Source organism: Phodopus roborovskii, unplaced genomic scaffold (genome assembly GCF_943737965.1).
Source record: "Phodopus roborovskii unplaced genomic scaffold, PHOROB, whole genome shotgun sequence".
NCBI lineage: Eukaryota > Metazoa > Chordata > Mammalia > Rodentia > Cricetidae > Phodopus > Phodopus roborovskii.
The window spans coordinates 6305063-6593420 of record NW_026126578.1 but is presented as its reverse complement, the minus strand read 5'-3'; the positions used below and the strand labels follow the sequence as shown (position 1 = coordinate 6593420).

The window sequence follows — 288358 nt, the reverse complement described above, 5'->3', positions numbered from 1 at the left end:
TTTCCTGCAGCTTCCAAGGAGAAATCAACCCTGAGTCCCAGCTGGGACAGTCAGTTGCGTACTGCTGTGATAGGAGAAACAGACTCCTACCTTTTTCTTACCTTAGTTAGAAGCTGTGTCCTCCCTCCTCAGTGGTACTGGCAGCAAGGGCTGGGTGGTAGGAACTGGGCTCACTCCTCAACTCATGCAAACAGCCTTAATTCCTGCTAAGGAATAGGTGAAGTCACTCACAGTTTCCAGCAAGACAATCCTCGCCAAAGCCAAGCACCTCTCAGACCTGGAGACACATTCATTCATTTGATTATATTAACTACATGCTAAGCACTCCTTAGTGTACCACGAGCACATTGGTAAATGAAATAGGCTGGGTATATAGCTTCTCATCTAAACAGAGTCTGGAGAGTAAGCCATAATAGCACCAGGGCCAGGCAAATACCAAGAAGGCCAGATATGCTGGGATATGGGCTGTTCAGCCTGCGGTGTTCACATTTAGTGTCTGGAGAGAGCTGCTAATATTCTTGCAGCACTTGCCTTTTGCTGGGTTCTGTGCTGAGGACTTTGGGTCATCATCTGATTAATCCCTCACAAAGCACAAGGTCTGTAATCCCATATAGACACATCTAGTTAAAAGTAGAATTGGGACCCTTCTACTCTTTAACCACCCTGCTGTGCTATCCTTCAGAGATGAGGGATACCAGAGCCTAGGGTGCTCATGTCCCTCTCAAAGACACTGTCAGTTGGCTGTCAGCCAACATCACGAAGGCTGTGGTGGATATACAGTAAAGCAAGCTGGCCTGGGCTTGGGGGAGATGAGGTGTGGTGTATTGCTTCTGCCTAGAGAAATCAAAGGCAGCTTTCTGGAGGAGAGGATCTTTGACTGGGGACCTTGATAGGTGAGTTAGGAAGCTTGACAGACTGTATAAGTTGGTATGGAGTTGTGGAGGAGGCGTTTCAGACCCAGATTGCTAAGCTGAAGCTGTGGGGTATGTAGACTATTTGGGGACATCACTCCCAAAGTAGGCCCAGGACAAGTCTCAGATCTGGAACAGCAGAAGCTACTGGAGGTCCTGGCTCAGCATGGTATGCAATGGCTTGTGATACACTCTGAAATTCAGAGGGACTTGCAAAGGCCCTCTGTACTTTGGAAACAGAGATGGGGGTGGAGAAGATGCTGTGTTGGGGGAGCAGAGAGAGAGAAAATGAGTTCAACAGGGTTTCCGCCCAACAGGGCTTTTCTTTCACCAGATCCATACCGTAGCCTGCCTGCAAGGTCACACAGTCGGTGGGTGATACAGAATCACTGCAGATGAAAAGGGCCTGTATCAGTAGCAATGCAGAGGCTTCCCCCAAGCAGACTGAATGCCAAGAAGAGAAATACTAACCTAGCAGAGGCCCAGGGCTTTTAGCAATGCACTTCGCAAATAAGAAATCTGAGCACTATAAATTGTCTTGCCCATTTCTTAAATACCATACAAACCACTTTAACTCCCCTGCTTTGTGTTAACCTCAGTTACCATATGACTCTGAGACTAATAAAATGCATTTAATAATAACTTAATCCCTGGACTTTTGGAGAATTCTGCTCTGCCTCTGTCCCCTGCTCTCCAGCTAAGTGAATACGGTCATCAAAAACCAAGCAGAGGGTTGGGGTTCACTGGGACCTTAAGGTTAGAAAACCAGAATGAAAAGATGTTGGCGGCAGGAGAGGATCTGATATAAAAGAAGGCGGGGGCGTGTGTGTGTGTGTGTGTGTGTGTGTGTGTGTGTGTGTTGTTACCTGATGAGCAGCCATTTCAGCCAGTCTACAATTCTTATCAACTGCAGAGAGACACCATTTTGTTTTGAATTGGATCAAAAATTATGTAGTTGATCCTGGGCAGAAGTTGGGGAGAAATGGGAGGTAGAAAGAGGGGGAAAGACAGATAGGAGGAAGGAATAAAAGAAATGTTTTTAAAGCAGTGTTGGAATTGAGGGGAAGCTGAGTGGTAGAACATATATGAGACCAGGAGTTCCCACACTAACACAACACACACACACACACACACACACCACATACACACACACACCCCACAAACATACAGATTCCACACACACCCCAGATACACACATACCCACATACACACACCACATACACACACACCACACACACACACACACACACACACACCACATACACACACACACCCCACAAACATACAGATTCCACACACACCCCAGATACACACATACCCACATACACACACCACATACACACACACACCACACACACACCACACACACACACCACATACACACACACCACAATATACACACACACCACATACACACCCCAGATACACACACACAACCACATATACACATCTCACAAACACACCACACATACATACACACACACACCCCACACCCCACATACACACACCACACACACACCTCACACACACTTCACACACCCCACATACACACACATACCACACACACAACAACACCACACACACACCCCAGATACACCCCCCACATACACACACACCCCACATACACAACACATACATACATACCACACACACACCTCACATATACACACACACCACACATACACACACACCACACATACACACACACACCATACACACCACACACACACCACATACACCACACACACACACATCAAATTTAAAAATAAATGAAAGCACCTGCCAGGTGCCCACAGCTGTGTGAGACAGTGCCCTGTGATTATCTGTTATATCTTCTCAGTGACACTATGGAGCAGGTGACACTGTCCCTAGCTGAACCCTATCTGAGTGTGGTAAGCCAACAGGTAAGGAGAAGGCTGTTAGTAAAAGTAGACTTTGTAGCTTCAGATCCCAAGCAGTGGGAACCATGTGCCAGGTAGGACCACTCGGAGAAGGATCACTATCCAGGGAGTGGAGAATGGGTCAGTGGAGAATGGGCCAGAGCTTTGCTGTGGCCTGCCTGAGAAGGCAAGGTGGGCGTAGGATTGTCTAGGAGGGGCCATTTCAGTAGGCAGAAGGGCTGTTCCTAAGTTTTCTGGCACCTGGCCTCAAGCTGACTAGGGCAAAGGAGTCCTGGGCTCTGCAGAGAGCAGAGTTCCATGAAGGAGGTGGCTGGGTATCCAGGTTCTAAACTGGCTCATTTGCTGTCTCTAGGAATTGACCACCCCTGGCAAGGACTGTCTCCCCAAGCTCAACAAGATACAAAGAGGTCAGAAGCATAAAATACAGAAATCAAAAACCAGCTATTAGAAACCTCAGGGACAGATATGGAAACTGAGACTCAGATTTCCTGGGTAGAAGGCTGGCTGGGCCCTCATAAGTATCATCTTTCTTCCCACTCTTAAAACAGTTTGGGGAATAGCAGACGACAGAAACAGAGCTTCCAACCCATCCCCAACTACATACTCCAGGACTCCAGGTTAATATTCCTTGCTTCAGCCAGCCTCAGATGATAAATATTCAGAAAAAAAAAGACCTCTGTACTGAACTTGTACAGGTTTTGTCCTTGTTATTATTCCCTAGACAATACAGAGTGACAACTATTTACATATTATTTGCATACCGGGCGTTTGTTTGTTTGTTTGTTTTTTAACAGGTGGAGAAGAAGTCTGAAGGGAATAGGAGAAATATGTGTGGGGTGGTCTGTGTAAATACTATGCAATATTTCATAAGGGCAGATTTCCATGTGGTGAACTGTCCTGGATACCACCAGACAACTGGGCAATTTTTCTTCCTGGTGGCATAGAAGTAGAGTTAGAAGGCAGAGCTGGGACAGGCAGAGGGGAGTCCAGGATGAGCCAAGACAGACTCTTTCCCTACTGAGACTAGGAAGGACACCAGCCTCCTTCTCCAGGACCAATAAGGGAAGACTCTGCCTCCATAGAGCAGGACTAGAAAAGAGGCAGGAAAGGTCAGAGGGATCTACTGCAGAGGTCCCTGGAGGGGAGGGGACAGCCAAGGAGCAGTTATGTTCTTGATCACCGGTGAACCCCTTCTTTAACTCAAATACACTATCGTGCCAGGCCAGGCATCTTGAGATGCCTGGGCGCCCATAGCTTTGCTCAGGTGTCTCGGAGAGCTCTTGACTCAAAAAACAGGAAGCAGAAGAAAGGCATGGTGGTAGGGAGGCACTAAGAAAGGAACGCCCCTCCTTGCCCCAACCCAGGTGCTGTAACTATGTAACCTATCAAAAGGAACTCCTCTCCTTGCCCCAACCCAGGTGCTGTAACTATGTAACCTATCAAAAGGAACGCCTCTCCTTGCCCCAACCCAGGTGCTGTAACTATGTAACCTATCAAAGGGAACGCCTCTCCTTGCCCCAACCCAGGTGCTGTAACTATGTAGCCTATCATCTCGGAAGGGTTGGAGAGACTGACCCACTTCCTTATTCAGAAATCAAAGAGGAACCAAAGGTGGCTTAGTGGATAAAGGGCTTGTAAAACAAGCCCAAGGCCCAAGTTTAGATCTCAGCACCCACATAAAAGTCAATATGGTGGTATACTTCATTAACTCCAGTGCTGGGGAGCAAAGACAGGTAGATTCCCCCCAGGTTCACTAGCAGCCAATCTAGACAAGACACTGAGCTCAGGTTCCGTAAAGAGACCCTATCTCAAGGTCTAAGGTACAGACCAGTAGAAGAAAACTTGATGGATTCCACATGTGCATACATAGAAACACACACACACACACACACACACACACACACACACACACACACACACACACACGGAAAAAATAGAACTTAAAAAATGACCATCCTTATAGCAGGTTCAGCTTGATAAAATGACTGGAGGTGGCTGGACATGGCCCGGGCAGAGCAGGTGGGGTTAGTGTGTTCCTGCACTGATAGAAGTGGACATCCATGCACAGTTATTTCTATGTCCTTATGTCATGCTGCTGGGAAGTGAGTCAGATCAGTGAGTCGTGTGCACAGAAGGTGTCCATGGATAAGTTCCTCTGCACGCAACGCCACAGTAGATGTTGCTTCTCTGTGATTTGCCTGTATCTCCATCTTGGGTCCATCTGCATAGTTTTATAGGCATCTGAGACTGAGATACTGCAGCCAGCCCTGTGTTTTCCCTCCAGATGTTTGTCCTCTAGTTGCCTCACTGTTTCTGAGTTTACCAAACTAAAGAATTCTAGCCAGAGACAGGCATAGGCATGGGGGTTGGAGATCCGGACTGGAAAGAGTACAGTAAACCCCAAATCTGTGTCACATGACCAGGGAGCCATGCCCAAAGAAGGTGGATCCTGGCTGTGATTCTATATGTATTTTTTCCTCTTTTCAAAATAAAAGTAGTTCTGTCTCCCCCTGGCTATAGAGATGTTATGTAAGGATTATGTAAAATTCAAATGGTATCAAAAAGTATAAAGAGGAAAGTAAAACTCAGATGAAATGTAGTGAAAAAAAGCTCGTTCGTGCTAACATTCTATCAAATGTCCTTCCAGAAGGTTCTCTGTGACTGATATATATATATATATATATATATATATATATATATATATGAATACCATATTTTTTGAGCCTTTCTCTCACTAATAGAGCTTGAATGTCTTAGACATTGATACATCTCTGCCTCATCTTTTATGAGTGGCTCAGCCACTGTTTGTTTACTCTCTTTCTTCCTGGTGGGCACTTTGGTCATGTACAGGATTAGCTGTCACAAGAAACATTTGTGATTGTGATGGGAATCTCATGGACCCCTGGGCACAGGTCCAGGCATCCTAAGGACGTTTTCACAGAAGTGCAACCAGTGAATCTTCCAGACATGTTTGGGGCAAAAGAAGAAGAAAAACAAAAAAGCCACAGGATGACTGGGTAGAGAAACCATCTCTGGCTTAGGGGCCATTCATGAAGGTCTGTAGGAAGGGAATTGAGGGAGATCATGACTGGTAATAAAGTAGAGAGTGGGAAAAGCCAAGAATTGGGTGCAGAGTTCTGACATTATTTCAGATGAAACATCCTGCAGGCAAAGGTGGGTATGGTGACGCCCAGGCAATCACACACACTTTCTCATATGTGGCCTCATTTGAGCCTTTCTACCCGTCTGCAAAGAAGGCCTCCTCTATCCTTGTTCTACAGAGGAGTCAGAGACAAAGGACAGAAGGCATCTTCTTCTTTTGTCAAGCTCCCCCACACCATTAAGCTAATTCCTTCTTTTGTCTCACTGGGAGACAGTGTGTCACATGGCCATGCCTAAACCAGTCACCACCAAGAGAATAGGTCAGCAAAGCCTAAATAGACCAGGCCCAATGTCTGAATCAATGGCCACAGGACCACACTCTGAATTTTTAGGGCTCTGCCAAACAGAAGGGTACAGGGAGCAGCTGCTGAGAGGGCAGTGTCCAGAAACAGTCCACATGTACTCACTTGGCCCAAAGTGATGTGGAAAGAGGAATTCTTGTGGTCTTCAAAGACTAGCACAGGACCAGGGCACGTTAATAAACTATGGATGGTGATTGGTTAGTTAGTTGGTTGATTAATTGGTTAAAGTAAATCCATAACTGTTATTTCTTCTACCTCGGATATTCTGGGCACCAGAAAGGCTGATGCTCTGCCAACTGGAGAGGGTGGCTCAGGGCTTACAAAAACTATAGACAGGGTTGACTACTGAGATGCTGCAATGCAAGAGTGTCCGACAGGCACAGCACCAGAACTGACTCTAAAGCAGACAGGGTCTCCTGGGAAGTGGGCACATCTGTAGAAGCCAGAGACATTGAAGGTGGCCCCCAGGTACAGCAGCAGAGCTGTAAAGAGGACAAGGTCAACTCAGTCCTCAAAGAGAGGCTATAAGGGTCACAGAGTCGGAAGAGAGCTCTCCTTGAGGGCTTGCAGTGTCCAGGACACCACTGTGGTCCCTTTGCTCCATTAGCTTTCCCATGTTTGTGCAGTGGCATCTTCCACTCTCAGGGCACAGATAAAGAAGCCAATACTCAGACAGTAAGTGAGACGATTTATCCATCATCAAGAGCAGAAAGAGGCAAGTTCTAGTTTGGAATATGGCTCTGTTCTGGAACGATGTGGGAAGTGATGAACATAGAGGGCCCACTCAAGGCCAGTGGGTTGTGAACTATGAGTAGGCAAAGGTGGGCCTGAACACTGTCAGGAGGGCCTAGAAAATGTCTGATTTGATGAGAATCCTGATGGGAGAGGCACTTACAGCAGGATCCAAAGTAGGCTTGAGGAGTTGTGGTCATTGTGATTGTATGACCCCAGACTGGAATTGCCCTTCTCTGTGCCCCACTCTCATCATCTGTAAGAGGATTATGCTTAAACATGGTGCTCAGGGCCCAGCACATTCTTCAGATTTTGGAAAAAAAATAGTTGTTATCACCATCCAAGACTGTTGTTTTAGAACTTGGTAATGGGAGTTCCTTGTGTCAGAGTCCTGACCTCCCTTTCAGACTTGGTTATCACCACCTTCACCATCTTGGTTCCATTCCTCCCAGGTTGACTTTGTAGCCTCTGCCTATGACAGGAGAGTTGATCTGCAGGCTTGCTGGCAGTGGCCTCTGCTCTGGAGTCCATGCTGTATCAGCTAGAAAGGAAAGGCTGCCATGAGTGAGGGGCTCAGAATGGGATGTGCAGGAGTGGACCTGGGACTCCTTTGAAGAAACTAAATGTAAGGGCATGGATGAGGGTGAATGGAAGAGCAGCCAGAGGACAGAACAAGCTGAGGTCTACCAGGACCAGGAAGTGATGGCCTAGAAAGCCAGAAGGGTCCAGAGGTGATCAACAGAAACCAAAGGGGGCTAGCAAGACTTAAGAACATCAGCACCTTGCTCCTACACACACACACACACACACAGAGAGAGAGAGAGAGAGAGAGAGAGAGAGAGAGAGAGAGAGAGAGAGAGAGAGAGAGAATGAAGAATGAAGAATGAAAATCATGGCCTCTCATAGATGTTTGATGTCCAGGGTGGGTAGAACTTTGAAGACCATGTTCAAAGCCTGAAAGTGAATTTCTGCAAAGTTTTTCAGGAATAGTGGAGGCTATGCTGGAGCACATGCCTATGAAATCCCCTTGTGTTCTATTTCTGGGGCCAAGGTTTTATAACCAGAGTCAGAAATCGCATGGAAGTGTGTGGGCGGCTGACCCTGGACAGCTTCCACAGTAGAGAGGAGGGGAGGGTATTTTTATCTGCAAACATGGAGCCACAGAGGATGAGCCCCGGAGGAGGCTGATTCCCGCCTTGAGTGTCTCACCCACTGTCGAGTTAAGATGCAAACTGTCTTTGACGGAAGTTGCGGGAGCTCCTGGCTCAGAGTGGGTAGCAGGATCAGGGGTGGAACCAGGGAACATGTCTTTGGGTCTAGTATGCTGGAACCTGATCTGCAGATCCATCCTGAGAGCCTCCCTGGGTGTTCCCTGGGTGTTGCAGGGTGTTCCCTCCCTGCAAGACAGGTCAGCCATTAACATGCATCAGAACACTGCATGCATGTCCATTATCACCTGTGAATGGATCTTGGATGGTTCTTTCGCTGGTTTTTGTTTGTTTCTTGTCTGCTGAGTCTGTGAAGCCCATTCTGCAGAACCTGGTGATTTCCAATGTGATGAGACTGTGCTGGCTCCAGACCATGTTATGGTGACCTTAGCCAAGACTGTTTGTCTTTGCTCCATGCAGAGTCTCAACCCTCAAGAGCAAGTCCCAGTTCATTTGTGTAGTCACAGCATAGTTAGGAATGAACACTCCAGCACAGTCAAGTCCCAGGCTCAAGTCCCACATCAAATCTTAGCACACCATCAGTAAACCACAGCGTCTGAACATTCAAGGAATGGGCGAGAGGAAGGAGTCCCAAAGCCTGAACAGGGTGAGAATACTGAAAGCCACAGATAGCTTCAGTCCCACAACTGTCAACCTTGTTCCTGGCCTCAGAGGATGTTGGTATGGAAGCCACACCCTTAAAGTCTTGGCTGTCCAGAGTTCTTCAGAAGAATCTAAAGGGAAGACAGCTTTTTTTTCATTGGACTGGCAGGTGTTTGGGGTTTTGTGTGTGTCTGTGTGTCTGTGTGTGTGTGTGTGTGTGTGTGTGTGTGTGTGTGAGAGAGAGAGAGAGAGAGAGAGAGAGAGAGAGAGAGAGAGAAAGAGAGAGAGAGAGTTGGGCACTGACTTGCTGAGCAGTCTCCCAGTCTCCACACTAAGGGTCATTATATGGGGACAAATAGGCATATCTACTTAGATTAACTCCAAATGTGAATTAAACAACAGTGGCATGCCTATTTAATAGAAAACTAGCCAGTAATAAAAAGAACAGACTATTGATACATACTTCAAGCTAGGTGAATCACCAAGTGTAAAAACACCCCAAAACAGTTTCCTATTCCTAGATTTCATTTCTTTTAGTGCTAGCCAGATGTGAGAATAGATTTGATGATTGCCAAAGCTAGGGACTGGGAAGAGGGACATTTGGCTCTAAGGACTGGCAGAAGGGAATCTCATGAGGATAGTGGCACTTTGATGGTAGTTATGCACAGGTGACATGGTAACACTGCACTGGGCTACATGTACATGTGTTCCATCAGACACGGGAGCAGAAGGCTGGGCAACAATGATATTACCTTGTGGCCACATCAGTTTTGGGTTTTTGATGCTTTACCCTCATCAAAATGATAACTTTGGGAGAGGCCGGGGAGAATACATACTCTTCTCTGTTCATTTCCTTGCAGTCCATATAAGTCTATAATTATTGCCAAATAAAAGGTTAAAAATAAACTCACATGCGCTCTGGCCTAGCAGGTGTACTGGGTAGTGGCCGTGACAGAGGGCTGGAAGTCTCATGCAAGTGGCCTTTAAGCAGTACTGAGAACAACCTAACCACCTCCATTTACCTAATGAGCACTTAGCGAGGACCTACTGTGTGCTAGCTGTTGTGCCAGGCTCTGGAGGCACAGCCGTGGGCATCACATTGCACAACCCTGGCCTTGCAGAGTCTGTGTCCTATTGATCGTCCCATGAGAAGGAGCTGGTTCTACCCAGTAGCCCAGAGAAATTCCACGGGGCACAAAAAGACAGGGACCAGTCTATGACTCACCACTAAGAGGGTTTCACCTGAAGGTTGCATTCTCATGGGGAAAGGACAAGAAGCCAAACCTGGCATCTAGTACATGATTTGCTTAAAAATGAACAAAAGGTCAGAGTGAACTAAAGGAAAGGCTAAGCCTTGGCATGCACTCTGCCAGCCATTAAGTTGGTTTTCATTAGGAAAGAAGTTCCCCAAGGTAAGGAGCTCTATCGATTCTGTTCCTGTGGTTCTCCCACATTGGAGCAAGCCAGGCACGTGGGAGATGGTCAGATACCTGCTAGAGGAGAGTGCAGCAACCCAGTTTACACACTGGCATGTGGTCCTTTGCAGGGACATCGTGGTTTGCTACTGTACAGGACTGTGAAATGTGGGTTGGATGCTCATGTCCTTGAGGATACCAGATACTGTGTCTGTCAACTTTGCTGCCAAGAGTATATTTCCCATCCCAGATCTGAAAACTTTGTGTTTGAGGTTAGAGAGATGGCTCAGCATTAAGAGTGCTGACTAAGTTATTAAAGCAGACTGGAGTTCAGGTCCATGCACAGTTCTTCTTGCAAGTCTGCAATCACACACTGATCGATACATGGAAGCCTGAGTCTGTTTGGAGTCACAGGGTCACAAGAAAGGAGCAGTTAGAAGTAGTAACTCTGCAACCCATGGAGAAATTCCCAATGCACAAGAAAGTCTTCAGAGGAGGCTGGTAGGTATCTTCACTTCTCTCCTTGTCCTCAGATGAGGGTGGCTTCTGCCATGTCCTATGGTGTCTAACATGCACACAAATATCACAGCTCAGCACAGATCCTCAGAACTACGCAGAGTTAACATGAGCAGACTGGTTTTGGTTTGGTTGGGGTTTTTGTTGTTGTTGTTGTTTTGTTTTAATGATGGTATGGTAAGTGTTGCCTTCCCAGTCCTAAGAATGCTTGTTTAGCACTTGTCATTTGAGCTATGGGGAGCAAGCGTGACCATCGCTGTTAAACCACCATGAGTTTATTTCCTTTAGGAGGTTGGTAACACGACTTAACAAGGATGTCAAGGATTCTCTCAGCCTAGTGACTCTGCTTAGAAAGATCGACATCTTTGCTCTCCCTTCTTTCTCCTGCTCCTCATGATTAGGGGTGGGAAAGGCAAAAGAAAAGAAAAAGGATCTTAGACTTAATATCTTTCCATTATTTTACACTTATATAATTATTTCTTTTGTGTGTGCTGCACATGCAAAGGTCAGAGGATAACTTGTGGGAGTTGGTTCTCTTTCCAGGAAGGAACTCAAGTCCTCGGCTCTTTACCCACTGAGCCTCCTTGCTGGCCCGTTTCTGATAAACTATGGGGATGGAGAGATGCCTCAGCAGATTATAAACTGCTCATGGATTCAATTCCCAGCACCCACATGGTGGTTTATAACCATCTGTAACTCCAGTTTCAAGGGATCCAGTGCCCTCTTCTGGTGTGCCTGCACTTGTCATGCATGTGGTGCACAGACACACATGCAACAAAACAACCATACATGTAAAAATAATTTTTTAAAAGATTCAACATAGCTGATTCACTCACTCATTCCTCCATGCATTCATTCATTGATCATGCCTGTGATTGGTCCTGAGCTCTTGATTCTCGTGAGCCTGTGGGTGGGTGGGTCGGTAAGTAGAGTAATTTTTCCAGTGTTGCCTGGGAAATGGGGGAGCCCAGGAACCTGTGTCCCAGGACTCATACAAGCCAGTCAAGACAATGTTCTGGGGTTTATAAAGAGAAATATTGCAGACCCGGGGATCCCCCAGCAAGAGCATGGCCAGTAGCTGTGATCACGATCTTGGCAGGCTCCATCATCTACTCCTCACTGGGTCCTTGTTTAATCCTGCTACATAAAAAAGGAGGGAGTGCAGGGCCAAAGAAATGACTTCTCTGCAGCAGGTTATCTCAATGCCCACAGAGCAGAAATTAATGAATGATGCTTGGGAAAGAGGCAGGGAATGAGACAGCAGCTATTGTCAACGTTCTACCAAGGCAGGTAGAATTCCCTCACCCCATATTGCAAATGAGACTGCTGGGTTCCAGAACACTGAAAAACCTCCAGAAGCCACACAACAAGCAAATGACTGGGTCAGAGTTTTTCCAGTGCCTGTGTTAAAGTTCGTGTTCTAAAAATATGGATTCCAAGCTGGGTGGTGGTTGGTGGTGCAAGCCTTTAATCCCGGCACTCAGGAGGCAGAAGTAGGCAGATCTCTGTGAGTTCAAGACAAGCCTGGTCTACAAAACTACAGAGAAATCCTGTCTTGAAAAATCAAAAAAAAAAAAAAAAAAAAAAAAGATGGATTCCAACTGGTATGGGGGTGTATGCCTGCAGAGGCAGGTTTGCTGCAGGTCCAGGGTCAGCCTGGGCTATATGCCTAGATCCTATCTGAAAGAGAGGAAGAGAGGAGGAAGAGAGGGGGAAAGGGGAGAGAGGGAGGAGGGGAGGGAGGGAGAGAAGGAGGTGGGGGCACAGGGCCTGGGGAGATGGCTCAGGGGATAAAGTATTTGCTGCATTGTGATAGCTTGAGTTCACATCCCTAGCACCCACATAAAAGCCAAATGAATGGTAGCCACCTGTAATCCAGGATGAGCAGTAGAAGTTGGGGATCTCTGAGGCAAGCTGGCCAGCTAGGGTAGCTGAATTGGCTAGTTCTAGGCTTGTTGAGAGACCCTGCCTCAGTAACAAAATGAAGAACTTTGAAGGAAAACACCAGATATCAGCCTTAGGCTCCCACATGGCAACTGATGTGTTGGCTTTTTCCTTCCTTCGTTCCTTCCTCCCTCCCTCTTTCCCTTCCTTCCTTCCTTTTCTACCTTCCTTTCTTTTAATTTAGAAATTGTTGCATAGTCCTTATTGGTTAAGCATTCCTAATCTAAAAACTCAAAGTCCAAAATGCTCTGAAATGCAAACCTTTTGAACATCATGTTGGCACCCAAGAACATTTTAGAGTTTGAGTTTTTGTTGGGTTTTTTTGTTTGTTTTTTATTTTTGTTTTTGGTTTTTTATTATTACATAATCAGGCAACATGTCTGCCCATAAGTTAATACTTTTCGTCTAGGGGGTCAAACTTTCCTTCCTTCCTTGTTCCTCTGTCCAGCATTTGGTCATGCAGGCAGGCCCTGCATCTGCCAGAGCCACTGTCTACCTCCAGGGACCAACCTCACACGCTTTAATCATCAGAGAACACAGAGCCGCTGTAGCTCTTCTGTGAGTGACTAGGGCTAGGACAAGCAGCCTCAGTTTGCTCTTCTATGAAATGGTTAGTCATTGCTTTTGTAGGATGCCGTGGAGATGCAGGGAGGCATGCCTGCATCTATTTTTCCCCATCCGCCTCTCACTCAGTCACTCAAGCCATCCCAGCATGCACATGTTGAGGAAACATCAGCTGGAAGGATAGTGTGGGTTGAATACTGTATTCTTGACCTTAGAGACCTCCTTTGAGGATCCAGTCTGCCTATCTCAGATTATGAACAAAGTCACTGGGATTTGGAACCCCTTGGTGCCTCTTTATGGTTGACAGGAGCATGGTATTCTTTGACTGTAAATGTTTTTTGTTGGAGTGTGACTGCCCAACCCCAATCTTCAGGTCTACTCTGCCATTTAGCGACAGAATTTTCTGAATGTGGGGGTAGGCAGTATAGGGAATGGCTAGTAGCATACCTTCCTTTCCATTTTGATCTCTGTAGGACCTTCTTGAATGGCATTGCTCCATCTGGAATGTTCTTTCTCCTCTGGCTTGTTCCATTGTTGAACACCTGCTATGGGTTCTGCCCACAAAGCCCATGGCTGGGAAAGTGTGTGCAGAGGCAAACAGGGTAGCAGACCAATATCCACAAGGCTTTCCATGTGTCAAAGGATAGCATCTTAGCCATTGCTCAGCAACCAAGCCAGGCCAGTGAGGTGCTGCTGGACTGTAGCTGAGAAACTGGTCCAAGGCTAGAAGCCCAGGAAGAAAAGATGGCAATGCTGGGTACTGTTCCACAAGGCTGAGATCGAGAGACCCTTTCTTCCTGTGTCCCCATCTTCCTTCTCTGTGTTCAAGCATCCTTCTGTGATACTGAAGCTAGAAGCCTCCTGTTTGTTTTCATTTTACTGACCCTGAGCATCATTAAGTGCTGGGAAAAATCACATTACTGCATTTTGGGGGAATGGTTATTTTATTTAATTTGACCAATGGTTTCAGGAAGTAAACATTACCATTACTACCACAAAGCTGAGATAACTAAAGTGTTAAGAGGATGTGTCCCCACCCCGAAAATTCCACAGAGGCAAATGTTAGTCTTAAACTTCTTTTCTAACTCGGGTCAAAGTTTTCATCTGCCCTCAGCCTCAGGCTGCTGATGAAGGTTCTGGGTGGCCTGTGGGGTGAACCATACAAAATACACTGAGCCATGTCCCATCAGCCCAAGGGTTTGTTTCACAGAAAGACACAAGATCATTAAGTTGTGTTGAACAAGCCCTCTCATGGGACTCGCTGGGTCCTTGTGAGTCACAACCTGCTCTCTCCAGACTCACAGCTAGCAGTCTAATCACCACACTGTTGGTTCCCACATCCATGTGCTGATGTGAAGGCCAGAGCTGCTCTCTTTGCCCTTTCCAACTGCAGGCCAAGCTGATGCTTTTGGACAGTGCTCCATTGAGTCTTCTCGGGTCCATCCAACCAGGAGTCTGTCTGCCTGTCTGGTGTCAGGGGACATTAACAGTCTTAGTAAATTGCCAGTTGGGGACTTTGTGATGTGACTACTGGGATCATGTGGCCAAAGGTGACTTGTGAAGGACAGGACACCCCTTGTGAAGAGTTCTTTGTATTGACATCTCTAATCTGAGAGCAAGTTCTGTCTCTGACAACTGGCTCTTTTGGCACAAACACACAAACAGAAACCTATAACTAACATGGATGAAATTCTTTCTTAAGTTATTGTTTAGATAGAGTTTCCTGTATCTCAGGTTTGCTTTTGATTCCTGATATAGCCAAGGAATGATCTTGAACTCTGGTCATCCTGTCTCTATCTCCCAAGTGTTTGGGTTATAGGCATATGCCACCAAGCCTAGTTTACAGGGTACTGGAGAAATCAAACTCAGAGCTTCATGCATTCTGGACAAGCACTCCACCAACAGAGATATGCCCCCAGCTCCACTTACCCTGGGACAAATAGTTTGAATAGTGGGACTCTGAGATGAAGGGTGATGAGGGAGATGTGACTCTTAATGTTGTGTGGAGCTTGAGAGAAGCTTCAGGCACCATGGAGACCAGACCTCTCCCAGGAATGGCAATACCTACCCACTTGGGAGCTCTGTTCATGTTTGAGGGGCAAGTCCACACACACTGTATTCATGCATTATTTTCTGGGTATTTTGTGAGCCCACTAGGTCAGTAGGTATGGGTTGGCCTCATTCACAATCAGAAAAAAAACTGATGCTAGAGACAGAAAGATGATAAACTGAATCAAAACCCCAATTCCCTTAGCCACAAAATGGAAATGGCATTTAATACCTTCCTCTCAGGGGTCATGGTGAGAATTCAATGAATATATATATATATATATATATATATATATGTGTGTGTGTGTGTGTGTGTGTGTGTGTGTGTGTGTGTGAATAAAATTACTCCAAATAATATTAATTATTCAATGAACTATTTTAATTATGTAGTGAACATATTAAACATATCAATTAAAGTTTAATATATAATGCAATAAATATGTAAGATATTCATTACTATTTAATGTAATAGATATACATCTATACAATGGAAACAAGTACTTGGTTTGTGGGAAGCATTCACAAAATTCCTGTGATTATTAACATCATCCAAGTCATAACTGGAGGCCTCTGTAAGCCCTAATAGCCCTTTTTCTTCATGTTTTATTACCAAATTCCTCTATCTGCCCTCAGCTTCTATGAAGAATACCTCACTTAACCTTCACAACACTTTGACAGGGTGTTCCCCTTTCCTGTGGGGGAAATCTGGGGTTCAGAAAATGAGGCGGCTCCTTACAGCAACAAGAGCTGGGACTTACGCCTTTTCACCTCTGTACCACCTCAGCTTTTCATAAGCATCTTTAGGCCATGGAGCATATGTGTCAGGCCCAGACTGTTTTCTTGGCACTCTGTGCATTCAGAAGCCAGCATTCCAGCTCCCTACCCCTGCCTCTCTAACAGAGGTTCCAAGAACCTCTGGCTTCAGTACCCTCATTTGTAAAATGGGTGTGTTAGTTGGTATGCTAAAGTAGTTCCTTGTTGCTCTCTCTCTCTCTCTCTTTCTCTCTCTCTCTCTCTCTCTCTCTCTCTCACACACACACACACACACACACACACACACACACACACACACAAACTGATAGAATCAACTCTCCTAGTTAGCTTCAGCTATCAACACATCCTGGAGGTATTTGTGAGTCTCAGTTGGGGGGGTTCCTGAGTCAGATTGGCCTATGGGCATGTCTGTAAGGCATTTTCTTGATTGCTAATTGATGCAGGAGGATCAAGCCTACTGTGGGTGGTGCTATCCCTAGGCAAGTGTGCATGGGCTGTGCAAGAAAGGTAGATGAGGAAGCCAGGGGAAACAAGCCAGTAATAAGCTTCCTCCATGGTTCCTGCCTCTATTCCTACTTGAGTTCCTGCCCTGACTTCCCTCAGTGATAAACTGTAACATGTAAGATGAAATAAACCGTTTCCAAACCCTTTGGTTACGGTGCTTATCACAGCCACTTAGAACAAAGTAAAACATCAACCTAATGGAAAAATGACTCATTTTGACTCACGGTTTTTGAAGGTGTCTGCCATGGTAGGCTGGCTTCACTGCAGTGGGTCTGTAGTGAGTCTGAGTGTGATGGCAGATGGAGAATGTGAGGGATGAGGCTGTTCACCTCATAGCAGCCAGGAAGCCAAGGAACAGACAGAGAAAGAGGCCAGGGACAAGAAACACCTTTCAGGGGCCTGTCCTCCCCCAACCCACTGCTCCACCCAGGCCCTACCTCACCTAAAGGTCCATTTAACCCTGAGTCCCTTAGTAGATGAGGGCAGAGCCTTAGGAGATGGTCACTTCCCAAGCCCCACATGACAGCATTGTCCTGGGGACCTAGCCTCAGCACCTAGGAATTCTGGGAGTGTTCTTCATATCTAACCAAGCCATACCAGGTGGCTCTGTAGCACACCCTCACCCCAATACCTCAGAGCATTCTTAGCTGCATTGATCCAGAGAGCAGAAATACTGGCTATCTCAGTTTAAATATCTGTGAAATAGGATTGTGGGGGGATTCCATGGAAGCAGACTCGCCTAGTGCAGTGGCCTGAGCAGGGTGACTAGGAACCACTCACTTTACAAAACTGAAATGATATCATCCTGTGAGACACTTGTCCTAGATCCTCAGGGGGTTGCCAAGACACTGTCCCTCCTCTATGAGCCTGCTGTCCCTCTAAGGAATCTCTACAGAGCTCTCCTGTGAGCACAGGAGAAGCAGGGGTCTGCCTTTGACCCAAGAGGCCTTAGCCATCGCAAAGTTTTCTCTGCCTCTGGAGCAGCTTGGCCCCAACTGTGGGATCAGAATGGAGGGGAGGAAGACAAGGGCCATGTGGAGAAGTGATAGCTCACTGTAAGTCATTCTGCTGCAGGTGAGTTCCTGTGACTGGAGGCAGCTCCTCCAGGTGGTGCCTTAAAGGCAATTGAGGTTTAGAAATGAGTTTCTCCTTGAGGCTTACAGGAGGGATCAGTGAGGGGCTTGAAAAGTCTGCTCATAAGAGCTCAGTCTTAACAGATTGCCACCTCAACCCTCACTGTGCCCCCACACATGGGGCCATATGATATTGGGGGAGGGGATGTGCCTGCATGCCAAAGCTAGTCTATAGAACACTCTGGGAGTACACTAGGACACAACATCCCTTTGGGCAGAAGTGGCCCAATGCACTCTGGGAAGTAGAGAGTGAACTGGCCCTGCAGGGCTGTGTGCATGCACCCCCCCAACACACACACACACACACACACACAGAGAGAGAGAGAGAGAGAGAGAGAGAGAGAGAGAGAGAGAGAGATATCTGGCTCCTCTTGGTGAGGTGAAGCAACAGCCTGAGTCCCCACAGGGTGTCAGGAGCATTTACTTTTCCAAGAGTCCTTTCTGTAAAACCCACAGCTTCACTCTGCTTGCTCAGTGCTATCTTGAAGATAATCTGTTTTGTTCCGGGCCTCTTCACGACCCATCTGCTCCCTGGGAGCTCACTTGGAGAATGGTTTCCTTCCAGTCAGATCCTCACTTGTACTAGAAAACAAACCTGTTCTCCTCCAAGCATCCTGTCAGGGAGGATGTCCACTGGGCAAGTGGGTGTCACCTGACGCGGCGTGACTCTGCAGCAGCTCAGGTCAGCTCCTAATGGACTCCCTGGCCAGCATGGGCCATGTGCATCTCACGGTTCCAGCGGCAGGGAAGGTAGAGTGAAGAGGTTCCATCCATGGCAGCAGGAGTGTGGAGTTGTTCATGTGGTGTTGTCTAGAACTCAGGCGGTGTAGAATGGAACCACTGGAGATTCTAACCCCGGAGGCTGCCCCCTCCTCAGCACTCCACAGCTATCAAAGTTACTCCACACACTGGAGGCCAAGATTCAAAACATGAGCCTCTGGGTGGTGGTCCAAATGGAAACCATAAAACCCTGTCACCATGAGTGAGCACAACCAAGGCACAAATGTTGTCTTGATTGTATCTTGATCCCAACATTCCTTTTGAACATGTTCCTGAAAGCTGGGCCCTCCCTTGTTTAGAAAAGATCTTCGGAGTCTGGGTCTGTCTTGCCCCAAAGACACTACAAAATGTCTAATGCTGCCTGATACCTTCGATGCGGCAGTAGCTTATCAGGGTCAGCGGGTTGAATGGATCAGTTATCCAGTTGCTGGTATGTCCTTTAAGAGTCATATTTAATGGAGCACTTTCTGTCCCTGGGACTGGGTCATACACAAGGGATATTAAGCAAATATGTCTGTGTTGGCTCACACTAAGCAAAGCCATGTGTGGGGGTGTCACCCTGTCCTCCAGAATTGGTGTTGTCCTCAGACATCCCTTTCTCTTGCTTCTTATAACTGTTTCAGCTAGAGCAAAGGAAGGTCAGTCTTCTCTTCCCTTGTCTATGAATTTCATGGAGGGCCTGAGGTCTGTAGGACTCTCCTCCTACAGATAGGTCCATGTGCTCTCTCTTCTCTTACACAGTCACTTAGGAAAGAAAGGTGGACTTTCATGGCTTTCCAGGTGGGCATCACTTCCCATCTCCAGGCCCGAACACAGGGAGGTGTGACTGACAGCTTTCCCTAAGTGCAGGGATAGGATATGCTAGTTATCTCCAATGATGGTGCTTACTGCCAGGGTCAATGAGGCTTCTGCAAAGATCAGGGAGTCTGCAGGACAGGTTAGTGACTGAAGATTGCAATTCAGTAGGGCTGGAGGAGCAATTCAGTAAAAGCAGGTGGAGCTCTTGTGGAGGACCTGGGTTCAGTTCCCAGCATCTATGTTGGACAGCCCACAATCCGACCCAGGAAAGTTGATGCCCTCTTCTAGCCTCTTCTGGTACTTGCACACACACACACACACACACACACACACACACACACACACACACACACACAAATTTTTTTTAAAGGATTATAATTCAAGCAATAATATTTTGGTTCAAATGAAATAAATAAAACGCAAAGACGTATCTCTTGAATTCTTTGTCACTAATCCTATAAATGGGCTTTGCAGCTATATTGTCAGAGACACAACCAAAGGGAGCAGGTAGTGCAGTGGAGAGTGAGAGCCTTGACAGACAGTCACCCACTGTAGATGCTAGAGAGTGCCATGCATGTGCCAGCCCTCTCTGCACAGCTTCTGAGATGATGGCAACGATTGTGTGGTCCCTAGCAACAGCTCCATGGGCCACATTGTGCATTTACTGCATATTGTACCCAGCCCCTTCTCTGATCTCCACAGCTCTTTTGCCCAAGATGTACTAGTTAGCATTAGTTCCATTTTGCAAATGAAAAGTTGGACTTAAAGATTAAAGGATAGAACTGGAGATGGAACCTGGGATCTGAAAGACTCAGGACTGTGCTTGTGTTCCCAGGCTGGGTGAGGGTAAAGAACACAGGAGGAAATGGAAAGAAAATGGGCAAATGGGTTAGAGTGGAAAATCTTTCTTCCAATCAGAAAGGCCTGGGCAGTAATGACTGCAGAAGACCTCTGCTGGCTCTGTGTGACCCGTGTCCTCATGGGTATATGCCAGGGAACAGAGGCAGATGGGACAATCTGAATAGCGTGGTGCCATACCTCTTCTGGAAGCGCCCATTAAAGATGGAGCACCTCAAGCTGGCCCAAAATTGCCATGAGGTGCAGATCAAAGCATTTCAGAACTGATGGAGGAGAAGATGGAAAGGCTGACCCTGGAAGGCAGATGGGAGCTGTGCCTTTGAGGTTCTGTCCCTCAGCCTGTGACCATTGTGAGGTCTGTGTGGCTTGTTGAGGGGATGAGACATCAGGATGCAAAGTCATGGCTTAGGCACCTGATGATTTGTCTCACAAACTCCTGTTCATCTGTCATAGCCTAGTTCCAATGTTTAATTCTCAAGGGAGCCATCCCTGACTGCCTCAGTCATCCCCCATTGCACATACTGCCTGGCATCTATTCATCTACTAGCCCCTTTGGGGTACCACTGTGTGCCTGGATACCATCAATTATATCTGTCAAACTACACATTCTCAAAGCCACAGCCAAGGTGAGCAGAATAGCTCAGTTCTCAGGCTTTGGGGACAGATGGAGGGGTTGATAAATAGGCCTCAAAGTGTACAGTACAGTTGTTATTGGTGGCGATGTGTCAGGCATCCAGCAAGCTTGCTGGGTAGCTTGTGCTCAGTATTCACCCCTGGTGGTCCCAAGCCCTGCTTTTCATGATTGCATCTTGCCTGCAGTGTGTGCATCCAGTAGGTGACCCGTGAGTGTTTGTGTGAACAGGTGGCTCCCTGTGTAAACCTCATACATGCAGCGGGGACATATTCATCTGCCTCCCAGCTTGCTGTGAGGATTAATGGGGATACATGGGACATGCTGTACTTTGGGAACCCAGAAGTGGCCAGCACACTGAGGAAAGATCTCAATCAGTTTTTGCCTGTGGTGACAACGGCCTGGGGCCAGTATGGGCTGTGGGGGATGTGGCCATTCAAGAAGGGTGTGGAGGGTTGGGAGGGCGTGGGAATCTGCCAGAGGGATATGCAGCCCACAGGAGGCCAACTCAGAAGGGAGGGCTATGAGAGCAGCTGTGTCCCTAGACACCTGTGAGCCTGCCGCCCTAGACTGTGTCTGTCAGTGAGGGAAGACTGAGTACCCTTCTCTTGTCCTTGTACACGGGAGACATGCATGGACACCCAATGCCACAAGCCCCTGCCTGGTGTGTTGAAGATGAGTGACAGCCCTCACTCTTGCCTGAAAGCACCAAGGATCCCAGAGGTAGGTAGCCTACCTGCCCCAGAGTCCCACCCTGAGAGCAGACCTGTCACAGCCACCATGCTCCCTGCAAAGTCAGCCCTGTGAGGAAACCCCGTAAGGGTCCTGGCACTCTGTGACAATCCTGGGACCTTACCTGTCCCTAGGGCTCCTAGGATCCTCCAAATCTCCAGACTTCCAGCAGGAGGAAACACTTTTCAGATGAGAAGGAAGTGGACCGCAGAGAAGGGGGAGGAGCTTCCTCCAGGGCCTGGAGCAAGTGGCCCGGGCGGGGAAGCCACGGTGACAAGATCTTTAAGATTTTCTTTTTTAAGTGCTGTCAGTATATTTTGATTTTCTTTAAGTTTTTGTCTTTGAAGAATTTTAAATTTCTGTGTGTCTAAAATACACTTTAATCATATTCCACCCCCCCCAAAGCAGTATTTTCTCTCATCTTCCTCCCAGCCTCAACAAAACCCTTTTCCCCCATGAAGTTCCCTCCTACTTTTGTTTTTGTTTTGTGGTCCTGTGCATTTAATTGAACTTTTTTTTGTGCAAACCTGGGCGGGGGGGGGGGGGCTATACATTGGAGCAAGGAGAACCTGTCAGTGTCTACGCCACTGAGTGATATGATCCCTCCACATACACACCCCCCACACCCACATCCATTAACTGCCTGTCACTCCTCAGAGAGGGCGGGGCTTCATGATCCCCTCTCCCACCCACAATGGAAAGTTGTTGTCCTCACTTTTGTGCAGCTCATGACCAGAAGGCAGGTTCCCTGCAGGTCCTCCCCACATCAGGGTTTTGCAGAGGATGACAGAACCAACACCATTCATTTGAATGTTTACTGAGCACCAACTGTTTACCAGGCCATTTTTTTTTTTTTAATATGCTAGGGTTCCAGGAATAAACTAAGCGAAGCTCCCATGGGGGCTAATGTGCTGTTAACATTCTCAATGCAGGAAGCCCTGTACATGTTCCATGTACAGAACCATCGAAACTGGGGTGTGGCAATGTTTGCCTCTCATCCCAGCACTTAGGAAGTGGAGCCAGGAGGATCAGAAGTTCAGGGTCCTCCTCAACTAGATAGAGTTTGAGGCTAGCCTGAGCAAATTGTTGAATCTTCTCTTCTTCCTAGTCCATTGTTTCTTACCCCACCTGAGCATGCTCTTCCCATACATCAGGTACATGCCATGTGCCACTGCTATTTGAGGGCACTGTCACACAGCCCTGGGAGGTTCTGGTTGGTTGTACATGATTGTGTGTAGTGAAGACATAAGAGGGTATGCTCATCCCTTCTGCTCTTCAACCATGACAGAGTTCAGCAAGCACTCCCATCTCCGTCTGCCATCCACAGCCTAACCAATGTCCCCTTTATACCATCCACAACCTCATTACTACCCTTATGCTTGTCCCCTGAGCCAGAGGTTCTTTATGCCACTGCCTCTCTCATCTGTCCCTTCTATTGACATCAAGAAGGACTGGTTTTCATGCTTTCATAGGGACCAAAACCCACAGATGTGCAAGTCTCTATATGAAATAGTGCGGGCTTGACCTGGAACCTGCACACATCCTTCTCTTTGTTCTTCTGAGGAGCTGGTCTGTTTTCTAACCTCCATGGGCCTCAGTTTCCTCATCTGTAAAATGTGTGCATCATTAGCATCTGCCATGGAGGACTGTGGGAGAATCAAAGAGGCTAGGGATCCTTGGAATGGTGCCTGACAGTCATTGGCTTTGTTGGAATTCTTGATCGGCACCATTTTTGATAAAGTGGTCCTGTTCAATGCAGTCTCCTTCACATCACATTTATCCTTGCCAATAAGTTACTGTCTATATCATTTAACATTTTATCTTCTTAAGTAAATTTTACATGTATTCATATAGCATATATGTGCATGTGTTTATGTGTATTACCACAGCATGTGTTCAGAAACTAGCTGATATTTGTGCATGCCTGGTCCCTCTTTCCACTATGTGAGATCCCAGGGTTCAGGTCATTGGGCTTGGTGGCAGCAAGCACCTTACCCACTGAGCCATCTTACTGGCTCCTGTCTTATCTTTTGAGAACAGTTTTAAATTCTCAAAAAAAAAAAAAAAAAACCTTAAAGGATGCCACAGACAGTGGCCATAGACTCCACCTACCACCCATGTTTTCCACCTTCAACATCACCTGGTAGAGTGGCACATTTGTCACTATGGCTGAAGCCACACAGAGAGGTCACTGCCATCCACAGTCCACAGGTGCTAAGTCAGGGCTCACTCTTGGTGCTGAACAGTCTTTGGGTTTGGATGGCTGTGTCATGATCTCTGTCACTATAGCAGTGCACAGAACACCACAAATGACTTCCATAATCTGGCCATTAAGACCAGAGCTACTGTACATACCCGCAGGCTAAAGTCTGGGTGGGCCAAAGTCCTCAGCAACCTTGTGAAAATGCCCAAGAGCTTGATTGCCAGACTGATGCATGGAGGTTTAATTCTGTAGGAAACTGCCCCACCATTGTCCTAGGACAATGTCTTTCCAACAGCAATGCATAAGAGTCTGTCACCCCACCAGAATTCAATGGGTTCAGAGCTCTGTACTATCATCCTATGACATATGTAGATCATGTTATAGGGTCAAAGGTCAGAGTCACTTTGAATGTAGATTATTTAAGCAGCCTTCTTTTGGAGCTTGTGAATTTTCATCCTGTTGCTTTTATGAGTGACACTGGGTGACCCTGTGACACAGTCTTCTGTGCACAACCTTCATCCTTGGTTTTATTTCCCTTTGAATAGCTTTCTCGGTTCACTGGGGATGTCTTTGCTGTATCATCACTTATCTTACTGTTCCAACTAGGGCCAGAAAGCGCCCTCAGGTTTCCAGTTCTATCCCCACCTGGAGGGTGTGGGGTTCTGTCCCTCACCACAGGGTCATTTTCTAAACATGGCATGTAATGGATGAATGAGAGGCACAGTATATTTTTCCATGCCCTAGTGTTTCACACCAGCCACCTGTCATGGTGTCGCTCATGGAAGGGTTGAGGCCACCACTGGGACAGCCACAGAGTCTCTCAGGGCCTGTGGTACCCCAGTCCCACCATGGGGATGGTTATGACCCACAGCCAGGAAAGAACAGAGGCTGGGTCCTGCCTCCCTAGGCTTTCTCTCCTTTCTCTCTGCTCTCCCTCACTACTGATCATCACTGAGCTTAGAACATGGAAGACCCTGTGCTAAGGGTACCACTTAAGCCTCTACACTCCTAAAGCAGGCAGGAGAGATGGACAGACAGGAAATACCTAAATTTCAAATATCATTGCATAATGGTCAGATCACAAAGGGCCAGTCTGTGATGCTGGGTGGGGGATGACTTCAAGCTTTGGGGACCATCTCTTGAAAGAAGTGACACTTATGTTAAAGCTTGAAACATGAACAAGAGTCCACTAGGAAGCAGTGAGGGAAGGCCCTATGGCAGCTAGTCCAGCATGTGTAAAGGCCCTGAGGTAGGAGTAAAAAGAGGCCTGGGCATTGGGTGCACATCAGGAGAGAAGTGAGCGATTGAAGAAGGAAGTGGCAGTCACTAAGGCCTCTTAGTTTCAGTCAGAAAATCCAGAGGTGGATGGATGGCCTGGATCCTGCAAGTCAAGTCCAGAGCTGAGCTGATCAGAGAGACAGCGGACTGGGAGCAAGTCTGGTCACCTGAATGTGTATTTACCACAGTTCCATTGATGTTCCCAGCAACCAGCCACATCTCTCACAATGCCAAGTGTTTCAGGGGATTGTGCATGTGAGAAAGCAATTAGGCAAAAACTAGGAAAGGGGTTTTCCTCAAATACCCACACTGGGAGAAGCTGAAGAACTGCTCTAGCAAGTACATCGTGAAGAGTTGGGCAGCCAAGCACAGCATGTGATCCCAGGGAGAAAGATGCTGTGAGGGCTGAGCTGAGGCTGGTATCAGGGTAGACTTAGAGAGGGTGGCTTGCGGCTGAATAGGAGGTTGTTAAGTTCAAGAAGACCACTGTAAGTGGACTAATGCCTCAGGTGATCCAAGAGCCTCAAATAAGAAGAGGAGGGGGAAAGGGGAGGGGAGAATGGAGGAGAGAGAGGGGAGGGGACAGGAGGGAAGGGGAAAGGAGAAGAGAAAAGAGGGGACAGGAGAAGAGAGGGGAGGGGAAGAGGAAAAGAGAAGACAAGTGGAGAGGAAAGGTAGGGAGAGGTGGGGTGGGGAGGGGAGGGGATGGGAGAGGAGAGAACCCAATAGGTAAATGTTAGCAGTCAGTGACTGTAGCTGAAGGGTGTGTATATAGTTTATGAGCATCTACTGAACACTTCTTGGAAACCTATAGGATTGAAATTTTTCATGATAAAAATTTGAGAAAAAAACATAATATTTTCTATTTTCAATTTAAGAAAAACTCACACATTATTTTATGACTATATATTTTGTTATATTAGACACTTAAATATATCATGATTGTTGTTCTTCTGATGTAGCTATAGTTAGCGCCTAAGAAACACAAACATGAGACTCAGCACCCACGTGGAGTTTATTGGTAGAGGGGAGAGAAAGGGAGGGAGAGAGGGAGAGAGAGGGGAGGAGAGTAAGAGAGCACGAGCAAGAGAAGAGAGAGAGAGAGAGAGAGAGAGAGAGAGAGCAAGGGAGGAGGGGCGCGCTTGGCACTTGCTTTAAAAGGGAAACCTGCGCATGGCAAGTGTAATTGGGTCCCCTGCTCAGCCAGGTAAGTCGTGACATGATGTAGGAATGACATGGCCATGAGGGTCCCACCCATCATCAGGGGGCAGGGTCAGCAGACTGCTGGGTTCCAACAATGATAATCTTATGAGCTATTTAAGGCTTTAAAAAGAATAAAAATCCAATCAAACAATGGAAGTAGCCATTTTATGGGCCAACATATTCAAAACAAGCCAGAAGCAATACGCTTCAGATCAGGCTTGATCTAGGACCAAAATAGGCGACCCATTTTCTCTCCTCTGTTACTCAGCCCACTCTTTCTGGTTCACGCTCTTCTCCTGGGGTTCAGATGCTTCTTTGGGCCAACCAGTCAGAGGGAAGAGTCCCCAAAGGAGGGCAAGCAGATGCTGGAAGGTTGCCCTGCACCAGGATGTAACCAAGAGGCCCACAACCTTATTATTTCCTGGGTGCTGCAGGAACTCTGGGATATGCAGCTTGTCTGAGGCGTTATGAGGAGGGAAGGTGGCTCTGAGGAGATTTGAAACTGGCTTGATGAGACTGACTATTTTTACAGATCCCCTTCTCTTATGATAGATCTTCTAGAAGGGAAAGAATACTGACCTCCCCCAGACACCCTCTTTTTTATGTTCTCTCTAACCTGCAAAGGTCTCTCTCTTCCTCCATTCCTATTCCACCCCCTCCATTCCCTCCTGGATCATTGAAATTAAATGTTCTTGTGAGGCCCCCTCAAGAACCCCTTAGTCACCTGGCTACACATCCAAAAATCCCAGAGATACTTGAGCTTAGGCTAACCCCTTCCTATGTAGCAAACCAAGGTCATCCTATAGATGACATATGCTTGGAGGGAGAAAAGCCCAGTGACAGAATTGGCAGAGAAGTCCCTTTGTTCCATATACTCCTATCCACATTCACACTGGACCCTCACACAGTCCCCAGGGAGGCCATTCCCAATGTCAGCTTTTAGAGATGAAATGGAGGTGCTGGGAGGAGAAAGGGCTCTGTGGTCACCCAACAGCAGGTGTCCAATCCCTCCTGTGCATACTGCAGACAGCTGGGTCTCAAGGTTCCTGAGAAGCCTGAGGATCCAGGTGCGCATCCCCAGGTTATAAGAACTGTAGTCAAAGGCTGCTCTGTTTGCTGGAGGAAGCCTAGGAACTCTGTTCCAGCCCAAGGACTTCTGTCAAGTGGGAGGATTTGGTGCTAATAAAAACAAGTGTCGTTTTACAGCACTCTCTGTAAATCTGTTAGTGGCCTTTAATAAAAATGTTTGACCCTAATAATCTTGTTCCCGCACACCCTGCTCAGATTACCACTCACCAGCCAGTCATCTGCTGGCCTTTGCAGCACGGGGACAGCAGCCTGGGTCCTTGCCAAGGGTGGCTCCCAGGGATGTCAATGACCTGGTAGTGATTAATACAAACTACTGCTGCTGCCCAAAGAGCAGCTGGGCCTGTGATGCAGGCTGTGGCCAGGGATACTAGCCATGAGCCCAGGGAACCATCATTACTTTTATACCCATACAGGCAGTGAGGGGAGCCTGACCACAGCTGGGCCTTGGGCCAGAGTCAGAGACTCCTGGACTCACAGTTCTGCCTACCGTTGCCTCTGGGATGGACACAGAAGGCAAAGAAGCCAGGTGGCCAGATCCTCCAGATCATGTCTGGTCCAGGTCTCTTGTGGGAAAAGGAGGCTTTGGTTTTTATTTTACTTCTTGTGTGGGATGGGTGGGGGTTTGTGTGCGAATGTGAGAAGGCCAGGAGCCAACCTTAAGTGTCATTCTTTAGGCGTCTTCACCATTCGCCTTGGAGTTTTTGTTTTGTTTTATTTTGATTTTAAGACACTGTCTCTCACTGACCTAGGGCTCACCAAGCAGTCTGGGACTGGATGGCCAGAAAGCTCCAGAGATAATCCTGTTTCTCCACCCAACCCCAGCACTGGGATCACACTGTGGGCCATCATACCTGGCTTTTTCCTGAGTTCTGGGGGCTCAAATTCCAGACTTCATGTTAGTATGGCAAGCATTTTATAGACTGAATCATCTCCCTAGCCAGAGCCTGTGGTTTTGACCTTCCAAGGAGGTGTGGCATCTCAGATGATGGCTGCCTAACTTCTTCTTTTCAGGTGCACACTTGGCTGTTAGGCCCCAGAAATTGCTGGGATGCTTCTGTAATGCTGTAATGCAGGACCCTCAGCCCATGATACGGGCTGCCAGGTCCAGCCCTCTCACCCTTCTGTTACTTGCTAATTATGGAAATGTCTAGTCACAGACCTCTAAGGCCACCAAAGTACTTAGGTCCCATTTACTAAGCAGTCAAGTGGGGGGGGGGGCTTGGCTGCCAGACTCTTATTTGAGAAAGACTTTGCAAGTCACCAAGACATCTATTCCTTGTGATGGAGGAAGCAGGGACCCTTCATGGTTCACATGAAGACCTTCTGACACCCCAGTCAGTAAGCACAGGGCCAACATTCTCAGAGTTGCACAGGGATTTCCCAGCAGGGTAGCACTCAGCTTCTCCCTCGGGTGACCAGCTAACCTGACAGCGGCCAGTCTAGGGAGGTGGTGTGGTGCTGTAGGACTGGGGCTTTGGTGCTCAAACTGAAATGAAGAGCAGACTTGAACCTGCGCCTGAGTTCCATAGGACCCTGGGAGAATGATGGCTTCCTGGGAGTTTAAGAAGCTTCTGCCTTGCCTATACTTCCTCACTGTGGAGTTTGGAAACTGAGGTACAGAGAAGGTCTCAATCACAGAGCAGGCCAGCGGCTGAATGGAGCCTGTTCTCAGGATGCTGGCCCCTGCCTTTTTCCTTCACATTCTCATGTAGCTTTCTTAGATACTCCATGGCTCCCAGAGCAGCTTCAACTGTGAATTCTTGGGTATCCCCATGGCAGCCTGTTGACCTTGCCTGCTGCCCAGAGAGGCCACTGTGCTCACACCAGAAATAACCCATTCCAGGCTCACCTAGTGGCACCTTACAGAGAGGGAACTGTGGGGTCCTTTGATTGGTACCCCCACATCTAATGCAAAAACCCTTTCAGCACCTCCACATCCTGTCCCCTCATCTCTGCTTGCATACCTGTTGTGACAGGGAAGTCACCACCACATATGACAAGGTGCATTTCTAGAAAACATGGATTGCTTTGACATCCTTTCCAATATTAGATTCAATTGTCTCGATGCAGCCTCCACACATCAGTCCTAATCATCCCTCTGGAATAATTTCAGTAGTCCAGGCCCTCTTCCATAAGGGCCACTATTTTTTTTTAAATGATACAGGGCAAACTTCCTCACTTTATTTTCGCTTTGTACTGTAGTTGAAATTATATTTATATGTCCCCTCCCCTACCCCCATCACTCCTCAGCCACTTATCGTCATCTTGGTCATTATTTTCAGAGTGACTGCTGCCTGTCAATGTCCCTCTTGAAAAAAGCCAAATCTCATACTTGAGTTGAGGTTTGAAGAGGGATGTGGTCACCGCCCCCCCCCCCTTACTGACTGCTCTGCCTCTTACAATACTACCTAGATCTAATTTGGCTTCCTCCGCCCTCAGCATTACTGTTTGCTCATCTTAACCCATAGAGTATGCCTCTCAGATTGTCTTTCTCACAGAAACTACTCTAGGCAAATCCCCCCACAGCCCAGTTTATACTAAACCTCTCAAGTCCAGATACCGGACTCTCATCGATCCTTGAATATTAATTTTCTCTCTCTGATGGCCAGTAGGGGGGTCCATTGGTCACATTTTCAACTCTGGAGCCTTCTCACCTAGCTGGGCTTACTTCAGGGGTCCCACTGGGATTTGTTGAGCACCTACTGTGAGTCAGGTTCAGAGTGAGGACAAACCTACCCTGGTGTGTCCTGTCTCTCAGAGGGTTGACAGCGGGCTGTGGAGTGGAAGCTCACCTCCAGACACAGAGGTGAACAGAGACAAAGGTCAAGGCCTGAGATCAAGGGAGGCTAGGGCGCGGGCATCAGAGCCTCCAGCCCTCTGACCCAAGGTCTGTAGAGTTTGCTTCTGAATATGAAGTCAGAGACTATAGTGAGGGCTGACGGGGTTAGAGCAGGACAGAGCAGGGAGCTGAGTCCCAACCTGGGGACTAGGGCTGGGAGAGGAGACAGGAGGTAGGCAGGCCCTACACCCTCAAAAGAGGGACTTCAGGGTGGCCAGGAGCCAAAAGACTTCACCAGGCTGTGTCCCTGTCCTGATTTGCTCAGGGAAGCCCGTAGCCTATCCTTGCTATACCCATGAGAATGTGGCCTGAGTCCCAAGTGTCATTAGTGTCCTTCCTGGGATCTCAAAGTCAGCGTTCTTGTAGACAAGAAAAGCACTTAGTTCAATGGGCTCTCCATTGAAGAACAGCCAGGCAAAGTCTGGAAGGAGGCACAGGGAGAGAGGGGACATTATGGGGAGGAGCCTGTGGGCACAGGGAGAGAGGGGACATTGTGGGGAGGAGCCTGTGGGGACTGGGGAAGCAAATTCAAAGACCGGAGGCAAGGCCAGTCTGGAGGTCAGAGGTCAACTGCTTACCATTGGCATCGTTATCCTTATTAATTAGTATATTTATTCCACATAGCATCCCAGAATTCCAGTTTGGAAACATGGGGCAGCCAGGGTTCAATTCAGGAGCTAATTCAACCAAGATTCAAACCCAACACTGTAATTCTTAAGCTGAGCCGTCACTCAGCCTCTCTAAACCTCTTCCAACTACAATAACAGTGAGGCCTACAGCTCAGGTTTGTTGTGAGGCTCCAACGCACTGATGCATGCATGTGACCAGAAGTATAGGAACCGCTGACCTGCTCCGAGCCCCCAGCATTGCTCTCCCACTTAACAGGCTAGGACCCTTCAGCCCAATAATGCAACCCCATGACCAAGGCCACATGGCAACAAGAGGCTTGAAAATGGGGAGGCCTCCTACCAGCCTGCCTTACCCCAAACATCCCAGGCCAGCCATGTCTTTATGAAGAAACCAGAAAGCTCCTCACCCTCTGGATATCCCCGCCTTGCCTTGGTGACTCATTTTCCCCCACTGCAAATGGTGTTGAGCTCTGCAATGTGTGGGAGTGTCAGAGACGATGTGTGGATGCAGCCCTGGTCACTGCAACCATGGCTCCCACCTGGAGAAAAGTGTGTGTGTGTGTGTGTGTGTGTGTGTGTGGTGTGTGTGTGTGTGTGTGGTGTGTGTGTGGTGTGTGTGCATCTGTGTGCGTGTGTGTGTGTGTGTGTGCGTGTGTGTGTGTGTGTGTGTGTGTGCGTGTGTGTGTGGTGTGTATGGGGGTGTTCATCAACTCACTTTCGGTTCTTTCAGGAAATGGCAGTGAACCTGCATAAGGGCTGGGCGGCTTGTGAGGAAGTGAAACAGAAGTCTATGGATGACACTGGGGTACAGGGCAGGGAGCCTGTAGCAGGCACTGGGGTGCAGGGCGGAGTCCAGTGCAGATCTCAGGCTTTCCTCACACTGATACTGTGACCCTCTGGCTGCCCCCCCCAGAGTCTCTGCTTTTAGAACCGGCTGGGGAGGGTGCAGAGAGAGAGAGAGAGGGAGAGAGAGAGAGGGAGCGCATCTGAACCCCTCCTCCAGCCCCTCAGCGCCTGCTATAGATCTCCCCCACATATGCAGCTTCTACACCCACAGATCTAACCAAGATCAGACAGAATACAATTGAAACAAAAGAGGTCTGTACTGAACATTGATGGGCTTTTCCCTTGTTATTCTTGTAGTCTAACAACCTACAGACCCTTTACATAGTAGTAGGTAGAAAAGTACACCGGGGGGGGGGGTAGGTGCTTATCTTCTACATAAGTATCATGCCGTCAGTATGTGGGGCAACAGTAAATGTCTTTGGAAACTTGGCACCCAAAGACTGAAGGGGGTGGGCAGCCAGGACTGCTGTGTCCAACAGGAAACCTTTAAGCAACTCTCAACTAGACTTTTAAAAAACACAAGACAAATCTTTAACTCTCTCTGCTTTCTTTCTCCTTGAAATGGGATGGAGGGGGCCTTTAAAACAGCTCTGGATAGTTACTTCCCAGACAGAAGCCCAGCCCAGCAGTCAGGGTGTTGAGTAGAGTGAGCAGAACACAGATTTAGGGTCTCTTTTCATTCTCCACTGCAAAGGGAGGCTTGGGGAACAGGTGTAGGAGGTGATGGATTTGTTGTTGAAAGATTAGATGGCAAATGCAGGAGATAGGCACCAGTGGCTGGGACAGGGGTGGGCAGCAGGAATGGGGGACAAAGAGTGGGCTGAGGGTGAGGGCAGCTTGGGTGCTGGTGATGCAGAGTGGGCAGAGGGACTGCCCAGACATCTCCAGGGTCCTGGTCATCTTCTGAGTGCATGTTCATGCTATCTCCCAAAATGCAGAAGAGTAGAAAGGGATCCGGAGGTTTGTAGAAGGGAGGAGACCAGCTTCTTTCCCACACCCCTTGAGGGTCCCTGCTGCCTCCTCCTTCCTTGAGGAGCCAGTGCCTTCAATCATATATTTCCTACAGTCTGATTGCCTCTCTGAGAACAAGCTTATTAAAACCCAGCCCTGGGCTCAAGGCTCCTTGGTGACCAGGATTAGCCCTTACTTTCTAGAAAAGCTGCTGGGGCTGGCAGAGTTTAACCTGCCTGCAAGCCGAGTCCCATGATCAAGGAGTCTGGAGGTGGAGGTGCCGGGGGACACCTGGTGCCACTGGACCAGCAGAGCCTGGCCTTTGTGACTAGCTCAGTGGCACAGACTTGGCCAGGGATTGGGGGCTTTGTTCTGATGGAAGGCATGTGGGGAGTGTGTCTCTATAGGGACTTCAGAGCTCCTATGTTGGAGACAAGCTGTGCTCCCCCTATAGGAACGATGATGTGATCTCCACATGGGGAAGAGAGGCAAAGTCATGCTGGGTTTTAATCTAGTTGCCCCAGCCCCTAGCCCTATGCTCAACGTTCTGTCTGTGAGGTGCACAGGGTTACCTGAGCCCCAGTGGCTCCATGTGAAGGTTCACAGGCCTGGTGTGAGATACTGTTTGCCTCCCCAAATTCATGGGCTTTGGGGTGAGTTGGCAGCACCCCCAAACAAGTAGAGGCTTTCCCTCATTTGGCCATGGCCTTCTATGGTCAGCATAAGAAATACACCAAGGCAGAGACTGCAGAACGGATTGTATAAGGGTGGCATGGACTCTGTCTTGGGCCATTCTGGAAGTTCTCTCCCTGTGAACTACACTCCTGTTTGACCATGTAACTGCACCTAGAATGGGAACCACACCACAGTCTCTGTGGCCACGTTTCTGTCTTCATAGCTTTGTCAGGCCCTTTCCAAGGTGTGAAAATGCTGATTCCCTGGCCCAGCCTCTGGTCTCCAGGGAATGACAGGGCTTGCCTTTTTTTTTTTTTTTTTAATTAAAAAAGAAAATGTTTTTTAAGCAGCTTCCTGGGGGGATCCTAACATGCCATGGGGACTATGGAACCCTGCTGCAAGATTTCTGGCACTCACTCACCACTTTCCTTCTAGAAACTTCTGCCCCAGATGGCATAAGGTAAATACACACAGCAGGTAGCAGAGTCCATGGAGTCTCCCCTGAGTTTCTGTCCCCTTGGGAATATCTTCCCTGTTCTCACCCTCCTAGCATCCTGCTGGGACCCTCTTTTGGGACCTGCCTCCTACAAGCAGCCTCCTGACCATCTCTTCCCTGTGGAGTTTGTCCCATCTCTTCTGAAGCCTTGTGTTTTTCTGCAAGATCCTCAAAAGGCATTGTCACCTCTGATGAAGTCACTCAGTCACTGAGCAAATATTTACCAAGAACTTTCTACTAGTTGCTTCTATGTGGCTGTAATAAAATACTCTAACAAAAGCAACTTAAGAAAGAATCAGTTTATGTGGCCCACAGCTCAAGGTTCATAGTTGTAGAAAAACCACAGCAGCTGGGATGGGGGGCAGATGGTTGGTCATTTTATGTCCACAGTCTGGAAGCAGAGAGATACAGACACCTGTGTTCAGCTCGCTTTCTCTTTTTCACACAGTCCAGGACCCTAGCCGAGGGGATGATACCATCCATAGCTGGCAGGTCTTCCCATCTCATCCTAATCAAGATCATCCCCTGTGGCTACCCAGAGACCTATCTTACAGGCAGTTCTTCCAGATCTCAATTGACAATTAAGATTAACAATCACATCTCCTATAGGTTTGGTTCTAATTAGATACTGAGTTCTCAGACATATAGCACACTGCCCCCAGAGATGCTCAACACAGGAGAGAGAGACTGGCAGACACCATCATCAAAAACTCCTGGTGGAACTTCAGCATCTGGCTGCCAGGTTCTAAATCCTAGCTCTACCCTCAATGTCTGTGTGACCTTAGGTGCTTCTCACCTCTCTGTGCCCATTAGTGGTACTAATGCTATCCCCAACAGTTGATGTGAGAGATGAATAAGGCACCAGGCAATGTATATAGTTCATTCCAGGCTCCAATGTAGAGGTATTCATATGGCAGGGTTGATGCTGTGCAGTGAAACTTTAGGGGAGGAGAGGCTCCTGTCCCACCCAAAGTGGCCAGGAATGCCACCTGAGGGCAAAGTGGATCCCACAAATGGATGCTCCAGCCAGGAAAATATCTCCTGTGCAGAGAAGGGGTAGAAAGGGTGTGCTTGGCAGCACAAACAGCCTGGGCATGAGCCAGAAGCAAGGGAGGATGTGATGCCATCAGGATGTGCTGAGAAGCCAGAGGGCAGAGACTACAGGAAGTCTGGGTGTTTGCAGCCTCTGTTCCCTCCATAGTTGCCTTTGTAGGAACAGAGGACCAAATAGAAAGCACACATCTAAGCTGAGCTGGGGGCAGCTAGGGTTGTTACTGATGCTGGGAAGCCATTGCTAGGTACCTAACTTAGTTCCAGGGGTCCTGCCCTTTACAAAGCATTCTAGAGACTCTGGGAACAGCCTGGAAGGCAGCCGAATAAGCCACATGGGTGTAAGGAGATTGCGACTAAATTCATACTAGCTCTGTCTTGTTCCCAAACCCCAATGTCAAGGCTGGAACACCCCTTCCTCTTCCAGCACTGTCTCTATCATATGTGATAAAGGTACTTATACTGTTAGGAACTAGCAGCCAGCTGACCCCCACCCCCTATGATGAGCGGGACGCTCATGGCCGTGTCATCAGCCCTACCTGGTGGCTCAAGCTTTACCTGGCTGCCAGAGGACTCAGTTACACATGTGCAAGCCCCCCTTTTATTTTTTTTTATTATTTTATTTAATTTTATATAACAAAGTCCAATTAAATGAAAACAAACATTTATACACAATATTTGGGAGTTTGGGCATCGTTCTTTCCAAACTACTTCCTGCTGGTAAGGGGCGCTGTCATGGGGAATTCGAAGAAGATTCAGATAGCCTGGCTGTAGTCTGTAGGGCTGTTTTGTCCAGCTGTTTTGAATGTAGGATCAGCTTGTACTCTGTTTCAGGCAGTCTGGCGTGATCAAACCACATTAGTCTGGAAGTAATCCACATCTTTTCATTTTCTGTGGAAACAAAAATAGAAATCCTTTTCCCCAGTAACTTGTCCTTCAACTTAAATTTTGGAGTCAAAGCATTTTTTTTAAATTTAATTTATTATTTTACATGTCGATCCCAGTTCCCTCTCCCTCCCTCCCTCCCCCCAGCCCTCCCTCCCTCCTTCCCTCCCTTTTACCCTCTCTGCCCTCTCACATGCACCTTAGCCACCCTCCCCTCCCATCCCCCCAATTCCATATGTAGGGGAATGCCATCCAGTTGGGGTCATGTAGATCTGACAGGTCATGTGAAGTAGGGACTAGGGACAAGCCCCCCTTTTAAAGCAAGCGCGCCAAGCACGCCTCTCTCTTGCTCTCTTGCTCTCTCTCTGCTCCCCCTGCTCTCTCTCTCTCTCTCTCTCTCTCTCTCTCTCTCTCTCTCCTGCTTTCGGTGGGCCACCAGCTACCCCCTCTTTCTCTCCGTTCTCTCAATAAACTCCACGTGGGCGCTGAGTCTCGTGTTTGTGTTTCTTAGGCATTAGCTGCAGCAAAAGAACAACATATACTCTTTCACCTTAGCTGGTAAAGACCAGGCCTTGTACACTTCAGACAGAATATCTTCAGCAGGAGTGACAGGGGTTCCCAGCCCTGTGACAGAAACTGCCTCCTGGCCTTAGGACATGCCCACACAGAGGTCAACAGTGACCTATCTGGGCAGCTGCTTACACGGAAGACTCATATCTGGCTTGTTGTGATGGGTGCTGGACTGAGAAATGCTTAATGAAAAAATTATCTTGAAAAACTACAAAAGAATGTCCCTGTACAGTTTTTTTTGGGGGGGGCTTTGATTTTCTTTAATTGTGGTAATACACAGAACATCACATGTATCATCTTAACCATTTTAGGAGTTTGCTTCAGTGGCGTGAAGCACATGCACACTATGTAGCCATCATAGCTAAGACACCAAAGCTCAGTCACCATCAAGTGCCCCTGGCATCTGCCTTTTACCTCCTCTCACTGTGGAGCTCACTCCCCTTAGACCCCATAGAGCTGGGATCCTGCCGTGTGTCACCTTGTGACTTTGCCTTATATACTCAAGGTTCATCTATGTAGCAGTGTGTGTCAAAAACTGCCTTTTTATGGTTGAATAATATTCCTTTATATAGATGTGCCACTTTGTGGGGGGTTATATTTGTAAAAACAAAGTTGTTCCTAACTCTGGGCTATTATGAATAATGCTTCTGTGAGAAGGTGTGATGTATTCCTGAAACCCCAGCATTGGAAAGGATGAGGCAGGAGGACCCCAAGTTTGCGGACAAGTTTGGACTAAAATCAAATTTATAAGGCTCCCAGCTGCTACCTAGTGGAGTGCCAGCTTCCTGTCCTTTGGGTGTATGTACACTCTAGTGGGCCAGGTGATAATTCCATGGATTTTCCAGGACTGTCTGCTGTCTGTCACAGCAGCTGTGTTAGAGAAACTGCCTCTTCTTGCTTTCAACAGAGCCAAGACTTCCTTCTGTTGGACCACCTGCAACCCTATGCATGGTGGTACAATGGCCACTTAAAGTTATAAAGTTACACTTGTAGCCTGGTTTGTAGAAGGGAGGTCTACTCTGGGAGTGGAAAGCACTTTCCCTATAGCCGCGCCATTTTTGGCTTCTGAGGGGTTCTGGGCCCTGTGCTGTTTTCCTGCTGAGGGAATGGGTAAATGATGGGTGTCACTGGAGCATCTTTCCTGGGGAGGAGCACAACTCAGCCCCCTCTGCTAAGGCTCAGAGTCTCCCTGTGTGCAGAATGAGGTCTTTGGCCCCCTGAGTCTGGTTCTCCCCAGCTAAACTCTCATTATGTGAGCCAGCATACTCATTTTTCAAGCCTCAGCCTGCCCAGAAGACTAAACAAGAAAGGAGACCAATGTGTTGACTTATGGAGAAGCCACCATCACCCCATTCATAAATGTGAACCTGCCAGCTCCTTTTTTGCCTGCCTCAGAGACTGTATGGACACCAGAAGGTGATCTGAATCAAGATGGAGGAATGTGGAATGGCATCAGGCTAAAGGAGGTCCTCACCATAGGCCACAGCCCTGTGACTGAATACCCAAGGAGAAGAAACATCTCATTCTGGCTCATTCCAACTCACAGTTCAGAGAGACACAGTCAATCATGGAGGGAAGGCATGGCGGCAGACAGCTCCACGGCGGCCAGAGTGTGCAAGTGAGGCTTCTTCTATTTGGACAAAGCCAGGCTGTAAAACCTCAAGGCCCTTGCCCAGTGGCCCACTTCCTCCAGTGAAGCTCCACTTCCCAAAAGTTCCACAACCTTCCAGAACAGTGTCACCAGCTGGAGACCAAGTGTTCAAGAATGCGGGCCTGAAGGAGACACTTCACATTCAAATCACAGCAGACATCATGGAAAATCAGCGAGGAGGGCACTGTGGTCACTTGTCCCAGGTCTGGCTGGCACACTGGGACAGAGCGGTCCATTGAGTCCTGAGGGACCCCGTTTGGGGGTGAATCCAGTCACACTGAGTAGAATAGCATGGAGTTATCTGAGGGGACGTGTCAGTGACAAAGCTGGAGCTCAGAGAGAAGTGAAGGTCCTTACCCACGACAATGGACAAAGACATTGTAACTCCTGCCTGGATGGAAGTCTAGGGAGAGGTCAGGCCCCAGCACCCACCACTAGGATGTTGGTGGAGAAAGGAGAGGCTGTTACGGTGACTGTGTTAGTCTGTGTTTTCATCTCTGTGACTGAGAGAACCGACTTAACAGAAGAAGGAGCCATTCTGGCTGAAGTGACCCAGATCCCTTGTTTCCAGACCTGAGGTGGGAGTGCCCGATGAAGAGGAGTGGCTCGCCTCACCTCAAGGCAGCCAGAGTGCAGAGACATTCGAGGCAGATAATTAATTAGTTTAGCAAAGTATGTTTTAGGTTGCAGGGTGACAAGTGCTACAGAGACGAGCAAGGTATGTCAGGGAGGTGGATTGGAAATGACAGAGGACAGAGCTAAGAGAGGGGAGAGTGTGCAAAGGCCCTATGATGGGAGTGTGTTGGCCACCAGATCTAGTAATGAAGCTGGCATTTAGAGCAGTGAGGGAAGGCCTCCGCAAGGGGGTGACTTTTGAACAAAATCTGGAAAGCTATCAGCCAGCATGGCGAGCAGTTTCAAAGACAGCAAGGATGGAGGGCTATGAGCCCAGGAGTCCCGTGGCAGGGCTTGAGCCTAAGTGGTGAGACCAGTGATGGTGATCCAAGATGGGTGGCAGGCTAGGTAAGGCAGACTGCATTCTGGACCCCTTTCTAAATGTGTACTGGATGCGGGGCAGAGTCTGCATGACCCAAGGTTCAGAGATTGAGAACTAAAGAAAGTAGCAGGGTGTAAGCTAGACAATAATCATCCCAGTATGTATTAGGAGCAGGGAGGAGATGCTGAGCAGGCAGATGCAGACAGTTGTCTAGCCCAGACATGCAGATTAGGGAGTCACCTCCTAAAGAAAGTATCTGTGTCTAGAGATAGGATGAACATGCCCAGGTAATGAGGAAAGACTGAAGCGAAAACCCAGGACCCTAGAACATTCTCTCTATCCCTTCTCTCTCCTTCTGCTCCTCCCTTTCATTTTTATTCACTTACACTTTTATTAACATGTTACCTATACAAATTAATAGACTTCATATGACATTTTATTTCACTTTATGTAAAAAAGTGTTTTGCCTGTATGTTTGTGCACCACGTGTGTGCAGTGCCCATGGAGGCCAGGAGAGGGTCAGATCCCATGGAACTGAAGTTACACTCTTCCTTGTCCTCTGACCTTTACGTTCTTTCTGTCCCTCTTCTGTGATGTTCCCTGAACCTTGGAGGGGCTGATGGTGGAGACCTCAACAGTCACTTACTCTTCCATTTTGACAGCTTTGAGACTCTGTTTTTTGCCACTCCTGGTGCAAAGTAAAGCTTCTCTGACTCAGGCTGACAGCAGCACTAACCTATAGATATGAATGTAACTCTCTATATGGCAGTTTGAGGCACATTGTATTCATTAAGAAAAACAAAGACAAAAACATCAGTATCTTCCCAACTAAGGGCTATGATCTTAGCTACTGGCTTTTTTGTTTGTTTGGTTGGTTTTGGTTTTGGTTTTTCGAGACAGGGTTTCTATGTAGCTTTGAAGCCTATCCTGGAACTACCTCTTGTGACCAGGCTGGTCTCAAACTCAGAGATCCGCCTGCCTCTGCCTCCCGAGTGCTGGAATTAAAGGCATGAGTCACCACCACCCTGCTGACACTGGCTTTTAACCAAATTCACAGTACAGGAAACCACTTCCCTCCTATGGAAGGGATCTAAAGTCCTATCAGAAAATAGATGGCTACAGTCATGTCAGTCATGCCAGTGTTGTACTGCATAGCACTTCCTGGTACTATGAAGTCTAGCCAGCAGGGCCATTCTGTCTCTCTCGCCACCAAGTACACTTCTCATCCTGGCCACCCGTAACTCCTGAGTTTACTACTTGCCCGTTTAAGCTACAAGACAAAAGTTATCGTTTATTTCTCAATTCATGTTCTAGATTCTCTGGGAAGGAATCTAATTAGCCTACCTTAGTTAAAACACCATGGTCAAGGCAACTTATGAAAGGAGGCTTTTAATTTGAAGCTTTCAGTTTCAGAGAGTTAGGGTCCATGACCACCATGGCAGGGAACATGGCAGCAGGAAGACACATACATTGCTGGGGCAGCCTCGAGCTCACATCTTGAGACAGGACCATGAGACAGATGAGAGTTAACTGGGAATGGTGCAAGTCTTTGGAAACTCCCAAATCCACCCTGCAGTGACACACCTCCTCCAAAAAGGCCACACCTCCTAATCCTTCCCAGACACTTCCACCAACTGGGAACCAAGTATCCAGACATATGAGCCTATGGAAGCCATTCTCATTCAAACCACCGCAGTCTAGTTTGTATCAGATGTCTACCCCAAAGCAGCCAGCTTTCCCCAAGCTGGGGTCATGCTGTTTGCATGGTGGTTCCTCAGTGGTTGTGTGAACCGTGATGCATCCCAGTTCCCTGGAATGGCTAGGCATCATCGTCAGACAGAGCCTCCCATAGGGCTTTCAAACACAGATTTAAGAACACATGGGTGTTTGTTTTTTCTGCCTGAAGATAGTGAGAGGGGTACTCTAATTGTTAATTGATGAGCTTTAGAATTAGTAAAGAGACATGCCTGTGGGGTTATCTTGATTCTATTAAGTTGAGATGGAAAGACCTTCCCATTGTGGGTGCAACCATTCCCTGGGCTGGGATCCTGGATTGTGTAAGAACAAGAAAGACTGTAGATGCTGTGTCACCAGCTGCGTCAAGTCCCCAAGCTGTGGTTTCCCCACCATGGTGGATTGTATCTTCAAACTGGGCCAAAATAAATCCTTTCTTTCTTAAATTACTTTTGCCTGAGTGTTTTATCACAGCAACAGAGAAAGGTAAGACAGATGAACTGGCCAGCAAGACACAGCCCATGAAATGCCCTGTGAGAGTCACATATACCAATGGGTCCAAATTTTCAGGAAGAAGTATCAGGACACCCCTCTTCACCCAGATACCAGACTGGCCTCTGAAACTCTGCTGAGCTGGCAGTCCACAATGATGTCTTTGCTAGCCAGGCTGCTTTCAGCTCTATGCTTGCAATTTGTTCCTAAATGCATCTTTTCCTCTTCCCACCCCCATGTTTCCATGCACACATCTTTCAGGATGCATCGCATTGGATCATCCTAAAACAGGACATGCTGACTGATGTCTGTGAAGTTGTCATCTGTCCTTCATCCTAGCACCTGGACAGAGGTAGCCCTCCCTCCCTGAAACAGTCAGCTTTCCTTCCCTTCTGCCCATATTTGTCCCCTAGAATCCTATTTTGTCACCTGTCCCCTTCTATTCAACCCCAACTTCCTGTCATCGCTCAAATTACGTGAAAAGATGTAACCTTCACTGCCCCTGGCCTGTTCTTGCCTTCCCATCTGGCCACCCCACAGTGGGTTTCTACAACCATGCCTTCCCCTTGCTCATCCTCTGAAACTTAAGTTGGGCCTACATCTCTTCTAGGGATGACACCTGATGTGTGACATGGCAGAGGAAGGGGGTAGTGCCATCCAACCATTCCTTCGCTTTCTGGCCTCTGAGCCTCGGCCTGTGAAAATGGCAAGTTTTGAACATAGATGGTGAAAGAATAAAGAGAAACACTGTGAGAAATTAGAGCTCCTGTTTGCCACTCTACCTGCCAGCCTCACACCTGTGTCCTCTTCCACACTCACCTGCTAAGGGCCCTGAGACCACCTGAGTCCATTTCCCCTACTGCCAAGGTCTCTCCCTTGTCTGTGTGGGGAAGCTTTTCTTTACCCTGCATCCTTGCTCTCAGAAAGTTAGGTACCACCCTTCCCTTGGGCCAGATATAATTCCACATCCTTTCCCTTTCTGCATCCTTGCTCTCAGAAGGCTCCTTCCACACCCAGACCCCCATGCTTTCCTACATCACGCATGGACTCATTCTCCTTTGTAGTTAGTGTTTCCCTCACCTGGCAATTAACCACATCTTGCTGTGCCTCTGATGTTGTGCAGGAGGGTGCTTCGTGCCTGGTACTATTGTGCAAGGTGCATGTTGTCTCGCTGTCAATTAGTTCAGGAGGAGGAGTAGGCAGGGTGCCTCACGGGCCCTGAGCAGAGCTCAGAACACATGGGAAGCTTGGTTCTGGGGTGATGATGGATGGGATGGCTGTTTGTTTTCCTCCAGCCCATCCTTTATTATGCTGTCAGGAAACCTTTCTTCAGGTTGTTCTCATTATCTTACTCATCTGGTCCCTTCGATTTAGTCAAGATATGAACTGAGACCACTGAGTTGGTTGTACCTTGGGAATGCAGAGGGGGAAACACACACACACACACACACACACACACAGAGAGAGAGAGAGAGAGAGAGAGAGAGAGAGAGAGAGAGAGAGAGAGAGAGAGAGAGAGAGAGTCCTGAATGCTCAGGAAATGATCAGGCACATGGCATGCCTGGGATGAGTGATGAAGTCTAAGAGCTGGCAAACATGACAGGTCACTGTGGAAGTGGGGTGGGCGCCCTGTAGCTCCAGGTGTGGGGGACGACCTTGACTGATGAAAAGACTTGGAGTGAGTCTCCAGAGTGATGGATTGGGGCTGAAATAAGAAGACACAAAGAGGTTTCAGGTGGGAGCACTTAAGAAGGAAAGCTATTCGGATGTCAAGACCATTGTGATATCCATGTCTTCTCGGGTAGCCCCAGGACTGAGGGAAAGGTCCAAAGCCACCCTGATCTGCAGAAGCCTATTGATTTTAATTGGGTTGTCATCACCCTAAGTAGGCAATTTGCCCAGACCCTAAGTGTAAACTCTCAGATACCAGCTGCTCTGCTCCCTTCTCTTCACTGAAGCCAGAGAGGCAAAGGGATGGAACTCTGTGTTGTCTGCGGAAAGGCCATCTGCTGGAGCATCTAGTGAAGATAGTATCATTGGCAACATTCTGAATTTGCTGGTCCAACCTACTCTACTAGGAAGTGAAATATTTGTATATTTCTTGTATTTTACTAGTGTGTGTATGTGAGAGAGAGAGAGAGAAAGAGAAAGAGAAAGAAAGAGAGAGAGAGAGAGAGAGTCACAGCATATATGGAAATGTCAGGGACAACTGGCGGGAATCAATCTTCTCTTTCCTCCATGTGGGTCCTGGGAATTGAACTCAGTTCTTCAGGCTTGGTGGTAAGTTCTTTTACCCACTGAGCCATCTTGACAACCCAAGAGGGAACATTTGAATAGAAACCATGAGTGTTCTCAGCATAAGCATACTCCCCTCTCATCATGATTCCCTAAGCATTACCACTATTTATAAGGCATTTATGTAGTATATGCAAATTATAAATGATTCTTCCATTTGTAAAAATTGTAATAAAATCAGAGATTATTTAAAGTACCTGGTAGGGGACTAAAGAGATGGCTCAGTGGGCAAAGTGCTTGCAGCACAAGGGGCACGTGAGTTTGAATCTTCAGTGAGGTGTGACAGTGTGTGTCCATCATCCCAACACTTGGGAGGAGGAGACAGGACAGTCCTTAGGACTTGCTGTCCAGACAGCCTAGCCAAGACAGTGAGCTCTGGGTTCATGGAAAGATGCCAATCTCAAAAAATAGTGTGAAAAGCAATTTTAAAAAGGCACCCAGTATTGATCTCTGACCTCCATATGCCCGTCTATACACTTCTATGTGTGCCTATACATATGTATGAATGCACATAGGATCATGTACACTCTAATAATAGTAACAACAATAACGTGTCCAACAAGTTTGTGTAGGCTCTGTTGAAGGACTACACAGTTTTGTATAAAGGACATCAGCATCCTCAGGTTTGAGAGCATCAGGAGGTCATGGCAACAGTCTCCCATGAGTACAGAGTGACACCTATGTCTTCTGCCAATCCAGCAGAGTTCTGTGTTTCACATGGCTGCAGCAGGGTTCTGACCATGAGTCAGGTCATCTTAGGAAACACATGAACTGTGTTGTGAGCACCGTGATGCCACCAACAGCAGCAAGGAAAAGTTTCAGCCCGCCACACCCATCCCATACTACATTCCCATCATACAAGGAGCTTGGGAATGTTCAAGAACAAGGGGGCTCTTGCCCATGGCTGGAGCTCACAAAAGAGGAAGAAATGGAGAGCATGGCAGCAGGACTCCTTTTTTGTGTGTTCCTTGATCAATCCATGTGGTTAAAGCTACCAAGTTCTGCTTGCTGGGATTGCATCAACTTTCTGGTGTTGATAGTTCCCTTCACTGCTTAAGCTTTCCTTTAATTTTTTTTCACAAGTTAGAAGCGTAGTTGTGTAGGGTCTTGCCCCTGAACCTGACTCCTGCTATAAATTTGGGTAAAATCAGCCAACAACAACCATTCCAAATCCTTGAAATTTCAGGTTACACTGTTAATTTTAAATTCAGCTTCCTACAAAATCTCAGGACATGGGCAAAGCATGCACAAGTCCTTTAGAGAATGTAACAGGAGTGGCTTCTAGTCAAGCTGACACCTGTTTTCACCTCTTAACACTTAACTGAATCCCTGTCAGCATTCTGGTCTCCCTGAGATCCCCCCCAAACTACCCCTTAAGCCTAAACGACTTTCTAGCCATCTCCTCCATAATTTGTAAATTCCTTCTGCAAACCAACATAACGGCTTCTGTATCACATTGCTGGATAGTCAGTCACATCCCCACTCTTGGTACCAATTTCTGTATTTGGCTTTTCTTGACTGACAAACCGCCTTAAGGTAGAAAGGACTTATCTTGACTTATAATTTGTGAGGTTCCAATCCATGCTCAGTTGAAGCTACTGTTTTGGGCTCAAGGTGACAGGGTAAATATGGTAGAGCCAAGAATCTCACTTGACGGCATAGTGAAAGGAGGTGACAGGAGACAAAGGATGTCCTTCAAATGACATTCTTCCTCCAACTAGGCTCTATAGCCCATTTTCTCCAATTTCTCAGCAATTCACCAGATTATGAGTCCATCAATGAACTAATAAATTGGCGAGGTCAGAGATGCCATGATCCAATCACTTCCCCCAAATATATATATGTTCTGCACTGGAGACAGACAATTCCTAGCTTCATTGACTGGTTTCAGCTGTCGATTCAACACCACCTTGGGAAGAATTTTAATGAGAACTCATCTACTGCAGCTTAACCTGGGAACATGTCTGTGGGGGACTGTCTTGAGTGCTGAGTGATGTAGAAAGACCCTGCCCATTATGGGTGACATCATTCCCTAGATGGGGTGTCCTGATCATCACAGAGGAGAAATCTAGCTGAGTCAAGCAAATAGAACTGCATGTATTTATGTCTTTCTGCCCTTGGCTGACAATGTGATGGAGATGTGACTAGCTGCATGAGTCCTGCCTTGACGTCCCCTGCCTACTGTAGACCATGATCTGGAATTGTGAGCCAAATCAACCCTTCCTCCCCTAATTTTCTTTTTGTCAGGATATACATGGGGTGGGGCTTCTGTACCAATCTTTCCCATCATTCTCACTTCCCTAGCCCCAGAAAGTCATTCATGGGCCACTGTCAGGGAGACCAGAGAGAATGGCATGCTAGCAGTGAACAAAGACATAGGCTGAAGACATGCCATCCATCAATGAGGTTCTGGACCAGGGGGGCTCAAGGGATCCTTCTGGGGAAGCATGCTGTTGGAGCACAGCCTCTGTATTCTCCTCTTTTTTGGAGAAACAAGTTACCAGATGGATGCAGTAGTGACCCAGATGGCCAGTACTGGGCTCCCAGCCTTCTAAGCCTGGGGTAAAGCTTCCTGTCCACTAGCCCAAGAGCCATATTCCCATAAGGCTAGGGAATATCCTGGGCCTTGTCTTCATATTGGGAAGATGACTCTCCTGATTGAGTTGCTGGGAACCAAACACAAATCCTTTCCAGGAACAGCAAGCACTCCACTCTTGCCCTGAGGAAGATCCCTTAGGAAAAGGAAAGCTTGTGCTTGGCCTCCCATTTCTGAGGTCTCTAGCTGTGGTCAGCTGGCTCCATTGCTGTGGGCCTGTGAGGTAGTGCCACATAGCAGAGAGGGTGCCTGGAACGCAGCTGCTCACCTTATGGTGGCCAGAAGCAGAAAGAACACAGAGAGGGCCTCAGAGCAGATAAAGCCCCCACAATACACCTCAGTGACCCAGTTCCTCCAACCAGGCACCTCCAAACACTTCTCATTTCCAAGGAATGCTTTGGGTTATGTCTCCAGCAGTGGCTTAATCTTAATCCACCGATTAGGGCAGAGTCCTGTTGACCACATCCCCCTGTAACTGGACCCACCAGCTGGGGTCCAAGTCTTTAACACATAAGCCAGTGAGAACATTTCTGATCCAGACCAGGACTGTTGCCTTGTGTGACACTCATGAATACTTGACCTGCTGTTTATAAGGGTTACGTCTGAGCATAGTAGGGAAGACAAACTTGCCCACCATCCTGTGGCAGAATCCCTGCAGGCTAATGCAAGCCAATCAAGCACCTGGGCTGGCTGGGATTTAGAAAGTGAGTACCGTGGAACAGGGAGGAGAGAAGCAACTATCAGTTGCCACAGCTCCGCCTTACTGTGGAACACTGTGATGCTGGTCCATGGAGCCCAGAGATGCATGTCAGATGCTGGGGCACACACTGTCTCACTCAGGTTTGCTATTTCAAAGGCAACAATGGTAAAGGTTTAGCTAGTCTCCTCTTCTGGGAAACCTAGTTTTTCTTGACCATACCAGTAATCCCCAAAGCATGTCCTTTCACCAAAGCCTTATTTCCAGGCCATAATTGGTGTCACAGACTATAACCTCAGTGACTCAATGGGCTGATACAGAAGGATTGTAAGGTCAAAGGTTTCCTGGGCTACAGAGAAAGTTAGAAGCCTGGAAAACTTTAGGGAGACCTTTCAAAATAAAATGTAAAGACAGGGGTGGGGATGTTGGTCAGTGATAGCCTGTCTTTAATGGCATGTGTAAGGCCCCAAATTCATACCACAGCATTGAAGAAAAAAACACAACAAAACCCCTCTAATCTTATCATCAAAGAAGAACAAATTCAGACCCCTGTGTTAGTGACTGATAGGTTCTCTTCCTGGCTCATGTTTATTTACAAATGATGGCTCATTCACTTCAAAGAAGGGACTGCTTCTAGCATAATTCCAGCAGGATGATACCTGGTAAGAGAATCTGATCATGTCAGGGAGGCTGATGCACAGAAATCTGCAGATATATAGGTATTTGAACATATATATATATATATATATATATATATATATATATATATATTCAAAATCCTTCAAGCTAGCAATAACAAAAAAGGTGTGCCAAGTAGATTGTCTTGCAAGACTCACCTACTGCCCAGAGAAATTTTCCAGAAACCACTGAGAATATAAAGGCCATGCCAGGCCTGGGCCTATTGACTGGCTCAGCCCAGTCATCCTGGCTCATTCAGCACTGGGTCCCCTCTCTTCTTACAGTTTGACAGTATGTCAAAGCATCTCTCCTGGTGTGCTAGCCCCCCCCACACACACACACCCTTCATCTGTCAGAAGGAAAACTAGAAGAGAGTAGAAAGCTAGCTCAATGATTAAGAGCACTAACTGCCCTCCCATAGCACCTGGGTTCAGTTTCCAGCACCCACATGGCCTGTAACTCCAGCTCCAAGGGATCTAACATGCTCTTCTGACCTCTATGGATAGGCACCAGGCACACACATGGTGTAAAAATATACATGCAGGCAAAACACTAGTTACATATAAAATACAATAAATCTAAAAAGAATTTTTTAAGATAAAGAACCAGGATCTTAACACTGAAGGCCAAAGTCACTCCTGCCTATGCTCCACATGAAGTTTTGCTCTTGCTCTAGAGGGTCCCATGAAGAAGGTTCCATGCCTCCTGCAGGTGGCAGAGCATGCCATGCATGGTGTCCCCAGCTCTGATGCACCTAGCTGAAGGGCCAGTGCAGGGTTCCCTGGTCAGGGCTTTAGACCCTCTCTGTGCCCATAGCAGCCCTTTTTAATTCCCATCTTCCCCAAAGCCTGGATCTCCAGGGGCCTTTCCTGAGTGGCAGGTACTGAGGTGTCCTTGATTAGTCAGGTGGTGGAGGAGTGAAGAGCTCTTGGCATTGGGTAGAACTGGATTGAGTCTTGGTTCTTCCCCTTGCCAGCTGTGTAAGCCAGCAGATCCCTTCTCCTCTCTGAGCCTCGCGAGTCCTGGTCTGTGAAATGGGCTGATGATAAAAACATACAGAGTTTGTATCTACCTGCCACTAGGTTGTTCAAATAATGCTAATAACACATCAGAGTGATTGGAGTGTAGCTCAGCCAGTTAAGAAACAAGAAGAATGGAATAGCACCAGATTCTACAAATACCCTTTTCTGCATGATTCCAACTTTACTTCCTTAAAGATTTGAAGGAATACTAAGAAGTGCTCACCAGGAGCCAGCCCCACCCCACCCCTGCATGTCCACTAAGCACCCGGAAGATACAGAGTCATTTGATTCCTGCCAACCACCTGAGCTGGAAAGCCATTTGAAGAAGCCGAGGCACCAAGGTGGTAGGGATAGTGTTCCTTGCTGCCACACCAGACATGCAGCTGGCTGCAAATCAGGCTGGGACCTACCTGTCTGGGTTCAGAACCACCTTTGCCTTTCTTTTCTGCTCCATTTACTCCAAAGCATGGGTTCGGTTTGGAACCACATACTCAGAGGAAGGGGAGAGACCAGGGAGGCATAGATTGCCGTCACAGCATAGATTCCTGTTGCAGCCCGCCCTCCTTCACCTCCGCATTGGGCTGACCTCTATCCACTAATCAACGACAGGAAATGGAGTGCACAAGAATCGTGGCAGTGCTTTTAAGTTCTAAACAAACTACAATATTCACAGCAATTATGTCCGCTGAGCTGAGGAAATCAGGCCTTGGAAGTCCAGTAGTCTGGTCTAAGAAGCTGTTGCTGTTAAAATGTTGCCAATAAGCATTAGAGGGACCGGTTCAAACCAACACAGAGCAGACCCCCCCCCCCCGCACTACATGTAGCTGTGAGAATGCCTGGTCCATCCTGGAGTGGGGGCTCATTGGGCACCTGATGGCGTCTGGGTCACATTCCCTCTGGCCTGGCCTGCGGACTTGGCAGGCAGAAGTGGGCGTATTTACAGTGAGGCGTTGAGCTGAGCACCCTCTGTGCATCCCACCCCCACCCATATGGGTTGTAAAAGGATTGCTGCTTGGCAACATTTTGTTTCAATGAATCGAAGCCAGGGATTAATAGAGTTTGGGAGCTGAGCTGCCTGCTTGGTGGGAGGTAGAAAATAAACAGAGCTTGAAGAAAGTTGATGTGTGCAGTAACAGCTTTTAGAACTAGCATGCGCAGGTAAGGCTTAGGGTGTGATGCCAGAATGCCCTGAAGTATCCTGGGTCCCATCCCTGTTTGACAACTTCTCAGTTGTAGGGTCCTAGACTTGCAGCCAACTCTCTGGCAATAGCTTGCCAGAGAGAATGGGAAGATGGCATGATGCACATGGTAGGGGCAGGTGTCCTATGTGTTCAAATGACATTCACAGCTGTAGCAGTCCCAGCCCTGGACTGTATGTGCCCCTGTGGAAAATCCACTAGGAAAAAGGGTCATGTCTACAGATGTCTGCTAGGACAATCACCCAGGCTTCACAGAATCTGAATTTGCAAGCTCAACCACTTGGTGTATGTAGTTTGCAATCCCAGGCCAATGGCATGGTGCTCTCCTGGCCATTTGTGGTCACAGGCAGAGTGAAAAGTGAGTTACCTGGCAAGCACACTCCCAGTGAAAAGTGAGTTACCTGGCAAGCACACTCCCACCTGAAGCCACACAGAGTCACACTGCCTTCCAGGGTCAGCTTTCATAGGCTTCTGGTGGTCTCTTCAAGGCCACAATTTCCTCATTCTGTGCTTCGTGGTGATGTTGTAGCTGTTTACGGTGGCTCTCACACAGTGTGTTGGTCGTGTTGTAGCTGTTTAGAGTGGCTCCCACACAATGTGTTGGTGTGTTCTATGGCTCAAAAAAAAAAAAAAAAAAAAAGCCCAGAAAGGTGTGTGGGAGGTAGGCTGTGTTCATGCAGCTATTCGTTCAATAACAATGAATGCATCCCCTGTGCCTGTGATAAAATGTCTGAGATGGTCCAAAAAGGTGAAGTGGTTTGAATGAAAAAGAACCCTGGTAAATTCGAACACTTGGTCCCTGGCTGGTGGCACAATCTGGAGAGATAACAAGTTTTAGGAGGGGAGCCTTGCTGGGAGACATATACCACTGGGGGGCGATGCTTTGAGTTTATATCCTTGTTCCACTTCCAGTTTGAGCTCTGGGATTCCTGTGTGTGCTTGAGATGTGAGTTCTCTGCTTCCTGCTCCTGCCACCATGCATTAGCCACCACCATCATGAACATCTAGACCACTCAGCCAAAATAAACCCTCCCTTGAGTTGTTTTAGTCATTGCATTTTATCACAGGAACAGAAATGTAACTACTACAAAAGCTTTGCTTTAAATCAGAGAGATGGCACAGCAGTTTACTGTTCTTGCACTGTAACTCTGGACTCAGGGGATCTGGCACCCTCTTCTGCCCTCCAAGGGCACTGCACCCGTGTGCACAATGACTAAATAATTGTTGGGGGGGGGAGAAACTCATAAAGTTTTGGCTGAGTGTGGTGTTACACTCCTATTATCCCAACACTGGGGAGGCAGAGGCAAGCAGAGATCAGTGAGTTCAAGGCCAACCTGATCTACATAGTGAGTTCCGGGCCAGCCAGGGCTATATAAGGAACCCTGTCTTAAAAAACAAACAGGTTTGCTTTAACTCTCATCTTCATGACCTGACTGCTTTATGCCAGGGGTAGCTCAACCCAACATGGTGGGAGGGGGAGGGGACAAGGCACACAAGAGGGCTGGTCACCTCATAGGATGTAAACCATAAAAGAGGTGGTAAGGATGAGCCAGGAACCAAATTCCTGCCTTTCCTTCACCTGCCCCCAGGTCCTAATGGTTTCACCAGCCCTTAACAGTGCAGGACTTGGGGAACAGCTTCAACACCAGTAAATAATGTGCATTTAAACAGCAAAGGGTGCAGTGTTCTCTTCAGTGACATTAAAGGGGCCTAACCCTGTGTTTCCCTGAGAACAATGGTCTCAACTCTCAGCTTCTGTTCCCAGTGACTTCAGGGGGCAGAGCTCCCTGGTTTTCTGTGTCTACTTTCCTCCATGGTGGTGTAGCCAGCCTGTCTTTTCTACTTTCCTTCCTCTCACAGCCTCTCACAGCCTCTCTCAGGTCTACCCTGTGGCATCCTGAATGCAGGACCCTACCCATATCTCTATTCTTGGCAGATACCACATGACCCCTCATTCTTGACTCAACTACACGATGATCACTCAAGCCCACCAAGATACTGTACCCATGTGCCACAGGGCCTTTGCACATGACAAGCCTGTTCCCATACCCACTCCTCTTGCCCCGACACCTGTGTCTGCTCCATCTGTCTATCCCTGAGTTCCACTTTGTCACTTCCCTGATGTTACTGCCCCCAAGAAAAAGTGTGCACCCAATATAGCTCCTATTTCACTTTCTCCTTTCATACCCTGTGTCTGGAAACCTCTCTCATTTATTTGAGTGACTAGGTATCAGACCGTAAGCTCTGTAAGACCAGACTCTTCTAGGGCTGCCTAACACCACTGTGCCTGCCCCAGGAGCACACGGTGGGCCTGGCACATTGAAGGCACTCAACAGACATTTCACAGGTGAGAAGACACCTGTCCCTGCTGTACCTTGGGAGAAGTTTAATGAGTGTCACCCCAGCCCACCTGTGAAGTTACCAGACAGGTCACAACCTTGTAGATTGCCACGAAATTGAAGCTTCGCCTGTTGGAAGCAATGAGGCTTGCAGGAAGTTAGAACACGTAGCCAGCAAGATTTGGGGCTGAACTAGAGCCCTGACTTGATCGACCCAGAGCCTGGGCCCCAGGCCCCTCCTTGCTCCTCTGCCTTGTGCTTTCATTCTTTTGTCAACTCTCTGTTGCTGTTTGCAGTAAGGGGACACCACAGCTAGTGCCTCACATCTGGCTTCACCACCCTCCCTGCCTCTTTTCCTTTTACAGGAACTGACTCAAAAAGCAGAGCAAGCCAGGCTGTCTCCAGGGCCTTTGTACAACCCTACGAAAGGGACCTTCCACACAGAGCAGCAGGTGCACTGGCAGGCCCAGTGTCACTGGGTAGCCTTGGCTTCTCTCAGCCATGCAACACCAAGACAGTGAAATTTATTTGACCCAGTCTCCTGTGTTAGATAAGGGGAAACTGAGGCCCATCACTGGGTCAGAGAATTTGTAATCAAAAGCAAAGGAAAAGCCAAGGCTCTGGGCTCTCAGGCCACAGTGTCCATCCTGGCCTCGTGGATCCCCATTAAAAGGGGCAGGAGAAGCTTCTGTATCTGTCCATCTGTCATGGGATCAAAATGTCATCACTAATTCTCTGGTCTCAAAGAAAGGAAACATCTGTGGATAGGTGAAGTGGGGCAGGTGATCCTAAGTGACCAGAGATGTTGTAGTTATCACTTGTGTATCTACTCATCATGTATCATCTGTCCTTGCCCTACTCTCTCCATCTGTGTCTCCATGTACCATCCTTCTCTAATCTAATCATCCACTTATCACTCACCAGTCATCCCATCCACCCATCCATCCATTGTCAGTCCACCCATCATATGTCCATCTGTACATCCACTCATCCACCCATCCAACCATCCACTCATCCATCCATTCACTCATCCATCTATCTACTCATCCACCCATCTACTCGTCCACTCATCACTCATCTATCATCCATATACTCACCCATCCATCCACTCACCTTCTTTCTCCATCCATCCATTCATCTACCCATCTATCTCTTTCCCTATCTGAATCTCCCCCACCCCACTCACCCATCCATCCACCCACCTGCCCCCTTTTCTCTCCATTGTATATCTGTCTTCTATTCAGGCATTTGGCCACACCCTTTTGTGGTTGCCACTGAGTGCTGATTCTGTGACTGGCTTCCTGGGAGATGAGCAGGCTCATTTGTAGTCTCCTCAGAGCATGCAGGACCCAGGAGGCACAGGGCCAGAAGCTTGACATTCCCCTGAGCTAAGATGGTTGCCCTAATGGAGGAGACAACAAAACAGAGTGTGCAGTCACTAGCCCTGAGGGCTATGTCCCAGCTCCTGTGAACTCTGGCTGTTGTGCCTATCAAGGATCCCAACTCCTGTCTATGTGGGCACTTAGTGTACCTGTGTGAGCTGTGGCAGATTCCCGGAGCTCAGTCTTTCACAGCCCTCTCTCCTTAGCTGCCAATCAGACTGCCTACACTGAAACTTCTGCCTGGTTTTATTTTTATTTAGATAAGCTTAGTTTGTTGTTGTAGCTGTTGTTGTCATCATTGTTACCAAAATAAACTTATTTTTAAAATGAAACTTCATTGCTACCATAAAAGCAGCAAACATAAGTAGAAAAATAGCAATTATGACATTTGAAGAAGAGCCTATGATTCCAGAATTTGGGAGGTGGAGGGTCAAAAGTTCAAGGTTACTCTGCTGCAAAGTGAGTTTGAGGCTAGCCTCAGCTACATGAGGCTCTGACCAACATACCTTGAAGAAGGGGGTCTGCTACGGTCCTTAAATTCTGGGTGGACAGCACTTCCTGTCTGTAGGAGGCCCCCACACTGAGCTGGCCCCTTCTCCTTAAGTTCCTACAGTACACCACCTGTCACTAGGGGACAATGTAAATGGGTTACCACTAAAGGTCCCTGAGTGACGTGGGGCTACTCCTCCCATAGGGGGAGCCCTGGGTACTGTGCCGACCATGGTCTTCTGAGTCCTGTGGATACCCTTGAGCTGGCCACACTGAGACCTCCAGGAGGCTGAGGTCAGGAAGTGGAATGGATTCTGTAACCCAACCTCATGGGTGTGGGTGTGTGCGTCAGGCCCTGACCTCTGAGGAAAACCAATACAGAAAGCGGAACCCAAGCCTAGCTGGTGTCAGGTGTAGCCCTCTCTCCCAAAGACCTTGACCCTGGCCGTGACACCCCTAGTCCCTAAAGCTGTAAGTGTCAGGCACAGATGTGACCTTTCTGAATGCCTCACATGTGGTCACGTCAAAGCATAGAGAGACGTTTCGATCAGCCTTGCCACTGCCCAGTGACCCATACAAGCCTTTCCTTCCTCTGGGACCATGTGTCTGAGGAACCATAAACTGCAGGCCTGGGCTGGGCTCCAGCACCCTGTCCCATCACCCTCCCCTGGAGTAGCAAAACTAGTATCACTTGTGTTCCTTATCTGAAAAAAAAATGCCCTGTGATAGACTCTGGTTTCAAAGGGTATTTGGGATCTGAGAGCCACCACTGGCTCTATTCAGACACAAAGACGCCCACTTTCTCCTGTGGTCTCAGCTCCTGCCAGGTGCCAGCCAAGAGAGGGCTGTCCCTGCCCAGTCCCTGTCCCAATTGGAACAACCCAGCTGAGGAAGGAGGGGCATATGGGCAAGGGTTAATAACTGTGGTGCAGTACACATCTCATTCTTCATTGTTCCATCCAGTCACAGCCGGCATTTGGCACGCAAGGTTGGGAGCTGCTTAGAGCTCAACACTCACCAAGTCCACCACAGCCCTAGTCACATGTTCTAATCATTTCATAGTAGTGTTCTCCCAGTTGTTTCTTTGCAGAAGCACACGGCCTGCTGCTGCACAGAAAACATACCTGCTAGTGAAATACAGAGATTTGGGGGACAGAGCAAGTAGGAGCCGGGAGGGGGCACCCTCCTGTCTTGGCCATAAATGAAACATAAATGAAGAGGTTACCCAGAGAGGGTGAAATTCCATACCCCAGTTCCTATTGGCAGAGTGAGCAAGGTGCCTGAGACATCAGTGGGGCCGCCTGTCCTCAGAGCTCGTCCTGAGGAGTACTAGGTGACTCCAGAAGAGATTGTCAGATCAAGCAGAGATGGGAAGGGCTGGGCTGGGGAAACCAAAGCCGGTATCCTCCAGGCAGGACTTGTCCGAGCGCCGATGCATTTGTTTCCTTGTGAAAGACACAAAAGGGGCCCGGTATGAAACAGTCCTGTGGGGACTTCCACTTCTGGTATTAGATTTAGAGGATGCTGAGGACTGGTGCTTCCAGAAGTTCAGTCCGGTGACTTGAATGTAGCCCAAGTCCCAGCCCACAACCAGGGATACTCAAGCCAGAGCTGGGCTGCCATTTCCCCAGCATCCTAGCAGAAGCAGAGGCCAGCCCTGAGGTGAGGACCCGGGGCTCCTAGGAACAACCTGTTTGGGGAAGATGGGTTTTTGGTGCTATTAGCATGTGAAGAAATGGGACTCACGGGCTGAAGCAGTCCTGGAGGAGACAGGAATCTTGTGAAGGAAGACCCAGTAAACTTCAGTCAATGCCCCATGACTTTATGAACCAGTCAGCAAAAGGTCAGGAACATGCTGGAACCTGGTTGGCTCCCTGTCTACCCAGAGGGGGCTCTAGGGTTCCCCAAAGTTGGTCCCTGTGGACTTGCAAAGGGCGACTGTGCTTTAAAGTTTGTCTCCAGGCCCCCTTCTCCAAGAAACCTGATTGGCACCACACTGCCTTCTTCCTTCACCTGCCTAGGAATCCAGGTGGCTACCCTTCAGTGACTTTTGCCTTTACCCCACTCTCCCCTCCAGGCTTTCCATTTCGCCTCTGTGAGCACCCCCCCTCCCCAGTGGCTGCTGCAGAGTAGGGCCAGTTAAAGCTCACTCAGGTGTCTGCCAGTCCCCAAGATTCAGCAGTGCCACCTCTACCCCAGTGCATGGGGGAGAAACCTGCAGCTGGTGGAGGGAGGCTCGCTTAGGAATGAGGGAAGTAAATGATGATGCCAGGCCCCCGGCCCCGCCTTGTTTCCTCGTCCTTGTCACTTGTGACATTGGTCCCCTGCATTCTGGCTGATATCACAGGGGCTCTCCTTCTCTGCAGCACAAACTCAGACGCCCTGAGGCCTAGACAGCACAGGCTGGGGTCAAGGCTTGGGATTCAACTGTGCTCTAAGTCTGCTGCCCCTTCAGTCGGCTGACTGACGTAAGAGGACTCGGGTGGTAAGGGTTCACCTGAAGTTCAGAAGGGTATGGAGTATGAGCTGACTGATGGTTGTGACAACCTCTGGCTCCCATCCCGACTTCCCCATGCTGGGACCCAACTCTGTTCCTTGGGTCGTTCCAGACTCTTCCATGCTAAAAGGTGGAGGAGTGACTCCCAACAGCAGCTCCCCTCCCAGCCTTTGTCATTATTCATGGACAGAAAAATGTGGTTATAGGTCCATAGCCATGGTCAGCTAAGACAAAACCTTAGCAGGGTTGACACCCAAGAACTGCCCTCCTGGGCTGTGGGACAGGGTCTCCTTTCCTCCATAATGAAAAATTCACCAGTCAAGGCAGATAACTCATCAATCTTTCATTGCAGTCCTTGCTGGGGGAGATGGAGCACCACTGTGAACCAGACCTGGCTGCCTACATCCTGGGGTAGTGCCCCTGTCTCCATGAGCTCAGGGCCTTAGGTAGGGGAGAAGCCTTTGGGGCTTCCCAGAAAGGGCCCTAGGCAGGACAAGTGGCCAATTCCATGCTTTCTGCTTGCTATAGGAGAGGGTCACAAAAGGAGTATGTGGCTAGAATATTACTCAGCCATAAAAAGAATGAGATTCCCATCACTGATGGTAACATAGATAAAACAGGAGAACATTAGGTTAAGTGAAATGAATCAGCCACAGAGAGACAAACACTGTTCCTAGCTTAAAGGTTGATCTAGCAGAATAGTAAGATAGTAGTTACCAGAGCCTGGGGGAAGTGCGGGAAGGAGGCAGGATCTTGATTGGCACAGGGTACCAATGGGTAGGAGCATCTGCCAATGTCTACAGACAGTTGACTGACAACCATGTAGTATGTATTTTGATATGATTAGCTGAGAGGATGGTGAGTGTTCTTAATGCAGAAACAATGAATGCCTACGCTGATGGGCATGGCAGTGACCCCACCAGATCAACACACATGATGGTCCTGTATTGAAATATCACACTGCACCCCACGAATCTCTATAGTCTGTGGGCACAGAGCAAGTGTCAGGAAGCATCGGCCCAGCAGCGTGATTAGCACTTCAGTGTGTGGCTCTCAGCTGGGCACCACATATGAGGACCCCTGTGCAGGACAGGCTCGGCAGCACTAGCTGCCTGCTGACTATGCTCTGTTGCCTCAGGGCTGACCTGCTCTGTCTGCACGTGCTCCATAGATTCTCTGGGACTCCCCCTCTGTATTATAAGATCAGCAGTGTTTGCCTGAGGATCAAGAGAGGCTCTGGCTCAGCCTAGCAGTTGAGGGCAGCCTTGCTGGAGCAATAGTTTTAGAGCGATGGAAGTCAGTCTACAGTGGCCACAGTAAGTAGGGAAGGATAGCCTGCAGGCAAACAGACACTTGGCTCCACGACTTCCTGGCCATTGCAATCCCTGCCCATGTCCTCAGTTTCCCCAGCTGTGAAAGTCACGTGCATGGGAAACACTTAGCTTTCTTCTGGAGTCTGGTTCTGGAGGCCTGGAGGTGGTTACTCGCTGTCTGCTCATCTTTTGCCCAGAAAGATCTAAGGAAGACACTCAGACTATCTGCTCTAGCCCATGTCTGCCCTTCCCGCCAGAGGCCCGATGTTCTCCGTGACTCTGCACCTAGTCTCTGTAAACTTGGGCTTCTCCAGGAGAAGAAACAGCCCTGCTCAGGACTAAGAGGAACAAGAAGGGATGCCATGGCAGGGAGCAGGCTGTGAGGTAGCAGAAAAGATGAAAGGGCAGGACTCTGGTTGGGTGAGGGGTGAAGAACTAAGCTGATGGTACAGGCTGAGGCCACTAAGCCCTGAGCAGAGCCAAGGGGGTCAAAGTGCCCAGTGCTGATGCATGCATAGTCACAGGGTAGAACCCAGGGACTATACAATCTGGTTCTCCCAGATTGTATAGGTTAAAGGATGGGAAGAGAGGAGACGCTGTGGGGAGTAGGGAACAGGGATGCAGGAACATAGGGGCACAGGGACAGATGTCTGGTATTCTCCCATCAAGATCTGTTCCTTGTCCTTTCTCAGCCTTGCCATGTCCCCTGGAAGTATCTGAGATGGTCTGAGTCACTGACTCCAACCCTGCTAGGTCTGGCCAATGAAGAGCTCTAGAAAAATTAAAGGTGTGGGTGGAGGGACACTAAAGTCTGCAGTCTGCTCTTCTTGGGGTCATCTGGGACCTGACGTTTGTTTGACAGCAGGTGTATTTCCTCACCACCCTCCCTGGGCCTCAGTGTGGAATCCTCCCCCTACCCCATCCAAACCAGGGACATCAGGAGAGGAATCCCCCTGCCCCCACTGCCTGAACTGCTGAGCAGCCCCATCCTGGGAGGCTTCCTTGTTCCTGCCTATACCTGTGCCAACATCTCTCTTCAACCCTCCCTAGATGGCATGGTGGACCCAGAACCCTCACTGGCTCAGTCCCCCAGGCCCCACAGCAGGTTATATGCATTGTGTCACTGGCCCTTCTCACCCCTCACCTCCCAAGGGACAGGTCCAGCCCTCGCCTTCCCGAAATGAGTTACCAGATCTAGTTAGATCCATCCCCTTGGGACCACATCGTGCAAGGAGAAAACTGACTCCTGCAAGTTGTCATTTGACCTCTACTTGTGCACAGTGGCGCGTGTGATCCCACACACATACATCATTGTCCTAGTTGCCCATGTCTCAGGTTGACACAAGCTAGAGTCACCTGGAAAAAAAAAAAAAAAACCTCAGTGAGAAAATGCCTCAATGAGATTTGCATTCTCTTGATTAATGTTTGACATGGGTGGGTCCAGCCCACTGTGGGGAGTGCTACCCTAGGCAGGTGGGTCAGGGCTGCATAAGAAAGCAGGTTGAGTAAGCCCGGAGGAACAAGCCAGCACCCCTCCACCGCCTCTGCTTCACCTCCTGCCCCCAGGTTTCTGCCTTGAGTTCCTGCCCCGACTTCCCTCAGCGGTAAAGAAAATCCTTTCCTTCCCTTTTTGGTTTTTGGTCATGAAGTCTCACAAACCCTAACTAAGACAACCATACATACACAAAATAAATAATGTTAGTTTTTAATTTAAATTAAAAGATTAAAATCAGAACGCCTGGCTGTCAAGCTCCCTGATGTGCTTTTTCTGGTTTTGTCTTCCTGCAGGGTTCACCACCCTCAGAGTGTGTACTGACGGCAGCCGAGGGGACAGGTGAGTGAGTGGCTTGCACCTGTGCGCACATGCCAGCTCTGATGGTGGCCTCGACTGAGTATTACAAACCCCACCCAGATACCCATCTCCTTCCCCCAGACCCCGCACAGAGAGACAGAACCTGAGAAAGCTACGGTCTGGGCTGATTTCCTGACTCTACTTTGGCTGGAGTTCTAGGGCCCCTGGGATGTGTCTCTCAGACAAAGAGCAATATGCTTTCGTGGCCACTCTATCAGTCATTCACACTGTAATATCTCTCTGCTGCATTCTGAAAATGAGTCAATTTCAGATTCATTTTCTGTTATCATCTCATTGAGGTCAGCACACCCAGGGGCTCTTTTAAAGCAAGGGTGAGGGACTTGGGAACTTGAGAACACACTGCACTGTGCACAGAGCACACTAGGGAGCCTGCAGAGGAAATTCCCTGGAGCCCACTGGCTCTTCAGAGCTAGGCACTTTTGGCCTCTGTCCTGGGCAGGGTGAGAGCTCTGTGGGCTAGCCTAAGCCATTCACCCTTTGTGAAAGGTGTCTGAGGCTCCAAGGTACTTGTTTACAAGCAAAGGTTTAGAGACACAGTGCCTATGCCTGGGAGCCACCTTGGGAATGTAGCTGTTTCTCTCTTGCCTGGTAAGTGTGTGGAGCTGGCTCTCCTGCCAGAGGGAAGAGGCAGTAGCCAGAGGGTGTTTGATAGGAGGGCACTTTTCTCCGGCTACCTGGCTGACTAATGGGGCCTCAATTGGTCATCTGTGGCACACTCTGTGAAATGGGGAAGAAGCCTAGAACCTTCTATCCGATCACCCATGGCAATTCTTAGACACAGCTGGAAGGGCATGGATGGCTTCTGTGTACCATGATCCATGTAACCAACATGCATGAAGTTAGTGTTTCTTTCCAAACGTCACCTGCACCAGTGTAGGAAGCAGGCACCATTTGCTGCAGAAATGGTCTGATTAGATTGCCACTGGCAGGGGTCAGGGCTTTGGGAGCTGGGCTCCCTATTGCTGGCAGGTGAGAGTGGAGGAGCTGGGCCCCTGCTCTGATTTGATAGTCACCTGAGCAGGCATTTGATGTCTAGATGCTGAAAGGACCTGATTCGGCACTTAGGCTTGGGTCATCTAAGAGGCTTCTGATTTTCTGGCTTTCTCCCATGAGGATATAAAAGTAGTCTCTCTCTCAGCTCAACCTGAGGACAAGTTGGAGGTGACAAAGGCACAGACCCAAGGTCAGGCCACATGAAAGAGGAAGAAGTGAACCTCAGGCCCACACGTCATCATCCTTCCTGGAGATGATACATAGACTATTTCTCTCCAGAAATATGCTGATGGGTATTTTGTTTGCCTCCTACCTTTATCTTTGTCAGTGTGCCTTTCTCTGGCTGTCACACAGCTGTCCCCACAGTGGTGAAGTTAACATAGCTAGAAGAGCAAATGGCAGGTAGGCATGTTAGCCCCTGCCCCAACCTCCACAGATGTAGGGCAGCCCCCATTCTCCAGCCTGGCATACCAGAGCCTTGCCCTTCTTGTAAGGAATAAAGCAAAGCTGGCACTATGATGACCTGAGAGACTCCTAGCCCTGTCTTGTTCAGAATCTGGAGCCAGAGTAGATACCAGTACCCATGGACCCTGCCCCAGGGCCTTGTGGGTAATGTGTGAGCCCCTGGTCTTTCGAGCTTAGCCTTACAGAACTGAATAGCAAACACCCAGACTGCCCCCTTTCCATCTTTAAAAAGGCTCCCCACTCCACAGTGTCAGAAAAAGAGTCAAACCGCCCCTTTTCCTTCTGTCCCTTGCTTCGTGTCCTCTCCTGTCCCTTCCCTGGCGTTTTCACTTTAAGGGCACCTTCATTTCAGCCAGTGGTGGGAGCCACTTTCTTGTGTTGACAATGGGCATGGATGACCCAGGTTTCTTTTCCTTTTCTCTTTTCTCTTTGGAAATGTTTAAAATTGAGTCACAGACTGTGGGAAATAGTTACACCATCACCCTGAGAAGCAACATAATGACTAGAAAGCTTCAACATTTCCTCTCTCAGAACGTCAGTAATCCCTAACTAGCAATCCCACTTCCAGGAAGCCCGCCCCGAGGAAGCTGCCTGAGTCGCGCACAAAGATGTGTTCAGGAGGATGTTTATCGGGGCGTGCTTATATTAGTTAAAAATAGAAACAAGTGCATGCCCAAGTGGGGCAAATCGCAGCCTCTACTGAGCCACCTGCAGATATGGAAGATTCTGGAAGGCAGCCATTGAAAACTGCTTGAGAAGAACCTTTAATAATGTAGGGAACACCTTCATATTTCAGAGTTCAGAGAAAAGGCGGTTTGCCAAAATGATGTTTCTGTAAATATATGAGAAACGAACTCATAGGGTAGAAAGAGGAGCCAGGGGGAGGGAGGATGGAGGAAAGAGGAGAGAAGAGGGAGGGAGAAAGAGGCGGGAGGGGGGAGAAAAGGAGGAGGGATCAAAGAATCCCATATAAAACTTTGCAGGGGAACAGGGGCTGATTTTCTTCCTTGTGTTTCTCGGCGATTCCCCCATTTCCCAAGCTGATTTGTTCAGCATGTTCATATTCACAGAACAGTTACAGTTCACCCCACCTGTTGGAGTCTGAGGGCATTTTACAACCTGTTCCTTCTAGAGTGTTTTCCTTTTCTCAACACCTTTTCAAAGATATGTTTATTTTTATTTCATGTATGTGAGTGTTTTGCCTGCATGTGTGCCAGGCCCACGGAGGCCAATAGAGGATATCAGATCCCCTGGAACTGGAGTTATAGACAGTTGTGAGCTGCCATGTGGGTGCTGGAAACAGAGCCCAGGACCTCTGGAAAAGCAGCTAATGCTCTTAACCACTAAGCCACCTACTCCAAAGCCAGTGCATTCCTGTGGTCTCCATCCACCCTTGGAGGTGTGACCCTAGGGCACTGGCTTAGAGAGTGTGAGTGTGCTGGGCTGTATACCAGGGAAGTGTAACGTAAACAGCAGAAGTTCATTTGCTTGTAATTCCAGAGGCTGGGAGTCCAAGTTCAAGGTGTGACAAGTTTAGTTTCTTCTGAGGACTCTGTACTGCTGCCCTCTCCTGGGGTCTTGTAACAACTGCTTGGACAGGATAAGAACTCACACTCATCACCTCATTTTAATTCAGATCCCTCTGTCTCTAAATGAAATGATTACAACCGGATTCCACCCTGACAGATGGGGCTCCTACCGACAGAAATATGGATACTGAGAATGTTCTGGTGTACCTCTCCCATTGTGCATCACAGTTCACATCAGCACAGCATTCATGCTGCGTAGGGTAGTGGCTCCCTTGCTGGTCACAGTACTGTGACTGAGCGCCCTGCTCAGCATGACCAGAGACTATTCCACCCTTGGGTAGCTAAGGAACAGGTACAAGTTCAAAGCCAATAGCACAGTGAAGAGGAAATCTAATATAAGTCATCTAAGCGGAGAGACCCCCCTGTACACAAGCAGGTTCTAGAGTGCAGAAGCTTGAGGCTTCGGCAAATAATCCAGTGGAAAGCATTCAGTCCACAGCAGAGATAGCATGACCCCGTAATTATGACCGTTCATTTGTCAAAGCCACCCTGAGTTTGGAGCAGAGACCGGGGGTGGGGAGTGAGTGTGGATGGGGAGGTCATTAATCATCCCCTCTGAGAAACTATTGTGTGGAATGATATGGGCCCCCAGCTAGCCCTGTACATGGTTGACCTCAACCTATTTAGCAAGACCAGAGATATCAATGTGACTGACTGCCCCCAAGTAAGCCCATCTCCAGAGGCAGGCTTCTGAGAGCTACAGTAAAACAACTCAGTGTGGGCAAATAATTCATTCTGGAGCACTTTGCTTTAAGAAGCATTGGCATTAAAGATATTAAACACTTACTGTGGGGTCTAAATGTTAAAACCCAGACCTTAAAAAGGAATTTTTATCCAACTTGTACGTGATTTTGATTTATAAAACCAATGATAGAAAGAATAGGGCAGCTGTGTTAGTCATTCCTTCCTGTTAATAGTGACCTTTTGACCTTGCAGTTAGGGTGGAGGTAGCAGTTCATTTATTCCACCTTGAACCCCTCAGTGAATTTCACAGCAAATGTCACAGCGATTGTCCTGTGTGGTTCACTGCTGCAGCTTCAATGTGTCACCTAATTACCAAGCATTCTTTGCTTTAGCACAGACTGCTAGAAACTGCCCAGTCCTTCTGTGATTCCTTCCACATCTGTGTGAATAAATCTTTATTTAAAAAGTGGTAGCAAAGTAAAGCGGTGTGCAGGGTAAGAGGTCCTTCAGGAGTCACCTTTGCTGGCAGTTTCTAGGAAAGGCATCTGTTGGTCTAACCTTCCCTCCCTGAGCCACAAGAGAAGCACAGGGTCGACAGGCAGATAGGCAGACGTCCCAGTCATTGGGGAGCAGGTTTTCTGATGAAGGGAGATGGAGCATGAGCAAATGAATGTCAGATGCCAGGGACCATCCTGAAGAATGAAGGCAGGGAGAGGAGAGCAGGTGGGGGGGACTGCTGGGAAGTGGGAGGGTGACTGATGGGAAAGGGAGAGGGGGTTGATAGAAAAGGGGAGGGGGCTTTTAGTGTAAGGTGGCCAGATGGGTTTTCTTGCCTTTGGGGCCAAAGTGAAGCATCACGAGGAACCAGAAATACACTTAGGTGAGAGGAAATAGCAAACCCCATGGCAGGGCAAACACTCGAGGGCTGTGTGTAGAGTACATAGTAGGGCTCAGGGTGGAAGCAGGTGACCATGAAAAGGCGACCATGAGGACTGATGGTGACAGGGCCAGGGCACAGGAGGTGGGCACAGCCATGTTTTGAGCCATTAGAATGTTGAGCTGATGAGGTACTCTATGATACCTGGTTTAAGAGCAGAGGGAGGGGGATGGCGGTGACTTGGGGACTCAAAGGCCAACTGGTACCCTGCACTCCCGTCTCAGATTGTCCACCAGGAGCTAACACAGATCCCCGTGTTCGAGGGTTACTAAGTCCGCGGTGACACTGCCTCCATTCAGGTGCCTCTCCCCGGGCTACTGCTCTTAAGATGAATTCTGGGTCTCACACTCTTTTTGGCAAGATAACTTGGTGGAATCTCACAGAACACAGGGAAGGGCCCTCATTGTGTAACGTAGGCATCATAGACAAGTCAGGCCTCTTAGGTGCTGACACACATACAGGACGAGAACTAAGTGGGTGCTGAAGGCATGGCCCGTGCCATGCAGCCAGGCACCTCCACACCCTGGGACATGGGTGTGCTCTATAACCAGAACCACGCTGAGTTCTTCTGTCCATAGTTTTAAGGAAGGTATCACAATGCCAGCATGATGCCAAACCACCAGCCCTAAGATGGAACTCCATCACCAGCCCTCCCCATGAGGCTGGCCAACCCAAGCTTACACCTTCTGCCTACATGGATCTTTCTATACTCAGTTCTCATCATGTCTCATGTCTCTCACCATAACCCCACCTGTTATCTATGAGGCTGTGACAGCAAGGGCATTCTTATCACTTGGAAAAAATCGGGACCTTAGTATTCCCTCCCAGGAACTGGGGACAGAGACAAGTTTGTTTACTTTCTGGGCCGCAGGGTGGATGCCTGGGGTAGACGCCTCAGAGGAGAGGGGCTAGACTGGCAGAGGAAAGAGGAGGTAGGTCAGAGACACGAAAGCTTCTATGCTTTGGTGAGACCTTAGATATGGGGGTGGTGGGGTGGGTGGATGGAAGAGTTGGAGCTCAGGGAGCAACCAAGACCAAAGCATCCAGAAAGCGTGCCCAGGATGCCAGGCCTCTGGGAGAGAAAGGAGCAGTTGGCCATGCTTGGGTACCCAACAGTGAGTGGTTGGGGGGGAAATGGGCAGCTGGAGAAATCTTCAACCAAATGCTACATGGAAGGGCAAGCAGTGGCTCCTGAACAGATGAGGACCACAGTAGCCTTGAGCTGCGCAGAGTCAGGGGAGGGGAAGGGACCAAGGGGAGAATGATTGGTGAAGCAGAGACAAAGAACATGGACTCCAGTAGGACTGCCTGCCTTGGGAGGGTTCGCACCAGTGGAGAGTGGCTCTACTGGTAAGGGTGCCAAGTCCTAAGCCACTGGTTAAGGGTGTCCTCTGAAAGGATGTACAATCAGCTAAGCCAAACACAGATGTGAGGCATAGGCAGGCTATTAGGCCCCCATGCCCATCTCAGAGGAGAAACCAAGGACCGGGGAAGGCAATCAACCCAAGGTTCCTCCTAGCAGCCTTTATTTATCTCTTTTCCAAAATGTTTCCTACACCACGAAGGCATAGAAGGGTGAGGGGAGGGAAAGAGTATTCTAGTTTGCTTTCTGTTGCTGTGATACAAAAGCATCTGAGAGAAGAAAGGTTTCATTTGGCTTACACTTCAAGTTCATAGTTTATCATCAGGGCAGGAACTCAAATAGAAGCATGAAGTTTAACGCACGGAGGAATGATGCTTTCTGGCTTGCTCACTGGCTCATGCTCAGCTAGCTTTCTTGTACATCTCAAGACCACCTGCCTAGAGAATGGTACCACCCACAGTGGGTTGGGCTCTCCTATATCAATTATCAATCAAGATAAGCCCCGTGACATACCCATCAGCCAGTCTAGGCGATTTCCCAATTGGGATTCTCTTCTTACATGACCCTAGGCTATGTCAGGTTGACAGTTAAAAGCTAACCAGGACAGAGAGGGAGAGAAGAAGGAAGAAAGATATTGGAAGAGAGGTGAGACCCAGGGCAATGAGGATTTTAGAGCGCAGAATCTGGTCTTTCTTTGGGAAATCTATTAAGACTTCTAGCCCCACAAAAATGTTCAGCATAGGCTAGGCCTGGGGCATTCTCAGTGGGGGATATGTCAAGCCAGTTGATGAACCTGGAAGTTCATGACCAACCATCCCCTCCTCACACAGAGAGCATGCAGTGTGCTTTAGTCACAGGTCAGGAGTCAGGCAATGTGGATGAGGAGAAGAATCTAGAAGGACCAGGGCACAGTAGTCCCTGTGCTTCGAGGGGTTCAAAATGTGTGCTGAGTCTGGCAACGCCTGTGGACTTCAAGTGGGGAATTCAGTGGTCAGGGGACATGTACCCCCTCCCCTGATAGCTATAAAGACAGTTCTTCAAAAGCCAAGACCATGAGGAAAGAGGAAATTAGGTCTGGGTGTCCCAGGCACATGTCTGCCTCACTTTGGGAATCCGTTGACCTCAGACATTAGAAAGTCCCAAAGGTCCTGGAAATGTCGCCCAAATGAGCCAAGAGAATGGAGGCTTCTGGAGGGCCAGTGTCAGAACTCAATATTGGCCCAGTGAAGGCATATATATCCTGGGCTCAGGGAACATAATTGATAAATGGTGTCCAATGCTGGAGTGGGGGTTGGGGAAATAGGTACACACACACACACACACACACACACACACACACACACAGTATGTGTATGTCCATTGCTCTATTTGCATAAGAGACTTGGAAAGAAAAGGGAAGGGTCAGGAGACTAGTCAGGGTGGCTGACTGAGTCCTTGGTTTTTTAAAGAAATGTTCAGACCATAAGGTGACATCAAAGGTGGTCCATTGTAATAGGGGCTGACCCATCACAGGATGGGCTCTTTTCATGTCAGAAGCTGCTGCAGGGTCCTCCAGCCTCTTAGAGCCCTGAGCTACCCACCCAAAGATGCTGAGATCACAGTGAGGTGTGCCACCCCTGTAAGAGTGAGAACCAAGCCCTGCTTGATGGAAGGCCCGCCTTTGGGGGCTGCTCCTCTGCCATCATACCCCACCCCTTCTAGGGACACATCAGCTGGTGGAGATGTGTGGTCTCTTTAAGGGACTTTCTTAGCTTTTTCTTCTCCTGCACTTGGAAAGCTTCATGGCAGCCTGGGTATCACAGAGGCTGCAGGAGGCAGGACTGAGCTTAACTGATGGATGCAGGGAGGGAGGCGAGGCTCCTGGCAGCAGCCATAGCCGCAGTCCCAGGTGGGGGAGGCCGTGAGCTCAGCAGCAGCTCTGAATGACTCTGCCCCAAGCAGCCAGAGCTCACTGCTCTGGGCCCTGCAGACCCCTGGCTGGAGCCACACAGACAGGGGATTGACTGGCCTGGAAGAGTTCACCTGGGTCACACTGTGGAGGGTAAGTGAGGGATGTGGAGGCCACACAGGCTCCAAGACTTCCTGAGAAGCAGCTGATAAGGCCTTTGGTGTGAGGGCTCCTGCTGTTTCGGACTGGAGGGGGAAATGGTCTGTTCCTGGGGATTCTGCGAAATGGCCCAGGACTTGGCTCTACCCAAACACAAGGTGCCCAGAGTTCTGGGGAAGGAAGGTTTTCCTTGGCTTGCGCCCAAAGTGAGGCCATTATAGGGCTTCCCTGAAAGTCCTGCGTTCCTTCCCTCATTCTTTGCCAGATGCTACGGAGGTGCTAAGACATGCCAGGCTTTCTGCAGTGTATCAGGGGATTCAAGAAAGATCAGCACACAGCCTGTACATAGAGCAGCCCCCTCATCTTCCCAGGAGGATGGCTGCTAAATAACTGAAGTGCCATGTATGAAGTGTGATAGAAGAGGGTCTGCAAAGAGGCCAATTAGGCTTCAGAGTGCTAGAGATTCACAGAGGAGGGGCCATGTCAATTAAGTCGTGAAGAATGAGTAGGATTTTGTTAGCGGAACAGTAGGAAGCCAAGACATTGTTGTAGATGTGACATAAAAATACTTGGACATACAGAATGTGACAGTGTTTGGAGACTGGCTAGGCAGAGCTAAGTAGGCTGCAGAATGGCTGACAAGGCTGTTGCCAAATGTTCAGGCTCAATCCTAGTGGACACTAAGAGACAGATATTACAGCAATTGAATTGTGTGTTTGGCCTGTGGGTGATAGGAACTGCTATGGAAGAGAATAACGATAGAAGGGGAGTAGACCCCCTCCCTAGAAGGCAAGTCTGCCTTCATGAGGGATTCTGTCAATAGTGTCAGGACTTAATAGGACAGGCAACTCTGCCCTGCTTCTGTGTGGGTAACAAGGGTCAATGGTGAGTGGAAGGGTAGTCTCAGTATACAGTGGGACTCTGGTTGGTTTGGGCTTCTCTAGAATAGTGGGGGAGACAGGTTGAGGTATGGAGGCAGCAAGGCGTGGTCTCTGAATGGCAGCATGTTGAAAGCCCCCATGGTGCCTTATCCTCATGGACTCTGTGGCACACCTCTAGGCTTGCTGGGTCAATATAAGGCCATCAGCCTGCCTCCAGAGCCCTCATGCATCCCCATGCAGTCACCAAACAGGCAGCGTCAGCCACCAGCCACGATAAGATGGCATCCCACATCCCTGCCAGGGCATGAAGAGTAGAGGAGCAGACATACACAAAGGCACTGTGTCTGGATGGCAGGGATCTCTGCGTGGTGAGCAGGCATATTGTGACAGACTGGCAGTACAGGCATCACTCAGTGAGGGCAGCCTCAAGTCCCAACAGGTATCAGAGACCCTGGCAAAGTAGCAGGTGGCAGGAGACTCACCTAAGGCTGGCTGGTCTAGCATGCCTAAGCCACCTCCGTCCCTTCCTCAGGGTGTCTGGGCTTCCACTTGGCCTTGGAAAAGACTTAGGTTTGGAGTTACAGTGCTGAGGGCCTGGGGTGCCAGCTTTGTTAGGATCCCTGGTGATTTGAAGCAAACCAAAATGTAGAATAGAATTCTGTTGGCTTCTCTCCCACCAGGCCTATTCAATGATCCCACAGGCAATCAGAGATGTGAAAGCCCTCATCAAAGTCACACAGCCAGGCTTTGACAATACCAGGTCTCTGCCCAGGAGTCTGGTTTCCTCTTTTCCACACATTACAAGGCCAGGTGCACATGTGTGTGGGGTAGGGGTGGGGAGTTAAGTAGCACACATTAAAAATAGAGTAACATTTATACATGAGCCACGGAATTGTTTCTTAAAACAAGCTGATAGGAGACCGGAGGATGCTTGTGAATGTGCACATGTGTGTACAAGTATATACTTAGGGCTCCACAAGTTGCTACCACAAAATGTTAAACACAGGCTGAGAGTTCTGCCATACCTTTTCATGCAACATTCACTGTGGAGGCAGGTCCATCAACCCCAGTTTTATGGAAGAGGAAGCTGGGGCTTTAAAGGCCAAAGAGTGGCAGAAACTGAATCTGAACCCAGGATTCCTCTATTAGAAACAGCAGTCAGTGCTAATGTTGCTCAAAGCAACCCCGATGTGCAGCAGTGGAGGCACACTGTCATGCACCATTTACGGTGCTAGGCAATCACTCCACAAACTGAGCCACATCCTAACCTCTTGTCACTTCATTAGAGAAGAAAGAGGGCGGGTCCAGCAGAGGGAAGTCATTGTGGGGGTCCCTGGTCGTGTCCCAGTGTAGCTCTTTGCAGGTATCATATGGTGGGCCTCACCTAGATGGGTCTCCACACCTTGACCTTGAAATAGGACATAAGGACTTGAAGGGGGTAGGAAAAGGAGAGCGGAGGCGTATCAACAATGAAGATGTGTTCCGGGAGAAGGAGAAACCTATAGTCTTTAGAACAAGGGAGGAAGGCGGTGTAGTAGGGTGGGGTCTGCTGAGTGTGACCTGGGTCACCTCTCAGCTTTGCCACTAGCACCTGGGTGACATCCTTGCCAGCTCACAGAAGGCACCAGTCCCTCAAGTGCCACAAACTGTTTCCGACCATGTCTGCCGATCCCCACACTGGGTCCCGGTTGGTTATTCATGTTTTACTTTTGCCGTACTGAGGATGAGCCTAGGGCCTCACACTGTTACTCATGTGGATTACCAGTGAGCTGCATCGCCTACTTAGCCTGATGTTTCCATTTTCTTCAGGTTCCCATTTAATTGATTCTATTATTTTAAAATGCTATTGATTGTTTTTACTTTTAAGCCTTTTGAGTCAGGGTCCTGGCTGGTCTCGAACTCACTCATGGTGGTCCCCTTGCCTTGGTTTCCCAAGTGCTATCTTGTACTACCATGCTTGACATCTCTTTAACTCTTCTTGATGCTTCTTAAAGTGTGTGTGTGTGTGTGTGTGTGTGTGTGTGTGTGTGTGTGTGTGTGTGTGTAATACTGATTATCATAAATAGAAGTAACACAACAAAACCAAGGCTAAGGAAAAAAAGAATGCTGGGAGTCAGATCTGCCTACCACCTGCTCTGCCTCTGGCTTCCAGGAGGTTCTGGAGGTACCTGGAGCCTCTTCCCCTCCTGGAATCAGGTCTTGCATGTGTGTCAGTATCTAATAAAACTGCATGTGCCATGGAGCAAGATGCTTGCCCGAAGGTTTTATAAGCACAGTTGCAGAGGTAAGAGAACACCTCCCGAGCCACCTCTCAGCACACTCAGTGCAGGGCCAGGCTCTGTAGGAAGAATGTCAGCAGTAGCATTGTAATCCCACCAGAGGACAGAAGGAAGAGGGCAGTGGGCTGGATGCTAGCACGGGTCTCCTTCAGGACACAAGAACTGAGGATGCCACTCTTGGGGAGAGCAGGAGGCAGACCCACACCAGGCATCAGAGGAGTCCTTCACTCCAGTACCCATCGGCCTGCCTACAGGACTTGACCTCAGGTTAGCCCTGGGCACCTCAGGGAGCAGCGCCTGGGCCTGGAATCCCTTTAATCCCATATTAATGAGTTATGTGCCCATGCCCAGGCTTAGCTGGGGAGAAATACAGCAGTTCCCTTCTGTCTGAAAGGAAGGTGTGGCTGAAGCAAGCTGGGGTGGCTCCTCCCACTGGGCCCTGCTCAGCCTCCAGGGTCAGAAGACCAAACCATCATGGGCTTCCCTATTGTCCGGCATGAGCTGTGGAGGGAGATGCAGCCTGCACATGTTCCTCCTCACCTGAGGCTTTGGTGGGCTGTGACCCTAAAGGGGAACTAGAGAAGGGGCCAGATTTATTCTGAATGACAAAGGAGACATTTCCTTGAGAGGATCTTGAAAACCTCTGGTTTAATGTCATTCTTAGCTGGGCTGGGCTGCAGTGATCCCAGTTAGGTCTCAGAGCAGGTATGTAGCAGAGCTCTCAGCCCCCCCTCCCCCATTAGGCCTCCTCTCAGAGTTCTTGTTCAGTTTTTAACCTTAGAATCAGAGCCTGGGCTAGAGAGCAGCCTGCTGGGGAGGGGTTCCTGGTCACAGGCCTCCCAACTTAACTATCTGTGCTGGTTCTGACTGGTCCCATGTAAGTCAGCTCTGGCCTTGGCCTCTGGGGACACCGACCCACTATGGTGATCATTTCCCCTGCCCTCTTCCAGATTTGGCACTTGGTCTCCTCCACAACAGAGTCTTAGAAGTCTTCTGTGTAGTTCCCAGTGCCATGCCTGGTGCACAATGGCGACATGCTGCCCACAAGGGAACTTGCAATGACAGGTTCTCAGTGGCATTGGCCTCTCCTCCTTCAGAACACGTCCCAGCCTGTGTGGGACTGGGAGTCTGGAGGCATTGCTTGAGCGCAGGGTGGAGGTCTGCCATCCTGGGCTGTAGGGTGAGCGGCCGGCTCCCACCTCTCTCCTGGGGCCTCTCAGCAGGCACGGCTTCATCTAACCCAATTCCACTCCCCATGATCACCCCAGCTCTTTCTCCCAACTCCCACCCTAACCCTGTGCCTTGCACGGGGAGGGAGACAGAAGACAGAGGTTCCTATAAGCCAGAACTATTGTCACCAGAGCAGGAGGAAGGGGACAGCAAAAGAGCCAACTGATGGGAACCCAATCTGCTCTGAACCTGGGCGTTTGAAACCAGAAGCTTGAGAATAAATCCACTGTGAGGCTGTGAAGGGAACCAGTTCCTGCTGTGAAAGGGCCCTTTGTTTTACTCCCAATCTGAAGTGCCTGCTTTGATTCCATTTTAATTGACTGTAGTGCTGGGGTTGAGCAAGCCTGCTGGTCCTCTGACTTGAGAAGACTGGGGGACTATGTCAGGCTCCTGCAGAGCATGGAATCACCCAGAGCCTGGGAATCACCCAGAGCCTGGGAAGTTACACCTGGCAGGGGAGGGGATGGTGGGGAGATGTTTCTTCTGACACTTTGCTAACCCAGCAGAGACTCTGATGGGTGCTGTGCTGGGGACAGTTTCTCTGCTCAACCCTAGCCAGTAATCTGTGGACTCGCCATGGCCCTGACCCCTTAGTTGTCTGGGGCCAGCTTCTTTGCCAGCCACTGTCTGCTTCCCTGTACAGAACCAAAGTACCACCTAGGCAAGCAGAGCAGACAGATCTCAAAATCCAAAGGCCTATGGGAGGCAACACCCTCCTTGCCTGCTTCACTTGGCCCCAGAGTCTGCAGCTTTGAGACACCTGCACCTCCCCACTGTGAGAAGCCCTTTGGAATCCATGATGTCCCCTCTCACCCAACACTGTACTGTGCATACTGCTCTAGAATGATCTCCCGTAATTATCTGGATTCTTACAGAGCACCCGTTCCCCCATGTGTGAGTTGAGAACACAGACTCTATCTTCTTTGTGCCTGGCATAGATCATGTCCCCAGACAAGGTGGGATAAATACTCTTATAGTACCTGATGACAGAGACTCCATCTCAAGTGTGACGTGACTCCAGGCATGGCTTGGTGGTAGAATGTGTGCCTAGAAGGCAACAAAAACCTGAGCTCTGCTCTCAACACTGAGAAGAAACCAGCAACCTTCATGCCATGCTGATTCTGAGTTGGGAGCTTGCCCAGTGTTCAGAGCCTCCCTGAGTGATGCTTGTCTATTCATGTCCCCAAAGTGGATAGTCCTGAAGGCATAGGGGTGACACCAGCATGCCAGATGTCCTTGGTCCCTGGGAGGATAGACATGAAATTACAGCTCAGTGAGACCCAGCTGCCATTGGGGGTTAAGGGAGTTCAGGGATGGAGCAGAACTCCTTAGCATGAAAATGTCACTGAGGAGGGTGGGCTAGAGTCTCCCTGGGGGAGAGGAGACCACAGTTATGAGGAGAGGCTGGAGAGATGAGGGATGACTGAGGAGTGGCGGGAGCCTGAGGGAAGCCTGAGGTTCCAGATGGTGGGAGACAGAGCTGGAGAGGGGGACAAGCCCACTCTTAGGGGCTTAAGAGACACACTCAGCTCCCAGGCTTCATCCTGAGATTGGTGCTCAAAGGGGACGGCAGAGGAGGCTGAGGCAGAGACTAGGAAGGGCTCCATTTACAAGGAGCCTCACCCGCCCTGGGAAGATGTGGGCTTTTATTTTGCCAAGCAGACCATAGTCCTGGTGACCAACAATGGACATAGGGGCACAGGATATGCTATAGTTGCAATGTTTTTCTCCCCTCCACACCAAGTAGACAATTCTATTAAGGGTGCCACCTTTACAGAAAGCAACGTGATCTCTTCTAATGTATCTTAGAGACTGGATTTGGTGATAACCTGGGCCCAAGTTTTAGCTCTGAGATGCCTTACCTATGTGACCTGGCAGGGTCACCTATTCCTTTTGAGTCCCTTCTTTGTCGGAACCCACGCCTTTCGAGGTTGGAACAGGACAGTGTCACAACGAAGTGTTGGGAGGCCATGACTCTGGTGAGAACTCTCCACTGAGGCATGGTCTGCTAATAAGAGCTCCATCACACACAGGGAGGAGAGGTCCAAAGATGAGGGTTAGAAAGGGTAGTGGAGGCGGAGGAGAGGGAAGGAGGAAAAAGATGGAAAGAGGGAGAAAATGAGGGAGGGAGACAGGCAGGCCAGCTGGGGAGATGACTCAGTCAATAAAGGGCTTGCCACACAAGCGTGAGGACCTAAGATTGATCCACAGGAGCCACATGTAAGTCCACATGTTTGTAACCCAACTCCTGGGAGGGAGAGTCATGTGGATCCCTCAGGCTCACTGTCAAAGCAGCCTAGACTACTTGGTGAGCTTCAGATCCCAAAAAAGCAAGATGGAAATCTCCTGAAGAATGACCTTTCTTCAGGTGGCCTCTACACACACACACACACACACACACACACACACACACCATGTGCTCACATATGAACATGCACACACATACATTAAGTAAATAAATAAGCAAGTAAGATGGAGTCACTCTTTTTTAAAATTTTTACTTTATGCTTATGGGTGTTTTGCCTACACATGTATACTTTGGACAGGCAGTGCCTGCAGAGGCCAGAAGAGAGCACTGGATCCTCTGGGACTGAAGTTACAGTTGACAGCCACCCTTCAGGTACCGGGAATTGAACCAGGGTTTGTAAGAGCAGCCAATGCTCTCAGCCTCTGAGCCATCTTGGGGTACCTCAGCACCTGCCGTAGTAAACTAGGCTGGCTGGCCAGTGAGCCCCAAGGATGCACTTGCCATGACCTCCCTGGTGATGGGATTGCAGCATGTGCCACCATGCCTGACTATTCACATGGCTTCTGTAGGTCAACATCAGGGCCTGTGCTTGCACAGCCAGTGCTTCACTGACTAAGTTGTAGCTGAATCCTTTTTTGCTCTTGTTCTCTGGGGACCTTCACCAAGCTCCCAAATAAATATACACAGACTCTTACTTATGAATGCCAACCTTGGCTTGGCTTGTTTCGAGCCAGCTTTTCTTATTGTCTACATTTTGTCTCTGTGCTTTTACCTTTCTCTATTCTATATACCTCTCTTTACTTCTTACTCCATAGCTGGCTCTGTAACTGTGTGGTTGACCCCTGGTCTCCTCCTCTCCTCCTCTCTTGCTCCTCCCCCTTCTTTTCTCTCTTATTTATTCTCTCTGCCTGGTATCCCTGCCTATTTATCTCTCCTTCCTAGCTATTGACCATTCGGCTCTCTATTAGACCAATCGGGTGTTTTAGGCAGGCATAGTAACACAGCTTTACAAAGTTAAACAAATGCAACATAAAAAAAATGCAACACATCTTTGCATCATTAAACAAATAGTCCTCAGCATAAAGAATGTAGCACATTTTAAACTAATATTCCACAACACTAAGTCATCTCCTCCAACCCTCAACATTGACTCTTGTTTTCACGCACAGCGAGGGACCAGCACTAGGCTGGCTGTGGGTTTAGGTACCCAGCTTTTGGGTGAGTGTCTGGAAGCCTCCTGTCTCAACAGACTCCCACCTCTCCTGCCTATGCTGGACATTCAGACACTACCATCCTTCTACAGGACAGTCTTGTTGATGGGGTCACTGTTCTATGCCTTGTGGTGTATTAGAACTGGGAGGTCATGGACCCCAGCAGCTAGCTGGTCCTTGGAAGCTGTTTCCTGCTTCTAAGACTAAAAGACAGTTATAGGACACATGCTTCAGACTCCTGACCAGTGGTAATGTATAGATTCAGCTATAGAGGAGAGGTACCTGGGGCTGTGAGCAGAAGAGCTCATAAACCTGGGGTACCCACAACCTGGTAGCCACTAGGATCCCCCACACAAATAAGATGTTGAGAGGCCCTCAGAGCTGTTCCACCTTCTTCTTGGCTATGCAGAGAAGAAAGGTCCACTGTCCTGAACATGCAGTACAATCCTCAGCCAGCCCATGATGAACCAGAAAGTGTTGTTTCCAAATAATTGTGTTTCTTTGTTTTAAAAAATCACATTTATTTTATCTTTATGTGTATGAGTGTTTTGCCTGCATGTGTGTTTATGTACCACATGCATGTCTGGTGCCCACAGAGGCCACAAGCAGGCATTACATTCCCTGGAACAAGGGTTATAGATGGTTGTGAACTGCCATGTGGGTGCTGGGAATCCAGCCTAAGTCACCTGGAAGAGAAGCCATTGTTCTAAACCACTAAGCCATCTCTCCAGCCTTATGTTTCTTGTCTTGTGATAAAACTCACCCTTTTTAGCATATAGTTCTGTGAGTTTTGGCAAGTACATATGAATGTAACCATGTGCCTAAGGTATAAACAATCCCATCAGCCTTCATGTTCCCTGGTCACTGTGGATGGTTCCTCCCGGTTGAGATCATACTGGAGAGTCAAGAGATAGTGCCTGCAATTCTCATAGCAGGGAGCCCCTGGGAAGCCCTGTATAGGGGAGGGGAGGACATGCCTGAAATCTTGTACTTTAGAATTCACGGTGATGCTGATGGGTGGGTGATGCTGATGGGTGGGTGTTGGAGGAGGTGGTTGCGGGGGGTCAGACTGGGCAAAACTGACACAGAGATGGACAGAGGGGCCTGTCAGACTCCAAAATATTTATGTCCACTTCTGGGACCACTGGAGTCACTGCAGAACACCAGAATGTGTCTGGGTATGACAGGAGTGTGTGGAGAATAGGGAGCCCTGAGTGGGTGTGTGTTGCTGACATGAGCCAACCATGTCAGGAACCCGATGCCTCAGGCCAATTGGAACAGCAAAGCCTTCCCTAGGACAAGCATCAAAAACTGGTAAAAGCTTTCCATAGTCCATTTGCAGATGTTGACAGTGCAGGAAATGTCCACAACAGCCTCCTCCCCTGGATGATTACAGCCTGAGACAGTAGGTCCCCTACAGAGACCTACTACTCAGATTAGCTAAATCTGTCTCTTTCTCCAGCTGTATATAATAACCTTCCTCCCTGACTCAGATGTATAAAACAAATAAGCTGAGTTGCTGGGGCTTCTCCATCTACCTCATTCCAGCTTTTTTGTGTGTGTGTCTGTTGGCTCTTCACTCCTGTACCCCAGTTAGATCAATCCCTCAATCCCTAAAACATGCAGGTCATGGCAGGCAATGAACAAGAGTTGGGAGCTTGAGATGACGAGTTGTGGGGTCCTTTTTAAGCATCCTTTTTCTCTTTTAGACCAGTGGGGTTCTGTGAGGTAAAGTCCACTTCCCATCCCTGAGGGCACTGGGCAGTGTTAGAGATGTTATCAGTCATGATGGCTAGAGCGGTACTCCTTGCGTCCTGTGAGCAGAGACATGCTATGGACTGATTAGTTTGTTTGGGTTTTTGTTAGCTGTTTGGTTGGTTGTTGTGGTGGTTATTGTTTTGTTAACTTTACACAAACTTGAATCATTTGGGAAGGGGGACTCTTAATTGAGGAATCGCTGCCATCAGACTGACCTGAAGGAAAGTCTGTGGGGGCATTTTTTTGATTAGTAATTGTGTGGAAGGGCCCAGAACACTGTGAGGCATGCTACTATTGGGCAGGTGGTCCTGAGTGGTGTTAGAAAGTAAGGTGAGCAAACTATGAGGAGCAAGCCATTAAGCCAGAGGTTCTCAACTTTCCTAATGCTGTAATTCTTTAATACAGTTCCTCATGTTGTGGTGACCCCCAACCATAAAATTATTTTGTTGTTACTTCATAAATTGTTATAAATCACAGTGCAAATATCTGATTTGCAAGGTATCTGATATGCCACCACTGTGAATGGGTCATTCAACCTTCCAAGGAGGTCATGACCCACAGGTGGGAAACCACTGCATTAAGTAGTGTTTCTTCATGGTCTCTGCTTCAATTCTTGCCTTGAGAACCTGCCTTGAATTCCCTTCATGATGGACTATAACATGGAGTTGTAAGCAAGATAAATGATTTCTTCCCCAAGTCACTACTGGTAAGTGTTTTATCACAGCAACAGAAAGCAAACTAGGATACCATGCATGTGCTTCTCCACATCAATGAGCTATCTAATCCCAAACACATTCTGGTCACGGCCAATAAAGCTATTCCAGCCTAGCATTTCAGCAAGGACCTGTGCTGGGGCCCAGCAGCTGGAAGACAGTAAACTAGAGATAGTCCAATGAATTATTAACATCTGCATCTGTGAACAAGTGAAATCTGAAGGGTTTGGGGCTGGATGCACCCTGGTACTGTACTGTGGGGTTGATGCAGCTTCTAGTCTTCTCTGTTTATGTTCAGACTTTTTTTAAAATTCCCTGCCACTATGGCTGGAGAGTTGGCTCCCTGGTTAAGGACACTGGCTGCTCTTTCAGAGGACCCAGGTTTGAGTTTCAGCTCACAATGGTCTGTAACCCCAGTTCCAGGAGACTCGACACCCTCTTCTGGTACACGCACCACATAGTACACATAAGTGCATTCAGGCAAGTACCAATACACATAAAATAAAATAAATGAATTCTTTTTAATATCCTGCTATTACATAACAAAGCCTTTGACTAGGGGAAGCAAATCATAATAATGTTAGGAAGACACAAAAATGGATGTTGACAATATCTGCATACTTATACATGATATGGTACTCGTTCACTTCACCAGTGTTGATTGGCTGCTTGTCTGTGTACCAGGCCTGGTACTAAGCAGTTGGAGACATTTAATGTTGAGAAACATGGTGGGGGTGGGGGGAGTAGAGAAGAAAGAGGGGCGGAGAGATAACTCAGTGGGGAAAAGGGTTGTTGGACAAGCATGAAGTCCTGAGTTCTAATCCCAGCACCCACATAAAATGCCAGATACGGTGGAGCATATGTAAACCTCAGCACCATGAAGGGCGGAAACGGAAAGACTGGTGCTTGCTGGCCACCAGCCCAACTCCAGGTTCGGTGAGAGAACTTGTCTTAAAGGAATAGGCACAAACTGAAGTGTTAGGTGAGGTAGGGAGAGCCCTGGCTGAGTCCTGAAGCACAAGAAGAAGAGACACATGAGGGGTGGGGTTTTATGGGATGGGGAGTGACAGATGCCAAGGTCCTATGGCAGGAGTGAGGTTGCCTCTTCATGAGACAGAAAGAAGACAGGTAACATGATTTAGGAGGGTAGGAGAGACACCAGAGAGGCTGCAGAAGGCAGACTGTGAGCATCCCAGGTTAGAAAGGGCTCCACTGGGGGCCAGGCCACAGCCAGACAAGCATGAAAGCCCTAGAGAATGAGAGACAATGGCATCTAGACCCCCTAGGGTTTGGATTCAAAATCTATTAGGGGACAACACCGGCAAGACTTGCTGGCTGTTTAGAAGCAGAGGTTGAGGGACCTAGACTTCTGGAGAAGTTGGTGGCCATTTGCATAGGTGGAGAGGGAGGAGTTCTGTCACTCTGGGAAGTCTGCCAGTTATCTGGCAGGTCATAGTGTGGAATGAGTACAGTGAGGACAGGGCATGCAGAGGCTCAGCAGAGATGTGGGAGTCACAATCCTTCGATTCAGTTTCTGGTAAATGCCCTGTGTCTAGAGAGTGGCCAGCCGACTGCACAGTGAGATGAAACATAACCTGTCCTTCTTGAGTTTGGGCAGGTGTGCAGGTAGTTCATGTCATGGTCCTGTGGGAAGCACCTACAGAAGTCAGCATGGCCCCTCATGGAGACTCCAAGGGCTTGAATGCCCATGTGGACCCACAGAAGTAACAAGAAAGCAATCTGAACCTCACAGTCCAGCAGTGACGTGGGCACCCATTTACCCATTCCTCCCTTCAGACAGCAGTGACCACACCCCCTGCTTGTCTTCATTCCACCCTCAGGTAGATGGCATCTCTCTCTCAAATCCTTGGCCCTCTCCAGCTCCCTGGGCCTTCTTGGCCCTCCAGTCTCCACCTGTACAGCCCAGATTTGCCCTGTAGTCCCTGCTGAGAGTTCACTGCCTAGCTAGGTCCTTTGGCTTCACAGCCTCTACCTGTTCACATTACCCCTTGCAGAGGGCAGTAGCTGCACCTGTCTATCTTGCCACAGAGTACCCAGAGCCCAGCAGGCAGCAGGCACATGGCCAGCAGTAGCAGACTGGAACATCCTGTAGGTTTGTCTTTGAACAAGGTGACCCTATGGTCTCCAGCCTGTGTCTGGCAAGGCCTTGTTGGTGATCTGGGTCCCTACCCTGTACAATGTCCCCTAGTCCCATATAACTCTTTACATTTCCCTTTGGGTGGTCCCCTCCCTAAACTTCCCCAGGCCTCATTTCTTGTCTATTAATAGGGCCTCGTTTCTTCTCCTATTGTGTGGGTGTTAGGAAGCACCTTGAGCAAACTAAAGCAGACTTGAATTGCCTCCGCCAGGAGGGTATGTTGCTTGGAGCCAGCCACTTGGGATACCAAATGCAGAAGTGGACTGCGGGGTATAGCTAGGGTACCCCCAATGCTAATATTCTCACCATGGTCTGGCCTGAAGGAAGCAGGGCTTGGGGTAGAGGGACAGCCTTTGGCTTTCCTATGCATCATTTGGATCTATTGCCAGGAAGGTCAAGGGCTCCCCCAGGCACCTGGCTGAATGTTATGGAAAGTTCCGAGAGAAACCCTTCACTAAAAACCCTTCTTTGATTATCATGCCTTTAATGCTCAGTCTTCAGCCACTGCTACTCTACACACTGCCCCAAATGTGATCCTCCCAGCCATGATGGGGCAAGGACTGGAGCTTCTTGCAAAGGCCTCAACTGTGTGTAACACTGTGTGCTCTTTAACCCAGTGTTGAGCTGACTGGGTTTTGAGAGTAAAATCAAGAGAACCATGGGGAAGAAGGGTAGGGCAAGAAGCGTGTGCTTGGTTTGTGAAGATGTGAGCTTGCTGGGTGCAGCCCTGGGGATGAGGACCCTGACACTGTCCATCCCTGGATCTGTAGTGCCAGCTGTAGCCAGTGTCCCCAGATGTCACCTAAAAGAAGGTTCAGGTGCTGGATTTTGGATGTAATCATTTAACTCTCACTAAACACCTGCTGTAGCCTAAGCACAGCTCCAGGGCTAGATACCAGCTCTAGCAATCTGAGGAGCACCATCCGCATGAAACGGTGTATGGATGGTGCCAGCACACTCAGGTCTGCCCCACGCCACTACAAAGGCCACCCGGAACCTCCACATGGGTCTGGCTTGTAGGGTTGTCCCTTCCTCTTTTTTTCTCTCACTGTCTCAGCCTGATCCTCTTCCATCACACTGCACCTTTCCAAGACTTCATAATTGCTCTTTCTCCCATCACCAACGTGCTCCCCAAATTTGTATGGCTGGCTCATGCATCCCATTCCTCTGTCAAATCAGAGGCTGCTTCTTCCCAGTCCACCCAGCATGCAGCCCTCTGTCCTACTTGTAATCCTTTCTGCAAAGTGCATAAAAACTGAACAGTGATCTCAGAATAAGCAACTAGCTATTCAAGTCCATGTTCATCGTCTCCCTGCTAGGACATGTACCTTGGGAACAATGACCCTTCCATCAGCCAATGTTCACAGCACAAACCAAATACAGGTGTCCCTGCATCATAGCTAACAGAGGTACCCAATCACTCCTGAGACCCCTCTGTGAAGAGGATAAGACAGAGTAGTGGCTGTCAATCCTGGGTCTGGTTCCATACCTGCAATCTGTCTACTCCCTGGCTCTGGAAGCTCACGGCAGCCTCTGCAATAGCTCTGATCAACACACTCCAAGTCCAGGTCTCAGGGAAAGCAGTGACCTCAAACTAAGGATTCCTCCCCCTGGACAGCACACTGCTGCCTCAGAATGGAGAAGGTATTTTTAAATGTTCTTGCAAGTGCCAAAGTATGTCTTGTTAAAAATAAGGTCTGTGCGCATTGAGATGCCGCTCAGGTTCGCCTGCCGCCGCAGTGTTTAAATTAACCACATCGTGTGCCCAGCGAATTCCAAGCAACGTGTGAATCATTCGGGGTGAAAAAGTTGGAGCTGATATTTGCTGAGGTCGTTTACCCTGCAAACCCCTCCCCCAGAACTGCTCCATGCCAGCTCTACTAATATCAAACAAAGCCTTCCCCAGCACACAACCCCACACCCCTTCCCCATTTCAGAGCTCAGGAAGTCTAGGGCCAAAGTTCAATGGTTTGACCAGATTCCGATGGCTGGTGCCCTTAAAGAGAAGTTTTAGATGCATTTTGGTCACAGCAGAGACCTCAGTCAATCCTGCCCACATTTCCCCACATAACGAGGAACATGTGTCCTTTGTGGAAATATTTTGATTACTGGCAATGCCAGAGGAGAATCTCCCATGCGTATCCTTATTGTAAGTCCTTTGTGACCCACAAATGTCACTTTCAGAGTGTCCATTTGCAGTTTCTGGGTCCCCAGTTGTGGGCAGCCATCACAGCTGGCTCTCCTGCCCTGGCCCAGTTACCCAGGCACTTGTAATCCCAACTCCCAGTCCCCACCCACCAAGCCGGGTCTGTTCCACCTGGTCCAGGAGCCCCATTTACCTTCCTCCCAAGATTACCCTGTGGTGGATGCTGCCAGCTGCGCTGCTGTGTTCACCTTGAGTTTGCAGCTGGAGTTGGCTCTGGGCCACAAGGCCTGGTGCCGGTTGCTGGCAACACGACCTTGGACAAGCCCCAGCACCTGCAGGGTTCTCCAAAGGAGTGTGGGGGCTCTCAGTCCACATCTGGTGTGAGACATGGTTCAGGAAGCTGTTCCGTTTTAGGTCAACGCTAGATGCAGGAGTACAAAAAAAAAAAAATCACACCCAAAGAGCATGCGCACTGTGACCACACAAACCTCACTTAGAAAGGCTGCAGGCAGCTGGCTCTGCAGGCCTAATGCACCATGGAGTGGCCTGAAGTTTTAGCCTCTTTGGAATGCTAAGAAAGATCAGAAAAGAGAAAGTTCTCATCCCAGCCTGGCATGAACATTCCTGCACTGGCCCATAACATGGAGCAGAGGACCTGAAGAAGGGACAGGGAGAGGGGTAGAGAGAGAGAGTAGTGGGACAGGAAATAAGACAAGGAAACGGAGGCCAGGGAGATGAGGAGGAGAGTGCAGACAGGGAACAGACAGAGAGGGGGATGGAGAGACTTCTCCACCGGGGAGAAGTGGAGAAGGCATAGTTATAGGGGGAGGGCTCAGGGTGAGGAGACAGGAGGCAGTGGAGGGCAGCCAGACACTCTCTAGGGCTGGTTTAGGCGGGACCTGAGAAGTGTCCTTCAGATCACCCTGCCCTTGATGACCATGAGTTCTGCAACACAATGGGTGAGTCCCTCTGTGACACACAATTACTGAACAATGCAGTGTGCCATGTCAAGTGTCTCATGCTGGAGAAGAAAGCACAGATCATAGCACCCTAGGTAGCCTGATCAAAAGTGGATGGGCCATTTGTAATCCCATATCATCTTCAGACATGGCACAATACGTCATTTCCAGTTTAGCCGCTCTGGCAGGTGTGTGATAGTATTTATTCCATAGTAATAAAAACAAAACAAACAAATAAAAACGGGCTCAGAGAAGCCGTGCCCATCACCCTAAATCACACCGCTTTTGATGACAGCTTAGGCTCAGACCTAGGAATTCTGGATCCCAGCACCATCCTCACCAAGGAAGGAGCACAGATCAAGATACAAGGAACCCCTTTGAGTGTCATCTGAGCATGAAGTGGATGGGTGATGGTTGGAAATCATGAGTGGCTTTCAGTTGGGGCGCCCTCCCCTATGGCTCAGCATCAAAAGGGGCCTAAGCTCACAGGTCCACCCTGCCCTTACCCAGATGCACATGTCCATGGGGCTGCCTGGGGAGATTACTCTTTCTCAAGCTGTCAGAACCGTCACTACACAGCCAGAGTCCTCTCAGAGTGCCCAAGCCTGAGGAAGTTCCCTAGGAAAAGAGCATGTTGCGAGGTCAGAGGAGCAAGGAGGTACCAGAGCTCTGGAGAATACAGCCCTGGTTGTGGCCCAGACTCAGGCTTCCCTGGCCCTGGATCCTTAGCTTTGTCTGGGGGAGTTAAATTGGGACAGAAGACACCAGAAATCAATAACTGAGACCCGTTCTCCATTGTGTCCCAGCATCGCCCCTCCTCCCACTCCCACCCCATAGCCTGGTCATTACCCATGATCCACAGAGAAGTAGGCTGTTGTCTGGGGCCCCTGGGCATCTCTTGGGTGTCCTGTGGCTTGACAATGGGATTGCCACCCCACCCCATCCTGGCCACCACACCCACTGTTCTTCTAAGCATCTGATTCTTGTATGGGTCTGTTTTTTGTGGGCAGAGTCTGGAATCCCAGATTCCAATAAGGCTCGCAGCAGACATGGCTATGACTGGTCTATGGTCATAGAGGGTGCCCGGTGCTTGGAGCTCCCTGTATGAGCAGCACCTGCGTTTGTGTCACTAACTGATACACAAAAGAAGCTGAGGGAGAAAAGGTCAATTGGTGTGGTGGCATATGCTTTTAAACCCAGCCCTCAGGAGGAAGACACTGGAAGACTAGGAATTCAAGGTCATCCTAGGCTACATGGTAATTCTGAGACCAACCTGGGCTCAACGAATAAGCAAACTAACAAAAAAGAATTGGCAAAGTAGGACGGGGAGCTGGGGAGATAGCTCACTTGTGTGCACAGGTGAAGAAGGCATTTTGGGCTCACAGTTACATCTCAGGGGCTAGCATCCACCAAGAAAAGGACTGCAAATAGAGGCCATGACTCCAGTGGCAGGAGCGAGAGGCAGACCTGTGGGTTCACAAGGCTGCAGGCAGGAAGCAGAGGAGACCAGACTGGGACCAGGGGTGAGTGTAATTTCAAAGGCGCATCCCCAGAGACCTGCCTGTCTCCTAAAGGCTCTGTAGCCTTCAATGCCACACTCAGCCCAGCAGCTGGGAAGGCAGACCCAGGTGAAGACTCTAGACTGAGCAATTCCCTGCCCTACAATAGGAGGGTAGCAGGAGGCTGCCTCTATGATCTGCAGACCCCTAACCTAGTCAAACAGAAAGGCTCCCCTGAGCTTGCCATTGGTGGGCTCTACTGCGATAGTCCCTCTTCCTTCACATGAAAAAGGCCTCCTTTCCTCTGCCCATTTTACCCTTATCTGCTCCCTGCCCCTACTTCTCCAATGGCTGCATGTGCTCCTTTTGACTTCTGCTTGCATGTATATGTTGTTTGTTCTTGGCTACCATAACCTGTGCATGCTGTAGGCAGCTGTGTGTGTTCTGACTCCAGCTTCCACCAGCCAGGGATCCTCTCTGGTATGGGCTGCATGTCTGCTGCCTTTCCTAGGGGTCTGTCCAGCCATAGCTTCATTTGTTTCAGTTTTTGTCATGCTAGCCTCAGTTTTGTCATGCATGCAATGGGTGGCTTTGCCTGATGCTGGATCCTAAAAGATTCCCCAACCCTTTCTATCCCTTCCATCCAGGGTCCTCCCAGGGAGAAGCAGTTGTGCTGTGATCTCAGACAGCAACCCCAGAGCAGGTTCTTTCATGGAGGATTATTCAGGGCTTTTTGCTTGGAAGACTGACTATACCCTAACCATGTGTTGATTCTCCCCATCCTATAGCAGGAGAGCCAGGCAAGCCTGAGAATCCCACCTCAGCCCCTCTCCTCCTTGGACCATCCCCAGGTTAATCCTCTCTGATCCCTGGTGATCCATTTTTCCCTTCCCCCCTATTGACTCCTGTTTATTTTTAAATGAACCATATGGGTTGCATTATTCAAAGCAGGTAGATTGAGATGGAGAGAGGGCATCAGGAGGAAAGCCTTACCCAATATGCTCTGGGACGAAGCGTGAGGCGGGGGTGGGTGGTGAGGGGGCGCGTGTCGCAGATCACTAGGAAGGCCCAAAGAAACACCTATGGTCATCCCCAGGGCCACCCAAGGCAAAGCTGCACCGCATTCAGCAGAAGCACAGCAGCCAGTGGTGCCAGGGTCCTGCGAATCTCCAAGCCAGGTGACATGCAGGCTTGGCACAAGCCGTGCCCTTGTCTGAGGGACGTGGGGACTGAAACAGACAAAAAAAGAAACTAGGAGAAAATAGAGTCCATGCAAGATGCAAACGCTAAATTCTAAATGCCAGGGTAATTAGCTAATATCTCTGAGCACTGCTCCATCCAGGAAACAGCAGAGCAGTAAGAGGCCCCTTGTGAGTAAGCAAAGAGCTCTTGGAAAGTAACATTTGAAAGTCACAGAAAGGACCCTTGGTAGGGTTCAGAATTGGAGCCGTCAAATGTGGCTCTTGGTGGCTATTTGGGGAGGAGTCGCTTTGAGCAAAGAGGGCCAGGCCAAGGCCACGTTTTCTGGGCTAGCAGTGTGCAGAGGAAAGCAATTTGGATTTGTTTAGGTGACATATGCTCTAGAACAGCCCAGAAGTACAGTCTGCCTAGGACTGGAACCCATCCCAGCCATGACACAGTAATAAACTGACACCCATGGAGGAGGAGGCGTTGGCCTTGGAGGGTGGAGCCAGGCACCTGGGCCTGCCATTTCAGAGTGTGGTTAGAGACAGGAGCATGTATTCCTACAAACTCTGGGGAGTTTGACACAGAATACCCTGAGAGACCCTGGCCAAGGGGGAATGGAGCCAGCTCCCAGTGGCAGGGGGACAGGCAGGGAGCAAAGGTGGCTTTGAAACCCATGGGAAGGTATTCTCACAGTGGCAAGCCAGGCTGGGCCATGCAGGTGCAAGGAAATCATTACTAATTTCAAAATTGCTCTTCGATATTCAGCAGCAAAATCACAAATTCAGGAAGCAATTAACATAGATGTTCAATCAATTATTCATGGCCTCACTGATGTGCAGCAGTAATCAAATTGGCCTTTTAATATGTATTTTTTCTTTTAATTAACCCTACCCCAAACTAAAGATTCCATGCAGCAACGTATTTGACTTTTTTCCTTTTTTTTAAGGAGAAGGGCGTAGGACGTAAGGAGTTGATTTCCTCATTATCATTGTGTCAGAGACACTGACAGGCATGCCCCGACATGCACAGGAGAGAGAGAGAGAGAGAGAGAGAGAGAGAGAGAGAGAGAGAGAGAGAGAGAGAGAGAGAGAGAGAGAGTCTATCTGTCTATCTGTCCAAGTGCATATGCATGCATGTGGGAGTGTGTGTGTGTGTGTGTGTGTGTGTGTGCTGCTGGCACGCGTGCATACGTACATACTGCCTGCTGTCTTGATTGCATGGCTTGAAATGTGCTGAGTCTCCAAAGCCATCTTCATATGCCTGCTGGGGTCTAGCATCACCATCCATGATTGAATGAAGTGTGGTTGGTGTGCCTATCTGTGGTAGAAGAGAAAGTACATGTAGCAGGAGTCAGGGTCCACATTCTACTTTTTAAATCAATCACCAGGTGACATGGAGTTACCTTTGAGTCTCTGAAGCTAAACACTGGCCAAAAACCTCTAACTCAGACATAGTTCTCTTACCACCATGGCCCCAGCCTCCTGTCCACCGGTGTGGACAAACGCCCCTTCCTCTGAGAAGTGAGCAGAGCAGGCAACACAGCCCTCCCCTTTACTCACACTCGCTCCTTATGGGGTAGCATATGCGGTGCCACACACTCTGCTAGCCACATGGTCACTTATTAAGGTCTTTGTGCTAAGTGATCTTTTTTAAAAAAAATTATGATTAAAGATACATAACTTAAATTTTCATACTTAGGCCATTTCTAAGTATGGAAGGCAGTGTCTGAGTTTGAGGTTCAAGGGAGACACAGAGACAGATTGTTCTTTGAGATAAGAGGAGAGTTTTATTAGAAGAGCTATTCATAATACAACCCCCCAAGTGCTAGGATGACACGTGTGAGCCACCACCCCATCTTCTTTAGTAGTTCTCTCCTGATGGTCTGCAGATGGCTGGGACTGACTGGTCCAGGCTGGCCTCCTTCATCCTCAAGCCTCCGCCTAGGGTCAGCAGGCTCAGTCTTGAGCTGTACTCATGGTGAGGCCCAAGCACAGGGGCAACCAGACCCTGCCCCACCTGACCAGCCAAGATCTACATTCTAGCTGGTACTCTCATTCTATTAGGAAAAGCAAGTCACAAAAAGCAAAGGGCAACCGCTTTGAAGGAAAGAGCTACAGTTACCCAGCAGGGGGACTCTGGAAAAACACAAGTGCTGTGTCAGTGTCACAGTATTCTAGAACTTTATATTAGGGGTTCAGTAATTCCAGCCTTAAAAACTGCTTGAAAGTATTAGCTGAGATGCTACAAGAAGTCACAAGATACCACCTGTACTGAGGATGCCGGCCACGCTGACTTCCTTTATGAGGACCTACCTGGGTTGCATCCTTGAATGATCAAATTTTTCCAGAGCTCCTTCCCACTGCAATGGTGTCTATGTTTCTTACGTGGTAGAACTCTCTAGAGCCTCAGTTTGCCATTCATTCAGTGCTGCTGAGGTTCCGAGCCTCTCTGGTGCCTTCCCTGATGAACATGGGCTCTTACTTACCAGATTTCTGTCATGTACCCTGTCCCTGACTTGCTCCCACCACATCTCAGGTATCTGCACCCAGGGAAGAAGACCCTTTTCCAAGACATCTGCCACTGTAGACTTAGCAATGTACAATGCCCTGGGCTCCACACACTGTGCTCTCAGAGTCCCCAGCATCCCTGCTGAAGGACACATCACTGCCATCACCAGGCAAGGGCAGTCTCCAACTTCTGCCCACCTGGGGGAGCTGGAAACCCAAGTAGTAGCACTGGCCTGTAGACAGTATCCATATTGAAAATAAATGTGCTGAGATGGCCATAGCAAAAAGATACTTCTAGAATACCTTCTATTCCCTAGTACCTGAGCCCAGTGTGGGCTCTTTGAATAACAAAAATGTAGGATAGCTTCTCTATTTTCCTCCCAGACCTTGGGTGGGGGAGCCTATGGAGATGAAGATGGCCAACTCACTAATAGGGACTATAGAGCTAAAACAAGTTCTCTGTACAAGCTTTAGTTATGGCAGAATTTATCTTGATGATGCGTTGGGGAGCAGGACTTGCAGACAAGGTTTGTCTTTCTGCATAGTAGGGAGCAAGGCCATTCAAGCCTGGGTCACAATAGCACAGGAGGGGCTAAGACTTTGTTTAAGCCATGACAGGAGCCAGAAGCTCCTGACTCCAGGCCAGGAGTCTTGGGCTGGGCTCTAGCAGGGACCTGCCCATTCCAACTCATTGCTCAACACTCCAGGGGAGTCACCATGCCATTCTTTCTGCTAAGAAGTGAGCTATGTGTTCAGGTCATTTCATCAAAGAAATTGAAGAGTCTTTGTTCTAGACCCAGCCTTAATTGAGGGAAATCAGTAAAGGTACTCACAATGACTTCATTGTTTGGGGAGCAACAAATCAATCCTATGAGGGCCCAGCTCAGCCAGCTGTGCGTATAGTTTTTAAAACCAGAAATAATGGGCCAGGTAACCATTATGGCCATGGGAATGTGGGGGTCCTGTCACTAATATGTCTTGGGAATGACAGTATATACCCATTATCACCTCAGCCATCAGATCAGAAAATGCCTGGCAGCTCGAACTCTACACTGACTTATGGCAGAGCTAAGACGAGGGTCCAGATATTTAGATCCTCGATCATAGTATGAGGTCCTCATTGCCTCTGGGGTCCCAATCTGCACTGTGTACCTCTGTCTCCTGGGGATTTCCTTATAAATGCACACTTTGTGCCTGAGGCCAGGCATGGCCTGAAACCCTATGTGTGATGGTTTGAATGAGAACCGCCCCCCCCCATAGTCTCAGGCATTTGAGCACATGGTTCCCAGCTGGTGGTGCTGTTTGGGTAGATTTAGGAGGCATGGCCATACTGGAGTAAGTACATCATTGGTGTTGGCCTTTGAGGTTTCAGAGCTTCCCAATATCTCCAGTGCGTGTTCTCTGCTTCATGCTTGCAGTTCAAGATGTAAGACCTCGGCTTCTTGCTCCTGACACTAGGCCTTCACTCAGCCATCTAGAACCATAGCCCAAATGAACTGTTCAATAAATCTTCTTGGCCATGGTACAGGAACAGAAAAGCAATAATACGATGTATTTGTGATAAACTTGGAGATCGGAGGGCCCTGACTGTCCCCATTTCATAGGGAAGAAAACAGGAGCAAAGGAAACAATGGAGGATGTAGACTACCAGCTCACCAAGATGACAGCACTCTAATCCTGGGAAACCATGAGCCTAGGTGCCAAAGGGAATTTCACAGTATGAGAAAGGTTGAGGAAGCTGATGTGGAAAAAGAGGCTGACCAAAGCTCCTGCATCTTCAGTGTGGGGAAGCTTCCCCAACTGTAGCCAGGAGTTGGGACCACAGCAAGGGGGTCAGGGAGGTGTGACATCGCTAGCTCTGCAGATAGGATGCAGGCAGTGTAGGAAAGGTCAGCTTGTAGGTTCTCCCAGAGCTCTAAGAAGCTGGGATCCATCCCAGGAGGGCCAGGGCTCTCTTTCCAGAGCTGTCAGATGAGGACTGAAGCTTCTAAATCTGTGGAACAACAGTTGACCAGCAGCATTCACAGCTGGAATGGCTCAGCCAGGAGAGATGGAGCCGAATGTGGGTCCAGCCAGCCTTATCCTCCTGCCGACCTCTGCCATGAACTTTCTCTGGGTGGAAGCCAAACTCTGACTCTAAACTGGAGCTGTGAACAGGAATTACTGAGGAACTCTGAATATGGATTGGGAGTCAAGCTAGGGGCTGTTTACCCACAGTCAGGCCTCAGCCGTCATGGTAGAAAGATCCTGGGGGAAATGCATTATTCAGACTCCCTGCCCGGAACCTACCAGCTCCTGTGTTGTGTGTCCCAGGAAGGGAAAGTCAGGTGCAGACATTTCAATCTCTTGAATGGAAAGGTTGACTCCAAGTCACAGGAGGGATAGAAAAGATTCTGATTCCCATATTCAGGGTATGTGACAAGCGTTCTGGACACAATGTGGAGAGCCACATTAAGCATTCATCCTCTGTCCACAGACACCATTAAAGTGACCCAGTCACCCCATTTCATTCCCTTTCTTCCCACTCCTAGAAACTCTGGTGAATCCTCTGGTTGCCCAGATGTCCAGGCCTGTGTTTGGGCAGTGGTATCTGCAGGTGCAGGCAGCTGGGACCATAACTACCTTCTGTAGCCTTGTGTTAGTAAGGGTTCCAGCCTTGCTGCCCTGGATGATAGCTATACTTCTGGAGACCCCACCCCTCCATCGGCACCCCCACAGTATTGAACTCAGACCCTTTCTAGCTCCAACACTCCAAAAGGCTTCAGTTATAAGGCCTTGTGTTCTTCCTTGACCTCTCCTCCCTGAACCCCATCTGCATCTTTGTCTTGGGGACAGCCTCTGTGAACTCAAGTTTACATTCTAGGTGTGTGTGTGTGTGTGTGTGTATGTGTGTGTGTGTGTTTTCATGAAAAGAATCTGTAGCTACTACTAAATCTTTAAAAATCTGTTTGTTGGGTGCCCAGGAGCACTGGCCCCACACTGGGAGGAGGGAGATGACTTCACAAACATCCCATTTCTACCAGATCCTCTCGATGGGACCTGGAACAAGCACTTTGAAGGTGAGGTTTCCAGTTTGTCACCTTTGCAGCCAAAGCAGTGTAGATGCTTGCTGCACAGTGGCGTCATTTTCCTGGCTCTTTTCTCACTGCTACCTAAAGCGAGAGGTACCTTGGGACCACATGAGATGTTGGCACATGGCTCTGATGTCCCTTGTGGTACATCTCCTCCCAAACGCTCTGCTTCCTCCTCTGTAGGAAAGGGTAGTGCTAGCTCACTTCTAAGTTAGCAGGAGGCTCATTGGAGCTGCTGAAAGATCTGTAGATAGTTCTGCATAGCCACCACCACCCCCCACCACCCCCACCCCACCACCCCCGGTTGATAGCAATGGGTGGGTTTGAATTTTGCCTACCTCTTGTTCAGACAAAATCCAGGCGGGAGAAATGGAAAGCTGAGGTTTTGTGATGACCAGAGCAATGGTCCACAAGCTGAGGAGGGGACCACAGGAGTGGCAAAGCAACAAAGCTGGAGAATCACTTGCTTGGTGACAGAGGGGTGACTGATCTTATCAGAGAAGTGTCCCACATGCTTGCCAATCCAACAAGGCCGTAGCTCCTACAGCTTACCTTCAGAAGTACCCAAAACACCCACTAATGGACTAAAGGGTCCTTAGAACTGAGGTGTGGGATATGGGTCCCCTGAGCCCCAAGTCCCTTTTCAGGTCAGGGACATGGGACCTCCTGGAAAGAACTTCTTCTGTCCCTGAAGGTCAGGTGTGTGGCTATTCGTACCTTGGTCACCCTCCTCTTGAACCTGCCAGGTGCTGATCATTGGGGAAACCTTGTGGGTACACAGTCACTGGGAAGAAGGTAAAGATCTCCTTCTGGGAAGTAGGTCACGGGGTTCATGAGACAGGGTTCAGGGAAGCCCCAATCTTCCTGCTTTGTCCTCTCTACCTCAGACATAGAAACCTCTTGACCAGTAGAACATTCTTGCTCCTTCACCCTGTTCTAGCCTTTGCCATTAGCCCTACAAGGCAATTAATCATTTGCTGATGCTCAGCAGGAACCCAACAGCCACCCACCCCTGTCCTGTGTGCCTTCAAGGTACTGGCACCAGACTGGGGCCATTACATTTCAGGCCCCGAGGGGATTATGTCTTCCATGGCTTTCTTTCATCACACCCAGGTCCTCAAGCCCAGCACCACACCTCTTGTTCCCTAATTATTAATTAACAGACTAAGGCGCCACCTGAACAGCCAGCACTTATCAGCATCCCCTCTACTGCGGCTCCTCCACGAAGCACTTGCTCCTGTATAGGTACCTTGCATTCACCAACAGTTAGCCGGTGAGAAAACACACTTAGGAAGGCTGTGCTGCTTGCCTGGGGTCACAGAACTGATGAGCAGGACCTTCGGGTTCCAGGCACAGAGAGGAGGCACTTTCTCCAGCCTCTAAGCCTCTCTCCCATGTTCATGAACCAAAGTCGAAGTTAGTAATGCTGAGCTGATCTGAACACCTCTGACTCAGGAGAAGCCATTCTTCCTACTTGGTGACCCCAGAAACGGGGCCCAGAGAGGCCAGGAGACTTTCCCGAGGACAGTCAAAGGAGGCGGTGCTCTCAGGACTCATGGTCACAAACCTACCATCACATCCCCTAAACTCCAAAAATTGCCTTTGTTCCTTTGGAGGGCTTTGGTTGCTATGACTGTAATAAGGTCTTTGACCCTGTGTGGTTCTACAGGGACAGACTAGCTGGTACTGGGAAGGACAACTGTGGAGAAAAGATTGATCTGAATATGGATGGAGCTCCAGATAATCACAGTAGCTAGGGTTTTTAGGACTTCCTGGAATGTGTCAGAGGGGCCCCACAGTATCCACGTGGAACACCGCCCATGGTGTAGTCATCAGTAAGAACCCTGGTCGTATGAAACTGAGCCCAGAGCCTGTGGCATCTTAACCCACCAATGCATCCTAAGGATTCCAGGACTGCAACTGTCCAGGAAGTCAGTGGAGAGCTATGCTTGGTGCTGTTGAGACTGCAGCCAACAGCATTACCCATGGTACCTGAGATGTCAACACAGCAGTCTTACCCGTGGTGGTAACTGCACCATTCCAGGAGATGTGAGTCATTTCCACAAACACATACAGTCAGCCCTCACTGTAAAGTGTCAAGTATGAAAAAACCAAACAAGACTGGCAGTCCTGGGAGGAGCCATCATCAGAAGAGTTCCTTTCATCTCTCCTATGGTCATGCTCAGGTCTGACAGTGGGGACGCTCATGCAAGGTGTGTGTGTGTGTGTGTGTGTGTGTGTGTTCACCATTCTTTCATTTCACCCAACTGCTGCTCATGCCCCTTCATTTCTGCCTCTGCTACCCTCTCCTCACCCCACTTCACCACATCTCCCATGTCCAGGGAGCACAGAGATACCAGTCAATACCCAGCACCAGTAGGCCAGTCTGATCTCTGTATGTGGTTACCTACTGGGGCAATGATGGGTGAAACTGGGCCCCACAGGTAGATGTCAAAACAGGAATCAACTTACTTCTAAACCTAGCTTTGCTGCTTAAGAGCTGTGTGTCCTTGGACAAGTTGCTTAGCCTCTCTGAGGTCCACTTTCCTCTTTTGCAAAAGGAGGATGCCCTTGGAGAGTTGTGTGCAGGAGTTCAATGTCCTTATCTAAGCAAGATGTTTGACACAGTGGCCTGGTTTAATTCGTGTCCTTTTAGAGAAGCCTGAGCTGTGTGATACTGAGAGCTCAAGAGCCCTGTCCGCAGTTGCTCCCTGTCTGAGTCTAACTCTGCAGCTGACAGAGGGGTGGTCACAGCCTAGGTTCTCAGTGTCTGGAGGGTCAGGTGCAAGGAGGCACTGTTTTCTAGACTGTACAAGGCTGACCCAAACTGCCAGTGCCTGGTCATGTCACCAAAGGAAGCCTGGCAGCAAAGGCTCTTTATACTCCCTGTGATACCAAAAGAATGAAGCATGAAATCAGAAGTCACTGGGAGACAGGAGAAATCTACATCACAGTGTGGCTGCTTTAAGTTTGGTTGTGAGTTTCCTAGCTGCCAAAGCAAGGAAGGAAACCAAAGTGATCAAACACAGACACAGTTGCAATGGACCTTCCACATGGTTTTTATTATAGGATATGGAAATGGAGACTATGTAACTTAATTCCTGCTAGTGGACATTCAGGCTGTTTACAACTTAGCAGTTGCTCTGATGTGGCAATTTAGCTCTGGACTGGGTTCAAGGTCTAATTCTGCTACTTGAAGCTGTGAGGCCTTGAGTAAATCAATTCACCTCTCTGAGACTCAGTTTCTCCATCTGTAAGGTGAGATTCATACCGGTGTGTCAGGACTGGCAGACAAACAAACAAAACTCAGGAGTCAGATATCAGGGTAAAAACCTGATTGATCAGAGAAGTGGTGGATAAGCGAGTTTGGAATGGCATCCTCACTGTTGAAGAGGTACAGTGGGACAAACTTCCACTGAGGCATCAGGGGACAGGTGGAAGGTGCCACCTCCTTCACGCTGGAGATGGTAGCAATGGTGGAAGAGACATAGGATTAATGTCAAATGACTCTTCCCCAGGACCTGTTGAGCAATGGACAGCAGTGTGTGGCCACAATATGCCCTAGTAGACTACAGCATGGGTAGAAGGAAGGCACCCAGCAGGCTACAGGCTGCAGGAACCACATTAATGATGAGAAAAACAAAAAGATACTGAGTAGGTGGAACCAGAGATCCCCAGCTGGAACCAAAGAATAAGAGTGGAAATCCTTAGAACAGTCTTTGGCTTTCCAGTTACATCAGAACCAGACCTAGGTGGCAGGCATGCCTCTCCTTAACCACCTTCCCAGGTCTGTCCCTCCTCCCCCTGAGGCCAGTCCTGTCCTCATCCTAGTCATCCTGAGCATCTAGGGGCATATATTGCCATTGCTGAGCCCTGGCTCCTGAGGGCTCCGCTGTGATTGGCAGTAATGCCTCATTATTGAAGGTGTCCACTACCCTGTGGCTCTCTGGTTCTCACTGGCTTCTTTGCAGCTCAGCGGCTGCCTTTCAGCCGCTCCCATCTCATTATCCCAGGAGTCCCTACTTCTCTTTTTTTTTTTTTTTTTTTTTTTTTTTTTTTTTTTGTGAAAATTTAATTGCCTGCTGTATTTGAAAGGGTCTCAGCCAGCTGCTCAGGTTTAGGGAGTTGGAGTTAAACGCACCCTGATCAAAGACTGCGTGAGGCCAGCGTTGTTCTCCTTAACATCGAAGCCACTTGACTCCTCCCAAAATGGAAACCAAATTGCTCAGTTCAGAAACTTGAAAGGAATCTTGTTGAGCAGCTCACAAGTGTGAGCTGCCTGCCGTATGCCTAAACGGAACTCTCTGGGAACTGAACATCCTGGGTGCAGGCCTAGGTCCCTGTGGAGATGCAGGTGTCCAGCCCCCACTCCTGCATGGGCTTCAGGCCCCTTGAATATTCCTTTATTCTTTTTATTCATTTAAAAGCACAGTCAAAGTCTCCAGCCCAAACTAGCCTCAAATTCTCCATGACCTTGGATCTCTGAGCCTCCCGCCTCTGACCCCTAAGTGCTAAGAACATAAGAAGCATGTGCCATCACAACTGGTCCGGGCATTGCTGGGGATTGAACCTAGAACTTGGTGGATGCTAGGCAAGCACTCTACCAGCGAGCCACATCTCCAGACCAGGGTGTTCCTTAACCATCAAGCCAAGATGAATTGCAAGGCACCTGTGAGCTCTCTACATCTTCTCCAAGCACTTCAACCCCCTCACAGGGACTTGATGCAAACCCAGCACCACAGGCTCATCTCTCTGTGCTGTAGCTATCTATGCAGGTGAATCCTGGAGTCCTCCCATTTCCTGCTGTTTCTACTGTATCTAGGAACACGTCTCACCCACCCCAGTCAATGCCATTCACCCGTGGATTCACACTACAAAACTAAGGACACCAGGGGAGCAGGCAGAGCTTCTCAGCGAGGAAGAGGAGCTCATCTGGAACATGTTGGGAAACAAATCTGTGTTTGAAGGGCAGAGATTACCAGGTGTGATGTTGTGAACCATGGGTTTATAAATAGCAGAGGAAGTGACAGGAGCAGCTGGCCTCACTCCTGCCATGTGCAGGGCCACCTTCTGCTACCCTCCTCAGTTGGCCACATTCTGTGTTCTTCTCACCCCCTCTCTCCCCTCCCTTCTTCTAGCCTCTCCCCTTAATGGCCATCTTTTTCTCCCCCGCCCCAAGTTCTATACCCATTTCTATTGTTGGCCCAAGAAAGCTCTGAGTACCTCAAGCCAGGATTCTTTCTGTCCAAGTAATTCAGTCTGGCTTAAACCCAAGGGAATTGATTAGCTTGAGTCACGGGACCTTGCTGGGATGGATTTCAGGCATGGCTGGATCCAGCAGTGGTGCAATGTCAACACCAACTCTCTCCCTTCCTCACCCCGTGTGCAGACAACCAGAGGTGCCTCCTATATCCTATAGGGCTCCTCTCCCCTGGTGCTAGTCTTTCTCTTCCGCTGGTGTGGCTGCACTAGTTTTCTAAGCACCTACTATGTGTTCCCTGCAGGCTCTTGATCTTGCCGAGGCACAGTGCAGCCTGAAAGGACCACCCTCACTGCTTCCTCCCCCCCCAAAAAAAACTTCTTCCTGGATCTTGTGATTCATCTGGTCTACCCTGAAATGCCATGCTCCTCCCTCTAACACAGAGGCCATGCTGGCCCCTCCTATACAGCTCTAGCATCCCGTGTCTGGATTAGTTTCTTGTGCTGTAGCTGTAGTAAAATACGTGATGAAAGTAATTTAGGGGAGGGTCTATTATGACTTAAGGACACAGTCAACCGTAGCAGGAAGGCATGGGGGTAGGGGCATGGGGTGGCTGGTCACATTGCATCTGTAGTCAGGAAGTAGGGATATAGTGCTAGTGCTCAGCTCACTTTTTCCTTGGTCCATGGCATGGTGCTATCCACACACAGGACACGCCTTCCTTCCTCAGTCAAATCTCTGGAAGCACCCTCACAGGCTTGCCCAGAGGTATGTCTCCTAGGCAATTCTAGTTCAGCAGTTCTCAACCCGTGGGTTCTGACCCTTTTAGGGGAACATAGCATATGTCCTGCATATCAAATATGTACATTATGATTCATGACGGTAGCAGATACAATTTCACAGAATTACAGTTATGAAGTAGCAACAAAATAATGTTATGGTTGGGGGTCACCACAACATGAGGAGCTATTAAAGGGTCACATTGAAAAGATTGAGAACCACTGTTCTAGATCCTACCAAGTTGAAAAATCAGTATTAACCATCCCAGCTACCTAGAGAAATCCTCTCCTGAGGGTTTTATTCCTATCCAATGTGTAGTCACCCCACATCACTCCCCATACCCTGCACAGCTAGCTTTGGGGTGCCTAGAGGAGATAGACTCAGGCTTTTCTAGGCACAAAGCCGTTGGAAGCAAAGGAAGCTACAGCAGAAGACAAGATCTGGCGTAGAGAAAGGGGAGACAGGGTTGGCATACCTTGTGTGTACTCCCATGCTGTCCTCACCACCCCACAAGGAAAGCAGGTCCGTGGCTCAGAGCTACTCGGTGGTGGAGCATAGAAGACCTTCCTGATTGCCATGCAATGGGCCTCTACCTGCCACAGCCCGTGAGAGAAGCCAGGTCAGGGCCAGGCCAGATGAAGCTGGGTGAGGAAGTATGAACAAAGAAGTAACATCCACACCCCCCCTCCTTTGCAGGCAGGCAGTCCATCTTATCAGCCTGATGAAATGGCCACCTCCCCAACCCCAGCCCCGGAGGTCTTTCCCTGTCTGTGTCACTTGCTTTACAGCCTTGAGAAACTTTGTCCCCCAAACTCCTCTTTGTTTAGTTCTAGGAGCTGGGAGATGGTGGTTTACACACTTCTCTCTCTCTCTCTCTCTCTCTCTCTCTCTCTCTCTCTCTCTCTATTTAATATTTTTTTCTTATTTACATATCAATCCCAGTTCCCTCTCCCTCTCATCCTCCCATGCCCCCCACATACCATGGCACATCTGTTTCCCATGGTGGCTGAAGGAAATGACCACAAGCCTAATGGCTCAGTCTCAACAAGTCCAGGTCAGAAATTATTGCAGGCCGCCTTCAGGATAGGGCTGCTTCTTTATTTTTATTTGTTTGGTTGGTTTTTGTTTTTTTTTTTTTTTGAGGGGAGTTCAAGACAGGGTTTCTCTGTGGCTTTGGAGGCTGTCCTGGAACTAGCATTGTAGACCAGGCTGGCCTCCAACACACAGGGATCCACCTGCCTCTGCCTCCTGAGTGCTGGGATTAAAGGCGTGTGTCACCTCCCACCAGCTGATAGGGTTGCTTCTTATGGAAGCTGGAAAGAAGTCATTTCCAGCTCCCAGGACCCCTGACTCCTCAGAGAGTGCTGAGCTACATCCATTATTCAAACACCTGGGAGAGAAAAGGATAGTTTTGACTCCTGTTCTCAGGTGGTCCAGCTTAACTGAGTTTCCTTGGGGCTGGGGGTTGGGGTGGGATATCAGTGCATCCTGTTGGGAGCATATGGCAGAAAAAAAAAACAGCTCAAGTCCCAGCCAGAAGCAAAGAAGAGACCAGGACCTCATGGACCCTTTCAAGGATGCACCCCATTGACCAAAGGCCTTCCATACAGCCTTATTTCTTAAATTCTCACCACTACCCAATAGGGCCTCCTCCCCAGGGACCAAACCTCTAACCCATAGGCTTGGGCCACTCAAGATTTAACCTGAGCATCCCTTTCCCTGTTTTCACTGTGTGGACTCCATGACCTCATCCATCTGCCTCTCGTTGGAAGTCAGCTCTGATTGGGTGTAGTGGGTTCCTAGTTGTGGGATTTGCCTATGGGCATCTCAGAGCAGCTTCACTTCTGCCTGCCACACCTAGAACTCAAAAATGTCCCTGTGGACCCCAACATCCCCCCACTGTGGAGTGAGAAGGTCATTAAGACCGTCAGTCACCTCTTCTGACCAGTTTGAAAGTGGTGGGGTGACATGTGTTCAAGGGACTTACAAAAGGTCAGGTGCAGAACTTGGGGTGCATTCTTTATTCCTAGGGCACCTCTGTTACCAGCGGCCATGGTGCTCACACTCTCTCTGGCACTCAAATCTTTATGTACTTTGCTCTGAAAAGCTACGCCCCACACCCACAGTACCCCAGGAATGAGCATGGTTCTGTCAACCAACTGCTCTGCTAAGTTATAATCTCTTGCTTCTTTTCACAGAACCCCAGGGGCCCCTGGGATTTGGGAACTGGGCAGTGTCACTCAAGGCTGCTTATTGAGCACTAAACAATGGCCCTTCATGAGGTCAGCTGGCAGCCTAGCAACTGCTCAAGCCCTTAGTAACGGGCCCAGAAGTGTTGATATTTACCCAATGGAAAGTTTCTCTTATCTTGATAAATGCCCAATTCTGTCTCCAGGGCACTTGCAAGAAGCCACACCCACTTAGAGTGATAGACCCTCTTTCCTGAGCAAGTCTACCTACTCACACAGGGAAAGGAGCCCAAGGCACATCCTAGCTCTGAACGCCTCCCCAGGTCTCAACTTAACCCACTCAGTGGGTGACAGACATAAGGAGCTCCAAGGAGTGTGACTATATCCCCCGCCTCCCCCACCCCCTTTGTCAGGAGCCTTTAAAGTGTCCTTGCCATTCTCAAGGCTCCCCAGTGAGAGAATCACCCACCCATGAGGCCATTGCCAGCCCTTGGTCCCATTACCTTCCCTCCATTCCCGTCCTTGGTCCTGAATTAATCTACAATAATCAACCCATATATTTTGGGAGACCTTCTCTGGGCCATGCCTAGAGCTAGGCACTGAGGAAACTGAGGCAGGCTAGACCTGGTCCTTGCTTTCTGAAGCATTGGGCTCTGGGAAGAAAATGCCTAAGTACTCTGTAGACATCTAGGATGGAATCCAGAACCTCCCCTGCTCGTCCCCACCAAGCTATTTTAGTCGGTAATAATACTCCTCAGTATGCTAGTGGCATTTTGCAGTCTCTAGAACACTTCCCTTGTGTTACCTCATTTAACCCTGACGTCATCTGTGGGTGAGATTCTAGTATGTCCCCATTGCACAGACGGGAGCTGAAGGTCACAGGACCTGGAGAGCTGTGGCCTTGGGAACCAGCTCAGCCTCCACTTGCTCCTTCTTCTCCTGCAAGCTTGAATACTGCCCTAATGCAGGGCCATCTGCAAAGGAGACAGGCTGCACTCAGAGCCTCCTTTAAACCATGGCTGCTATCCAACACAACACCTCAGCCCAAGCTGTGAATGACCCCAGCGACCTCCTGAGTACAGACATTCAGACATGTCCCCAGACCACACAGAGGGGTCTCCTGACCCATTTTAGAATCCAGAAAACACTCTGAGCATAAGGAGCCTTGACAACCCCAACCTCAGCTTCTCTGTCTGTAAAGTAGGGTAAGTCCAGACGGTTCTGAGGATGGAATGAACCACAACAGAAAAGCAGCATCATGGGCTCAGCTGGACTGGGCTGGGGGTGTGGCTTACTACTGGGGCAGGAATGTGGCTTCACTGATGGAGTATTTGCCTAGCTTGCTAAAAGCACTAAGATTGATTCCCAGCACCACATAAATTAGTATGGTGTGCCAATCCTGTTACCCCAGGATTATTTGAGTGGAAGCAGAAGGATCAGAGGTTCAAGGTCATCCTTGATTGCATATGGAATTTGAGGCTAGCCTGGCATACCTGGGACCATGTCTCATAGCCTGCCCACAAAGAACAGACCTGGCTGGGTGGGGGCCTCTGTAGGATGTTGGTGTTAGGATCTGAGTGTGGGAAGGAATGGGTAGAAGGCCCCTCAGTCTGAGCAGAACCTGCTTTAGTGAAAAAAAACCAACAAGGCTCCTGTGCTGGTTACGTGATTTTTGTTGTTGTTTTTCTAACTCGACACAAGTTAGAGTCATCTGTGAAGAGAGAATCTTAATTGAGAAAGTGATTCTATTCTATCGCATATTATCTAATATCTGTCCAGTATTTTCTTGATTAATGATGATGTGGCAATAATCAGTCCATCCTGGGTGGTACCACCCCTGGATAGGTGGCCCTGGGTGACATTATGAAGAAGCTGAGCAAGCCAAAGGGAACAGACCTGTAAACACCATTCCTCCATGGTCTCTGTTTCAATTCCTGCCTCAAGACCATGCACTCACTTCCTGTTGTGATGGGCTATAAGTTATACCATGAAATGAAGCCTCTCCTCCCAGGTTGCTTCTGGTCATGTTTATTGCAGCAATAGAAAGCAGACCAGGACAGCCACCTTCCCCAAGCTTGGCATCTAGCCACATCCCCTTTGAGGGGATCAGTTGATGAAACTGTTTTCCCAAGCCCAGATCACGGTACGGGGTGGGGGAGAGCAGGGCCCCCTCACTCATTCTTTACCAAACTCCACGGGGCAAGGCTGTCAGATTCCATGCTGCTACCTAAGTGGTTTCCCACCCACGCCCCTGCCATGAGCTGAGTCACCCAACACTGGCACCGAGGCGGACTGTGGGAAGGGTGTTCCTTCCTCTGCTGCAGAGCAGCCGCTGCAGGCAAGCTCCCAGAAAGCCAGAACCCAGCCCGTGGCAGGTGCCGGGAGGGGCCTTATGCAACTTCTGACATTGTTCAAAATCATTTCCACAGAAAAGCTGGAACCCAGGCTGCAATAGGCACAGCTACACTTTCTTATGTAACCTTTACCATTGTTAAAAAGCAATGTATGTTAACAAATTCCATTTGCCCAAGGCCTCAGACATCTGGCCTGGCCAGACCTCCTGTTCAGCTCCCAGCAGCTCCGGCAGAGGCTAGAGCTAGCCTTGGACAGGTGACGAAAATAAGGCATGTATGGGGGTGGCATGGTCCCATACCCCAGGGGCAGCTCTGCATCCTTAGCTGTCCACTGGCCAGCCCAGGCACTATTGGGAGTTGAAAAGAAACAGAACAGGTAAATTTGTTACATTTGCTTCTTTTCTTGAGTAAAATAGTCGTGAGTAGCTCTTAGCTAATGACCGGTGGGATAGCTGAATGCTGATGTCTAAAACAGAAAAGAGGGCTAAGGAAAGCTCAGTGGGAAAAGGCATGTGCCACTAAGCCTGATGACCTGAGCTTGATCCACAAGACCCACATAGATAGTGGGAGAGAGAACTGACTCCTGCAAGTTGTCCTCTGACCTCCATGTGGGCACCGTGGTCCGCGCACACACACTAATAACAAAAAGAAGTTTTAAAGAAAGGGAAGTTTATTTCTAAGTTTATTAGTGTTGAGCAGGAAAGTGTGTCTGTTACAAGATCTTTTATTAGATTGGTTGATTTAGTATTTGTATGCATTCGTGAGGGTGGAGTGTTTGCATGCCACTGTGCATTTGGAGAACAACTTGTGGGTGTGGGTTCATTTCCTTCCACCACTTGCATCCAGGGGATGGAGCTCGGGTCTTCTGGCTTGGCAGTAAGTGCCTTTAGCTGCTGAGCTACCTCACCACCCTGGGAAAGATATCTTTACATGAAACTGAATTGCTCTCCGGGGATATGAAGCCCTGGGACTCAGGATCAAGGAGAAAGGGGCTGCAGCTGAGGACAGTCTTCAGGAAGGTTGATGCTGGGCCTGACACCTCTGTCCCTTACTCTACTGCCAAAGGTGTCACCGGTGTGCATCAACAACTGGCCACACTGGAAACCAAGCTGCTTGGGCTCTGTCTTTCCCCAGTTGATCTCTGCTCCTCGGCGGGTATTCTCACTCGATCCATGGCTCAAGAATCAGGGTCCAGAGTGGCGGCATGCAGGGAATAGCAAAGCTCCACAGTCATTTGGGTGACAGCATAAAGTTCACATGATTGGCAAAGGAGGGTAGGGAGGGGCAGCCTGCACTGCCCTGTTGTGCCTGAGCAGGCTGTACCCATCAGTCACAGGGACAAGTGGGCCTGGCCTGTCAACAAGCTGGACTACTACCTGGAGTATCTGCCCAGCCCTAGGCCTTGCTGGCTAAGACTGGCAGCATCTGTGTCTCCCAAAGAGCTGTGAAGGCCCCCCTGAGGTAGCACAGTGACCTCACCAGCATGGGTTCCTACTGCCAAAACCTCTTCTATGACTGACTCTAGATCTGGGAGTGACAATGCTTCTTCCTGTGACCAGAGGAGCATATAATGCTAGCAGCTAGGTAGCCAAGGATCCTGAAAGGGATATGCCAAGTCTGACTGTGGGTTTCGTGAAGTTGAACTTTCTCAGAACCGTGCTCTTGTTACATTCCATGGGGATGGAAGAATGTTCCGGAATGGGTAAGTGTTTATCATCAAAAATAAGAGAGCTGCATGCCTCAGATCATACTGGCTATTTCCCCATAAAGTATTGTGTGGAGAGAGATGTACTTACTGAAAGAGGAAATGGTCTATAAGTTTAGGGTCCTGTTTGTTTCTGTGTTAAAAAGAAGAAAAGACAGTTAACTTTGCCTCATGGAACGTTGAAAACATATATCCCACAGTAAAATGAAATATTTTATGTTTTAGCATGAGTGTGTACTCACATGTTTGTTGTGAGTCTCAGTTCAGGCTTCAGATGTAATCGTGTCTTGTGGCCTCCTATTATAGTGGGCATCTTTTCCTTTTATTATTCTCTGCTCTCTGGTCTCTCTGTCCACAGAGTCTCTTCCAAGCCTCTGTTTCCTGTTACTGACCAATCATAAGACTCCCTCAGGCTGACTCCCTGACTTCTCTTAGGGTGTAAGTGATTGTCATCAAGGTCTGGAGGCTTTTAACACTGTGACAACCTAGCCGGGTATTAGAAACACATATGCAATTTGCAGCCTGACTTTTCTCACTAAGCCACAGGCTTTCTTGACTGAACTAGGGAAAAGCCAGACTGTGCCTTGAGCTGGTGACTTCTGCTGTTGGGACTGCATGGTTCCCTCTCTCAGTTCCAGATCATTGCACAGGATCAGCAGCTGCTGGGGACCCTAACCACTGAGCTGGAATTGGTTCCCTATACTGTTTTGTGCTTTTCACTTATCTGTCATTCCCAGGATCCAAGAGCAGAATCTATGCCACCCATATATCCTAAGAGCACTGCACAGGACCTAGCAAGAAGAGTAGTGGAGAGGCAAGAAAGAAGGGAAAGAGAGAGGGAGGGAAAGGGAGCATAAAGTTTAATCTGCACCCCGCAGTGATTTTCCTATGGCCTAGGCAATATACCATGCTAAGTATGACAGCGTTGCCTCTGTCTATCATGTTCTCATGCCCAGCCCTGCACTTGCCATGGTATCGGTGCACACAGGTGCACCATATGCACTTGTAAATGGCGCTCTTAATTGGTCTAAGTAATAAAAACCTGGAGTCAGATGTAGAGGAAAATGCTGAGAGATCAGAGAGAAGAATGAACAAGCCAAAGCCACCGTTACCTCCTTAGCCTCACAGCAGACAACAGAGTGAGTTCCTGTTTCTCCCCACTTATATTCTCTCTTCACCCAGCCATCTCACTTCCTGTCTGTCTGTACAGACCTCCAGACCTCTATGGTTAGGTAGTGGCAAGCTCCATCTTCTGATCTTCAGACAAGCTTTATTTGTACAGGCAAGAGATCCCCACATGCACTTGTGAGTCTGCTTACTGTACCAAAACCGTCTCTGAAAGTATACCTGATCCTCCCTTAGGTGATAGATCATGGTCCACAGGAGAAGTCTAGACACACTTTTCTGGCCTCCACAGGTACCTGCACTCAAATGCACATTTTCCCATGCAGACATATACACATGTACACATAATTAAACATAAATATAGAACTTTAAAAAAGCCTTTGATTAAGTGGATGTATGGATGGATGGATGGGTAGACTGGATAATATTCCTCCATGACCATTGCTCCCAAGCTCTCTCATTTGCCCTTAGTTATTTCTTCCTATTGTGTGTAAGGATTGAAACAAAGCCTCTAAGGTGAAGTGGGACGAGATTCAAAACCAGCCTTCTGGTCAGTAGCCACTTCTGATTACTAAGAGGACATCTGACACCTCCATGTCTCAGGCCAGGCTCTCTCAGAAGCCAGCTTTGGTCTTGTCTTTGGCCTGTATTTTGTAGAAACCAGTCTTGACATTAGAGTTCATGGGCAAGGCCAAGGAAGGCTGGGAGGGAAGAGGAAGTGAGGTCAGACAGGGACAATTGTGTCACCAAGCAATTACTCACCACTATGGCCATTTAAAGCTTGGCACACTGGGGTATGGCAAGAACTAGTAGTGGTGGTCTGAAAGAAAATTGTCCCCATAGGGAGTGGCACTATTAGGAGGTGTGACACTGTTGAGGTGGGCTTTGCTGTCTCATGGTCTCATAGATGCTCAAGCCACACCCAGTGAGACAGACCAATTCCTGTTGCCTGTGCAAGATGTTTAACTCTCAGCTACCTCTCCGGCACCATGTCTGCCTGCATGCTGCCAGGGTCAGCCATGATGGTAATGAACTAAAGCCTCTGAACTGTAAGTGGGCCACCACAGTTACATGTTTTCCTTATAAGAGTTACTGTGGTCATGGTGTGTCTTCACAGCCATAGAAACCCTAACTTAGACACTACTATAAGCCCACAGCTCACGGTGTTCATAACCAAGGCAAGGAAGCTGACCATTTATGTACCAGTCTCTAACACCACCCACCATAGTGGGAGGGCTGGGCTGGGAAGTAGTTCCTCCTCCTAAGAGAGATGGAGTAGTGGGTGTATAGTAGGCCCTACCTGCTGCTCTATGGTCACTTGCTGGTTCAGGTAGACTGATTGGTCAGCAAGCTCCAGAATTCTCCTGGCCGTGCTTCCTCAGCACTGACATTACAGGTACATGTTATCATACAAGGCTTTTTAAAAATGTGGGGGCTGAGGAACAAACTCTGGTCCTCAAGCTTGCACAGCCACCACTTTATAGACTGAGCTACCTCCCCAAGACCGAGCTGCCCTTGGTGTTTGGTGCCCTGTGGAGTCTTTTCCCAGTGCTCCATGTGTGATACAGAATGGGTACCCATGAAACCAGTTCCTTGGAGTTCCCTCACCATCTTCACTCCTACAGAGTGCTAGGAACTAGAATACAACTGAGATCCTAAGGGATAGGATTCTGGGTATCCAGCTTGCATGGTCCCTCCAGGAACATGGGACAGGGCTAGAACACTAAGGATAATGCACCTGCCTCATTCAACCCCATCACTTTATAAAAGGGAACCGTTGGTTCCAGAACACATGGTTGCAGGGTAGCTCTGAGACTGGCCTCCCTTTAAAGCAGAAGTCAGACGGATGGAGGACACCAGCTTTCCCAGCCTTCCTGTTAAGGTACTCACTTTGTTTTGTAGGGCCAGGAACACTCTATGAAAATGGCCCTTAATGTGTTTCCTGGGTTGATTCTTTTCCAGTTTTAGCACAAGATGGTTTTGCCTTAAAGGGGGCTTCAGCTTCCCTGGGAGGTGTTTGCAAAGCCCATGTCCATAGCTTCCTTGAGAACAAGCATTCAGAAGTTCCATGGAACAGTTGATTGGGAACACAGGCCAGGGCCAACTGTGTGACCTCAGACCACTCACATTCCCTCTCTGAGGCTTCCTTTTCTGTAAAACAAGGGAAACAGCAGGCCTACAAATGCTTAGGAAGGTGTGAATCTCCGGGTCTCACTGATAATGGAATGGTGCTCTCTTTAGTGTTGGTGGGGTAACCCCAGGACATCCAGATTTTATGACTTCTTTCTGCCCATGAGTTGTTGTCAAACCAGGAAGTTCCCAGGAATATTCAGGCAGTTCCTCCACCCCCATGACACACAGCCATACAATGTGACTTCAGAAGATCTGAAAGGACTCAGAGGCTTCTAGTGAGAAAATGACATCTTTCCCAAGGTCGGGAAGCCTAACAGCAGTCATTTCCTGAATCCAAGGCTATGTGTTCCCAACATCTAATGTTTTCTAACATCTGTTGTGAGAGCTGTGCCTGGGTTGCTCAGCCCCCACCACCAAACCTAGCCTTTCTCCTCTCCCACATGTAGATCAGCCAGCCCCAGCCATGCAGAGTGCTGGGGTGTTCAATCCCCAGAGCAGGCACCATTTCTGCCTCTGAGTTGGTGTGCAGCAGATGGCTCAGGGGCTATTTTCAACTCAAGAGAGGATGTTTCAGAAGAAGATAGGGCTCACAGACGAGGACAGTGGGTCTGGGGCTTGGGCCAGCATACATTGCCTGATGTAGGAACCCATAGCCTCAGCTCCAGTCCTGGCTTGGGTCTCTGTGCACTGTGGGATATGCAGCCTTCTGAAGGGTCTCAGGCTCCCCCTTCATAGACTAGGGCAGGCAGGCCATTAGTAGAACTTTAACATCATCAGCCTTGGAAAGTGAGTCTCAGGGAAGAGTGGATGCAGTGGGGGACTTTGAGAGAGCAGCTCTTTCTGAAATGGGACTGTTCCTGGGCCTATGGGGTAGAGCTGTCCAAGGTACATAAGTTATTGTGTCCAAGTGGGCCCAGCAGGTGGCAAGGCTGGTAGCTGATGGCCACTAGGCTGAGACCTGAGACCCAGCCAGCTCCTTGCTTCCACCTGAGGTCTCAGCCTAAACAGAAGGACTGGGAGGTAAAGGTCCCAAGGGAACCATGATCTGGGACAGAATAGGAAAGGGGCATCCTCCTGCTCAACTCTGAACCTCAGCTCCCAGGCACTATTCACTTGTGGTGAATAGGATGTGGACAGAGAAGAGAGTCCCATCCATAGGGTAAAGGCTGGTCTCCCAGCACAGAGGTATTGTGTGAAAATGAGTTTTCCTACATGCTATGTTTACTACAGAATATAGAGAATTAGAGGCATTGTTGTAGAACCAAACAAAACCTTTGCCTTACCAGTGTTAACATCTGCAGAGACTCCATGGTTTTGTTTGTTTGTTTGTTTTGTTTTTTGTCATCATGTCTTCTTTCTAGACAGTGCACACAATAAGATTCTAGTTTGTTTTTTATAATTATTTCTTTAAGAGCACAGTTTTGCCCTCTTCATGCACATGCTTGTAATCTTAGCAACTTGAGGTAGGAAGGTGGTGGGTTCAAGGCTAGCCTTAGCTACATAGTGAGACTGTGGCTCAGATATCAAACCAGGGGCCAGAAAAATAGTTCAGCAGGTAAAGGTGGCACTCACATAGGCCTGACTGCCTGGGGTTGATGCCCACAGCATAAGAATCATTAGTCTGTACCAGCGGTCAATGTATAAGAAGGGCTGGTGTGTTCCTGTGGTCCCAGCAGTCCTTTCCTGAGGTGGCGGTGTGTGTGTGTGTGTGTGTGTGTGTGTGTGTGTGTGTGAAGATAGGAGAATAAGCTAGATGTTCAGGCATACACAGTACAACAGCTTAAACAAAGAGACCCTGATTCAAAAGACACCATGGAAAATGAGAGCCAACTCCCCAAAAGTTGTCTTCTGACTTCCTTGCATGTGCTGTGTTTTTCACAGGCTCACACTCACTCATCAAATGTTCAAACACAAATAAAAATAAATAAATATTTTTTTAAAAATTCATTTTCCAAATACAACCACATTCTGAGGTCTTGGTGTTCGTGCTCATCTGTGTTTGGGAGGAACATGATTCAGCCTCCTGCCCAGCAGACAGCATCATCAAAGAGAGGCACAGTGAAGGAGCTGAGGTCATCATGCACACTAAGCACCCTTCTCCAAGGGCTTGGGACCAGACATAGTCCAAGGTCAGAGTTCTCGCTTCAGAATGCACGCAGCTGAGCACCTCAGTATGACCATCAGAAACTCAAAATCCAAAAGTTTTGGGAAAAACTACAGTAGCTTCCATTTAGAAAGCATTTTGGGTTTCAGGTTTTCTGGTGGACACTGGCTTTAAGGGTTCCTGTTTTACTTTCAATCATATGTATGCATGTGTATCTTGTGTGGATTTATACACATGAGTGCAATGCCCTCAGAGGCCATAAGAGGGCGTTGTATCCCCTACAGCTGGAGTTACAGGTACTGAGTCACCCATTTGTCTTACCTCTTAGTGAATCCTTCATTGAAGAAGGTACTAATGAGCACACACCCCATGTGAGTGTGGTGTGTGGGCATGTGAGCCACTGCACACGTGTGGAAATTAAAGGACAGTTTTGTGAACTCGGTTCTCTCCTTCCACCTTTATGTAGGCTCCAGGGGTCAAACCCAGGTCACTAGACCAAGCATCAGTAGTCTTTACCCACCACACCATCCCACCGGGTACTCATCACCTGATGACTCCTTTGCCCATGCTGTAGTGTAACTTCACACCTTGTTCATTGAGTTGTACACCCTCAAGTGTTTGTACATTTTTCTTGTACATTTTGCCACGTAGTCCCGGTTTAAAAAAGCCATGCCTGTTGCCTGACCACTGGCCTCCTAAGAGACACATCTTCAGGACTGAGGAGCCATTAAGCTCACAGTGGCAGGTACATGTTTTGCCAAAGTTTTTCATTTTGGAAGTTCAGATTTTTATCTTCGATAACCAGTGCTTTCTTTGGGAAGATGAGTGCACTGGGTACATTTTGAAGAAACTGCCTACCACACTCCCAAGTTAAATAGCCATCTTATCTATTTAACTTGTCAATTATTTGCATTTAAATGGCCTTCCGTGAAGACAGCTGCTACATCAGCCAGCAATGTAAAGCACTAAACATATGCCCTCCTCCCTCAGCCACCAGAGGCAAGTACTATACATCACCCCCTGTGTTCTCAAGTGTGGAAAGTTCATAAAACCAACCACTCACACATGTGTGGACTGGTATAGCCACGAGTATTTGACAGTGAAAATTACAGTGGCCCTAATACACACTGCCCACTTGGCTTTGTGTTAAACCTCTAGGGTTTTCATTCAACATTGCTGTCCAACTGCTGTCAGCGAAAATGGCACACAGTATGTTTGTGTCACTGTACTGGCTGGTTTTGTGTGTCAGCTTGACACAAGCCAGAGTCATCAGAGAGGTGGGAGCCTCAGTTAAGGACCTGCCTCCTTGAGATCCAACTATATGGCATTTTCTCAATTAGTGATTGATGTAGGAGAGCCCCAGCTATTGTGGGCAGTGCCTCCCTGGGCTGCTGGTCCTGGGTTCTATAAGGAAGCAGGCTGAGCCAACCATGGGAATATAGCCAGTGAATGGCACCCTCCATGACTTCTGCATCAGCTCCTGCACCCAGAATCCTGCCTGTTTCAGTTCCTGCCCTGACTTCCTTCAATGATGAACAGTGCTGTGGAAGTGTAAGCCAAATAAACCCTTTCCTCCTCGTTACCCTTTGGCCATGGTGTTCCTTCACAGTAATAGAAACCCTGGCTGAGACAGTCACTCTGGGAATTGTTTGGTCTGAGACCTCTGAAAGGCTTTGGGAGCTCTCCCAGGACACGAAACATACTTTGAGAATCAACAGCCACCGGTTACCTTTCTATTTCTATTGCTGTGACGAAATAACCAACAAAGGCAACTAAAGACGGAAGGTTACACTTCGGCTCATGGTTTAGGGATGCAGTCCACCACGGGAGGAAAGGTGTAACAGTCAGAGAGACAGCTGTCACATTGCACCTGCAGTCGGGATGCAGAGAGGGGAATACTGGTGATCAGCTCACCTTCTCCTTTGTATTCCATCCAGGGCTCCACCCAGCCATGGGGTGGTGCTGGCCACATCCAAGGTGGCACTTGCTGTGTCTCCCATAAAACCTTTATGGGAAAGCCCTACAGAAAACCCCAGAGTTGTGTCCCTAGGTGATTCTAAGTCTAGTCAAGTTAACAGTGAAGTTGAGCAGCACATGGACCTGGGGGGAAAATAGACAACATGAAGCAGATCTTGGGTACAGAACCCCAGAAATGTATAGAGCTAAAGTCACATGATCTGCATGTGGCCAGGAGGGACTGCATGGCCTGGGCATTGGGTCTGTTTTCTATTGGATCCGGTTAGATGTAAAGAAGGGTTTGTCTAGTTCACAGTTTTAGATTTAGGGCACAGCATGGCAGGTCAGCATTGTCTCGGTCCCCATGCTCCCTACAAAGACTTTGCAGGGCTGGGCCTTGAGCCCCTGAAAATGATTCCAATCTGGGTTTCTAGTATTCACCAAGTCTGCAACTTTGTGGGTTTGCTCCAAGCCACCAAGCATCATGGCATCAGCTCTGAATAAATACCTCAGAGGCCGCAGTTCCCTTTGTCTCCTGACTGAATGGAAGGCCTTTCATGAGCCAGGTGGAAAGCTAGGAGCCTATGAAGACTGCAGGATTTCTGAACATAAGATTGGGTTAACATTGTTAAGATGAGCTAGAGTGTGATGGCACAGGCCCGTAACCTCAGCACTGGGGAGGCTGAGGTAGATGGGCTGACATGAGTTTGAGTCCAGCCTCTACTTCATAGAGAATTCTAGGTCAGTCCAGGATAGAGGGAAACACACACACACACACACACAGAGAGAGAGAGAGAGAGAGAGAGAGAGAGAGAGAGAGAGAGAGAGAGAGAGAGAGAGAGAGAGAGAGAGAGAGAGAGAGAGAGAGAGAGAGAGAGAGAGAGAGAGAGAGAGAGAGAGAGAGAGAGAGCATGAAGAGAATTCTGGAAAACTTTAGGCAGATGGAAACCTGTGTTTAAAGGCTTCTGCTTCCCGGCTGGCATGGAACCACTCACTATCCACAGTCCTCTCACTGAGGACAGCTGAAAGCCCCTGCCATTCAGAACATCTAGAAGACTGGTAGGTGAAGAAGGGGCAAAGCTGGCCTGGAGTGGATGAGACCTCTAGATTCCACAGTGGAAACTCTCAGTCTTTCCATGGTCAAATGTATCCCAGAGGAGTCAGGACTGGAGCTAGAAGAATTGAAGTCTTGGCAATAGCTATGTCCAATAGCCCGTTTGCCCTAGAGAGTGCAAAACTCAAGCACGGACTCCAGACACTGGCTACTCTGCCCCCCAACTAACCACCGAGAAACATGGAGTGGGGGATGGGACCTCCAGGAAGGCCAAAATCACCCCCCCAGCGCGCGCGCACACACACACACACACACACACACACACACACACTTGGGGTGGTGTCAGGGAACAAAGGGACCAGGACAGCTCCATGGTAGAAGAGGGTAACAACACTAAACCCCTCTTCAGTTCCTGTGGCACCAGAAGAAATCTCATGGGGGTCTATAAGGACTCTGACTTTCCAACTAGAGGGATCCCTAACCCCACTCACCCCCACACACACACAGTAGAGACTGACTGAAAAAGGTGGATGTGGTCCCCCTGCACCTGCTGGAATAGGACAGAGGAAGCCAGCTGAGATGGAAGGTTTGAATGAGTCTCATGATGTGATAGGTTTCCAGGGAAAATCATTCATATCGGAAGCACCAGGAAGAACTCTGGCTCGGTGGAAAAGGGCCATTGACAAATGCCAACCCAGATGGCAGAGATACCAGAAACAGCTAACACGAATTTCACGGTAGCCAGTATAAGCAGTTCGTGGAACTGCTCTGACCACTGGAATTAAGCTTTTAGGTTGTCAGAAAAGAATAGAAATCAAGTGGAAATTTTAGAATGAAAAGTGCTCCTGAAAAAAAAATCACTCTCGGTGGATGTGCTTTATAGCAAACTAAAAAGGATTGAAGAAAAAACCGTTAACTTGGAATACAGAATGATGGAAATTACCTGACTTAAATAAGGAAAAAATATCAGGAAAAAATGTCAACAGAGCCTGAGGGCCCTGTGGGACAATTAACAAGGCTCTTGCAAAGCATTTGAATAAATATTGGCTAAAATGCCCCCCAAGTCACACACATACACACACACACACACACACACACACACACACACACACACACACACACACACCTACCTCTGAAGAGCCAAGAATCTCAACAAATCTGGAGTAGTATGAACCCAAAGCAATCTACTCTAAAGCAACACATAAACTACTGAAAACTGAAAAGTGAAATTTAGGCAATAATGGACAGAAATGGCATCCATGATTGGATGGCAAGTACTAATGCCTAGCACAAACACATAACAGTTCAAAAATAGCAGGGCCAGCGATATGGCTCAGCAGGGAAAGGCATCAAACCTGAGGGACCTGAGTTTGATCTCTAGGATCCAGTTGCCTCCCTCAAGTTGCCCTTTCAACGAGGCACGCAGTAAAAGCAAGACCCAGCACTCATACTTCGGAGATTTATCACAAATAAATGGAAATGAGTGTTGACTGATCGACACTTAAAACACCTTATGCAACTTTTCATGGCAGTGTGTTATTATTCATGATAATTTCTCCAGCGTGCAAGTATGCACACCTGTACTGGAACACACATACACCGCATACAAAATGCATACATAAAAATCTAAATCAGTCTCCAGAGAATCATCCTGAGTGAAACAAAAAGGCTAGTGTCAGGAAGTTCACCTAGCGCCTGGCTTCATGTTCCTCACACCATTGATGAACAGTACTCTTCAGCCAGGGCAGGATGAGTTGGCCAGGGAATGGGGTGACTGTAAAGGCAGAACCAAGGAGGACTTGTGGTGTGGGGCAATCTTGTGTCTTGACTGTGGTGCTGATGACATGAATTCATACACAAGCCTATGCGTGCAGTTGCTGCCATGAGAGTGAGCTTTAAGACGTGCCTAAGGTCTCTCACCTGGTTTTAGTGGTTGTACAAGTTGGGAGCTTCAGGTGTGGCTAGGAGAAGGGGCACCGGCCTCTCTATGTATTTCTTTGCACACTCCTTTGAAGTGATGTCTACCTCAAAGTAAAAAGTGGCAAATAAATGGATAGATAGATGATGGGTGTGTGGATGGACAGATAAGTGGAAATTTGTAAAGGCTGGCTCTTCATGCAGGGAAGGGCTCTCTCTCTCTCTCTCTCTCTCTCTCTCCCCTCCAGAGTACATACCATGACCACTCCACCACATCCCCTTCTCAGCCCATGCCAGCCACAGATGGGGAGATGTCCCTCAATCACTGCCAACTGGTGGCCTTGCTTCCCTTCCATGAGCTTGGAACCTGGGAACCTGGGAAGGGCGAGGTCCATAAGGCAGCCTTGAGGAGCAGACAATCTGAGAGTGTCTGGGCTAGCCAGAGGAGAAGGAACAACCCGCTTCCACCTTCATCCCCACCCAACCCTGCTCACCCAATTCTAACCAAGGCCATTTCTCCCCATTTCCAGAGCTGACCTTGGTAATACAGTCCCCAGAGCCAACAAGACATGGGCCCAGCTGTACAACTCCTGACATCCCTGATGTGACCAGAAGACGTGGAGGGGTGAGTTGAAGACTGGGGTCTTGTGAGGGGTAAAGTGCAGTGTGAGAAGAAAGGTACGATGGGTGTGCGTGTGTGCACAGAGAGGGTCCATTGGGCAGGAATGAAGTGTGTTTGACGGCAACCGCCTTCCTCTGTCAGCCATTTGGGGACACACGTATGTTATAATTCCCAGAATCTCTTTGGCATTGACTGGGGTGCAGTAGAGAGTGCAGATCAGCTTCGTGTCTGTCACATGACTATCAATCCTGTTCTTGCCATCCCTGGTGCTGGTGATCCATGCAGACCCAACCGTGCCTGTGCCTTGGGAGGGCAGACAGACAGCTGCCCCTGGCTCCTTGTCTACCAGCTGGGCTGACATGGAGCCCCAGAGGTGGGACTCAGGCAGGCTCGCTGTGACAGGCACTGAGGGCTGAGAGGGGACAGTTCCATCCAGCCAGGTGGCAATGGCATGTGTGGGGCCCAGACTCAGGTCTGGGTTCAGAGGATTGGTTCAGCAGGTTCCCTCTCTGGGTCTCGGTTCCTTCATTTGTAATGTGGGGACAACAGGGGCATCTTGTGACAGGCGGGCAAATGTGTCCCGTAAAGTACTGGGCAGAGTGGCTGAGCACACCAGGTACTCAGTCTACACATGCTGCGTGTAAGGTCATGCCAGGTGCCTAACCTATGCTCATTAGAGAGACAGCCCACTCTCTGGGGTCAGGCTGCCCCCAGAGCCAACACAATAGAAGCCTTTTGAGGGTTCCCAGGGAGTGGCCTTGCCTCTTCTGTGTTCAGCAAGCCTTCCTTTGGGCCCCTCTTTTTGCTTTACTGTGTCCATGTGTAATGTATAAACCTTAAGGTTTGTGCCCTGTGCACCCAGAGCTGATGCTGCTCAGCCTCTGGCCTCCGACCCAGTTTCTGTTCCATGGCAGCCTCCTCTGCTGAGCCCAGTCACCACCCGGAACTTCCTGTCAGAGTGGGCGTCTTTTGGGTGCCCGTTCTCCTGTCCTCAGCATCACCCTCTTGAAATTTGGTCTCTCATTGAAGCACTTGGGAGACTAACCAGATTATTTCCAAATATATTCTGTAATTGCTCACGTATTTGTTTAATGCTGTCTCTTAAATACCAGGAAACTGATGAGTCAGAACAGACACATGGACATCTAAACCCAGCAGTTTCAGGTGTAGGCCTGAGTGAGGAAAGAGGTCAGATAGCCGCTGATGTGCCAGGCAAAGATGGAGGAGGTGACATGGCCCCCAGTGTGTCACAAGGCTTTCTGTGCTGACATCTGACCATAGGAGCCAGTCTAGGTCTGGAGTAGAGTTGGAAACTATCAGTCTGGCCTAGTCTAAGCCTGGGTCAGGACCTTCACCAGTCTAGCCAGTATTCTCATAGTGCCCTCGGCCAGGCATGGCCTGAACACTAAGAATCATGTTCCAGGAGACCTCAGAAGCTCTGGGAGCTGGAGAAATGGGGAGGACTGATCTGTCCCCCTGTGAGCCTCCTCCCTGCTCAGGACCACAGCAGAGGGGCCCCTCCCCAAAAGGCAGGCCCTCTAGCCCCCCACCCCTCCAGGAGGATCCATTACTGGAGACGCCTGAAAAGAACAGTGTTCCCTTCTCCCATATGGGATCCACAAACTCCACTGAGAAAGAGAGAGAGAGAGAGAGAGAGAGAGAGAGCTGGAGAGCCTAGCCATTCAAGCCCATCATGGTAGAAACCACGGGTGTCTCCTTCCTCATAAAAACATTTAATTGACAGATTTCCACATCTGAACAGTGTATTAAACTAATCATACAGAACAATTCTTAAAATGCAATTTGCCCAAAATTAGCAGAAAAGTAGGAGCAGAAACCAAGGATGCATTCAATGACTCAAAACTAAAATGACAACCATGAGTCAAAGCCAGAATCAAGCACATATTAGCCAGGTATGGAGGCCCACAGCTGTAATCCTGATATTCAGGAGGCCAGCTTGGGCTATCTTGTGTCAAAAGCCAAGCAGAAAGAATTCAGTTCTCCTTAAAGTATCACCAATACATTGTCCCTCAGTATCCACGAGGGACCAGTGGGTACTTCAGTCGCTAACATAACATGGTGCGGCATTGGCTCATAGCCCAATGCATCTTCCCACACACTTAAGCCATCTCTCTCTGACTTGCAAAGCCTAATGCAGCATTGGCACCACGTAATAGCTGTAGCGTAGTTCAGGGAATAACAAGAGGAAAGCCTGTATCTGTTCAGTAGCGGTGCAATTAAAAAATAATGCTGGGGCCAGCAAGATGGCTGAGCAGGTAAAATGCTTGCACTGCAACCCTGGTGACCTGAGTCCAATCCCCAGAACCCATGTGGTAGAAGGAAAGAACCAACAAAGTTGTCCTCTGACCTCCACACATCAGTAGATGTATCTGCCATCCCCTGATGTCACCTCTTCTTCCCAATGTGTACCTGTCTCTGTGTCCAAAGATCCCACCTTATGAGACTACTCAGTCACATCTGGTCAGGGCCTCTGTGTGGCTTCATTTAACTCTGTTAACTCGTTAAGACCATATTTCCAAGTGAGGCCACATCCATAGATTCTTGAGGATTAGGACTCCAACATGGATCCTCAGAAGACACAATTCAATCCCCAGTTGCATTATGACAGTGGCCATGAATTCGTTTATGACTTTGGGAATCTCAAAGATTCAAAGAACATTTACATCATTTTCTAAGACGACAATGTTCCTCTCAGAATTACTGCCCTTTGGCTCCCAGGGGCTGTCCACTAGTTCCTGGCCTCACAAGGTCCATCTGAATCCCCGTCAAATTCTCCCATGAAGAATAGGAGGATTTGAGGCTGATCTCAACACAACCGGCTTCTGGACACCAGAATGGCATGACAAGCCAGGGGCCCCATCTGTGGGGGGCAGTCACAGGGAGGAATGTGGGTGGGAATACTATGCCCCTAGGGTCCTTCTCAGCAGTGGTCTCTGTAGAGTGAGGGAGTCACTTCCTGTCTTGATCTCCTGAAGAGGACATGCTCTTTCTGGGTACCTTGGGAGTCTTGAGGACTCAACCTGCCCCTAGTATCTATGTACATTAAACATGCCCACAAGAAGGGGAAGTTGCACAGAGACCCTGAGCCTGTTGCCCAACTGAGCTGGAATGAGTGGTAGACCCCTGTGTTCTTGTCAGTTCCTTACTGTTTGCCTTTTCCTGGCCTGGGTGGAGGTGAAATGTTATCCCGACCCCAATACTAGTGGTCCCCCAGTGCTCCAGCTGAAAGCTGTCTGTCTGTATTCCCATCTGATGCCAGCACCGGGAGTCACTGACCCTGTGAACTGGTCATAGTGCATTAAACCAAGATAGAAGCAGTCTAGCATTCTGAATTTGAATCCCACACAAAAAGTTCTGGTGAATCTTATCACTTACCCAGCCCTAGTTTCTCGGTGGCCAAACAGAACCTGGTCTCTATCTCCTAAATGAGGGGTGTCTATAAAGAGCCTTGGCCAGGGCTCAGCATCCTGTAGGCACTCTTATCTCTCTGGTCCTTAGTTTCTTTCCTGCCAAAAAGGAAGAGGACACATGGGTTCAGCCACCTAAACCTGACTCCTGAGGGCAACCTTCGGGGAGTCCAGTGTCTCTATCCACTACCCTAAGAGGCTGCAGCAGGGCTGTGTCACTTAAACTTCCGCTTCTGACCTATGAGGAGATGCTCATAGCCTCTAGCCCAGGGGACAGCTATACAGACCCCTGTGCCTCGCCAGGCATCTTCAATCCATTGGTTCCTGGGCTCTGAGACTTCAGGGCCCTTCTGTTTACAAAGAACAGTCACAGTGGGAGGAAATGTTCACTGAGCAACTAGCTCCAGTCCACACCCAGAACCCTCTTCCTCTGCCATTCTTGTCATAGGTGAAGCCCAGCCTCAAGCCCAGAGTGGTGCTGTTCATGCCTTACCACTGTTTCTTGAACATTCTGGGCCAGGAAGAGATGGAAACCAGAAAACACACAAGAAGTAGAGTGGGCACGCCAGATACTGGAGAAAGCATGAATATGAAGCTCAGATCTGGCTCTGCTGGTGGCCCAGGCTCTCTGGTTGACTAATATGTAGATTGACAGCATCACAGCTGTAGACACACTGACCACAGTCCATGTGCTTTGCCCATCCTGCTGTGGCTTTCTTGCTTCACATGGCTTCACAAGTTCACCATACATCAGGCCTTGCCACCTCTCCCAGGCCTTGGCATCATCATGCAAGCAGCCTGGCCAGGTATCCAGTCTGAGGACACCTTGGAAAGGTCACTGAGCTCTCCCCTCCTACTCATGTATCTTTGGTGGATGTTGGGGGTATAGAGAGAGATGATGTGACATGGATTGTGGCTGCGGAGCCTGCTCAGGGTCTCCCTTTACTCCTCTACATCAGGAGTTGCTGAATGCTAAGCAGATATCTTACACACAAGAATGTGCCAGAGAAGACGCAGCACTGGCCTAGGGTACACAAAAGCAATTTAAGGGAGGGAGGTTTCTTTGGGTTCATAATTCGAGGGCACAGTTCATCATGGCAGGGAATTGATGGCAGCTGGAGCATGAGGCAGTTGGTTGTTGTGTGCAAATCAAGGAGCAGAGCATAGTGAATGCTGGTGCTCAGCTCGCTTTCTCTTTTCCTTCAGTCTAGGGCGCCAAGCCATGGAATGGCACCACCTCGCACTTAGGGTGGGTCTGCCGACCTCAGGTAACCCAGTCTCAGAATTCCCTCACTGACATACTCACAGGGCTGACTCTGGGTGAGTCTAGATTCCAACAGGTTGACAGTTTTAGCCATCACAGCCACATATTGCTGCTGTGGGGCCTCTGGCTCCTCATCCCACGTCTGTCCCCCATCAGCATTGGTAGGAGAACCAGAAGCAAGCTTGGCTTTCTCTGCTAGCCAAGAGTCTTTGAACTTGTAGGTCTTACTGTGAGAATAAACCAAGGGCTCCTCCACAGCCCTGCCCAGTGCTAGAAGCTTCCTAGGTCACTGGCATTTCTCAGTGTCCTCCAGGTCAACTGCCAGGACAGACTTCCCTCCCAAGGGCAGAGGTGGTTCACAGTTGAGATATTTTCTGGTTAAGTCACCCAGTGACCTCTCTCCAGGAGTCATTACTCCTGCTCTCTGCACTGTGGGGTCACTAGAGGATAGACAGCTTTGCTTCCATTCCACATGCCCTCTTCCCTGGGAACATGCCCCAGATCACTTGCATCTTGTAAAAAGCCATCCCTCCATCCTCCACCACCCCACAGCTGCTCAGCAATCCCTCTGTTACATTTCATTCAGGGACTTGTCTACAAGTCAATCTAATGGGACATTTTCTCAATTGAGAGATTCCTTCTTCTTCAATGGCTCCAACTGTGTCAAACCAAATTGACCAAACCAGCCAGCATATAATGAACTTATATCCACAGGCTTGGCCCCAAGCACCTTCCAGAGGGCTGTGAATGCCCCCAAGGAGGCATGGAGTAGCTAGAGGGGCTGGGTGTTAGCCTCAAAGAGGTCTGAGTTGGAACATTTAACCTACTTCCTCCTAGCTGTGTGACCCAGAAGAATGAGTCTAACCTAACTGAGCACAAGCAAAAGACAAATTCATGAGCTGTTGCCTCTCCGAGCACAAGGTCCAGGTCTTGCTTGTCTCTGTAACCACAGTCCCCTGATCTACAGCAGGAGCTTGGTACTTGCTGAGGAAAGGGAGCACAAGGAGGCTGTTGAGGGGCTGGTAAAGCGGTTCAGCAGATAAAAGTGATTGCTGCCAAGCCTAAAGATCTAAGTTCAATCCCTGTGTGTTGGTTAGGTTTTGTCAATTTGACTTGAGACATCTAGGGCCATTTGGAAAGAAAGAATCTCAATTGAGAAACTGTTCCATCAGGTTGACCTGTAGCCAAGTCTGTGAGGGCATTTTCTTGACTAATGGTTGATGTGGGAGGGCCATTCCCAAGAGTGGGTGGTGCCAACCCCAGGCAGGTGCTTTGGGGTTGTATAAGAAAGCTAGCCAGTAAGCAACCTCCTCCATAGCCTCTGGTTCATTTCCTGCCTCCAGGTTGCCTCCTTGAGTTCTGATGGGTCATTGTGTGAGGAGAGCAGGTCACACATGCCCCCTGCACTGCATTGCAGAGCCTCCAATGTCCACTGGGGGAGCCATCTCTCACAGTCCCTACACTGGCAACCTTCATCCAGAAAGCGTTCAGCTTCAACCATAGTTTTAACAACTAAGGACTAGGAAGTAAAAGAAAATGAGAAATAAAAATCATCAGGGGTGAGTTCCCGACACTCAAGAGGCTTAAAATGGCATCCATGCAAAGTAGAAGGGGACAGGCACCAGGGAACTTACTCACATGGGCAGGGGCTGCTTTGGGATGCTGGAAAGTCGGAGAAGACTTTTCAGTCAAACAATGAATGTTTTATTTTTGATCTTGATAAACCAGAGTGGCCGGCTGTGTTCTCATGGAACAAGCAAGAAGTGTCTGGGCCAAGAGGTGGGTGGCTGCCAGGATCTGTTACCTTTTTTCTCCTAAGCCCAGAGAGGCTTCCTGGAGGAGGCACGTTCTGGCTGCTTGATCCAGGCACCCTCATGAGCTGACTTCCTCTTGCCTCTCACAGCCACATGGCCATCATCTGAAGCCTCCTTGGGCACGGCAGCTGTAGTCTTCCTGGCCAGCATCCTTCCAGCTCCCAATGCAAATCTTCTCGAGCCAGTTGTACAGACTGTCCTCGGAAGAAAGGAACTTCCAGGTAGCTGGCCTTCAGCCATGTTGCTGCTGATAGGATCAGGGGGCAGAGGAGGAAGCCCAGCCATGTCTACCACTCATACTGCTTTTGGCAGAATCTCCTGTTTTGTCAGGGAATGGAAGAGGTCAGTCCCCAGCCTCTGGTGCCTAGCCATGCTCCCCGCCCCTTACCAGTCTGGCTTTCCCCGCCTTGCCGGTCCCTAGGCCAGAAAGAGAAGCAGCTAGGTGTCGAGGGTATTGCCTGCTTTGCCTGTTGGGCTTCCTCAAAGGGTATAGCCACAGGCTACAGACAACTGGATTGCCAGCCCTGATACCAAGAGATCAGTCTGGGAGTTTGTGTTGGGAGGCCTGGAGCTCAGAAGGGACCCCACGCAGCAGATCTCCTCATCTCTGGATCAGGTATGAGAGGTTGGGCTCATGTGATTCCAGCATCCCAGGGAGCCTGGGCATGGCAGCTGGTCAGGTGGATGCCTAGCCCTGAATTAGGGAAGACAATGGGGAAGTTGGAAGCTTGGACCTGATGGAGGCTGGAGAGATGGGTAAACTCAGTGGATGCTAACGAGGGACCCAGGATACAGTCCCTGGCTTCCCACAGCAGGCCCTCTAGAAGGCTGCTACAGCACGTGTGAATGAGCAGAGAGGCAGACCGCCTCCCTTGCTGACACCCTTGTGTCACTCACAGCACTTATTTTGGGTCTCTGTGACTCCACTTCCTTCCTGTAAACTGGAGAAGGAGAAGTATGATAGTGGGCCCATGAGTGACGTGGCCACAATGAGACCCAAAAGATACAACAGGTTTGTCCCGTCAGCACAGGTGTATGCCAGCAGGCATGCTCCCACTGCACATGTGGCTCCAGCCCCCCTCCGATCCTATCCCCTCACATGTGAAGTGGTCATGGGGATGCGACTGTCTCTAGGGTGCTTGTGTGTTATGAAGTGGCCTATGTGCACTAAGGGCTCATCCTGCACCTTGTGTGTCACGTGGAAGCTACTGTTGGCATCACCACCACCATTATTTTTGTCACTGCTGACCATTGCTACTGGGAAAGGGAGGCTAAGATAGAGGCAAGGGCTTGCCTGGGGTCACACAGCAGTCAGCAGGCAGGACGCAGCCCTGCCCCAGGCTCTGTTCCTCTTACAGCTCTCAGCCCTGGCTGGTCTTGTCCTGTCTCTGCCTGTTTTAGGTCTCTGGGTTCCAGTCTAAGGGTGCTATGCAAAGGAAGATGGCACAGCCCCCAAGAGGCTAGACCTGCAGAACCTAGGTTGGGAGTTGGCCTTGTCCCCACCCTGGGTTTGGCACCGGGTCTGGGGTCTTCCTTGGGGATCTGTGGTTCTGCTCATAGATAGGTAGGACCTACCTTAGCAAGTTTGTCTCTGCCTCTCCCACACCGGCCTCACCTAGCACACAGGGACAGAGACAGAGCAGGCAGGGGAAGCAGGGAGAAAGGGCTGGGTTTGCTTTAGGAAGAAGGAACTTAAGATATCCGTACATAACATACCAGCAATAAGAGGATTGTTCCGAGCTTGGATGCTCCCAGCACCCTGCTAAGAACCTCCTCCTGTGCCTGTCTCAGGTCATCTCAACCTCAGCTGATCTGGTGGAAGATAGCATGATGCCCATTTCACAGATGAGTAAACTAGAGGGGACCTGTCTGTGTGCAGTAGGGAAACTACAGGCATCAAGCTAGTGATGCAGGGTGATGCTGGAGACTGAGTGGTGACAAGAGGGAATTCTGGGGATAGTGGCAAACTGGAGATCCAGCCATTGGGCTCCTCAGAATCGTGACACAAAGATATGTGTTTAGAGAACAGACATGAGCATCTCTAACCAGAACTCAGATACTGCCTGTGAAATCGGCGGGAGATTCAGCCTGTTTCTGGTAGCCAGTGCCTCTCATCTGTAACATCTTAATTTAATTTTTAAATATTTTACACAACTGCCACAGCCATGAGGAGCCCAAGAAGCCGAAGAGATAAATATTGGGTAGTAGGGGGTCCAGGAGCAGAACTGGGCATTAGTAGGTAAAAGAAAGCAGTTTAGGTGGAGTGTGGAGTCTCATGGCTATTAGCATGTGGACACAGCTTCCTTGTGAGATCTTGGCCTTGCGTCTGTGAGTCATCGCTAAGGAGGGAAGTGGGGGTGGTGCCAGTACCTCCGTGACATCTTCATGGCATCTGGGCACAGTTAATATTGTTCTGCAATAACAACAAAGGGGTATGAAAAAAAAAAAACACCCTTTAAGGGCTGGCAAGATGGCTCAGTGGTTAAGAGCACTTGCTCCTCTTCCAGGAGACCAAGGTTAGGTTCCCAGCACCCTCATGATAGCCCACGTCCTTCCCTAACTCCAGCTCCAAGGACTCCAATGGCCTCTTCTGGGCCTCTACAAGCCCAACTCACATGCACATACCACACACAGACTACTCCCCCCCCCAAACACTCACACATACACATAATTTAAAATGAAAATATATCTTCTCAATAAATAAACATGTTCCCAGTCTGAATGAGGCCTTAGGGCTGCTACTGTGCATCCTCTGCTGATATAACCTCTTCTTTTTACACAGAGATAAACTGGGGCACAGGCAGGGGGAGCATTTGCTCAGGACTTCAGGCCAGAAAGCTGGTCCTTGGTGTAGTTACAGAGGGTAGAATGGGCAGGGGTTCTCCTCATCCACAGGCGCCTCTCATCTTCACCCTGAAATAATGGCTAGGGACACCAGCTTCCCTCTGCCCAGCCTCCTGGAGTCCCCAGGAGCAGTGGCTTGGAGACCAATTCTCTCACTGGCCCCAGACCCACAAAGCATGTTCTGGAGGTATGTGTCGCCTTCCACTCCAGTTGCGCTCCATGTTGCTCCCAGGAACCACTAGAGGTGTCTGTATGTCCCCATGTCCGGTGCAGAGTAGCCAGTCAGGGACACACTTGAGTGGGTGAAGGAGGATGGCAGCTGGGTGACTGAGGACACACAGGAACTCCAGACTGCCAAGAACACAGTCTCCAACACAAGGGACGCAGGGGCTCTGCTGCTCTGGCCACATACCATGGACAAGTCCCTTCCAACTTCTCTGTGCCTCAGTTTCCTCGCCTTCAGGTGGGGGGGGATAGGATCTGCACCTTTCTTGGTTGCTAGGAAGCCATCAAGAGTTGATGGGTGTGTTAGGGAAGAAAGGAACACAGCCGAGGAAGGGAGATGGGGTGACAATTGCATGCCACGGAGAAGTAAAAACTCGGGAGAAACATGGGAGTGCCCACACCTCTGTTCTTTGGGTTGACACATATTTGAGGGAGGCAAGCTGATGGTGTTCACATCCCAGTCCTCCCTCCCATGTGATATCGGCACTGTCTGTACCACAGTGTCTCCTTCAGTGATGTATGATACCCAGGGCACTGACTTCATGAGGGCCCAGGAAACCCTTGGTGGGTTGGTAGGTACACACTGTCTAGTTCCACCTGCTGGTTCCAGAACAAGCCCTGACCAGGGTGGGTGTTTGTGGACACATGGGACCCTTCCCATGTCCAAGGTCAGGAGAAACAGGTGCAAGCAGTGTCAACTCCCCACATCTCATGTCCAGGTAACTGCTCTGCCAGAAGCAAGGCTGGAGGGGACCCAGGAGACCAGATGCCCATCTCTGTGGCCTCCTCCTACCTCCAGCCAGCTTCCAGCATGGACAGCCTCAGCATCCTAGGAGAAGCCAACACTCTGAGTTCCTAGGCACGGTCCTCCAATTTTTCAACATTGGCATTTAATTCAATTTTATTTTAAGCTCCAAGCAAAACAAACAAATGTATTTTAAGCTGCTCTTGCAAATGGGCCATTTGTGGTTTCTACTCCAGCCTGGCCATGCCAATTCGCTTTCTTTCATTTTATGTTGTGGTGGAGATAAAAAGGAAACTGAGGCTCAGAGAGAAATGTCTGCACCTTACTGCGAGGGACAGCTCAGAGGAGCCAGGAGGAAGTCTCCTTATCCACTCTGCCCCATCCTAGGTCACACAAGTGTCCCCTTTACCAAACCACCCAGTCAGGAAAGAGAGAGGACAATGGAATTTTCCCTTTGGCCTAGAGTTCTGAAGTGTGATGTCATGACACCCAAAGGCAGGTGCAACAGGTATGAAGTACTGGATGGAAAGGAGGAGCATTCACCCCTTCTAGAATCCTAGCAGAGATTACAGAGCTCCAGCCCCAGGATGGCAGGTTGGGGGGTCCCTGGATGACCAAGGTAGCCTGCCAAGGAAGAACTGTTAAGCTTGGCTGAGGAGACAGAGGGAAGAAGGGGCAGAAGTTAGGAAGTCAGTTAATTGACAGGTGAGTCCCAGGCAGCCCTCCAGTTTGTTTTTCCTTCCACTGAAAAACTACTATTTGGTTCCCATTTAACCTGCCGACCCTTCTACTTTCTTACCTGTGAAATAGGCACTGAAAGAGTACTTACCTTGGGATGAAGATAATATAGCACAACATAGGCAGGGAAAAGATGATGAAACTCACCCTCTGTGGTCACCAGCAGCTGCCATTGCACCAGCCCTTTCAAAAATCTCCATGCTGCCCTTTCTACCCGCCCCTTTTCATGCAAGTTCATTGTCTTCACTTTGAAAACTCGGGTTTGTCTTCCATCTAGGGAATGCCTCTCATGTGGCAGGTTTTACCCTAGACCTTTCCATGTCATTCTTGCCCTCAGAGCAAGCCTGGACCCAGGCAAGCCATAGCAGCATCTTTGCAGGTGAAGAACCAAGGGTCTGGAAGGGATAGCATATACCTGAGGTTACCCCAGATGTGACTCTGGCCTTGAACTCTCTATGGAAGGAAGCCCACCCAGGCTGCTATGTGGCTCTATTGAGCTGTGAATTGAACAGGGGACAGTGCTCGGTTGAGACCTTCTCCAGCTCTCTTCTATCTGGGGTTCATGTATTTTCCAAGTAAGATCTGTGGAACTAACATATTCACATCTTCTCGGACAGTTTCCAGAATGACCTCCTTCACAGTGCCAGTAAGTGCAGTGCTGGCTTCAGCAGGGGCTACCACAAAGCAAGGGCCTTGCAACATAATGACCATGAGACAAAAGGGACATTTGTAGACATGACAGTGAACAGGATGGCAGGGTCTCAGAGAGGACCTCAGGCTGGAATGTAAGGGATGCAGGATAAATTCCAGGTCTTTTATGTCCTAGCTGTGTGACCTTGGACCAACTGCATAACCTCTCTGTGCCTCACTAAGAGTGTTGCTATGATGAGAGGGATAAGCTATTGAGAAATGAAGCCTGGATGTGCATAGCATCTGTGAGAACAGGACCAGATCCAAGGCAGGCAGTGGCTAAGATGGAAGCCAACTAAGGGACCCTGAGGAACAGCTCAGCTGAGGAACCCAGGAACCCAGAACTGGACAGGGAGGTCCACAGGAGATCAGTGCCTGGAACATGGGTGACTGGGGGTAGGCAAGGGCTCTGCATCAGGGAGGCCTGGCTCACACGGCTGTGCAGCCTGCATCCACCAAGCTGAGTAAAGCCTCCACATTCCCTGTTCTTTCTAACCTCTAGTCCTCCTCCTCATCTTTCACCCCCAGAGATGTGTGAAAGAACAGGTCTGCTGCCAGCCACACCTAGGCTGCCACACCAGTCAGCCTGTCCCAGCTGGTGTCCTGGGCACGGTTCCTCCTCTCTGACCCTCAGTTTCTTCTATGAATGGGCAGAGCAACACTGCTTCATGTGGGGCTGCTGGGGGAGGCAGAGTGACAAATGGTCTCTGGTGTACAGTTGGGACCTGAAAGATGCAGAGCAAATGCTCACCTGGCAAGCAAAGCTTCAGAGCCAGTGCTGAAGGTGGGCCACCCTGACACTGCAGTTGATTCTAGAACTCACACTGGCTCACTCAGGCCAGTGATTTGGGCAAATCCTCAGCCAGTGTTTGGCTAATGTCTACCAACCCCACATGCAGTGCAGAGCTTGTTCTGGAAGCTTCCTCTTCCAAACCAGAAACACAGCCACTTTTTATTAGCTTGGTGTCATGGGGAGTGTCCTCATCCACAAGGTGCTCTGAAGGTTTATCTACCACGGCATAGCCTAAGTGCCCCCTTCTGGGACACCATTCTCTGTGACCTGGGAAGGCCACAAACATATGTAATGATCCAATATGAACCAAAAACATCCACAAAGGCCAGGCAAGAAGCCAAAGCTTCCCCAGCCAGGTCCAGTCTCTGCAGGGGCCTCGCTTCCCCTGAGTCGCCAGATTCTCTAGCCTTCATTGCCTGGAAAAACAGGGGTTCAATCTTGAACCCAGCCCATACCCTCCTTTGCCACCTGCTTCTCCATGACTTCCACAACCCAGGTCTCTCCCTCTGGGCCCCCAAGCTAATTACAGCCTTCTCTAAATCATCACAAGGAAAAGCTAATTAAATCGGGGTCGCCCATCAATTTCCTGGCTAAGGACACAGCCCACAACTTGACACTTCTTTTCTTTGTTCTGGGATGCTGAAAGTGGCTGGCCTTGTAGCTTCCTCTGAGATTGAGGTTAGGGTTTAGCTCACAGACCTTAGTTTAAAAAGAACAGAAAGACAAGACAGTGTTCAAATTGCTCGTATATACCGTGTCAGGGTGCCGGTGTAGACGTGGGCTCCAGACACAGAGCTGCGGCTGGATCTGTGTAGACAGAAGGATGTGTGCAAAGAGAGGAAGTGGGTGACAATGCCAGATAGGGTGCCCCCACATTCTGCTAGTGTAGGGTGAACACACACCTTTGCGTTCAGTACCAGCACTTTTATGCTCAAGCAGAATGCTCCCGGACAGGACCACAACTTACAAAGAGACTGCTCTTGGCTAGCATGGAGCAGGTGATGAGCCCACAGTTGTTGGATGAATGCCCGACTATACCATGCCTTCCACAGAGTTACACAGAGCAAAACCCTGTGTCCCTCTTGCCTTGGGACTGGAAGTGATCATGAGACAGGTGATTTAAAATCCTCAAACCAAGACTTGAATATGCATAAGGGGTGAGTGTAGAGAGATGATTCAGTGGCTAAGACTATTGTCTGCTCTTCCAGAGGACTCGGGTTCGGTTCCCAGCACTCACATAGTAGCACCCACAACCATTTGTAACTAGTTTCAAAAGATATGATGCTCTCTCCGGACCTCCACAGCCACTACATGCCTACCATGCATAGATCCAGGAAAACACTTACACACACTAAATAAATAAATCTAAAAGAAGTTTTAAAGAAAAAGGAAAATATTTGGTATGAGAGGAAGCATAGTTTGATGGTGTAGGTGCAGCAAGGGACTAATACACACACACACACACACACACACACACACACACACCATGCCCCCTGCCTACTGTCACCAATAGATAATGCCCTTTCCTGGGCCTCTCTGTTCCCTTTGTAAAGAGGGTACCTATGTCCCAGCTTAACGCCATGCCCTGCTCTGCCCCCACAACAACCACATCCCTGGGAACTTCCTTGAGGGGTCTAGACATTAGGAGTTAGACACTCCTCCTTTGGGACAGAAATGGAGCAGGGATGTCACTATGAAGCTCATCTGTAAAATGAGAGCTCATGTACCCACCAGACTGGTACCATGAGTGGCCACCATCATCTGTTTCTATCCCTGACACTCAATTATAGATCATCACAGCTCCAAAAGACGGGAAACAAATAGGGGAGCCCATTTGGCTGAGGAACCCATCTATGTGCCAAGTTTAGCCCAGGACCCAGGGAGCTGACTCTGGAGTTAGGTTGGAAACCCATCTGTCTGTGTGACCTCAGGCAAGCTGCTTAGCCTTTCTGTGCTTCAGTTTCCTCCTTTGCCTAATAGGTCATAGCAAGAAAAAGACAAGCTTACATGGGCCGAGTTTTTCAAACCTCAACCATCGCAATTCGAGGATGAAGGTACTGCTTGTCCATATTACACAATGACATCCCTGCTCCATTCCTGTCACCAAAGAGGAGGGTCTAACAATACCTTCAGGAAAGGATGGCTCAGGTGAGGGAAGAGTTCTCTGGCCTGGTGTGATGGGCCTGTGATCCCAGCACTTGGAAGGGGAGGGGGGAGCGTGAATTCAGGGTCAGCCTGAGCTACATGGAAAGGCCCTGTCTGAAAGGGGCAGGTTCCAAAGCAGGACTGGGACTCCCTCTGAGGCATAAGTGGTGGGGAGGTGCTATAAATATGAGAGGCGAGGGGCTTTCTAACTAGGCCAAGAATGTGTGTTAGTCATTGAGGTCAGGACGCCATAGTGGTGCTTGGTTAGAAAGGTTTATAGAGAGCTGCTATCCCTGGGTGCAGAGGTAGCCAAGACCTGAGGCCGGGAAAGGGACTCTTCCAGGGTGACTCCCTCATGGTATACTGCCTCATGTCCAGAGCCATCCCCCTACACTGGCAGCCCCTAGGAGAGCCTCCTATCCCTTTTGGGCTCTGAAAAATCTCTCCACAGCCTAGATCAACTCCAGGAAACATGCTCTCCGGCTGGAGTCTCAGCCAAGACTCCCGGGGAACAAACAGGAAGCCATCCTATCCGTGAACAGTGTACCTGTCCTGTGTTAACAGTGTGCTTTCTGTACCATGCTGGCAAACAAGGCTTATGAGAAGACAGTCATCCCCCAAGATCTGAGAGGGATGGACTCTGGAGTCCCCAAAGCTGCTGAAACCACAGTGAAATTTGTGCAAGTGGTAGCAGCCTTGTCCCCACATGCTTCAGATGGATTCTATTAAGACCTATAACACCCAGGACATCCGTCTGCCATGTAAACAATCCCCAGTGCAGGTGCAGCTCTTAAGCTATTTCCAGTCACATTTGGTTGAATCTGAGGTGTGGGGATCCCAAGATACAAAAGATCATCCACACTTGGTTTTAATAAAGGGATTGTTTCAAAGACACATGTTAAACCACACACAGTGCTAGTCAGCATTCTGTCACTATAACAAAATACTTCACACAGTCACCTTATGAGACTACAAAGTTTGAGGCTTATGGCTTTGGAGGTTTCAACCTGTGATGGAGTGGCCATTTGCTTCAGGCCTGTGGTGAGATGACACATCTCTGTGAGAGCCTAGGATAGCTAAGCAAAGCCTTCACCACCAGGCAGTCCAAATAAATGGGGAGGGACACATCCCCTCCAAGGGCACTCCTCCAAGAACCTCCCACAAGGCTCTACTCTCTAAGTGGTCTGCCACCATCCCTTAGTGGCACCCTGGAAACCAAGGATCAGGGGTCATGAACTATAAAGACTAAATAACCTGTAGGATGCAAGACCTCTCTGCTGATGTTTGGTGCTTCTGCTGTGGAGTGGTGCCCTCTCTAGGTGCCTTCTGTGGGTGCCACCCCGACCGCAAACACCTTTCTTCTTCATCTTGTGGCTGCTGCTAGTCATGCCTTCTCCCTCTTCCAGTGTGCACTGCCCCATGACATCATCACTGTTTAGTTAAGGGGTTTGGTCTTTCTTTTTTCTTTTTTTCTTGATGCTGCAATCGGCAAAAGAAAGCTGGGAATAGAACCCCAGGGCCCTGGGCATTTTACCAGAGCTCACCCACTGAGCCATAGCCCAGCCATGATAGTGACCTGCCCCTCTGCCCCCACCCAACTGCTATATCGAAAAACAAGCCTTGTGGCCCTCTGTGTCCTGCCTAGTGGGCTCTTCTTGGAGCCAAAAGCTGGCTAGAAGGGGACACACTGTTTATACTCTGGAGCCAGGTGGCTCAGCATCCCTGTATCAGATGGACAGCAATCTTTCTTCCCTTGAGTCTTGAGAACTCCTTGAGTTTGCACCACCTGATGCATTCTGAGCTGTCACCAGCACTCCACAGATAGTGGCTCTGAGTGTCACCTTCATCAGCACCATTATCTTTACCAGGGTCCAAGGGACATTCACGGTGTAATCCTCAGGGTTATAGCCCAGGATTTTCCCTAGCTTTCCTCAACTCCTCCATGGTCATGGCCACAGCCATGGTGAGGAAAACTAGGGTACCAACCATGTGAAGTGGGAGGCCTGGCCTCAGGGACCAAGATGCAATCCTGCCCCCTGCAGCTGCCTCAGGTAGGCGGAGCAGGCATGCCCTTTGTCAGTTGCTATTTTTAGCAGAGCAGGCAAGGAGCAACAGAACTGTGCACAGGAGCTGACTATAAATGACATTCCTGTGGTGGTAGTGGTGGTGATGGTGGTGGTAGGGTGTGTGTGTGTGTGTGTGTGTTTCCCCAAACATCTTAAATTGTCTGTAGAATCCAGCCTTGCCCTCTGGAGTGCCCTTCATCCCAGGCCCAGCTGGCAGATCTCTCAAGGGGATCTCCATGCAGTTCTATAAGAACGTGGACTCCTCGCCCACATTTTAGGTATTTTTATTATATTCATGTATTGAGAGAGGGGAGAGAGAGTAGGCCAGACAACTTGCAGGAGTCAGTTCCTTCCACGTGGTTCCCAGGTATTGAACTCATGTTAAGCATCATGTTTAGCAGCAAATGCCTTTACCACTCAGCCATTTAGTCAGCCCCTTTCCTCCATTTTGCCGATGATGAAAGGAAGACAGTGGTCAGGAGAAGTAAGGCCTGTGTACAGAACTCACAAGAGCCCATGGATGTCACCATCTCCCTGTTATACCCCTGCTCCATGGGTGGCATCTTCTCCCTGTTACACCCCTGCTCTAAGAGACAGCCTTCAGCCAGTGGCACAGAGGAAGGCTGCAGATCAAAACTCATTCCAGGGCCAGCAGGCTTGTGGACCACAGGAAAGGGACCGAGGCATGGAAAGACCAAGACAGTGAGTATCTCATGTGGGGACCCTGGGGAATTTAGAGTAGGCACCCTCAGTGATCCAGAGGCAGAGATGGCTAGGGAAGGCTTTGCTTCTAGAGATGAAGCAAGGAAATGGGAGAGAGGAGGGAGAGGAGCCTTCACTGACCAACATAGGGTGGTCCCTCACTGGTGTCAACTAGAACCCTTGGGCACAGTTGCAACCATCAGGAAGCAAGGTGGCAGGCCCTACAACTGTTGTCAGAGCCCAAGGCTGGGGCAAATGGAAGGGACCAGTTGAGAAGATGGCCAGCCCCGGCTGTCATACCCTGTGCACAGACAGCTCTTCGCAAAGTAGATGTTATCCTTGTGGGATTCACCCTCACCTGGACAGGGCTTGAGTTGCCAGTGAGGTCACAGATAGGCGCTATTGGCTTTTGGGGGCTGTACAATCAATTCCAGGACCACACTGGGCAAGGCTGCCTCCAAGTCACACCACACAAGGCACAGGTGCTTGTGCCCCAGAGAAGGGAATTATGGGTATTTTCTCAAAGAAATTTGTGCTTGCCACTCCTAACAGGGATAATATTCTAGGCCTTTTCTCAGTTCATTTCCAGGATAGATTCTAAGATGGATGTCCGTGCCACATGGCTAGGGAAAAACCTAGGGCTCGGAAAGGTAGAGTGACTTGCCCAGGGTCACACAGTCAATGCATGGTGGAGTTCAGATTTGATCTGATCTCTGCACACGTTAGACCTCTTGGCCTCCAGCCAGCACTGTTCTGGGAATTAGGGTGGGGCCAGGTGCTCCTTAGGGGCTGATGTGTTGGTTCTTCTATGGGGTGGCAGCTAAGTGCTTTTGCCAAGTCATGGAAGAGATGGTTTCCAGCTAGGTGGTAGGTTCTAGGGTGCTTGATACCCCAGGAAAGGGAAGAAAGAAATTCTACCTACTCCGGGACAGAGGCACCCCTCAGCACCTCCTCCAGATTTCCAGACTCCCTTCCTTCTTCCCTTCTTTGTAACCAAGCCTTTAATACTCTCTACTTCCAAAAGATAGTCCCCATGCCATTAGGCATATAGTAGGTGCTTAATTGATGCTGAAGCATGACAAAGTGCCAACTTCAGATTCTATATAATTGAGTTTGAAATCAAAGATCAGCTGCCATATAAATTGAAGATGTTGCCTTGGCAGAGTAGATGAAGACACAAGCTGGGTTTTATTATATACCACATGTATACATGCAGCTCACTATTGCCTCCGGGTACTCCCATAATCCCAGGCATTGTTCCTACTTGGCTGATGTAATAATTAAGGTTCACACTAGCTTAGCAACCATCTCTCAGCTACCCAGACCTAAGCAGCAGAGTGGGGGTATAGCCCAAATCCCCTTGACCCCTAATGATGCTCCTCTGTGTCCCCAAGAAAGTCACACTACCTTGAGGCAACTGTTCCCATTGGAACATCAGAGACACCAGTGAACTAGGGGATGAAGGCAGAATGCCATAGATGTCCCTGAGTCTGTCCCATCATGATCCAGTTTTCTTTCTTGATATCCTGGACCTGCTATGGGTTGGTAGTGACAGTGGCCTGCACTCAGACTGTTGTGGCTTCACTGGTCCACAACTTTAGGAGAGCCACAGCTAGTGAAGATGAGTTCTGAGCAAGGTGGCCTCACAGGATGATTAGTTTTTTTTCATGGACCAGAAGGGCTGCCCTAGAGTAGACCCTACACCCCATCCTTGGCTTTGTGGTGCATGTCTCAAGGGAAGTAGGCCCTACTTGGCCTCAGACTCCAAGGATGTAAGAGGGAAAGACTAGGCTAGGTGGAGGGCAAGACAATGTCTCTGAGTGACCCAGCTCAAGACAGCATTCATGGGGAACTCCCAGCAGCCTCTGGAGAGAGGATGTATAATGCCTGGTAGGGACATCTTAGAGAAAACAGCCAGCTTCATCAGTTTTACCCAGCTCAGCTCTCAAGGGCAGCCAGTTCATGAGGCCCAGCTCTGGCCCTCCCCCTGCCTCTTGCTCATTCCTCCCTGCTCCCCAAGGCCATTTTCAGAAACCCCTAGCATGAGCCAAACCTCCCCCAGACCTATAGCAGGAAGATGAAGCGTCACTCAGCCCACCCCCCACCTATGCCTACCAGCTGGGAAGCTTTGTACTGGTGCTCTCTGAGCCTCTGTCTGGTCATCTGTAAAATGGGGTGGTACTCACACTGCCCTGAAGGGCCCAGGGAGGATTTTAATGCAGCCTCATGTGAGAAGGACCTCGGAAAATCTGGGTGTATAGTGATACTTCTGGCCAGCCCATCTCTCAGTCACACTAAGCAACTGTCCTGGCTTCCCTGAGGTATCGGCAAGGCCATCATGGGGCCAGTCAGACTCTGTTGGGGGACATGGTGCCTACTCACAACTCCGTGCCCACCACCCGCTCAGGCCTCCCATGATCTGCCCTCCTCCACACTCTGGGCATGGTCACTGGTGTCTCTGATGTTCTCCACGGGCCCCTTTTGCTCTGAGAAGCCAGCAGGGTTGTGTACTGAACATGAGGGGGTTGCTATGGAAGACAGCAGGTTGCCCACAGCAACTCAAACCCCACCTCATTTTTCTTTGGAAGCCTTCCCAGGATAAGGACAGGTATCTGTAGAGTAGTCACAAGGCCACCCCATGCCCTTGCTCTCCCCTCCATCCCTTCAGCCCTCCCTCCTTTCCCATTCCTCAGAATTGCATGGTGCTTTCCAGCCCCAGGGCCTTTGCACAGGCTGCTCCTATTGTCTGGTACACCCAGCCCCTGCTCAGCCTCCAGATCCTGCTTAGTTACAACCCTGCTGAAAAGCCACTGAGTCCTTCTGCCCCCAGCAAGAGGTCTGATGCTGTATGAACACTAGACACCTGTCTCATTTTCCCATGAGTGCACCCCGAGGTTCCCTAGCCTCCTGTGGTTTCCACATCTGGCCAATTTCCAGCATCTGGGAAGCAGGTGCTGATGGATACTGAGTTCATGAGCTGATGGAGAAGTGGAAACTGTGGAAGTGTATTCGTCATTTAGAAAGAAACCTGAGACCAGAGACGGCTTGTCCAGAGCCAAACAGCCCTCCAGGAGCTCTCGGCCAGGTCAGCTCCAACTTTGTGTTCTTAGTGCCCACTTGGGCTGCCTGGTCATCTTAGGGTACCATGAAGGTCTGAGAGATGAATAAGCTCACTTGAAGTCCCCAGATCTGAGGGGCATGGAAGGACTACAGTGGCTGGGGCAGCCCCAGAGTGAACCCAGGGACTCAGCTTTAGGATAGGAGACTACAGAAGGGTCTAATTTTTCACTCCGGGTCCATCTATGGAACCCTGGCCCTGAGTCCCCCACACCGCATCCTGCTTCTCCATCAGCAAAATGAAGTAGCACTCCATACATTGGGGCTGCTGTATGTGTGGGTGCATGCATGAGTGCACTTGTGTGTGTGAGCACATATGTGGACATATGTTCATGTATGTGTGGAAGTATGCACATTAGCATTCAGGAAACTACCAGAGAGAGGTCACCATGAGGCACAGACATTGCAGAAGCTGCCTGCTGCCCCAATTTCTCTCCCATGGTTCCCTGACACTCAAAAATTAACTCTGCCCATCTCACCTGTCACCCCTCTGCCTCGTCCTCTCCAGGGAACCCCAGTCCCTCCCAGGTTCCACAGCCTCAATAGTGAAGGAGAGCAGAGAGATCTCATACAAAGAAAGCAGTGCTGTATTCTAATCCTCCACCCTGTGCCACACAGCTGTGTGCCTCTGAGCAAGCCACACACCTTCTCTGGGCTTGTTTCCTCACCTCTTGGTGGAAGACTGAAAGTATCAAATGCTCCTGGGACAGTGATGAGCAATAGATGACAACTCATGTGTTGCAGACAACAAGGAGAGGCTTGGCCAATGCCCAATTCCCTTTCTCCTCCTGCTGCCATCCCAGGACTCATCACTGTCACCCTGTCTGTCCTCTTCAGGAGAACTAAAGTCCTCACACTCTAGAGTAACTAGAGACCCCAGCACAGAGCCTTCCATTCAGTGAGAACTGAAGGATTGATTGGCTGAACCACCTGAAGAAATGACTACGTGATCTGTGGCGTGTGGATGATAGGACTTTTAGGAACAAGAAGAGCTCCAGCTTCCTGTCCCAGTTAAGGCATCTCTAGATGGGGGCTGCTGTTATGTGTGGGTTCCCCTTTATCCATTCCAAACCTGACATGCCAAGGGAACCCCACCCATCGGCAAGCTTCCTACACTAGAAGCCCCAGTCCAAAGAGCAGTCCCAGCGCCATCAAGAAAGGCAAACATCAAACCTATTCCAGGGATTGCATTTCCATTTGACAAACTTGTACTCACTGATTCAATCAATATATGTTGAGGCTTTGTGTCCATTGCCAGGAATGTCATGGACAAATGAGACCCATGTTCCTGTCCCCAGGAGCACATCAGCATGATGAATACATGCTCTTAGGAAGATCAGCTGATGGAGAAGGAAAATCTGGAAGTCCTCATGAAGGAAGGAGTGCTGGAGAGGACTCTTGAAGGATGTGTAGGAGTTCTCCAGACAGGGCATGGGAAAGATGAGTTTGGGTGTGGAGTCAGGGAGTAATGGGAGTTGTCGGAGCAGGGCTTCAGGTAGAGTTTTCAGGAGAACTGGCAGAAACCAAGGTCTTCAAGGTCATAAGTCAGGATGGATGGTGAGGAAGTAGCTGTGCACACTGGCAAGGTGGTGCCAGCCTGAAGGGAGCATGAAGGAGACTGTTTCTGATTTGAGATGCTTCATCCAGGCAGTCCTCGGGGCCCTCCATTCCCAGTCCTGCAGTAGTCACTCCTATGACCTTGGCTCCATTGCTTCATGAGCTCCAATTCCGGAAGGTCCGGGATTCCCCTCTCAGAGGTCACAGGTATACGTCTGCTACCGGCAACAGGGGAGGCAGGGCTGGCAGCTTCTGCCCTGTGACCAGAAGGAAAGCCCATACTCACCTTGGTGGGGTCCCTTGGCTGGGCTTGCCTGGGTGGTACCTTTTGGGTCCCCGTGTACCCAGTCTCTGTGATTCTGACTCACTGATGTAGCCCACCCTGCCTCAGTATCCTTATCTGTGAATTAGAACTATAGGGAGGGCCCACCTCCCAGGGTTTCACAAGGGGGCTGTACTGAAGGTCTGATGGTAAATGGTCAATAGTCATGTGTGGTAGTCACTGCACATGTGTGCATGTCACCAGCAGCCACACCCACACCCTTCCATGAAGGGATCTAGAAGCAAAAGCCAGGAACTGGGGCCTCAGGTAGGAGCCACGCTTCCCTTGTGCAGAGGTATCTAAAAATATTCTCTCCCAGGAAAGGGGGATGGAAGAGACCCGGCATGTCACATTTTCATGGGATATTTTTCAGAGAATGCCAAGTCCTGTGTTCGGCTATTATTAATGCCTGCCATTCTCCTCTTGACTGACACCACTGCCCTGTAGCTAGTGCTCCTCTGGTGATAAGCCAGCTGAGACCCAGAAAGGTTGAGTCGCTTGCCCAAGGTCACCTCAAAAGCAAAGGAGTGAGCTAGTTTTAAAAATCAGGCCTGGAGGACTTGAAGCCCACCCAGCCCCAGAACCAGCTGGCTGCAGGGGTTTGGGGCCAGTGGCGTGGATATAGAGTAGGTGTGGGCTCAACTGAGGAGATCTCGGAAGAACCAGGCTATTTGTACTCTTAGATACACACTCTGGTCCACTCAGAGGTCTTGACTGCAGAATCCCTGGCTGTTCCTCAGACTTAAGAGACCTCTGGTAGGATCAGAGGGCAAGGCCTAGGACCCCAGTGGGACACATGTGGGTTCTGCCTTCTGCCTTTACTTTTTACTGGGATCCCAGATACTCAGGGCTCCATTCTCTGTTCTGTAAAATGGGACTGGGCCCACACATAGTTGTAGAGGTCAGAGACAGTCACAGAAGGGGGTTGGAAGGGAATTTCTTTCCTAGGTACAGACAGATGCTCTTGGTGACGAAAGCATGTGCCTCAAGGATACCTCCTATCTCTCCATGGAAAGCTAGTGGCTCAGACAGGAGGCCACTGGCTTCTGACTCCAGAAGACTGATCTTGGCAAAATGCTCTCTCCATTCAGCCCTTCCCCTGGCCCTAGGTCCCTCCCCAGTGTAGCTAACCAAACCCAGGGCCATCAGCTGTTTTCCTGCCCTTCTTACTCCTCACTCCTGCCCTGTCCCTGACCCTCAGACCAGGTCCACCATGAGCCAACTCAGGCTAGATGAAAAGCTGTTAGTGACACTCCCAGCTGGGTCACCTGCCTATGTGCCCTATTCCCCGTGGGTGGCCACTTTCTGTCACGTCCAGCCTCCCCAGGGTTGCAACATAAATGCTTTGTTTGTCTGATTGCCCAATGCCCCAGCTTGCCCAGACCCCTGGCCCCTAATGCATCCTGGAAGGGCAACACAGTGACCTAGAAGTAGCCACAGCCAGGAAAGATGGCCCAACATCTGGGCTGGGACAGGCAGACGTCTGTAGCCACCTCCCACTCTCAGAGACATCGTTAGGCAAAGCATTTAGCTTTTCTCTTGGAGCCTCAATCCATGCTACTGTACTGTGGGAGGTCTTGTTCCCAAGGGTCTTGCTGGGTCTGGTACTCCGTGGGTCAAAATCACACAGCAGTGATTCAGTCAGGCCTTTATTGCATCCATAACATGCTGGCACCTAGCATATAGGGCCCTTGGGACCCATCTGATGCAGATACAGCCCAATGAGAGGCACAGATCTGCAGACTGTCACAACATGGTATGGTTAAAGATGATATTTGAGATAAGCTAACTGAGTATGTGGAGTACATAGGATTGTCTGGCAAAGGGGAAGATGAATGTGGCTTTGCAGGATAAGCAGAAGTTCATGGACCTAGAAGCCACTAAGACGTAGACTCAGAGATGGAAGGACATGGGGCCTGGCTTGCCAAGAATTTGGCTATTTAGGTCCATTTCTGTTGGATGCTGGTCTTAGACTCTAAGAAGCAAAATCTGTGACTGTTTTGAGAGTTGGAGCACCGGGCATTGGTGGTGCATGCCTTTAATCCCAGTGTTCAGGAGGCAGAGGCAGGCAGATCTCTGAGAGTTGAGGTCAGCCTAGTCTACAGAGCAAGTCCCAGGACAGGCTCCAAAGCAATACAGAGAAACCCTGAGCAGGCTGGACTCAGTCCTTCAAAGTAGATGAGTACTGGGGCCCCTGCCAGGCACCTGTCTTCAGCCTGGGCTTGGGCCTAAGGACCTCAGTCACAGGGGCAGTTTACCCAGATAGCTGTGTAGCTTTGCCCTGACAGCCACACCCAGCCTTCTCCTCTAAGTGTTTACAGTAGCCCCCAGGGTGCAAGGACCTGTGGTTTCCTGATCTGCAGGTGGCTCTGTACCTGACACTGGAAGGGTCATGGTAAGGAAACGAGTGTGTCTCACCCCCTGCCCCAGGGTTCTCTGTTTGTTCACCTATCAGGGAAAGTGGCTTGGCATGATGTCCTACTCCTGCACACACAGTAAGCTGGCAGAGGCTTCTCACATGCTGCCCTCTGGGCCCACCTCCTTGAGCCAAGGCGGGTGGCTTCTCTAGGTCATGATGGGGGCAGGGTAGCCTCTAGCCTCCCAGTCTGGCACTTGGTCCTGGAGTGGGGATGCACAGGGACAGTGCTGACTTGGGAGTTTAGTCAAGGTGTGGCCAGTAGAATGCCCCCAGGAAGGGTGGGGCTAAAGAGAAGCAGAGATGAGGCTGTTTCCAGGGGCCCCAGCCCTGGGCTATTGACCTGAGGCAAGAGTCCCTCTGATGAGGCCCAAGTCTGTCCAGTGCAAATCCCAGGAAAGGGTCATCCCTGAGTCACATTCTTGTTCCATAGACAATCCCCAGGACTGGGCATCCTTAACACCTGCCCCCACCCACCCACCCACCCCTGTGCACACTCACACATGCACCCACTGCTTGGCCAGGGTAGATGGGGTCCTACCATCAGCCTGGGGGGTTGAAAGAACAGTATTGGTGATGGTGGTGTGACCTTGCTCTGCAGCCCTGCCTTGGGCTCTGCTCTGGCTCTCTCCCTCCTCAGCCCCTCTGTGTGGCGGGTTCTGATTTTGGTGCAGTGCAGACTTTCAGCTTAACGAGACAAATTGATATTCCGTGCCAGCCAGGGATGGAGCAGCAACAGGACGCTTGGAAAGGCGGGCGGCTCCTAGGTGGGCAGAAGTGGGGGTGGGGATGGAGGCAGCTTTTATCTGGAACTGGCTCTAGGAGTGACCCCACCTTGTCCTGCCCCTCCTATATCCACTCAGGCTAATAGGTGCTCCAACATACTGGCCTTGAAGGCCCTTCTATCGGCCATGTCCTCTTCCAAGCAGGATGCTACTCCTGGCGTGTACAGAGGCATGGCCAGGGAGGTAGGAGGTAACCTCAGCCAGTGGAGAAAGTAAAGAGAAAACTCCTCACCCAATGAGACCCCCTCACCTGGCTGCTAGAGCCCTGGTCCCTGGAATTTACAGTCCAGGTTCTGACTGGAATTAAGAGTCCACAGGTCGGCCCTGTGAGGTGATGAAGCAGGAGGAATGAGAAGCTGAATGGGGGAGTTCATTTCTGCAGACTCCAAATGGAATCACTCTGGAGTCCCTTAGACATGGTTAGCCTCCAGTGCGATCACCCCCAACTCATCACAGACACCCGGGCAGATAGTGGGAATGTGCTAACACTCCAGCATAGAAATGACCTCTTCAAGGTTCTCCTGGTTAGACCCATCCCCACCCTGGGGCAGGTGGGCACAACCAGGCAGGGTATGGGGCTTCAGAGGGGTGTAGGTAACAGCAGGCAGCCAGCTGGGGAGTCTGCTCCACAGACCCTGTCACCACATTTAGACATGCCCCCTTGTGCAATCTTTGCTCCCAGGTATAGAGGCATTCCTTCAGTGTCTGGGGAGGCTGGAACCCCCCACCCTAGCTAACAAAGTAGGAAGTGACTTGGGGAAGACATATGAAAGCAGTGCCTCCTCCTTAGCTCTCACCACCCCCTGCTCGTCCGGGGCTGGTCTCTGACCCTCCCCTCTGCGTGCCCTTGACACGGCCTCCTGCGCTAGGGGAGCGGGCCTTTCCCTGGGGCTCTGCGGGCGGCCGCCGATGAGTCCCGTGGGAGCGATGCCCAGCGCCGCGTTCCCGGGAGCGGGATGGTTCGGTCCGCGCTCGCGCCCCTCCCCCGGCGGCCGCGCCCCCACCCCCCCAGCCTCAGGCACGATGGTACAGTCTGCGCAGGGACCGGGCGCGCGGGCTGGGCTCCGCGCGGCGCCAGCTGCCGCACCGCGATTACGGGCTGCCCGCCTGGAACCCGAGCCGATCGCTGGCGATTGCTTTAGCCAAGTAAGTAACCGGCATTTCTCCCCTCACCCAAGCATGAGAAAATAAAAAATAAAAGCGCCCGGCTCCGCTCTCCCCTTCCTCCCTTACCTATTTGATTTGATTTGATTGCATTTGCCGTTTTTTTTTTCCCCCTAGTGCTGATGGTGGCGGCGGGAGGAGGGGGTGGTGGGAGCTTGGCTTGTTTATCTGGAAGCAGCTGGGGATGCTTGGGATCCCGGGCTGAGGGACAGTCCAGGGTGAGAGTCTGGGTGGGGGCTGGGTACAGGAACAGGGAGCCCCGCAGAAGGGGATACAGGGTCTCAGGTGGATGCTGGTGGCCTCCAGCCGGCACATGCCCCCAGGATGTTATGCAAGGGCTAGTGGTGGCTGCCGGTCAGCAGGAACACCGGTCTCCTCTTGATCCTGGTCCCTGGAAGACATAGAGTACTGGAAGGTGTCCCGGGAAAGAGGCTAGGGGAGACCCTCATGGAGGGTCCCTTTGATGGTGGGCTGCTGTGTACAGGGATCCACTTGATGGGGAGAGCTAGGCATGTGGTGCATGTGGTGGCAGGGATGTGTCCCAAGTCCCCCTGATGGCAGGCAGGGGCAGGAGTGGGTGGGCAGGCCATTTTGCAGCAGTCATGCTAGATGGATGGTGAAGTTGGCACTTTCAGCCCGAAGCCCAGCTCCTCACTAGCATGCCAGCCTAGGTGACCCCCTCTGAGCACTGAAACACCTGGGGCTCCTCCCTGCCTCCCTGAAGGATCTGGGCTTTCTAGGGTGGACAGATGCTGACAACCACCCCCTTTTAAGCCAAGTAGATTGCCTCTGCTCCACATACTGAGTGGTGAGGGGACCCTGCAGGTGACCTACCCCCATTAGGAGAGCCCCCTTAGAGACTGAGTCTGGCTCGACCTTCAGAAGGGTAAGTGAGTAGGCCAACCACCAGCAGAGCTGAGTGTGGAGGGTCTCCCTGTGACACAGGAGTCCCAGCAGTGTGGAAGGGGCTCCCTTCCACTGGGCATGGCTCTCCACATCACTAGGAGGAGGCAGAGCTGACGTTTGGGGCATTTCCCAGAGCGGTGGTTGCCATCCGGAGAAATTCTCTTTGACGTGTACAGTAGGAGGGGGCTTGGAGCACAGGCTTTGAGCTTGGGGCTTCTGCCTGGTAACTTCCTTGAAGGAGCAGTGGCAAGAAGGGGCTTCGCGGTCTGGGGAGTCTGCAGGGAGAGGGAGAGTAGAGAGAGGGTGCTGATAGCCTCCCATTTAGCTACCTTCACAACCTAGTTCAATTGCACGAGGGTGCATGCATATGCACAGATTCACTTCAGTGTACATGGGCCAATATAGAACCCACAAGTAGTGCATCATACATATTCAGATCATACATGTAAACACACAATGCCTGTACTAACAGAAGCATCATAGCCCCTGCACACACAGCATGCATTCCTGGCTTCCTAGGACCCTGGTGCTGAACGAAGTATGAACACCCCAGTGAGTGTAGCCTGCCCCCATATGCATGCATCTCTTACACACATAGGGACCTGCAGCAGCTACCATAATGTACTACATACCCTTCTGAGGGCTGCCCCAGAGTGCAGGTGACAGATGCACAACACAGGCATGCCTGTCGACCCAGCACCTGGAATGTGCCCACAGGTGACACATGTAAGACAGCAGTGGACACAGCTGCTGCACCTCTGCAAACACTGGATCATCTCTCAGCTTCCAGAAGCAAAGGTAGCCCTATGCTCTCTGGGAAGAGGCCCCTGGGGGACTGACTGTGAGGCCAGAAGGACACTGGTTCCTGAGTGGCCACCTAAGCTTCCTGAAAGGCCCGAGGGGCGGGTCAGCCCACATTGCCGGGGAGCTGTGATTGGACTGAACAAGGCCGTCGGTGGTGATTGATGGTCTGCAGAGAAGGCTGCCTGGAGTTGGAAAGGAGACAGAGGAGGGGGTGGGTGCAGCCGCAGCCCATTGGTCAGACCACCAGCAGCCCAGAAAGCCCACCAGCCCTTTCTAGAACCAGGAAACCAGCCCACTGGTAGGTGGCCTCTGAGAGTTGAGTCCCAGGGATTCCTTCAGTAGCCTGCAAGTTCTCTCCAGTTGAGGGCAGAAAAGCTGCCTATGATTTAGTGTGCAGAGTCTGAGACACCTTCCCCTCCACAGCCGTCCCCCACTCCCCTCACCCATCCTTAATGGGAACCCTAGCAAATGTCACACCAGCTAGCATCCACATAGCCCTTTGCCCCATATGCATGGCTTCTCTGCAACTATCCTAGTATCCCCCTGTCTCGGATGAGAAACAAGAAGCCACCACCGAAGGTCACGGAGCTAAAACTACTGGCCCCTCCTTGTCAGCTGTCTAGCCCCTCTGGTATGAGGGCAGTTGGAGTACCACAGGACAGACACCTGAGAGGTGATAGGCAGGCTGCCCCCAACAGGGGTGGCTTTCTATCCCTCCTGTGTCAAGAGCCAGATGGGCTCTTTGAAATCTCACAGAAAAGCAACGGTGACCCATGCGGACCCTGAGTGTCCCCATGTGCCGCTTCCAGGTTGAAAGGAAGAGCACCCCAGACTCTGTTCCTGGCCACCTGTATGACCTTGGCTGCACTACTGCAGCTCACTGCCCTGAGTCTCCTCACCTGTAGCCAGGTTTCTTGCTCCATCTCATCCTGCAGCTGTCTGAGAGCTGGAGCACTGTCATGGGCTGTGTGCAAAGAAACAGTTGGCATCAGGATCTGCAGGCAGGATGAGGGCCAAGTCCAAGGTCAGAGGAAGAAAGAAAGGTAGGAAAGGAGAGTGGGGGCTCTTGCCTTGATGGCCAGAGGAGGGCTGGAGGAGGTCCCATGTCTGGCCCCTTCATGCTTCGGGAGCTCAGGGCTTCCGTTCCAACTGCTTTAGACTCTAACCCATTCACCTGTACCCCAGGAGCTGAAGGGGACTGGGAGAACGCCTGGGGAGGTTAGGTGGACCGGATATCATGCTGGAAACAGGTCTTGGGGAAATGGCCCCTCCTGTCTTAAATCTTATTTCTCTATAATGGGTTGGGGGGGTTACGGTGCACTATAGGGGACTTTTAGCTTCTGTGTGGCCAGCCTATAGGATATATAGGTCAGGTTGGGAACCTGAAAATGCAGGAGGAGGCTCCTCCCATTGTCCTCAGCTCCCAGCCCAGCCGTGTGTCATATACACACATGTTGTGGAGATGGTCAGATTCCCCCACCTTTTCCTTAGAGCACCCAGATCAGTGTGGGAGGCAGTTAGAATCTGGGTATCTGTCCCACCCTGCTCTCCTCCAGACCATAATCTTGAAACTGCAAAGGCGGCGGCGGCTGCTGCTGCTTCTTCTTTTCCTCCTCTTCCTCTTCCTCCTCATCTTCTCCTTCCTCCTCTTCTCCTCCCCCTTCACCTTCTCCCCTTCTCCTCCTCCTTTTTCTTTTCTTCTTCCTAATGGGAGCCTTAGATGAGGGCATAGTTAGGGAGAAAGCCACTGGTCAAGGACAGCTAAGTGTCTGCTATGACCCTCATGGAGATCTAACAGAAGGCAAGGGATTCAGCAGGTGCTGCTAGGTTTCAGGCAGAAGGACAGAGCCTCGGTTCCCAAACTGACAACAGAGAAATGACAGTACCCACTCATCAGGCTCATGTGAGGGACACTAGCGGGACTCAAGGAGCTAGGTGGGAGTGTGGCACTGCCAAGGCACCAGGAGAATGGATGAAGGTGGAATGAAAGCATGTAGGAGGGAGGGCCTGCCACCACTACCCAGAAGTTACCCTGGGCCAGCAGCTTAGTGTTGGGGAGAGTTGTACACACCTGTGCACTTCCCAGAACTACCGTGTGCTCATAATAAGAATGTATACAGCAACTCATAATAAGAATGTATACAGCAAACTGAGGCCACCCCCAGTGTATAGTAGGGAGCCCTGCAATGGAGGCTAGAGGAATTTTAAGGCCTCAAGAGCATCGCACATGCTCTCTACAGGGATAGAGAGCTGCTCACATGGCCAAGGACCATGGCGGTGAGGCAGAAGGCAAGCTAGCAAGGCATGGACAGGACCTCCTGAGATGAAGAGGAAGTCTTGGCCCGCGAGTCAGATGAACTGGGATTCCCCTAGCCACTGGGACCTGTTCTGTGAGTGGCAGTAAACTTCAGTGCCTTTCATTAGGCTGTTGTCTAGTGGTCTCAAGCTGATCCCTTGTGAGAGACTACCAGGGGGCAGGGTCAAATGTGTCAAGTGGTCCGCTGGATTGATGGTGAAGGCCACAGTGGCCGTCACAATTGTAGCTCTTTCTCTTTCTCAGCTGCCGTCACAAATTTCTATAAGCTGTATGACTTAAACAACAGAAAGTTGTTGCTCGTGGTCTGGAGGGCAGAAGTCTGATGTGAGGTTTACCCAGTTGGTGCTTCCCGGAGGTAGCTAGGGAGGATCTGTCCCCACTTATCCCCTAGCTTGGAGACATATGGCTGGCCCCTGCCTCTGTCTTCAGGCCCCTTCTTCTCCATGCCCGGTGTCTTCTGTAAAGATGCTTGCCCTGTGTTTAGGGCCCAAGAGTTATAACAAAACACTATGTAGAGATCCTGTTGTGTTCTGAGGGTCCAGCTGGACCTGTGCATTTATTGAATGCTTATAGCTACTAAGAACTGGTTTCTCCATCATTTTCACCCACTTTACAGCTAAAAATAAATAGCAAGGGCCGAGAGGTTAATGTGATTCCCCAAGTCACAAACAAGTGAGAGAGAACGGGGGTTTGAACCCACATCTTCTTCCCCACATTTTCAGAGCTTTACTGGGGGCCATAGCCAGGATTCCAAATGGCAATCGACTTTGGACCACACAGAGGGGTACTGCACACAGAGGGAAGAGGGACCTGCCTTAGCCACGAGAGACCAGCATTCAGCAGTGTGCTAAGAGCCACAGTCCCTTCCAAAGAAGTCCCACCTGCTCTCATGTCCTCATCCGTGTGGGATCATGGTCATGAGCCAACACACTGATTGATCTCCTCGTGAGGAGCTATGCTGTGTCCTCAGTATTTAGTAAATTTTCTTCCATTTGCTGCGTGGGAAGGGACTGCTTCTTGCAAGGCACATCTCAGGGAGTTAGCTCTACCGTTCAGCCTCATGTAGTGACACTAGTGGCTTGTCCTCAATTTGTACTTATGTAAAGTGGGCACAATACCAGTGCTCATCTTCCTTGTGGTGGGGGTTGCTGTGAGGGGCAAGAGGATTCGAATCAAGTGCTCATGGTGGCACAGTTCGGGTTGAGCCTTAACACACTCCTCAGCTGTCAAATAGAGTCTGTCGTGGTTTCCTTGTTGCCCTCTAGGGATATCTGTGGAATCACAGCAGCAGCCTAAGAAATGCTCAATGGACTTGGGAGACAGCTCAGTCAGTACAATGCCTACTGTGCAAGCACGAGGACCTGAGTTCATATCTCCACCATCCCCATAAAAGCCGCCGGGCATGGTTGTTCACAGCTGTGCCCTTAGTGCCAGAGAAGAAGAAACAGGCAGACCCTAGGGGCTTGCTGCCTGGACAGTCTAGCAAATCAGTGACTCGGGTTCAGTGAGTGACCCTGTCTCAAAAGATAATGTAGAGAATAATAGTGCAATTTTCCCAGTGTTCACTGCATGCCTTAGACTACATGTGAGCCTGTCTCAACAAACGACAGACACAACCGACAAAGGTCTGCGAAAGGGGGTTATATGCAAGTGCTGTGGTGCTTTGGGAAGACCCCGGAGTCTAGAGATTGTGGGTTTGCGTGAGTTCCTGAGGTCCAGAGCCTCAAGTTTTCAAGGTTGTACAGTTCCTCCTTTTTGGGTGAGGGTGTGGTGAGTGCTGCATGGAAGCTCTGTGCTGAGTTTCCATGGCATCAGAAGAGTGCTTTAAATATAAACCCCAACCCAGTATTGACTGCTGTGTGGCCGTCGGCCAGGAGCTTGGCTTCTCTGCACTCAGCATTCTGTCCTATCTGAGTGGGATTGACTTGCAGTATCAGCTAGGCGTATGTCTGAATGGGGCCCTGCCTCTGCCTGGTGCACTGACGGTGACCCCAGAAGGGCAGTCCCCGTCCAAGGAGGGATGTTCTGGGTGTCAAAAGCCCCTGAAGCCCTGCCTCCTGTGCTTTTGGTGGCTGTGGCTGAGCCTGTAGGAGGAACCACAAGTGAATGACCCCATTTCGGGTAAAACAGCATAAATCTCCGAAGGAAGAGGCAGGTGTCCCCCGTGCCACCTTAGAAGGTGGGGTTTATAGGAGGCCTTGTTCCCATGGTTGGTACCACTCCAGGGGGCTGTCTGGCTGCCCTGCTTGGCTCTCAAGGACAGTGACCTGCAGAGCTGAGCTGTTGAGTTGTGGAGGACTGAGGGATCTGCTGGCAATCTTGGGGGGCATCCCATCCCGCCTTCCTGGGCCTTCTTCTCAAGCTTTCACTGGGCAGGGTACAACCCTCTGATCTCATAGGTGACACCATGGTTAGAGATAAAAGCTAGGCCCAGGCTGCTTGGGGTCAAATCTGGGCTTGACAATGTTGGCTGCGTGGTCTCTGTTTCTGAGTTCCCACAACTGTGTCCATTGTGCCATGGTGTCCTGTCCATACAGACAGAGATGATCTCCAAGATATCATTCTGACATTTCACACCTGGGCACAGTTCAGAGTCAGCAAAATCCAGGGAACAAGAAGAAAGGCTTAGCAGAGGGCCACAAGGTGATGGGAACAAAGGAGCTTTTGTCTGTCGCTCCCCCAGGGGACCTTGTTTCCCCCTAAAGCTCAAGAGTGCTCACCCCTCAGACCTGCTGTTAGAATGCTGGCATGCAGTTGGTGCTTAATAAATGCCAACTCCAAACAACCCACACAGCAGTGTGGGTTGTGCAGCAGAGTGGACGGTGTGCACTCTGCTGCAAATTCCATACTTCTCTCTGCCTTAGTTCTCCTGTCTTTGAAATCGGGATAACAAAAGTCTCCAACTCAAAAAAAAAAAAAAAAAAAAAAAATGAGGATCAATCAAACAAAAGTGAAATAATTAGGTAGAAGTGCCAGCAACTGTTTTCATCATGGGCATCTAGTGAATTCCTTCTAACCCCACAAACAATAGCAAAAATACACACTGTTAACAAAGTAACAGCCATCAGGGATCCCTAAGGCCTGAGATGTTGCTTTGCTAGGGTTGCATAGCTGGCTCTCCCTGTCCAGGCACCAGGCAGTGCGGACTCTCTATGATGTGGGTCTGGAGTTCTGAGTTTTATAGAGGAGGAGTTTGGTATGGGAGGAAGGGAGGAGTTGTTGGTCCAGATTGCACTAGGCAGGATTTCCCTGACTGTCTGCCACACCAGGGGAAGCAGCAGTTTGGGACTGTAGACCCTGCTCCAAGTGTACCAGCAGCCAAGCCTGCTGACCACCCTGTCCTTTCCCAGTGGGCTCCTGGCCTCATGGAGGCTGCCAGCAGCTGCTGCAGAGTGTCAGAGGCAGAATTCTCTCCTGGAGAGATCAGGTGCCCTGGGGCAGCCTATCTAGCTTCCAGGCAGGGATGAGCTACCAAGTGATCTGGGGGAGGGCAGTGCTGCAGAGACCTGGGAATGGAGTGGCCTGGCATTTATGGACACCCCAGGCAACTCTGGTCAAGGCCTTATCTAGATATTAGTTTCTTAGTTTTGGAGCAAAGACTTGGGCTCAGATGACTTCAAAATTCTTAAGTTCAAAGTCACTCAGATGTTTCTGAGAGTCAAGGTCATAGGAAGAGGGAGGTTGGGGGTGGCTGCCATCTGTGCAGGGAGGGCATTCCATCATTATGTCTCTCTCATGGGACTTGGCTAGAGATATCACTCAGAAGAAAGGGGCCAAAGTGGGGAGGGATTGGGCAGGAGTGCAACAGTATGTGCCTTTAGCTTGAGTCTCATCCTTGGGGAAGCTCTGGAACGTAGCCTGTACCCAAGGATGTCCCTGGACCTGTGGCTAGTACAGTGGCCCAGATGGGAACAGTTGTGGTTGTGGCTGCTCTCTAAGCATCAAGATGTGAAATGTAAGCGCCCACTAGAGTGTCTGCCTTGTCCCAGCTCAGGCATCTGTGAATCGGGGAGGCAGCTGGTGAAGGGGTCTGCTGGGACCCCACACTGTCCACACTCCCATGTGTAGCTAGAGCTCAGGCTGCTAGGTTGCAGTCTCCTCACAAGTGTCTGAAGGCAGGATATTAAGAGCTCTTTAGGCCACTTCTAAATTTATCAACTTCAGTGAGTCACTTCAGATGGAAATGAGTCCCTTCTCATGCCGCCCCAGCCCTGGCTTCTGAGCTTGGAGCATCTTGGAGAAGGGAGGGACTACAGAGCTAGAAACAAACACTGACTGAGCACTTGGGTGTGCCAACTCTCATGCTGGGAACTGGCTGCATCCAGGTGGCCTCTGATAGCAGGTGCCCAGATGGGACTCTGACCCTGAGCACCTTGTGGCTGATTTGTTGGGTCCTCCAAGGCCTCCATTTCATCATCTGTACAGTGGGCTAGGGTAGTGCACAGTCCACAGCCTAGACTGCTCTTGTGTTCAGCACCAGGAACAATATGGAGTGGGCTGGCACTGGGGTCCACAGCCTTTCTTTGTTCCTGGGAGAACTGGGTCTCTGATGGCTTCCAGGGAAGGGAATTCCAAGCTAAGTGAAAATGCTGACATCTTTGTCCCTGGAACTCCCCATTCTCTAAAGGTAGACTGTGTGGACATGGTCCCCCTCCGCATACTCTGAGCCTCAGAGCTTCTAAGAGCGGCCTCAGTATCTGTACACAGGCATGGTCTAGCAGAAGGGGGACAGCTGCGGTAGGCTGTCTCCACCAAGAACAGAGTTGAGGACCCAGACTTCCCCCAGGCCAGAAGATCTCAGTTCCCCTAACCTTCCCAGAACAGAACCCACATAGGAATTCAGGCCCAGATAGATCAGAGGCCTGGAAATCTCGGAACTGTCCATGGTACCCAGTTGCTAAACTTGGAGCCCTGGCCAGTCTAGACCAAAGGCAGGGTTAAGATGATTTCTTCTTCAGGACACAGGCAAGGTCAGGGTGTCCTTGAAGCTAAGTACACCCCCAAACCAAAGGCAACCATGATCTTTGTCCTTTCCCCACCAAAGAGAAGAGTCTAGCTCTGGAGATGAGGACTTTATTTTGTAAGCATCAGCCAGCTAAGGCTGAGGGACTCCAAGCATTACCATAGACAAGTAGTGTTCCCTGCATGGGTGACTGCTCCATGACAGTAGCCACTGTGGGGGAGTGTCTGTGGGCAAGGAGATGGCTGTGTCCAGCCCTGTCCCATGTCACCACAGGTGGCAGTATGTGTCTTTTCTTCACAGAACATAGGGAGGTTCAAGACTTAACCCCATCATGTAATGGTAGAACTTGGGTGCGTGCTGTGCTCTGTAGAGAGCACTTTGGTGTTTATGGGGCATCAGAGGGCAGCTGGCTACCATCAGAGTCCCTTCCCTGCCAGTGGAGGTGGAAGAGCCAGCACAGGAAAAGGATTAAGAGCATACCCTGAGCCAATGGCCTAGGCTGGATTCTCCAACACTTCCTTGCAGTGTGACCTTGAACAGGTGACTCATTCTCTCTGTGCCTCAACCTCCTCACTTGGGAGAGATGGAGGCAATAAGGATGCTGATTTTCTCATCCATGGAACAGCCTAGGACAATGCCTCACTGAGAGGGTCCTCCACACAGTCATTGCTGTTGCTATGCTTATTAATGAGGGGTGAGAATGTCAGGGAGAGTAAGACCCCACGTCCTTCCCTAAATCTTCTCCAGCCTCCTTGACTTCCCCATGCCACTAGGGCAAGCATGGATCAATGCCCATCTGTCCCATCACATTGATCAGTGTTGAGTGACCCCCCTCTACCAAACAGATGAGGAAGACCAAGAATCTTTCCTGTACCCATGCATTTGAGATTCCATAATCCATGCCCACCCTCCCAGCCCCTCCTCTGCATCTCACCTTCACACCCCATCCATCAGCTGCTTATCTACCCAGTCAAGAGACCAGCCCTCAGAGTGAGAGTGGAGGACAGCATCTATTCATACTAACCTTCCCCTTGTCCCCGGTCTTTACTGCCACTGTGCTCCTCACTGGAAACCCCTCACCCATCCCCAGCCCCTCTCTGAATGCCACCTCCCTCAGTCAGCCTCCTCAGGGACAGTCCAAGGGCTGTTCTTGTTACTTTCTGTTGGTTTTTGGTATTCACCAGAGTACCATTGACTGAGCATACTGGGAAGGGGCAGCCCTCCTTTATGATCCACTCACCATGCAGATACCTCATCAGCAATAGAAATCAGGTTACTATGCCTGTGCTGCACGCCCTGCAATTCTCCCCTGATGTTCAAAATCCTCTTCACAACCTAGAGTCTTTTCTGGATTTTACCCTCATCCCACCCACTCACCACCCTGCGCTCTCTCTCTCTCTCTCTCTCTCTCTCTCTCTCTCTCTCTCTCTCTCTCTCTCTCTCTCTCCTCTTGCACTCAAACTTACCTGCCTCTTTCCTGCCTTGGGCCCTTTGCATGTGCTGCTTCCCCGTGGAAGACACAGTTTCCTCTTCGGCATATATAATAGATTTGTTCCCATAGGATTAAATGGTATCTTCTATTAAAGATCCATCTTTGGTCTGTGTAAAAGAGGGTCCCTCAGCCCTGCTGGTATTCTCTGCCACTGCATCTGTCCCTAGCATCTGCCTCGGTGGACATTTATTTCTGCATTTATTTCTGCATTTTTATCATCTGATAAGCAAGCATTTGAAGGATGGAGGCTGTCTTATTCATTCTTGTGTTTGAGGAGGGAAGTCTGTGTAAGCATTTGTGTAATGAATGAATGAATGATGAATGAGTGAGTGAGCAAGCTGTGTATCTGCAAAGGGTAGCACCAAATGGCCACACTAATGTCTCTTTGTCAGAAAATTCTGGACCATCCCAGAAAATATCCTCCTAGAGCTGTTTTGGTCTGTAGCCTCTGCCAATCTTAAGTTCTGTCCGGTAACTCCTGTGTGCTATGAGAGGAACAAGAGTCCTCTGTGCTGCAATCCAAGACAAACCCCTGGAATGGAGGGGCAAGAAGGAAGAGCAGAGGGCATGGAGGCTGCAGCCACTGTATGTGTGTGTGAACTGGGAGGCAAGAGCATCTGTGGGGTCTAAGTGTGGAGAGGTACTGTGGAGGCTGGGGACAGGACAGGTGTCTCCAGGGAAGAAGAGCTCTCTGCACCCTGCTCTTTGGTCAGTTTGTGTTTTGTACCATTGTCTGTGGCGCCACAGTAGACCTTTAGATTCAGAGGAGCCCTTAATGGTGGTGTGGGGACCACAACTTCATTAAGTGACATTCCTGCTGATGAGACCCACACAGAAAGATCCTAATGTCTGTCACCACTTACTTGCCTCTCCCCATCCCCAGCCTTCTCACCCTACAGAGCACACCTGCAAAGCTGTCAGTCACAGTCCCCAACCCATGAGGTTGCCAGCAAAGAGCCCACAGAACTATCTGGAAACTCTACTTACCTTTTAAAACCACAGCCATTTGAATTCTAGAGAGAAAGCCCATGAAGGGGATGGGAGGGGTGGGTAATAGCTCTCTACCACTCTCTATGGGAAGCCCTTCCCTCTCAGGAGGATGTGGCACCATGGCTGCTCTTAAAATCCAGCCTCCCGGTGATGCGGCCACAGGCTGCAACCCTATCTGCTTGTCCTTTCATACCCTAGCAGAAACAGGTTCCAAAGGCTTCTGTTTCTTTTACTTATTATTAACTTATTATTATTCTATTCCATCATGACAATGCGAGCGTGTAAAAGTATGTGTTTATGTTTGTGTGTACAGGCACACATGTCTGCTCAAGGGGACATGTATATGTATATGAGGTCAGCCTTAGGTGTCATGCCTCAGGAGTTATCTGTATTGCTCTTAGGAGACAGAGTCTCTCTATTAGGCTAGGCTGGCTGGTCACCACGCCTCAGGGATCTGCCCGTCTCTACATTCCCAACTCTGGGAGTATAAGTGCCACCCCCCACACCTGTCTTTGTTAGTGTTGAGGATGGACCCAGGTCCTTGCGTTGTACTACAAGCACTTTGCAAACTGAGCCATCTCCCCACCCTCTTTTGTGCCAGGCTCACTTTATGTGTAGCCACGGCTGTTGGTCACTTTATTGTGTGGTGTGTTATCCATCCTGTGGTTTGGCAGGCTTTGGGCCAGAAGCTGTAGGGAGAATGTGAAGATGGGAGGTTTAAGCCCCTATGCTGTTATACATTGCCTAGTGCATGCACCCACTCTTCATCCTGTGACCACATTAGGAGTGAGGACACACAGAGCCATGATGCCCAGGCTCAGAGCTTACCACCATGCCATCACTGGGACATGTCACTATCCCCACTACAACTAGTTCTCTATGACACCCAGAGCCATAGCAGGGAGCCTGAGCTCACACCAAAAGTCAGATAAAGCACAAACAGGAGCAGGAGGCAAATCAGAGCATAGCTCAGAGGTCAAAGAAGGAAGCCAAATGGCAGAAAGCAATGGGTGCAAAGACTCTCCCCTCACCCCAAAGCAAACAAGCTGTGTTTTTGAAACACCAACAGAAAAAATAGAGATCTCTTAATAAAAAGGAAGTCACAGAAAGCACAAGGCAATGTGCCACCCCCACCCCACGCCCCTGATGGATGTAGGTGTGGGCAGCCATGAACCAGAGGGCTACAGCCTGCATGCAAAGTTAGCTACTATATCCCAACCCTGCTCTTTATGTTCTGTACATTCCACTAGAGGAAACTGAGGCTTTTTTGGTAATCCTATCCTGCTGTTGCTAGCCCAGGTTCCAAGCCACTGGCGCAGTCCCAGCTGTAGGTAATGTCACCAGATTCCATTTCAGCCTTAGAGTGATCCCATGGCCCACATGTGGATGAATAGGCAAGAGGGAGCTGAAGACCCTCTGTGCAAATGGGTAGCTAGAAGCTGAATGCTGGTAGGTTCCTCGAATAGGAGAAAAGAGATGAACTAGCTGGGCCTTGGGACCACAGGGGGCACTCTGGACTTTGGCTGTAGTCCTGCTGCTTGCTTGCTTAAAAGGCCTGGACTGTGTGTATGGCCAGAGGAACCATGCATCCCATCTCAAGAAGGGCTTTAGCTTTGTCACCCAGACACTTCCTTCTAAGAGCCACTGCCAAAGGAATGTACAGGTCCTTTATGGAATGGAAGTGACCACCCATCTCTGAAAGGGTGGGGCATGATTCATTCTACAGATATTAGTTAAGGTCCTAATGTGTGCCAGGTCTGGGGGGGGGGTGCCAGAATGAGAACCGGCTGATTTCTCTTTGCAAGCTTGTGTTTGAGTTGGTGGAGATAGATGACAGCCCAGGATACAAGCTGGTGGCCTGCCCAGGAACCCTAGGGATGTGGAGAATAAAGCTGAGGAAGGAATCAGGGAATGCTTCCCTGAGGAGGTGGCATTTTGGCAGGTCTTTGAGGTTATGTGTCCATCTTGGGATCAGGTTCAGCCAATGTTAAGACCCTGTCCAGTGAGTCCAAGGAACAGTGAGCAGACTCACTGTGAAGCAGAGTAATCAAGGCAGTGCTAAATGAACTCAGAGAGGTTCAGAGGTGGTCAGGATCTCCCAATGACCTGCAGGCCACTGTGGGGACTTTTTCTTTTCCTGAGAGGGTAACAGGAGCCACCAGAATGACTGCTGTAGAAGAGGGATGTGATGTGACTCCAATGTGTGTGGAGAGTTGCCTGGGATCCTCTGCAGCTGCCTAGTGAGAGATGGCAGTAGCATGGATCAGGCTGGATATAAAGGCTGTAAGATGTACTCACATTCTGAAAGTGCCCGAGAGCAATGCAGGCACTTATAGGTGACACTGGATGAGACTGTGGTTATAGAACTGAACTGAGCAGGTTATGTATAAATGGGAATGTGGGTAGATAGGTAGGTAGGTAGATAGATAGATAGATAGATAGATAGATAGATAGATAGATAGATAGATAGAAAAGAGAAAGAAAGCAGGAAGAGTAGAAAGCAGACATACTATGGATACCAGACTAAGTGGGTAAATGAATGCATGAGTGGGCAAATAAGTAAATGGATTGATGGGTGGATACAAAATGGAAAGATAAGTGGATAGGATAAATTGATGGATGGGTAGGTAGATGAGTAGGTAATTGGGTGGGTAGGTGGATGGATGGGTTGGTAGATCAGTGAATGAGTGGATGGATGGATGGATGGATGGATGGATGGATGGATGGATGGATGGTGAGCAGGTGTATGGATAAATGGGAAGGTGGGTGGGTAGATAGGTGGAAAAGTGGCAGAAAGCAGGGAGAGAACAAATAGGCACACTATGGATACCAGACGAAGAAGTCTAAAGCTTTTTCAGAAGTTGTGGGAGCCCTGCATGTTCCTGATTAGTGCTGTGACAGACAGGAGGAGTACCGCTGGAGCTACACAAGTATTGGGTGGCTTCTGGCATGTGTCCCAAGCCATGGTCTCCCAGGGACACTGCCGACAGTCTTCTCCTTCCTTCTGCTTGACCACCACCTCATTTATTGATTAGGTTCTGGGGTAGTACTTAGCCTAAGCTGAGGTCTGGGGGCACTGGGGACATGTGTGAATAAGCCAGGAACAGTTCCTGCCCACAGAGCATGTTCTGTAGCCATTGGCAGGGCCACAGAACCAGAGTCTCCAGGCCCACTAGGTTTTCAACAAGAAGGGACAGGTCTCCCTGCCCTTTGCGGGGAATTTGGTTTCCCATAGCCTCCACATAGGTGTGGGGTAAGCCAAGGGTTCCTGATAGCTGGCCTTGACTCCAGCATCACCTCTACCACAACAGAGTTTACTTATGCAGGTGGCAGAGGGAGCAATCTGTTTACTTGGAGATCTGGGTGTGCGTGAGCATGTGCGTGTGCATGTGTGTATGTGTGTGTGTGTGTCCATCTGCATGTAGGGTGGGAAGGTGGCTGTACTGACGTGTACTTCATACCCACAGCATTCTGCGCCCTATGTATGTTTGTCTGTTCATTTAATAAATGCTCTTAAGCACCTGCTCTGGGTTATCATGTTTGTGGTAGTGGGGACACAGTGTGGACAAACATAGGAGGAGTCATCAGTAAAAATATACAATTGCAGTCACTGCTTATTACTATAAAGACAGCTACGGGGACATCGACAGGTCCCCCCAGGTAGTTTAGATAGGACAATCAGAGAGATCCTCACCGAGGAGATGACCCTGAAGAGAATGAGGAGGCCCTGGCCTTGCTGCTATCTGGAGAACAGCTGTCCTAACAAAGGAGAACAAGCGGGCATATACAGAGGCCTGTGGGTGGGACGGAATGAGGGCCCTGCAAAGGCCGTGGGGTGGGAACGAGCTAGGCATGTGCAAAGATACTGAGTCCCTGAGGCTGAGGAAAGGGAAAAGGGGGGAGAAATGGGGAGGTGATAGAACTGAGCTTATGTCTTATCTTGACATTGGAAAATATTCATTCAGAGATGTACACACCCCCTCTGAGTGTCATGTGGAAAACCTTGTCCCCTTACTTGATCCTCAGGCTGGTGCAGTGGATGATGACACCCCCATTCTACAAACAGGGAAACTGGACCCCTTGGCTAGCGAGTAGCCTAGCAAGGTCTGTGAACAGCCAAGTCTCAGCTTGACTAGTGACACCTCAGCAGGCTCCCCGCTAGCAAGAGACATGAGATGGTGAGTGTAGGGCCATTACCACACCCCACCCCTCCTGCTGGCCACCTCTCTATGTGACCCGTGGCCTCCTACCCCTTACTACCACTCAGCTTCTGATTGTTTCCCTAGTGCCCTAGCACAGTGTTGGCCCAGGGCCATTGAGAAGTGTGCACAGGGATCATGGATCTTGCAGGACTTTTCCAGAAACTTCTGCAGAATGTCCCCTTGCCATTGGCACCTCATATCCCCTCAGGGTGGCTGCTCCTAGGCAGTCTGTCCTCAACCACAGGTTGTAGGGTATAATTAATGCAGAAGTGAGCAGGTGGCCTGGGCCAGGCTCCCCACCCAAAAAGGGCAGCATATGTTGGGTTCCACTGCTGAGGTCCCCGTGGTCTGCTGTGCAACTGCAGGAGGAATGACTCCCCCCACAAAAAAAAAAAAAAGCAGAGAAAGTAGATACAGGAAGGCACCCTGCCTGGTATGCCTGGCTAAAGCCAACCATGCTAGGGTATATCCTTACCTGCCTTCAGTCCCACCAGGGTATAAGTCCATCCACTCCCATTCCTGAGCTACCCATCTGTCCCGTCCTATGCCCTCAACCAGCCCAGAGCTCAGGAACAAAGGCCCTTGCCCTATCATACCTAGCTGAGTAACCTCACCTTGCTGGGTCTAGTCTCCATGGCTGTGAAATGAGGAAGCCGGACTTTAAGGGAAGAAGCCTCCATCCAGAACCTTGCTGTCCTAATTAGCTTTAAGTGTCAACTTGACACAGTCTGGAGTCATCCGAGAGGAAAACCTCAGTTGAGGAATTGCCTAGATCAGATTGCCCTGTGGGTATGTCTGTGGGAGATTGTCTTATTATTTGATGCAGGAGGGCCTAGCCCACTGCAGGTGGTGCCAATCCTAGGCAGGTGGTTCTGGCTGTATAAGAAATCTAGCTAAGTATGAGCCTGGGAGTAAGCGAGAGAGAAGGCAACATTCTTCCATGTCTCTGCTTCAAGCTTCTGGGTGAGCTCCTGACCTGACGCCCCTCAGGGAGGGACTGCACCCCCAGTTTGCTTTTGGGCAGAGTGTTTTATAGTGGCAATGAAGATGAAACTAGAATGCCTTCCCTCAGAACCTTGTATACAATATGCACTCACTTTAAAAAGTAGACTGGATTTTGAGGTGTAAGCCTGTAATTCCAGCTGCTTGAGAGGCCGAGGCAGGAGGATTGCAAGGTTGAAGTGTTCCTGGGCAATTTAGTAAAATCATGTCTATAAATAAAAAGAAAAAAAGTTAAGGGTATAGTTCAATAGTAAATGCTCACCTAGCACACGCAGGGCCCTGGATTCCGTGCTTACCTTGTGTACACAAGGCCCGGGTTCCATTCTGACTTTGCATGAGCAAGGAGCTAGATTTAATAATAGTGATAAAGGCACTGACTAGCCAGCCTTCAGAAAACTCCCTCACAGCCAGCCTCATCTCCGCTGCTGTACCCTTCCTGCTTGTCCCATGGAAGTGACAGCAGACTTGAATCTGATCCCCCATCCATCCTTTCTGAAAGGTCAGTTCTTCCATGGTCTGCTCCTGGCTAGGCTTTGTGCCCTGGGGATTCTACCTATAGTCTTTTGGTGTCCTAGCCCCACAGTTTGAGGAGGTGGCCTTATGACTACATCATACCCCAGGGCATAGGGCTCAACACAGTAGAAGAATCCACCTCAGTGCCCAGAGCTCAGGTGCAGACCTGCACAGGGCCACCTCCCTCTCCCTTCAGGGACAGTGCCTTGGCTGTTGGTTCCTCAGGGTCCTTTGGTGAGCCACATATGGGAGGTACCTTCCCACCAGTGTAGAGAGCTTGGGGGCAGGGAAAGGGCTGATGTATGGCCCAAGATCGCAGCTCTGCCTACCACATGTGGGGTGATGGGAAGAAGAGCACACTGGTGGGAGCTGGGAGATTGACAGGATGTGGCAGAATCCAGGAGCCTGGCCAGCGTGAAAGAAGAGAGGATGTGGAGGGTCTCCCCAGGAGCCTCACCATCAAGCAGATATGGAGACTATCCCTGGGGGAATCCCATGTCCTCCCAAGTCACAGAGAAATACCTGCTTCCCCAAGTTAAAGCTCTCTGAGTCCCACTGCAAGGTGCATCCACCCCTTCCCTCTCAGGAGTCTCTGCCCTGCAGTTCCTTCAAAGTTCCAGGAACTCAGTTTCCCCACAGTCCTCTTGGCTTCTGACTCAGGAACTTGGGAGACTTAAGGTAAGATAGCACAGCCAACCATATCCTATCCCAGGCAGGAGCTGGGCTCAGAGAGGCCCAGTAGTGTTCAAGGGCACAGAGCAAGCCAGGGCAGCAGCAGAGGCTCCAGGCTGACACCTTCCGGACAGTACCCTTCTTTAATCATTATCACTTTCCCTGGGGGAGAAGGAGGTCCCCATGCTTGACCCATGACCCCCCACTGTCAACCTCTGTGTGGTATTGACATGTGGGGAGGAAGGGCTGGCAGGCTGGTATCTGTATTCAGGCCCTGGCCCTCCTGTGGGCGTCTCCAGTAACCAGGCTGCAGTGGGCCAGTCAGGCAGTTCCATTTTAGACAGTTCTCTTCAGGAAGGCGGCTGGAGGCTGGCCAGCGGGCCTTTTCCACCACCATGGAAATTCCCAACAATGGAATCCTGACAAGCTCACAGGGCCCTTCTTCCACCCACGTTGTTATGAAAAACACCTCCTTGGTGGCCTGGCAGGGGACAGAGCAGCTGAGATCCCACAGTTAAACCTACAGAGAATTCCCTGTGAGCTGCTCCAGGGTACTTGACTAATCAGACCCAGGGGTGCTGGGGGGAGCCTGGCCTGCAAGCTGGTGCCTGGCAGGAAGGGAATCAGGGCAGCTGCAGGGTCTCTCCTGCTGATGGTGCAGGGGCAGAGTAGGTACAGCCCAGTCCCATATGTCATTGACGTCATTGATGCTGGAAAATATGTTGGTTAGTTGTCAAGGAAGAAGATAGATTGTGAGAGGCACTGGAGGGGGCAGGGCACACTGGAAAGAGCCCCTGAACTTGAGTGGTGATACCAGACAGATCCTCTGCCATCCAACCTTCTCATCTGAAAAATGGGAACAGTGACTTGAGAAATGGGGAGCTCTGACTTGAAGAATGTGGCTCAGTTGGTAGGGTGTTTGCCTAGCTTGCACAAAAGCCTGGGTTCGACCCCCAGGATGCCATAAAGCAGGGATGGTGGTATGCATGTGTGCTTCCAGGAGTAGAAAGAAGCAGGAGGATAAGAAGTTCAAGATCATCCTCAGCTACATAGCTAGCCTGAGGACAGCTGAGCTACATTAGAACCCAGGAAGGAAAACAGGAAGGAGGGATAGAGGAAGACAGGGAAGGAAAGTATGTGGATGGCCTCACATTTTGTCACCCCAACATCACCTTTCCAAGGACACATGGAAGTCAAGCTCAGGAGACAAACCTGAAACCCCTTCTGAACCCTAGTTTTGCCCTACATGAGCCTCGGTTTCCTTATCCACAAATAGGGAGAAGGAAGTCTGTTTCTCTCTTCTTATGTGTCCCCTTAACTGACCCAGAGGGGCAGAGCTACCAAGGCCAAGTACATACAGCAGGCCCAAGGGCAGTGACGGGGCTGGGGTAGCTCAAAGGCCTTTGGGTAACTGGCAAAGGCCAGAGGGGCCTGTAGGACAAGGGTAAAGTGTGCCCACCACACTCTGAGCTCCAGCACTGCTTGCCCTCTGCCACTCTCTCCCTCAGCTCCACCTGGCCACAGACAAGCTGACTTACATCAGTTTCCATGCACCCTGTGGGGTGTGGTTAGCTGTAGGCTGCTCTTGGCCCATGGGTGGCTGTGTGTAACAGGACAAGGACTAGTGGTGTGAGCAGAGATGGCAAGGACAGAGAGGCATGGCCTGCAAAGCAGCTAGGATCTGACCCTGGACATGTGAGGCCTGGTTCTGTCCTGGCCTTCCTGTGTGGCCAGGAAAACCTCATCTCCTTGTAACCTCCAGTGTGGATGCTGCAGCTCAGGCTGTACCGCCTGTTCAGAGCCTATCCTCAGTCACCTACTCCTCTGTGTACCAGGCAGCAGTACACAGAGCAGCAGGTAAGGATCCACAAGCCATTTGCCCAGAGCATTCCCAGTTTTAACATAAAAAGGCCACTTTCCAAGAAGCCCTTAGTCTGAAACAAACCTGGGAGGGGGCACCCCAGGACATTCTCTGCCCTCTTGGAGGGAGTCAGGCAAGTAAATGTGTCCCCCACACAGGGTCTACTACTGTGCTAAAAACAAAAACACCAGGCAGAGAGTAGAAGCAGAGGCCTACTGTTCACCATGGGGAGGTCAGGACAAACGTCTGCAAGGAGGTGACAGATGAACAGGGACCTCATGAAGTGAGGGGAGGAGACACAAGGACATCTAGGCAGAGGAAACAACACCCACAAAACTAGATGTGGGAAGGCACTGGCCTGCTGGAGGGAGCCGCGGAGGGGGTGGTGAGGAGGGCTGGCCAACTGAGTTCCCTGGGCGAGTGGTGTCTATACCAGTTCCAGGCAAATGAAGGGAAGTGAATGTTTTAGAGGGTTAACTCGGGAAACTCACACGGGTGTGGCCCCAGGCATGGCTGTACTCCTGCCCCTCTGCTCTTGCTGTATGTGGATTGGCTTCGCTCTCAAGAGTATTCAAGCCTCACCAGGCACAGCTCACACCTGTCTGCAAGCAAGCACGGAGTTGGCCACTCTGTCCCAAGGTCCATGTGTGGCTGGTGTGACAAACTAGAATCCAGTGTGGTTGAGTAGTGAGTGAGGTGACGTGGTGGGAAGACAAATAGGGCCAGGGATCGCAAAAGCCTTGTAGACCCATTGGGATGCTAGACATAGCTCTGCATGTGCTAGGAACCACTAGAAGGTTCTTAAATACTTTGTTTAGTTGTTTGGACTGGTTTTCTGTTTGTTCGTTTTGTTTTTTTTGTTTGCGGTACTGGAGGTTGAACTTGGAGTCTCATGCATACCAGGCAAGCATTCTACCATTGAGCTACATCCCTAGCTCTACTAGGAGGGTTTGGTTTATGTCCTCTAGCTATTGGGTGGAGAAGGGCAACAGGGACAATGGTGAGGAGCTGATTCAGTTGTGTAGCAAGCATGCATGGAGAAGAGAAAGATGGAATAGAGTGACCACAGTGTGTGAGGAACCTAAGGAACTTTTGGCTGAACTTGGGTCCAGATAAGAGCTTAGCAAAATCTCAGCTGGGAAAAAAAAAAAAATGGATGGGGGCAGGAGGACTGTATGCCATGGATGTGTTGGAAGCCTGGGAGTCCTGAGGGGCCATTCATTGGCTCCTGGTTAGTGGCAGGTTTGTCCTGGGCCTGGAGTTCTGCTCTGGAGAGCAGAAGTGGATGGCAGAGTAGACGATGTCCCTTGCTCCATTTCTCCCTCTAGTCCTGGGTCCAGGACGGGGCCTAATTCCTAAGAGCCGATGTCTGACTGGTCCCAATGCTTCCTAGCATCCAGCCTGGCTTTCAACTAGGTGTCAAGTACTGGCAGCAGCCAAAGGAGCTCCTCCTGAAAACCTCCTGTGGCATATGCCAGAGCCACCTGCCGGAGAAACATTTACCAGGGTCAAAGCATGTTGTAAGACAGTAGCCCCACTGCAGAACAGCCCACCCATGACCCGCCGAGCTGAATGAGACACTTCTGCTCCCTGCTGGAATCCATCAAGTAGAAGGGATGTTTTATTTTTATTTTTCCAGAGTTCCTGCTCCAACTGGGAACCAGGCTCCAGGCATGGCTGGGTCTGGGTGCAGCTGAGTTAAGGGTTGTGAGGCAGACATCTGGAGTATCTCAAAGCTTGCTTTAGAAGAGGCTTGGGTCTCCTTGCTCTGTTCTGAGGTGTGCCTGAGCCCCAGGGTGGCAGCTGAGGGAAGGAGACCAAGACACAGGAGCCCAGGAAGAGTCCGGCATTGAAGGGTCCACCTCCACGCCTTTTGGGAGTCGGTCCTTTCTCGCATATCTTTTCTAACACCATAACCCTTACAGGGTGGTGGTGTGACTCCTCCCCTACTGAGGCTGAGAAAGGGCCTGGGTGACATTTGTCACATGTTCCCGAATTCACAGAAAGTCAGATCGCTCCTCCTGCTCCCTCCCCCTGCCCAGAGGCCACCTACTAACCTGTGCGCCTTTGGGGGACCCGAGTGTGCCTGCTACAGGAAGGAAATCTGCCTGGCTCTATGTAAATGCCTTCCCTTCTCCCCTGCCTCTCTCCCTTCCCTCTCTCTTAAATTAGTTACTAGGGACCCTCTATGTGTCCTGCTAAAGCCCTAGAAGTGGTGATCAAACATGACACAGGCCTTGCTCTCAGTGGTCTGGAGTCACGCATTAGATCAGGAGTCACAAGAATACACATAAACTATAACCTTGCACGTGTGGCCGTGGGAGGCCTCCTGGAGGAGGCGTTTAAGCTGAGAGCAGGAGAATGAGCAGGCGATGATGGGAAGGGAACAGCATTCCAGGCAGAGGGAACAGAACAAAGGCCATGCAGGAGGAAGAAGCAATGTGACTGAGACCAAGGGGTGAGGAGAAAGTGGTGTTGGGCTCACTAAGGAGCAATGGCCCCCACAGAACTTGGAATCACACTAGGCATTGTCTAGTGTGCTTCTAGTGCTTCTAGGCATTAGCCTAGAAGCAAGATGAGCAGGAGAGCTTGTGGTGCAACCAGGGCTGTGGGCAGGCCACTAAAGGATTGCCTTACCCTTCTGAGCAGAGAAAGGCAAGAACTTGGATGACATGGGGGGGCAGGATGTGGCTTGGAGGAAATGCAGGAAAGCAGTAGATTCTCCAGAATGCAATGATGGAGACGAGAGTGACAAGGGGCATTCTTGGTGTCTAAGCAGTGACATGAAATGATGATGAAGACTTTGAGGGTCACAGTGAGTCCCCAGAGCATAAGATCAGAAAGGGAGGTCACACTTCTGATGAGCAGACCCTGAATCCCTACCTCACAATACACAGAAAACTAAACCAAGAGGAAAGAAAGCATGGGGATTCTTTATGACACTGAATTTTGACAGCAGTTTCTTAGATATGACACCAAAGATACAAATAAATGAAAAAAAAATCATTAAGTTAGACTTCATCAAAAATGAAAGGTTGTGTACATCAAAAAAAAAATGTCCTCAGAAAGTATGGGGGTGAAGCCATAGACCAGAGAAAAATGCCTGCAAGCATTTGACGGAGAAGGGATTCTTATCCACAATATATAAAGAACCACCACTGCTCAACAACAAAAAGAAAAGCATGGAGTTCAAAACAGACTTGAACAGATGTTTCTGTACAAAAATGGCTAGTCACACAGGAAGAGACTCTCAACACTTTAGTCATCAGAGAAGCAAAGTGAAGCCAAGCCTCTGTGAGACACCACTGCATACCCTGAGTCAACCCTATGCAAAAGTGTTGACAAAAGTGTGGGGAAATTCATACCCTGTGCATTGCTGGTGGGAGAGTAAAATGTGGTGGGGGCTGTGGAGAAAAGTGTGACAGGTCCTCAAAACAATACTATATAAGAATACATTTACCTCAGAATCTCTGACTCCATCAGGGGGTACACATACAAAAAAAAAATCCTGAAAGCAGGGATTCAAACAGATATTTGTATGTTTGTTTACAGCATACAAGTTATCCACAGTAGCTAAAAGGTGTCAGCAGCCTGAATGTCTGTTTGACCAAGTGGATAAACTAAACATTTGGGAGAGAGTATTACCCATCCTTAAATAGGAGATTCTGACTCATGGTACCATGTGGTGAACCCTATGGACAGCCTAATTAAAATAAAACAGCCATAAAAGGAAAGGACCATATGATTTCCTGAATATGAGGTTCCTAGAGTGGTCAAGTTCATAGCAACATGAACAAGAACACATTCGGTGTCAGGAGGAAGGATAATACGGACTTAGTGTTGATGGAGACAGATCCATTTGCAGGAAATGCGAAGGCTCAGGAATATCTGGGCCTGAAGTGGAGTACCACATGAACTAAGCATGGGTATGCATAGCCATGATCCCAGTACTGTGGAGGTAAAGGCAGGAGGATCAGGAGCTTGGGTTCATAGGGAGTTCAAGGCCAGCCTGTGCTACCCGTCTCAAAATAAAAAATAAGAAGGCAATGACCATCGTGTGGCATTATGAATGTGCTTACCATCCCTGAGCAGAGCATTAAAAATGGTTAAAATGGTGGATTTATTTCATGTAAATTTAACCAAAGTAAAAAGGAAACTAGATGAAAGCTAATACATCAAGGGCTTGTGGGCCTAACTAGAAAATTACTACTATGAGCCTTCTCAAAGAAAACAGCAGAACATTTTCAGCAATGAGGAAGAAGAGATAATGTCTCAAAAAGACAGAAAACACCACAAAAGGGGGAAATGGATAGGGTGGGCTTGAGAGCTGTTGAGTGTGTACTGGGGAGACATCCTGGGAGAGAGGCCAACAGGGTGCTGCTGTCAACCCCGTGGGAGACCTGGGCTGAGGGACATCTGCGACCAAATGATGTTTAGGACTACAAGGCTGCACTTTGGGTATTGTGTTTCTGCTTCTTGTTGCTGTGGCAAAATGTCTGAAGAAATCAACTAAAGGGAGAGAATTGTATTTGGTGCAGGTCTCTGAGGTTTGGGTCCTCGTGCCCTGTTATACCTGGGCCTCCATGAGTTAGGGTGGTCAGGAGGCAGAGGATGGAGCATGAAGGATTCAGGGAGGACCCATTCTGTTCTCCTGGGTCCACCTCCTGGAGCTCTGTCACTTCCTTCTGTTCTATGGAATGAGGACCAGCCAATGGATGGACCCAGGAATGGCATCAGCAGGGAGGCCAATGGAGAGACCACAGACAATGGAAGACCAGGGTTTTACTTGTTGCTTGGGAAACCATGCCTGGCCCTAACCGCCATGCTGTCACAGAGGATCACTGCAGTTCACTGCAGGTCTAGAAAAGCTGTAGAGACTCCATCCCAGGATATCCCAGTACAGAGCTGGACTCTCTGGGTTAGTCTGGTCTTGAACCCTGCTCCCCCACTGTCCCTGTCCCCCACTGTCCCCGTCCCCCACTGGCCCCATCCCCCACTGTCCCCGTCCCCCACTGTCCCCGTCCCCCACTGGCCCTGTCCCCCACTGGCCCTGTCCCCCACTATCCCTGTCCCCCACTGGCCCTGTCCCCCACTGGCCCTGTCCCCCACTGGCCCCGTCCCCCACTGGCCCTGTCCCCCACTGGCCCTGTCCCCCACTGGCCCCGTCCCCCACTGGCCCTGTCCCCCACTGTCCCTGTCCCCCACTGTCCCTGGCCCTGCTATTCTTTGTCTTCCATGGCAAGTGTTTACTAAATGCACTCCTGCCCTCCTCCTTCAGAGGTCCTCCTTGGTGGATAGCTTTTTGTCAGCCCCTGCTGGTGATGACATGGAAGAGGAAACAGAACAGCAGCCAGGGACAGAGAGCTTTTGAGTTTGCCCTGGGACAAGACCCTCAACACCCCACTCACTGTTTGTTTCCTGCATAATAAAGTCTTGAGCTCAGGGTGATAATGAAGGTAGATGGACTTGATTGGGCTGTTCTCTCTCTCTCTCTCTCTCTCTCTCTCTCTCTCTCTCTCTCTCTCTCTCTCTCTCTCTCCCTCTCTCTCTCTCTCCCCCCTTGTCCCCGCAGGTAGGAGGCTCAGCACCCACTTTCTGCGCCCACCATACCTGATCCTCTTGCCACTTCCTACTCTTGCTCTTCCTGCCTGCAGCCCAGGCTTGAAACAGAGCGGCAGCCTATATATCAAAGCAGAGCCGATGTGTTTACCTAGTGATTTTAAACCTTGCTGTGTGGACAGTAGGGAGCCATGGAAGGTTCCTGAGCAGGGAGTCACCTGGTGGGGGCTGCCCATGTGAAGTGTGGCTCTTTGTCCTCTTCTTGACTTTCAAGGCCAGGCCTCAGCCCTGAGCCTCCTCCAGGCTGTTCAAACTCTTTCCTGAGACGATCTCACCCTGTCCCAGCCCTATAAACCCTGGCCAGGAGCTGCTGATGCCCACATTTCTGTCTGCAGCTAGGGCGCTCACTCAACATCTTCTTGGGTGTCTTGCAAGCCTCTCGGTATCACCAAGTCCCAAACCAGACACTTAGCTGTGTTCAACCCGAGCCTCCCACCCATTCCCTTGCTCTTCCCGTGTCCTCTTTGCCAGCCCATTCTGTGCAGCCCACCTCCTAACCCTTGGTCCCCACCTCTTCCGCCGCCGCCACCTCATCCCCATTCACCTCTGCAACACAGGAGCCTCCTCAGTTCCTCTGTTCTTGATCACACTCCTGATTGAGGCAGCAGACCTTAAAAACACAATTTACTGTCCCACCAAGAAGCCGTAAGAGGTATCCCTCCAGCTCTGGAGTGAACCCAGGCTCCAGGCATCACTCTGATACCACCCATGACCTGTTAGGCTCCTGTGGTTTATTAAAAGCAACACTGCCCCTCCCCACCCCTGGCTGACCCCTCCATCTTGGCACACAGCCTGACTTACCGGCATCCGCTCTGCAGAACTGTTTCTTTCCCCTCCCAATGGTAACATCATCTTCACTCATAGTATTTTGCAGTCTGCCTGCACCAAGAGAAGCATACACAGTATATGCTCATTTCGTCACCCTTGAGCGTATAAATCAGTAAGTAGGAAGGGCTAAAAGTAGATCAAAGAGAGAGAGAGAGAGAGAGAATGGGATCAGAAAGGATCATGAAATAGAAGAAAGTATCTAACACCAGAAATAATATGTGGTTTTGATCTTAGAAGACCCCAAGGAGCCAAAGAAGGCTCTGGAGCAGAGACATGAACATGACAATGTTCATGATGATCGAGTGGGCACTGAAATCATGTTGCCTTGGGTAGGATCTTGATTCAATAGTTTCCACCCTGCAGGACCTCAGTGTCCTCCTGTGTAACACATGGGATACTGATGAAGCTCACACACCTGGCCCCTGAGGCACTCAGGCTATCCTCGGCCAACAGGACCCTACATGATGTGAACAATGCTCAGGAACCTAAACCACCCCTGCCATTGGGAACCCCACAGTTGTTGGGGATGGGGATGGCAGATTGGCCTAAGTGGGGCTCCTTGAACCAAACACCTTCAGTGCAGAAGGCACAGCCCCAACAGAACTCGCTCTGAGACAGTTGGGGGAGGTTCCCAGAAGCAGGGACATCAGTGAGAAGATTCCTTGAGAGAATGTTGTCAGCAACCACTGGTCCCTGAACAGGGAGGAACAGCTCCCAAAATAACCCAGATCTGAGGGCAGACAGCCCGGCAAGCCACAGGAGCAGAGAGCTTCCCAGTGGCTTCTGGTGACCTTGGAGCAATCCTTGCCCTGTTTCCCAGGCAGGCAGGGTGAGGAATAGTGTCAGGGATGGAACAGGCCCAGGGCCCAAACATTCGATACAGAAGGCAGGGTACAGACCCTCTCCTACAGCCACTGCACCGACCCCCGGGGTGCTTTCCCCTCTACATGGCCAGACAAGGCCTTGGCCATCAGGGTTCCTCTGAAGTCCCCTCCACCAAAGTCTGAGTCTCTGGTTCCTCTCTCTCTCTCTCTCTCTCTCTCTCTCTCTCTCTCTCTCTCTCTCTCTCTCCCTCCCTCCCTCCCCCCCTCCCTCCTTCCCTCTCTCTCCTTGTCCCACCCAGCCTCCATCTTAATTTCCATCTTACCCTTCTCTTTCCCTCCCTCATCTCCTTCCCTCTGTCTAGTAAGAAAAATTCCTAGAAAACTTACACACATGTGTTCATAGTCATAATCACACACTCTAGCTGAACCACCTTTAAAACTAGAGCCCAAGCTCACCTCCCTGGGTACTCAGGGACAAGGCCAGCTGGGCACAAAGGTGGGTGTAGGAAGTTCTGTGCTGGGTAAAAGGGTGTTTCTGAGCCCATTTCTCCATGGGGGCTATAGCTGGGCATCTGGGGCAGATAGGCCCAGGCAGCCATTGGGCTTGTAAATAGCAGCTTCTCCCTAGCCTGGCCAAGTAGGCTGCCTGCTTTCTACCACTCCAGTTCTTCCCTCTGCAGTGAAGCCTGCCCCTCCCCCTGCATGCCAGTGGGTCCCCAGGTCAGTATCCAGTGTAATGTTGCCACGGTAGCAGGGGTGTCCCTGCCTAGCCCAGACTCAGGTTTCAGGAGGCAAGGGTGAAAGAGAGTAGGGGTCAGGTCCAGTTCCAGAATCAAGGGTCACCGCTTAAGGAGTGCTGGCTCTATTCAGAGCTGGAGTTTGGGGCTTTCCCCCTGGAGACCTCACCGGGTTCAGAGAAATTCAACTGGTATTTCTGGTATTTCTGAGGCCAGGAGGCTCCTGGGCCAGGCAAGAGGCTCTGCTGGTAGCCTGGGCACAGTGGGCCAGGCTCAAGCCTTTGAGCCAGGGACATGAGATCAAACCCCTCATTCTTGCCTCAGCCAGTTGTCAGGCAGGCCTCTGGCCTCCTGGGGACCTTGGCAATGCCTGGGGTTGGGGCTGTCTGGCCTTTGTTGTTCAGTGACCTGGTGACCTCACAGAGGTAAGGCCGCTTTTACAATCCTCAGTTTCTCCATCTGTGAAGTGGTCACGAGAACACTGTCCGCCCCCTACTATGTTGCTTTATAGGTGAGACGGGCCACCATAGAGAAGACATGTAGTCAGCCCCCAAATGAGGAGGTATTTATCACCTTGTAAGCTGTTGTTTCTGCCTCAGCCTCCAGGTTGGAGACAGACTCATGGTCCTCACCTAACTTCCTTTACCTTTATGTTACCTTAGTCACTTCGGGTTATTCTCTTTTGCTCCTGGATCTAGGACTCCCCACCCACACAGTGACCACAGGATCACTGCCCAGGTCTGAGATGTGTGTTGGTACCCCCCCCCCAAACCTGCTAGGCAGTTGCTTTTATGTCACACCCAGGAGCCTGCCTCTGGAAACTCAAGCTGGCTGAAGGAAAGGATGACCTGCCTGGTTGCCTAGCAAACTGAGGTGTGAGCCAGAAAGGCTTGGGTGTCAGGGTGTGCAGTGGTGGCCGCACAAGGGAGAGACAGACTCAGTCCAGGGACCCTTGGCAGGGCCAGTCTCAGAAGGAGGCCTTCCCTGCCTCCCGTGGCTGCACAGGTCTGCCTGTAGCGGGTCCTTGGCCCTGGGTAGCTTTATAGGAGGAATGAATGCCTGGGCTCAGAGAAACGAGCTCCCTTTGGCTGCCAGCGGGCACAGTGGCTGTCACTGCCACCCTCTACCCAAGTTTGCCCCCAGACATAAAGGACTTCCTGAGCCCCTTAAAAGCCTGATGCCAGCTCCCAGGGTGCCGCACATAACCAACCACACCACCCCCATATCCTCAGCCTCTCCACAGGGTTTCTCTCAGCCTTGTCCCTTCCACCAGTGCCCACAGCTCTGCACATCACCCAAGTGGCCCTAGCAGGCCAGCGGCTTTTTTGTTTGTGTGTGTGTTTGTTTGTTTGTTTTGCCTTGGTTTTCTTATCTGTGAAGTTGGATAGTGACAAGGGCTGGCCTTATCACTCTGGGGAGAATCAAAGGGGCTGACACCTATGGAGTAGTGAGCATAGGGGCTTCACATACACAAAAATGTCCCCTGGCTTTTCCCTCCCACTAGTTTTACTAAGCTGCTACAGTATGTGTGTATGCCCTATGCTGAGCAGAGAGGAAACCACACCCAACAGTTTAAGAACAGTTCGGTCCTGCCTCAGGGCACAGGCTGTCTGTGGGAGGCCCCCTGCAAGAGTTTACCAGATGAGTGGAAATGAGCATTGCCCCTGACATCAGCCATGGCTGCAGAAACTGGGCACCAAAATCGCTCTCATTAAACATCCTTTATGATCCCAGTAACTACTCTGCTCTCCTGGAGCTGTCGCCCTGAAGAGTGCTTACAGTCTCTGTAGGCTCTGCTCTCTGCCCTGGGCTGGGGAGAGCTGGAGCAGGGCCCTGGGTGCTTCCGGCAGACGGAAATAGCCCAGCAGACAGATGGTAGTGGAGTGGGAGCGTGCATCACGGAGAACCTGAGTGCCCGCAGTGTCTCCTTGCATGCCCCATCCTCGGCACCTCAAGGGTCCCTGGGCCTCGCTCTGGACCAAGACAGAGCCTGAGTGACCTTGTCAAACATATCACTGACCCTCTTGGAGCCTCAGTCTCCTCATCTGTGCAGAGGCCACTTTGCTCCATACTCCGTGGTTACAGGAGGTTAGAATGTAGAGTCTCTTCAAGTGACAGCCCTTATTTATAATGAGGTAACAGAGCAGCCATGGAACAGGGCCAGGCTGGTGGCTGAGGCTCCCCAGGGCCTGCCATTCGTCAGCAAATCCATACTGGGTGGCTGCCAGCCCTCCAGCCCAGGGCTGCTACTAACAGCAGGTGATATGGCCAGGCTGGCAGCTCCCACGTTCCCCGCTTGACTTCTTCAAGCACAATAAGGGGCTACCATCTGCTTACCACCCCCTCCAACCCAGCCCCAAGTCATCAAAGCCCCTTACCTGTTCCTGCTCTAGGCCTGGCCTCACACCTGTCCACAGAGTCCAGGAAGAGAATCATCTTGGGGCTTTCTTGGAATGCTGGAGATGGAGTCTTCCATTGCTGCATCCTCCCCTCTGGTTGGGAGGAGGGAGAAGACAGCCCTGACCTTTCCTCTTCTTTAGAACTCCATCTTGCACTCCACAGAGCAACTCCAGATGCCCCAAGTTCAAGTCCAGGAGTCTATTGCGCACTAAGGTCAAGGTATGGGCTTGATGCTTGGTCTTCACCCATCTGTGTGACCTTGGCCCATCACCCCACCTCAGTGAACCCCAGTTTCTCCATCTTTATGATAAAGAAAATCAGGGCATCTATCTGGGGACTTCTGTGTACATCATCGAGACATGCACAGAGAAATGGGACTCCAGGGAGCAACCCTAGGGGTGGCAACATGTGGTGGCTCCTGGTTACTTTTAAGTCTGTTACTACTCTCTCAGATGGCATTAGTCATCTGGCCAGCTCCTTGCCAGAAAGGTGACCCTCCTGACCTTCATGTCTACCTCAGTTTTGACCCTCCCTGGGTCAGGGCTAAGTATACAACAGGTGCTCAGTGCTCACTTTATGTTTGTGTTTTGACACAGTGTTGGGAAGCGAATGTGTCTGAGGCTTACAGTTTCTTGGGCCAAGGTTGAATTCCTGCTGGTGCTTTTCTTTGTGTCCTCTTGCAGGAGACAGCTGTGTCTGTTAGGTATGTATGAGCCCTTGCAGGACACAAATGGCCAAATCTCAAGGATGGTTCGGTTGATTCTGCCTGGAGAATGGAATTAGCATTTGATTTATTGAGAAAGGGTCCGTTGAGTTGGGCTCTCTGGGAGTATACCAGGCTAAGAAGCAGAAGCAATGGACCAGCATATGCTAATGCATAGTGGGTCATTCATAAGGCATCTTTGAGTTGATTTTTATGGTTTTATTACATGAGTTATTTTTCACACATAGATATGTAGGCAGCCAGCAGATACAACTATGACTTAGGAGTACACACATGCTCACTGGGGCAAAGGATAAGATGTGTGAGCCAGGGAGCCTGCTTTTCTATGCCAAAGTCCTAGTGAGAGTCAGTGTGGAACTATTGCAGCCATATATCCTGACTTCCCTCTGGGAAAGATGGGGAAACTTAAGCCCAGAGGAAAGATGTGGAACAGGGACAGTTAACTTTGAGTCTCCCTGGCATAGTTTGCAGTGATGGCCATGAAGGTGTGTACTCTGTGCATGGCCATGACCCTTGAGGTGATACCTCGAGGTGTTGCTCTCTGTAGCACCCACCACAAGCCCCTGAACCCTTCTGGTCTCAGTTTCCTCACCTGTGAGATGAAAATAACAAATGGGTCTTTTGAAATGTCAAAATAAAAGCTACCAATAAGCACTGGCTTCAAATGCTGGGTGCTGTTACACTTTGTTCATAGTCTGCCTTATTGGCTGATTTCCCTGGAAACCAGTTACCCACGGGCATGATTTGGGGGTTTCAAAGTTGAAGGTCTAGGACCACCTGTGACAGTCACAGAGATGAAGCAAGGTGTCAGCTTAAGACAGCCTTCTTTCTTGTCCTTACAAATGGCCCTAAACACTACCCACCTGCTTCCCAACCTGCAGGGATCAAAAGCCCTGCTTCATGCTAGGTAGGCTCTGTCATCTTTCTTGGTTTAACATACCTCATAACACACACACACACACACACACACACACACACACACACACACACACACTTTATCCTGCTCTGACACACAGATTCAGTCTGTGCATGTGCTTGCACAACTGTACGTGTTTTTCCTGCCTGGCACATTTGGATGCACCTGTGTAGTTGGAGACGTGGCGGTGGCCTGTGTGGTGGCAAGAATGCTTCAAATACACTAGGGACCTAGATAACGATACAGATGGTTAGGAAATGGAAAACCCCACTTATCCAAGAGGACTCCGGGACCAGTGCATTAGCACAGACTGTATGGACATGGAGTAAGCCCCCTGCCAAGGGAAGCATGTGGACTCAAGTTTAACCCAAATGCTGTGGGGAATCTGGGCATCACAGGGACCTCCACCTCCAAGGTCTGCCCCTAACTAGATTCAAGTGAGCTTGGAAACTCAGGGACACTTCTGAGATTTATGAGTGTATGGGCTCTGGGGATAGCTCTCCTAAGTATTCTCCAGGCAGGAAATGGGAGTCAACCACTAGAGATACTCACAGCTGTGTCTGTGAACCTAGCACCCACTTTGTGCCTGACCCAGCACTGGAGAGAGACAAGGTGACTCCTCTGATCTTGCCTATCCATTGTAATGTAGAGTTCACACTCAGAGAGACCCCAGCTTGGGGACCTGCATCCGAGCCCCAGCTGGAACTCCCCAATCACATGCTAGGGGAGACAGCCCTGAAGGGAATGTGATCTGAGCCTAGCATTGGAGGGGACTGTAAAATACAACATGTCAGGGATTAAGACCAGGCAAAAACCCTCCTCAAACATGGAACTGTGGAGAAGGGGACTTCAGGGCAGGAAGAATGGAGATGAGAGGCAGAGGGAGGCACCTTCAGGGTTTGAGGTTTGAATCTATATGGGAACTTAGGATCTTTAGGTTCTTGGCAGGAAATGAGGACAGTGCATTCTGGCCTGCCAGACCGGTCTTTGGGGGACAGGCACTCAGGGAGAATCATGCCCAGGATGAAAGTGTGTGCACCCTTGGAGCATTAGGAAATAGAAGGAAGTTGGTGGCTCAGGAGGGTGACAACTGTGTCCAGCCCCACCAACAGCTGCTCCGTGGCTCTGTGCCAGCACCTTCCACTTCCCTTCTAGAAAACTGTTATCCTCTGTCATTGTGGGACTTTCAATGACCTTCCAACCCCACTTGAAAAAGAGGGGTAGGTGACCCAACTGCACCATAGCTACTCAGCAGAGGCAGAGAGAGGGATCTAACTGAGGCCCACCCGGCCACATGCACTGAGCAAAGGAACTCAGGTCATAGTCACTTGCAAGGGAAATGGCCCATGCTTCAGGAAAGCACAGGGTGAGATGTCTCGTGGCTGGAGAAGTTGTCTAAAGAGCCATTACTGGAAAGTGTGGGCCTTGGAGAGCAGCAATGGGGTGGGAGGTGGCAGGCAGAGAGAGAGAGACAGAGAGACAAAGAGACAGACAGAGGACACTGCAGTTATGATCTCAGAACTCCATGTCGGCCACTGGAGTGAGGTTGCTGAGGGTTACAGGAGGAGAAGTTCAAAGGAGTACATTGTTCCTGCCTTCCCATCCTCACTGACTTTTACCTCCATCTTGGAGCCTGGGCATGAAGCCCAGGGCTCTGCGTAGCTTTAACAAGGCTCGGGTCCTCTGGGCCTATGTTCCCCAGGAGGCTGCATTCGCATCTGCCCCCTCACAGATGGCTGGTGAGAGCATCTAGCAGCCCCCACCCTTACCCGGACCCCCTTCTGTCGCAGGCCTCGGCTGTGCCGGGGAGTGTGGTACAGCATAGTTATTTTTAGAGGTGGCACCATCTGTTCAACATACCAAGTGGATTCTGCGTGTCTCCGCAATGGCCGGGGACAGCCGTGCCAAGTCAGGGGAGGGTTGCAAAGTGAACTGGGTCCCCCTTGATTACTTCTAGCTGGGAGAATCACTGGCCAGCCTACCAGCCCAAGGCCTGCAGGGCATGTGTTTCTACAGTACAGAGAGTGGACAGATGATGCAGTTGACAAGCCTAGGGTGGGGGGAGATGTCATAGGCCCCCATATTCCCTGTGTGGCCTGGATATCTCCTTTGTAGATTCTGAATGGCTTGGCTCTGACCTCCAGGATTGAGGTGACCAAGGGAGGGACTAAGGGAGAAGACTGGGGGATAGACTGTGTATATCCCCACAATACCTAACACTGGGTATGGTGAACATGTGGACCTGACCCCATTATGTAACATGAAAAACAAATGACCCAAAGACTGATATTGGGGTTCAAACTTCAAGCTGAATAGTAGAAAAACAAAGCAGCTGGCCACTAGCTTCTTACCTCCACCTCAAGCTGAATGGGCTGATCTTGTCTGCATGAACTCTCACCAAGCCTCAGACCATAACCTCTCCTCAGCATTGCTGGAGAATGAATGCCTCCTACTGAATCTTGAAGTCCCTGCTTCTATCTTTTATACCCCTCTAGTGCTGGGATTAAAGGCATGTGACCTGTTACTCTTTTAGACTGATTCAATCTTGTGTGTCTCTGGGTGGCCCTTGAACCCAGAGAGATCTGTCTACCTCTTAAACCCTAGTGTTAGGATTAAAGGTGTGTACCACCACTTCCTTATTTATGGCTGCTGGGATTACAGGTGTATGCCTGGCTTCCATGGCTTGTGGCTGAATTTGCTTTCTGAATTGTCAGGCAAGTTTTAGTAAGTCATAAATAATATCACCACACCATTGAACCAGAAGGGCTGGAACACCTCCACTTGAATGCCATCTGTATACCCCAACACCAGGGCATTTCGTCATACTGATGATTTGGAGCTGAAGCCTAGGCAACAGTCCTGAATTCAGATCCCACAGTGACCCCAGCCAATTTCCCCAGCTTGCCCAGTCACTGCTTCCTTAGGTAGGAAGTTAGGTCCTGATAGCTACTATGCCACAGGATTGGGCCTGGGCTCGAAGAGGCAGGCACAGTAACTGCCCCTAGTGAGAGGGCACTAGGTTGATCTGTTCTTGTCACAAAGAGCACAGGACTCACAGAAGGGTAAGAACATTTGGGGGAGCCTGAGGGCTTGAAGCCCTTCCAGAGAGGACCCTTGACAACCCCAGGAAGGCCACCAGCTTCAGCTGGGAGATGTAGACGTCACCATGAGACTTTTGTTCTAGGTTCCCTCATCAATAGCATAGACAGCAGTGGCAGAGTCCAGCCGGGCTGAGGACTGTGTTCTCAGAGTGCTCACACTTATATGTGCTGTGATCTGACAAACCACACCGCAAGGCTGTGGTGTTGAAGCATGAGCGAGCCTATGGAAGTCGTGGCAGCTGGGAGGGTGGGGCTTTGAAGTGGGGCAGGGTATGGAGAACTTTACAGAGAAGTTGGCTTGTCTTGGAAGTAAAGTTGTGGTTATCAGACACCTAGTGCTTTGACCTCCTGGAAGTGGGGACATGTGTCGAGGTGGGAGTTAGGATCATGAATTAGATCAGAAATGGCAGATGGTACCATTAGACCAGAGTCCCAGGGGCTGGTGTAGAGCCAGCTGGACAGGATCCTGAAGGCCAGGCCCTGAATAGGTTTCTTTAAAACAGCCACCAGGGAGCTATTCAAGGGTTTTAGACGGTGTGTGGTGGGGGGGGTCATGTGACTGTGGGTATGCAGGTATATACGGGTGTGTGGTATATGTATGTGGTATATATTTATGGTGTGTGTATGTATGTGTAATGTGGTATGTGTATGTATGATGTGATATGTTGGGGTTTATGTGAGATATATGTATGTATGTATGTATGTTTGTGGTGTGAGTATGGGCATGTGGTGTATTGTATGGTATATTTTGTGTGGTAGTATGTAAGAAGGATGTATGTGGAGTATCTGGTTGTGTGTGATGTGTGCTGTGTATGTGATATATGTGGTGTATGTGTGTGGTATGGTGTGGCATGTGTGTATGGTATATGTGCGTGGTATGTGCATATGTGTGGTGTGGGTTTGTGTGTATGTATATGGTATGATATATGTGTAGTGTGTGGATGTGGTATGTGTGTATGATGTGTGTGGAGGGGAAGAGACAGGGGAGATCTGTGTGTGGTGTAATGTATGGATATGTGTGGTATGGTGTAATATGTGTGTATTCTGGGGAACTGGGGTTGTGGTGGGGTGTGGTGTATGCACATGAGTGTACAGGTACTTATTTCCCTAGAAGTACATTCAGAAGCCAAAGCAGGAAGCTGAGTTTCTTCCTGTCTCTCTCCTTCTTACCTTGAGGCAAGGTCTCTAACTGAATTGGAAGCTCAACATTTTTGGCTGGATGGCTACCCAGTGAGCTTCCAGGATCCACTTGTGTCTGACCATAGGTACTGTGATTACAGGTCAGGAAACCAGTCCCAGGTTTTCACACGGGGCCTAGGGATCTGAATTCGGGCCTTCATGTTTGTGCAGACAGCGCTTTACTCACTGTATCATTTTCCCAACCAAAAGGTGATGAGCCATGTGGGTACAGAGTTACACCTCATTCTACTCTGGGTGATGCCACTCAGCTGTATGTTCTTGGGGAAGCTGTTATTTTACATTTCTGAGCCTCAATTTCAATTTCTTAATCTGCCAAAAAGATATCATGTATTCTTCTCTTCACACTATTATAGGATAAGGTTTACAGAACACAATGTAGCACCTGCCTCACAGGGGCCTTTTATTCATGGCTGTTGCCACCAAGCTTTCTGCAAGGGGTGAAAGGAGGGTGTGGGGTAGGGAGAGCCTAGGATGTGAGTGAGTTGGCTGGACCAGAGTGCAGAGCCTAAGAAGGGGAGGAGAAACGAGCTGTCCAGGTATGGGTACCTGATTGGCTATGAAAGAGGGATGTGTTACTGGGGAAGTACTTTAGATTCCACAAGGATCACAGGTCCTACAGAAGGATAAGTATGTCTGAGGATGTCTGAGGGCCCAGACATCACCACAGGGAACACTTGGCAGCCATGGGGAGGTCAGTCATAGATCCTGTGGGAGAAGACAAATGAAAACACCTATATTGGGAAGCAGGCTGATGCCAGGTGGGTAGCATTGCCAAGGGGTGGAGAGGTTTTACAAGTGCCAAAGGTAGGACCATGGCAAGCTCCAGAGAACATTGTCAGGAAAACCCCTAAGAAGGGGGAAGGAAGTTGGAGAGGACATCCCTCATAGGCAAGTATCTAGAGACTTCCAGTCCCTGAAGTTGGCTGCTTTCAACCATCTCCAAAACCAAATGAGGCCCTGGCCTATCAGAAAGTGGCATTTAATGAATGAGAAATAGATATCCAGAATAGTTCTGAGCCATAACCTGTAGTAAGGAAGTATCAAGTATGGAAAACCAGGATCTTCTTTAAACTACCAGCCTACACCTTCAGATACTCCTCCATCCACACAGGGTGAGGGATCATACTTCTGTTTTAATCAGCCTCTGGGGGTGCCAACACAAGCAGCCCTCAACAAACTGTCTCTGAACAGCTCTGTTCTGGGAACATCAAGCCCCTGGAGATGTTATTATATAATAAAGGAAATGACACCTTTAAGATGGGGGTGGGAACCCAAGTACCAACCACAGCTACTGTGGCTTCCTGGCCTTTGATGCCCTTCTTCTAAGTATCACAGAGATGACCAGCTTTCCTCCAAGGAGTCTCTGCATGGAGATAACTTGGGCTCAAGCATGATGGCAATGTGTACACAGCCATCAAGCCAGGGACCCCTCAGCTGAAGCATAGAAGAAGAAGAGCAGTGGCTTGTCTATGCTGCAAGATGCCGCCTGCCACAGGATCACGCTGACTGCTCTGTTCATGTAACCTAAGTCCTACTTTGCCTTTTTTGTCCCTCATAGACTTACGGACTTCTGCAAACTCTGACTATACAGAAGCATTTTCTCTATGCCTCATTAATCTAGATCCCAAGGGATTCATTGAAATATTGTATAGCAATCTCCCAACTTGGGCTTATCGCTGGCACCTCTAGGTATGGATTTTTCTCCCCTTCCCCATGGAGAAAATAACTTAGTAAGTTCAGCAAGGGGCTTCCCAAAACCTAAATAAGTATGCCTTTAGTTCCAGTAGGAGCCAAGGCCCAAAGACTGCACAGAAACAAAGAATAAACCACTGGTTGCTTGCACTTCTAGAGGTGGGGGCAAGTGACAGTGTACTGATGGGTTCTCTGGCCATGCACTTAAGGGCACTGAGCGATCTTTTTCAGGGTGCTATCTTTCTGCCTGGATGTGTCTACTGCAACAGCTCCTATTTCCTGAGAAAGACCCTTTTGAGTATCACTATTGAATGTGAGTGATAACTTCCCTGTGCTTGCTCAAGAACTCATGAAAAGACTCAGTGCTCTTTCCAAGCACCCACATGTTGTATCTCATATCCAGACACTTTAACTCTTAGTTCTCAACTCCTCCACTTGACATCTAGTATCATTGTCCTGAAGAGCTTTAGGGGCATTTACAACACTTAGTCTTATCAGCACCATAGGCCATGGACAGCTCCCTGCCATGCCCTCCTCCAGTTCCACCCTCCCTCCAGATCAGCACCTCAGCCTTGAGGACAGCTCCAAGTGGAGCTTTATTGCACTGGTGTCTTCTTCAGGGTGCAGAATTGAAGGAGTGAACCTGTTTCAGAACCAGGACCATGTGGACAGCTCATATGCCAGCATCTGCTGGTTAGGTTGCAGGAGGTGGCAGAAGGCTGATGGTGTCAGGTTCCCTGACACCCAGTCCCTCCCAACATCTCCTCCAGTCATCCCCAGCCCCATCCTTCCACAGTCACCTTCCATCAGTCAGCTAGAGGCCTGTCTGTGGTAGTATTGCTTTGCTGGAAACCAGAGAGAAAATGCCAGGGTTGTGGAGATTATATATCATAGCCCTAAGCAAACAGGGGCCTCGAACCCAAGACTGTGGTTATCCCTCCTTTCTTTAAGACTCTGCGTGTAGCCTGTGAGGACAGAGCAGTAAACTGGGGAGAGCCGAGGGAGCAATGTCAGAAAGGGACGGTCACTGTGGGATCTCAGAGCTTTCAGGAGTGCAGAGGACCTAACAAATTTCCATGCTGCCATAAAGCAGGAAATGATTCTGAGAGTTGGCTGAGGCATGTGTCTAGACTCAGAGGATAATGTCCAAATCACTCATCCCAGCCCAGGTATGACACTATCCCCAGGCTTCTCACTACACATCCCTCTCCTGAAACCCAGATTAAACCCTCTCCGTTTGCTGCACTGAACCCTTCTCGTGAACACCTACTTATGAGGTGACTATTTTAGATTGCTCAGGAAACTCAAAGATTTCTTCAGTGGGGAGGTCTTTAAGCCTGAAACACACAAAGCAAACACCCTGTGAGGCAGACATTGCTGCGCAGAGGCCTCAGTGGGAAACTGTGTACATCACAAACAGCAGGTGAATTATAACCAGCACATGCAGCTGATTTGGGTATTTCTCCTTCCTTCTTCTCCCAGCCAATCAGGACTTGGCCTACAGCTGGGATAGTCCTTCCAGCAGGAGACCAGTAGCCATTAAAAAAAAAAGCCCAGGAAATTGTGTGTACCTAGGAAACCAGTATGGAGGAAGAGGAGAATCCTTAAGGGTGTCACTAAAATGCTCCTGAGAGAAAATGGCACTTTACAGCAAAAGAAACGGAGGCAGGAGAGAGGCCACATTGTCCAAGGATAGGCTTGGTAAAGGGCTGCAGGACACAGATAAACAAAGGCTCAGGGAAACAAAGGTCAGGAAGACCTATTTTAGCTATTTCAAATTCTACCCTATGACCTTGACGATTGCTGTATCTTGGATCCTTAGCCTCCTTGCCTGGAAATTAGAAACAGGCATGGAGGGCGCTTGCTATGCAATTGCTGTTGGCAGTAATGGTGGAGACATGGTTGGGACCCAGAGGGTTTGATATCCAGGCAAGGGACATTTCGGTTTTATCCTTAAAAACACTACACAAAAATTTGTGTGATGATTACTAACTCAGTCTCTAGGTCATAATCTGCTGTTCATGTGAGGACTGTGTGGCATGATGGGCAGATCCCATTCAGGGGAAGAAGATCTAAGTATTTCCCTCCCTTCAAGCCCAGTGTCCTGAACAGGACCTGAGATGTACCTTGTTGGGTGTGTGGTTAGGTGGGTAGATGGATGGATGAGTAGATGTTAGGTAATGGTAGTTAGATGGATGGATGAGTGGCTAGGTGGTAGATGATGGATGGATAAGATATCTAAGTGTTAAGTGATGGGTGGGTGGATGGCTAGGTAGTGGTGGGTCATGGTGACTAAATGAATAGATAAGTGGTTGTTGGTGGGTGAGTGAATGTTTAGGTGGGTAGGTGGGTAAGGTAGATTGATGGAGGGCCAGGTGGTGCATGATGAATTGATGGTTGGGTATATGATTGGAGGTAGATGATGAATGGATGAAAGGCATATGGGTGATTAGGTGGGTGGGTGGATGGGTGGGTAGGTGATAAATATTTAGGTGGATGGATAGACAGGTGGTTGGTCAGGTGGGTGGGTAGATGGCTGGTTAGGTGGTATATGGATAGATGAAGAGGTAGGTGGGTAAGTAGGTGGATAATTAGGTGGGTGGGTGGATATGCTAGAAGATGCTCAAGTGAGTGAGTGGGTATATGGTTAGGTGGGTGGTAGAAGATGGTTAGGTGGTAGGTGGGTGTATAGATTGATTATTAGATGGGTAGGTGGGTACACTGACAGATGGTTAAGTGGGTGGGTAGATAGGAGGATGGATGATGAGTAGATTGGTAGATGGTTGGATTGATACATGGGTATGTGTATGAGGTATCTGGAGAACCAGAGATGGATGCTTGTCCCTACATTTGGAAGCTCCTCTGGGACAGTGGGCAGAGTTGACACTAAGGGAGACACTATAAGGAAGCCCCAGGTTCCTAACTACCCACCTTGCTCCTGCCACCTGTGTCTGCAGGGCTTTCAAGGCTCTCTCTGTGGTAATTTTTTCCCTTTTTTAAAGTTTCCTTTTCTGGTTAACAGAATAGGAGTTGCCTAAAAATAGCAGTAACTTTGCTTCAGAGGTATTCATTTTCAGCTCCTCTTTCCCTGTTCTCATTCCTCAGTTATGAGGATACAGAGCTGAGGTTGTCAGCGCCCGCTTTGACGAGCCCTTGTGCAAACACATGTGCAGTGCAGGGCTCAAACCTTCAGATGTGGATAGCACAGATCTCTGACTCAGTAGTGTTCCCACACTCCCATGGACATGTCCAGTGGCCTCTGTGGTTCCTGTCATCCTTTGGGGTCCCTCACACCAAGCACACATTTAACCCACTCTGAGGACCTCTCCCTCTCTCACATCCCTGACTTGGGTCTTCCCCGGGCCTTGTCCCATAGACACTAACACCCCCCCCCCACATAATACACACCTGCTGAGCCAAATCCCACAGTCACTTGCACACCCACACCCATGCTCACCTGAGGCCGTCAGCTTCTTTCCTTTTCAACACACATGTGCAAAGAAAATGACCTCCTCCCAAAGGAGATGGCCCAGAAGAGCTCTGTTGCCCTATCCCTGCCTGTTGAGCTGAGATTACTGTTTCTCTGGCCCCCTTACCCAGATTCCCTGCACTGCCATTTGTGTAGCTAGGAGAGGAAAGAAAATGTCCTGTCCCAAGGGAGAGATCATTAGTTCATTTAGACCAGAGCAGAGGGGACAACGCCTACTTGCTGAGCTAAATGGAAGGTATCCAAGCAGGTGTGAGGCTTCTTCAGTGCACAGCAAAGTCCACTCGGAGTCTTTTTTTTTTAAGGTAGCACTCAGGGGACAATCCAGCTTAGCCACTTACAAGCATGAAGTGAGTGAAGTGACCATTCGCCAAGTAACAAATACTTCCTTATAGCTGGGGAATGTGCCACGCTCTGTTTCAGTCAACCTTTACAAAGCCATGCAAGGCTAACTGGATGGTTTCCATGTGGGAAAGGGGTACCAAGGCACAGACTGAGTCCTGCCAGAGCCTTATAGGCAGTACAGCCATACCTGGGTGGCCAGGAACTGCCCACTAGACTGTGTCCCCATATCAGTTCTTGCTGCCAGGGATGATTCAAAGAAAGTGGTGACTTTAAAAATACATATTCAGGTGGCATTTAAATTCAGCACCTCTTAAAACAGAAGGATTTGGCATCCAGGAGTTATTTTTAGAAGACAGTTCATTTGCAACCATCCCAGCTACCAGGCATGCTTCAGCTCAAATCTGAAAAGCTGTTGGTTTGAGCTAAGGGTTGCTTTTTAAAAAACCTTTCCTTTGAAATATAGACTCCCTGTTAAATGAGCTTACATATATATAATTTATAAATTTATATATAGTATATAAATTAACTCATATGTACCTGTATATAAAATGTCCTTCCTCTGCCAATGTCTCTCCTGGGAAGACTTTTTCCAAAGTCCCCTAACCTATTCTTGATTCACTGAAATCTAACAATACAGACTCATTTAAATGCTAAGGTGAAACCAAATTCAGAAATTTGATATTGTCACAATATTCTGGTTTCTGAATGGCTTGGAACTACAGAACCTGAAGGGACCATGGAGAAGATTACTTTACTCTCTTTACTTGTCACATGGGAAACTGAGGCCTAGAGAAGAAAGGGTCTTGATCAAGGCCACACTACAGAATCTTGGTATGCTGGCAGAAAAATCTCACTGAACTATGTGAGCTGCTCTGTTACTCAACCTCTCTTCCTCCATTCCTCCCTCCCACCCTTCCTCCCTCCCTCCATCCATCCCACGCAGGCACACATCCATCCTTCCTCTCTCCATCTCTCCAATCTATTTATTCATCTACCTATCCACCCATTTGTCCTTCTTCCCCCTGCACATCCATCTATCCAACATCCATCCACCCACCTATCAACATATCCATTCACCTCATAGATGGCAGCCTGAGGACTCATCTAGGGCTTCATTCATCTATGGAACATGTATGAATGCCAGTACTATGCTGGCTCCACAGGGGTGTGGCTTCTGTCCTTGTGTGGCTCTCCAGGCCTCATGCAAAAGGGGCAGATAGTTCATCAGGCCTGAGCAGTAAAGTGTGATTTGTGCAACAAGCCAGGGGCACATATTTAGGCTGAATGACCAGAGACAGCTTTGAGAAAATGACACTTGAAACAGAGGAGGATAACAGCTGCTAGGAAGGCCATGGCCTGGGTGGAGGGAAGTCCTGCAAATGTGGCTCTTGGAGCCTGGTAGCTGATAGAGCTGGCACATACTTTTGAGTCATTTGTTCCTTCTCTCTGCCTGAGATCACTGGTTCTACCAAGTGCTTCTGTGGTTGTGAACCCCATGATTTTTAATTGATCATCTTTCCCAGGCAAAGCAAATTCCAAAGTAATCTTTTCATCTTAAAAATTAAAAAACAAGGCACTCAGCATGGAGGTGACCTTGTTCAGGTGCTTGTGGGATGTAGAGATGGGGAAGTAGCAGCATCAGAAGGAGAAGAGTCACCTGTGAGTGACTCAATCTCTGAGTTGTAGCTGATTTGGTTACCCCACACTTGCATCCCTCTGTACTTTGTCACACTATCTCTCCAACAACTGGTTATGTATTTCTATTTTCTTCTGAGGCAGCCTCTTTTCACATGCAAGAAAAGGTATCAACTCAGGACTCTCCATGGTGGCAGGCACATCAAGCATGGAATTCATGATTTTCATTGTTGCCCTGATTGTCAGTTCTTAGATGGAAGGGACCAGATCTTGATTATTCATTGCCTGGCACCAAAAGCATTCCCACAATACTGTCACTGAAAAGACGAGTGGGGTGAGTAGAAAGGTAGATACACAAGTGGTGAATTGATAGGTGGGTAGAAGGGGGATGGGAGGAAAGGAAGGAGAAAGGTGGAGGAGGGAGGAAGGGAGGAAGGAAGAGAAAAAAGAAGGAAGGGTCATAAATGGATGAGGATGGATAGATGGATATATGAACATGTCAGATGGTGGATGGGTGGGTGGATGTACTGAAGGATGGATGGGCTGATAGGTGGGTAGAAATATGATGGAAAGAGAGATGTGTAAGTGGATGGATGGATGGATGGATGGGCAGACCAGTGGGTGGTAAGTAGAGGGAAAAAGTAAGATAGATGGTGGATAGGGTTGGAAATCAGTTCATCTTAACCCATAGTTCTTAATATCAATAGCTGCCCATTAGCTCATGCCTGCTATTGTGATCACAGAGATAATTGCTGCTAACGCTTCTCCCAGCTTTTGCTGCCACAGAAGTAATTATCAGTGCCTGTAAGCCATGCCACAGGTATCAAGGGAGGGAGAGAAAACAGCACCGTAGGTTTAAAAGCCCCTTGTGATTTGCAAGCCACTTTGCTTCCCATATGGTGCTTGGTTTAGGCCTCATGAGAACTCCTTGAGGAAGTATCACAGGCATGGCCCTGGATCTCCCAGAATAAGTGAGTCTCTCTACCCATGCCTCCTGGGTTCAAATTCCAGGTCCACTGCTGCCAACCCACAAGAGCTTGAGTAGTTAAGTCACCTTCCTTGGCTTCAGGTCCACATGCGATCTGTAGTGATGTCCAGGCAGCCTTTGTCAAAGTGGATTATTAACTAATGATCACTTCCTGGTGCTTCTCCATCCACTATGCCTGGTCCTCAGTATGTCATATGCAATTATTCACCAAGGCAGAGGTGAGACACTCTGATGTCCCTGCCTCTGCTGGGAGGTGAAAAAGAAAAAATCTGAACCAATGCATGCAAACTTCCAGAGCCACTGCATCATGTTATCTCTGAGATGATATCCCTGTAACATACTAAGGTGCCTAGCATATAGTGAATGCCCAATCAATGGCTTTCTATGGAGTGATATCACATGCAAATCACAGATGAGCTCAAGTCCATAGTGCTCTTACTGCCACTAAGCATCAGGCAGGCCAGAGGTCATGAAGATGCACCTGCCTCTGCCTTCTGCTACCCACCTATTGCCTATACCAAGGCCTTCCAGGTTGCAAATACAAAGTCTGTATGTCATCAGGTTGCCTCTTATCCTTGAGAAGGTAAAACCTGCTCTAAAAGACTTCTAACCACCCCTCCCTCCATCAAGGGGTCTGCCTACCCTGAGCTTAGAACACCTTACATATACAGACACCAACAAAGGTCCAAAATACTCCACCTCATTTTATCTTCACCTTACAAGTCACTCTGCCCTATTTGATCATCATCTCTAGCTGTTTGGTTTTGATGGGTCTTTTTCTCCTATTTTCTTGGGTTTCCACAAGACACAGTCTGCAGTGGGAAATGTGTTGCTCAACACACAAGTCCCTGTGTCCTTCCTGTGTTGGGCCCAAGCCTCCTCCAACCTCGTGCTCTGAGAGAGTTCCCCACACCTCTTATGGCTGATGTATGCTGGGTTTAGGGTCCTGCTGAGGATCTGCAATATCTTGTAGCCTTGGAAAGCATAGTAATCCTGAGTCTCAGATGCCAGCATTTCCCAAAGAGGTTTCCCTAGAACATGCGTCTTCCTGTGGCATAGTGGGCCACAGTCCAAAGTTTAAAAATTCCCTTCTGTGTGGCCTTCGATAAATTTCTTCAGCCCCATGGGGCCCATTCTTTTTTTTTCAGTAAAATGGGGTTAATTATAATATCCACCCCATGGGGTTGTAAAGACCCAATGGGAATCTGGGCATGGTGGTGCATGCCTGTACTGCCAGCATCTGGGAGGTAGAGACTGAGGATCAGGAATTCAAGGTCATTGGAGGACATCCTACAAGAGTCTCAAAAAAATACCTCAGTGAGACATTCATTTTATTTCATTCATTTATCCATAGTTTACAGGATGGATACTAAGATACCATTCTAGCCATAGCAACACATGAAATATACTGTCTGCATCCTTGGAACTTAATTCCTAGAAGATGATGTTATATGGTGTGTGTGTGTGTGTGTGTGTGTGTGTGTGTGTGTGTGTCAGTGGGGATGGATTTCAGAACTATACTGCTGACCTGCACACATAGCCCTCACATGTGATACTGTACATACAGAAACCTCTTAGCATGGCATCTGATGTATGCTTAGGAAACATATAATTGTTTCATAAGACATGAAGGGGAAAGGCCTTGTGGGGTGGTGCCTACATGTAACCCCAGCACTTTTGAAGTCAAGGCAGGAAGACCCATAGTTCTAGGTCAAGGTCATCATCAGCTATATAGCTAGTCTGGGGATATTCTGTCTCAAAGAAAAATGAGGGAGAAGAGATTATTGTTTCTATTCATGCACAGAGTTGACCTCCACCTCACCTTCTTCTGAGGTGAGTCAGATCTCATGAGCTCAGGATGGTGTTGTTGCACGACCAGCTCTGGATTGAACGGAAGCTCCAGACATGTGTTGTTTCCCTGGTGCCCAGGCCTCCTCTTGGTGCATCATGTCCACACCATGTTCTGCTCCATGGGATACCTGTTTCTCTCAGTGACCCTAAGCCATGCTGCATTTCCAGTCCATGTTAGGAGTGCCTCCTGAGGGATGGCACAGGATGCCTCAGCCAGGATGCAACTCTGACATGAGTTTCCTGCCAGTGTTTGCCTGCACAGTCCACCCCATCCAGCACTTCTGAGAGAACATTCCCAAGGAAAGATGAGGAAGAAATCATGCCCTCTAGGCTCCTCCACCCTCTTGCTCTCCACAGCTCTGGACAAGCTCCCTTCCTGCCTGGTGTTCCCCACTGAGAAAATGAAACACACCAACCTGATATGGGTGCCTTTAAAATGTGGAGAAGAAGCCTGTGAAGGAGAAAAGTCAGACAGGTGGAGGGTGGAGTGATGCTCAGCCCTTCCTTCCTTCTTCCATCCCATGCTCTTCACTGCACACTCAGGATGGCCAGCTGGCTGTGGCTGATGGGAGGGGCTGATCCCCGTGCCAGGCTCAACTGAGCTCAGCTGGGGCCCTTTGTCACCTAACGCTTGCTGGGGCCTCGGCTGCTGGTGTTGGATGTCCTAGTGGATTGGGTTCTCTTCCTGGCAGCCCACAGCCATTGCACTCCTGCACGGATGCCCTGGACAGCAGGGAGAAGTAACTCCCTCCTCCCTGCTTCCAGAGGGACTTGTGGGCTGCTGTCTGCTGTCCTTGGTGCTGACCAGTGGGGCTCCAGGTGAGGGTTCCGTGGATCCCTTCTCTTGCTAGGAACCAAAACTCTGGGCTCAAAGCAGTCTCCTGAATATCTGGGGGACTGTGGTGAGAGACTGTGGGTGGATATGGAGCCTGTGAGAGGGATTGTTGTAGAGGAGGCATCAGGAACTTGTGGAGAATGAGTTGTGTCCCAGATTGTATGGACCAACAGCATTTGTAAACATATAGGGCCTGTCAGAGAAAGGGAAACAGAGAAAAGCTGTATGTGTTTGAAGGGACATTCAGTTATATGTCTAGAGATGTGACAGTGTGTGAAAGAATGCATGAAAGGTGTCTCTATAAGGGTGACATGAAATGGAACACTGTGCTGGTATGTATATGGCAATGGCATAGGCACCAAGAAACCAGTTGGTGTGTTGTATAGCATCTGGGCCATGTTTGGCAAGAAGAAATTTGCACCCCAGGGTATGTGTGGGAAGTTAGCGTGTCATGTGGGGTTAAGGTGTGTCCTGAAGTATTCCCAGACTATACCTTAATACTGGAATAGCATTGTAGTCATTGGATTGGCAGCATGCAGGTGTATTGAAGGGAAGTTGAGCAGATAAGTGCGGTAGAGTATATTTTGTGTTCAATGATTCCTGAGGATGGTGTGTCAACACCTTTTCCTTGACCCTCTTAAGCACCTGTCCCATGGGACTTCAATGTCTGATCCTCATCACCCACTCTGTGATTGTCTCCACAGGAACTTTCCCGACCATGTAGATGCCAGCCCCAGGGAACAGCATGGGCTCCAATGAATGGAGACTCCTGGGTCAGCAACCCTGAGCCTCTCTGGCCCCTGGACCTCACCCCACTCCTGGGAACACTCCTCAGAGCTCTCCAGTGCTGTTGCCAGCCCACCTCAGCCATCACCACCTCCTGGGATTCGGAGTTGGCCGCCTGGAGCTACTACCCTCTGGTGAGGGTATACTGAGGATAGCCACTCGCAACCATCACCCAGAGGTCCCTTTTCCAGTGCTGACCCTCAGGCCCAGCCTGAGTAGAGACTTCAGCAAACATGGGTGATATGACCAACAGCGACTTTTACTCCAAAAACCAAAGAAATGAGTCGAGCCATGGAGGCGACTTTGGGTGCACCATGGAGGAGCTGCGCTCCCTCATGGAGCTGCGGGGAACCGAGGCCGTGGTCAAGATCAAGGAGACATATGGGGATACTGAAGCCATCTGCCGGCGCCTCAAAACCTCACCTGTTGAAGGTAGGTGTGGGAGACTTAAACCCAGGCTGCTGTGGAGTTGGCGTCAAGGCCTGCATCCATGAAATCTAATAGTGGGGGGGTCTCCAAAGTGGGCTGAAACACAAATGCCTTCAGGGTCTAGCTGCATTCTTGCAGGGAGGTTGAATCTCATCATAGGTCTCATCTGACCCATGCCACTTGCAGAGAAAAGAACAGTGAGACAATTGGGTAAGGGCTGCACTCCAGAAAGGTGACAAGTCAGCCTAAAGGGGTGCCACCGCCACCTCTGTGAGAACCATGAGACATCTGGCTTTGAGGTGGGGCAGTAGGATGACTGGAGGGAACTCAATAAGGAGCCATGCCCTGCTTGCCCATGTCTAGCTACAGCATGGGTTCCATGCTATGGTTGTACCTCAGAGTCCAGCCCCTTGCCCACTCTGCCACCATGCCAGGTATCCTCCGGCTGGCTGGCTGGGGCATGGACCCACAGCACTGCAGATATGCAGCCAATGCCAGTTGTCACAGCATGCCCCACCTCCAGCTTGCAGTCCCAAATCTAGGCTCTGAATAGGTCTGAAGATCACTAGGACTCTGGAGGGGATGGTCTGGAGAGCCAATTACAGGCCATGATGGATAAAATGATGGATATCTTTATGGGTTCTGCCCTGGAGAGAAGGAGTAGGGCTGTCCTACAAGTTCACAGAGTGAACAGGCCTGGGGCTTCTAATGAGAAGCACTCTGCGACTCCCATCTCTCCAGAGGCGCCAGAGATGAGGCATTTTCCCAGAGGTGGAGTAGAGAGCCCAGCCTTGCTGTGCCTCCATTCCTACTCTGTCTGCTGCTAGTTACCCACTGTAGCCATGTGGGAATATTTCCCTACGCAAAGCCAGAGCAGGCAGGAGTCTCTGCCATGACTCTCCAGGACCTGTGGTCTGGAACAATGGCTGCCCTGAGCCTCGGCCTCTTCCTCTGCAATATGAAGCCAGTGCTTCCTATCAGAGCTTAATGCAGACTTGGGCATGCAGTAGGTACTCAATAAGTGGCAAATATGATTTTTCTAATTAGACAGCAGTTACTCCCTCAAGTAAAGAATGCAGTCTGGGATATGGGTGGCAACTAGGTTTGGAGAAATCTGTCCCCCAAGCCGTGTGTTAATAGATGGACACTGCTAGACATCATGGTGCTGAAGCTGATTTGATTTGTGGAGCTCATGATACGCCGGTGTCACATGTTAGTACTTCTCTGTTTCCTAGTGTCTTTTGAGTCTCTGTGGTCTTCCCTCCTGTGCCAGGAGAAGCTGGGGGAGGCTGGCTCTTCTCATTCTGCCTGCCCTCACCGATACTTTGCCCATTAGCTGAGCCAGAAGTCTGGTAGCATGATTCAGTGGGGAGAGAACACACAGAAAACATCTATTCTGACTCCAGGCTTGAAAACAGCTATGTGGGGCCCTTGGAAGGGTGAGGATTCTGCTTGGGGATACTGAATGTTGCCCCCATGTTCTACCAGCCAATTTCTGGCAGAATGGTCCATGTTCACCCGCCATCCAGCAGGTATCTGGCCTGCCAGTATGCAGAGACACTTGAGTGCCCTTTGCCTTTGAATGGGGGACCTGAATGTTGCTTTAAATGTCACTAGACCCTAGTTCTAGGGGTAGATGATGGAAGCTGTGATCCTCTCCCCAGGCAAAGAGCTAATGTTGAAAACAGATGTGGCTCACTACTTCAGGGTCTCCAACAGGTGTAAACCCCATATTAACAACCCCACTACCACTAATCAAGCTCTCCAGACTCCAGGGCATGGGACCATGCATGACCAAGCTCTAGCACCAAAAAAAAAAAAGTCCAGTCATCTGCTCTGCTCTGCTACCAGAGAAGTGAGTGTGACTCTGAGGAGAGGGACTTGGCCTCTGTTCTCTATGCACCCAGCATCCAGCCTGGTGCCTGCTACCAAAGAAGGCTGAAGGCTGCCCAGTCACACCTTGAGATGTGTTCACCGAGTCCCCAATCCACAGAAAGCCCTCTCAACAGCTGAGCATCCACAAAGCAGATAACTGAAGCACACAGAGACAGAGACACACAGAGAGAGACAGAGAAAAAAGTCTGCATTCTGATGGCTCCCAGGAGAGGTGAGGCAAGTGGACAGGGAGGATCTGAAAGGCTGCCTGGAGGAGATGCTTGGGTTTGGCTATGGAAGCAAGAGACAGGAACATGTGTAGCATGGCACAGATACTGCTTCTTGCTAAAGTCCAGACAGAGGACATGGTGAGATATTCAGCTCCAGGTGTAAATGAGAAACTGCTTTTCTCTTTCTGTTGCCCAACCAACCCTGTGCCTCTGGGCCTTGGTTTGCTTCTCTGGGCTTGAGAACTCTAGGAAGAGCTCTGAAGAGTGGAACCCACCATTGGACTAACCAATCCTGCTACATTGGTTTCTAGAAAGTTCTTCCAGAGTGGCAGGAGAATTGGAAATATGGGGAGGGGCAAAGGGGTAGACTGCTGCAAACCTCCAGATGTGGAATATCTGGGTTCAAATCCCAGCTCTGCCACTCTCCAGCTGTAGGACTCTGGCCATGTTATTCAGTCTTTCTGTCTGTTTTCTTGTCTTCATGGTGGAGTTACTGTTAGCAGTGACCATATAGGCTGGTGGTGAGGATTATATGAAGTAGCTCAGAGGACACATGACAACCCAGTCACAGTGAATGTCACAAATCAAGTACCCAGTGTTTAGGTCCCCAGCTGCAATGGCCTTTGTTGTTCTTGGCATTATGGAAGAAGTTGTGTTCTCCCTACAGGGCCTATACAATTCTTTGGATCCATAGCTAACCCTACAGGACCTATACAATTCTTTGGACCCATAGCTAGTATTCTGTGATGCCCCCATACATGTGTTCCAGAAAGCAGTTTGCCCATTCTGCAGACATGTGGAGGCCACCACTGCCAATCAGCTGGGTGCAAGATCACGCGCAGGGCACCCCGTGGTGGACCAGGCATAAGTATGAGTGTGTTCCCTCACACCTTTCTCCCTGTGTCTCAGGCTCAGCATCTGCCCCACCGTATTGGAACTGGTGATTTAAAGACGTGCTTAGTCCCTCAGCCTCAGCCTCGAATTCAGAAGCCACATGGTCTGGGCTGTGCCCACTCCAGATGGAGTTTCACCCTGGCCATTCGGACACACACACACACACACACACACACACACACACGCACGCACGCACGCACGCACGCACGCATGCACACACACACACACTGCCTTTCATCTGCTGTGGAGACCAGAGAGCTGGTGCAGGGAACTGCTCCAGCCCTGCATACAGCAGTCTCCAGGCATCCAGCTAAATTTAGGCAGAAAGCTCTCTGAGCGACAGATGGGGTCTGAGGCCTCCCAAAGTGTGACTCTGCCTGCAGCATCCCTCATGGGCTCAGCTCCTGTGGCAGCAGCACCGGGTTGTCTATCCAGAGGCCTGACTGTAGAGGCCCACCATGAGGCCAGTGCACCCTCTGCCCCTCTGCACTCAGTTCCGTGTGCACTGCTGGGAAGCCCCTCCCCTGTTCTCCTGCTGACCCTTCTCTTTCCACACTCTTCCAGCCTGGGGTGTTAGGGATTCAATCCTGTGTGGCTTCCTCTTCAAGGGACACCCAGAGAGTTAAGTGAAACTCCTGATGCCTGATCTGTGGATGGGGTGACAGCAGCACCTGGTGGCCATTTGGGTCCATAAGCCATTGGGGAAGCTGAGGAGGCTCGGGTCACCCTTGCTCTTGCCCTACTGAGTGTTTTTAACTCCACACATGGCCCTGGAGTTACGGGAACAGATAAGACCCCAGGAAAGAGTACATTTCCTCCTCTGAGGAGGAGGAAAGCAGGGGGACCGGTGCTGGGGGCCCAGGCCTGGAGCAGAAGCTTGTATTGTCTCCTGGGGTCTCCCCACACCTGGTACAGTGAACAGTAGTGGCTTAGCCAGGATCCACAGAGTGAGAGAGAGGCAATCGTTCCATGGTGCCCCTCCCTGCAAGGGATGGAACTAGGACCTGGAGAAAGGACATGGAATACTTTGTGTTGGTTATGAGACAGGTAGCTCTGATTCCCCATGCCCAACATGGCCCGGAGTCACATGAGGCTCTGTAGTCCTCAGCCTTCCCTCCCAGTCCCCACAGGAAAGGTACCTGGGACAGGTCCCTGTCAGATGTCTATCACTGAGTGTCTCTTGGTGGGGAGAATGAGGGAGACAAAGGGAACAGGCCAGCACTGGGAACTTGACACCGTGCTGCTGTTGTGAAGGGGAGCCTGTGGTTAATTTTAGATGACTCCCGAGCCAACCTACACCATGGGGCAAGGGGCAAAAGGTGAGGAATAGTTCATGGTAGATGGAGCATGCCTGTGCATAGGAACTGAGATAGAAAGTGGCTCTGCCGCAACCTGGGGACCCAGAAAAGGCAGGGCACTGAGTGGAACCTCTGTCTCCCAGTAGGACACTGGGCCCCTGAGGGACAGCTGGGAGACAAAGGCAGGCAGAGATATAGCAGCATCCCAGGCAAGGTAAGACAGGGGATTCTGGGATGCAGGTTCCACATGGGGATATCTCCACAGACTGGAGACAGGTGACAAGGCCTCCCTAGTCCCTGGAGATCTTTCTAGAAGGATTGCTGCTCCTGTGTAGGGCTCTTAACCCTGTGTGGTAGTAGGCTCAGAAGACACAGACTCACAGGTAGCCCTAAGGCTCAGAAATGTAGCCATCTTCTCACCAGGGCAAGAGAAAAAGACTAGGGGTGGAGGACAGCCCCCACCTCAGCCCTCCTGCTAAGGGGGCTTGAGACCTTTGTGATTTGGTTTTCTTCTGTGAAGTGTTGTTTGGGTCCCCTTCCTTCTGCCTCTGGGAGACAGCAACTCAAGACATTTCTAGTTTTCTTTAAAAATTATCAAGACATTTCTAGTTTTCTTTAAAAATTATCTTGGTTGGTAGAGTATTCACATGTCTTTCCAAAGGCTCAAGTTCTATCCCCAGCACCACATAAACCAGGAGTAGTAGTGCACACCTATATATCCTGTACTGGAGACAGGAGAATCAGATGTTCAAAGTCATCCGTGGCTACATAGGGGGTTCAAGGCCAACTTGGACTTCATGAGGCAATGTCTGAATGAAAAAGAAATAGAATCTCCTTGTAGAGTTAGTTGCTATTGACAGCCAATCATCTTACATAGGCTTCTGACATAGAATGGATTTGCTATCTGCACACAGACACGTCAGCCCCAGGCATGGCTGGCTCCAGGACTGTCTAGGAGGCTCCTCCTGCTCTGCTTAACTTCTGCTGTCCTTGTGTGGGCTTTATTTCAGAGGCAGGCACTGGGGACCCCAGAAGACTCAGGCCAAGGCCCTCCCATTACCAGTCTCTCAAGAAGCACAAGGCATTACTTTCCTCATAACTACACCCCTTTATGTACCGGAAGATATTCTCACTGGGTCACTTGTAGTCACACGACCACTCTCAAACTGGTTGAATCTGTCTCTTCAAGACAATAAAGGTTAAAAGGGGGCTCCTTGACTGCACACAGGGACCCCTAGGCTGCACACATGACCAGTGGGAGGAAAGTAGACACTTTACTCCCAAGGAATGCTCAGCCTGCACAGAAAGAAGAGATGGAGGGACCACTAAGGAACATGAAAGTTCCCAGAACACCAGTTACACCCCAATTCCAGTCAGCCACCCAACTCAGCCCTTTTATAATCACATCCAGAGAACCAGGAAAACGCCAAAGCAGCCAGCATGTTCCCGCCTGTGACAACTGTCACCTCTGTGAGGAGACTGGCCGGCATCACAGCCAAACCTTGGTTCCTATCCAGCTGTGATCACTGGGATAGTAATCTACTTCCCTGGGCCTCAGTTTCCTCATCTGTAACATGGAATGAGACTGTGTGGCTTTCATGGCATTGCTGTAAGAAGAAATTCACGCAATGTGATTTGAGCCTGACACATGGTGGCTATGATCTCAGCATTAGCTGCTGTCATTCTTCTCCAGTGATGTCCATGTGACTTAAGGGGACATGTAGGGCTTGAATTAGTGGTGAGGGACCAACACCCAGTCCTGGCAGATAAGTGAGCTTGTGCAATATATAGGAGTCTGTGGGTTGAAAAAAAATGACTGCTATTTGCTTTGGAGTTCATATAAACCCTCCGTGAAACACACCCACCAAGGAGAAAAGTCCTTTGAAAGAGGTTTGATCCGGACACTGGTGAGTCAGTGGTGCAACTCTCCACAGTGATACCCACACAGCATCTGAATCATCAATAGAATAATTCCAGGAGCCCATGAGTGCATGCTGAGGGTCATCCCAGGTACACTACTCTACAGGACAGGGGACAAGGGAGAGCAGGGAGCAGTCCAAGAAAGGGCCACCCTGCAGTTGACCAGAAGGCTCTGGGTGGTCTCAGCAGACTGGGTGGCCCTGACAGCAGTAATGCTCTGCACAGCCAGGCACACAGCACAGTCACAGAGGGATTGTTTGCAGGAGGGGGCCTTGCTTTAAGCAGATCCATTGAATAAAGATGCTAAATCTGAAAGCTGGTGGGCAGCTGTCAGTCACTAACTGTGGGCAGCTGTGTCCAAGTCAAATGCTTTCAGCACAGGCTCCCAGAAACCTCAAAAGAAAAGGCAAGTGTGGAGAGGAAGGGTCGCCTTAGTCTCATAACAAAGCCATCATTGTTTAACAGAACAGAAAAGTACTAAACAGCAAGCACCTACTATGTGCTCAAAAACAGGATAAATAAGAAGAGCATTGGCTTTGAGTCTTACTTTATGTTGCATACAAACTATGTGCAGGTTTGGACCACACCTCCTCTTCTCTAAGTAGATCTGAGATAGATTCCAAATGTTCCCTAGGGAACAGAACAATGTGTGTGTCACATGACTGCACCTGGGATGCTGAGGACCAGGCAGCCTTCGTAGACACCCAATTCTGGTCCAAGGTGAGGGTAATTGAGCCAGAAACTAGTGTAAGAGTTTGTAGGCAGTCTGGAAACCACAGGCAGTCAGGGCTTCAGTCTAGCCAGTAGAGAGGATGCAGAGGAGGCAGAATCCTCTCCAGATATCTCTCCTCAAACCTCCTAAAGATCCCAACAAAGGGAGCCACAGTGGGCTGTAAGCGATGCTTACCCCATCAGGCTCTGGTCTAGGGACAGTTCTTTCCACCAGGGAACTGACCACAGCTGTAACACCATAGACTAGTTAGAGCATACTCACCTGCAGTGTGCCAGCCTCCACACCTCTGTGTCCTGTCTTCCCATGAGCCTTGGGAACCAGGAACTCTTCTGACACAGGAGGAAAACAGGGCTTAGAGCCTCTCCATTAATATGTATATCCGATGCTACCAGGCTTCTGAATGTGACAGACAGGAATGACAGAAATGAGAGGGAATATGCTGGAGGTCAGAGGAGCACTGATGCTGCCTCGGGAGGGTCCACATTGGGAGAGGCTTCCTCTGAGCTGGGCCGAAAGTATGATCTCAGTGGAGAACGGCAAGAATAAAGAACCTGGGGTAAGGACCAGGGTGACTGTGAGACATGAGTAGTTCCTAGGGAAGCCTTCAATGAGTGGGGGTCTCCAGCCACAGGTTGCAGATGATTTTGTAAAGCCTGAGTTTAATTAATGTAATAAATGGTGAATCTCAATTGCCCACTTGATAAGGTCCAGAAGCACCTAGGAGACAGTTTTCTGGGCATGCCTGTGGATGGGGGCTATCTTGTGTGTGTGTGTATGTATATCTTGTTTACTATAAGTATTAATATATTAATATGTAAAGTATATTGATATATATGTACATATATATCACACATATCTTGTTTATTAAGGAAGACTAGCCCACTGTGGGTGGAACCATTCCCTGGGCTGGGTTCCTGGACTGTATAAAAAGGGGAAAGTGAGCTGAGCACAGGCTTTCATTACTCTCTGCTTCTCAACTAGATGCAATGTGACCAATTTTTCCTACTGTAACTCCCCATCCCCCTCCACGATGGCCTGCATCTGCCTCAAACTATGAGCCAAGCCAACCCTTTCTCCCTTAAGTTGCTTTTGCCAGGGTATTTTGTCACAGCAAAGAAAGATCAACTGATGCAGTTGGCTTGTTTGTGCCATGTGTTCAGACCATCACCTGGGCTTAGACTATTTAGGTCTGTCCTGCCTGTGTGAGTGTGAAGAAGACCACAAGCTCGCTAAGGGAGGAGTCCATGGCAAGCCCGTTTGCAGGGGTTGGATGAGCCAAAGAAATGAGAACTCCGGGAAGTGTTTCTCATACAGGGTTCCCTCGTGCTCCAGGATTTCTCAGAAGCACCCAGAAAACAGGGTAGCACGTGGCTGGGACACTGGCCTTCCCCCTCCACTGAGCCCATGCCTCCTGCATCTCTGTCTGTTGAGTGGCAGCTAATAGAGTGTCCTTCTAATAGTTCTGGAGGTTAAAAGTCAAGGTCAGAGACCCGCATCTGCAGAGATTTGGTGTTCCGGGGAAGATGGTAGAAGGGATGAGAGCCAGAGAAAGAGACAGAGAGAAGAGGAAAGGCCCTCAGCCCGTCCTTCCTCAGAACTCTCCCCTACACTGACTATCCCATGCCCATCTGACTAACCCTATCCCACTGCAACTAGCCAGACCCACCGCTGCCCTACTCATGGGGGCAGAGCTCAGGTGACCACACCTTTCAAAGGTCACTGCCATGTGGAATGATGAGTTTCCAACATTGAAAATTCAAACCAGAGCATGGCCCTGCCATAGTCAGCTGGCTTTGTAGTGAATCAGCACATGGGTGTTCCCTGGCAAGAGTTCCTTAGTTCCTGAAAGTCCAAAGGCCTGAGCCCTAATTTTCAATTACTTCCTCTCCCTGTGCCTCCATTTCCCCATCTCTCAAATGGGCTAAGGGACAAGAAATAGTGCTTAGTGTTTGAACCTGCTCTAACATTAGTGGTACTTCAGCTCTAAGACCAGCCTGGGTCCCATGAGGCCAGGTGTGGCTCAAGATAGCCGAAACTGCCTCTCTACAGGCACCTGTCACCTGAGAAGCCTAGGCAGGGCAGATGAGTTACCCACACAGGCCCCTCATCTCTCGGAGGTTACCTTACTCCACCCAGTGCAGTCCTGGCCCCTGCCATGGTTTCAGACAGTTATTTATAGCACATGGAAATGAGCACCCCAGGCCTGTGGCTCCCTGGTACCCAGATGACATCAACCTCTGTCTCCAAAAGAGTTCCCCACAAATCCCTGTGGTCTGCCCAGGTAGCCCCAAAAGGTTGATGGCTAGAAGACCTGTCCCTCTTTCAGACAGCTTTGGACATTCCTGGGGGGGCAGTTAAGAGGCAAGAACTGGCATTTTCACGGGAGGGTCAGGAGGACTGCATGGAAGAGGCAGTATCCGAACAAGATGAAATGTAAACAGTTACAGTGGGCAACAGTGCTCCAGCATGGACAGGGTCACAGAGATAAGGAAGAAAGGAATACAAAATAAGTTTGCCTGGGGCTTGGGGCAGGAAAGAGAAGTTGTAGTCATTCCGAGTAAGCAAGCAAGCGAGGTGTCTCTCTCCTTGAATCCTCACAGCTAAGGCAAGCATCCAATTTTTATAAACAGGGAAATGGAGGCGCAAGGAAGTGAAATCACATGCCTGGGGTCACACAGATAATGTACAGAGATGAATGGAGATTCAAGATAGGCTGGAAACTCCAGAGCTAAGGCTGGAAACCTCAGCAGGTAAAGGCTCTTGCAGCCGAGCCTGATGACCCAAGTTCAATCCCCAGGACCCAAATGGTAGAAAAGAGAACTGACAACACCAGGTGTCCTCTGATATCCACACACATGCTATGGCACACGTGGTTTCACACACATGCACATGTGCATTCACAAAAACAATTAAGTAAAGTGCACTTTAAATGTTTTAGTAAGAATACAAAGAGATATGGATGTTGAAACAAAAAGCTTGAGCTGCAAAGAGGCTGAGGTGATCCCAAGCTCGCTGGGCATCTGACAGAAATCCAAATGAAAACCAGGGTACCCTGGAGTCTCAGCTATATTCTGTGTGATGTCAGAAGCAGGGATGGCAGGTGATTCTTAAATGCCAACATAAGGACAGTAATGAAGTCCCTTTCTGCTTCTCCATGGAGCTATTTGGAACATTCTGGAATATGGTTGTCATAGAGAACATAAAGCAACAAGTACGAGCCTTGCAAAATATGATTTTAAAAGATGGGGGAGGCTATAGGCTGGGGAGATAGCTCAGTTACTGACATGCTTGGCACACGAACACAAGGACCAGAATTTGGATCACACATACAAAGCTGGCACCAGAGAGATGGAAACAGGAGCATCCCTGGAGCTTGCTGGCTAGCTGATCCAACTGACGTGGTACAAGACCCAGCCTCAGATAGAAGGTAGCCAGCGATAGAAGAAGGCTCCCACAACCCCCGACTTACATAAAGGGGGAGAGGGAGGGAGGTGGGGTTTGTCTTGTTCTCAACAAAGGCAATGACTCCATGCAAAGAAACATCTGGAATGTGCCTGGTACTGGGATAGTGGGAATGCGTTTTCTTCTCTTGGCCATGTTATTCCAAGATCATTGTCAGCTATGGTTGCAGGTTTCGAGCCACAGAAGGAACCTAGTGGCATAAAATGACAGGGATAGAGTGGCCATGGGCTCTGGGAAAGGAAGAAAACTGGGAACCCAGGTTGAGTGTTCCAGAAGGTTTGAAACCGAGATGTGTCCTGTCCAGTGGCAGGTCTGACAAAGCAAGTCTTTTGGAGAGTTCAGAGGTGGGGGAGGGGTCAGGCACAATCAACTCCTCAAATCACAGAGGATTTGAGCAGAGCTGTTGTGGAAAAAGTGTAGCACCCAGCTCTCCATGGCAGGAGACTCCCTTGCAGTGTGGGTCACTTCCCATGGTGTAGATACTGCCACTGCTTTACCTTAGGGACAATAGTGAACAAGGGGTTGGGCAGTGTGGGCAGCATTGTGCCCTCACCACACAGACTACCCCAGGAGAGAGCCCTGGCCAGGGGAGTCATGCTCAAAGAAGTAGGAAGTTATGACTTTGGGGTATCGATGTCTTTTAAGTTTTTTGTGAATAGGTGTTTCCCCTGAATGTATGCCTGTGCACCACATATATGATGCCCAGAGGCCAAAAGAGGTCGCCAGATTCCCTGGGACTGGAATTTCAGACAGTTGTTAAGTCACCTTGTAGGTGCTGGGAATCAAACTAGGTCCTCTGGAAGGGCAGCAGTGCTCTTGACCACTGAACCATCCCTCGGGCATCTCGGTTGCCTTTTAAAAGGCAGATTATACAGTTTATTTCACAGAATTCTAATGACAGCTTAACAAGCAGGTGTGAGCCACCCCCCCACCCCCCCACACACACACAGGAAAGAACATCTTTGTTCACATGCTCACCCTCAGGCCAGGAAGCTGGTGTATCCTGACTGACAGCTCTCAAAACTCTTCCCTGTAGGGGAGTCCTCATATCTTGAAGGAAAAAGAGCCTCATCCAAGCCAAACCTGCACGTGTTTTTCTGCTTCTTTATCCTTGCTTTCAGATGAATTTTTCCAATTATATTTCTTTCCTTCTACTTTTGCCTTCCAACTTTTCTTCCGTTCCCTTTCTTTTCTTTCTAACTCACAATTGCACAAACTCCCAGGGAATCTTAAAGGATCCAGGATCAAAAAGATCAAGTTAGAAGGACCAGTCAGAGAGTGGCAAGGCTCTGAGTAGCCATGCTAGGCCCCTCCCAGCCCTCATCTTCTCCAGGGACAGAGATGACTGAGCTAAACATCCCCCTCAACACCTGCCCATCTGAATGTCTTCCCTTGGAGACCCCTAGGGAATAGACACCCAAAGGTGGCAAGCATCCTGGAGCAGACCCCATGAGGGTAGGTGAGGTGAAAGGGACACGGGCTCTTCAGTGGCTGAAAGCTGGACTAGTTGTTCCCAGACTTATTCCTCCCTCAACATATGGGCCTGGTTCGTCATGACATATCAAGAGTTCATAGATATGCCAAGGTAAGGTGTTTACCTGCAAACCTCTACTGCCCCTTATTTGAGAGCATGTATTGGACAGAAGGCAGTCAGGAGACCTGGATAGGAAGGGAGTCTGTAGGAAAATGGCACTGCCCATCCTTCAGGAACAACCAAGTAGACATTGGCCTCTTACCAGCAGTTCATACCTGTAGGGGGGCACACCACCATTCATCCACTTGGTGGATGAAGAAACTGAGACATAGAGAGACTGGCTGACTTGCCTAAGTCACGTGGCTATGAGAAGAAAACCTAGGCCTGGATAAGTGAGAACCCATGGTCATGGGAGATGAGGGACACCTGCAGGACTCTGCCTGCCTTGGGAGTGTGAGGAGCTGGCTCAGCAACCTGAGACCTTTCACTTTCCCCTAAGCATGCTGGTGCTCAGAGCCAGATATGAGCAGGAGGGTGGGGCTGACAGATATGTGGTCTGTCGATGGGACTGGACTGTCCTACACCACACCTATTGCTGGATGTCTAAACAAGCTGCCTGTGGACACTGAGGGTGCACATGGTTGTTTTATTCCCTGTGTCTACCTCTTGGGTCTGCCAGTCACTCCATGAGCCCAGTGAGCCTTGTTCCTTTGAACATCACAGAGCTTCAGAAGGACCAGCTCTTTAACCTCCTATTTTATAGAAAAGAAATGGATTCCCTGGGTGATCCTGGGCTTTTCTTTGGGTGTCCTGTCCTTGCTGGCCCCCTGGTTTTTCCTCACTTCCCTCCTTGCTGGGGACACCCAGAGAGTATACAGTGGCTAACAGGGAGGCCTCTTGATGTTAGAACCAAGAGTTCCTTGGGGAGAGTGACCTAGAGGGGAGTATGCTGCATGAGTCCTGGGACAGAAAAAGAAATGTCCCTGCAAAGGTATGCTGCAGAGTATCATGCATGGCTTTGATGTTCCCAAACTTCTTCTCAAGCCATGAGAAGTGTCTGCCCCCTTCCCCTAGAGAGGAGCAGCTCAAGCGTCTCTCGAGCAGAGACACAGTCCCAGGTGTGGGGACTCACACCTCTTAAAAGCAAGGGTGATTCCACTCCCTCAGAAACCCAACACCTAGAAAGTAAATATGTGTGTGAGCCAAGGGCTCCCTTCTACCCAGCCCTGCAAACACACACAGCTCAGTCCCACTTCAGCCATCTCCACCCCATAGCCTCCTTGCTCACATCCCCAAAGGGTTTCCCTAACCTTAAAGAGGAAAACTCCATCCCTTTGACCTCACTGACCCTAGAGGAGACCCCCAAGCCCAGAGGCCCTCTGAGCTGGCAGAGAGGTGCACCACAGCTGCCCCTTGTTAGCCTTGGGGCACAGAGACAGGCTGAGTGAGATCTGAGCATGGCTCTGGTAGGAGGCTTCCTCTTGAAGCGGGGAGGCAGGAACTTTAATTGCCCAGGCAGAGGCCTGAGCAAGGGAGTGGGTTTGGATGCTGCAGAGCCAGCCTGCAAATCTGTCTCTCTCATGTTCCTACTCTGGGTCTGATGGCTATTTGATCCTGAACTTTGAGCTTCTCTACTGTTCCACCCCATAAGGCTTGTCCAAAGCCAACTAACAAGCACCATGGGAGCAGCCAGGCTTCAGGTCACTAATGAAGGACAGGCAGCTGTATGGGGCCTGTGAGTGGCCTCACCTGGGCAGAGAAGAACAGCTGGGGACAGGGAGGATACTCCTGCAGCTGTTTCTGTATTGTCAGCATTTAACAGATGAGGAGACCAAGGCACAGTGTGCCAGGACACACCCTAACAAGTGGCAGAAGTCAGGGACCTGAGCCTCCTGGCTCCATCTCTGTTCACTTGGCTCTCAGATTGGTTCCAGCTCTCCAGTGCATAAGGCTCTTCAAGGCCTCTGGGAAAACATGCCACCTCAGTGCTGAATTTTCAGCTTTGTTTTTGAACTTGCCAAGCATGGCAGCCTTCTGTTGCCATGTTTTCCATCATTCCAATGATGAATATCTGAAAAAGAATCACCTCTAGTAGATGTTGGACCAATCAGCATGAGGTTTAAGGGCATCAGCCTGGCTCCTTTGTAGAAAGAAATAAACTCAAGATGTAGCCAAGAGAGCTGAAGCCCATGAACATCTACTAAGCACCAGGTGTCCAGAAACTGGCTTTGGTGTCAAGGGTAATGCCCTGGTATGCATATCTACCAATGAGGCTTAGTACCCCCAAAACTTTTGAAACTCATCCATGTGTTTCTTGGGAATCAATTGTGTGCTAAGCACAGCTCCAGGCCCAGAGATATAAACAGTAATTAACAAAACCATCCATGTTTCTGTGTCCACGGAACTTGCATGTGAGCAAGGATGACAGGAAAAGGCCAAGGAACAGAGCAGTTCAGGAGCTTGCCCAGGGTTCTGGAGGCTCTAGCGGCTGCAAGCATAAAGCTACATTGGGAGACAGCAGAACAGGATGTCTGAGCCCTGGGAAAAGGAGGCAGTAGGAACTAGAGGATGAACAAGAGAGGGCCGGCAAAGGCTGGGAGGTAGGATCTAAGGGATGTGACCCCAGGGCAGTTGACAGGGAGGGAATGGAGACCATGGAGGGACTAGGGGCTGTTCTCTAAAATGTGGGACATTCCAGGGAGTAGGGGAGCTGTATGCTCTTGTTTAATTTTGGCCAAAAGCCTGCAAAGCTGGTTCTGAGCCCTCAGCCCCATGGAGAAGGAACAGCTGAGACATAAAGGGGAGAAGTGGCTTGCCCCGTGAGGATGCAACAAGGCCACTCTTTTAACACAGACCTGAGCTAAGCTACTCACACCGCCTATCCACCGTTGCCTGCTCAACTTGAGGATGTCCCTGACTCTAGGCCTCTAGCATCAGGCTCTATACTTGAGTTTCTTGGTGCTCTGTTCTGTCATTTTGTCTTCATGGCTGGGCCTCAGGCTAAACAGAACTTGGTGGAATGTGATTCTAGGGTTCCTTCAGAACATCATGTCTTCCATACAATTGCAAGTAGCTATATCCTTGGTTGCTAGGCAGCCAGGTGCAACCCAGTGCAGGAGGTTGGAGATGGGGGATGACTCACCCTAGGCACCCACTCTTCTTTGCCTGTGTGCCTCAAGACACAACCCCTCCCATATAGGCAGGGGAAACCCTGGGGCAAACTGGACACAAGCAGAAAAGGTAACAGTTCAAGTCAAACAGAAAAGCTTCTGCCCCAGAAGAAAAGGGTCTCCTTCAAAAATAATGAAAGATCTTTCACGGCCATCGTGATGGCCTGTGTTTTTGGTCAGGCACCAAACACTGTTCCCAGCAGGTTCACATATGTGATGGGTACATCTTTGTCTCACAATAGCCCTGTGGGAGTGGTACTATTCAAAGTCCACTTTATAGATATGAAAATCAAGACACTGTGAAGGTTAATATGCCCAGCCTGTGCACAATAAGTCAGGTATTATAGCCCTAAGCCAAGCATCTGGACCAACAGACACAAAGCAGGTCTGGGGAATAAGCTGAGGACCAGTGAGGAGAAATAGAGACCCCTGGGGATTCTCCTCAAAACTGGAGCTATATTAATCGATTCACATCTTATTAGCAAAGAGCTGAGGTTGGTGGAAAGTGTCCAGGGAAGGGCAGAGAAGGAGACTGAAAAGGTGGGTGGAGGTAGGTGTCAAGACAGACCCAGGCTTGGAAAAGTAGACAGAAAGTAAGGCACTTCCAGGAAATCAGAAACAGCTTACCACCACCACCACTCACCACTCACCATTTGAGACTTAGAGCTGCCAAACAGTTGGATGTGGCATGTCTCTGTGCCCCTCAGAGCCAGGGCATACCTAACCCTCTGGATGCAGCAGCTGCGAGCGTTTACTTGAATATGTGAGCAAAGAAGGGGGAGGGAGGGAGGAAGGAGAGAAGTGGACGCCTGCCGTGGTGCCTCGGGGAGGTGAGCCCAGACTATGTGGTGAATCAGAGGTGGGGTGGGAGAAAGGATCCTCACTGAGAGGCCATTGTAGAAATAGACAACAGAAAAAGGTTAAGAGTCTGAATTTAAGGGTGAAATCAAGAGCAAAGAAAAGGTCAAATCCAAAAACACCAAGGACGTTGGTGTACGTGGCCAGAAAGAAGGAACAGATGTGCAAGAAACAATGAGTTTTGTTGGCAGACATGTCCAAAACTACAACAAAAGGCTCCCCTTTTATGCACCATGAGATTCTGTCCCAGGTATTGAAAAGAAAATGAAGACAGACAGGTTGAAAGACATTTCAATTCCTTCCTTTCTTAACCCACAAGAGTGACAGACATCACTAATCAATTCCAGAGTCAGGTCCCACCACAGCTCAACACTAATGGCAGGCCAGTATCTGAGAAAGCAGGCCTGTGCTTCTGCCCTGGGATATAGACCTTGCCAATCTCTTATCAGAGCCCATGATCTAGGCCTCCTTGCAGCCAGAACCCCAAGTTCTATCCTCCAACACAGCAGGACAGGAGCATAATCAGCCAGGCACTGCCCTTATCTGCCAATGGAGGCCACCTCACCTGTGACAGGAATATCACCAAGATGTACCTGGAGGCCTGTGAGCCATTCAGGGCCCTAGTGTTCTGAATCCAGAAGCACTTGCTCTGGTTCTTCAAGAAAGCCAAGCAGTGGACCTGAGCGCAGGCAGAGGCACCTGTGGCCACATCACACCAACTACTAAATTGCACAAAGAGACTGTGGCCGGTTCCCCACAGAGGCCTTGAGTTTTGTGAGGAGGCAGGCTGGATGATGATGGCTCCAGCTCCACCTGAGGGATGCTGTTTCCCCTCAGCCGCTGTGGCTCCTGTATTTGCATAGCCTAATGCTTTACAGAGGCCCTGCCCATGCTGCATCTCACCCCAGCCCCACAAGGAAGGGAAGCTGTTTGATGTCTGCCACTGAGAGGTCCAGAGAAAGTGAGTGACTGTCCCTCACACCACACAGCTGGAAAGCAGAAAGGCCAGTCACTGGGTGCTGTGACATGCCACTCAAAAAAAAAAAAAAAGGATGCTGTGTTTTATCTGTGCCTGAACCGACTGTTCCCATAAGGTTTTCACCCAGTGTGTGGTCACAGCAGTGCCTCACCAGGCTTCCAAGTGAGGGCAGAAAACCTAGAGAGATGTCCCCAGTGCTTCTGCTCACTGGCATGTGACCCCCTCACAACAAAGAACATGGTCACAACTTGGTGATGAGGTGGTCACAGGGGAGACATTACCCTGCAAGGACACTGTTTGCCAGTGCCCCAGGCTCAGCTTAGGAAGTCGATGCTTCACACGCAGGGAAACCGATGCCCACACTATGGTCACTTGTTGAAGTTCAGACAACTAGAAGTTGGCAGAGCTCAGGTTCTAACTCAAGCCCCTCCAGAGCCTGTAGCAATGATGAAAGGGGGCATGCAGGGTTCAAAGCCCTCAAAGTTGCCTCTCAAAGCAGCAGCATTGGAGATCTGGGGTGTGACTCAGTTGGTAGAATGTACGAAGCCCTAAGTGCAATCCCCAGTACCAGTAAGCAGGGTGTGGGGTGCACACTTGAACTCCCATAACTTGAAAGGTGAAAGCAGGAAGATCAGAAGTTCAAGGGCATCCCCGGCTACTTATCAAGTTCAAACCTTAGCCACATTTTTTTTTTTCCAGTCTCAGGAAAAACAAAAGCAACAAAGGGTGCTGTGCCGCTTTGCACAGTCCAGGCTGTCCATCCAGGCACGTCAGTGACTTGCCTTTGAGACTCTCTCAGTCTCTCTCTGCCTCTCTCATTTTTGAAACAGTGCCTTGCTATTTAGTTCGCACTGGCCCTGAACTCACTATGTAACCCCGGCTGGCCCAAAATTCACTTGGCAATTCTGCCTTGGCCTGCCCACTGCTGGGATTTGAAGGTGTGAGTCGGCATGCCCATCTGTGTTCCCTTTCTTCTGTGCCTCAGTTTCTTCACTCAGAATGTGGAATAATCCCCATTCCTTCGCAGCCTCCCTTATGAAGTGTTAGCCATCCCAAAAGGCCTAAATTAGTGTCCCTGGGTAAGGGGTATGATCCAAGAGCTTAGGGAGTGGACTTTTAAATCCAGGCAGCCCCAGGTGAGACCCAAAGGAGGGTACTCCCATACCTCAGTTTCTCCATCCATAAAACAGTTCACAAAATAAGGTCACAGGGGAGCCATGAGCAATAAATGGTGTAGTGCCCATGCTTGGTAAACGATAGGGACACTGTGGCCATTGCCCCAGTGTGAAACCTCGGGCTGACTCCTCTGCCTGCCTGACCCACAGTTTCCCTGTGAGTAGTGTGGACCTGGGAAGCCCCTCAGGAGACTAGGGACAGATGCAGCTTCTACACCACACTCTACAGGGACTCACTCTCAGAGTTGCTGTCACACATGGCTCCCTACACCTCCCACTCATCCCCCTAAAGCCCCCAGAATTCTTTCATTGTGAGAGAGCATCCATTTCTACAGCATGCCTCCTGGCTTAGTCCTCTGGCTGCCATTTGTAACAGGAAGGGCTCAGCATCCTACAGGTTTCCTAAGAGTAACATCAGGATGGAAAGGTTAAGGCTCAGATTGCCAATGCACATGTGCTCATCAAGCCTGCCCCTGGCCTCCATGACCCTGGGGGGTGTCCCTGGAGGCTTTCCTACCCCTTCATCAGCAAGAATGCAAAGCCACTGAGGGTGAGCTTGGGCGCAGAGTGGATGAACAGAGAAGACCCTGAGTGCCCCCCAAAACTTCAGTCCCTTTCACAAACACATCTGTCCTTGAGAAGATGTCCCTCTGGAGTCCAGCATTGTCCCCAACCCTTTGGTCTTCCTAGGCATGTGTGTCTAGGAAACATTAAACATCTATTGTAGTTCAGAACAAAATATGCCACACTGTCCCTTCCCTCATGAAACTGTCACTTGGTAAGGGAGCCAAGTATTTTTAAAAATTGTTATTAGTGATGTAAATAGATGGTATTTGGGGCTAGGAGAGCATTAGAATGGAGTTCACCCTGAGGCTCAGCCAAAGAGGGGGCATTCCCAGTAGAAAGAACAGCACATGCAAAGGCCCTGAGGCAGGAAAGGACTGGGTTGAGGTCTCAGGGAGGAGGCTAGTGTCACAGGACCCTAATGATAGAGATGGGACTGTGCGGCAGCAGAGGAAGACAGGGAGCAGGTCTTGGGTCTTAGTAAGAATTGTGACTTTCAGCTGTATGTCATAGGAGCCACTAGAGTGTAGTAGATAAGGATTTCACATGAACGCAATGCACCTTCCACTCTGAAAACACAGACTGAGTTTGAGAGCAGGGAGACGGGGTAGTGAAGCTATCCCGGGCAGCAATGATGGTGACCTAACTGGGAGAAAGAATCAGGCAGCATAAATCTGGCCAGAGGTGAGTTTTTCTTTGGATAGAGTTTTGCTAGGTGTAAGCAGCAGGGTTAAGAGGCTAAAGGGGGCCAGGCATGTCCTAGCATAATGGTGGCACACACTTTTAATCCCAGCTCTGGAGTCAGAAGCAGGCAGATCTGACCGAGAGTTCAAGGGCAGCCCAGCTACATAGTGAGACCCTGCCCCTAAGAAAAAATAAAAGCTGTGGGAATGGACCTAAAGGATCACTATAGACAAAATACAAAGAGAAAGGAGAGATGACAGGACTGTCTGGTGAGCACCTACTGTGTGTCTGGCTGGCCATGCCTGGTTCCACCTCCATGGCCAGGCTATGAACTAGGCACCGTCCTACCCATGACATGGAGGAGCTGAAATAACCCAGCCAGAGACACTCAGGTCTTAGTGAAGGTATTAACCCAGGAATATTTATCTGCAGAACCATTTCATCTAAAAGTTATATAGGAAAATAAAAACCTTCATTTTCTTTGGTGTTAACTGAAAAATAAAGTTTGAATTATTCAGATAAAAGCACACTCTCCTGATTAATATTCACATATTCCAGTCAGAGCAGACTACCACAGCCAGCCGCACTGCCTCTTCCAAGAGTGATCCTTGCACACTTCTTGCCACGTGTGTGTGTGTGTGTGTGTGTGTGTGTGTGCATCCATAGAAATGTAGCCTGTTTCACACAAATGGAGTTGAACATCACATACTGTTCCAATGCTTGTTTTCTCTCACCAGTTTTCCTTGCAGAAACTTCCATGCTAGTGAACATAAACCAAGCTCATTTTTTAAAAGAACTGCCGTGTAGTATATTGTGGGCTAGATGAACTACAGTCTATTTAGCCCACTCAGTTTCCAAAGACAGAAACTCATTTTTCTATAAATGTAGCTTTTAAAGAGCTTGTAGAGTTTTTTTTTTCCTCAAATATATAAGGCTTTTATTTATGTTAATGGAAGAACCCACATCACACTGACAGCACAAATATTTAGCAACAGCCAGCCTGGTGACTATGTCTTCCAAATCCCCTCCAGGTGCTTTGGAGCTAGCGCTCGTCCACAGCCAAGGCTCTGTGTAGAGCACGAGGCTGTCTCTGGAACAGCAGGAGGGAGGCAGAGTTCTTGCCTTTGACCTGCACACTGGGCTCTGTCAAAGGCAGAAAGCAGGCATGAAGAGAGCAGTCATGGAGCCTCTGCGGTCTGAGCTTCAGCTATGTGTCATGGCTGTGAAAAGGCAGGCTGCCCTGCTGCCGATTCTGTGTGGTTAACATCAGAGATCAAAGGAAGCAAAGGGTGTCCTGTCCAGGTTCTAGACACCTATGGTGTGCCTAAAACATACCACAGTTCACATTTTCTTCCCTCCCTAGGCCCCAGCTTTAGAATATGGAGGCTCAAAGAGAAGCACCCACCTGTCAACTGTCCAATGTGCAGAGCGCCCCCTCCTGGGGCAGTGAGGAAGTGCTGCTGGCAGTGTTTTTGTGTTGAGGCACTTCTGTGGAGGAAGGGCCTTATGGGCAGTGAATATGGCTTTGGGGCCTCTATTTTTCCAAAGGGTGGGGACAAGCCACCAAGAGGCAAGCTGAATGAAGTGTCTTCTATGAGGCTGACAGAGTATGGAATGGCCACCGTTTGGGTGTGTGCAACAAGGCTCGGTTTGAGGAATGTGGGCTCCCCATTGGTCACACCCCATACATCTCCACAGCATGGAAAGGGCCAGGGTGGAAGGGGGGCACAGACCTCTTCCGCAACCAAATCACACTGCTTAAAGGCCAAGTAACTTCCATGTTTCAGAGTCTCAGTTTCCCCACTGAGTACATGGAATCACACTGTTCCTGCAAAGAGACAACCGGAGGAACATTGGGGCACACCGCTGATCAGTGTAATTTGTGTTTCAGGTGAACAGCAAGTAATTAGTTTACTAGTTATATGTCCCAAGATCATACAGGGTATCACTCACACTAAATAATTTGTTTGCTATTTATCCTAAATGACAAGTGGCTGGCTCTCTGTTTCATCTGGGATCCATACTCAGGAGTCTAACTCTTCCTTGGTAGAAATAATTGATATTTTCACAGCATCTAGAGATCCACACCAACCAGCCCCACGATGTCTGATACTCATGAGCCCCCTTCTCTGCCCACACAGAACATTCTGGAGCCATGAAAGTTCCACCATGAACATCATAGTACCTCAGCTTGACTCAGGTCAAGGACATTAAGGGATTTGAATCAGTTACCCTCATGTCTGCATCTGGGTCAAGTTAGAGGTCCATGTTCCCCACCATGTTCCTGTGTGTATGAGCACACACACAGGACTCTGCTTGGAGAGAAACCAGTCAGTGGTGTGACCATGCAGGCTCATGTCTGCCAGGAGCACTGAGTCGTGTGTGTGTGTGTGTGTGTGTGTGTGTGTGTGTGTGTGTGTGTGTGTGTGTATGCGTGCGTGCGTGTTCTAGCTTCCTCCTCTAGTCTTCCTCAGTCCCATGTCTGGGGCTGTCAAGTTCTCAGCCTGATGCACTTTCTGCATCAGGTGTTCTAGAGGCTATGAAGCTGGCAGCTGCTTAAAAGAAGTAAGACAGCTCACATGGGAGCTGGAAACACTGCAGAACTGAGCAAAGAGCTGCTTTGTTGGGTACAGACTCTGTCACCCACCACCTTATAATCTGGACCAGTTGCTGTTCTCATTGGACTGGTCAGCGATCCAAGGTCTACACATGTCATGGCTCCCAGAAACCCTGGGCCAGAGATCACCTAGCAGTCTTGTCTTGCCTCTGCAGACCAGCAGCTCTCTACACAGAGCCTGTACTACCCCCTTCTGAGGAAACTGGTAACCACACAGGTGGCAGGCCCACACAGAGACCTATGCAGCAGGCCCAGGTGGCACCCGAGAACTTGCATTTCCTCCAGTTCCTGGGAGAGGCTTCTGGTCAGAGGACCACCACAGCCCAGCAGCACAGCGAGTTCCTGGGGAGTTCTTTCCACCTTAAGACATGGCCCTGCCCAGTTCAGTCAAAAACTGGCATTGGGGTCTGGGGGTAAATATACACTTTTAAATGTCCCAGTGACTACAGTGCGGGGCCAGGTGGACACCACATACCTTGTAGGTGGCTCATAATGACAGTACTCACAGCTAACAGCCTCTGGGTCCTTTGCCACTCTGAGCACAGAAAAGGCAAGCATTACTGTCATTCAAATGCCTGGCACAAGGAAAATGGGCCCCGGAGGAGAGGCCATCTGCCCAAGGGCACAGGACCAAGAGCAGTCCAAGCATCTCATCGTATTTCACCAATTGCTGCAAGCCCCTAGTAGTACTTTCCTGGGAGCTGCCCATTGGGCTAGCCTCTGGCAAGGGGTAGAGCCTAGGGACTCCTCCCACAGCCACACCACACAGCTGTAAATGCCCATTGTGCACACCAGCCCAGCTGTTAGTGCTGTTGTTATCACTGAATCACGTCCAAGTTATAACAGGGTCCCAGCCCCACCACACCCTCCTTGATCACATGTGCAGGCGCCCACAGTCTCCAACTCATGCTAGGTCCCACAGCTGTCATCTGAAGCCTCTTAGTCACAGTCTAGTTTGAACCACTGTTGTTTTATTGAATGTAAGTAGCAGGGCCCTGAAGCGACCTAGGTGTCAATGCCCTAGACACCTAGGGGGCTGGTGGCCCAGGCTGCCATGGACCCATCATCGGGTTCAGGCACTGTGGGCTCTATGCAGAAGCTTGCTCAGGCTGCCCCTCGAGAGTCCGGTGGCTGCTGGGCTTGTCTCACTGGCCTTCACCAGAGCAGGACCCTATGCCTTGGTGTGCAGCATGTACTCTGCACAGCATGGCCCAGGAACTTGACTATGTACAAAGCTCTGTCAGAGCTGTGTGTGATTCAGCGACCCTCAAACACAGTAGTCCCAGGGTCACCAGCCCTCCCCCACCCAGAGAGTGTAAAAGCTACTCAGGGTCATGAACAGCAAGGAAAGATAGCTACAGCCAAGTCCCCTGCCTCAGGGGGAGGGGTGCTGACAGCTAAGCCAGGCACACACAGGCTGGGGCCTGGCTCCTGGTGCAGCATTTTGCATAGCACACACAAGGTGCTGGGTTCCATCTCTATCACGGCAAGGAGAGACGTGCCCAACGTTCCAGGCCCAGGACAGCAGTAGGTAGGGGTGGTGGCAGTGGGGACATGGCAGGCAGTGGCAGTGTTGAGTGTGCAGTTGTTTGTGGAAGTCAGTAGAGGCCATGGTAATGTGGCAGTTTGTAGCCTCCAGTTGCTAGTCACATGACTTTGGACAGCTCACACTGGGACCCAGCCCGCCCGCAGGGATGTAGAATTTGGCTCCAAAACATCTCCAGTGGGAGCCCTTGTATCAGATTCCAGCCTTCTGATTTATGAAAGCTTGGAAGATGTCTCCACTGGATCCCATGAGCCAATATGCTCTTTGCCTTAGTCTTCACTGCTCCTGATTGCCTACATCACCCCCACCCCACCCCCACCCCCACCCCACCCCCACCCCACCCCCACCCCCACCCCACCCCCACCACCCCACCACCCCCCACCCCCACCACCACCCCCACACCCACCACCACCCCCCCACCACCCCCACCACCCCACCCCCACCACCACCCCCACCCCCACCACCACCCCCACCCCCCCACCACCCCCACCACCACCACCCCCACCCCCACCACCACCCCCACCCCACCCCCACCCCCCCACCACCCCCACCACCCCCACACCCACCCCCCACACCCACCCCCACCCCCACCACCCCCCCACCACCCCCCACACCCACCACACCCACCACCACCACCCCCACCCCCCACCCCCCACCACCCCACCCCCACCCCCACCCCCACCCCCACTTCACTCGTTGGCCCTCAGTTGTGGCATTTGCAGTCCCTGTCTGTTGACACAGAACCTGGGTTCTTAGGATCTGGCCTATGGGTCCCCAGCAGAACAGAACCACAGAGCTGTGGCCTGACCCGACCCCCCCCCCAGAACTGATTCCCACATTGTCCACCATTTGTCAATCATTAGAACCACAGAGCTTCAGGGGGATTGAAGACTCAATCAGACCAACTGAGTGTCTGCTGACCTCAAGATGGACCTCACAATAATGCATGTGTGTGTGTCCATGGGAGCTGGTGCTGTGCTGTCTCATTCTCAACTCTGCCCCAGGATCTGCTGCAGGGTTGCATACTGCACAGTACCTGCTTCAGGGCTGCACACTGCCCCCAGGATCTGCTGCAGGGCTGCACACTGCCCCAGCATCTGCTGTAGGGCTGCACATGCACAGGATCTGCTGCAGGGCTGCACACTGCCCCAGCATCTGCTGTAGGGCTGCACATGCACAGGATCTGCTGCAGGGCTGCACACTGCCCCAGCATCTGCTGTAGGGCTGCACATGCACAGGATCTGCTGCAGGGCTGCACACTGCATAGGATCTGCTGCAGGGCTGTACACTGCACAGGATCTGCTGCAGGGCTGCACACTGCCCCAGGATCTGCTGCAGGGCTTCACACTGCACAGGATCTGCTGCAGGGCTGCACACTGCCCCAGCATCTGCTGTAGGGCTGCACACTGCCCCAGCATCTGCTGTAGGGCTGCACATGCACAGGATCTGCTGCAGGGCTGCACACTGCCCCAGCATCTGCTGTAGGGCTGCACACTGCCCCAGCATCTGCTGTAGGGCTGCACACTGCCCCAGCATCTGCTGTAGGGCTGCACATGCACAGGATCTGCTGCAGGGTTGCACACTGCATAGGATCTGCTGCAGGGCTGTACACTGCACAGGATCTGCTGCAGGGCTGCACACTGCCCCAGGATCTGCTGCAGGGCTGCACACTGCACAGGATCTGCTGTAGGGCTGCACATGCACAGGATCTGCTGCAGGGTTGCACACTGCATAGGATCTGCTGCAGGGCTGTACACTGCACAGGATCTGCTGCAGTGCTGCACACTGCCCCAGGATCTGCTGCAGGGCTTCACACTGCACAGGATCTGCTGTAGGGCTGCACATGCACAGGATCTGCTGCAGGGTTGCACACTGCATAGGATCTGCTGCAGGGCTGTACACTGCACAGGATCTGCTGCAGGGCTGCACACTGCCCCAGGATCTGCTGCAGGGCTTCACACTGCACAGGATCTGCTGCAGGGTTGCACACTGCATAGGATCTGCTGCAGGGCTGTACACTGCACAGGATCTGCTGCAGGGCTGTACACTGCACAGGATCTGCTGCAGGGCTGCACACTGCATAGGATCTGCTGCAGGGCTGTACACTGCACAGGATCTGCTGCAGGGCTGCACACTGCCCCAGGATCTGCTGCAGGGCTTCACACTGCACAGGATCTGCTGCAGGGTTGCACACTGCATAGGATCTGCTGCAGGGCTGTACACTGCACAGGATCTGCTGCAGGGCTGTACACTGCACAGGATCTGCTGCAGGGCTGCACACTGCATAGGATCTGCTGCAGGGCTGTACACTGCACAGGATCTGCTGCAGGGCTGCACACTGCACTGGTGCATAAGAAAACTTGCTGACTTGAGCAACACCCGAGCATATGAGTCAGGTGCCCTCACTGCCACCATTGTCATCGTCACAGCAGAAAGGGAAACTAAGGGTCAGGCTTTATTCAAAGGCCAGAGGAGGCTCATTGTGGAAAATGAAATAATACTGCAAGCTCTGCCGTGTTTAAGAAATGGTAACTCAGACCAGGGAAGAAGCCGGCTGCATGGTTGCCCCCATGCTCACTGGAGCAGAATATCCTACACTAGGTAGCCTTGAGCCAGGAATGGCTTCTCTCACAGCTCTGAAGTCCATGACCAGAGTGTTGGCCAGACTCTGCCCTAGACCCATCAGGAGAGGCCATCCCCAACTTCTTTTAGCATTTGGTGACTCTGTGGTGTCCTTGGTTGTAGCTGTGTCCCTCCAATCTCTGCCCATCCTCTTACACAGCTGTCTCCCTGCCTGAGTCAGTATTACCCATAAGGACACTTATCTCTGGACAGAGGGACGCCTAGGTAATTTAAGATGCTCTGGCCTTAGTCTCATCTCCAGGCAGGTCACTGATCCAGGTCCTGGGAGTTAGGCTTGAATACACACAGATTCCCCAGCTTACAATGGTCTGGCTAAGAATTTCTCAGCTGAAGGGGGCATTGTGTAGTATGACCGTGCTGAGCTGAAGTGGGTTGGGCTGAGCTCTGATGTCCAGAGTCATGTGTATGAGATGCATATCCATGGGGATGGATACCACCATGAGTCTGGAAGCATCTGTGTTTCTGGGTTCCTCCATTCACTTATCAGTGGCCCCCTCAGGACATGAATAGTTTGGAATACTGGGCTCCTAGGCCAAATGCCTGGAAGGTTCCAGCCACATTTCCTCGCTCCCTCCTTAGCTCCTAGTGATAGGCATGCATCTCTTCTGGCCCCCACCCAACTGTCTGTCCTGTGTCCACAGGTTTGCCAGGCACCGCTCCTGACCTGGAAAAGAGGAAACAGATTTTTGGGCAAAACTTCATACCTCCAAAGAAGCCAAAAACTTTCCTGCAGCTGGTGTGGGAAGCACTGCAGGACGTGACACTTATCATCCTGGAAATCGCGGCCATCATCTCCCTGGGACTGTCCTTCTACCACCCACCTGGAGAGAGCAATGAAGGTAAGGTGTCCCCAGCACTCCTGAAGCACACAGCATGTGGAAGAGGGCCCACAGCACTGCACAGAGGGAGTGAACTCACTGGGACTCAGGCCACAGATACCAGGTCAGGCCAAGGTCCCAATCAGCCCACTGTGAGTGCAAGGCTGAGCCATCAGTGCTAAAACGCTATGGTGGGCATTTATTAGGCATCTCCAGCATGCCCAGCTTGTACCTCCTTTAAAGATGAGGTACCTGGAGCATAGAGAAGGTGGTTCAGTCGTTCTGGTTCACCCGGTAAATTCCCAAATATAACCTGTTGAGTCCATATAATGTTAATTGTGTGTATGTTTTCAGGGGTGACCATTTGACAGTGGACAGCCAGTTGGTGTGCTCTTCCCTGGGGAGGGCCACATCTCCTGCTCCCAGTTTTACTCAGTTGTCTGTAGTTCTTTGTGTAAGGTTGAAGGATCTCGTGGGGTTTTTCCCTGTGCAGTCAGCATGTTCACTGGGATCATCCTTGTTCAGCTCATATTTGGGCAATGGTGTTGATGAAATGTATGGGTGTGGCTTCTGATGTTACTTAGAGACACAATCTCACAGCAGTCCTGGTCCTCTGGCTCTTACAATCTTTCTATACTTTATTCCTAAATGTTTCCTGACCCTTAGATGTGGGAGTGTTTTGTAGATGTATCTATCCACTGAGCCTGGGCTCCACAACTCTGCATTTTGATTGGTTGCATTTTCTGTAATGGTCTTCACCCATTGCAAAGAGAAGTTATCATTAGTGAGGGATGAACAGTATACTCATCAGGCTAGATCCAGGTGGAGTGAGATGCTATTCTTATGAGTCCCCAAGCCTGTGGAGGATGTGCCAAGGTCACTCACCAAGGGGCTGAAACTCTGGCTCTGGCAAAAACATCCAGGGGCTGAGTCACCAGCATCAGTGGCCTCCCATGGCCCTGCTGAGCAAGGTGAGATGAGGGCGGCTAGCAGAGGCCAAGATAGGACAACAGAGCTCCTAGGGTGTGCCAAGAAAGACCCCATGGCTCCAGACAGATGACTGCTGCCATGAACATCTCTGGGGTACACAAACCCAGGGCCCAGAGATCATGGCTTGGTGGCTAGAGTGTGGCCCAAGTTGGCCGGTTTCTGCCCCTTCTGCACCTCATTGCTGCTGGTCCAGCCACACGTTCAGTGGAATAAAACTGCCTACACTGTGTCCCACTAGCAAAGCAATGGAGGGAGGAAGGCAGGACAGGTTCCTCACAGCCTAGTGTAGTTAGTTGGGTGTTTTGTTTGTTTCATTCTTTGTTTTTGTTTTTGTTGCTATTGTTGCTGATGATGATATTGGGGTGTGTTTGCTCTTATATCTTGCTCTTTTGGGGGGCCCAGCACCCAAATAAATCACACTGAGTCTTATTCTTATGAATGCCTGGCCTTAGCTTGGCTTGTTTCTAGTCAGCTTTTCTTAAATTATTCCTTCTACCTTTTGCCTCTGAGTTTACCTTTCTCTATTTCTTTTCTTCTTACTCCGTGGCTTGCTGTGTAGCTGGGTGGCTGGGTGGCTGGGTGGCTGTGTAGCTGGGTGGCTGGGTGGCTGGGTGGCTGGGTGGCTGGGTGGCTGGTCCCCGATGTCCTCCTCTCTGCCTTTGAATCTGGGTCTTGAGTCTGGAATCTCAATGTGTTATTACTGACTTGACTCTAAGTGTCCCAGTACTCCAATAATCACAAAATCACACACACACACACACAGAGAGAGAGAGAGAGAGGGAAGGAGAGAGAGAGAGAGGGAGAGAGAGGGAGGGAGGGAGGCTCCGAGGAAATACACAAGGGGGGAGACAGGCGTCTTTTTTACGGAGCATGTGGCAAGAAGTGGAGACAACCAAAATCCTACAAAACAAGGGTATCAGGCTCTGGATTCAAGTCCTCCCTTCCCCACTCTTGTGCCTTGGAGTGTATACAGGCATGCCCTGACTCCTGCTGGAGCCTTCTGTGGATGCCTTGGGTATTATTTACTTACCACCTTCTGTATACTTGAAGTCCTCTCTGGGTTTCTGATGACACCCGGCGTGGCAGCTGTGTGAACAGCTGTGAGACCACGTTACTTAGGGAGTAGTGACGAGAGGCCTGACCATGATCAGTGCAGACGCAGTGTCTCCTCACTGATCATTCCCCGTCTGTGGTCACAGGTCAGGAGCCTGAGTTCTGTGACACTCAGAGCTAACAGCATGAGGGTTCCATCTCTAAGGTTCCCTGTTCTTCCCATTGTAGCTCTGTAGGTGTCCTTCACAGAAACACAGGACCACAGCCCCTTAGTTCCCTCATCTCAGATGAGGTGAATTCCAACTGGTTCCTGCTCTGTATCATGTGCTCAAGGCTTGAGCCCATGGGCCCCCATGGCAGGCACTTCCCAAGGGGGGCCCCTTCACCCTGTGGCCCACCTGAGGAGGGGGCCACCCACAATCACCCCATTCTGCTGATGAGAAAATTGAGCCAGTCTGCAGCTGAGATTTGAACTTGGGGTGGGGTGGGGGTGGAACAGTTTTCAGTGACACCGGTGTAATAGCCACTACCATTGAACAGTGGTCTGGTTGAACCGTTTTTAAGTTACTGAGACAATTCAAAACTTCCAAGGAGTTTACTGGCCTTTACGGAGTACTGATTCAGCTAGAGACCTGAAATCTTCCAATGGCATGTGCTCCTGGCCATAGCGATTCTTTACCTTCCCACACATTCCCTGACTGTGTCCCATTGCTTCTGACCCCTGGACTTCCAGAAGCTTCTGTTGAGGTCCCTTGGAATCAGATTGGATGCCCAGATGGTCAGGTGAGTCTTTGTCACCTGCCATGGGCTCAGAGGCTCAGGGCCTTGGGGCAGGACAAGTCGGGGCTCATATTCCAGGGCTAGAGGCAAACTCTAGATCTGCTGTGTGACTCGAGCTGAGTCACTGACTATCTCTGAGCCCCTTTTCTTTCTTTGGACATCTGGAGGATGAGGATGGATGCTTGAGGCTGCCTAGGCCTCTGCCAACCTGGCCCCTGTGAAAGGTGCCCTTCTCAGTTGGCCAAGGTGGAGGGTCAGACACTGCCTCTGGGATACTAAACCATGTGGAGAGTACCAGCTCTCATCCAGGGTATGACCCCCGGCCACTCAGAGTCTTAGGTTCTGCATTCAGGTCTTAAGAGCCCTGTGGGAGCAAGGAGAGGCTGGGGAGCCTTAGGCTCGTCACAGTCTGGCAAGGCTCATCACAGTCTGGCATTGTGGACCTTCACTCTGAGCCTCCATGTCAGGCATATTGGTATTTTTCTTTTTTTCTCATCTCCCCATGGGCCTGGCCAAAATTGAGAGTTGTGGGCCCTTACTAGGGACTCAGTAGCATCAAGTGTGGGGTGCAGGGTCCCTGTGGGTGAGGTAGCATCCTGTGTATTGAATCCTGTTGTGCTTGCTGTGGCCTGAGTTGAAGAGAACCTGCTACATGGTGAGTGTGTCCAGGAGTTACCCCTTTCCTGTCCCCAAGCCCCAGGAGGTGTTACCAGCAATGCAGCTTTCATGACATTACATAAAGGCAGGCATGGCGTAATCCCAGAACTCAGAAGTAGAGGCAGGAGGACCAGATTCCAAAATCATCTCAGCTACATAGCTAATTTCAGTAAAGCCCGGGCTACACGAAATCCTTTCTCATGAGAAAACTGACACTCAAAGAGTCATTTATTTGAGGTCTCACAGCTAGGACAAAAGTAGGGCTGGTATCATTCAGATGGTGGCTTTGCAGTCATGCTGCCTGGGTTGGCATTCTTGCTTTCCACTCACCCTTCCTAATTGGTAGATCTCTCTGAGAAGCCTTAGCCTCCCCATCAGTGGGAGACATACAGCAGGGGCCCTATAAAGTGACCAGGAGGTGTTCTTTGCCCAGAGCATGGCACACAAAGGCACACCGAGGCTGTCATCTGATTATCAATGATTCCTTGGCATATCTAAGCTATGTGGAAGCTCTTGTCCGGTGTCCTGGAGATCCACTGTGTCCCTGTCTCTCTACAGGATGTGCCACCGCCCAGGGTGGGGCAGAGGATGAAGGTGAGGCAGAAGCCGGCTGGATTGAAGGGGCTGCCATCCTGCTGTCAGTCATCTGTGTGGTCCTGGTCACAGCCTTCAATGACTGGAGTAAGGAGAAACAGTTCCGGGGCCTGCAGAGCCGCATCGAGCAGGAGCAGAAGTTCACCGTGGTCCGGGCCGGACAGGTGGTCCAGATCCCTGTAGCTGAGATCGTGGTTGGGGACATCGCTCAGATCAAATATGGTAAGTCTTCCTAGCCATGGTTCTAGAGCTGGAGTCTGGGTAGAGGTGGGACAGGACAGGCAGGTTCAAAGAGCTTAACCCAGGGAAGGGGTGGGATCCATAAAAGCTGGCATCGTGGCAGGATGTGTTCTGAGGTCCCAAGGGTCCCAGAGGAGACAACAGGTTTCCCATATCCAGTTAAATCAGAAATGTCAGATTCATAGCATGCATGCCACTGCACTCCAGCTTCCATCTATAGCAGACATGACTAATCAATCACTGCTCATAGTCTGAATAACGCCTCAGAAGGCTTCCCAGCACAGCATCACTAATATTCAGAGTGGGTTTATGAGACAAAATCCATTTCCCATCCCTGAACTGACTTCATATAGCTCTTTCCAGGCTGGTGGAAGTTAGCAAGAGTCAAAGTGGGTGGGTGAGTATCCCAAGCCAGTCATATTGCTACTGAAAAAGTAGGTAGGCCAGCTCCAGAAGGGGTTTGGATAAGATGTGCCCTAGGTCAGTAGACACGGGTTGGCGAGATTGGGGTGGCACTTCTCACTCAGTCCTAGTGGCTTACTCGACTGGAGTGTTTTCAGTTCACCTAAAATAGCCTGCTTTGTCACGAAAGACCTTCTCCAAGCCATAGAAAGACTACAGGAAAATGAACCACAGACCCTGGGCCCAGGGACACATCGGGTGAAAGGATTTACACTATGAAGGACATACATGCATTGGCAGGGTGGCTCTGTATCAGGTCCCAAGGATGTCACTTTAGCTTCCCACTGGTCTGCAGGTTCTATCTTGGTTCTGCACTCTGGGGCCTAATGGGCACTTCCCCCATGCCCCAGCTTCTCTGGCCACCTGGCTTTGCTGACTGCCTGTCTTTCTCCAATCAGGTGACCTCCTTCCTGCTGATGGCCTCTTCATCCAGGGCAATGACCTCAAGATCGACGAGAGCTCACTCACAGGGGAGTCTGACCAGGTGCGCAAGTCTGTGGATAAGGACCCCATGCTGCTGTCAGGTAAGCGTGGCAGCCTGTGTGCCTCTGTGGCCACGTCCCACCCACCATGGGGAGGCAGGTGTGGCCCTGGCTCTGGGGTTGATGGCAGTATCATCAGCCCCTTGTGTGCACACCACCCCTTTCCCAAGCAAGCTCACAGTATACCTGCCATGCAGAGCCACAGCCTGGCCTGGCACTACTACAGCAAACATCACAGAGTGTCTTCTTTCTTATCCCTGCAACATAGCAACATAGCTTCTACTGGCTTTATCAGGATGTTATTCTGAGTATGGGGTTGCCTAATGACATTGGCTTTTTTTTTTTTTTTTTTTTTTTTTTTTTGGTCTTTCTGGATACCACAGAGGCAAAAAAAAAAGGGGGGGGGCTGGGAAGGCCATGTGGGATAGAACATCTCCATGAAATCCTTCCCTACAGAGATAACAAATAGACCACATTGCCTGGCCATGCTGTTGGGACCTCCAGTCCCCAACCCCCAATAGAGATATAAAATGGTATGCAAAAGTCAAGAAGGGAGTAGAGAGGCCAAGGGGGTTGCATTGAGCTGGGGTTTAGAGGATGAACAGGAGCTCGATTGGTCCATTCCCCTGCAGGTGGGTGGGATTCCCTAAGCAACACAAAAGGAAGATCCAAGAATCTTCCAGGTAATGGAAAGGCTGAAGTGTTTATGTATCTAGAATTTATTCACAGCTTGTCTTAGTAGGGGTTTCTAATGCTGTGATGTAACACCGTGACCAAAAGCAATTTGGGAAGCAAAGGGTTTATTTTATTCACAGTTCTATATTCATAGTTCATCAGCAAAAGCAGTTGGAAACTCAAACAGGGCAAGAACCTGGAGAGGCCATGGAGGGGAGCTGCTTACCTGCTTGCTCCCCATGGCTTGATCAACCTACTTTCTTATAGAACCCAAGACCACCAGCCCAGGGCTAGGCCCCACCCACAACAGGCTGGAACCTGCCCCCCATCCACATTAATTGAGAAAATGCCCTACAGCTAGATCTCCTGGAGGCATTTTCTCAATTAGTACTCCATTACCTCAGATGACTCTAGCCTGTGTCAAGTTGACGTGAAATTTAGCCAACATAGCCCTATATCTATTTCGCCTTATAACCAGGTTAGCCTCATCCCCTACATCTATTAAGCACCTACTGTACACCAGTGGCTAACAGGACAGACAAAGTCTGTGCTGTGCTAGAATTTATAATCAGGTGAGGGCAGCAGTCAAGGAAAGAAACACAAGTAAATCCATCAAGGACACAAGATTGCATTGAAAAGGGTCCCTAAGATCAGGAAGCATCTCAACAGGCCAGGGAACACCTGACTCAGGAGGTTACATTAGAGCTAAAGTCAGAACATTGAGGAATGCACCCTTGGCAGAGAAACAGCAAGTGCAAAGGTCTGAGTAAGAGATCATGGAAGGTCTCCCGTGCCCTCTGGGAACAAAAGGCCATGTGAGAGATGAGGAGATGGTCCCAGCCCCATCCGCCCTGGTTTTAGCCTCTGAGCTGCAGGAGTTGACAGGCAGGTAGCCATCCTTGGGGGAAGTGTGCAGTGGTTTCTATGGGAGTCCAGGGTAGATGGTGACAGTTTCCAGATAGCATGGAGAAAGAGCAGGAGGGAGGGTGCTAGCAGGAGCTGGAGACAGCATTCAAAGTCACTGGCTAACAGTGTCACATACCAACCAGGGAGGGACTTCAGACAGACAGAGATTCCAGAATCTGGCTGTCGCTGGTTTAGGGTGAATCACCGGGTCTCAGGTCCCTCACAGAGGCATGAGGCCCAGAGGGAAAGGGGCACTGGAAATGAAACCAAGCTAGAGGTGAAGGCAAAGCCAGGAAGAGACAAGAGAGAAGCCATGAGGAGGAATTTGAGGAACACAGCTAGAGCTTCTGTGGTTCTTGTTCCTTCCCTCTATCGGGGAGAAGGGAGGAGCTTGGGATATCTTAAGGGCCAGAAGAGAACAGAGGCCTGAGGTTCTTGGAGATGGGATAAGGAACACGCCCCAGATGGGCTAGGATGGAGCTGGTGACAGTGAGGACACTCTAGGTCTCACCAGTAGTCAAGTGGGTCCTTGAAGCCTGGGCTGATCATCAGGTCAGGAGCAGGTGGCATGTGAGGACCAGGGCAAGCGAGGGAGATCTACAGAAGCCACCACAGGTCCCCAAGGTTATGTGGAACCAGAGAAGTGGCTTTGGTTTGCCCTCCAGATATCAAGGCCCAAGGAACATCCTTGTAGGCAAGATGTAGAGGATGGCTGGACCAGAGATTTCCATAGGTTGTGCTGATCTTGCTGGGCTGGTGGGCTCCAGAAAACATGCTTCTCCCCTTGAAAGGGCCTGTTCATAGGGCAGGAAGAAGGAAGAGAGTTGGAGTTGAGATCCACAAAAGTCGGTGACACATAGAGGACCAGCTGGGTGGCAGGAGAGGGAGCAGAGCATGGACAGTTGTGGTCAGCAGTAGGAAACAGAACAAATGCAAGAATAGTGTGCCTGCCACTGGCTGCATGAGCAGAGCCTGAACAAATCAGAGTGATTTGCTGGGAGGGCACTACATCTGATGTCCTCTCAACTCTGAGAGTCTCAGTTTCACCCTCCACCCCCTGAACCTCACTACAGGTCCACGAGATGTATTCCCTCGAGCCCTCCCCCCATACTCATCTTGCTTCCTCTTTGCCTGTTTAAGTGCTACCATCTATCTGCTCAGGACCCACCTCGCCAGCAAGGTCGTAGAGACCATAGCAGACACCTGAACCAGTTCTCCAGCCAATCAAGTCCAGGTAGAGCCCTGAGCCTGAGGCCACTGCCATCCAGGGGCTGTGCCCAGCTTTAGCTCCAAGCCGAGCAGTGTGAAGAGGGGAAAGCTGTGAAGGATTTAGGAAGAGCAGGCAGCAGGTGATGGACGGGACCTGAGCTCTGGAATGCACTTGCTGCCTTCTCTGTGCCTCAGTTTATCTATGAGACTCATAGAGTGTCCACAAAGGTAGAGGCACTAGGACAGGGTCAGTAGAATACACTGATGACCCCTGTGGACATCCTTCCTTATGGTGGAAACAAGGCTTCTAATTCCCTTTGACTGGGGCCCCAGAAAATCTCCACATCATCCCTGAGCCTCTATTTGCTCGTGTGCAAAATGGCTTGGTTGTCTCAGTTCAAAGGAGTATTTGGAAGCAAGGAACTTTCCTTCATCTCCATGTCCCACCCTGCCTCTTCCTCCTCTCAAGAATGCCTCTCCTCCACCCTTCTGGTGTTGCTGCCATGACTAGATGCTCTAAACTCCATACTGCTGCCAGGAGACTTGCCAGCCTTCCTGCCTGCAGACCTTGCAGGTACCCAAAGGCACTAGTTTTAGGGTATCCATGGATCTCCCCCAAATCCCAATTTCAGAATCCCTTCCTGACACATAACAATCTGACGTCAAAGAAGGCAAAGAAAAGTCAGGTTCTATTGTTTGTCCTAGAAGAGCACTGAGCCCCTAGGAGCTTGTGTCCATGTTGGGGGGGTGGCACTGGTAGTTAGTTGTGGGGACCACAGGTCTGTGCTCACTTCCAAGCACAGCAAAGGTAAGGAAAGACAGAGAAAGTGAGTTCCAGCTTAGTAGTCACCAAACCTCGAGTTCGTCCCCAAAACCAAGGGGAAGAATCTAGAAAGATTTCATATTCAAAAGCAGCAGACTAGGTTGCAGGCATCCACATAGCGTCCCCCCAGGGTGGATTGGTGAACAGCTACCAAACCATGATACATCCGAATGGGCAGAGAGAAGGGCTGAGAAAATACAATCATCTTCCAACGTTTACACTGGCCCGGGTCAGTTTGCTTAACCCTAAGGTCATCTCAAACTTCCAGAAAGGCTTCAAATGGCCCAGGGTCAGTATGGGCCAGAGGCCAGAGGGCAAGCACAGCACAAGAAGGCTGGGATCTGGTCAGGGGCTCTGAATGCATCATTGGGACCTCAGGGGGTCAGCCAAACCCTTGGGACAGTGGTCCTCAACCTGAGGGTCTCAACCCCTCTGAGTGTCTAATGACCCTTTCACAGGGGTCATAGCAATAGGAAGGTTGAGGACCACTGGTTTAGGAGGACTCTGAACGGGGGACATTGTCAGACTGCCATTTGGAGGCGGAGGCTGTGTTCCTCAAAGCCTCTGCTTCTATCCAGTGGTAGGCCTGAGGAGCCCCTGGGGGTTCCGGATCTGGTGAGCTCTTTGTCCAGCCCCGTTCTCTGCCCCCTGTTACAGGAGCTGCTAGCACTGGGTGGTGATGGGTGTGATTAGATTAGAAGGTGATTTGAGGCCTGCTTATCTTGGGTGGAAATTGGCCCCCACATCTTTTTCCATCCCTCCTCTGCTAGGCAAGTGGAAAACAGCTTCCTGTGGCCTCTGAACCCAAGGACCAATACAGTCACCTCCCAGCCAGCCTCCTTTCACCTGGATTTTAGAGCTAGCTGTGGGGGCCTTTCCCTCTGGGGGGGAAGTGAGCTATGTCCAAGATCCTAGACTGTAAGGACAAAGACTTTAAAACCTGGCACTGCCCTTCACCTGTGTGGGTCCTGGGGCACCCTATCTAAGCCTTCTGGCCCCAGTTTCCCCTGGTGTGAGAGCTGAGATTACTGTTTGTCGGGTGCAGCACAGTGCCAGCACACAGTAGGTGTTCCAAATACTTCCTTTGTGTACATAGTAGGTGTTCCGAAGCTTTCCTAGGGCTTCAATTTCCTCATCTGTCTGGTGAGACAGTCAATCCTCTCCTCACAGCCCATGAGCAGAGGTGGTACCCAGAGCACTGAGTGACAGATCAGCTTAACCCTGCTGGACAGTCTCATAGAACGGCCGTGGCTTCTGGGTGTGCTAAAGCAGGCTGACGGGCAGAAGGTGGAGGCCACTTCCCTGTGGATAGACTGGTTTGTGAGCGTGGCTGCTGTCTGCTTCCTGTTAAGCAGACACCCTCCTCCTCCATGGACTTCCCATGTTCCCCAGCCAATGCTGTCTGAGCTCATGAGACTCCAGTTTTTTCAGACACCCCCTGGTAGCCCGTGGCAGCCCCATTCTCTGAATTTGGAAGCTTGTGGAACTTATGGCAGGTGGGTTCCAGTTATCTTAGTGTTCCCAGGGTTCATTCATGTCTCAGTGTGTATCAGCACTGCCATCTCCTGAGGGCTGACAGTCCAGTGCGCCAGAGAGGTAGAGAGCAACTTTTCCCAAGACAGGGTCTTATATAACCCAGGCTACCCTGAACTACCCTGAAAGTCACCATATGGCTAAGGCTGACCTTTAACAAAGGATGACATTTAACCCCTGATCCTCCTGCCCCTTCCACCTCCCAATTACAGGGAGGACAAACATGTGTCACCACACCAGGTCTCTACCTTTGCATCTCTCTCACTCTCCCACAGTTCTCTGTAGGGTCTAAGACAGCCACGCTCTGAGCCTGCGTAGTAGAGGACAAACAAACAACACATACATACACACACACACACACACACACACACACACACACACACACGACTTGCTGATTCAAACACTGGAGTGATGGGGCCTGGGAACAGTCAAGAGCATTTGCTTCTCTTGCAAAGAACCCAGGTTTGCTTCCCAGTACCCACGAGGTGGCTCACAGCTTCCAGTAACTCTAGCTCCAGAGATTTCTGGGCCCTCTTCTGGTGCCTTTGGGTACTGCACACATGGTAAAGAGATACAAGCAAAACCTGTATACACATAAAACAAAAATAAATACAATTTTAAAAATAACAAAGATGAACAAAAATAGAACTGCTTCATTCAAAAGTTTTTCCAGACCCTTCAAAAATTCTAGGGCTTTCTGGAACTCAATTTGAGAAATTTAAGATTCTAGGACATGAGCTGGATGTAGTAATACAGACCTGCAATCACAACTACACAGGTAGCTGAAGCAGGAAGATCACAGTTCAAGACCTACCCAGGCTAGGGTGAGTTCAAGGACATCTTCCATAATTTAGTGAGATGGTGTCTCAAAATTTAAAAATTCAAAAAGGTTAAGATGTAGCCTGGCTGGTAGAGTATTTGCCTGACATACACGAAGCTTTAGATTCCATTATTAGAAGCATATACACAAGGTATGGTAGAGTATGTCTATAGTTACAGCATTTAGAAGGTAGGGCATAGTATCTCAAAAATGACTAGGGAAGGTTCTCTGTGACAGAGAAATAGCTTCAGATGCTCAAGGCCTGGGTTTAATCCCTAGTACCTCAAATAATAACTGTGACAACAACAATAACAATAACTTTCTTGGGAAAGGGCCTGATATTTTCTTGTAGCACAGATGCTCCAGAGAGTCTGATGTCACTGTGTACCCACATCCTCAGCATAAAATGTGGAATGTCATAAAATACAATGCACAGGATGACTTACAGAAACCAGTTATGTTGAAACAAAATGGTTTTAAAAGTGTGTGGCACTCAAAACAAGACTCAGTAGGAAGATAGACTACTGGTCCACTGTCAGAGGGCAGTAGTCAATGTCCACCACAGCTGTGAAGCACATGAAGAAAACTTGGAGTCTCTATAACACAGTATCTACAACTGTGTATGATCTTATTGGCATGTTATGTTCATTCACTTTGAGGTCTGTGAAAACATATATATGAGGTTTTCCCATTTCAGTTCACAGATCCCTGAATTCTCTATTAGGAGGGAAGATGGGCCAGTTCTCATCAGTCCTCTCTGGCCTTAGTTCCCATTTCTTCCTGCTTGCAGAATGAGGTCTGATTCTAAATACTATCCATAAGAATAGAGTGTCCCCTGCTTTACTATAATGGCAGGAGAAGAAGTGGGAGATGGAGACAAGTAGGAGGTAACCCCCCAGGCCAGGATAGGAGGTGGTGGGCCTGGATCTTCTGTGGAACATAGAACTGATAGGCAACAGAAATGTTATGATACTGTCCCAAGTCCATCTTATCCTCCCCTGAGACAGCATCATCAACAAAGATCCCACCATGCCCATTATGTAACCCCTAACTGGAAGTTCCACCCAACACCATGATCTCAGTGGACAAGGTACTAGAAGCTGATGGACACTTGTTCCTTCTGTTTATTTGGATAAGAGGCTTTGGCCATGTGATAGTAATAGGGCTTATACCTTCCTCAGGGACCCATGTGATGGAAGGCTCAGGACGGATGGTAGTGACTGCTGTGGGTGTGAATTCTCAGACTGGCATCATATTTACCCTGCTGGGGGCTGGAGGTGAAGAGGAAGAGAAGAAAGACAAAAAAGGTAAGCCTCCCACAAGCACACTCTCTGAAAAGCCAGGAAGGAGCTTTTAAGGCCACATTTTCCACGTATCTGTTCACAATGCAGAGTGACTGCTATACCATGCCCTGTACCAACAGTTGCCTCCTTTGTCCTTGGGGCCTGCTGGATTGGGTGGGTTATGTCTGTTCCATCTGCCTTAGTCTCTGTCTTGTCCAGTCATGTCACAAAACCCCCCTCCCCACCTCTTCCCCTCTAGGCCAGACTCAGGATGCTGGGCATGTCATTCAATCTCCGGACTCCAGCAGTAGAGGCATCCAGCAGGAGCTGGCTCCCCCTCACCTCAGTATTGTGTAGAAGTCCTCAACCAGAAATGTTCCTTCTGACATTGGTCAGTTCTGCCAGCAGAACTGTCAATCCATTCAGCATAGAGACCAACGCCAGGCATGGGCATGAAACTTGGGAAGGTGGTTGAAATTCAGTCCCATGCTTTCTGCTCTGATTCTTCAGGAGCTGACACATTGCCCACGCCCTGGTTCCACTTCCCCTTTCAAAGTAAAAGTCCTTACACACCAGGTGCCCCTCAGAGCAGTGAGTAGTCATCAGAGATACAAATACCTTTCAGAACAGAGGAGAGATGCTCCCACAAAAAGCCCTGAGCCCAAAGCCCAGAATGGCCAGAACCTTACCTGGTGTCCACATTCAGTCTCAGGCACAGTCCCCTTTCAGACTGTCAGCCTTTCATCTCCTTCACTAAGCTTTAGAATAACATCCCCAACATTCAAACTTTGGGAACTTGGAGAAGTTGATAAGTGGGCAGATGGTCCTTCCCAAGTTCAGGCAAGCATGCTACCCACAGAGACCACTGGGACACAAAATCTGCAACAGGGCTGAAGGCAGCTGGTAACTGAGTGAAGAGCTCCTTTCCACACCCAGCATGAAGAGTGAAGCTGAGCTGTTATCTGGGAAATCAGTAGACAGAAGAGAACAAAGTTGGGTTGGGTTCAGAATGGAGCAAAGTCCTAGCTCAGAGTCCCAGCAGGTATTGGGACAGGGTCTCATGTATGAATGAGGACTGTAGTCAGGATGAATAGACTAACCAAGTGCAGTAGGGTGGAGCTAAGAAGTTGGTGAAAAACAGTAATTTGTACCTGTGTTCCAATCTCTGTGGGGCCTGCCTGGAAACAGACACCCAGAAGCACCTGCTGGCCAGCCCTACATCTGACAATACCATAAAAAAGAATCAGGCCTCAGTGGCCCCTTAGGTATCATTCAGGGTCCTTTGCTGGATCTGAACCAGCATACAGAAAGTCAAAAGTTTCAGTTCTGTGTAGGGATTTGAGGAGGAGTATGAAGGACTTGTGTCTGAAGAGCCAGAACTGGACCCCTTGATCTTCCCATCCCATCATTTCAACCTGAGATACCCAGCTCAGAGTACAGAATGGTCTTGTGTGCAGAGGTGCGTGTGAGTGCGCGTGAGCACGTGTGCACGTGTTTGTGTGCATGTATGTGTGTGTGCACGTATATGTGTGTATGTGCGTGCATGCGTATATGTATGTGTGTGTGTGTGTGTGTGTGTGTGTGGTGTCTGGTGAGGTGTGGTGCACTCATGAGGCTGTATGTGTTTCTCCTTCATTAACATGTCTCAAAAATCATCACACAGGTGTGAAGAAGGGGGATGGCCTTCAGCTACCAGGTACAGTAAGACAATCCTCAGGGAAGATGGGCTTTTAGATGTAGCTACAGCTGTGGGCCCCTAGGCCTTGCCCCTGTTAGTAGCACATAGTTGGAGGAGACTCCATGCCTACTAGAGATTATCCCCTTAGACATTCCTCTGCAATCTGCTGTATGCAAGCTCAGCAGGACAAGGGAAAAACCCACTGTGCCCTCTTGTCCTTATACCCAAGGCCAAATGGCACCTCCATCGAAGTCCCACACACTAGCATGCAGTACCTCATTTGCCATCACAGCACCCCTGAGACACACACACATACACACACACACCAGTTCAGCTCCTGTGTCCAAGCACTTGCCAGTGTCCCATCCTCCTGCTTCCCACACAACTGTATCCCCACCTCAAGAAAGAACTCCATGAGGGTGAACTTGGCAGTCCCCTACCATTGTTAATTTCTTAGTTAAGATCTCCCTGATATAAGAGGGAGACATCTAGAAGCCCCTCTCTGGTGAGATATCTCACATGGGGGTTACAGTACTCTTCAGTGAGCCAATGAGGGAAAGTTGTGGTGGGCAGAAGCCTGATCCTAAGTCACCACCTTTGATCTTCAGGACGAAACAATGGTGGTCACAGGGAAAACCTTTTAAGTGTCTAGGCCACACAGCACCACTCACTGAGCACTTTTAATTGACTCCTGGTCATGGGTCCCTGGACAGAACTTCCTTATCCCATGGGGTTCCCACCTAGTCAGCAGAGCCAACACAGTCCATAGGACAGTCTATAGAGCAACACAGATGTCACCACAGAAATGCCATCACAGCTGGGCTTTAATCCCAGCACTTGGGAGGCAGAGACAGGCAGTGAGTTCAAGGCCAGTTTAGTCTACAAACCCAGCTCCAGGACAGCCAGGAATACACAATATTAAGTGCCATCCCACCTGACCACCTGAGTCCACTCCATGCTGTCCTTCACAGACCCTCTGTGTCCCAGTCTCAGTACCCACCCACCCCTGTGGCATTTCCATAGGGACATTTCACCCCCTCCCCATATTTGAGTTCCTCGCTTTCCAGCAGAGGTTTCATTTTTATAAGGATAAGTCATGTGATTATCCCCCAGTAGGTTCATGTCTCTGTCGTCGCCTTCTCCATTGTGACATTTCACTTTCCATCCCTCCCACCCCACAGCGGCCGACGGCACAGCACCTGCAAACACTGCAGGTAGCGCAAATGCAAGCCTAGTCAATGGTACGTCTCCACAGTGAGCTCTCGGGATGGGTGGCTGGGCTCCTTCTTCTCCACCCCCTACTCCAGGCTTTCCCCGTCCTGGGTCCCCACAGACCTCTGACACACATGGTCACTCCAGAACACTCTCCCTCCCAAGTACTTAAAAGCAGAGCCATGACCCAAGAAGTTAACTCCACATGACCCTGGCTTCAGATCTGGCCCCATGAGAAGCAGCATGGCCCCCAGTATGGCCCACCCCTAAGCACATCTCTGGCTCTGGCTTTGGAAAAGTGGCCTGGGGTCAGGAACTAAACAGGAGCCAGCATCTGGCTCCCTAGCAAAGGCTCCTAGCTTCCTCTAAAACTCTCCCAGAAGTGAAGACTCAGGCTGGAGTTCAACCCTCTAACCCCACTCATGGCATGGCTGAGCCACAAGTAGACACTTCTCCCTCAGTCTCTTTCTCTTCTCTCTTGCCAAGCCAGCAGGTATTAGGACTTGTGGGGCTTGGACCTAGTCTATCACCCCTCTCGTGTGGACTGGTGTGTGTCTCAGTGGTGCCTGGGCTGGAGAGTCCATTGGTCTCCACACTCTTACTTCACCAGGGTGGTTGGTGGGGGTGGCTGCCTGCGTCCCCAGGTCTTCATCATCTTCTCCTCACACACAAGCATGGAGGATTATAACCACCTTCTCCAGGGGTCTCCACTGTCCATCGTCCTCAGACAACACCTTTGTCCTCATTGGTCCCCTGGTAGCCACCCAGGCTGCACCTGGATACTCAGGGGCACTAGAGTTTGGCTGTGAAAATACTGCCAGAGAAGCTGAGGCAAGGGACAGAAGCATCACTGAGTGACAGACATGTTTCTTATCCATTCTGTAGTCCATGCCCCACCCTACACCTCTCACCAACCCACCTACCTTCAAAGCACCCAACAGACCCATCCAGAAGATGTCAGGGCTGCACAAGGCACCTCTGCAAACAGTTGCTAATTCTAGTGTGGGTCTATTTCAAGCCCAAGAGGAGGAAGGGAGACAGCTGGGGCTGTGGGTGGTGTCAAGCCACAGGGAGGGGTGGCTGAGAGGTGACAGAAAGAGCCAGCATGGGCAAACCCATAGCTCAGGGAGAAGGAACCAGGAACCCACTTTCCCTAGGAGATCAGAATACAGGCATCCTCCACATCACCAGTTCTGGAAGAAAAGGGGAGTTCCCCTGCAGGCTGCCACCAGAACCCACAGGGAAGATGAAGAGCTTTAGTTTCTAGACCAACACTGCGTCTAGTGTTTCATGTCCTCTGTCTCTTCCATCCTTATGGAGGCCCCGTGACACGGTTTCACTGTTCAAATATGAAAGATGGAGAGAATAAGACTCAAGGAAATCAAGACACTAGCTCCATCCCATGGTGGCACATGCCTTTAATTGCAGCATTCTAGAGTCAGGGACAGGTGGATCTCTGAGAGCCCAAGACCAGCCTGGTCTATAGAGTGAGTTTCAAAACAGCAAAGGCTACATAAAAAGACCCTGTCTCAAAACAAAACAACAACAAAATAGCACTGGCTTCTCGCCCAAGTGGCTGCTCATCCCTGCCTGTAGCTCCAGTCCCAGAGGACCTGGCTCCCTCTTCTGACTTCCACAGGCACCAGGCACACTCATGGTGCACAGACATATGTGCAGGCAAAACACTTCTACATATAAAATTTTAAAAACTAAAAAGAAAGTAGCAGGATGGGAATGTAAATCCAGAACGCAGACCTGCTTGCCTCCAGTCAACCCAGAATTCCACAGTGAATTATGTCTTATAGGTTTTCTATTGAAATGAAGAAGTCTTCCCTGAGGGGGGAAAAATGACCCTCTAGTCTAAAACTAGAGGGTCGGATATGATGATGTGCACCTATAATCGCAGTGCTCAGGAGACAAGGCAGGAGGTTCGTGAATTTGAGGCCAGCCTGGGCTACAGAGGAAGCCCTATGTGCAAGATCTCAAAGGCTGAGGAACTAGTTCACCTGGGAAATTGTAAAAAAGAAAAAAAAACCAGACCCCACTCCAGGCCAACAAATGAGAATATGAATTGTGGTACTGTTCAAACTCCAGAAGCAAGCACAGAGAGCTGTGGCTGAGGCTGGGACATGAGAACAAGCGCACTATAAGCTCGCCTCTTTTTCTGAGTCAAACCTTGGTGATGCAGGAAAGAAAACAACAAAAATGGTTCCCTGACTGTGACTCCCCCAGATCCCACATCAAAAGCTGTAGCATCCCAATCACTGTCTTTACTTCATTTTTTTACACTCATGCACATCTCGATGTCAATTCAGATAGATAATGTACCCCTGTGGCTTCCCCACCTCTTTGCAGCACACATCAGGTCCTTTTTCCAAATAACCCTTTGGTTACCGTGAACCCATTTCACAGATAAGGGAAGAGAAGTGGCCTTTCCAAGGTCTCCTGGCCTGTAACCTGTCCCCACCAAAGTCTGTGCATCATCACCTATTCAGGGATCAATCTGGGTCCACCTAGAATATATGAAAAGCAGAGCCTCTGAGACCCCACTCACCCCCTCTCCTGGGCCCTCTCTCTCATCCTCAGCCCCATCTTCCAGGTCCTGTGTGGTGACGGGCCAGCTGCTGTAATACAATGCAGGGCCAGGTGGGCGCCAGTTTAATAAGAGCTTCCAATAAGTCCCTTGCTTCTCACAAACCAGGCCATCTGCAGCAAAGCACCCCCAGATACGGCTCCCTTCCCCCAGCATGTGCATTGCTGATTATTTGTCTGGCCATGTAATTGCTATGGCAATAAAAGAGAGAATTGCTGGGTTTAATGGGTACATGCATCAGCTAGGACATCTGATAATATGAGGCAAAACAACCCTTCCAGCATTCCAAAGGTGCTTCTGGAAGCCCAGTCCTTTGGCACCCCTTAGCCTAGTTAGTGAAATTATTATGAGAAACAAAAAATAATTGTTGCCCATTATTCTTTTCTCTTAAAAAAAAAAGAAAGAAAGAAAAGGTTTTCTTCCTATTGTTTTTTTAATCCAAAAGAACGCCATTTACAACAGGACAAGAAGGTACTTTATCTTCAAACCCCAAGGTGGACACTGGCTCTCTGCTCGGAGTTCTGGATGGCAGTTAGTGAACTGGGGTCTGAGCCACCCATCAAGCATGCACAGTAATAGTAGCAAGCTAATCTCACAGCTCCCAGGGTTATTTTGGAGATGTTCTGTGAGGACACACTGCCTCTGGACATCCCTCCACCTCAGTTTTCTTATCTATAAAATGACAAGGCTGATGGTCCCTCCCACCTGACCTGGCAGGGCCTGACAACTGATGACACTTGTAGAGACATCTTCAGTCGGCTGAAGGCTGGCCTGTGAAAGTGGTTTTTAGGAATGTAAACCCCTAGGTGGAAACTGGCTAACAAGAGACTAAGCCACAGCTGGGCAATGCCCAGACAAGGTTCTCAGGAACCCCACACAGTGCGACACCAGCCCTCTGCCTGGGCTCTGAGGAGTCTTGGCAATGGAAATAGCAGAACAGAAGCATTCACACTCCAAGGCAAGCTCTCAGTTTCTCCTCAACAGATGAGAGTCCAACACCAGTGTCCTTCTCAAAAGAAAACAGTGTCAAGCACTATATAAGCAGTTCTTAACCTATTAATTGAGACCCCTTTGAGGGTTGCATATCAGATATTTCTATCATGATTCATAACAGTAGTGAAATTACAGTTATGAAGTAGCAATGAAGACAGTTTTATGGTTAGGGGTCACCACAACATGAGGCACTGTATTAAAGGGTCGCAGTGTAAGGGAGGTTGAAAAGCACTGTCTAGATGAATGCATGGAGGCCATGTGAACTCAGCCTAGTGGCCTTGGCAGCAGATGTTAAGGCCAAAAAGCCTTCTCCCACCCCTCCTAAGGGACCAAAGCTATAGGAAGTTTCAGTGGGTGGCACAGGCTGCAAAGGAGGGCGCAGCTGAAATCAGGTGTCTCAGGCAAGAAGCAGCAGCCTCCAACCCTGCCCACAGTGGCCCAGGCTGTGACCAGGGTTCCCAGACAGCACAGATGGCAGGTAAAAAGTCCCACACCCAGCCCTTCCCCAACATCTGGCTGCATTAAGCCCTGACATAGGTGATAGCACCCAGTACTGGCTCTTGTTAGCCTGTCTGTGAAACTACTCCTTAACACCTCTTCTAGGGGCAGCGGCTTCCTTCTAGGACCAAGGCATTTCCCATGGACTTTCAGACACCCTAGGGCATCTTCAGACCCCATTGCTCACCTTCTGCCCTATACACTTTACAGGATTTTAGTCAGAGGTGTACTTGGTACATAACATCATATCCTTTGGAGTGATAAGGAGAAAGAATCATCTTCCCTGCCCAGCCCAAAATAAGGGATATGTTGACCTCCATTCCTCTCCATTGTAGATGATTGATCATCTCTATCTATCTATCTTCATTTTTTGGGAAAATTAAAATGATGCAGCTAGAGAGTAGAGCAGGAGGGTCATGAGTTTCAGGCCAGCTTAAGACACTTAACAAGACCTTGTCTCAAAATTAAAACATAAAAGGGCTGGAGAAAAGCTCAATGGTGGAGTGCCTGCCTGGTAGACACGGGCCTTAGGTTCAAATCCTCGGTTCTACAGAGGGACGGGAGGAAGAAAAGAAGGAAGGGAGGCAGGGAGGAAGGAAGGATTTGAAAGCTTCTCTTTCCCTCCTTTCAGCCATAAGCACCATGCCAGGCTCAGTTTGGAGGTCTGGGCACCTCTCTCTGCTTCCTGTGCAGACTCTGGACCCTTTTACTTTACAACTCATTCCTTTCGCCTATAAAATACTCAGGTCCAAGGTTATTCCAACAGAAACACACACACACACACACACACACACACACAGAGCCCCAAAGAATCAAGAGCATTTTGGCCCCACAGCCACTGTGGCTAACATGACGGCCAGGCCGGCCTTCATTCTAGATTTCCTCAGCATCCCCGAGCAGCTTGGCCCTTCCTGTCTGTGACATGAGTGTCTGTGGCCTGTTGTGTCCCTGTGATGACCTGTGCCGCCTGTTGTCTGTTGAAATTCTCTGTTGTGTAGGTAAAATGCAGGATGGCAGTGCCGACAGCAGCCAGAGCAAAGGTAACTGCAGCCGTGGGGCTCGAGTCACACAGGGATAGGGACCCACGGGGGCCAGAGGCAAATGCACGCACACCTGTGGGGAGCTCTGGCATCTTTGGGGTGTAGTCATGATTCTCATAATACTGGGGAAGACAAACAGGTATCACAGTGAGGTGAGGGATGCACCAAGGCCAGGGTCTCCCAAGCCACCTACTTGTCAGCTGGGGTCTGGAGGTCAGCTCTAAGAGACTCTTACAGGTGGAGGCTTGGCCAGACCTCTGCCCAAAAAAATGCAACAGGTCCTTCTGTCCATCCCACAAGAGGATCCCTTAGCTGGATATGAGGGCTTGGCACCTGTGCCGGGGACACCTTGCTTTGTTTTCTAAGTCATGCTTTGTGTCCTTCCCAGTCTAGCTCCCTAGTATCCCAGTAACTCGGCCTCAAGAACACCCAGGCGGGAGCCCTTCTCTATCTGTCTGATTGTGAGAGGGCCAAGGGCCCTTTTAGGGTGGGGACTGTGAGCTTGGTTCAGCCCTGACCTGCTGGGAATCCAGGGTAGAGTCCTGTCCTACTAAGTCCCCTACATCTCTGATCCCAGGTCTCAGGTACTACTGGGACCCAGAGACTGCAGCTGGAAGGGTTCCATCCGAGGCTCCTTTGCCAGCCATGAAGGGCCCAGATGGGGCAATCAGCATTTCTCCTGGGCAGGCAGGGTGGGTGCTAAGAATCCCTCCTGCAGGCTGACCTGCATGTGTGTGTGTGTGCACATTCCTGCTCTGCCCCCACAGCCAAGCAGCAGGATGGGGCAGCTGCTATGGAGATGCAGCCCCTGAAGAGCGCAGAGGGCGGTGATGCGGATGACAAGAAGAAAGCCAACATGCACAAGAAAGAGAAATCGGTGCTTCAGGGCAAGCTCACCAAGCTGGCTGTGCAGATCGGCAAGGCGGGTGAGTTCACAGCGGGGACCTCCTTGCCAAGCCCTACCCTACTCTGCCCTCTTTCACCTCACCTGTAAGAAGAATCGTGATTCCAGTGGTCCTGGAGGCCTGCCCTGCTCCACATAAGAGGAGCCCTGCCCTATAGACAAACTGCCACAGCCACGGCTCTGAGGTTCCCGGGCTGCCAGCTTCACCAGCTCTGAGTCCCTGCCTACTCCTCTGTAAATGGGGATAATTCTTGTCACAGTGTGATAGATTGCTTTGAGAATTAAAGGTGACTGTGTGGATGGGGGGGGGGGGCAGCGCTAGTCTGTGGCTTATGTAGTGGCCGACAGACCTTGTGGGACAGGATGTGAAATCAGAATGGATTTGGACTTGATAATGATGATGTAATGACTGCCCTAGCCACAGTGCAGAAGGTGGACTGAAGGGCTTGACTGCAGAGCCAGGAGTCCAAGCAGAAGGACTTACCTCAGCCCCACAAGGCAAGCCAGGCTTCCCAACTGAGGTGTTAGCTGCAGGTGATAGCTATGGCTGTCTCCAAGTGCAGGAAGCCAAGCCCAGCTGCAAGGTGAGCCCAGCCCTCTGCACAGCCTTGACCTCCCCTTGTGCCGGGATGTATGAATGGCAAGGCCTCCCACCTGGCTACTGAGGCCTCTGTGGCTGTCTCCATTTCTAATTATAGACAGCGCAGCAGGGGACAGATGCAAATTATAGGCTCAGTGGTCTATATTTAAACCTGGTGACTGTTCTCTCTCGGCTGCGGGCTGCTGGGAGCTTGGCTTCCCGCCCCTGCCGCTGTCAGGCAAGGATAGAGCTAGGCTCTGATGCTCCACAGCTGGAGCTAGAGTGGGGAGATATGAGCCCAGGGATTTCCTCCTTCACTGCCATTTGTGTCACAGGCAGGTGACTCCACAGTAGTGTGTGGCACTCAGGGGCCAAGAAACTCCTGGCTTCTGAAGACCTCAGTCCCTACTCCCACCACCCTGGCAGGGATAAAGTTCACAGTCAGGCATCCTGAGCTTCCAGCCTCCCACCACCTCCCTCTGGGGCTGAACCCTTTGTGGCCAAGTATTTATGGATGGGCACTCCAGGCTGAGTCTGCTACGCAAGAAATGCGTATCAGAGATGGTGGAAAGCCAGAAAATCTTGAGGCCTGTGAAGAATTCCTAGGCTTTGCTTCACCCCATGAGACCCCCAGACCACAAGCTATATGACAGAGCATGCCCACCATGCAGAGCTGCCTGGGCCTTGAAACCTATACATTAGCCAGGGGGCCATGGGTATCTGTTTGGGGTAGTTGCACCAAAAAGCCCTTACCATTAGCCCTCCTCCATCAGAGAAAAGAGGTAGGCACAGTCCCCACAGCAGGCCAGAGATAGGCACGCTAATCTGTCAGGAGGGGGTCTCGAGGATCAAGTGTATCTCCTTGGCTGCAGCATTGCCCTCCCTGTGGCCTCCAACTAGTCACTTCCCTCCACCTGGGACTCCAAGACCACCACATATCCCAATGTCTCCCCCCATACTACCTCCTCCAAGACACCATCCCTGGTCATGCTGGCTACAGCAGCCACTCTAGCACACCATCCTCTTCAGCCACATCTTCCTGGCATCTTTCTTCAGAGAATCAACACATGTCCATAATGATCTGACTATAGCCAAGCTTGATGGTGTACACGCACACACACACACACACACACACACACACACACACCTATGATCCCAGCACTCTTGCTATGTATTTCCCTACTGTGTTTCTTACCTGCCTCTGCCAGGCAGGGGCAGGGTGTCTGCCTTTGGTACTGCCGGATCTCTGTGCCCTAGGTAAGAAAACACCGCGCACCTGGCATACTGCAGGTGCTCAAAGGTGTTTGTTGAGTGAATGAGTACGATTCAAACCTTACCTCATTATTGTGTGACAATTATATACAGGTGTCTCTTGATGTGCTCATCTGCTCCCTTGACACATGTTTACAGTGTGACTGAATGTCTTGTGGTCAAACACCATGCTAGACACTTTCCCTTTTTTTCCATGTGAGCTTTACAAAACTACAGACAGGAAATCTGCCCCCAGGCCTCATACAGAAGAGGCTCCCTGAGGATCAAGGACTTGCTCTAGGCCGCAGAGCAAAGAAGTACAACTAGGAGATGAGCTGGGGGGGTCTACCCAAGAGGCCTCCAGAAATGGTTTAGCACACACCTCACCCCTCTGCTGGAGCCCTCTGAGCAGGTGTCCCCATGTCACAGGCCTGGTGATGTCAGCCATCACAGTAATCATCCTGGTGCTCTACTTCACCGTGGACACCTTCGTGGTCAACAAGAAGCCGTGGCTGACAGAGTGCACACCCGTCTACGTACAGTACTTCGTCAAGTTCTTCATCATTGGGGTAACGGTGCTGGTGGTCGCTGTGCCCGAGGGCCTCCCTCTGGCTGTCACCATCTCACTGGCATATTCCGTGAAGGTAAGACAGGAGAGCAGTACTGGGTGTCTGAGGTAGTCCAGCTGGGGTTCTGTCAGAGAACCAGGAAGGGTGCATACTAGAACATGAAGCTGAGCTAAGGAGTGTGTGACTGCAACAAGGACATGGAGAGAGTGTGTGAGCATGTCCCCCAAATGCATAATGCAACTGAGAGAGAGTTAGGCCCTAGCCACAGGAACCCCACTAATCAGTGCAGCCAAAATAGCTTTATGGGCATGCAACCTGGGCTGGCCAAACCTTCAGAATTTTTCTCAAAAAGACTCCAAAAATCTATATTTAATATAAACTGTCCTAATCCATATTGACAGTCAACTCAGACTTACAAAATAAAATGGGGCTGCAGTATAGCTCGGTGATATATGACTTAATGGCAAGCACAAGTCCACAGCACTGAAAACTGCCAAATGCAGACAGCACTGTGCAAGTGAAAACATAACCCCTTTCCACCAAACCCAACAGGTCATGCCTTAAGGTGTGGGGAAGTTTAGCAAAACCATACAGGCAGCTCTTACCTCTCAGGTAGGGGTTGCTGAGAACACAGGAGGGTTTACGGTAGTTAAGCAATGTACTACCTGGCCAGGTGTGAATCTATGGCTTTCCCTAAGTGTCCATATACCTGCTGAAGCATTGGCCATCAGAAAGCCCACATGCTACAAGTCTGGCCCATGGTGCCACTACCAGATGGTCCCATCTGCTCATGCCCTTCCTTTCCCTTTGGGATTTCCCCCACCTTGTTGGGTAGGGACATAGACTACTGTTTCCCAGGGTCCCAACACCAAGATGTTTCTGAGAAGGCTTTTGCTCTGAGACTTTGGCAGCTCGGCCAGAGGGCAAGGTGAGCGTCAGTTTCCAAGCCAGAATTTGGACAGCATTCTGCGATGTAATTTCATATAGAGAGTGATCTCTCTGCAAGTGCCAGCGAGTGGGAGTTCTGTGTAAGGGACACAGCCCTTATCAGCCCCCTCTCTCAAAGAACCCTGTCCCACAAACCAAAGCCTGAACAGGTTATAGTACAGTGCTCCTCAAGGCCTAGCATGGCTAACTTGCGTGGCCATAAGTAGGTCCCCACTGCCACACCACTGAGCTAAGGGACTCTGTGAAACTTGGTAGAGTTGCTTGGGGGACATCATAGGCAGACAGTTTTAGGCCTGAGTATCTTCTGAAATTTTTAGTTCTAGCATGTGACTGGCGAAACCATGTGATGAACAGTAAGGCCCATATTCCCCCTTTGAGCTCGTCCTTGGGGCCACCACCAATAGTACAGTGGTGAGCTCTTTTGTTAGCACCTCTTAACAGGGGCACCGCACAATCCAGGCGCATCATTTTAAATGTCCTAGTGACTGCCTTTTTAAAAATAGGTCTGGGGAACTGTCTCAGCGTGTAAAGTGCTTGCTGTGCTGTGTATGAAAACCCAAGGTCAGATCCCTGAACCCACATAAAAGTCAGGCTTGTCAGTATGAACCTGTGACCACAGGCCTAGGGGACCCACACAGGAAGACCCTGAAGGGACATGCTAGCCAGATGGTATAGCTGGCATGGCAAACTCCAGGTTCAGTGAGAGAGTCTGTCTCAAAAAAGTGAACCTGTGGCGGCTAGAGATTGTTCATGTGAGGAGGGTATAAAATGTGACTGGGGATATAGCACGGTGATAGAGCCCTTGCCTAGCACACATGTGGCTCTGTACTTGATCCCCAGCACTATATAAACCAGGCACAGTAATACATACCTGTGATCCCAATGCTTGTGAAGGGGAGCAGGAAGTTTAGAAGTTCAAGGTCACCCCCATCTACATAGCAAGTTCAAGGTCAGCCTGCAATACATGAAACCCTGTCTCAAAAAGAAAACAAAAAAGCCAAGTAGCATTAACCTTAATAGTACAAATTTACACAAACATGTCCAAATTATCAATAATTCAACATTGTAACCAGCACAATAGAGATGCTTCCTCAGTATGTCTGTTTTCATAGTGTCTTCAAATCCAGCATCTCTTATACACTTTGGGCCATATTTCAAGTGTCCACCCCAGCAGCTACCATGATGGACAGTCCTGATGAGAGATTTTTGTTCGTTTTGTTTGGGGTTTTGTTTTGTTTGTCATAGAGGTTCAAGGCCCAGGGTGGCCTTGAACTTACAGAATTCCCCTGCCTCTATTTCCCAGGTGCTGGAATATGCCACCACACCTGGCTTCCAACAAGAAATTCTTAAAGCAAAGAGCCAAGGCTCCTTCAATGAGGACAGGTGGAGTGGAATGTGATGGAAAGAAATAGAACTGCCAGGTTAGGGGAGCTGGGAGGTTAGGAGCAGCTGGGAGGTTAGGAGGAGCTGGAGTTCAGGAGGAGCTGGCAGTTTAGGGGCAGCTGGGAGGTCAGGAGCTGGGAGGTTAGGTGGAACTGAGCTCAAACTCCAGCCTTCATTTCACCACATGTATGATCTTGCTCAGCTCACTTTGCCTGTGAAGTGGATTTCCAGGTTCCTCCCGGGTCTCACAGGATCCTAATAAACAACACCAGAAAATAGACTGTAAAGCAGGTGACAAACTCAGATGGCCACTCGCTGTACACATACTGGTGCTACTATCACAAATTTTAAGAAAGGGAAACACAATAGCATTTTATCTTACCAACATTCATTTTTAGCAAAGTAAATCTCTGTTTAAATAGTCCAGTTACACTCCTTTTAACCTTGCAATAAAGAGTTACTGTGGGGGAAAAAGAATTAAGGAACTCCCTAGGCACAGTCTCCGGTTTGATTTTGCCTCTGGTGACTTTTCACAAACTCTCCTTTGCCACATGGGGTCAGCATGCCTGCAAGGCCTGCCTGGGAATTAAGTCATTTTCATTACTTGTAAGAGACTCTAGAAGTTAGGAGTGTAGAACTGGGTCAGAAAGAAAGGCGAATGGAGGGAAATAAATACTACTAGGTCCAGGAGGGTAATGCTATAAATTTAAAAAGAAAGGATGTTGATAAATGAAACATGTATGCTGTATGTGCTATAGGTAGTAACCTATGTTGTACATTTTTTTTGTATCACATGTGTTAGGGGTCACGTGCGTGCGTGCGTGCGTGCGTGCGTGTGTGTGTGTGTGTGTGTGTGTGTGTGTGTGTGTGTGCCACAGTATACTTTGGGAGTCAGAGGATAACTTGGAGAGTCATTTCTCTCCTTCCACCATCTGGGTCCCAGCAAGTGACTACCCACCGGGTCATTTGACTAGCCTTTAGTTCCCTTTTTCTGTGTCATTGTTTGCTTTTTTAATTGGGACTAGGGAGATGGCTCAGTGTGTCAGTGTTTGCTGTGTGAGCCTGGGGACCTGAGTTCAGACTCTCGGTGCCCAAGTAAAAAACTGGGTCCAGCTGAATGTGCCTGCATCCCCAGGGCTTTCAGCAGAGACAGAATGGTGGCTGGGGCATACTGTCCAGTCAGTCGAGCCAAAATGAAGAGAGCTCCAGGTTCAGTGATAGACTCTGTCTCAAGCAGATATGGCAGAAAACCACCGAGGAGAACACTAAAGGTGCTCCTTTGACTATTAGTTTTTATTATGCATGCTATAATAAATGACAATTATAGAAAAGGTGATCTATAGACTTGGAGAAGTCAATACTATTCTGTAATTACATTACCTAGTGATAATGACATTATTGCTTTCCTATTTTTTACAGATATTTTCCTGTATCTGTAAGCACATATTTGTCCTAAATGTATCTACTTAGGGTGAAATTGATGGGTCTCTCACCAGGGACCAGGAAAGCATTTGAGGAATTCAGAACCAAATGAGGAGTGTTTACTTAAATTAAGCTAGAAATAATTAGGGATGGCCCAGTCTTAATTTTTAAAATCCTTCCTGCTATTTTTTTTCCATAAAGAATGTAGATGAGGTGGCTGGAGAAATGGCCTGGAGGTTAAGAGCACTTATTGCTTTTCCAGAGGACCTAGGTTCCATTCCCAGCACCCACACATAATACTTTACAACTATCTGACCCCAGTCCCAGGGATTCTGATGCCCTCTTCTAACCTCTGTGAGCGTCATGCATACACGTGACACACATACATATGTGCAGGCAAACACTCATACACACAAAAAAAAGTAAATCTAAAAAAAATTAAGAATATAGATGGACAGGTGATGGTGGTACACACCTAGCACTCAGGAGGCAGAGGCAGATAGATCTCTGTGATTTTGAGGCCAGCCTGGTCTATAAAAGTGAGTTCCAGGACAATAAGGGCTACACAGAAAAACCCTGTCTCAGAAAAAAAAAAAAAAAATATATATATATATATATATATATATATATATACAGAGAGAGAGAGAGAGAGAGAGAGAGAGAGATGAATAGACAGAAAAGCAGGGTGTGGTTGAACACACAGAGATGGGAGGATTATCAGTTCAAGGTTATCCTTAGCTGGATTGCTAGTTCCAGGCCAGCCTGTGCTACATGAGACCTTGTTCCCAAAACAGAATGTGAGTGACTTCTGTGTTAAAAATGAATAAATTCAATTACCAATTTTAAATGGTCCAAATGATTAATAAAAAGAAGAAGGAGGGGACCCACGTGTGAGGCTAAAGAAGCCCAAAGGTCACTTGCACATGCCGAAGGTCAATGAGAGCCCGAGGCTTGGGAAACTCCCCTCATCCTCTCCTCCTCTCAGTCTCTCTCTCACTTACCCATTCTCTAGAAAATGATGAAGGACAACAACCTGGTACGCCATCTGGACGCCTGTGAGACCATGGGCAATGCCACAGCCATCTGCTCAGACAAGACAGGCACGCTGACTACCAACCGCATGACCGTGGTACAGGCCTACGTAGGCGATGTCCACTACAAGGAGATCCCTGATCCCAGCTCCATCAATGCCAAAACCATGGAGCTGCTGGTCAACGCCATCGCCATCAACAGCGCCTATACCACCAAGATCCTGGTAAGTGGGCATGGGAGCATCCTCCATAGTGGAATATCTGACTCAGCTGCTGATTCTGAGGTTCACAAAATGGGCAGCACGGCTCCTAACTTCCTTCTAAGATGGCTGCGATGTTAGTGAAACCCAGAGATACTATCATTGCTATTTATTACTGGTGATTGCTGTGGTTTAGATATTTATTTTTAATTCCTGCCATTGAACCCCCCCCCAAAATACACACACATACACACACACACAATTTCAAAAATAAACACTTTTTTTTCCAGACAAAATTTCACTGTGTAGCTCTAGCCTGGGACTCAGAGATTCATCTGTCTCTGCCTCCTGTGTGCTAGGATTAAAGGCATGTGCGGCCACATCAGCCATATTGATTAGCTTTTACCACATGTCAAACTGCTCCAAGTCAGATCTCAGAGCAGCTGAATACAGTAGGCACTCAGTGTGAACAGGCTCCAGGCCACCACTGGCTCAGAAATATGCAAGAGAGGACTGGAGAGACAGTTCAGGTAGAGCGATTGACTTGCAAACACAATGACCTGAATTCAATACTCAGACTCACTGTTAGAAAGCCAGGTATATGAACCCGTTAAGTGGCTCTTCAAGTTGAAGAAGGGCTGCTGTAGGGCCCAGCCAGCACTGTTCTGACTCCAGTACTTATATGGTAAAAGGAGAGAATCGAGTCCCTAAAACCAGAGTTATTCTCCAACCTCTTCATGTGAGGCCTAGCATACCTGGGCCCATTATCAAGCCCCAGGTCAATGAGAGATACCATCTCAAGCAGCATGCTGGAAGGTTCCTGAGGAAAACACCTGATGTCCTCCAGCTACCACCTGTAATGTGTGTGCACATCTACACACATGCACTCACCTCCACACACAGAAACCAATGCATAGACACACAAATATGTACATCAGAGCCTGAACCCTGTCAGCCTCCCTACAAGCCAAGTTTGGCCACTTGTCCTCAGTAGTCCCGTTGAAGACAGAGAAAGGCAGAAAAGGGGAGGGGGAGTGTTCATTCAGTGTGGTCACATTAGGAAGAACAAAGAGGTCTAGAAACTTCACCCCAAGTCCATCTTCAGGGTCCAGACACAGGGTTTATGCAAAACCAAACAGCCCAACACTGAGTTGCATGGACATTGGCAATTTGCAGGCTTTGTGTCTTGTCCTTACACCCTGGCAATGCAGAAAAACAGCCATTTCTTAGCATTTACATTGCATGGTGTCTATGTCATCAAGAGATGGATTAAAGTAGGATATGCATGGGTTCTACTGCACCATTTTAACAGAGGGACTTGGGCCTCTGAGGACTTCAAGCTGAGCCTCATCCCACCTCTCCTGGCCTTCCTCATGCCTCTCAGCTCAGGTGGACAGCTGTGCTGATGGGGGTGTGGAGTGGAGTACTAGGTCCAGGCTGGTTCATCTCTGCTCTGCATGCTGTCACCGCCTCGGCCAGGCTACTCTGGGTGTGTCCACAGGAAGACAAGAGGGTTCTGAGAGAACAGAGGCTGTGCATGCACTCTGGAGACCTGAGCTGGGAGCTGCCACTTTGTCATTTTGTCATACTGGTCAATATATACGCATCAGGAGATTAGCTCCAGGGGATGGCCCATGGCCCCTCTCGTGGGGAAGTGCTGGGAAGAGCCTGGTTTCAGAGAGGGGAATCAGGGTGGCCACTTCACAGTATCTCTTGGAGGGTGCTGGTGTTACAGAAACAACACCCTGGATGAGACTCAGCTAACTGGCCCATGCTCCCTGCTTGGTTCAGAAGCACTGTGGCCTCTTGGTAATTAACCAGACTTCTCCCATCCAGATGTTTGCTGCTGCCCAGCTGTAGGGTGTTTCTCATCCTCTGCAGCTGTGCTGCAGCCCCGGCCCCCCTCCTGTCCCTGAGCCTGCCCTGTCCCTCGTTAGTGTGGGCCTATAAAGAGCCACCAGAAGTGCTGTGTCCTTGAGGAGCCTGTGAGTCAGTCACAATGGGGCCAGAGCTAGTGAGGGGAGGAGAAGGCTCAGCTGTCCCCTCCACCAGCTGAGTAGTGTTGCTGCCACCCCGGGGCGGCAGGCTAAGGGAAGCAAAGTGACAAAGGGGAAAGTAGGTCGGAGAACATGTATGATAGAGCACTGGGGGGGGGGGGGTGCTGCCAGAAATGACAACATTCTTATCTTCTTTGTTATGAGAAGTTTTTCCGCCAGCCTGGTTCCACCGCCGCGCCAGCCCCAAATAACACACAGAGACGCTGTATTAGCTATCAAGCTGTTAGCCTGTTACTTGTATTTCTCATTGGCTAGCTCTGCCTTAAATATTAACCCATTTCTATTAATCTAAGTATTTCCACATGGTCTCATCTTACCGGAGAGAGGGCCCAGAGTTCTACCCTGTTAGTCCCACATCTTGAATCTACTCCCTACTACTTCCTCTCTCCTCCTTGTCTCCTAGTCCCGCCTATCTTGCTTTCCTATTGGCCAACAGTGCTTTATTCATTAACCAATACGAGAAACATGTTTACAGACTGACATCTCCCATCACTTCTTTACCCCGATTCAGAGGCAGGGAAGATCAGCAGTGCTTTATTCTGTTCCCCAGGCTTCCTGAAAATAACCGAGACACTGTTAAAGATTGTGTCCTGCAGATTTAGCAGAGAGGGCAGGCAGTTCCCAGAGCAGGGTGGTGGGAGTGGCCATGGATGCGTTGCCTACCGTGGGGTAGGCTTGGATTGAGATGTCTATCCTCAGGAGTCCAATTAAAGACAAGAGAAAATCAAGAAAAGGAAGGTCTACCCAGTGTAGCCATGTTGGTAAGAGGAACAAAAAGGTCTAGAGACCCACTCCTACCCAAAGTCCTGACACAAGGTTTGTTTAAATAGAAGGCAAGGGGTATATACAACTAAGCCATCCTGTAAGGGTGTGGTCTCACCCTTCACTGACCCATTATTGTCTGGGCTCCAGTCTGTCCAGCAAGATGGTCTGATGAGTCAGACCAGTGAGAGCTCTTGCAGGAGACTGGCTCCCCTCTGGCTAGCACCAGACTCTGCCTTTTCCCTTCTCCCAGTCTAAGATTCCTGGGGAAATTGCCAGTGTCTTGGCATCAGTAGTCTGATAAGCCAAAGGGAGGCACATGTATGTCCCATTAGAATATCTTTATGCTTGCCAGGACCTAGGGTACTGATTTATAACACAAGTTGGGATGTCACTCACTTCTTGGGCAACAAGTTCCCTTGCTGTGGCACAAGGCTTATCACCCTAGGACCCATGTGCCTGTCTTTCTGTGTCTTTCCAAAAATGCTCTGGCATACAGTTAGTTCTCTTTGCTGTGGGTTAACACCCATTAGCATAGGAGCTGGTGGTATAAGTAAGTAGTGGTTAAAATGCATATGCTGGCCTGACTTCAAACCCTTCCCTAGCTGTGTGAACAAAAGAAGTTACTCTACCTCTCCATTCTGTTTCTCGGGGGGAAATGATTGGATTGTGGTGAGGATGAAGTGAGTTTGTGAGTGGCAGGTGCCAGCTCAAGGCCTGGTGTGTGGCTGGCATGTGGTAGAATTGCTGTCTTTACTCATCAGTGGATCGCCCTGCTAGGAGGACTCCTCTGATAGCAAAACAGAAGCTGGAAAACCATCAGACAATGGGACATTGCTCTGGGTAGGAAGGGGGTCTTCCCCAATGCCTGACAGGCAGCTAGAGGCAAAGCCAGACAACCTCGGCCCTAAACATACCTACTCCATCAGAAGGCCCAAATCAGGTTCTGATTTTCAGAACCAACCACTACATCCCCCTGTGCTGGGCTTGGGAATGGCTTAGAGTCTAGAGGGTCAGCTTCACACCCAGGCCCTTCCAGTCACATAGGGCTAATGGGGTCTTGGCACTTCCTTTCCTGGTCCAAGTGAAGCCTGAGAAGAGACTTGAGCAGAAGTTCATTGTCTTTGTTGGTTTCTCTTGCTATAATCACACACCATGAGCAGAAGCAACTTGGGAAGGAAAGGGTCTTACATTTCCAGATAACCTTCCATCACTGAGGGAAGTCAGTGCAGGAACTGATGCAGAGGCCACGGAGAGGTGCTGATTACCAGCTGGCTCATCATGGCTTGCTCATCTTGTTTTCTTATAGCACCCAGGACTACCAGCCCAAGGGTTGCCCCACCCACTGTGTACTGGGCCTTCCCACATTTAGAAAATACACTACATACATGCCTATAGGCCAACCTTGTGGAGGCATTCTTTCAATTAAAAGTCCCTCTTCCCAAGTCAGGTGTAGTAGTACATGCTTTTAAATCAAGCCTTTAGGAGACAGAAGCAGATGGATCTCTGAGTTCAAGGCCAGCATTGTCAACAGAGAGAGTTCCAGGGCAGCTAGGACTTCACAGAGAAACCTTGTCTCTTAAAAACAAAGACAAGAAAAGTGTCTCTTCCCAAATAACTGTCTAGTCATGTCAAGTAAAACTAGCCAATATATCCATTTACCCTGTAAGCCAAACTTGGAGCTCCAAGGGACAGTTTGAAACGTGTAAGAGGAAATGGCAGGAAAGACTGAATATCTTTCCACTGGGGCTGGGATAAGAACTTGGCAAGGGACACAGGGTTCTGGCCAGGGCTGACTCCTCCATGCTGTTTAACCCTCCATGTAAGAAACTATTCTTGTGCTCTTAGTGTCTCCTGAAGCCTCTATGCTCTTTGACAGTGAGCAGCAATTAAGTCATCTCTGGTCCACTGGAATAGACTTCTGAGAAATACTAGATGGAAGTGGGATAAGTGACTTTATAGGTAAATAGATATATTATCAGTGGGTGAAGGAGAGGGAGGGAAGGAGAGAAGGTAAGAGGGAGAGAGTGATGCTATGGGTAAATAGATGGGCAGATGAGGGATGTATGGATTTGAATGGATAAGTGGGGGATGAATGGGTTTGATATAGTGAGTGGATGGATGAACTGTTAGATGGATATATGAATGCAGATGGATGGATGAACTGTTAGATGGATATATGAATGCAGATGGATGGATGGATGGATGGATATGAGCCACTATAAGTGCATAGGTGGTTGAATGGATGTGGATGGTTAGATGGATGTATGTGGGTAAATGGACAAATAGGGATGGATGGTTGGGTGGATGGATGGATGGATGGATGGATAGATGGATGTGGGTGGATGGATAGATGGATGGATGGATGGTTGATTGGATAGATGATGAGGATGTATGGATGTATGTATGTATGGATGGATGATGGATGGATGGATGGATGGATGGATGGATGGATGATTGAGTGGATATATGAATGAGGATGTATGAATGGATGATGGATAAGCATGAATGAGTGGATGGATGGATGGATGGATGGACAGATGTAGGTATGATGGTAAGAGTCTCAGAAACATCCCCAAACCTCTTTCCATGGCAACAAGTAGATATTAACCCCAGATCCAGACCATGGCAGCACCAGCTCTCAATTGCTGTCTCCAGACTGCTGAGCTGGACTCTTCCCAAAGCATCCTTGGCTACAAAGACTGCATTCAATGGTCCAGAGACCTCTTGGTTTGCATGTACCTTTTATTCCTTAGAACTGGAACAAACAGAACTGAGGTGTAACTCAGCTGGCAGGATGCTCACCCAGCACTCATGAAGCCGGGTATTCAATCCTTCCCTGCATAGCCCACATGATGGCTCACACAAGGAGTCCCAGAGCTCTAGAAGGTGTTAAGACCGTGATCTGAAGTTTAAGGTGGCTCCTGGTCACTACATAGCAGAGGGCCCCAGAGAATTCCAGAGGAGCTCTCAAGGGGCAGGAGAGCAATGGCATTCCAGGCAGGTGTAGAGACCCACAGAGACCCACAAACCTAGAGATACTCAACTCATTCTGGGGTGAGAGATGAAGCTTGGAGTCTGAGGTGTTGCAGGCCACAGATTAGCCTCTGATAACCCCAAGCCCCCAGTCCTCAGGAGACCCACAGAAGCACAGATAGAGCACCCTGTGAGGGCTGAGGTGACAGGCAGGGAAACTGGGGAAAGCCCTGTTGGTCAGGCTCAAACCCAAGCATCATCCCTCAGAGAACAAGCATTTTTTTCCACTCAGTGTGCATGGTTATAAACTAGACTTGACCTCCAAACAAAGCTGTGTGAGTCATCTTTTTTTGTTACAAATTGCTTTCCTGCCTAAGAAATCTTATTGCAAGCTCTTTGCCTTTGTACTCTCCGGCTCTTTGAATCTCAAGACTTCTGGCTTCTTGTCACCCTGCCCTTCTCAGAGAAACAGCCAAGTGTTCCAATGAAAATGGCTTTCCTTGGAGTCAAACGGCTCTCAGCCTCCTTGGGAAGACATGCGCTTTCACCCACATCCACTCTTGCCTAGTGGACGCTCCCGGGCGGATGTGGGCTCTTGAAAGCCGGCAGGCCTGGTACTTAACATCTGAATATTAAATGGAGGATGGCTGAGTGGAGCTGAAGCCATGTGAGAACCCACAGAGGACATGTTTCTGAAAACATGAACTGTGGAGAAAGAAGGAATCTCCCTGGAGCAAGACCTGGATCAGAAGGAATAAAGTCCTGACAAGGTAGTTTCTGAACAGATGAGTCCAGTTGTGCCTTGTTAGAAGCCCTAGGGTTCCCAGGGTGCCTTACCTAAGGTGGCTACAATGCTGCCTGACCAGGAAGCCTGAGGAATGCTCAAACGGTAGTAAGATCTGATGATTGTGTCCCTGTGGGGCCAGGCTGAAGGAAACCTAGGGAGAGTAAAATGGTTGTGGGAGGTAGAGATGCCCTCCATTCAGGTCCTGGCTCAAATGAGTCTAGATGTCAGTCTACTAGTCAGACCACATCCTGCAGCTAGACTCTGGCCAAGATAGGAAAACCAAGGAATGTGGAAGAACCCAGAAGGGACTTTGCAGATATGACGTACATGGTGTATCAGGAAAGATAAAATGACAGGAACCACCAATGGTAAACTCAGCAGCAATCCTGGTTTTCATCTTTTACAAACAGAATCTCTTGGGAAAGAAGTCTAGAGAAAGGGACCCCAGACAGGGATTCTAGTTCTGATAAGGCTATTAATAACAGCTTCCTACCCTGTGCCCTACACTCCATATGCACACCCTCACACCAAGACACACCCTCACACCAGGACACACCTCACACAGGGACACACCTCACTCTAGCACACACCTCACACCAGCACACACGCTCTTACCAGCACATACTCTCATGCCAACATATACTACATGTTGCTACACATCATATGTAACAGGATACCACAACATATAATACACATCATAAACATACATCACAGCAAATACCATACAATACATAACACACTTTTCACACAACCCCATATAACACATCACAAAGAGCAGCATACATAGAATGTACTTCATATAGCCTATACCCTCATGCCATTCACACTAAACATCACAGGACATAGAGCACATGGTTCAATGTACAGTCTGTGCACATGTCACACACCACCACCCACCATGTACAACATACAACAAACATACACACTATTGCATGTGCATATTATATACCACAACACATGCATGCTACCCACTTGTAATATATAACACACCCCTCCCAGCCACTGCATACACCATACACACATACCATATGCCATCAAAATACCACACACTACACACATGGCAGAGCTTAGTCCATATGAGCAACACATACATATGAGCAGTCCATATATAGCATATGGAGCTTGGGAAGGTCCCCAGCATTTTGCTTCCCATGTCAGAGGGACTCCTGTGTGCTGGGCACCCACACATCCACCTGCTCCCCAGCCTCTCAGAAAGATCCCATGGTTCACTAGTGTAGCTCAGTGGATGACTTGGTCACCTCACTCTCTTCAGGAAACCTAGTTCCTGGGCTAGAGATGACTCAGAGGTGAAGAACACTGGCTGCTCTTCCAGAGGTCCTGAGTTCAATTCTCAGCAACCATATGATGACTCACAGCCATCTGTAATGAGATATGGTGCTCTCTTCTGGGCTGCAGGAATGCACGCAAGCAGAACACTGTATATATAATACATAAATAAGAAACCTAGCTCCTGAGAAGCTCTTGGGGAGGCAGGCCCTTAGGTGACAGTTGTGGGGGGTCAATTCTGCCAAAGTTCACTGGTCTCCTATTGACAGCAGGCCACATAAACAGAAGGTTTATCAGTCAACTGGATAGTCTGTCGTTGGCTGTCCCCAGTGCTGGAGTGAGGCTATTATGCAGCCCCCTGACTGTCACACTCAGTGAACTGTGAAGGAAGGGTCTACACTGTTCCAGAGGGAGACAGGCCATCACAGATCCAGGGACAGGTACTAGCTCAGCTACATCTGAACAATGCCACTCTCCTCCTGGGGTCTCAGAGTATACAACTCTAAAATGGGAAGAGCATACCTCCTGGGAGCCATGAGGATGCAGCCTGAGGGTCATGAGAGCAACTGCTTCAACAGGAAGCAGAGTCAACTTGGATGCAAATGGTCAATCTAGCGACTAATCCAAGCATTGGGGGGGAGGGGCGGGGTTGAGGATGGTATTTAGTCCCAGAGAACCAGTCCTGTGGACAATCACCAAATAGCACTTTATCTTATGTCTGTGACAGATGTCCAAGAGAAACCAGCTTTGAAAGAGGGATAGGTCATTTTAGGTGGTTTTGGTCTGTGATCAGTGGGGCCATTGCTTTTGGTCTGTGGTGAGACCATATATCATAGTGGGTGCATGCGGCAGAGAAAGCCAGTCACGGTGGTGCCAGTAAGTCAAAGAGGAGGAGACTGGAGTCTAAGGAGAAGTCACTCAGTGACTCTAAGACCTCCCACTCTGCCCCTCCTCTCTAAGATTCTGCTACCTCCTAAAGGTGTCTGTCTCTAAGGTGTTTGACTTGTAGAGGATATTTAATACTTAAATCATTGGTTACCATGGAGTTTGTTTGGGTGCTTTCCTTCATTGTAAGAAAAACATGTACCATGAAAACTGACCATTTTAGCCATCTTGACCCTTTCAATCATCTTTAAACATATGAGTTGGTAGGATGATATGTATTCCCATGGCTGTGACCCATCCATACACTTGTCATCTTGCAAAACTGAACCTCTGGCTACATTGACACCAACCTCTCATGCTCCTCCCTGAGTTCCTAGCAGCAGCCACTCAGCCTCCCGTCTCTATGAGTTGATACCTCTTAGATCAGACTATTTGTGTCTGGTTTATTTCTCTTAGCACAATGTCCTCAACTTCACCCATGTAATAGCAGATATCAAAATGCCTTTCCTCTTTAAGACTCATAGTGCATGTAGACCTCAGTTTGTGTCTCCATTCACCCATCAGTTGCTTCCACAGCTTAGTTGCCATGAATATGAGTGCATTATTTTAAAAAGATACTGGAAGTACACTTTACTCTGTGACACAGCTTCTCTACATTGGGTGTTCTGCAGTGTCTGCATCACCTTACATTCCCACCAGTAGCGTACAAGCGTTCCAGGTACTCCACGTTCTTGCAAACATTTGTCACTTCTTGAAGCTTTTGTTACTTAGTAGTAGCATCGTAATGTGTATGAGGTGATGTGTGCTTGGGCTTTAATTTTATATGTTTGTGGGCATGCCGGTATGATGTGTGTGAGGTCCACACATGCCATGGCACACTTGTGGAGGTCAGAAGGCATCTTTACGGAATCAGCTCTCGCTTCAGCACTGTGGCTTCCAGGACTTGAAACTAGGTCTTCAAGCTTGGCAGCAAGTGCCTTTACCCACTGAGCCATCTCACTATCCCTTAATCCCATTGTTTTCCAACTGTATTTATTGTTTATAACTCTTCAATCATCTTGTACTGATTTCACTGCATTCACTCCCCAGCACCAAAAGACAGAAGCATCAATGGCCCAGCTATGATGGTCCAATGGTTACACCCTGCACTACTCTGGGACTTAATACCCAAGTAAGGGTGGGGAGCCCTAGGATGGATTCAGGATACATGTGGCAGCCCCAGGCCTGGCTTCAGCAGCTGTGCATCCAGAGCAGCTTATTTCTCCCCTTTCCCTGGAGATGGGAGAGGGGAGTTGCAGCCTCTCCCTCTGAGCAGGCACAGCCCCCGCCACAGAGCAGGAGACCCATAGAGAAGCCACCTTCTGCAGCTGGAACACAGGGCAAAACCTCAGAGTTTGTCAGGGTGAAAAAAGTCAGGAGCAAAATGGGAAAGGCAACCAACCGCTTCTTAGTAACGCACGCACGTAGGCGATTTCAGAGCTCAAGTTCAGAGAAACAAATTGAATTAAGGAGGAGGCAGCTCTGCCATTTGCAACACTGGATTGTTTGAAATCCTTTTAGAGGAAAATTAAAATATTTCACAGAGGGTAATAAAATGCCGGGTGCTTGGCAGGCATGACTGCTCAGCTCTCTTGGGCAAATAAGTAATTAGGTATTTTTATTTAAGGCCTCAGTGTCGTCATTTTCTTTCATTAGTGGAGGGATGGAATGCTGTTGTGGAAAACACCAGAAAGTTAGTTATAATATTAGTTTTTAAAGTACAATATAACTGCATTTAGTAAGCCAAAGGGAAGGTCTTGGGATTTATTTTCTCAAAAAAGAAAAAAAAATGTTTTATGGGAAGTATCTCAGAGATGCCCCTGTCTCACAGTGACCTGATGCCATCCAAAACCCTTGATGTGGAGTCTCAGGTTAGATGGGCCGAGGGAGCCAGGAGATGTTCTGAGCTTCGTGCCTGTCCTAGGCACTAGATCACTGCTGAGGAACCCGCCACTCAGTCCTGCTCCACCATCCCTCTCCACATTCTGCTGATGTGGAAATGGTTGATGTTTTTTCTCTGTTCCAAACCCTCCATTCCACAGATGAGGAAACTGTGGGCGTATTTAAAATGTTCTTTCCTTTCTGGCACCCATGGGTTTTGGGGCCACTGCCTGTCAATGTCTATATCCCTACATAGCTCTGGTCTACACCCCAGGCCTGAGCCAGGGCTTCAAGAGTGGAGAATAAACCAGGACATACCCCATCAGTGAGGGAGGGCTCACCCCAGCCCTGAGCCACTGGTACATGCTGACATCTTTTTTTGTAATTAAGTTTTATTGTGTTTTATTTCTGTGCACATGTGGGTGGCTTATATATGTGTCTGTGTGGAGACTGTGTGCGTGTGTGTGTGTGTGTGTGTGTGTGTGTGTGTGTGTGTGCGTGCGTTTGTGTGTGTGCGTGCGCGCATGCTTACAGAGGACAGAAGGGGTGTCACAGGCATTTGTGTTATAGGCATTTGGGAGCTAACCAGGATGGACTCTGGGATCCAAACTCTGGCCTCATGATTGAATAGTAAGCAAGCCCTTACAACTGCTGAGCTCATCTCTCCAGCCCCCAAGCTGGCATCTTTAATCTGCCTCCTTGCCCCAGGTGCTCTCTTGGGCCATATAAAGGAGGGTAAGATGGAGATTCAGATAGCCCCTTTTTGCAAGACTGGTCTGAGACCCAGACAAAGCCACTTCTGAGGTGGAGAGAACACAGGCTGACCATTGGTATTTGTTGCCCTCCAAAACCTCTCCAGGCATAAATAGGACTATCTCCAGCAGCCATTACTGTTCCCCGAGACCTGCCACCCAAGTAGCTACATAGTAATTTTCAGTGAGATGCGTGGATGTGTGTCTGGGGGAGGGGATGAAGGAGGGAATGTGAGCACTTACAGAGCTGCCTTCCCAGCAGCCACTTGTGCACTTGTCCCAACTCCACCCTGACTGCTCATATACAAGTCTCTTGTACTGGCCGCCTGTCCTACATCCTCCCCAGCCAACTAGCCCACCTTGAGCCATCATCGCAAATAGTAGGTAAGCACCTACTATGTGCTGGGTCCATGCTTGCCCTGGGAACTTGGAGAGAATTAGAAGACAAGAAATGGACCCACACAGGAGATATCTGAGCATGTCCACCAGGTGCTGAAGGCTGTGTCAAAGGAGCAGATGGAGAGAAGGGAAAGAGAGAAGAACCAGGAGAAAGTTTGTGATTATTTGTAGAGTTTAAAAGAAGCACCCTGGTGACCAGCTTCACAAATGGACTGTGGCGTGGCTGATTGGCAGCAGTGGATTGGCCACTCCACTCAGAAAAGGCCAGTGTGTGTGTGTGTGTGTGTGTGTGTGTGTGTGTGTGTGTGTGTGTGTGTGTGTGGTGTGTGGGGCTGGGAGTGTGTGGGTGTGCAGGTGAGTATGTGTATGTGTCAATATCTTCCTCAATCACTCTCCCCTTTATTTTTTTTTAATTTATCGAAACAGGTTCTCACTATATAATTCAGGCTGGCCTCCAGACTTACAGAGATCAACTTGCCTCTGCCTCCTGAGTGCTGGAATTAAAGGTGTGCGCCACAATGCCCGGCTCCACCTTATTTTTGAGAGAGTCTCTTACAGAAGCTGGGTTCACCAAATTTGCTTGGCTATCTGGCCAGCAAGCTCCAGAGATCCTGCTGCCTCTGCGTCCCCAGAACTACCAGGGTTTCCTGTGGACACTGGGAGTCCCGACTCAGAGCCTCATGCTGAGTGGCGGGCACTATATGGCTTCTCCCCTCCCCCGTTTGGTCCTTTTTTAAATGTAGCAGAAATAGCTGTTCTGTAGGTTCTAACCTAAGTCAAAACCAGGAGGATGGCCCACCCACACCCACACTGTGAACATGCTCCTGATAGGCATGAGATACACGGGACACCTGGTCTCAAGGGGCTTATGCTGAGTGAAAAGGCCAGTTTCCATCAACGACATCCTATATGATTTCATGTATGTCCCATGCTTGACATGACTGGCATAGGCTGGCGCTGTGGCTCAATGGGTGAGCACATGGTAAAGCACTTGCTCAGCATGTAGGATCAGGATTTGATCCCCAGCACTGCACAGAAAGAAAAAGAGAAATGAGGTAAGAAGAGGTGTGGAAACTGGTGGCTAGAGGCAGAGAGAGAGCAGACTGTGGCCATCAAAGAGTGGGACAGGGATGCAAGAAAGGTGTCCTGTTTAGACATCATGGTGCTTCCAGGAATCGATGTCATGCCCTGGTAAAGAACCAGATATACATGTATGCATGTGGGGTCTGAATGGGGTTGCTGTGACTGTGTCTGCATCCCCTGCCGTGTTGATATTGTTTCTGTGGTGATGTGGGGGGGGCTAACACTGGGAGAAGCTATGAGGAGAGTATTGGAGGACCTCCTCTGTTAGCTTTCATCAACAGTTATCTTACAATAAAATAGCACATCACACACCCAAGGATGATTAAAAACAAATTGAAGACTGAGACCAGTTCTGGGTCAAATGCTGAGTTCTGCAGATGAGAAGAAATATACAGAGGGGTTCAACTTTAACCCACATGTTTTACTTTTCAAAAACAGAAAACCCTAGCCAGACATGGTGGCACATGCTTGTAATCCCAGCTCTTGGGAGCTAGAGGCAAGAGGATCAGGAGTTTTAGAACATGTTTGGCTGTGCACCAAGTTCAAGTTCAGCCTGAACTACACGAGGCAGACCCTGTCTCAAAACAAGCAAACATGAAAAGAATTTGAAGCAGTTATGTAGTTTTCTATTTCTTATATTATTATCTTTTTATATTGGAAATCATGCTGGTTGTTTTTTAATGTGACCCAAGCTAGAGTCATCTAGGTACAGGAACCTCCACTGAGAGAATGCCTTCATCAGATTGGCCTGTAGACAATATTTCAGGGCATTTTGTGACAGGCTCCAGGCCAATATGGGTGGTGTCATCCCTGGGCAAATGGTCTTGAATTGTGTAAGAAAGCAAGCTGAGCAAGCCATGGGGAGCAAGCCAATAAACAATGTCCATCCATGGCTTCTGCTTCAGTTCCTGCCTCCAGGTTCCTGCCTTGAGTTCCTGCCCTGGACTATGATCGGGAAATGTAAGCTGAAATACACCATTCCCTCCCCAAGTTGCTTTTAAGTCGTAGTGTTTCATTACAATAGAAAGCAAACTAGAACAGAAATCATTCATAACTTTTTAAAAAGCGAATTCTGCTTAATGACCTGCCCCAGAATCAGGACTAGCCCAAAGTGTCTCAGAGACCCACAGGATCTCAGAGGCCCATATCCTAGCCACCAGTGGCCCTGGACTCCTGACAGCTCAGCCGTGTAGCAGCAGCAGGGTTAAAATGACATAACCAGGGCAAGGCTTCCTCCGTGGCAAGTCCTGCCCTGCACAAGCCACCCCAATTCTCTCCACAGCCCCCAGAAAAGGAGGGCGCCCTGCCCCGGCAGGTGGGCAACAAGACTGAGTGTGGCCTGCTGGGCTTCGTGCTAGACTTGAAGCAGGACTATGAGCCGGTGCGCAGCCAGATGCCAGAGGAGAAGCTCTATAAGGTGTACACCTTCAACTCCGTGCGCAAGTCCATGAGCACCGTCATCAAGATGCCTGACGAGAGCTTCCGCATGTACAGCAAGGGTGCTTCAGAGATCGTGCTCAAAAAGTAAGCTGTGGATGTCTGGGTCACACGTCACCACCCTGTGCAGGCTGGACCTAAGCAAGTCACTGTCCCTCTGCACCTCAGTTTCCCCATTTGAACATTGGTCGATCCCAGAGACTCTCAACCCTGACTTGTCATGTGGTGTAGTAGAGTCAGCTCAATGAAAAAGAAAAAGGAGGTGGTGGTGGCCCACACCTTCCATCCCAGCCCTCAGGAGGCAGGCAGGAGACTCTCTGAGCTCAAGGCCAGCCTGAGACCCTCTTTCAAAGAGACAGAAAGAAAGATGAAAGGGAAGAAAGGAACAAATACAAACCATTGATTCCTGTCTTACTCCAGACAGCTCTGAGTGGAACCATGAAGGCTGGCCTACACCTTCATTTTGTTAGATGCTCCTCAGGCCAGCCCCATACCGAAACAAGGTGGAGAGCCACTAACCTCGGTTTAGAGCTTGCCAAGCCATCTCAGCTGAGGCACTGTTTCCTGCCCCCCCATTTGGAACCTCCCAAACATAGCATGCAACAGACAGGTCAGGGGCCTGAGGCAAATACTATTTAAAAAAAAAAAAAAAAAGGCCACCTAGTTGCACCCCTGCCTGTGACACCCAGGCCTGCTGAATGCACTGAGGCATTATGGGAGGTGGACCAGACGGGTATTCAGTGGCTAAGGTACGTGGGCCTCATCCAGCTCCTTCCCCTCCCTCCACCAGGTGCTGCAAGATACTTAGTGGGGCGGGTGAGCCCCGTGTCTTCCGGCCCCGTGACAGAGATGAGATGGTGAAGAAGGTGATCGAGCCCATGGCCTGTGACGGACTCCGTACCATCTGTGTGGCCTACCGTGACTTCCCCAGCAGCCCTGAGCCCGACTGGGACAATGAGAATGACATTCTCAATGAACTCACATGCATCTGTGTGGTGGGCATTGAAGACCCAGTGCGACCTGAGGTAGGTAGGCCCTGATGCCAGCGAGCTCAGGAGAAGAGGGCAGGGCTAGCGCCAGGCCAGTGAGTAACTCAAGAACTCTACTCAGCTTTCTGAGCTTCAGGTCCCCCTGCAACAGGACTGGGATCCTTCCCACTCTCAAACATTTCCACATAAAGCCAGTGTAGACATATTTAGCAACGGTCCACTTAGAAAGGAGAACCCAGAGCACAGTGTCCTGTCAGTGTAGCACCCTCCCTCTGCCCAGTGGTTTAGAGCTCAGTAATAGGGCCCCCGCCGCCAGCCTGCTAACACAGCCACAATCTGCCTTCAGCAGGCATCAGGGAGACAAGACTCCCAAGTCAATGACCAGTCACATTCCCAGCAGAAGAGACAGGTGCCTTCACCCATAAGAAAGGATGAGAGTGGTATGTGAAGTATTCCTCATGGGGTGCTGGGTGCACAGTCCAGCTCCAGGCTCTGTTAATTGAATCCGAATCCAGAGAGAAGGCCTGTCATGGTCACAGAAGAAGGGCTGTGTGGTCCGAGTCTGCCCATGCAGGATTAGGCTTTGTGGGAAAATGTTAGGGGCAGGCCAAGCATTCACCTTACCCACAGGGCCTGAAGCAGCTGCAGGAGCTGGATCCTCTTCCCTTAGGCCTCAGTGGGTCCTTATAGGCATTGGCGGACTACTGTCCTCCAACAGTGGCAAATTCAGTGTCCTGCCCTGCCCTGCCCTGCCCTGCCCTGCCAGTGTTCCCTTTGGACCTCCAGACACTCACTACTCTCTAAGAGTCCCAGTGATCCCTTTTTAAAAGTAGAGATAAGCAGAAGGGCTATCTGCAGGCTCCTACCTGGTACTTTAGGGTTCTGTCTTCCAAAGGATGGGTGAAACCAGGTTTCATGGACTTTGACAGCCAGGCAGCTACGAAAGGCATCAGAGCATGAGCAAAGGTATCAGACAAACCTGGATCCCTATGTGCTAGTATTGCTGGCCACACTGAGCCAATTACATAATCTCTCTGAGCCATATCAGAAGGGAGCACCTGGGAAGAGGCTGGGCAGGGCATGGGCAGTGACATACCACGATGAACCTCTGCTGTCTATACCCAGGGATTTCCAGTAAGGAGATAATAATAATAAAGCCATCCCTGGAGGCCTGAGCCCACTAACTGCTGGTGACAAGAAGCTGTCCTAAGAGGCTGAAAACCATCTTTGGGGACTAGAAGTTGACAGATCCCTGACAGGCAGACAGACAGGAAGAGGGCTACAACTCCAGATTGACCCAGCCCCAACCAGCCCTGGAAACATCCTTCCAGAGGACGATGATAAATTGCATGAGGTGCTAAAGGTTTTAGCTATCACCCACCCTTGTACACTTAACCAACTTAGAATTCCATGAAGTCAAAAATGCCAGAGGTGTCCTCTGCTCTTTCCGTTTTAAATGCTGGCCACTGAGGTTTGAACCTTAGTCTCATTCAGGCCCTTTCCCACTCATCAGTTTGGAGATGCACCCTGAAAGTCTGGGAGAGTTCCAAGGTCTCACTGTAAGTGACTGGTTGGATCCAGAGTAGACCTGGTGTCCTGGGCCTTGAACCAGGTACCATAGAAAGAAGCTAGGTGGAAAAGCCACAGAGAGCTCCATGCCCGGGGCCTTGGAGCAGGGCTAAGCCCCTGGTGCCTTTTAATGACAGTATTGTCTTCTAGAGTTCCTGATTCAAACACATAAATGGCAAGGGGCAGCTGAACACAAGCCCAAGCTTTGCTCCCAACAAGCCACCTGCTTCCTCAGAATGTTATCTTTTATCTATAGAATGGGTGTCCACTCAGGGGCCCTTTCCTTCCAGGATCTTCCATCTTTAGACCAGAGGCAGCTTCTAGAAGCTTCACACCCACGCCCATGCCCACACCCACTAGGCCTTCCATCAGTCCATCATCCTGCCCATCACCTTTCAGTCATCTAGCTGGACCCCATCTTACCCATGGCCCACAGGGGTGTGTATTCAGAAATGGATGCTATGGTGCCAGCAAGATGGCTTGGCTCAGTGGGTAAAAATGCTTATCATGCAAGCCAGGTGACGTTAAGTTTGATCTCTAAAATTCTATGAAGGTAGAAAGAGAGGGATAACTCTACAGAGCTGTTCTCTAACATGCACATGTGCAGTGTGACATAAAAATCATATGCACACACAATAATAATCTATTTTAATTTCTAAGGAATTGCAAGCTGCAGTTGGAAGCTGTAGCTTCCTCCAGTGGTAGCATATGATTAGGACAGCAGCTTTTACATGCCCCTCTGATATTCTCTCCTGGGTGATGTATCAGTTCTTTCTCATCACTTAAACAAAATACCTGACCAAAGCAATTTAAGGAGGGAAGGGTTTATTTGAGCTTATATTTTGGAGGGGCAGGCATGATGGCAGGCCAGTGAGGCACTGGTCACATGGCATCTGCGTTCAGGAAGTTGAGAGAGATGGATGCTAGGGCTCAGCTCACTTTCTCCTCATCATTCAGTCTAGGACCCCATCCCACGGACAGATACTGCCCATGGTTAGGGTAGATTTTCTCACTTCAAATAACCTAATCTGGAAAATGCCTCACAGCCATGGCCAGAGAGTTGACCCCAAGATGATTGCAGATGCTGTCAATGGCAGGTGATGTAAAGCATCACAGGTGCTGTGGGTAACATCTCCTCTCAGGGTTCAGTTTCCTGGTGTGTTGGACTGTATGAATCTCTAAGCTAAACCAGCAGAACTGTGAGATGGAGTGGGGTGGGGGGGGCCTTCTTTCTCCTGCTGAGACTTGAACCTAGAACCTCATTCCCACAAGGCCCCTAGTTCCCCCACACAATGAGCTCCTACCACACCACAGGCAGAGCCCCATCACCAGTTTTGTAAGTGACTTTCCCGAGGTGTCCCCGACTATATCAGGTGTCTCATACAGCTTTCCCAGCTCTGTCCTCTGTCCCTATGCCCAGAATATGGTTCCTGGAGTCACACAATGAGTGCCCTGTTCTAGGCTCTAATGTTGTGAGGCCCAGGAAGAGGGGGCTCTTTAGACTCTCCCAGGCTCACTCTTCAACTGCAGGTAAACACCCTTCACCTACCTCAGTTTCCCCACTGTCACACTGCCATCCTCTCCCAGGCCCACCATAGGCCAAGCAGCATCAAACATTCACCAAGGTTCCTACTTAAGACAATCCTAAAGCTGACAGAAGACAGCATGGAGGAAGCTGTGAATAGAGCATCGGTCCAGGACACGCTGGGGTGACCCTGGGGGTGTTCAGAGCCCTTGGCGTCACAGACACCGGCTGTCACCAGAAACAGCAGATGTTTAAAAGCCTTTATGTAATGACAACAGGAAGCACCCATTTCCTGGCTGCTTTTCCTCTGTGAGACTATCTAGGATAATTTTAGCGGAGGAAGCCACATTTTAAAATAGTTAACACTAGTTTTATTTATATGGAAAGCATATTTCAACCAGAGCCCTGCTCCTGAGATCTGAGTCTTGATCATCTACGTCCCCAGAGCTCAGAGCAACTGAATATCCCAATGCTGTTTGTTGAGTAAATGAGTGACTGACCAAAGAAAATCCTGAGCACAGTTTAAGGAAATGTCCCTTTGAGTTGGAGAGATCTAGCTGCTTCCTGAGGAGAGAGCATTGAGCACAGAAGGCTCACAGATAAAGGCTGAAGGGAAAGGGCATCCCAGGCCACAGGGACACAGTGGGCAAAGAAAAAAAAGGAAATGGCAAAGCACAGCCTTTCCTTACGTAATAAAATAATGGACATCATCAGCTGACAGAGAAGAAAGGTTCCATTGGGCTCACGGTTTCAGAGGCATCGGGTAGTTGGGCCCCACTGCTTTGGGGCCCGTGACAAGGCAGCAACACCGTGGTGGGAATGGTGAGAGGCAAAAGACAGAAGAGACGGGGGTCCCAAAGTCCCCTTCCAAGACACATCTCACAAACCCATCCCTTGAAGGTTCTGGCACCTCCTAATAGTGTCACCCTGGGGACTGAGACTCCAATATCACACTCTCAGAGAACACTCCAGGTCTAAACTACCTTGGGCACAACATGTGGGCCCCTTGTGGAAAACCCTATTGCGTGTATGAGAGGAAAGCCTATAGAAGCGGCTTGGAGCCTTGTTCTCCCAGACCTAGTTTGTTTGGCAAAGCCTAGAACGTGATCGACTTTTTCCTGTTAGGCAGTCTAAAAAGTCTGAGTCCTGGGCCAGATGTGGCGGCACATGCCTTTAATCCCAGCACTCAGAAGGCAAAGGCAGGTGGCTCTCTGTGAGTTCAAGGCTAGCCTCACTCTGTGACAGAGTCAAAAACAAAACAAAACAAGCAAATCGTGAGTCCTAAATTACACTACAAACCACCTTGTCTCCAGTGCAGGACTTCCCAAGACTCCTGGTGCCTACTGGAGCAACCCCCCCCAAAGCCCCCCACACACACACACACACACACTCACCCCACCCCCCACCTCCACCCCTCCACCACACACCTTCCCCTGAGTGGCTCCTAATGGCCTACAGCACAGCCCAGACCCCTCACACCTGGAGGTATTCCTCTGTTTACCTGAGATCAACAATGTGAACAGGACCTCCCTCTGTGTGCTATCTGCATGGCCTGAGGACCTGCATGCTACTTCACACAAGAGCCTCAGTTGTTTTTGACAGAAAAGTGGCTCAGAACTGGATCAAATACCCCTTCCTCCAGGAAGCTCTCTGGTTTCTCCTTCACCCACCCTCCACTGTGCTTTCTGGAGCCTTAGCCTCGGCCTGCACTAAAACCCCTATCTCTGTAGGAGAGAGAGTTCAGGTATAACAGAGGGACACTCCGTCTGGGAAAAAGAAAGGGTCTCTGAAAGAACCAGCTAGACTAGCTTCACTGTGGAAGAGTAGACCTCAAAGGTAGGGAGCACCCCGGTCACCAGGGGTGTGCAAGCAGAGACTGAGCCAGCCATATGCTGGGGATGTCTGGGGCAAATCTAGGCAATGAGCAGCAGGGTGGAGTCAGATAATGCAAAGTCCCTCCTCGTCTAGGACCTTCTAAAAACAACTTGAATCCCTCCTTAGTGATAGAAGCCATACAAAGGTACATGTTTCTAGAACAGCAGCTCAAGGACTTAAGGCGAGAATGTTGCTTGCTTACACACACACACACATACACACACACACACATACACACACACACACCATACCCACTCACACACATCATACACACATATATACAAACATCATATGCACACGTGCATACATACATACACGTATATCACATGTACATATATCACACACATACACATCATATACATATGTGCATACTGTCACACACATGCATCATACACACATACATCATATACACACATGCATACATACAGTCATATACATACACATACATCACATATATATCATATACACATACATCATACACATATCATACACATACACACATGCATCATACACACACATGCTAAAATACAGTCACATACACATAGTTACCCACAGAGTGACACACACACTTAGCCCTGAGGGCATACTAAATTATGGAAAGCAGATCTTATACCTGGGAGTGGCAGGATAAGATGGGGCAGACCCAGGAAGGGCATTTCAATGTCCCACCCCCTTTCTTGCAGTTCCTGGGCTGGGAAGGGACCAAGAGCAAGAACTGTATAAGACTTTGAACACAGCATTTGTTTTCATTTGCAAGCCCTGCCCACACAAAGCACAGATGTTCCCTATCTTGGGATGGATTTATTTCAGATCTTCTGACTTCACGAAGATACAAAAGCAAAGCATTAGATAACCATGCCTGGAGACTTTCCTCTGAGTCTAATGTGGGCTAGAGTTATCAGACGTGGTTCACTGTTGACAATGAGCAGGGCATTACCCAGTTGACCCCAGGACCTTGAGGGGAGGGGACAGCCTGCCCCAGCGCTGTCTCATTGCCTCTGTGGAGTTACTAGCTCTTCTCACTACTGTGACAAAACAGCTGACAGAAGCAACTTAAGAGAGAAAGATTTGCTTGGACTCACAGTTTCAGGGGGGTTTCAGTTTGGCCTGGCCAGGAAGTTCTGGAAGCAAGAACATAGAGCAGGAGGCAGAGAGTGGGTCTAAAACCAGGGCTAGGTGTAACCATCAAAGACCTTCCCCTAGCAGCCAGCTCCACCTCCTGCCAGCACAGCCCCACCAACTGGGGAACAAATGCTCAAGTATATGAGCCTCGGGGACAGTTTACATTCAGACCAGGACCCTGGTGATTGGTGCCATACCCAGCATCTTCAACCTTCACCATCATGTGCCCCCCTTCATTTATACATCTCTGTATCCTAATCTCCCCCTCCATGAGGATACTAGGCATGACCTCACCTCACCTTGAACAACCCAAAGATACTGTCTACCAGTAAGCTCTTGGTCTTAATTGGGGTTTTTATTGCTGTGAAGAGACACCATGACCACAGCAGCTCTTATAAATGAAAACATTTAATTGTGGTGGCTCACTTACAGTTTCAGAGGTTCAGTCCATTGTCATCATGGCGGGGAGTATGGCAGCATGCCGGCAGACATGGTGCTGGAGGAGTGGCTGAGAGTCTCACATCTTTTAGCCAACAGGAAGTCAACTGAGACACTGGATGGTATCCTGAGCATAGGAAACTTCAATGCCCACCCCCACAGTGGCACACTTCCTCCAACAAGGCCACACCCACTCCAACAAAGCCACGCCTCCTGATAATGCCACTCCCTGCAGGATTATAGGAACCAGTTACATTCAAACTGTCACAGTATTATCACAGATAGCTCAGAGGGTTCTGGAAGGTGTAGTTCAGACTCTTTCCAGTGGATTGGGGGTAAGTGAGTTCTTGGTTCCACTTGGTGTGTTGGGTTTGCCTGACACGCCGAAGATTCTTGCATGGTCTGGGTCTCAGTACACTGTGGCATGTTCTCTCACACAAAGATGCTTTGCAGCACATGGCCCATAACTATGTCGCCGTCTGCCACTGCTTTAGGTCAGTTATTTATTCAGGTCATCTGCATCACATATGAACACTGGCATTGGCTCTCAGCCATGTTCCGAATCCTAACCACTCTAAGGAGGGAGGCTGCTGAGACAGTGGGCCCTGTCTCCTTCTGATTGACTGACCAGATTGCCCCAAATGTCAGTGTGTCATTTCAGTCAGCAAAGGCCAGGTGCTTTGTCCCTCTCGGTCCTGTTTAGCATGAAGAAGTGTCTTTTGCATTTATTCTAAGTCAAAGTAAAAAAGTGACTTTGAATGCACAAGACTCTCCAAGTCAAACATTGAAAAATACTCAAGCAAAGGAACTAATCATGGAGCTTGTCGATAAAGCCTGGACAAGTTCAAGTGCGATTAGTGAACCACTCTGCACTCTTGCCTGAGGCCAAACTTAAGGGATGTTTTGGGTTTTTTTTTGGGGGGTGGTCTTTCCTATATCTTTTATCCATGTCAGAATCCATAGGTTTCATCTCAGGACAGATATCATGGGAGTAGCTGTCTGGGACTCTATGGGCTGAGAATTCTAAGACCCTCGCAGATTTAATCAGAGGAAGTTGTGATTAATTGGCAATGCCTGTCACAGGCATAGACAAGAGGCCATAGGCACTATCAGCTTCTGGTTAGTTACTTAGGGAGGTTGCCTGGGAGAAGGGACAGCCCTGGACTCCTTGAAGACAAAGAGAACCTACCTGAGTGGTGCCCTCCAGCATGGCTTACCCTTTCCGTGCAGGTCCCGGAAGCCATCCGCAAGTGCCAGCGGGCGGGTATCACAGTCCGAATGGTCACTGGTGATAATATCAACACAGCCCGGGCCATCGCCATCAAGTGTGGCATTATCCACCCTGGGGAGGACTTCCTGTGCCTGGAAGGCAAAGAATTCAACCGGAGGATCCGCAATGAGAAAGGGGAGGTACGCGCATGCGGCCACTGCAAAGGCTCTGCCAGGGCCACGCTCAAGAGGGGGCCGGGAGGCGTGGGCACTGCATGCTTGAACAGAAGCCAGCTGGTGTGCCCCGAAGAGCCCAGTGACTGCATGGGGCTCAATTTCTCTCTCTGACCCCACCGACATACCACACCCCTCTCCAGATTGAGCAGGAGCGGATTGACAAGATCTGGCCAAAGCTGAGGGTGCTGGCTCGCTCCTCGCCCACGGATAAGCACACACTGGTTAAAGGTAAGACTGGGGTGACTCCAGTAATTCTGAATCCAGAACCAGCCTAGCCTGAGCCAAGCCCAATTTGTGTGGCATCACAGCCTCCCCACAGAAGGGAAGAGGGACACCGGGGATTCTCCTCACTTTAGAACCTTCTGACTTGTTCCTTTTCAGCCATGGGAGGCCTGCAGAGGGTCCCCTGGGGGAAGCAGCCATGGGAGACCTCCAACTTCCTCTAAATTGCAGTGGACCTGGGCCTGGGGTCTCAGACCACCTGGCAGGAGGGCTGACTGTGCTAGTTCATATGCATAAAGCCTTTCCTATGCAGACCTCCAGGAACCTTCACACACCCTGATCTTTCATGCCTTAGCAGTATTTACTGTTCTTTGTCATCTGAAAGGCAGCCCACCTTCCTCCTCAGTTGGCCCCAGACCCTTACTTAGGAAGTTTCCAACCAACCCTTGTGAACAGACCCAAAGGATGAGAAGTCTTGGGAATAGCAGAGGCTAGAACCTTCCTGCCTGCCATGACCTCTCACAGAGCCTTAGCAACACCAACCAGCATTCTTGTAGTCACAGCCCTGGTTCACATCCTAGAACTCCTACTACCCTCTCTGAGGCCTTGGCAAGTCTGTCCACTCTGGTTCTTAGTATCCCCATCTGTAAAATTACCAGAAGGTAGCAATATTCCTTCTGCCTGGGATCACCCCTAGGCACCTTAGATTCATGTGTGTAAAAGATGGAAGCAGATGTGGGCTGTGGATAGAAGTACGGATCCCCAGGACTACAGACCCTGCAGCAGAGGGCCCTGCTCACCCTCACTCCTCCATCACAGACCCTGCAGCAGAGGGCTGCTGTGTGCTCTAGAGGGCCCTTCACTGTAGATAGCACAGGTTCTGCAGGACGGGCACCAAGCCATATCCCTGCACAGGACATTGGCTCCAGCCACCGGACTCTTGCTCTGGAGAGGATGTGGAGCCCAGGTGTGGGGGTGGGGGCAGGGAGAGGCTCTGTGTTCCAGACAGCACAGAACTACACTGGGCAGAGCCCCTGGTGTCATGGGGAGAAAAAAGAGGAGACTAAGGGAGACTGGCCTTGGGATACATAGGAAGGCCAAGAAAAGAACAGTGATGTATAGAATGCTCAGCCTGCGTTAGGAGAGTGACCTGAAGGCAGAGGGCGGCAGCTGCAGTATGAATGGGTGGTGCAGTGCAGTGCTTGTGAGTGGATGAATCTGAGTAGGCTATGTGTGAATCTGGTGTGGAGAGAAACAGCAGGAGACCCCATAGGGTGCTCCTGTACAGGCCTTGCTACAGGTCCACACCTGTTACCTGGGTGTCAGGCACGACAGACCTGCTGAGATGCTAACATTTAATGTAAGACTTCCAAGCCAGGGCCTGTAACATCCTAGTATCCCATCTGTAACAGACAGCCATTGAGTCAGGACAATGTGAGCCTCAGCTAGAGCCCCATGGGATGATGGGCCTATGGAGAGCAGAGAAGCCCCAGAAAAGGAAGAACCCATGGCACCCACCTGAGTGTTGGTAGAAATAAGCTCATTGGATGCTGGGTGGTGGTGGCATATGCCTTTAATCCTAGCACTCAGAAGGCAGAGGCAGGCAGATCTCTGAGTTTGAGGCCAGCCTGATTACAGAGTGAGTTCCAGGACAGCCAGGGCTGCACAGAGAAACCCTGTCTCAAATATCCAGGAAAAGAAAAGAGAAAAGACCATTAGAGACCAGAGAGACAGATGGAAGAGCAGGACACCCAGGAGTGAGAGATACCTAGAAAGACAAGAGGGAAGCCTACAGAAAAGAGTGTGGGACCAGCCGCTGAGAAGCCAGGAGAGATGTGGAGATGTGACCAAGGGGAGGCCACTGGAGAACCATGCAGTGTAGGGCCTGGTGAGTTCCTTGTCTTAGAGGAGTCCATTGCTGGCCAAGGACCCAGGAGAGTCAAAGATTGACCTGCCAGCTTCAGGGTCAGGAGGCCAAAGAGGCTGAGCCTAAGACAGCGGGATTTGCACTGGCTGCCAGCCAGTGGGAATAGCCATGCTAGCTCTCTGGGTACCAGGCATAGAGCTGGGATTTGTGTGGGATACAGGGAATGGTGTCCAAACCCTAGGAACTAGTCTCCTGCCTCCACAGGCAGCTGCTGTTTGCCTGGCACAGACAGGGCAATGCCTACACGTGGACGAGGAGGCCAGCAGCCACAGTGACATGAGGGGCTGTGTTCAACATGGTTTTCATCAATTATTTTATTGAAGATGTGTGTACAGAGTGAGATCAGAGCCAGTGGGGCAGGGTCACTAGCAAATAGTCCCTATGTGTGACTGAAATTCCCAGGTAGAAGGTTCTAGAAAAGCAGTTGTGGGAGTCCCTGAAGGTACACAGAACTCCTGGTTCTGGGCAGAATAGCTAGGGGACTGTGTTTCTAGGTAGGGCTGCCAAGGACTGTGAGAGCAATGATAGTGTTGGAGGCTGGGCAGCCCCAAGCCAACCTGGGCTAATGAGGAGCCTCGTACCTCTGTGAGTGCTGGGAAGAACAGTGATGGGAGGGGCTGGCTGGGCAGACAGGACAGAAGGCCATGCTGAGGCTCAGGGCTGGCTCTGGGGCCCTGAGCACACCCTCTTGTCCCCTAGGCATCATTGACAGCACACACACTGAGCAGCGGCAGGTGGTGGCTGTGACAGGGGACGGGACCAACGATGGACCTGCTCTCAAGAAGGCAGATGTGGGCTTCGCAATGGTAAGAGTAGCTGGAAGAAGGCTTCAGGTCTGATTGAGTCTCAAAGGCAAGGATGGCAGGGCTTGGATTACACAGCTTCAAACAGGCTTGTGAGACTCTGCATGCTCTTAGCACTCAATCTCACCATCAGCCTTGTATTCAACCACAGCTTTTGAGCCCCAGCCTACCCAGCCTAACCCCAGAGGTTTTTCCTGAAGGGCGCAGGCAGTGGCCTGCTGGAGTCAGCTCTGCCCTGCTGTGTACTTAGAGGTCAAGGAGGAATGCAGCAAGGCCAGGCTTCCTGGGGGAGGGGAGGAAGGTGGCCTCAGAGGGGTGGCTGTGTGCACACGTGCACACCTGTGTACATGTTTGCATGCATGTAATATATACATCTATACATGTATGTTTTGTGTGGTCTCAATGAGCTGGTTCCTTTGGGTCAGGGGTGAGGTGCACAGGCTGTGTAAAGGTGAGAAGGGCTGTATACAGCCACTCACATCCCTGGCTGCCCCACCAGGCTCCTGTCTCTCTCCACAGGGCATCGCGGGCACAGATGTGGCCAAGGAGGCCTCAGACATCATCCTGACAGATGACAACTTCAGCAGTATCGTCAAAGCAGTGATGTGGGGACGTAATGTCTATGACAGCATATCCAAATTCCTGCAGTTCCAGCTGACTGTCAACGTGGTGGCTGTGATCGTGGCCTTCACCGGTGCCTGCATTACACAGGTGGGTCCTAGGGAAATCATCCCCAAGGCTGGGAAAGGGCAGCCTCCAGCCTCCAGGACATCCTAGGTTGTTGGGATCACAACCCTGGAGATGGACACACGTTGTGGCGTGTCTCACAAGAGCAGGGTTCCATCATAGTCCTCCATGCAGCCACCAGCCCCAAGCAGTTTTAAAATGAGACATGGAAAGGTAGTGTGACTCAGGTGGTCCCAGAAATGAGGGGTACAAGGCCTCACATCCATCCTACCGCCTGCGCCAGCCTGACCCTAGCTCCAGAGGCTGCCAGAAGCTGGGGCAGGGGGCAGTGCAGACCCAAGCAGGATTTGTTTGCCAGCTGAGGACCCAGACCCAGCCGGTTCTGTGGGAAGAGCATTAGGAGAGGTGGGGTTGGGTAGAGGAAGCAGTGGAGTTCTGTTTGTCTGTACAGATCACTGCCTCTGGGTCATAATCAGGCTGCTCACTGAGGCAGGTGGAGTGAGTACCATTTCACAGAGACAGCAACTGGATCAGAGGAGAGAATGGCCAGGTATTCAGTCTGGCTCCTGGTGTCTCCTGACATTATAACCAGACTGCACCTCCCAGGAGCTGGCTTTCTGGTATGGGAAAGAAAGTGACTTCAGGGAGTCTCAGAGGGCTGACTACTCCCAGGAACCACCTGGGCACCACAAGCCCCTCCCCATAGGGGAACCCAGAGTTCAATGTGCAGCCGTCCCCAAGAGCCACATGCCCATAGGACACTGCTCCCCTCTGCTGTGACCTCCACCATGGTGATGCCTGTGATAGCTGCAGTATTGACCATGAGGGTTGGCTTGAGGGTTCCCCTTCCTCTTGAAGGGCAACCTCTCCTGGTCTGTGGATGGAAGGCTCCCTCTAGTGGTGTTTTGTAGACATTACTTTGACAGCTTCCTGGAGACTGGACTAATGCCAGTAAGAAAACAGGTTCAAAGACAAGGATCAGTTGGCCCAGCATCTCTGACTGAGCAGGGCCATTCAGGCTTTGGTGGGAAAATTGCACACCTGACCCTGAGGTTCTTGTATCAGATAATGTAGAAAGGCCAGAGCCACAGCCTTACCAGGCAGGGGTGAGGAGGCAGGAGCAGCAGGGGAAACACAGAGAAGGTAGACAGGCAAGAAGCTGTTACACTTTCAGAATGGAAGGGCTTCCACAAGACTGTCAAGGGTAGAGCCAATGGTGAGCGGCGGAGGGCTCTGGATGGAAGGAGGCCATGTGTGGGAGACGTTTGTCTCAGATACCAAGTGACAGGTGTGTATGGGACAGAGAGGGGGCCCCAGGAAGACAGATGTAAAAGGAAGAGAACAGGGCCTTAAACAAGAAAAGAGTGACTGGGGGGGCTGCTGCCAAGAGAGAATGGAGCAGGGGTCCCTCTGTGTGCCATAAAAGTCACAGATAGGGGCTGGAGAGATGGCTCGGCAATTCAGAGCGCTGGTTGCTCTTCCAAAGGACCAGGGTTCAATCCTAGCACCCACATACAGCTCATACCTGTCTGTAACTCCAGTTCTAGAGGACCTGATACTATCACACAGACATGCATGCAGGAAAAACAGCAATGTACATTAAAACAAAGAAAGAAAATATTTTCTAAAGTCACAGATGACATTTTAGGGAAAGGTATAGGGTGGCGGGTGAGGCTAGCTCTGGTTGCTGTGGGCAAAGTCCATGGTTGTGAGGAGTGAAGGATAAGGGCCCGGCCCCCTCAGTCAGTGTACACTGAGCGTGGTATGTCCAGCAGAGTGAATTTGACAGCGTTCACACCAGCATGGCTGTGGCGATCAGCTCTGTGTTAGCTCTCTGCTTTTCTTACTTGACAGACTTCCTACCATGATAGTGCATTTCTTTTGGAGTCATCGTTATAAAAACCTGTAAGACACAAGATCATTAAACGTAAGGTGGAATTGGGAGCAGAGGTCAAGAACATTGTCTCCAGGACAGGAGAGACTTGAGCCCCTGAGGTCAAAGGGCAGAGACAGTGAGGAGTTACTAAGAGTGTGGGTGTTGGCTTCAGACAGGAGGGGAGTAGGCAAGGATGTAGCTGAGTCTACCAGAAGTCAGGGAGCTGTGGCTACTAAGCCTGAGGGCCCAAGACGGAGATGGGCAGTTCATACCGGTCTCCACAGAAGCTTCAAGAACCTGCCACACACATGCTGAGAGCACCACAGCCGGGCAGCCTGTGGTAGGAACCTGCTGAGACCCTGCAGCAGGCCCATCCTGTACTCTGACTGTGGTGGCTCTCTGTGTGACAGTCCTTTCCCCGCCACTGTCCTAGGACTCCCCTCTCAAGGCCGTGCAGATGCTTTGGGTGAATCTCATCATGGACACGTTTGCCTCCCTGGCCCTGGCCACAGAGCCACCCACCGAGACTCTGCTGCTGAGGAAACCTTACGGCCGCAACAAGCCCCTTATCTCACGGACCATGATGAAGAACATCCTGGGCCATGCTGTTTACCAGCTCACTCTCATCTTCACCCTGCTGTTTGTGGGTGAGCACCCCAGTACTCACCCCTCCATAGCCAGGTCAACACCATGGCCCACGTCCAACACCTGGCTTGACACACACCACCCTGTTGTACTCATGGGGAAACTGAGGCATAAGAGGAAACTGTAGATGTGGTACTCGGCAAAAAGTCATGCCCTGTCTCAGGCTGGCTGACCTCAAAGCCAGCTGTAGTGCTAAGCCAGGCGAGGCAGCAGCACCCAGAGCTGATGAAACCCTGAGAGCCAAGGCCCTGGGCCAAGCAACCAGTCTCTCCTCTGACCCCTTCTAGCTGCTCCTCCTTGCCCCCCAGGATGTTTTCATGGAGACTTTCCTGGAGAGGGACACACAACCTACTGGGCTGCCAGCTCCTGCCTCGATTCCTGCAGCCACTCAGAGAGCCAGATGCCTCTGTCTGTGCCTTAGTCAGCTTTCGCTCATTAAAATGAAGTTCCTGAGACAATCTCAGTCTAGGAGGTCCTCCTATTCCAATGACTCCATTGTTTTGGGTGGCAGAAAGCAGAGAAAGCTACGGGCCCAGGCCCATAACAGCCTGAAGCCTCCCACCACACTCCATCTTGTAGAGGTTCTACCGCCTTCCTTAGGGTCAGGAAAGGGATAGAACCTTTACTCAGTATCTCTTGGTTCCACCCTAAGCATCGCAAACCGGGTGTGGTGGCGCCTGCCTGTAATTCCAGCACTTGGGAAGCAGAGGCGGGAGGAGCAGGGGTTTTAAGTCATCCTTGGCTACATAATGATTTCAAGGGCAGTTTGGGCTCCGTGAGACCCTGGTTCTACAACCTCCCCACAGCACCACAGTCTGGGCAATAGGTCTGAAATACATGGGTCACTGGGCCACATTTGCTTAAGCTGTAGCGACTTACCTCAAGGATTTATGTCCTCCTGGTACTATTACAAGCAATGTCACTTAGTAACGTAGGTGGCATGCCACTTTCCTCAATTGTCCACATAAGCCATTTATCTTCTAAAGCAGTAGTTCTCAGCCTTCCTAATGCTGCAACTCCTTAATACAGTCCTTTGTTGTGGTGACTCCCAACCATAGAATTATTTTTATTGCTACTTCATAACTATAGTTTTGCTGTTATGAATTGCAATATAAATATCCTAGTACTCAGGACAGCTGACATCTGACCCCTATCACCCCCAAAGGGGTCATGGCCCACAGGTTGAGAAACACTGATCTAGAGAAAGATTTCTCTCACTGATCAGGCACCACAGGCCACACTCTGCCCCATTCCCTGCCTCAGCCTGGGCCCCACCCTCTGACTTGCCAGGTGAGAAGATGTTCCAGATTGATAGCGGAAGGAACGCACCACTGCACTCACCACCCTCAGAGCATTATACCATCATCTTCAACACCTTCGTCATGATGCAGCTTTTCAACGAGATCAATGCCCGCAAGATCCACGGCGAGCGCAACGTCTTTGATGGAATCTTCCGGAACCCTATCTTCTGCACCATCGTTCTGGGCACGTTTGCCATCCAGGTACCCAGCCCCCACCTAACCTGGGCTGGGCAAGGCGGTGGCTCCCCAGCCCTCCGTGCCATCTCCGTGTCTGTCCTTCCGATCTCTGACCTGCAGATAGTGATCGTGCAGTTTGGCGGGAAGCCCTTCAGCTGCTCCCCACTCCAGCTGGACCAGTGGATGTGGTGCATCTTCATCGGCCTGGGAGAGCTCGTCTGGGGCCAGGTCGGTATTGGGGGTGTGAGCAGATGGGGTCTTGAAGCAAGGGAATAGGAAGAGCAAGAGGATTGGTCCTGGCTGTGCCATGTCCATACGAGGGAAAGCCATCCCCAGCACTGGGCATCATAGCAATGGAGTTGGTCCAAGGCTGCAATGCAGGCCACATGGGTACCAGCACTCTGGTTTTGACCTTTTATCAGTATCTCACTGCTGCTGGTGTTTTCTTTCTTCGATTGCAGCAGTTTGCTTTAATTTAAACTTATGTCCAAAGGCGATTCTGTATCACCGGCATGGCCTGCCATGAGGAGAAGCTTATGAGAAACTAATATAAGGGGCACGATGCTAAGGCACCGAGGCTGCCAAGGTGCGTGGGCCTGCCACAGCTCAGAACCTGAAGCGAGCATGCTAAACCGGAGTGTGTGTGTGTGTGGGGGGGTCATCCTGTGGTAGCCCAAGTGTAATGACCTGATGGCACCAAGCAGGAACCTGCCATGTTAGTGTGGCTTGGGGTGGGCCCGTGACTAACTGAGCATCTCTCCTAAGTTGAAGGTGCTCTCTGATGGAAATTCCATCTCTGACTCTAGAGCATTCTTCTACCTGGTTCATTCTCTATGTCTGCCCAAGTTCTAGGCATACATGCACATGCTCATGTACACACACATACAAGTATACACACACACACACCGTCACACTGCTGATAGCTTGAAATCTCAGTCTCCTGACCCAGGACACTACATGGGAGAAGTGTCTTAGGACTTCATTTCCAAGGTGCCCAGACATCCAGGCAGAGGGCTCATCATAGGCCTAAGACGATTTTCTTCTTCAGTTTATCCCCAGGCTAGAGTAAGAAACTGCAGCGGTGAGCCTCATATGGTAGCACACATTTGTAATCCTAGCACTCAGAAGGTTGAGGCAGGAGGATTGCTTATTTGAGAGCAGTGTGGGCTACATACCCAGACCCTATCACAAAAAAATAAAAATGAAAGGAAGAGGAGGCGATGATGAGGCGGTAACTTGTACTGTGGTTCATGCCTGTAGTTCCAGGCCTTGGGAGGCTGAGGTAGGAGGTTCACCACCGGTTTGATGCCAGCCTGGATTACATGGTAAAACCCTGTCTCAGAAATCCTGGAAGACAAAGATTACAGTGTGGACCACTTCCCAGCCTTTTGGTTACAATTAAGTATAGAAATTATAGGCAAATGTTAACTCAAAGATAAAGTTCAGGTCCATCCAAAGGGGCCTGTGACACATCTCCAGAGCATTAAGAACTAAATTTGAGCAGGGCGATGGTGCTGCACGCCTGTAATCCCCACACTCAGGAGGCAGAAGCAGGTGGATCTCTGTGAGTTCAAGGCCAGCCTGGTCAACAGAACAAGTTCCAGAACAGCCAGGTCTACACAAAAACCCAGTCTTGGAAAACAAAACAATACAAAACAAAACAAAAAACTAAGTTTGATTAGGACCCTGGGAGCCTGCATCCTGAGGTGTCCCTCACCATCCAGAGGGACAAACTGCACTTACCCTGAACTTCCAAAGGGCATGAGCATGTGGTCCAGCCCTTGCCGGCCCTCACAGATGTTAAGGGGCCTCTGATGTCTGACTCTCAGGCCTCTACCTAGGGAACAATGCCTTCAGGGAAGATATAGGTCAAGGACACCTCATGCTCACTGAAGGCCATCTACAGAAGGGTCTATACATATGTACACAGCGCCTGCCTAGGTCCTCACAAAACTCCTAAGCTACCCCAACCTTATCACAAGGAGTCCAGAGCTCAACAAGGGAACATGACTTCCCCTGGGTCACATGACCCATATATTCCTGGGGTATTCCAAGTCACAGTGGTCAGTTCCTCAAGACCAAGTTGTCCTACTCTGTCCTTTGTGTCCAATAAGAAGAGTAAAAAGGTCATTAATAAGAAACAATTAGCAATTGAGTTAGAACAGGTGGCAGGTTAAAGAGGGGCTTATCATGTGACTAGGAAACAGATAAGCAGGAGGGAATGGGACTGGGAAGAGAGTCCTCAGTCCTGACCCTTGGCTGGGTATATCCCTTGCAGGTCATTGCCACCATCCCTACCAGCAGGCTCAAGTTCCTGAAGGAAGCAGGGAGGCTCACACAGAAGGAGGAGATTCCTGAGGAGGAGTTAAATGAAGATGTGGAGGAAATAGACCACGCAGAGCGGGAGCTTCGCCGTGGCCAGATCCTGTGGTTCCGGGGCCTGAATCGGATCCAGACACAGGTGCGGGGAACTCCTAGGGCTGGGCCAGACCTGAGGGTGTGATCAGAATGTTCCATTGCACCCTCACACTCTGATGTGAAGGAAGGTGGCCATAGGAGCCATGTCCGTCATGTGGCCTTGGAAGAGCCCTCACTATCCCTCCAGCCATGAGTACACACATCACTTCTGCTACACAAGCAGGGTGCAACCTCAGGAAGACCGATACTTCTCAGACTAGCCAGGGTCTCACCCACCGTGGCTTTCTAGAGGAAGCCCCTGAGAGAATGGGGGTGGCTATGGGGGCCGAGGTGAGTGAGGGTTCTATTGTGGCTGGGTGTCTGCCAGGAGGGGCAGACAGTACTGAAGGGAAACCATCAGCCAGTGAGCTACGTCACCTTTACAAGTATGCACACACCCTCTGCCTCTGTGAGGGTCTCCAAGCCCTTGACTCCACCTAGATGTGGAACAACCCCCATATACAGGGGTACGCATGCAAGCCAAGCTTCCACACAAAAACCTATGAGCACAGTGCCTGCCCAGCCAGAAGCAGGCTTCTGTCTCAGGACAAAAGCTATGATGGTGCAGGAAGGCCACACACATGGCAGTCCATGTTCTCCCAAAGGCCCCACGCCTGGGGCAGGTGTAGTTTGTGGATGTGCTGTAGAAAACCAAGAAAGAGGCACCCTCAGATCCCTTACCCAAGCAATCCGGGAAAGTGATGCCTGGCTCAATGCAATCACTTCATTTCCATGGACAACAGCAAACTGCTCCACTGGGGTTCCTTACACACCACTGGGACTCATTTGACTCATACAGCCCCTGCACTGCCCACTTGGCATTTGGGGGAGTGGGTTTTAGACTCACAACTGCCTCACACAGGCCGGAATCTCCTGCTGTGACCAGGACACTGGCTGCCCCTGTTTCCTGGGAGGGATGCGGTAGATGGCACTACCTCACAGGCCTCACATCTCAAGAGGAAGAGGGGACTATAGTTCCCTGACGATTATAGTCCTGAGTGGGTGTGAGTAACTCTGAGGCTGCCTTCCCTGAACTCTGTCGTGGGCCTGGTACTGTGCCGCTTATATCTCTGCCAGCTGGATGGCATTGCCTTTCTTTAAGAACAAGAAACAGGACTTGCCCAAGGTCACCTAGCTAGTAAATAAGAAGAGCTAGACCTTGGCCCAAGGCCTGTACAACCCCAAGGTCTCACTCAGGCTGTACGCCTGCAGCCACTCTTCCATTCTGACACCTCCTCCACCCCAGCCTCTGAGCCACCATTGAGGGAAGAGGTCACATCCTGCTCACCCTACCTCCCACCCCTGCTTGGGACCCCCAGGGCCTACAGGTGGGCCCAGAGCTGAGCAGATATCTTTCTGAGCCTTGGAGTGTGTCTGGTATTTTTGTGTTAAGTGGCGTTGTCCGTGTCGCCGTGGCTGCGGCTGTTGTGTGATGTCGCGCCCGTCAGTTGTGTAGCTGTGGTGTTCGTTTCTTCTCGCAACTTGTCTCGTTCTCTCCTCCGTTGCAGATTGAAGTAGTCAATACTTTCAAGAGCGGGGCCTCCTTCCAGGGGGCCCTGCGGAGACAGTCCTCCGTCACCAGCCAGAGCCAGGACGTAGCCAGTCTCTCTAGCCCTAGTCGCGTGTCGTTATCCAATGCTCTTTCCTCTCCGACCAGCCTTCCTCCTGCTGCAGCTGGGCGTGAGTGTGACTCCTTACCGCCTCCGCTGGCACCACCAACTCCAGCTCCTGGGCGGGCAGGCGGGCAGGGGCCGGGATTCCAGAGGACATGGGGGGGACAGGGGTCACTATGAGGTCCAGGGGCTGCAGGGCCCAGCCACCGAAGACAGTGTCATTGGTCAATGGTTCTCAGGCAGTTGTGGGGTTAGCTGGGTGTCAAGGATTGTAGCGAGCAGTAGGACATTAGAATTATAAGCAGTCAGGAGGTCTATCAAAGGATCACACCATAGTCAAGAAGGTCCTAGGAATCCAAAGGGTCCTCAGCACCTGAGGCCAGAAGGTACCAGTCACCAAGAGAGTCACAGAGCATCCCTCCCTCTAGTGTCTTACTTTGTCAGGAAAAGCTTGGCCCATGAGAGAATTGGTCAGAGTTCTCTGAGGTCTTGCAGTCAATCAAAAGGTTAATGTGGGTAAAAGTATAGAAGCCTGTCAGGGGTCACAGTTCAGTGGGGGCTCAACACAGAGGGACCATGAGCCAAGCAATCACTGCAGGTCAGATGTCACAGACGGGAATGACAGACCACTGGGTAACCACAGCACTTCAGAATCACAGTGTCCCTCCCTTGTACATCCAGCACACCAGCTGCCTTACTAACCCTTCCCCGACAGAGGGTGGAGCATGCTGAAGCCCTGACCCCTTCCTGGAAGAGACAAGGCTCCTGTTCCATCCAGCTGATCTCAAGTAGAAAATGGTGGGCACACACATCTTACCAGGGTGCCAGGTAGTCCTAAAAGAGCTGGTCTAACCCTGGGTGGCAGGTCCTTTTCTTCTTATCTGAGAGGTGGCTTGGGACTCTGACCTCCTCTTTGTCTTCCTTCTCCCAAGCATATCTGCCTGTACCATCACCTCTGACCTAGTCTTCTCTTCTCTAGCTGTCTAGATCTTTGCTGGACCTCTCCAGGTGCCTTCATTCAAACCTTCCCAAAATACATGGAACCTTAGTTCTGACCTTTTAACACAGACACAACATGTGTGCTGCCCCAGCCAGCATTCAGGTTCTTTGATGAGAAACAGACTCCATCTTTTGATGCATTATGAAGGGCCCCACCCCTATCCCAACCCAGAACACCCAGCATCACACCTTCCTGCCTCTGCACAGAGAGGATCTGCGTACAGGCCTAGGGTTCTTCCCATGGAGTGCTCCAGCAGGAGGCACAGATCATTAGGAGCTCATTGATAGTCCATGCTGGTGTCCCATGGCCATCCCATGGGTGCTGCCCTCCCAGGCATACAGGATGACAAGGAGACCAAATAGCATTCTCCTATTGGCACAAAATGAGCCCAGATGAGGCAGAGGCATCTGTGAGTAGATGGTGTCTGAATCACTGAGAGATCATGGCCAGGCTTCCCCTTCAGAGCAGACAGCCTTCCCCACCTTAGAGAGTGGTCCATGCTCAACTGCCCTCTCCTTCCTCCCCATCCCATAAATCCAACTCTGGTCTTGCTTGTACCTCCCATCTTGAAGTGTAGTCACCAGGTGTCTCCGTGGTGATAACCCTGTTGGTGACTGTGTGTTGCCCTGCGTTCTGACTGTTAGGACTCTGGCTCCAGGGCACAAGCTCAATCCCTTCCCCCTCCCACTCGCTCTCCCTCTGAGACAGGGTTTCACTGTCTTGGATCAGGCTGGCCTCTAACTCACAGAGATCCACCTGCCTCTGCCTCCTGAATGCTAGGACAAAAGTTGGGCGCCACCACTGCTAGGCCAACAAGTTCAGTTCTTTATTAACCCTGGTCTACCTCTTTCCTTAAGCATAGCATTTTACCCTTGCCACAACAGAGCTTGTGTGGCATTCCCAAGTGCCACGTACCCTTGACAGTCATCCTTGGGTCAGTCCCTCGGCTAAGCACTGACATTCCAGGACAAAAATCTGTCCTTGTCTCGGCAGCTCTCTTACCCTTCCTTCGTCACCATCATCAAGGAGGCTGTCCCTGACACACTTCTACAGACAGGCCTGTGCAGCCCCATTCACTTGCTTCCAGACAGACCAATCCCTCCTTCATTCCATGTGACCCTAACTTTGAAGCAGTCATTGGAAGAAAGACTAGCTGGGGGTTGTACCAAAACTCATCTATCACCCTGGCCCATGATCCTCCATTCCCTCTCAGGGCCAAGAGGGAAGCCAAGAGCAAACTCAGCCCCCTCACCCAGCCTCCGCTCTGTCACCTCTCCAGCCTCCTTCACAGCCTCACACTTGTTCCCTCTGCTAAACTCCAGGTTGTAACTCTTAGTCTCTTTGGGCCCTTCGGTGGGTGTGAGGTCTCAAAAACAACCTGACCACTCCTTTTCAGGCTGCACTGGCTCCCAGGAGGACTGCCATTGGTTTAAAGATGCATTTGGATTACCAAGATCACAATTGGGATGTCAAGGAGACATCCCCTCATCCTCTGCTTGGGTAGTTTCTGTCACATGACCTCTTTCCCTCTCCCGGGACTCTGGAAACCCTGTAGATACTACACAAAGTTCCTTTGGAAGTCAGAATGCTTTCTTCCCATACAACAAGCAGACAAAAGGCAGATGGGGGGGGGGGGAACTGTGTCACCAGATTCTGCAGGATCCCCCCCAGCAGAGCACTGGTCGCATGCCTGCTGAAGCAAACGTCTGGAGTCTGTGTGCCCCAGAAGGATACAAATCTCTTTCCTTCGTGTCATCAAGAGTTGACCACAAAGGGCTAGGGGGGGAAAGACTTCTACTGGGGGACTCACTGTGCACCCCTCCACAGCACAGCTGTTAGATGGCCCCAAGCAGACACTACAAGTGGGGACACATGGTCAGTTGGGATGGGACCAGACTCAGGAGAGAACCCAGGGGAATCGCAAGCTTTTCTCATCCTGGCTCAAAATTGAATGTGGTCCCCGACCCCCAGAAGTTCAAGGCCACACCACTAATGCCATGCACAATGCCATTTCCTTTACCTCATGTACATCTCACCATGAGGAGCAGAGTTTCCCAAGGTAGCCAGAGACACCACTTGGCCAAGACGACACAGCAAGGGAAACAGCCACTCGTGTTCCACTCCACACCACTTTCCAAACAGGCGTGACTCTGTAACACAGAGGATGGCATTAGATTTGGGAGCCAGTGCTGGTACCCACAGCCTTCCAGAGGAGAGGGAGCACCCCTTCCATCACCCTAGGTGTGGATCAGGGTGAGAGGTAACCCCTGATGTGCCTCTAGCCCACAGAAGCATAGAAGCAATGCTTCACTGGTCATCCATGACAGTACCAGACTCGGCCATCCAGGTCAGCCTCCCCCAGGTCCCTCACCCATCTCTAACCATCTCTATCCTTAGCAAAGTCTGAAGAGATTCCACTTTGAACACTTTAGCCTCACTATGCCAAGGGCAACACTACACACACACACACACACACACACACACACACACACACACACACACACACACACGCACAGTCCCAAGTGGCCCCATGTCCCCTTCAGACTTGGGTTTCAAGAACTGCCATTGTGTGACATTTGTGGTGATGAGCAATGCAGACATGGCAAAGAGGAAAGCTGGGTGTTTCTCCTTAGCATTCTGGTAACTGATCTGGTGCAAGCTTGGGTTGGCAAAGAAATGGCTTGCTTTTGGGGAGGGGGACCCTAGAGCTCTCCACTGTCTGAATATTCCATGTCTTTGTTTCCTAGAGGGCTAGAGAACCCTGGACACAGAGTTCAGCAAGAGAGAGTGAAATTAAAAGAGGTTGTGAGTCTTTAACCTTGAGCCTGAAGTGAATGTGAATCAATCCCAGACTCTTGGCTTCCTTGAAGCCGGGTAAACATTCGAGTATGCGGAGCCCACCTCAGAACAAGGCTTCTGCCTCCCCAGATTCCCCAGTGGTCAAGAGCTCCAGGTCCCTCAGGCTGTTGAAAGCAAACATCCACAATCCCACCCACTGGCCCCCACCTTATTCCCTGCCCCCACATTCCCATGAGTCTTCTGTCCTGAAACTCCTCTTCAGAGCAGGCAGGCAGTGGAGATGGAAGAGATTTTTGCTTTTGTTTTTGGTTTTTCTCCCCTGTTTTTGTTTTTTGTTTTTTTCCCCATTTCAGCTGCAGAGAGAACCGAAGTGGAGTCTTGAGATGGCCATGTCGGGGTGTCCCCAAAAGTCCTGTCCCCACAGTCCTGTCCAGAGCAGTTCATTCTTTCTGTTGTCTCCATGCCAGGGGGAGGATGGAGGGGCCTCATCTCATTGTGTGTGTCCCTCTACGTTGTCAGTCACATGACAAGGGCCTGCCACTGTCCCCTAACTCCCTTTATATACTAGGCATTCCAGCCAGCCAGCGTCTTATGGCAAGTCAGCCTCAGAAGGCTGAACACCAGCTGGGTAGATCTGGGAATGGGACATTTGCACTCCCATTTTTCAGATGAGGAAACCAGCAGCCGAGTTTTACCTAATGTTTGTTTGCCTAGTGTGCAGAAGGCCCTGGATTAGATCTTTAGTCCCTACAAAAAAAAAAAAAAAAAAAAAAAAAAAAAAAGTCAAGAAGTGAAAGTGAAGAGAGGCACAAATTCAAGGTCATCCCCTGAGACCAGCCTGGATCATATGAGACCTTTCCTTAAAGCAAACAAACAACAAAAAAAGAAAACTAAGCAAACTAAGGTTATACATTATTATTGTTGTTGTTATTATTATTATTATTTTCAAGGGTGCAATGGCCCACTTATCAGATCATAAAATAAAAAAAAATTTACAAAAGCTGCATAGGGAATCCAGAGACAAAGATAGTTCAGAGTATCACAGAACACCAGCACTCAGTCTGCCTGGCTCCATGAGCTCTGGCTTGACTGCTTGCCTGGATTCCAGCAAGCAGAGTTCTCTAGGGTCACTAGTGTGTAGGGAGGAGACAGGACAGAGTGCTCTTCTGAAGGCAAGCAGAAGGCTGATGGCAAAGGAGGAGAGTTGACTGGGAAAAAAGAGTCAGACAGCACAGCCCAACTTATCAGTGCCCAGATGAATTCTCATCCCTGCAGTTGACTTATCTTAGAAGCAGAAAGTCATCCCTCGGCTGTGACACAGAGGCAGCAGTCAAAGCAAGCCATCTAGCGTTTTCTTCTGGGAACAGGAATCTCCCTAACCATGGCCCACAAGGAGCTCCCTGGTTTAGCTGAGTTCTAGTCTGGGGTTCCAAGGACCTCTCTGGCAGTCTCCTGACCCCATGGCCAAGACCATGTGACCCTCGGTTGTTGGTGGCATTGGGCCATTTTGTGTTTTCTTCTTTTCCCTACTCTGAGCCAACACTGGGAAGAGAGCAGGAGGCACCTTTCTTCCAAGTCCCATCATACCCTTGAGACAAAAGATGTTTTCCTGTTCCTCTGCACCCCATAAAGCAGTTAAGAACATGCCCAAATAGGTGGTGTGGCTCTCTACAGCCAAGGAATGAGGAATGGCCAAGCCAGAACTTCAACCTGGCCCTTCCTAATCCAAACCCAGGGCTCTTTGCACTAGCCTTGGAGACCAGAGGCCAGGCTCCTCGCATTCATTCTTCAGAGGAGAGAATAAAAGCCCAAGGACCTGAAGTCCCTGGCTTACTCACTATGGTGCTGTGCCAAACCTCCCTACCCTACCCCACTTCCCAAAACCTGAAGGGGGTCTGGGGATTGGCTATCCACTTCTGGCCTGTGTCTTTTGGCTTTACGTTTTTTTTTGTTTTGTTTTTAGTTTTTGGGTTTTTTTTTTTTTTTTTTTTTTTTTTTTTTTTTTTGTTTGTGTTTTCAGAACACAAACAAAGCGATAAACCCCAAACTCTAGGAAACAAGGGAGCCCCTTAGTGAGCTGCAATGGCTGGCCAGGGCTTTGAGCCCATACTCGAGTGTTTACCTCCCAAATGCATGAAGGAAAGAGGCGCTGGGCACAAACAACTATGTTCACATTGTGCAGGCTTCCAAGTGTAGCTGTGTGTCTGTGTGTGCGCGTGTGGCCCCTGACCCCTGTGGCATGCTCCCTGCCCCCAGTGTCCCGTGTGCCGCTCCTCTGTGCTCCCTGGCTGCTGCAGCCCTGCACCTCAGAAAGCCTTTCCCGGCTTTGCTTCGCTCTGCTGCCTCAGCTTGATGTCCCCTTTTCTGTGTGGCCCTCGTGTGTCCTCTCATCCCACCTCATCCGACTGTCTCTCCTTCCTGTCCCTTCTCTGTGTGACCTGTTCCATGTGGTTTGGTTTCTTAACTGTGTGTGGTTTTTGAAGATTCACTTTTTTAACAATAGACTCTCCTCTTTCCTACTTTCCCCCAACTCCCAACCCCCCTGCATGGTCAAACTCTGCTGTGACATTAACAAGGCTCAGTCTCTCACTAGGTCGAGTGCCCTTCGGAGTGGACCATGCTCCGGTTTACAACTGCCCAAGCATCTGTGTGATGGTGCTTACAGTCCCCACTAATACCATAGTTCTGACCCAAACCAAAGCCACTTAAAAACCAACTCATGGATGCATCCCCCAAGCCCTCTGCCATCCGTCCCCATCGATGCTCATAATACCAACGACTGTGGATCCCAGCCGCCCGCGTGCCCTCCCTTCCCCCAACCCTCCTCCAAGTCCCCAGAAGGGCCCAGCCCACTCCTGACCCTTGTGCTTCCCTTGCAGATCCGCGTCGTGAAGGCGTTCCGTAGCTCTCTCTATGAAGGGTTAGAAAAACCCGAATCTCGAACCTCCATCCATAACTTCATGGCTCATCCTGAATTCCGGATCGAAGATTCCCAGCCTCACATCCCCCTCATCGATGACACCGACCTGGAAGAAGATGCCGCGCTCAAGCAGAACTCGAGCCCGCCGTCCTCGCTCAACAAGAACAATAGCGCCATCGACAGCGGGATCAACCTGACGACCGACACGAGCAAATCAGCTACCTCTTCAAGTCCAGGGAGCCCCATCCACAGCCTGGAGACGTCGCTTTAGCTGAGGTCACTGTCGCCTGGCCACCTTCATGGACCTGCTGCCACCTGCCTCCGGGCGCACACCCTTCCAGGCACCGACTCCCCGATGCAGCAAGGAGCACTGGGAGGAACCCACACAGCAGAAAGAGAACACGTTTCTACCCACAGACCCTTTCTCTGGCTGCCATGCTGTTTGAACTTTTTTTCACTCCTAGGTCATGAGCGGGATTGCCCGGGGTTCATCTGGAGCAGAGAGTGGCGTGGGTTTTGTTTTGTTTTGTTTTTGTTTTTTCAAAAAAAAGAAAAGAAAAAAAAAAAACAACAACAAAAAAGAGCCTTTCCAGGCTCCAGCCCAGACACGGACCAGCCATGCACCCGCCGGCCACTTGCGTCCCCAGCATGAATGTACCTGGACAAGTCAGTCCCCTCTTTCAATTGGTTCTTGAAGCGTTCAGGAGGGGAGTTTTTCCGTTTGTTTTCTTAGGCGGGAACTGCAAACAGACTGCTGTTCATTCAGTCCACTGGTCTGTGAGGTTTCAAATGCTTGCCCAGCATGGTCTCAGATGTCTAGATTAATTTAATAACTTTTTGAAATCACAGAGTAGGTTTGCACCAATGGAACCCAAGAACTCCACAGACACTCATGAGGTTATATCCGTTTATTTGTATCTATATCAACGTATACTTCTTGGAGACTGTATACGTATATATAGATAGGTAGATATTATACATATATATATATATATATACACACACACATATATATACATGGATATATAAAGTTCCTTTGCCGGCATGTTGCCTTGTTTCTGCTTAAATTGCTCTATTTTAACTTATGTCCTAAAAGAAGAATGTAATTTGTTTACAAATCTGTAGATAATGTCTTTGGATATTTGTGTGGTTTAAGGACACTGGTGGCCAAGATGCTTATGAACAGCTGGCCCAACAGACACATCCCCTGGATTGCATCCTTGAAGTTTTACAATAGCCATGCTCTGATTTTTGCCTGCTATTTCCGTTCAATAACGTCACTACTGTGAGAAGCTCAGACAGAAAGCCAACGGCTCCCAAGGATCCATCCTGAGGAGCTAAGCAACATGCTCCACGGTAGACAAGGGAGAAGAGGAGAGAAGGCTTCCC

General features: G+C 49.8%; 1 protein-coding gene across 9 annotated transcripts; it reads left to right on the top strand.

The window, feature by feature from the left end:
- Positions 1-114450: 114450 nt before the first annotated feature.
- On the top strand, positions 114451-287506 carry Atp2b2 (ATPase plasma membrane Ca2+ transporting 2). Of its 9 annotated transcripts, XM_051203562.1 has the most exons (25): positions 114451-114553; positions 188974-189487; positions 216248-216445; positions 220463-220720; positions 221599-221724; positions 228830-228955; positions 230595-230627; positions 231791-231850; positions 236904-236945; positions 237713-237871; positions 240110-240324; positions 245015-245257; positions 259424-259665; positions 260369-260603; positions 268327-268506; positions 268683-268770; positions 271391-271497; positions 272014-272205; positions 274491-274704; positions 275993-276204; positions 276301-276408; positions 278459-278641; positions 280146-280317; positions 283998-284052; positions 286929-287078. In XM_051203562.1, exons 2-24 carry the CDS (start codon positions 189289-189291, stop codon positions 284003-284005), a joined length of 3600 nt encoding a protein of 1199 aa, XP_051059519.1. In that variant the 5' UTR covers positions 114451-114553; positions 188974-189288; the 3' UTR covers positions 284006-284052; positions 286929-287078. The 9 variants fall into 9 exon arrangements, with proteins under 9 accessions (XP_051059519.1, XP_051059518.1, XP_051059514.1 ...); XM_051203561.1 differs by lacking the exon at positions 283998-284052 and having other exon boundaries at positions 286929-287098; XM_051203557.1 differs by lacking the exons at positions 280146-280317; positions 283998-284052 and having other exon boundaries at positions 286929-287506.
- The last annotated feature ends 852 nt before the right edge of the window (positions 287507-288358 follow it).

Coding starts and splice junctions, on each gene's coding strand:
- Atp2b2 (XM_051203557.1), top strand. CDS start 189,289: ATGGGTGATATGACCAACAGCGACTTTTACTCCAAAAACCAAAGAAAT. Junction 221,725..228,829: donor GGACCCCATGCTGCTGTCAG/GTAAGCGTGGCA, acceptor TACCTTCCTCAG/GGACCCATGTGATGGAAGGC. Junction 259,666..260,368: donor TCAGAGATCGTGCTCAAAAA/GTAAGCTGTGGA, acceptor TCCCTCCACCAG/GTGCTGCAAGATACTTAGTG.